At 35.6% G+C, this 288,358-nt stretch overlaps 3 protein-coding genes across 9 annotated transcripts in view; 1 reads left to right on the forward strand and 2 right to left on the reverse strand.

The window, feature by feature from the left end:
* Window positions 1-23,225: 23,225 nt before the first annotated feature.
* On the reverse strand, window positions 23,226-81,830 carry LOC145673132 (cartilage acidic protein 1-like). Of its 5 annotated transcripts, none has more exons than XM_081742534.1 (13): window positions 81,742-81,830; window positions 71,750-71,815; window positions 66,515-66,607; window positions 61,564-61,802; window positions 55,312-55,411; window positions 51,863-52,008; window positions 49,684-49,821; window positions 45,873-46,018; window positions 43,508-43,733; window positions 33,546-33,715; window positions 30,576-30,694; window positions 29,261-29,370; window positions 23,226-25,827 (listed from the first exon to the last, which is right to left on the reverse strand). In XM_081742534.1, the coding sequence occupies exons 2-12, from the start codon at window positions 71,779-71,781 to the stop codon at window positions 29,268-29,270; spliced, it is 1,512 nt and encodes a 503-aa protein (XP_081598660.1). In that variant the 5' UTR covers window positions 71,782-71,815; window positions 81,742-81,830; the 3' UTR covers window positions 23,226-25,827; window positions 29,261-29,267. The 5 variants fall into 5 exon arrangements, with proteins under 5 accessions (XP_081598660.1, XP_081598661.1, XP_081598662.1 ...); XM_081742535.1 differs by lacking the exon at window positions 81,742-81,830 and adding an exon at window positions 81,359-81,440; XM_081742536.1 differs by lacking the exon at window positions 81,742-81,830 and adding an exon at window positions 81,329-81,395.
* Window positions 81,831-82,027: 197 nt separating this feature from the next.
* On the forward strand, window positions 82,028-158,345 carry SMC2 (structural maintenance of chromosomes 2). Its single transcript, XM_081742533.1, has 22 exons — window positions 82,028-82,379; window positions 96,843-96,992; window positions 99,693-99,854; window positions 101,252-101,362; window positions 104,325-104,462; window positions 106,722-106,862; window positions 111,205-111,354; window positions 114,266-114,455; window positions 117,380-117,555; window positions 119,621-119,739; window positions 123,343-123,481; window positions 124,762-124,908; window positions 129,367-129,571; window positions 131,535-131,670; window positions 139,290-139,414; window positions 141,582-141,775; window positions 142,487-142,630; window positions 145,993-146,187; window positions 148,451-148,651; window positions 149,465-149,680; window positions 151,467-151,676; window positions 157,248-158,345. Exons 1-22 carry the CDS (start codon window positions 82,212-82,214, stop codon window positions 157,401-157,403), a joined length of 3,573 nt encoding a protein of 1,190 aa, XP_081598659.1. The 5' UTR covers window positions 82,028-82,211; the 3' UTR covers window positions 157,404-158,345.
* Window positions 158,346-179,635: 21,290 nt separating this feature from the next.
* Window positions 179,636-288,358, reverse strand: part of LOC145673133 (uncharacterized) — a 175,633-nt gene continuing 66,910 nt past the window's right edge. Inside the window, exons 1-6 of one of the 3 annotated variants that reach the window (XM_081742542.1) lie at window positions 265,344-265,617; window positions 213,664-213,922; window positions 203,347-203,533; window positions 199,612-199,758; window positions 197,448-197,588; window positions 179,636-180,875 (exon numbers count right to left, since the gene is read on the reverse strand). In XM_081742542.1, the coding sequence (XP_081598668.1) occupies window positions 180,731-180,875; window positions 197,448-197,588; window positions 199,612-199,758; window positions 203,347-203,533; window positions 213,664-213,910 (867 nt within the window). In that variant the 5' untranslated portion in view covers window positions 213,911-213,922; window positions 265,344-265,617 and the 3' untranslated portion in view covers window positions 179,636-180,730. Of the gene's footprint in view, window positions 180,876-197,447; window positions 197,589-199,611; window positions 199,759-203,346; window positions 203,534-213,663; window positions 213,923-265,343; window positions 265,618-283,963; window positions 284,032-288,358 lie in introns of those variants that run through there. The other 2 variants (XM_081742539.1, XM_081742540.1) reach the window with 2 other exon arrangements.

The raw sequence follows: 288,358 nt of genomic DNA on the forward strand, positions 1-288,358 counted from the left end.
GAGTGCCGTGCTTGCAAAGCGACGTGTGCTGTTATGCTAAAAATACGCGAAACTTCGATCGTTTGACGTCAGTTAATCCACGAAAGGCTTGAAGATATTGGCAATGTATTGCACTGAACTCATTGTGGCACCGAAGAAAATAGGTCCAATGTTTCTCGTCGCCTACTCGCCCACCATAATTTCTATATTAAGCAGCGGTACCTTGAATATTTGTTTGGGTTTTCGACAGACCGATATCGCGAAGTTGACGAACTAATCTAGCCACGGAGATGGAACCACGCCTTGTCCATCATGAAGTAGAGGGTCGGATCGAGAAAAATACTGTCGATTTCTGCAGTTGCCATGTGTATTGTACACCTGTAGCATGGTCTGCAGGCTTTTTCTGTAAACCCACGATGGTGTATGGCTTCAGGTTAAGGTTCTTAAGGGTGCACCGGCTGCTGCGACAAACGCCTCGTGAACTATGAATGTTTTAATTTTCAACGGCATTTTCGTGTCTACACAGGTTATCAGTTTTACTTCGACTCTTCTTCGTAACTACAGGTCGTTTTTTCTCCGAAGTCAATATGTTTTGTTCGGAGCTACGCTTTTCAGCTTTTCATCTCTCATGTTCGGTTAGGTTTATCTTGGCCTAGCCTGTAGTACAAGCGAAGCATACAGTGTATGTGTATGTGTTTTTTCCATACAGTGTATGTAATAACTTCGAATGATTAATCAACTCGTTATTACATACATTGTATGGAAAAAAGTGTTTGGTCACCAGGCATGACATAAGGGCACGCAGTAAGTGGTTGGTTATAGTGTTAATATTCGAATAATTTATTATTCAATAAGAAATTTTTCAATTATTCAGAAATGAGTAGAAGAAGAAATATGGTCGAGTGTATAGTATTATAATATATGAAGTCAGGGGGGCGCGGTGGCTCAGTGGTAGAGCGTTCACCTCTGGTGCTTGGGGTCCCGGGTTCGATCCCAGCCCCTACCAAGTGAACTTTGTGGTGGACAAACACCGTGTTCGTGGGTTTTCTCGGGGTTCTCCCGTTTCCTCCCACTTTCTTCATTCCACCATTTCACTCATCTCTCACCATCACCGTCTCCTTTAGCCTAACCGGCATAACCGTGGGACGTAAAACTCAGAGATTTCATTTCATTTCAATATATGAAGTCTTGAGGACTAGGGGCAAGGACATTGTAAGAATCCGCCTCAGTGGACGGAAGGGGCAAAACTTGTTTTGTGCATGGCAAGGTTGATTTTTTTTTTTAAGATTTACTACTGGACACAATTTTTTGTTTAGAATTTTACATATCATGTTACCTTAATTGAAACGTCTATATACTAAATATATATAATTAGGCCTGTATTTAAGTAAATGCTATTCTGTGATCGAGCACAGGGTGGCAAAATTTTGGGCTTTTTAAAAAGATTCAGAATAAAGTAATATTTAAAACTAGAAACCCGCGCAAGCGCGAGAAAGTATGTTAATGTATTCAATTCGCTTTAATTACAGTAGTAACTAATTAGCTAGCTTATCTGATTATTTTTAAAAAGCCATTCTCTCCCACTCCTATCTCAAGGGATGAAGATGAACTTGCAGGGTGGCCACTCACCTGGAAAACCTGGAAAACCGGGAAAAGTCAGGGAATTTTTTAATTCTGGAAAAGTCAGGGAATTTTGATGAAAAACATGGAATTTTTACTCGGGAGAAAATTTACGTTCTGCTGTATTCCTAGCCATTTAGCCGGTTTATTTATATACAAAATAGCTTTGGTCGCTGGGGGCTTCGCCCCCAGATTTTTCCTTCCTTCCAGGTTTCGTTTATCTAGCTCTGCTGGTTTGGGCTGCGCATACTTTCTTCATATTCTTTTGTCATTTAGTGCTGCCCATGAATTGAGCTGGAGCGAAATCGGGACCATCGGAGCGAAATCGGGACTTGTTTAGTTCGATGGCTGCTTGATTTCCAGAATTCGCTCGGGGCTGCGCCCCTGCATCCCGTTTTGGTGGTCACGTGATTAATATAAAGGCTGAACGATAGTTGAGTATTTCTGCCGGAAGAGTTCCGAATGTGTGTCGAATTCTACAAAATGTGTGGAATTTTGGTTAATGCGTGTATTTCTATGTGGAATCAAAAACTGTTTGGATTCCACATGCATTTGTACTCAGTGGCGGCAGTACTTTTTGCGCCACACTATTAATTGGCCATGCTTTTTTACAGATATTTGACCTTTTGACCACCAATTTGAAGTAATGGCATTCCCCTCCCCCTAGTTTTTACACCCAATTCCGCTACTGCATGTACTATTGTTCTAAAAAAAAAAAAAATCAGCTTCAAACAAATTTTTCTGATTTCTTAAAAGCACATTTTAATAGTGCTCATTTACTTCAGTTCCGTTGTTTTGTTACACAATATTTCCCATCTATGTCGACCTGTTCCCCGGTTGCATAACCACCGCACGCCACTGCTGGCACGACAAAACCTTTGGGACCCGGGCCTACCTAAAGTTGTTAATGCCGGCTTTCTAGACCGAAGTCCGCTACTTCTTAATACAGGCAGCTCCATAATTGTCCTCTCCATTCATTTGTGACGTCAAAGAACGATAGCATAACCTTGTACTGCAATATGACAGTGGTTGCTAACAAGGTATATAAAATAACAGGTAGCCCCATTTCGCGATTAACGTTCTGATTGGCTCCCTGTCGGTGACGTCATGTGGAGGTATCGGTGAAGATTTTTTCGCTTGCCTGCTTGTTACACTTCGCGCTTTATTCGTAAAACTGGATTCAAAACAATTATGATATCCCTTGTCTTTCCAAATACAAATAATGAGTTATTTCTACTCACAGATGAGACAATATAATGTAATAAATATATAAATACCGTCAATAATGATTAATTATGTATACAAATAAAAATGAATATAATGTTTACTCGCTAATTCATTCCACAGCTTTGGATAGATTTTTATAATTTTTAGTACCGTACATGAGTTGACCTGGCCCTTATTACGTTGATTAAAGGGCAAATCCTAAAGGGTAGAAGGGGTTCAAACTTTGTACCTAAAATACAGTATCTCACGAACCTATCAAGTTAGAAAGATGAAACTCGGTATATAAACTCCTGATTAAGATTAAAGAAAAACATGTTCCATTGTTTTTGAAAATTTTCGTTTTAAGGAGAAGAGGAGGCATTTTCTATTAATTGTAACAATGTTTGATTGCTAACTTCTCGTCGACCAACTTTAACGATTTTTGGTACTTTAATGCAGCCAGGCCTAACTTAGGATCTTATCATTTTTTCGCTCGGGGTGAGAGGAGATAGGAAGGAGGTGACAAATAATCAAAAGCAGTCGAAATTGGTGTCCAGTCCATAATTTTCAGGGTCACTGAAATGAATATTGATCATTCCGATACCGTTTAAAACCAAATTCATCCACTTTGGGCGTGGGGAAGGGGTGGCATTATGGATTTTTGTCGTTGCACTTTCATTGAAACGTGAATTCTAAGGGTGGAAGGAGTTCAAATACTTTCCATAAACCAATCCCCTCAATAAGAACATTTCAGGTAGTAAAATACATAAAGCAAACATTATTCAAAATTTCAGAGATTCCGGGTATGCAATAACAAATTAGGTTAGGTTATGTTAGGATAGGTTAGGTTATGTTAGAAATCTAATCTACCCTAACCTAATATAACCGAATCTAACCTAACCCATTGTATTTAGTGTTTATTAACCAAATTGTCAGAAATCGTGACTGCAAAATATTTCCTTTACATTACTAATGTTTGTTTATTACTCAATATAACACATTTTACATTATGTATTACAGGTTATAAGTTGCACAGATATCTATAGAGTGGTATACATACATAAAAGAACCATCTTCACAGGGGAAAATTTGCAGTTATTTGTCCTACACTTTGCCCTTCGATTTATCGGAATTTAGTTTTTGTGGCTTAGCCCCCTCTCTCGGCCAGCCCTTCAGTTACAAGAATATGGTAAGGGTGCACTTTGATCAGAACAAATGATTTTGTCACACGATGTGGTATTCGAGAAGAAATAAAATCAATGTGATTTGTACGTAACAGGTATGGTTCGGTTAAACAAGATTAGATTAGGTAAAGTTAGGTTAGGTTAGGTTCGGTTCGTAATAGGTTCCTACAAATGTTCTGCTCAAAGTGCACTTTGAGCACTTTGCGAGAATAATGTTTCAGATACTTAACAAAACTTACGAATATCATTTAAACTAAAGAATATATGAGACAATACATTTATATTCTCGTTGGTACCCCCTTCCACTTCGCTTTACGTACATAAACTCCTTAAGCTTCAGGTCCTCAGAAACAAATGTCATAAAAGTAAAATTAATTATTGTTGTTATACACCTGTTTTTCAACTTGACTCATGCCAGTTTGGTATCAATAATGAAGGAACAGCGTCAGATCTTAAATACTACTTTTGCAGGAAACTTAGAAGCTCGTTTTTTCAAACTCTTTGATAATCCTCTGGTGAAAAGTGAGAACAACATATTCGTGCGTTATCCACATTAAAAGTGTTCTTTCGCTTACAGCGGGAAATCAATCTTCTTCGAAGTTCATCATTTTTAGGGAATCGATGGAACTTATTTCATTTGTATTGCTTCCTATGTTATTAGAATGAGCTACTGCACAAGTAAGATAACTTTTCCCCATCTTGAAACAGTAGTGTTATTGTTTATACCGCGATACCTCCACGTGACGTCACCGACCGCAAAGTATCCTGGGAAAATGAGAGCAGAAAAGCTATCCCGAGAGTCCCTAATAAGCACACCTGGTGAAGGTATTGTATATTTGTTGTTAAATCCGGAGAAATATTTGGTCTAGGAATTAATTCGTGCGGGTGGACAAGAGATGGCGCAACGAACGGAGCGTCCCACAGTTCCGTGTATCCACACATGTGTTGCAAACCCCTGTCATCGCGTATCGTTCGTAGTATAGGGCAGTGGATTAAAGCGTCAACAACACCAGTTTGTAGTTAAGTGAACATGGCGCAATTTGTGCCTGATAAAGTGTTTTTGCGGGATGTCCTGCTGCATTACTTTAACATGCAGAAAAGTGCGACTGAAAGTCATCGTATTTTGGTGGAAGTGTATGGTGACCATGCTCTAGCTGAGCGAACGTGTCAGAAGTGGTTTGCACGGTTTAGAAGTGGTGATTTCGGCTTGGCAGACCAAGAGCGAGCTGGACAGCCAAAAAAAATTTCAAGACGAAGAATTGACAGCATTGCTCGAGCAGGATTCGTGTCAAACGCAGGAACAACTTGCAGCAGCATTAGGCGTTGATCAAACAACAGTCTCCAAACGCTTGAAAGCCATGGGAATGATTCAAAAGATGTCACATTGGGTTCCACATGAATTGAAAGACAGAGACGTTGAAAGACGAAAAACCATTTGCGAATTGCTGCTTCAACGACAGAGCAGAAAGGGGTTTCTGCATCGAATTATTACGGGTGATGAGAAGTGGATCCATTACGAGAACCCTAAACGAAAAAAGGCCTGGGTGAAACCAGGTGAACCAGGTCCATCACAACCAAAACGAGATATTCACTGTGCAAAGGTTATGCTGTGCATATGGTGGGATATGAAAGGTGTGGTGTACTGTGAACTGCTGCAACCGGGTGAAACTATGAATGGAGAACGTTATCGACGACAATTAATGCGTTTGAAGCAAGCTCTGGCCAGAACACGACCAGAATGGGAGAACAGACATGATAAACTTATTGTTCAACATGATAACGCTCGCCCACATGTCGCAAAACCGGTCAAAACCTATTTAGAAAATGTCGGATGGGAAGTTTTACCCCACCCGCCGTATTCACCAGACGTTGCTCCTTCGGACTACTACTTGTTCGATTGCATGAACAACGATTTGATTGGACAGCGGTTTACTTCTTCAGAAGATATCGAAACATGGGTCTCTGACTGGATCGCTTCCAAGGATGAGGACTTCTTTCGCCACGGAATCCGTACATTGCCTGACAGATGGGCGAAAGTGGTGGCTAGCGATGGACAATATTTTTCTTAAGGTATTTATGTATTTTGTGTTTGTACTACAGCTTCAATGTGTGCGTACCAACCGCACGAATTAATTCCTAGACCAAATATTTGATTGCAAATTAACGAATAATAAGTAGATAATGAGTAGAACAGTTTCTTGATTTGAATTTTGCAATTTTAAACCGATTTTATGTAAATTCTGTAATGGTGTTTTTCCAAGAAAATAAATTTAAGAATTATTGACTACTTATTTTTTAAACATATGTTTGTTTAAAAAAGAAATCAAAATTTCAGTCAAGGGAGTTGAGGATTGTCGCAGGGTGCGGGCTCCACCTCCATTGGCCATTTCCTAGCTATGGGCCTGGATCAAAATACCATGTTTTCGAGTAATTCTTTTTCTTAACACATGGACTTCTTTGCCGTATAATGGTTTACGGGTTTGCAGGGGAGGGGGAATAGGGGACAAATGCCCGGGGGCCTGGAATCACAAAAGAATAATTAAAAGCAATAATTTTACTGGAATTTAGGGGTTCGTGTCCCTGAGTTGCCCAAGGTTCCTATATATACCAATTTTAGATCTCTCTAGAAATTTTTCTGGAAAACCGGGAAAATTTCTGGAAAAGTCAGGGAATTTTGAAATTTCAAATGAGTGGCCACCCTGACTTGAATATCATGAAAACTGATACCGTTGAACTCAGATACCTCGAAAATTATGAATTCAAGACTAATATCTGTCGTTTTCGATTAGTTTTAAAATTTCGCCCCCTCCCTATAACCTTGAAGTAGAATTGGATTAAAATTGTCACTATTCATTTCAGCGACTCCAAAAACTATGAATTCAACTCTAATATTGGTCGTTTTCGATTGTTTTTAAAATGTCCCCATGTTATTTAATTATTTAAGAAATTCAATCATAATTCAGTGAAATTGTGAAATTTAAAAATGACATAACAGTTGATTAAGAATTAATACAGGGTGTCGAGAGTTCCATTTTCAAAATTCCAGTACATTCAGTATAACTATCAGCAAAATTCCAGTACCTGATACAATGGTATTTTTAAAGTTCTTTAAGAATAATCACACTCTTCATGATTTCAGGTTTGTAATTGTTTTAACATCAAAAGTATACTTTATTTTCAATAAATTTAGTTATCCTTTTTTTTAAAAAAAAATAAAAATGATTTTTAAACATTTTCAAAGGGCCTCCCAACTTCCCTCACAGCCCTCCACTCCATCCATTGTCTAATTACAAAAGGTATATAACTCTTGCTTTGGAAAAATTTACAATCTCAATGAATACTCTTTCTAAGATTATTACAACAATTACAAAAAATATTGTGACAAATTACCAGTTTCATGATTTTTCCAGTATGTGGGTCAAAATTCCAGTATCAGTAGCAACCTGTAATAGAATGTATTTTCTCCGGACAGTAAATTGAAATCTACATTGTGAATAAATTACATGCCAGTATTGAGAGTGTGGCCCCAATGGATGAGTGGTATAACTCGTTGCCTTGTAATCAAGGAATCCCGTGTTCGATTCCCGGTGGGGACACAAGTGGTTTGGATCTCAAATTAAGCTGTAGGTTCCGTCCTTAGTACGTCGTCATCCCATGGAAGGCAGTGACAAACTACCATGTGTTCACCTTGCCCAGGGACCTTCAGGTCAAACACCTACCTTTGGGTAGAACACCACATTATAATCGTCATTGAGAGAATTAGGCTATTTAAAATTACGTTGTAACTTTTGCAATTTGTAAAACTCAAACTGCTGAACAAGATCTGATATGTTTGCAAAATCACGACTTGTTTCCTTGTTTGAGATATGTTTGTGCCGGAGAGGGGGGGGGGGCAAATTTAGAGCACAGGGGCGCACAATATGTAAATACGGGCCTGTATATATACGAGAGAGAGAAGGATGGTGGCGCAATATTCGTCACCTTATTATAAGAGGATCTCATGTTGGCATATATTAATCTATTTTTATTCTTCACAGATCCAAAATATACGTGGATAAGCCATGGATCGCTATACTCCCCAGGAACGCGGAATAATTGTGTCAGTGTTTTTGAGAAACACTGTGGCGGTGATTTTAACTCAGCGTGAATTTCGTCGTCTATTTCCTGGCGTGCGGCACCAACTGGCCAAACACTGCGACGTCTAGCCGCTCGCCTGAAGGAAACTGGTTTCAATGTGGGAGAGTAGGAGAAATTAGTCTCCGTAGCGTCCGCACGACCGAGAACATTGCTGCTATGACTGCAGATGTACTACTCGCAGCTTAGCATCGTTACAAAAATATTAAGTCCAAACGAATAACAAACTCTTGCCCCGTTTGCTTATCCATTCAAAAGCACGTCTTGATCCGACTCACCCCCCTCCTCCACTTCTTGTCTAAAACAGTATGTGACGGAATATACTCTTTCCATTGAGACGGAAAAACAGGAACCAGGTTTACAAGGCTTATAGCTCTAAAACCGTGACAACAACTTTTTTAAGTTTCTGAACAGTAATGAAGGAAAAGATTGAGTGCAATTTCAACTTAGATGACTGTCATTGCTAGTAGTGTTCCGTATTTGTTTAGAGCCTTTCTTTTTATAACTGTATCTTTTCCTGTGACGAGAGCAACACCTAAGCGAGCATTCAATGACCTAAACGCCATTAAAACCTATATACATACGACAATGGTGCTCTTTGGCAGTCTTCAGCATGAAAAGCGAAAGAAGCCACCACATTGATATTGAAAACTTGGTTAATGAATTCCTCTCCAAAAAAGATTACCCGCCCAGTTGTTTTTCAAATGGTAATTTATAGGTATACTTAAATTGGTTGAAATTCTTCCATAGTTGTTGGGGCGAGAGACCGAAACCATCCCTAATAAGGGGGAAAGGTGACACGTAAAAGTAGTCAAATACGAACGATATTAGTGTCGAATTCATAGTTTTCGGGGTCGCAAAGATGAATAGTGACACTGTCAGTGCTGCTTAAGTCCAAGTTAAGCCTTGGTTGGCATGGATTGTCAGAGTGGGAGCGTGACAGAATATATATATATATATATTGGAGAGACTCGACATTTTAATACCCTGTATCTCGGAAATTAAGCGGCATCGGACCCATGTTTATAGGAACATTTTTACTTATTTGGATGTCCACAGTCACCTCGTCACTTGTGGCCATGCATTTATGTTACACCCTGTATATATATCTCGAAAACATCCTATATTTGTGTCGAATGCATAGTTTTCGGGGTCACTGACATAAATAGTGACATTCCAGATGTGGTATATGTCCAAGGTCAGCCCCATTAGCATGGGAGTCAGAGAGGTGAACCTGTGAAGATTTCCGAACAGTTCTTTAGCGTGAGTTTCAATCCACTGAGAGTGAAAAGTGGTAATGCACAAATACTGGTATCACATCCAGACCTATCAGAGATATGATTTCTGGGGAATTGTCATTGCTCCAGGGAGGCATTACCCACTGATCACTCCTAAAATCGTCGCTGCTTTGAAGGGGCGTAGACAGGGATTTATTTCAGGAATCGAAAGCTTTTTGAGGGTACTGGAATCGGAAGAGGAATCGAAAGCTGTACTAAACCTTCAATTCTAAAAGTAGGTAAAACATACAGAAAACTAGTGATGTCGCAAGGCCGGGGGCTCTGGACCGCCAGGGCCTACATCCTGTGTATGTCCCTGCTGCTCTGAATTGTCATAAGTTTATCTTCAAATGTATAAAACATAACATGTAACTAAGAAATGTAGAACATAGAATAAAATATAAATAGAAAATATGTAATTATAACTAAGTAGAAAATAAGTACAAAATAAAGTTCAAGGGCAAGTTTTTTAAAACGATCATACTTGAAAGGAAAAATATACTTTTAAAACCATTTTTCATTTATGCAAGGCTAAAAACAACTGAGAGTGCTCATTTGGAATGCCACTATTCATCTCTTCGAACCAGAAAACTATAAATTTGACACCAATATCTTTCGTATTCGATTACATTTTTACATGTCACTCCTTCCCCCTCCTACGAATGATTTCACTGTCTTACCCCCACAGTAAATTGTTAGGGTGGTAATTTATACTAAATTCGTTTGAAATTCCTTCAGGAGTCCATGTTGCATCGTAAGGTCCACTACGTTTTTTTTTTCCTGAGTCAAAACTTTCTAAATATACCTATTACAGTAACAATGGAATTTTGTATTACCGCCCGACTGTCGTCGTTGTGCAAACATTCACCATGATATGACGTAGGGAAGTGAGTTAAATTAAGGTTGTAAGATTCAATATCAAGGTTGAAACATCAAAAGTGAAAGAAAACTAGTTGCGACTACATTTAAATCAAATTGAACTTCTGGAATGCATAGTACGAACGTAGCTAAAAGAAAAAAATTAGTAACAGTCGGGATTCGAACCTAGGACCATTCACGTAGGAGCCCTTACACTAATCATTCATCTAATACACAATGACGTAAAGTATTTGGCACTACTTTATCAGATGGTTCTATCAAATATACTTAATTAACACAATAGTAACAAACTTTAACTGCCTTAAAAGTATTCTTGAACAAGTAGTTCATTATGCACCTTGTAAGGAAACCGGACTATATCCAAAATTCGAAAAATATACCGACCTCCTTCGTAAGCACGATATCTCATCCCTCGAAGAAAGACGTACCACCAAACTCTTGATTTACTTAATGAAATTATTGCAAAATAATATAGACTCTGCGTATTTACTATCCCAGATAGAATTACATGTTCCAGGTAAACGCGAACGTCCTAGAAATATTACTTTTCATTTACCTACAGCTAGAACAAATACGCTATACATGTCACCTATTAGGAGAATGTGTTATATTTTTAACTCCTATGCTGAAAGTCATCCTGAACTTGACATGTTGACTATAAACGATCGTTCTCTAAGAACTATTGTGCAATGTTATTGATGACTAATTAAAATGGCCATATCTATAAATGTGTATTTGTAATTATGTAAGTGAATTCATGCATGCTCTAGTTATATACAAACTGACTAGATCACTATCATTAGGTAATATGATCTATATGTAACCATAAATAAATAAACTAAGCTATAAGAGGTGAATGGCGCATCTATCGAATCAACTTTGGAATATCTCATTCTGTTAACTTTCAACGTAGCTAAAGGAAAAGTATGTGACGATTACTTCAGGAATAATAATAATAATAATGGAAAAAAGAAAATGTTGAAGAAAATATAAAAACATTGAAATACAAACATTTATACAAATAAAGTATACACAAATAGTATTTGTAGTGTAGTAGAATACAGAGATGGATTTAAGGAAGATTTTATATACCTGTATATAAGAAAAGTTAAAAAGGAAAGAAAGGATTACAACAGAAAAATGGAGAATCATCTTCTAAGCCTTCTTCCCCAGTTAGCTGGGGTCGGCTTTTTGAATCGCCGTTCTCCACCTGTTTCTATTTTGTGTCATATCCACTTTGACACCATACTGACCATATCGTTCTTAACAATCTCCCTACTTCTTAGGCCGGCCTCGGTCTCCTTTTCCACTCATTTCTATAGCATCTACTCGGTGAGCTATGTATTTCAAAGATCATCTTTTTATATACCCAAACCATCTCAGTCTACTTTCTTAGAGTTTTTCTGCTAATGGTATCACCTTTGCTGTTCTCCTTGTCACTTCATTCTTAATTTTGTCCTTCCGCGTCACTCCACACATCCACCGCAGTATCATCATCTCCGCAATATGCAACTTCTGTTACTCTTACTTCGTCGTCCAACACCCTGCTCCGCATAATAATGCAAGTGTCACTACTGGTTTGTAAACTTTTCCTTTTAAGGCGTATTCGTACCTTACGGTCATTCCTGTCGCTTCTCTTCATTTCGTCCTATTGCTGCGAATTCCCTGTTCACATCATCTGCATTTTCCTGCAGAATAGATCCCAAGTACAGCTCACAGATGACGAGAAGAATCCTAAAACGGAAAGCGGGGAAAGGTCAACGACACGGTGAAATCCATTTTCGGTTTTTGAGATGTAGTCTATACTTAGATGTCGTCTGCTACTCCGGGTAGTTATCTGTGTGCTATTCCGTGGTGTCATTTGAAACCCCCGTGCAAAAAGTGGGCGAGCCCATACCTACGTCATATTACTTCTGCTAGGGTTCTCGTCATCTGTGAGCTGTACTTGAAGTTCTTCGTCCTTACCACCTTTTTTTTTTTTTCTTTCTTCGTTAAGTTGTATTCTTGTATTCTCGATTACTTTTCTAAAAGTACAGTGTAAATATTCTTAGTTCTACTAATTCGAAGCCCTTTGCTCTCCAATGCTCCTCTCCAGACATGTAATTTCTCTTGCAGAGCTGCCTTGGTCTCACCAGCACGAAGTCATGCGTAAATAGCATATTCCAAGGTGTAATCTCTTGGATATCCTTTGGAAGTTCGTCCATCACAATTGCAAAAAAGGTATGGACTAAGACTAAATCCCTGATGAAGTCCCTGCGAATTTTAAATAATTTTATTGTTACGATATTTTACATTTGAGGTGTGTATGGTTTATATATATTTTTATTATCTACAAAAACCTTGGTGCATAAACTATGGTGATTTTTGTTTTCTGTTTATGGGGCCATTGAGTGTGTCGGTATTGTGGAATGATGATGTCAAGTAATGGAAAGGATAAAATTTCGTTTTTAGAATGATAAATTTTTAACCTTTAAGGGGAATGCCATTAGCTTTGAATTCAAATTTGGTTCAAATACCTTGAATGTATGGTCTCTAGGCGAGTGTACATACATCGGACGAACGAACAGACATGCAAAAATCCTCTTTCCGGCATGTAGGAGCCATAACACATATAAATATGTTGAAATCTCAAATTCGATTTCTTTCATGAGCAATACTTTATAGAGTTGCCAGATTTTTCGGAGAAAAAAGGAAAATTTTCGATTTTTAGGGAACATGAAGGAAGATATGTAATATTCAGAATTTACACATCACAAACATGTTTGACACAGTGACATAGAATAATTTTAACTGGAAACTGGAGCAGTTTCATTAACCCTGCACCACTTGCGCGGTGTTAGGTATGAAGAACCCTCGCGTGGGGTCACAGTGACCCCACTTGATATTAAACGTATTTTTTGTGTACGAAAAATGTTGCAGTAAACAACTAACTAATTGTTGGCCTTGAAGTAGACAATACAACAGACAGCTAGTAGGGTGGCCGGGTCAGAATTGCCAACTGTCTAGGAGAGCCAAACAAAAAATATCTCTCTGGGGTCATATTTACCCCGCGCGAGGGATGCAGGGTTAAAAATAATTGCAACACAAAGTACAAAACACAAAAAAGTAAAGGGTGTTTCAAAATGAATATCGGGGTTTTAAGGCTTTACATCAAATAAAAGAGCAACTCAAAACAGTTTTTGCTTCAAGTGTTCAAGGTGAGTACTATTCGTCATACGGCACACATCGAGTAAGTCTCACAACTTTCCGCCAGGATATGGCACAAAGTACATTCAACTTAGTCGAGTCCTGTTGCAACTGTACAATCTCGTGGGGGGATTGCTGATCCCCAGATAAGAACATTATGGGTGTTGACATCACCACTTAGGTGAATTGTCGATTTATTACTGAAGACGACACGATCCAGAAGCAGGGGCGTCATTTAGAAGGGGCAGGGAGACGCATTTTCTCCCCCCCCCCCCCCGAGTTTGAGATTTATATAGATTTTATCAATAGAATAGTAGTCAGTCAGTGAAAAACGCGAAATTTTACATTTATTAAAGGGTCTTCTCCCCCCCCCCCAAGCCAAATCTGAAATGACGCTACTGTCCAGATCTTCATCGTCATGCAGCAACGTTTCATTTGCAAAGTTGGCACCTAAACTGAGTCTGTAGAGCTTGTAGCAGCTGCAAACGATAAACACATACTTGCAAGTGTCTCCTTAATATTTTCCACACAGACGGTTGCACTGTAACTACAGATTCAGCCTTTGCAAAATGTAAAACACAAAAAGCTTTCTGCTCACTAGTCGCTGTCTTTGCTACTAGCGCTATCTAACAGCAGACAGAGGAACAGTTCATACGCATGCGTGCATACAAAACTGTTGGAGTTGCTCTTTCATTTGAAATATTATTTATAATTGTAATAAATTATACAAAGCCTTATTTATAATTATAACTGTACAAAGCCTTAAATCCCGAATTCCTTTTGAAACACCCTATATATTTTAGAATTCCAGGTGGGAGCTCACGTAGTTCGGATCTCACGTTAAGCTGTAGGTTCTTGTCTAATAATCTCGGGGCTGAAAGTGTCACTAAACTCAAATCTGACCAACCAAGTATATTATACAAATCTTTGTCTTTTTATTGAATTTTAATGAAGCTTTTGCATCTTCCAACAATCCAACATTTTCTTTTTTTTATACATTCAAAAAAATCTTTGAAGGACTAGCGACATTCACAACAACTTCAAGTTCTACTTCTATTAGTTCACAGTAGCTTCTGTTCCTGACATCAGTATAACATGATCAATCGAAACTGCGATATGATGGATACGGTGTTGACAAACGGATACTACGAGGTTAAAACGTAAGGTTGGGATGCTACTTAAGCTGTTGCATTTTCTCTCTCAATACTAAATTACATTTCTTTGCACTACAAAAAACATTTTAAGTGTGTCCAGGACTATAATTTCTTTTATCTAGTATATATATATATATATAATATGTAAGTTACGGGGAAAAATGTAAGAACTGACAACCCTACCATTCTTTCTTCTATGGTCGCTTGAAAGTAATTAGAATATGAACAGTAAAATTTTCATACCGTTATAGTAAATTCGTATCTCCAAAGTTTGTTTAACTCACCCTAGAGTTTGATACATGTCATTGCTTCATTTATGAAATCCTAAGTTTCCAAAACATATTTGCTAAATTAATCCTTCATTAGAACGATCAGGATCATTGCTTCATATCTCCCATTCTCGCAAACTTAGGTTCTAGTTTGAATCTAGACACACGTAAAAACAAATAGATATTTTTAAAAATCTTTATTACTATGTAACATTACAAAAGAAAGATCTATATATAATCAATAAGAAAATCAACAGAAAAATCACTTACACAACACACACCCCTACACTCACGACATAATATATAACAAACTTAACTAAAAGTTAGTTTACTATTTAAATAAGAAAAAGAAACGAAAACAATACAGATTGACAGAACATTAACATATTTCACACATGTAATTATTATTGGTGGTAATTCGTCGGTTTACGATTAAAAAAGGTACTTCTCTGTATGTTATTCAAACCGCACATGAGAACTGCAAGAAACATACATATATATATAAAACAACGATTTCCAAACTATGGTCCACGGACTCTAACACACTGATTTTTCAGAATGTTGTGGAAATAATACCTTCGATCTACACATTACTAACAAACAGTGAAGTCATGACGCTTAAAGGCTTTCTGTTTGTTTTTAGTATTGCTCCTTTATCCGAGTCAGTTTTAGCCATTATACTAACGTACTCAACGTTGGAGCTTGAACATTGATGAACTTTGAGTAGTTTTTTAATTGTACACTCATGTCCAAAATGATTGTCGCATATCCATAAAGGTCTTCTTGTAAGGGTACTTTTAATACTGATACTATGTGTATAATCGGGAAATGCGACAATAATTTTGGACATGAGTGTACATCTTTCTTCACTCTGACCACTATTGTCATACTTGATATACAATAATCGTGTGAATTTTTAATTTCTGCTGGTCTTGAGGAAGGAGATGTAAGACCAAGTACAACGGCCCTACTGAAAAAGGATGGAAAGCTTGATCTATTTAGTTGTAAAACAAAAGGAAAATTTTAAACGTTCAGAAAATAACATTGTGAAAAGAAAACAACTTAGTTGTGTTCACCGTTGCAGTTGCTATCTTCGGCTATTAGCGTTATAACTTTCTATGAGACACTTAATAGAATGGGTTAGAGAATTTCACGTACTATAAATAGTATAAATGAAAAGAAAGACTTTTACCTTAATGAAAAGAAACAAAGAAAGAAAAAGACAAAAAACATTGTTTCTGCTTCACCATTGCATGCACTGCAGAAAGTTACAGCGCTAGTACCCGAAATAATAAACTGCAACAGTGAACACGGCCAAGTTTTTGTTTTGTATTCAGCACAAATAGTGTTCCGATAAGTACTAGTTACAGTTTCTGACATGTTATTTAGAGACATCATACAAATGATAAATACATGATTATCATTTGTATGATATCATAAGAATCCTGACATTTTTCATCAGTATAGATGGTCTACAGAAATCTCACGCACTTCAAAATGTAAACCCACGATTTACAGACAGAATTTGACTAATGTAGCGAATGAAGTTGGGCAAAAGAAACTGTTGAGGTATAAACTTCGAATATATTTTTAAAAGACGCGGTGACAGATGCGATTGTAACATAGCAGTGGTTCAAAAACAGTTTTTTTCCTCATCTTTCTAATACACAGTGCCAAGGAGCTTTTGTTAATAATATGGTATGCAACATTAAATAGCAAAATTCGAACGTAATATCCTACGTTAAATTGTTCATAACACTATTCGCAGTTTAATATGGACACCCTTCCATCCCAATTTGTCCCTTAAATGGAGAGTTTACTGAATACATAAAATTCTAGAACGCAATTTATGATATTTTAATTTACCTTTCGTTTTATTGATTTTGAAACAATTTAAAAAGACACAATTTTTACTTGGAAGGACTTTGAAGTTAGTATTTGACAACACTACCATAAAGATGTTGCAGTAAATAAAAGTTACGAAGGTAATTATAAGCCAAATAGCTTTACTCCGATGTACCCATTTAATCCTAAACCGACAATATGAGGTATTTAAAATGCATCAACAACTCACATGTACTTTTGGCACATTTGAATTGTTTTATATTGACATTAATTAGACTAGTTCAGTCAGTTATTGTATTCTAGGCGATGAGATCTGGGACTAATTTCATAAAACTTACAAGGGACTTCATTAAAAGTCCTCACACATGAAATAATAACATTGGTACAGTAGTATGATACGTACAATACCATAATACACTTATCCTTTACAAGTTTTACACTCGTGTTACCAGACTTGTATCTTTTATGAAACATGTCCCTGAGGTTCTTATTTTGCATAGAAGATTACAACAAATATAATCCACGAGAAAATATAGTCATGTGCCCGAGCTTAACTGTTACTGAATACTACGATATACGTTAACAAACACAACATGAAAATCTGTAGGTTTGACATGTTACATCAATTACCAGATATTTGTACCATAACAAGTAATACATATAAGGAATAGTACAAGAAAGCTGCCATATTTTTAAAGCTATAATTATCCACAAATAATAAAATAATTCTAGGATGCAGGTTCCTCATCTAAATCACTGGTTAAGTCAGAGTTTACATCAATTGTTACCAAGCTTAATTTGCTCAGATTTACTGATGAAGTTTTAGAATATAATCTAAAAATTAATATTAATTTTTAGTTGAGAAAGGCGTACACAGTGAAGCAGAAACTGCAGCTTTTTATTTATTTATGTATTTACTTTAAAAGAGTTCGGTGATATAAAAATTAAATATATCATTGGACACAGGATATAAGATCCTATTTCATGTAGTGACTGAGAATCATGACTACCATTTTGAATCTAGACAAAAATTTCTAAATGAACAGAAGTTTAAATTATATATCAAAGAAGTTAAATTCTACGAGAAACATGTGAAATTATTAATATAAACCCTTATCCATTTTGGATGTATCCAATGTTTGTCTTCCTTGAATACAGTCAGAGGTAAAGTTTTTTTTTTTTTATATATATATATACTACAGGGTGCGGCAGAACCGACTAAGCAGTTTCTATCGATTACCGCGAGAGCTGTGGTGGGGGTAGGCAGTTGCACGTGGTCTGCCTTTGTTCAGTCGTTGACCCCATTTCAGTAGTTAATATGGTCTGGACCGATGCACATCGTGGTTTTGCCGTACGCGCTTATTATGAAAACAGATCTGTGATCGCTACACAACGAGCTTTTCAGCGACAGTTCAACATTCCACGCAATAATGCCGTTCCTAATGCAAACCTAATTCGGTCCTGGGTTCGGCAGTTGGAGGAAACTGGTAGCACACTAAGAATAGATACACATACACATGGCTGCTCACACAGCTCGAATTTCACTTGATGTTTTGAGAGAAATGTTTCCGGGACGCCTCGCCTCTTTGAGGGATGATGTCGAGTGGCCTGCGCGGTCACCAGATTTGGACATTTGTGGCTACTTTCTTTGGGGATATCTGAAGGAAAAGGTTTTCAAAAGCCACCCTCACACCCTACCAGAGTTAAAACAGCGGATTTTGACGAAGTGAATGCCTTACCCCGCGATGTGTGTGCAAGAGCTGCTCGAAACTTCAGGGATCGTCTACAACAATGTATTGATGCTAACGGCCGCCATCTTGAGGACATTGTTTTCAAAACTAAATGAATGTAAAATTGTATATTATACTAATTTAGAAAATAAAAACATTTTTTCTCTATACATCCAGATTTACTTTTTATTGTTCCTTAAAACTGCTTAGTTGGTTCTGCCACACCCTGTATATCCTTGTATCGGAATGTTTATCGATAACAATTGCAATTGGAAAAAGGTTTCTGTACCCAGGATTACGGTCATCATAGCTGCATTCTTAAAATACTTGAGTAAATTCTCCCGGCAGTGCAAACTGAAATTCGGTTATAAATATTTCCAATATATATTAAAAATAACAACAAAGGAATTTCCGGTAACTTTGATAATTCATGTGACCCTTGTTCAATTTAATAATGTTGAATATAATAAGGAGTAGGTGGATTCCATTATTCATGGAAGTCAAGATATGGTCACTTATCTCAGAAAATAGAACACACAATCAATATCTATTAGAATTAGGTTAATTTCCATTCTACCAACTATTTCTAAAGTAAAATGGATGAGCTGTGACTTTTCTTGTACGATATAATTACTCCTTTAAATAGGAAAGGATTCAAAATTTTGAATTGATTACCTAATACAGTTTTTAAACGCTCTTGTTTATTCCAGTGGAATTCAGCCTAGGATACGTGATGACCTCTTATACGGGATACTAAAATTTAAAAATCTAAAATTTTAGTTTAATTACATTAATAACATGATTCCCCTGTTTATAATGAAACTGGATTATTTATTAAATTTTATAACTTGAGGAGTGTGGTGGAAAAAAACTATAACCCATAACCAAATTGTTGGATAAAAATCTTTGTTATGAAATGGCGAAATGAAGAAAGTGGGAGGAAACGGAAGAACCCCGAGAAAACCCACGCACACTTTGTCCACCACCGCGAGCTAGGATCGAACTACGGACCCCACACGCTCCGCAGGTGAAAGCTCTACCACTGAGTCATCGCGGTCCCTATTTTTGATCTAGTTACCTATAATTTTAATAGTTTAAATCTGGGGGTACACGTTTGACTGGAAAAATGCCGTAGGAGCACACACACAAAAAGGTTAAATTTACTAGTTAATTCAAATACATCCTTTCGAAATGAAATTTCGGACTATCTTTTAAACAAGACTAGGCACCAAATCATCTGCTTTTGGTAACATATTATAGTTTTGATTCATGAAGAATCGAATCTTTTTAGAATTTATTTCCGATTTATTACTCATCAGAATACTTAGATAATGTTTATAATATTCATAACAATAGAAATAATATATCGTCACTGTTTCTATAGACTATTTCAACGGTCATTTCTCACCGTTTAATGATTTCTCTTTCTCTGATTCTTATTTTAAAACACTGTGCTTATATCATATAGGTGCAGTCCACAACAACATGCCCAATAATCTATATAACACAAAACTACACATAACCAGAAATTTGACCAGTCTTAGTTGAGTTTGTTTTCTACATTTTAACTTTGTCATTTTCTACATTCCCACTTTCTAACTTATATTGTCCCCCTAATTTTTACTATACTGTTTGAGGCACCAGTATATTTGATTATTTTTTATTATAAATTATAAACCACAGTTTTCAGTACTTCACAAAATTGGCACCAATTTCAGTCCTTTGTATTACCTTAATTTTATTGCAAAATTGACGAATGAATTCTCTCAGCATTTACAAAAAACACATAGGAACTTCTACATATAGTTACGTTAATCACTGCATCCAATAACACACCTGAATTCGTTAAAAATTATAGAAATAATGATCTGTTATTTTACAAGCGATAGTTAAATTTTATACCACTTTTCCAAGTTTTTAAGTATTGCAAATAATAAAGAATATTATTAAAATTCAAGAGCTTACAGTATACATTGGACAGCTCCATTTCAGCTTATTTCCAAGTCACATATACTATCTCATATATATAACACTATTTTGTTTCGTGCAAAAAGATTTCAGCTTCAAGCATTAGTGTATATATATATATATATATATATATATATATATATATATATATATATATATATATATATATATATATATATATAAAGTCGGGGGAATGTTATTCAACATATATTATCACTTAGGCTGTAAAATTAAAGGATCTGGTAGGCTGGTTTAATAGTATGTCGGGGATTTAATGAAAAGTATTTAATCAGGGCAACAGAACAGGGTGTTTAAAAAAATCTGATGAGTAAAGTGGAACATATTTCAGTTTGAAAATGAAAAATATTGTAGTTTAATTTTTTGAGACTTGTGCACTAACAAACAAAAAGAAAAAAAATCCTTCTACCTTATTTGGTTAGAAAGGAGACAAGTCTACATTGTAAAACTTCGTTCTACTATACGGTACCTGGTGGTTAATAGTGCCAGATAATATGTTAGTGTATGGTTTTGTGTGGTTAAACAACTTTCAAATAAAGTTGGAAAGAAATATTTTACAACAGATTTTTTTTAGCTAAATTACCAATATAGGTTTATTTAATATTGTGCATCGTTAAATCGTAATAATGGTGGTTGGAACGAAGCGGTCGGTGCCAAATATAGAAATAAAAGGGGAGAAAATAAAAAAAAAACAGGTGACTAATTTCCGCACACCTGTAGTGATGGTATGAAGTGCGAACATGAAATAAATGCAAGGATAGGAATGGCGAAAGAAGCCTTTGGAAGGAAGAAAAGTATATTTTGTGGAACTTTGAATAAAGACTTGAGAAAAAAGACCCAATGCTTCGTGTGGAATATTGTACTTACTGTATGAGTCAGAAACACGGACATTACGCAAAAGTTTTTTTAAAAAAAGTCTGGAAGCTTTCGAAATGGAGAAAATTAGCTGGGTCGAGCGGGAAACGAATGAGAAGGGGTTAGTAATGGTGGAGGAGATGATAATTTTAGGTATTATTGAGAAGAGAAAGAGAAACTGGTTGGGACATTGGCTAAGAAGAAACTGTATCGTGAGGAACGTGCTAGAAAGTAGAGCGTTATACAAGAGATGGAGGGGGCAAGGGAGGTTACAACTGATGGGTTATATCAAAACAGAAAAAAAAGACAGTACAAACAATACGTGAAGACGAAGAGGGACCGTGGAGCATGGAAGCTTCTCAGTTGCGGCAAGTGATTTGCAAATAATGCCAAAATACTTAAGATGATGAGATTGTTAAATTGAAACATCTATGATGAGCAGGAATATCATTTTCATACGAAATAAATGTTCTGATCGGCTCAGAACAAAGGAGGGAAAGAGATAAAGGGGATATTAGGAAGGTAGTATAGTGGCATTAGGTAGAATTTTTAATTCAATACCAAGTTTTTGATGTACTTCCAAGAACGCGAATTTTTAGTGGTGTGCTTTAAGCCACAGAATTAGTTTTCCACTTTATTAATAATTTTTAATGTTAGAACTGTCCCCTTCTGGCTGTAAGCCCTTTATAATTTTACAAGAAGTTATTATAAACTTTAACATGATTATTAATTATCTTTTCACTACTTTGAGAACTCGAAAATGCACTGTAATATTCAATTAATAATCTTAAGTACATACGCACAAAAATCGAATTAATTATAAAGTAATTTAAACTCCCTCAAGCATACAGGGAGTATACCTAAACGGACACAGGCGATTTGTTTCAAAGTATATGTATTTTAATTCTCATGTATTTTTTCCTATAATTCAAGATTATTAAAGAAACAGATAACACTGTCAATTCATGCATTAGAGGGAGAAATGAATACACTGCATACACACTTAAGAAAAACACTTTTTACGCTATTAACGAACCTTTTTACAGTGAGTACTTTTAGCTTCAATATATTCTTTGTTTGTCATTTTATACGATGTTACAATATTGAAAAGCTATTAACTCTATACAGATATGCGTAACTTATTTTTAAAAGTATTTTTGCGAACATATAAGACTTACATTGGGACAACCAAGATTTCCATACTCTATTCATTATAAGGCTTTAAAAAAAAAAAAATCCCCTCTCCCTTTCTTTTCACATTTTTTCAACATATTACTGAATTTCAAGAATTATTTTATAAATTTTCTGTCTAACGAATGCTTACACGACACCATTTAGTGAAATACTAGTATAAGCAAACCATGCGTAAATAATTAAGCACAAGGTGAGTGTAAACGTTTACCAGTCACTAATAGAGGCAGTATGTTAACTGTATCTTTCTCAATGCATTTTTTACGAAGATAAGATATTCACAATCATTCAGTGCATTTCGAAAGATACACGTTGAAAGTTTGGCGAAAGACAAATTAAAAAAAAAAAAAAAATTCGTGCACTTTAGTTGTTTTGTTTCATATATATCGCATAATCATTGTTTTAATTTATCTCTGAGCAACATTTCAATATCCAACAGTAGAATTTCATGAATTACTTTAAATATTGTCTCTCCGTTAAATATACATTGGAGAAATGCACTATCTATCGATGGCTGATCTTTTAAATCCTCTAATTAACCAGAAATGTATAAAGAATGTAAACAGAAAACGAAGCTGTTTCAGGTAACTATACACAAAGCGCAACAAGAAAACTAAAAATCATACACAAAAAGGGTACCGAATATTTCTAGTATAAACTTTTGTCTCGTAGAAAGTACAACTAACGATACTTCAGTGCTCAATTTACATTCAACACAGATACAACGAACATATACATCGGTCACTTTACCATTTTATCAGCCATTATAATTCGTATTACCTAATATTAATTTTTAACAAAACAAAATCCAATGTATGTGATGATAATCATCTTCACGACTTAATAAATTCCTTTGCACATGAACATACTTGTACTTTTTTTTTTAATACAACTTTGTAGTGTTTTCTGTATTCAAAACTCTAATCAACTACTTTCCTAACCTTATATTTTAGTATAAACTTTATGTACCATTTTACACTGCAGTATTACTAATTCTGGCACTAACACATGTCTTTAGTTCAAAAATTATGATAATGATAACGAATCAGAATGAAATAGGAAATATTTGAAATAAAAACAATATACGTATATATTTACGCTGAAACATTTGCGGTTACACTATACCAGAATGAATTCTCTTAAAGTTGCTAACTTTCGTTTTTATTTCGTAAATTTTTAACGGTTCGGCTTCTTCTTTCTTTATTTTTTTCCTACGATGATTGTCTTAAATCACGTATTTATTACTTATTTTTATTTTAATTGTTAAAACAATAATTTGAGCACCACCATCACTATGCATCACGATAGTTTATACAATAAACATATCTTTCAGTACTGTTATACGTGTGATTGATCCCGAATTTGTTTTAGTCCAGTCTTTCTTGATGAGTGTTATAAATTTGTAATTTCTGTCCCATTTGCTACAAATGAATTTACTATACGAAATAAAATATTACTGAAATATATTTTACTGTGATATTTTTAACCTATGTAATTGTAATATAAAATTACTGTCGGAAATATCTTCAAGTCTCTCTCGAACAAATATGAAATAACTGTACATGGCTATTGTAAATGAATCATTCGTTTTCAAAAGGCTCTGTTTCCAAAAATAATATTAGTACAGTCCGCAGCAAAAAACCTGCAACATGAGCATGTAAGTTTATTGTGAAACGACGAAGTCTTTTGCTCCAAAATAAGTGTGCAGGGGAGGACGCCGAGGTTTCTCCTGGCGTGATTCGTGCCACACATATATATACATATATATATGAAAATAACAGCGAACTCACCAAGTTTATATTATTTATGTACCTCCACTACCATAATCATTAGTCGAGCTCTGGCAACGCATTGGAGACCATTTGACAGGACAACGCTACAAAATGTGGAACAAGGTCGAATATAGACACGTAAAAAATAGACGTGTGACCAAAACGACACATATAGAATATATGTAGAGTGTGCACACAATTTGGTGAGTTTGTGGTTATTTTCATATATCTCTCATGTTTACACGTGTAATACAATTGAAAATATAGCCTTTTAAAAACGAATGAATTATTTATAGTAGCTCTGTATGCTTTTACTATTCAATATGTACAATCTACAACAAAGGTTCGGCAAGGACAAATGACAATAGTTTTTTCGTACATTAATATTGGTGTTTACTATACTCATACAACACTACTTCATCAAGAAAAATACAGCATCACTTCACTGAAATATTTCGAATTTGTATTAATTCTTCTTTTCTATACAATAAAAATAATTCGATTTAATAATATTGCAGTCCATCATTACAGTATCGTGAAATGTTCTCTTTAGTTTGTATAGCACAGGACTTTCTGATAGAAATCTTTGAAAATCAACTGAACATAAGACCCTGGACTGAAGTTTGTAATAATTACGATTAAGACAACAAAGGATACAATTTGTATTAATTTGTGTATTCCTATAGTATGATAGCACATTTATATATCATGAGGCATATAAAACCTATAACCAACTTCTCTTACGACTGTTCTATATGCTGTATTTGAAGACTTTGGAAAATGCCCCATGTACTTGTTCTTTTTAAAACTGAAAATATTGTTATACAGATAGAACAGTTTATTCAGTTGTTAAGAGAAATAAATTGAAAAGTTGAAGGTAGTAAGTAAAACAACTGAAAATGTAGAAACAAACAACTAATATTAAGCAAGTGATGCTAATTTTCTTTACGAAAAATGTTGGATTATTAATATCGTTCTTTTACTTATGTTCACTTGCTGCACAATTGCAAGTAAACATGTATACCTACCTCCATTCAAGTTTTTTGTTCCTAAATTTGAAAGAATGAACCAGTTTGAATAGTCTTCTCTAATTCAGAAACAGTAAATCCGCAAGTTATGGAACATCATCTCAAATTAACCGACTCGTTCCAAAGCTATAAACAAAAGAACATGTTTACAGTGGGTATGCCTTTTTGATGATGATCGTGCAAATGGATAAGAACCTTTGTTACAGACTTTTCATATTCATAGTATAATAACAAAGAGTTATGGAAAAGTATACGGAATTATCTGTATATTCAGTAACGCACACTGGTTGTGAGGTAAGTTACGCATAAACCAGAAAATTCCTCGAAAATCTATAAATATATATTTATATATACATAAGATTAATTTCATATCCAATGTAAACATTCTCAGTCACCCTCGTTAGAAGTCTTTACAAGATACAAATAACTAATGGAAAGAGACTACGTAATGCTTCTATAACAATGGAACAGTCTTACATTTGAGTCCAGTTACTCAACGCTGGTTTAACATCACGAACAGTACTCTCATATTCTGTAAAAGAGAATAAATTTCCAAATGTAAATTATTAAATTTTGGCACAAAATCTACAAAGTTACTATATATATATATTGCTCTTTTCTGTTTATTGCAGAAATGAACTAATTTTCAAATTTTCATTAAGTTAAACGATTAGTATTTTAAGAAATAGTAAGTACTCAAGTAAACTAAGAAAAAGGGAAGAGAGAAATAAACAAAGATTCACAAAAACTATACCGTGCTTCAAAAAAATGACCTGATTTTGGACGGTAATAGTTACGGAACATGGAAGTGCTGGGAATGAAATGGGCATAGCCTAGTTTCAGAAAATCGTCGTTAGAAGTCAGTCAATGCGTCTTTTCAGTTTGCAGTCAGTCAGAAGTAAGATGGCATCCGCTGAACATAAGGCATTTTGTGTGCTGAAGTTTGCACAGACTGAGTCAGTGATTTCGGTCCAGCGTGCATTTCGTCGGCGTTTTGGCATTGATCCGCCTGCACTCAAAAACATTCGTCGTTGGTATCGTCAATTTGAAGAGACAGGATGCTTGTACAAAAGGAAGAGTCCAGATAGGCCTCACAATTCCAATAGATTGGTGGAAACAACTCTGCAAACGTTTGAGCGGAGTCCGTGAAAGTCTACTCGCTGCGCAAGCAGTTATGGCATAGCTAAAACTTGATTTTTGAGTATTTTGCAATTTATCCCATTTTTGTAGCATGTTTTTATCAATACACATGAACTTTTAAAATCAGTTCTTTCTTTTTGAAACACCTTGTATATAAGAATTGTGAAAACAATATTTCCTAATGTGGTAAAATGAAAATACAACTACTTATACTATACTTCATTCATTTATTTCTAATCTAATGTTTTAGAGTATTATTATCGATCTTGTATCAATCCTTTACTATGGGATTTTTGGTTTACAAATTATTAATGTTTGACAAATTTATGCAAAATTCTTCAAATACTTGCCCCTGTGTGTACCAAGAGGAATTTTCAATGTATTTTGTGGTCGTTATTTTCAATTATTTAAATAGGTCCGGAGAAGGGAGATCAAATTTGAAACTAACTTACTCTCTCACTGTTTATTAAAGACCGAAGGCCTTATGCAGAGTCGTTCTGACGCGTGATTAATGCCATCCTAAAGAGTTCGACTAATATAGGTTTCCTGCAGTAGTCAGGCCTTTAGTAGACGCTAATCTAACGTGAAAACGACTCTGCATAAGGCGGCGAATAAGCACATACAATTTAAGAAATAGGTAGTTAAATAGGCACTAACATACAAAATAAACACCATAATCAAACTCGAATACGAAATAATGAAATGTAGTTATTAAATAACATACAAAAACTGAAAAATGATGAACAGTGTTCAAACAATGTAGAAACGTTTGATTGCTGTTTGTAAAGAACGTCTTTTAAGGAAAGAAAATTATTTTCACTCGATACACTCACTTGATACAACTGTCTGAAATTTTTAGTACTGCACAGACACACACAACAGTTCGAAGAAAGAAATTTGGTCACTTTTATATGAATATATTGTAAGTATCCTCACCATTCAGTGTATTATTCCTTCAAGCAAATGTTACAACCAAAGATAACGTGCTATTGTTTATAGCCATGAAGTCAAGCAAACAGCACATGGAGTAAACAAGAAGACACAAAGCCTGCACGACGGAACCGGATGAGGAACGAACTACTCAGAAATGAGCTATAAAAGAAGTCCCGAAGAGGACCAATATATCAGTGGAGCACTGATTAAATAACTTACAACACCCGCTCCCGAGGTCGCATTGGGCACGGGAGATCCTATCTTACCTAATCTCTGGTAGCTGCAGAGATTCCTAGCTACAACCTACTCCTGGAAGCTGCATTGGGCCTAAGGAAGTGTTCTCATCAAGACCAGCCTTTACAAACACCTTGGAGGCCGCATTGGGCAGAGGGGTGTCTGTACAAAACCCAATCAACCTTCATCAAAACCGAGGTCACTTTGCATGTGCTGAGGTTCTAAATTGGAAACATTTATATTACAAGAACTTTGTAATTATTTTATAGAGAATCGTTTCATAATAAAACTGGTGAAGGGAAAATCCCGGACTATTATTGTCTCTACCACATAGACATTACAATATAAATTATTAAATACCGTATATTTTAATTTAAAACGTTCTGACAGTCTGTCATCAGGAATTAATAATTACGATTACACATCACGAGGTTGTTTTTTTAATTGTTAATTATGTTTCTACATTGTCTTTGATTGTAAAACTTTTTTAAAAAAAATTTATTTCGAGGGATGTAATCAGATCATATTTAAATCAGGGACGAATATGCAAATCAAATCTACTTGCTATATTTTCACTTTTGAGCAGTTTAGCACATCTTTAGTTTTTCTTCTTAATCGGACCCACACGCTCACATTTCTTGCCGCGACATTATTTCTATGTATTGAGGTCGAACTTGACTTTGATGTAAGTTACTTTCTGTTATTCGAAAAAGTTTTCGAATTGACAGAAAGAAACTTATCTTCAAAGAAGAGATCTATGCAGTTATTTCAATGAAATAATTATTTTAAAGAAAATGCAAAAAGGAAGTATGAGGCATTTAAGCAGTGATGTAAGCAATATAAATTAAAAAAAAAAAAAAAGAAAAAAAAAGAAAAAAAAAAGAAAAAGAAATTTTGCTGAAATTAAGCAGACTTCCCAGATAAACTTAACCACATTCATTTTTAACGTATCTGTAAAATTAAGAGATACACATTTTGCATTATCATCCGGTCTATTATTATTATTATTACTAATGAATTTATATGCAGTGTATATTTTAATATGGATTATATGATTATTCCAGTGTTCCCTATGTCTAAATTTTGTTTCTCATTCGCGGGTGCCTCTCAATGGACAAGTAGCTAACGCACGTGTTTCCTGTGCGTGTTGCCTCGGATTCGATCCCAGGATACTTCCCTCGCACCCTACTTTAAGCGACAGTTTCCGTTTCATGTAGCGTTCTAATCAATAAAATATTTCTCAGTCATACATTTACAATATTATCAACACTATATCTATTTATCTGTAGGGGCTCAGCCTCATGATTTCAACTTAAGCCTTCGCCAATACTAGGTAAAAAAAAAAGTCAGAAATAAACTGAGATATCTTGAGCGAAACCACCGAATTAGCTTTCTTTCCAGGCAAAGATAAAGTTTTTGCTGATACAATTTTTATAGTCTTGTTAAAGCTTTCTTGGTTTAGAACATACTACTTGTACGACCGGGAAGGGGGGCGGGGGAGTAAATAATAACAGGAAATCTTTGATTTTAACATATTCAGTTATGCTGTTTAGGCTAAAGAAAATGAGGAAATATATTTATCAAAGCTTCAAAAATTGTGTGCTTTACGTACATTTTAAATAAGTATGTTTACTTATATTAGACTGTTCATTACATACCTTTTCATTACATAGCATCAGCAATAGGATGATCGATGATGACGAGTTGGTTGAGTCTTTTCTTGAGATCAATTGTCTTCATATTTCCATCTGGCCAGGTGACTTCCACACTGCAACAAATTAGAGATCACTATATTACGATTTTTGTTGATTGGTTTCGTTGTAGTGTGCAGTAAGATCTCGTCAGGTTTTATAGCTCGACGTAACAAAAGTAAAATTAAGAATTCGGGGGGTTTAGAACTGACAAGCCTATCCCAGGATTTTGTAAACTAAAATCTTTGGAGCAGAGGTAATGGGTTCGTGACCTGGGTTATTTGCGAAATGAAATTGAATACCTTTCAACTAGAAACAGACTGTGACGTAAGAGGGTGAAAGAGAAAGGATGAACTTAGGATAAATAAAAGTCTACACAACACTTGTCTGAAATTTCGACAATCCTCCATTGATGATACTCTCGGTGTACCGTCATCTATCTTCAAGAACATGAAGTCGTCTGGGCTATGAACGGCCAGACAGCTCGAATAGAGGCTCAGCACGAAAACAATGAATTTTGGCTTAACTTATAGCGTAGAATGACTCGGTGTACGAACGCTTCCTGAAAACAAAATCATTCTTGCCGTTGATAAACGGATACGTAACTATATGAGTTACCCTTATAAACATGAGCAAAGTTTAGATTCCAAAAACAAGTTCACACCAATATGAAAGCCTGAAAACAAAAGAGGGTAATGGTTGCATAAAAATCTAACTGAAAATATTCTGATATTCTTAATTCCTTATAAAAGCCATATACCACACTACGTCAGTCAGGCTAAATTCCAAATAGTTCACAGCCACGTCGGGAGATGTCGCTAGCATGCAGGCAATTTGTAGGAGAGAAGGCTTGGGGGAAACAACAGTATATATAATTCCCAACAGTAGTAGCGCGAACATACACATGAGCCGCCACTGATAATCACTTTAAAAATAAAATCCTTTAGGCAGTGGCGGCGCTACAGGGGGAACGAGGAGGGGCGACCGCCACCCGAACTTCTTCTTGACCACCCTTAGCCCCCTATTTTTATGTATAACCGGTGAATAATAATAATAATAATAATAATAATAATAATAATAATAATAATAATAATAATAATAATAATAATACGTACAACTGATAATAATATTCAAAGCAAAACAAGTGTGGCTCCTGCCTCCCCAAAATATTTCTTGTCTCCCCTCTTGCCCCCCTTCTATTACGAGTCTAGCGCCGCTACTTCTTTAAGGTGTTACAAATATTATGTAAATAAAACATCAAAAGACACTGAAGGTAACAAACCTCATTGGAATTTCCCTGCCGAGACCAAAATGTGCTATCGGCTCTGTTTCACAAAGATAGCCAGATCCTCCATCGATTATCCTAATGTAACTTCTATTGCTGTTCGTGATCACTTTTATCTGAAAAGATCAATATCGAAATTTGAAATATTTCAATACGAATAATGATAGACTTAAATCAGTGGTGCCCACCCCCCCTCATGTCCATGACGCACCCCCCTCAATTGCCTATCCGTAGGTGTTCTTCCATGAAAAAAAAAACTTTTCGATTAATTTTTACACCCTCTCAAACATATTTATATAGATTTTTACCCCCCCCCCAAATATTTCAATGACGCAGTTTGCGTCATAGCCCCCCCTTGTGGGCACCCCTGACTTAAATTAATATAGACAAACATTTATATGTAAGCGTTGTGTTCAACAGTAGCTAAAAGCTGAGTTCGTTAGGTATGTATGTATGTCACTTGATATACATTTCAAATAAATTACTGTGTTATGCTACGTGACTAATACAGATGAAACTTCGGATATTTACGAACTGGAAATTCAGATTACATGTCAATTTAATTAACCAAGGAAACCTTTTATACCTCCATACCGAGCAGCTGTCTTTCTTTACAACGGTGGTGGTGCTAGTGGTGATGATGGTGATAAAGAACTAGTAGTAGTAGTTATTATTATTATTATTGCTTAAAATTTACACAGAACAAAAATGCAGTATTGCTGTATGGGTGTCACGGCATAATCCTCAGATTGTGACTTTCTTTTGCTGACAAAGGTTGTAGAAAAAGAGCAAACGTTCTACAGCTAAAATTTACACTATAACCACCCAACCACTTGAACATGTAAACTATTTAAAACTATTATTCAAATAACCAAAAAGTATTTCGTAGTAAATTTAACATCTGTTTTCTGCACCGAGACTATACAAGAAGAAACTTGCTGCTTAAAGTGGGATATCCCAACCACTATTCAGGTTTAGATAAAAACACCTTCCTTAGAGCAGAACCCGGGATCAAGCTTACAGAAAGGACACGCGTTAGCCACGAGAGGGTACATACCGAATGTTTATGATAAAACGTCCAGTGCTTATAAATCACAAATGGTTGGAGATAAAAGGATGAAACAAAAAAATTGAGACAGAAAAATTTCGGACAGCGTGTCGAATGGAGCACTCTGCTTGCCCTACGGGGCTCCCTATCATGGAGTACTGGGAAATAATAAGAGAGCAGCAAGTTATGGATTTACATTATTAAAAAGATCAAGGAAAAGCAACAACTCAGAGAAAAACGTTTTACGAAATGGTCAAAGTGCTCCGGTGCCCCATGATAGGAGTTTACATGTGTCAAGCAGGGCCCTTCATTTGATGTGTTCTCTGACATTTTCCTGTCTCATTTTTTGTTTTATCTTTTTATCTCCAACCCTTTACGAATTATGTTTCATCTGAAACACCCGGTATATAGATCTATTTGAGAGTACACTAAAAGGTATTTTTTTTTTTAAATGAAATAATATATATTTAAGTATATATTATAGTAAGGAATATATATTAAGGTAGTTCTTATTTTTCGACTTCCGAGTTCTTTTTGAGTCATTCACTAAAATTGTTCCATCTCAGACTAAGGTAACTCATGAGAAAATTTAGCTTAATTGAGTAATACTAAATGATGCCCAAGCGGGCTAAAGTTTTGAATGCATTTACAGTATATAACATGAGGCAAAGGTGCCATGTAAGTTGGGAAAGGCAATTGTAAGTTATAAACATATATTTGAAGGTGATAACTATTAAGTGATTAGAGACAAGGTAGAAATCACGTCAGGTGTGTAAAGCTCTCCAAAATGGTATCATATGATCCTCTTCCCATTAAAAATTTTGAATCTGAATCCAAGATGGCCGCCATCGTGATACTACAGTATATAGTAATAGATGAGGTTCTACCTACATTACCCCTATCCAAGATGTGTTATCGTTACCTCTAGCCGTTTCAAATTTACAAGGTACCTTTGCCTCACATTGTACACTGTAAATGAAGTTAAAACTTCAGATCGCTTGGGGCACCATTTAATAGTATTCAATTGAGCTGATGTTTCTCATGGGGTTACTATGGTCTGATATGGAGCCATTTTAGGGGATGAGACTCAAAAAAGCTCGGAGGTCAAGAAATAAAGACCACTCAAATATATATATATCAATGTAGATTAAAAACTAAAGAATTTCCTAATTATCCTTCAGAATCAAAGAATCATACTTCTAAACTTATGAAGAATATTTGTTATATTATGTTTCTAAAACCGCAGCAGTGATGTTTTATGTTGTAGGTGAAACTTTAGGAACTTTAGTTTCCCCAGTTTATTTTTCTTTCTTTTCTTTGTTTCTTTTTCTTTTTTTCTTTTTTTTTCAAAATAATTAATGTACAAAACCCTGGATTGGAATTTACAAAATACTGTCATCGGAGATAAGCGTACATGTAACATTTACAGAAAATTGACGGAGTTAAGTGTCTTACACATCAAAGAAAATCGACAGAGATAAGCGTACATACATTTAAAGAAAATTAGCGGAGGTAAGTTTACATACATTTAAATAAAATAGGATTGTAGATGTAAGTGAAAATTGATTACAAAACCAAGAAAAAAGGGAAATTTTTACCCTATGCCCGTATAGTGTACACTGAAATGTAATTGTCTGATGGACGGGGCTTTAGCTACAAAAATAGTACGTTTTTCGTTGTGTTTTTTTTTTTTCCCCTCTCGGTAGTACACTCTGCTTTCTCTATATACAGCAGAAAACGGAACTGTTCTATTGCATTTAAAATCTTATTTCAATTGAACAAGTGTTAAGCATGTGTTAAACACCTTTACATTTATAAAAAACAATTCTACGTTCCAAAATCCAGTAAGATAATACAAAATACAATGTTTAAGGTCTATAGATGATATTACGATTACATGTACAAAATCAAAATTATACCTTTGCTCCTCTGGCAGGTGCACCGAACTGTGTTCGAGGAAATATTCGGAGGAAATTATAACCTTGGCCTCTTGTTATGTGGAAGACTGACAGAGGTTGTGGAGCAGATTCACCATGAGATAAGATTAATTCTAGACGTCCATCTCCATCCAAATCCATGGCTACACCACCTGAAAATACACGTATCAAAGTGTGATATCAATTATTATTATTATTATTAATCTTATCAAAAATGATGACTACTAAACTTGTCTAACTCAGCCTATAGATCAACCAAACGATAAGAGTATTTGGGGCGTTGTAAACACCTCGAAACGCACGGAGTAAAAGGTTCAAGGAAAACAAAAATATTTAAATAATCAGATATTTTAATAAAAGGGACCATTCAATGTCAATTCAACCGCCCGTGACACCCACCGACAGCAATCTTCATGGTATTTTAGCAGGAGTTTTCTGTTTACTAGTAAGGGAATACGGCAAAATTTTAGATTTTTTGGTTTCAGTGTTTCAAAGATAGCCTGTTAAAATTTTTCAGCTATCAGCTGTGAGTATAGCTAAGTGTATAATGAAACGAAAATGGACACAAAAAATGGATGAAGATACCTAGAGGCATTTTTTTTTTTTTTTTTCAAAATTATGTTCAGCATACTTTCTAGCACTGTATTAACTTTTACTTTGGAATTAGGTAATATAAATATTAAAATATAAACGCTAAAATATTTAGATTAGTTGAAAAACGAGTGACTATATAATGTACGAAAAAATTTATTGGTCCATTTTCAAAATAGGAATAGAAATAGTTTACAGGTAGGTTTTAAAGTAATCTTTATTTGAGAAAATAAATGCTTTGGAGAAATGAAAGGTTCCTGCGAAAAAATGTATTTTATAGTACACGGAGAGTCAAAATTCTTTGGACATCCTTTAATTTTGAAATCTGACAAAAATCTCTCTTACTGGGAGCTGGTAGTGGGGTGGATCTACAACTTATTCGGTACATAGCAACAGTGGCTATCATACTGAAATTCACAATCTTGAATGCAAATTCGGAATTTCAAATAGAAAGGCAGGCATGTCACATATCAAGTAACATTGCGCGAGCTCAGGAACACAGAAAAGTAAGTGTTTCTTTTATATCTTGTACGGTTTGCACTTTAGAAACACTTACGGTTGAAAATAACCTATCAACGACACGCTACAGCACATGTTCTATGTGGTGGTCATACCGTCTAATCACAATTGTAGTCCCATTCCTACTTCGATTGCATACACAGGAGAGTGTCAGATGAAATGTGGTCACACCCGTGCTCAATGCGTTCCTGTTGTCCCTTGTTTTGCGGGCTTTCAACATACACCATCTAATTTAGACAACTTCACGGACAGAAATAAAGGTGTGTGAGGTCAGGTCATTTGGGCGGTCGTTACACGAGACCACGGCGACCTATCTACTATCCTGAGAATTGTACATCAAGCTATTGACGCACAATAACGCCATAGTGCGGAAGGAACCTATTGTGTTAAAAATAAGAAAGTTACCGTCTGGGTTCATAAGGCTGTGCAGCACAGTATAAGAATTGAAAAAACTTCTTAAATTTGCGCTATCATAAGAAAGACTTTTACAACTGATATTGTAAATAGTCATTTTATGCACCTAGTCATGGGAAGTCAGTTTGTTGATGTTGCTGGTGGAAAATTAAAGCTACTTTGCGAAGCCCTCTTAAGGAACAGATAATTTACGCTTCTATAAGGAAACAATATGTACAGCTTCTATAAGGAAACAATAAAAGAAACAAATTTTCTTTATACCAAAGCAAGACATGATTGCATTAGGTGTTGAATTGAGATTTCATCAAGCAATAACTCCTGGTACGCACTCTGTGCTCCTATCAGTTTATAAAATTGGTTCAGAAAGGGACAAAATGCTGATGAGCATTATACCATCACTTCAGAATTTGATACGAACGTGGACACAGTTTGTGTGTAAATTCGTATTTGGCCTGTGTTTGATTTGGTGAAGCAGTAAATGCTTATGAAGGGGATGTAACAGTAAATTTTTGGCATCACAATGGTTTCTGCGAGATGACTTTTCAAAATCTACATGAATTCTGTGTGCTCATAGCAACAAGAACAACAACTTGCTAAAGAATCTAGTATTTTGTTCTTTCCAAATGGTAGAAATACTTTAAGAAAGAAAGAAAAAGAAATATATACTGTTTACCCTCGGACATTAGGTCCCTCGACACCTCTGCGCATGACAGAAGTAGAAGAGCCCATTACAAAAAATTGGTATGTGAATGTACGGACAACAAGTGTTCGTTTTCTCCTCTGAGAGCGAGAGAAAGAAGGTTGGAAGTTTAAACATAGTTGCCAGCCTACGTAAATTGGTTCCAGATCAGCAGTACATTCTGGTTAGGCGATGATGTCACGCAGTGAACAGAGCGCGCGCACTTTAAATGCAACCTAGCATTGTGTTTTAGGTGCTCTATATTTGGTTGATTGCGTAAACGACTCGCGGGAGGACTTAAGTTATTGTCTTTCTCTACAGTAGACATACGTTTGTGCTTATGCAGTCTACTGTGCTTTTCTAGTTCTTTCTTTTACCTGTTTCGTGTTTATGCTTGCGTGAACGCGCGCGCGTGTGTGTGTATGTGTACGTGCGTCGTTTTGTGTATATTATGATGGAGCCAATACAGTCAACCAGTGATAGTAACATTTTTGGCAAAATATTGTGCTTATCCCCTCCTCCAAATTTTGGATTACTCTATTTTTCTACGGACAATAATAACCGATTATCGTGCTTTCAGTGATGTAGGCCCACTTTGATTTCATTCTTATATTATTATTTATAAAATCTTATCAGGAATAGATTTACTGTGACGGGTTGGTAATACTGTTTAAAGAGCCACAACAGCCACCTTTACCGCCGACGCGAATAAACAACGCCTTCTTGCTGCTGCTTCTTTTTTACACTTCTTTCCTTTCATTAAGATAGACTCTCCTTGGCACTCTGCCAACTCGAGGTCAGCCGAATGGGCAAACAGTACAATTTATTTTGCTTGGCATACAATATATAGTTAATGTATATTTCTATAATACTAAGTATACCAACCAACTCCGTTATAAATAAAGATGCGAAAAAAAAAAAAAAAAAAAAAATAGAAAGTTGTTGGGAACAACTGCTTTTCAATCTAAACTGGCGGATTTTTTCCGATTGTACCATCCATTTACAGGCTCCACATTGATTAAGATGTTATTAAATGAAAACGCAAGGTTGTCAGTTCTGTAAACCGTTCCTTTAGGCCAGCGTTTACCAACCTTTTTCAACTTGCGGCACACTACGGGTGTAACTTGAATTCTCGCGGCACACTCATAGATATTATTTGTAAATATAAAATACCGTGGTATTTTTTTCTGTGATTACTGATCTCCTTCTCACAGGAAAGAAAGCTCGATCACTGGTTTTCCCCCGTGGTTAATCATTATGCTTACTTTTCACTCTAATTTAAAAATAGAAAACAATTCAATGAAATATTGGACTCAGGTTTGCAAAACTACGCTTTCTTTTTCGAAAACTGTATCCAACCTTTCACTAAGAAGATAGATAACTAAATAACGAACGGATAAACAAATCTCTTGAGCTTTAAGACACAAATGTAGGTAATTTGTATGCATGTTTACTTTGTCGAAAGTTACGAAACAGTCTGCAACAATAAAGGAGCAACAATAGTCACAACAATGAATAAATACTTTTTTCAACATTAAAATTGTACACAAGAGTAACATGGTATGAAACTTAAAATTGTAGATTCATAGTAGAGGTTTATAGTAATGTGAAATACAAATATACATTTTCCCTTATGTCTTGCAATTTGATTTTTATAGAATTAATAATTTTGTTTCGATTTCCCCGCGGCACACCAGCGGCCCATTCACGGCACTCCAGTGTGCCGCGGCACACCGGTTGGGAAACGCTGCTTTAGGCCCTCACCATGTTAACAATACACCATCATTGGGAAACTGATTCGAGGTGTTTTAGGTTCCCTCACATAACAATATGCAAGTTTCCCGTTTTGTTTGAATAGTTTGCTGAACTAAAAATGTTGTTTTTTCATTTAACATAGGACGCCTTACCAGTGTGGAGCCCAACCAACTGGAATGATTGGAAAAATTCCACCATTTTAGATTGAAAATCACATATTTCCGACAACTTTCCTCTCTCTCTATTCTTTCGTATTTTTATTCATAACGTAGTTGGCCTATGGCCCAGGACTTTTAAAAGATCCTGTATATGGCTGACTGACTGATCAACGCCTAGCCCAAACTCGTAAGCGACACCCTTGAAATTTGGACGGTATGTAAGATTTGTGACGTAAAGTACCACCACGACAGTTTTTTTTTTTAATTCAACGGGGAAGAGGGTTACAATTGCTACAATAAGATCTCCATATATCGGAATCCCATAAGGTTAGAGACATGACATTTGGTATGTAGACTTTTCATTTGTGTTTAAGTGTTTTTTAATATTTGTCGCAGAAGGAAGGAAAACAGGTCGAAAGAAAAAGCGGTAAGGGTTGCGACTATAATTGTAACTGCAACCCTCACCGCACTCCTGTTGAAATAGTACGATAATGTACATTTCGTTTGTACTTCTAAGTGTCGTTTCTATTTACGGGCAAAAGTGCTATTTAAAAGGCACAAGCTATTAAGAGGAAGAAGAAGAAAGTATATAAAGAAATAATTTAAATATTTTGTATTACATCGAGATTTTTCTTGTTTTCGTTGCTATGACAACTTGTTTATCTGGTTGATATGGTAATGTAGAAATATATAGAACGAAAAACCATATTGTTAGAATTGAACGTATATTATTTTAATGTAGCAAATCCGGTATATGTTAAAAAATATACATATCCAAAAGTGCATAACTGTGGTGTAATTCATTGTAGTCTCGTGGACTTCATAAATATTCAAAGTATATTTGAATCAGGGAATGTAACGAAAGTAAATAACGTTACAATAGAAGTGGGCTAAAAGTGCTCACAATTGGTAAAAATATTTATGGAAGGGCTTTTGACATTAGTTTATTACGTTCGGTTGATTACCGGTGCTATTGATTTGTAATTAGAATGAGGTGCAGATTGAGTTTATGTGAGAATGTGTTGTATTCTTCGTATGATGATGCTTTATTTGGAAGGGAGAGTTGTTGGACATAGAAATGGGCTAAAAGTGCTCATATATGAGAATGTTTGATATGTAGTTACTGGAGATAGTCTGTGCAAATAAGATATAGAATTACGACGGATATATAAGTTGACTTTACGATATGAGTTCTTATGAAGATATTGCGGATAATAAAGGTATAACAGCAGAGGTATGATAAAGAATTATTGTGATAATTAAGACGTGTATTGGGCACAGATTAATAATAAAGAAGTGCTAACGAATGCAACTATTTATTGTACATGCCATAAGACACAATATAGTACGTAAGAGGATAATACATATATATCTAGTTTCTTCATTTGGCTTGGTTTAAGTAATTTGAGCAGTGAATACATTTGTTGTTTTAAAGTATCAACAACAATTTTAAGATTTGACACACGAAATTTGGTATTTGGACTTTTCATTTAAAATAATGCTTGATATGGAATGGAAGAAAAGAGCGTGGTAGTAGTTTACCAAGATGCCAATACGAGGTGTTCGAATTTCGAGATTTCGAGATTTCGCGTGGTGCGAGATTTCGAGTCCAGTCGAATTCTAAATGAAAAATGCGGAAGAAGGAACGAAAGCTACTGTCCGTAGTGACGCGTAGGATATTTGCTACTTTAAGAAATATAAGTAAATTTTAAATGCGCTGAAGGATTAAAACATATCTGTTGTAATCAGGGGCGTCATTTAGGGGGGCAGGGAGGGGCATTTGTCCCCCCCTGAGTTTGAGATGTATATAATTTTATCAATAGAATAGTAGTAAATCAGTGAGAAACGCGAAATTTTACTAATATCAAGGGGTCTCCCCCCCCCCTCCCAAGCAATCTGAAATGACGCTCCTGGTTGTAATACTGTAATTTTATTTTTCATTATTTTGGACATTCTGTGTTTGGTGAAGTGGACTTATTGGCACAATGTGCTGTGCAGTGGAAAGCTTTTCTCACTTCTACATTCATAGAATACAATAAATACACCGTTCTTTGTTATCTCTAAGAATGTGGGATAGTTGCCGGAATTAGTATCTCAGACAGCTTGCTGAGAGTAAGCGAATTGTAATAGACAAGAGCCCGCTTGCAGGTAACCCAAGAATAAAAACTTTTTTAACATCTGAGGTAGTGGATAGTACGTTTCTTTATAAAAACGCTCTAGGTTCAAGACAGTAGCACGCTTGCTGTTGCGCGCGAATTGGACAACGCACAGCATAGCTGGATTTTAAAGGAACAACATGTATAGACGTGATCGTCTATTTCTGTACAGCAAAAGGATATACTATTTAACAGGTACAGTGAAAGTACACTTTTCTATTATATTATATTTGTGTCTCACATTCTCTTCTAAGTATGCTTAATAGTAACAAGTTCTATTAAACAGATTTGTGTTAAGTATAAGTTGCCCTAGTTTGATTCTTACTCACAATTTTTCCATGATAATACGGTACATGTGTATGCTAAATTTTCATTTTATTTTTCTATCATATTTGATGCTCCAAATTTGGTGTTTGTACTCGAAAACCTTATTCACTTCAGTTTTCTATAAAACTGATGCGGGAAGTATTGGAAGAACCACGTAAAACTTATATCTGGTGCTTATTACGAGAAAGTTCCATATTATTTTTCACACATTTCTATCTAGAAATGGTGTCCGTTCATGGGAAGAACCTTGTCATCCGTCCTTCACCCGGGAATCCTGTGATGGTGTTCTTTGCCGGGATTTTCCTTGATATTCCTCATTCTCACATTTCCAAGGTGGGTTCCAATATTAACAAGATATGTACAAAGGGTTAATATTCAAGTATTGTCCATGAGCCTCTACACATTTTGCCGGGATTTTCCTTGTTATTTCTCATACCCGCGTTTCCATGGTGGACTCCATTTTAACAAGGTATATACAAAGGGTTAATATTCTTCAAGTATTGTCCATGAGCCTCTACACATTTTGCCGGGATTTTCCTTGTTATTTCTCATACCCGCGTTTCCATGGTGGACTCCATTTTAACAAGGTATATACAAAGGGTTAATATTCTTCAAGTATTGTCCATGAGCCTCTACACATTTTGCCGGGATTTTCCTTGTTATTTCTCATACCCGCGTTTCCATGGTGGACTCCATTTTAACAAGGTATATACAAAGGGTTAATATTCTTCAAGTATTGTCCATGAGCCTCTACACATTTTGCCGGGATTTTCCTTGTTATTTCTCATACCCGCGTTTCCATGGTGGACTCCATTTTAACAAGGTATATACAAAGGGTTAATATTCTTCAAGTATTGTCCATGAGCCTCTACACATTTTGCCGGGATTTTCCTTGTTATTTCTCATACCCGCGTTTCCATGGTGGACTCCATTTTAACAAGGTATATACAAAGGGTTAATATTCTTCAAGTATTGTCCATGAGCCTCTACACATTTTGCCGGGATTTTCCTTGTTATTTCTCATACCCGCGTTTCCATGGTGGACTCCATTTTAACAAGGTATATACAAAGGGTTAATATTCTTCAAGTATTGTCCATGAGCCTCTACACATTTTGCCGGGATTTTCCTTGTTATTTCTCATACCCGCGTTTCCATGGTGGACTCCATTTTAACAAGGTATATACAAAGGGTTAATATTCTTCAAGTATTGTCCATGAGCCTCTACACATTTTGCCGGGATTTTCCTTGTTATTTCTCATACCCGCGTTTCCAGGGTGGACTCCATTATTAACAAGGTATATACAAAGGGTTAATATTCTTCAAGTATTGTTCATGAGCCTCTACACATTTTTTTCCACGGACTCTTCCATGCCTGGCACGCCTCTTCGAAAGCCTCGACGGGAATCTCTTTTAAAGCTGTTTTCCTAGCCGCTTATATAACCTCAATGCTGTTAAAACGGCGTCCTTTGAGTACTTTCTTGATCTTAGGGAGCCACAAAAGGTCGGCCGAGCGAGTTCGACTGCAGGATGGCTGCGGCACCGTTGTCACGTTATGCTTTGCCAGGAACTCACGAATGCGCCGAGATGTGTGGCTGGACGTACTGTAGTGATGCAGCAACAAGGTAGCGGCGATGTCTTTTCGCACGCGGATGACTCTCTTCCACAATCTTTCCAGAACAGCCACGTAGGCAGCAGTAACGATCTGTCCTTAAGGTACAAACTCTTTGTGAACCACACCCTTACCATCGAAAAAGACAATCAATATTGTCTTCAATTTGGATTTGCTCATCCTACCCTTCTTCTGTTTCGGGAACGCCGGGTGTGTCATTTGGCACTCTGGCGCTTTGTCTCTGGGTCGTATTAAAATGTCTACGTTTCATTACCAGTAATAATAACGTTTAAATAATCCGATTCAATTTCCACACGTTCCTTCAGTTCACTCGCGATCAACACTCGACTGGCTTTTGCTCTTCTATCAACAATTTGGAGACAAGTTTAGCGCACTCTTTCACATGTTCAATTCTTCCGTAATGATGCGCTGCACAATGATTTTCGAAATGTTCAGAGTGCCAGCCAACAGCTGAACACTCATTCGATGGTCAGCATTCAACAACTCACACACATGAATCACATTTTCACCAGTTCGGCTTGTTGGGCGTCCAGAGCGGAGGTCATCGTTCAACTCTCCTGGACTCCCCCTTAAACTTCTTAATCCACCTTGCACCTTGCACATACAAAACAGCAGACACTCTGTATGTTTGTTAATGCAGTTCATGAGTTTCTGCTACGTTTTGTCAAGTTCTGTGCAGAACTTGATTGCCCAATGTTGTTCGAAAGTATCCGCCATTATCATGATCTTAAACAGGTGCACTAAATCAGCAATTCTGACGCCACTGATGCTCGGAACGGACTGACTAGGGTGCTCTGCAAAGCTGAGGGTCCCGCCTACCATAAGTCAACACGTCTGAACGTGCTGCGACCTCTTGGGTCACGACAAAAAATCATGATTTTTGGGACACAAGTTGTATATCTTTTATAGATAATGATCTACGTGAGGGGCATCTTCCCAAAATACCCTTATAATGTATTACAGGAAAATACTCGTAAATGATGTGGAACTAAAGTTTTTTTTTTTCTTTCTTCTTAAAACTAAGGTAAAATAGCAGGGCCGCAATGGCTCGGTGGTATGACGTGGAACTCCTGGTTCGATGCAGCATGCGTCAAGTAAGGTTTGTAGTGCACAAACACCATATGCGTGGGTTTTCGTGGAGTTCTTACGTTTCCTCCCACTTTCTTCACTCCACCATTTCATTCATTATCATCTCACCGTTCCCTTAGCATCGGTGCATAATCGTGGGATTTTTGAATAGAAATTTAATTTAATTCATCTCTAAGTAAAATAGTTTCAGTTTATACGGGTTTAAGTTACTTAAAAAATGAAATCACTAACGTATTATGACAAATGGATAAATGGAAGTTACACAATGCGGATTTTCATGGTAACTACAACATACCGAATATCATACAAATAACAAAACAGACCTCTAACAGGGAATAAAATATTGCTCGCATGAGAAATAAAAGCGGAGTGTATAGAAACTGTAATTAAGAAATAAGTGGCAAAGAGATCTTAGATAACAGAAAGATAACATAAGGGTATAAGGAATAGTATAAGCGATAATCATACTGATGTAGGTACTAATCATTCTGACTACTCTAACAATTGATGAGCTTTGGTTCCTGTGCCGATGAACATTTGGGTTTCTTAAATACTAAGTTATACAAATTACAAGTAAAACAGGCATAACAAATATTAACTACTTGCTGAATGCCAGCAGACTTACCTGTTCCCTTTCCCAGAGGTTCCAAAGCCTTTCCGGACGGAAGCTCGACGATAGCTGGGTCCTGATTCGGGTCGCCTCTAACAATCCGGAAAAAGCGATTGGGCGCCGGCCCTTGAAACGCCATATTGTTAAAGAACAACTCAATATTTCCATCGTTATCGAAATCGCCAGCCACAAGGGACCTCAAGGGAGAGGGCTCTTCGAATTCTGTACCTACAGCTATATTCTGCAATTGCGATAGACGCCACCATATAATACTGTTTTCACTTCATTAATAGGTAATTGGCATAAGAGGACATTCATTACATTAATTTGAGAAAAAAACAACCAACTATGTCTTCAATAATTTTTACTTCACAATAATTTCATAGGTCATTACTGGGCGCGTGAACCATTATTGGGGTTCATTTTCTATTAAAGCTTACAACTCATTGTTAATGGGCAGGAATGTTAGCAATACATTGCACATGTGTTTATAGTAGAATTTATTATTAAAGGTTAGAAGGTAGAACTAGAAGTTATACATGCAAGTTGTTCTCTTCTATATTATGTTGTTTTAGTGATCAGGTTTGTTTAAATTAACTGTAGTTATGTCCTGTACAGTTATTTGATAACTGTTATTCTCTAGCAGTACAGAGATAAGATTCTAGATTATATTTGAAGGCACAAAATAAAAGATAGATGAAGAAAGTACAGAGGTTATTTCTAGATACAGTTACAGGTAGAAACTGTGTTGTAAATGAATGTGGTTCTATTGAGTTTGAATATTGCCGGTACTTCAGTTTCTTAGTTCGTCTGTTTATTATATTACCTGTCATAAACCTGCATTATTTATCCTCAGGAAGAGCTGCTTAACCTACCAAGGAACTCAAAGTTAACTGATTTTTGGCTCAAAACTAAAATTATTCATTCGATACGCTGTATGCATTCTTGTTAAATAAGAACTCTGAGGGTTCGAGAAAAGTACACAGTGATTGCTTTTACTCAAACTATTTCTATTTATGTAATGATTAAAACCAATAACTTTTACATTATTGTCAGATTGAAAATTTATTTTTTTGAGTTGTCTGCTTAGTTTATAACAAAGAACAAATGAAATTCAAATTAAATTCGCAATTATAAAGGGTATAGTGTGAGACAGAAATCAATTGTTTCCTCCATTTCTCATGCAATATATATACTGTATACATAAATGGAAAAAATTTTGAACTTCATTTGCAGGAATCACCAACTGCTAAGATATTTTATATACTGGCTGGTCATGTAAAGTAAATAAATAATTTAATGACCATTTTATTTAAAATAGAATAACACAATGTTCGTATCCTTTCATCTAACTTTTGTCGTCTCTAATGCACACTAAATACTTTTATAAGTGTGATAAGATATATCACTACAAGTTTCTTTTCTGAAAAATAAAAGTGTACCAATCATCTTCTTTACTTTTACTTTCAGCTCCTCAATAATCTTCGTATTTCCAACTTTCAGCTTACACAAGGATCCAGGAGGAGTACAAGCTCTTATATAAGCGTGTATGTAAATTTGTTAGTTTTGAAATCATAATATAACACAAATCCACAAATCTCTTGATGCGACATGATTTTTTTGTACCTACATTAACCCATTTGCTTATAGAACGCAAGGAAAATTTATTAAAATTAACTTCAAAGTTACTAATCTGCATTTCGCAATGATATATATATTATGATATAATAATATATATAATTATTATTATTATTCCACTGATAATGGACAACCAAAATCCGAAATATCTGCTCGAAATACGATCGTTATCCAAAATATTTAAAAGCACTAAATCGTTTCGCTATCATTGGGAATATGCAGATTAATAACGATTCCAAAACTTTACAAACTCTTCCTTCAGAATAAAGTACGACTTCGATCCTCGGTCATATGGCTACTCACTACTGCCATCAGAGCAACTCACTATTACAGCGGCGTTCGATTTGTTATTGATGAACAATAAGTTTTGAATTTCGTTGGTCGGCTACTCCAGAACAGAACAGCCTAGCAATTTCGAGTGTGTTGCACATCCAATCATTTTTTTTTCTTCGCCTCCAGAAGACTAGAATCTCATAAGCAACATTGTAGGTATGGCGTGCTGCTTACAAGCACAGTATGTCTACTTAAAAAATGAAATCAAGAATACCGCCATACTGTCTTGGTAGCGGCAACAAGGATCAAATCGTACCATTATGCAAAAGTAGATATCGTTTTATGCGACCAACTATCACTGCTACTTTTAATATCTTTCATATGAAGAAATTTGTACAAACCAAAGCATTATGAAAGACGCAGGAAAATAATAATACGGTATCTAAAACAAATAGTATAGAATACAAACCCTAAAATGAGATTTTCCATTAACAATTGTGTGCATACAAAGTCGATGAGGTCCATTCCAATTCCCGTACGCAATATCAATTGTTCCATTTCCGTTGAAATCTGCCAATACTAAACCGCGACCATGTTCATATGGATCAGACATGCCTTTAAAATTTAAAAAAAAAATTAAAAACAAAACGGTAAGTATCTACTAGGATATAAAGTCTGCCACAAACATATATACACAAAATGAAACATACAATTTACTTTTGTTGATGACCACAAATTCTTAAATTCTTAGATTAATTCTCTGTTGTTTTCCTTCTCAAATGAATATTACCTTTCATGAATCGATAAAACAAAGCCAGCTGAATGTTTCATTGCCATAAAGATGTATATTTAATGTGAAATCTCATGCTTCTCCAAATATCTTAAATTTGTATTATAACTAATTTATTTTGAGAACAATCCTGACATGGTTATGAGTTTTACGTATCATTTTTATATTCTACAAGCTAATGGGGATTAGGAATCAAACGCAAAACCATATATTCCAAAGAAAAGAATATTAATATACAATAGCTTTCCACTACGAATGAGAAGAGAAACACTACTAGTGGTTCTTTCGTAGCCAATAATGGCTAGTAATTGAAATAAAGAGTGGCAAACATGGGATGGGACACGAAACTTTTGATTAGAAAGGGACTCTATTCGTTACCTAATATCATTTTCGCCCTAAAGGGACTAACAAAAAAAAATTGATGCTGCAACAGATTTCCATCACTTCTGTTAACAGGATAAAAAAGAATGGAGCTGGAGTATATTTTTCTGATCCTGAAACAACATTAAAAAGATTCTCTCGCTACTTATTGTTGATCTCGCTCTATGAGGACCAACAAAAATCTACCACTTCCTGTATGAATAGATGAATAAGGCTTAAGATGGAATTTACTCTTGGGGCTCACAACTCTCTTCTCTCACACAATTATATTATACGTATATTAGCCATAAGCACTCATCGTTGTCGACTATTTAATTCAAAATATAAGAGACGAAAAAATGATTTACTCCATTTTCCAATGTTTATCCTTTGCTGTTATGTAGGTCCGTATAATCATGACGTCATGGGGTTGCATACACGCAAGGCGTTCTTATCAACTTCGAGAAACGTTCTTACGTTTTCGTATAAATTTTTGTCACACTCTTAAATCTGACACCCGAGGCGAAAAAGGGCTTTGCACAGAATTAGATTTAGTGAAGATCTACCTGTGTATCATGTTTGCTGGTTCTAGATCATTTCTTTCTATGCGAAAATCTGACGACACATACAAATACAAAGAGAGAGACATTTCATATATAAGTATAGATACACGGTGTCGCGGAAGGAAGTGTCAATACTGTACCTCGGAAAACGGCAGTGTGAGTAATTCTAAGCAAAAAAGTTCATATAAACATGGATCCTATTCTCAAGGGTTTGAAAGCAACAGGTAAACAATTTTCGATCTTATGTTGCTTATTGGTCAGCTCATAGTTGCTCTACAAAGGCAAGACATAGCGCATTTAAGAAGTGATAGAATGGCCTTTCCAACTGTATACAACGTGTAACAGTGACATCTTTGGAAGGAAGTTATTAAGTGAAATTTGGGAATTAGTGTTTCCATTCAATTCCCTTGAATAAACTTAACCTTTGGAAAGCACGGTGGCTCAGTGGTAGAGCGCTTACGTCTGGTGCATTGGGTCCCTAGTTCAATTCCCGATCAAGTAAGTTTATGGTGTACAACATAGTGTATGTGGATTTTCTCGGGATACTCCCATCTCCTACCACATTCTCATTCCACCAATTCTTCGATCATCATTCACTTGCCTTAATCATTCGTCTCTAATCTGATTAGCTAAAGGATATAATTATGGGACACTAAATTGAAAGATTTCATTTCATTTCATTTTTCAAACCAGAAATGGAAGAAATCAATTACTTTCGGTTTTAACGTTGATCACCATAGAGTATAAACGGTAATAGAGCGAGAAACGATTTTCTGCAATCACCTAATCGTCGAAGAACATACTCCATCTCTACTGTAACCTCTCTATAGAGCGTTCACCTCCGGTGCTTGAGGTCCCTGGTTCGATCCCAGCTCGCACCGTGTGGACTTTGTGGTGGACACACACCGTGCTCGTGGGTTTTCTCGGGGTTCTCCCGTTTCCTCATTCCACCATTTCACTCATCTCTCATCATCACCTTCTCCTTTAGCCTAACCGGCATAACCGTGGGACGTTAAACTTAAAGATTTCATTTCATTTCATTTCTAATCTCTCTACTAAAACTGGAAGTACCACTTTTGGTTTCAATATTGAGAAAATGTCACGCCATACAAACCAAACACTTCATGTGGGATACACGTGATTGTTACTTCATTATCAACTCATTTTGCTCATTAGAATATATCAATTTGCTTTAATAATGTATTTAATCAGATTTCTCTGGCGATAATAATAATAATAATAATAATAATAATAATAATAATAATAATAATAATAATAATAATAATAATAATAATAATAATAATAATACAGACTAAGTAACGAAATTCTTAATAAACCACTAGGCTGTCTATTGCATGTAGAACAAAAAAAACGTTTAATTACGTCCATTGTATACAGGGGAAATAATTAAACAACTAAGGTCGGCTGTGGTATGTAGGGTAAAATAAATTAAACAATTTCAGTTTTAGACAAAAATAAATGACTAAGGTAATCGATGTACGTACTATTCACAACTAATCGATGTACGTACTAAAACAAATTCAAGAACTACGACTATCTATGGTAAGCATCATAAAATAAAAATAAATGCCTGAAATCGCTTGTGGGTTTTCTCGGGGTACTCCCGTTTCCTTTCACATTCTCATTCCACTAACTCTTCCAACATCATTTACTTGTATTAATCATCCATCTCCATGATACGCACGATAAAATCAATTAGATTACTAAAGTCATCTATGGTATGTAGGACAATATAAATTAAATAATTAAGGAAACGGTGCTACACAGGGCAAGAATGAATTAAACTATGCAAATCCACGTCCGCAGAACAATGCTAAACACCGTCCATGGTAAGGAGAACAAAAAGTAAACTAATTCTTGAAATTTAAATTTAAATTAGTTGTAATTTAAACGAGTTAGGCAAAACGCATTCTGTGGTATGCAAGCCAAAAATACTCGTAAATTCAATGACTAAGGTCAACTGTGATAAACAGGGCAAAAATAAATTGAATGTCTAAGATCGATTGTAGTAAAAGGATAAAAATAAATTACATGATAGAAGTAGACTATGGTAAAGAGGAAAAAATCAATCAAATCTAAGTTTTACGTCCCACGGTTATGTCGGCTAGGCTAAAGGAGACGGTGATGACGAGAAATGAGTGAAATGGCGGAATGAAGAAAATGGGAGGAAAGGGGAAAACCCCGAGAAAACCCACGAGCACGGTGTTTGTTCACCACAAAGTCTACACAGCGCGAGCTGGGATCAAACCAGGACCCCCAAGCACCGGAGGTGAACGCTCTACTACTGAGCCACCGCGCCCCTTAATGTAAGAACTGGTGAAATAGGAAAGTGAAAGAACCCCGAATAAAGCCTTAAATGCGACGCTGTACATCTCAAACTCACATAAGCTGGCATTCTCTGCACCGGAAGTGAGTGCTATGTCATTAAGCCACCGTGTTCTCATCAAGGAAAAAAAACAAAACCTTAAACGACGATACTAATTTATGGTAGTGAAATACTCAAGTGAAACTCTTTAATAAGAAAATTCTACAATAGTGTCAAATACCTGATTCATTGGCTACTTCCTCAAAAGTACCATCTCCTTTGTTCCTGAAGAGGAAGTTTGGACCATGCTCGTTAACACAGAATATATCAGTCAAACCAGAATTACTAAAAATTGGTCCGACGGCGAGACCTCTGCCTCCTGTTTAAATGTAACACGAAAAAGAAAAAAAATAATTAAAAGTTCCACTTATATTTTATTTGAAAGTCGATACAAAATTCTTCTTACTAAAAAATATTGCTGTGCTATTTTACCTTCAAAAACCATATTACCTCAATGAAATGATAAAAAGTTTCCATTATCTATATACTTACGTTTATAAAAGAGATCAATTTCCTAGAGATTTCTTTAAACAGCCTCAGCACATTGCTAGATAGTATCTATGTAACTTCCATATTCTGACATTTGATTCACATTTTAAATGAGTTGTACAATGCTGTGATGTGTTGAAAATGAGAAAACGAGTGGAGAGCTTGATTAAATATATTTAAATAATTAGGATTTAGTTATTTAAAAAAAAAAAACAAAAGAAAAAAAAAGAAAAAGTATAAAGTCTCGAAATTGATGAAACACTGTTCTGTGATCGGAAGTGAGTACAAAATCTGATTCACACAAATTCACGAAGAGTAAATGTATTTTATAGATTCAGTTACTTCAATGATCTTCTAAATTATTTGCAGACTCAATTACCTAAATTATCTTCCAAGTTATAATTTTATTTTGAGTATGTTTGACAGAAGACACACCCATCTAAGGAATCTCAACGGTAAAAGGGTAAAGGTAAGCAATTATACGGGTGTGCCAGCAACAATGTCTATCTGCACCCGTTCAAAACTAAAATTGAGCAAGAAAAGTAAAATGCAAAAGAACACAATCACACCACAACAAGTATAAAACGATAGACAAGTTACAGCATGTAATAGAAGGTATTAAAAAATAAAAAAAAAGACCATATATACACAGTAAAAAGCAAGTTTAGCCAAAAAATTATAGTTTAGTCTTCTTCGCCGCGGCTGCCCTAGTTAGTAGATTCAAGAACTACACTCCTATTCAAATTCCTAAGCGAGGTGCTACGTCTCAATTCAATTGCCACTGTCGCAGAAGACGTGAATTGAACACCTAGTAAAAATCAGTGTAAGCAGGGGAGAAATCAATACCATGAACAGTTGTATCTTTTGTCACAAAATTCGCCTGCTTATAACCAGAAATATTCACATGGCTGGGAAGCCAACAAAATTGGAGAGCGGAACAAGTTAGCAAAAGCGAATGGCATATTAACAGAATATGTTTAACTAGGAGGTGTTTGTGACTAAATATTAATAAGGTTGGTACGAGCACTTTTGGAGTCAGACAGAATCAGAATATCGGCAACAGTATGGGTCATAGCGTTATTTAAGCCTTGAGGAATACCAAGCAGCCCAGCCCTAAAGATGAACGTAAATGAAGAGATGAGGTATCCATAGCAGGCATTGCCACGGGCAAACGCACAGCTAACAGTGCTTTCTTGTTTCGAGCTATCCGTATAAAAATGCGGAAAGTCAGCATTGTGGTATAAGGTAGAGCGAAACTAGCTGATATTGGTGATCAGCAGTGGCAGACTTACTAGAACACGTCAACTGAAACGATATATTACGACGATTAATCTGCCAGGGCGGAACAGGAAGAAAATCCAAGGGATACGAGCCCAGCACAGCTATAGTCAATTCATCCACAAGGTCTAATGCACGAATCCCAAAAGGTCTGGAAACACGAGGACGTGCCGCTTACCGATGATAGCGGTCACCTGCTTCAAGAACAAAAGAAGGAAGATCACGAAGTGCTTTAAGAAGTGCAAAATAACGGAGGATCAAATAACTTTCTGCGATGTTTCAAGGAAGGTTCATGTGCAATAACACAGAGACTAGGCATACGACTAGTACGGAAAGCACCTATGGATAAACGAATACAAAGATGATGGACCACATCGAGCTGACTTAGAATTCAATGTTGAAATATGTACGAACTTGGAACATGTGAAAATACTAGCAATCTTGACTCCAGAAGAAGAAATCCCGGGAGTTAAAACATCTGTCTTCAGGGAACATGCATGGAGGTGAGTGTGAAAAATTTAAATAAGTATTCCTTAAGTAATTATATACAAAAGCACTCACGAAAGCACCAACAGAACAATGAACGTATGTACCTGCTAACTTCGACACTCCTGCTTCTACAGCTACGTTCTTCAAGGCAATTACACCACGGCTCACATCACTCCGTTTGGCATCCATTTCAATTAAAGCATGAGGCCCAACACCGCCTTGACAGTAATTGGCCAGATATATGCTGTATCTGGAAAGAAGAAGCATATTTAAACTGACATGGACAGACGCATTCAAAACTTTTTTTTCTATTATTTATTTATTTATTTCATGAAGAGGATTTGATGCAGATTGTTGACATATTTTATTTCAGATTGCAGCTTTAATATAATATGAGTTTTATTTTTCCAATTGGTTGTAACTGTAGGAAGTGTAAAACTTTAGAAACATATATGCATATCATTTATCTTCATTAAAACTCTTTTACATGTTTATTATTTGTTTTGAAGTTCAATGTCCCTTTTGAGCACGGTGGCTATGAGACACGAAGTTACAGTTAGTCTTACAAAGTAACGTAACGCAAGTAACGCGTTACTTTTTAAGTAACGATTCCTAGTAACGCGTTACATTTTTCCAAAGTAACTGTAACGGTAACGTGTTACAAATTTTTAAGTAACGTACCTAGTTTGCGTTACTTTTTTGCGTTACATTTCGGATGAGTAGCTACAATTCTCAGAATGAAGCATGAACTGTCAGTGACCGACAGTCAGTCATCGAAACACAAAGAAACAGATAAGATTTTAGTGCCACTTGATGCTTTTAGAAAGCGAGTATAACCTCAGAGAAATCACATGTGCTGAGTGCAAGCTTTTGTCCTAGATTTTATAGCTCTAAATCAATACACTAGTCTAGTTTACTTTGGTTGGTGTTGTTTTTATAAAGATGGAAAACGAAAATATTATACCATTCGAACATTTGAAAAAATACTTTGCTTTCAAATTACCCTCAGCTTTAAAGAAAAAGTGTCAAAGTGTCTGAAGTGGCCTACCGTGGAATATTTATTAACAGCTAAGAGTTCGCCCACAAATTTAAGAAAGCATCTAAAGTTAAGTTTTTTTTTTTTCTTTAGTTAAATTTCTAGAGTAGACCGAAATAGCACCCACACAAAAATTTGGGATCAAGCTATTGTCCAAATGTTAATAATTTGTTTATGCGTGTTCTTATTAGTATTATATTATTACTTTCTTCAATACTTCATTCTTGTTTAGTGCTATTCTGTTTATACCTGTGGAAACTTTAGAACTTGCAATTAAAAAAAAAAAATTGCAATTAAGAAAAGAGATTTCATTTACTGAAGAGATTAAATAAAGAAATGTATATTGAGTGCAGAGAAGTAGGAGGTGTAATATGTGATTAGTTATCTTGACAATGATATAGTTACGTTCTACGATATGCTCTTTCAACTTGAATAAGTAGGTTTTTTGAATTAGTCAGCGAAACGTCAAAACTTCGATGTAAAAAATATTGTCAACGATTTTATAGGATATGATTATTCTTATAAATCAATAATTAAGAATAATGGTTAATATATATAATATATATATATACAGTGATGCTATTCAGCCAGTTCGCTAGAACCGGTTGTTAAAATATTTCCAGAAAACCGTTTGTTATACCTAGACATAACTGTAAATTTTACCTAGTTATATCCAGGTACAGTAAATTTTAGTTTAACTATCTTTGTTTTTCGGAATTCTTACAGCTACAGGGGTTAAACATATGATCTCTCAGAACAAGGTATAAGCGTTTATTTCTTAATGTCAAATGCTCAGATATCAAGAATGAGAACTGGGGTCACATGAGTGTAGTGATGAGGGCTATTTATATTTGAAATGCATACATACCATTATCAACAATTATTGATCCAATGTTGGATTAAGGTCTTTCCAATACTTTTTATCAACCATCTATCTCGGATAATTTGTTTCGGATGGCATTTAGTATCTCCCCCAAGTCTTTAACTTGCCTATTTAATGTCGAAAAGAGAACCCAACCAACCCGCTCCTACTACAGATACTACTCCTACTCCTACTCCTACTACTTACACTATGGATCCGTGTAGTAAAAGTGCACTGTGCAAGATCGGGGGAGACACTAAATATCAGAAATATCAGCCTTTGTTTGTACAGTGCTACCTCATATCGTCACACCACATATATATATATATATATATATATATATATATATATATATTCAAAGCTTCCCGTTACTTGCGTTACTTTCGAAGTAGGGTAACAATTGCTTCTCTGGGGCAAGTAACGCGTTACATTTTAAAACAAAGTAACGTAACTTGTAACGCGTTACATTTTTACAAATAACTTACCCAACTTACACTGGTTACAGCTACATGAATCTTCAGCACAAATCAAACGTGATTATCCAGAAATAAATGCAAGAACAATATTATCCCGTTGCGAAATAACTCATATTTAATCGGGACCACGCGTAAAGATCTCACTTTGGAATTCACATGACTGCGGCAGACCAATGTAATTATTTTGTTTTCTTTCTTCAGAATTTTCCAGTCTTTTCCGACGAATATCAAGTAAGATGATACCTTCAACACTTTTAATACGTACTCATCCCGAATAAATTCAGTTCTACACTTGCGGTCAAATATTTTTCTCCCAAGCTATTTAATGTCGGCGACCAGTTTCAGATTTTATTTCTGCAGCCATGATTTAAGACGTTAGTTGGTTATAGTTTAGCGTCTCTTTCAACAGCGAGGATATATGAGACATTGACTTACAGCTTGGCTAAACTACATCCCTTCAAAAGTTTGGACAGTATTTATGGTAAGACCAGCTGAAGCAGTTTTCAACTGAAAGTAACAAAACACTAAACCATGGAATGATTTTGGAAGGGAGTCAAGATAAATTTTATTTTTAGAGCTACCATTCCATCCTTTAGCGGCTGGGATTAAAGAAAACCCCTGAAAACATTTGCGGCACGATTGCAGCCCCCAGAATTGGAACTTGGTATTGTAGACTAAAACGAAAGAATATTAGCTGTCTATCCACACCTTGCCGAATGGTTGTAGTAGCGCGTGGGCCCAAGTTTGATTCCTAGTTGGTTCGAGTTCAGCGTCCTGTTCAGCACAGAGGCTATATGAGACGTGTATACAACTTAATCTGGAATCCGAAATACATGAGCTCCCACCTGGAATCGAATTAGCCATCCTCACCAAAGGCACGTACTCTAACTATATAGCCGTGAGGAGTTCCCGAGTTTGGTTCTGGTAATACACAGTTTTAGAGCTGACTTACTATTGTGAGATAAATGTATATTTTGAAAACGGAGAATAGTGAACTTCCATCTAGTGAACCAGGAATAATAGAGTTCAGGACTGAGCGCTATCATTTAACGCTCTGTGTCTTTCGTGAACTGTAGGGCCTTTTTTAATTTCCTTTTACCGTATGTAATTTATACACGCTAGAAAAATATCAGGTACACTGCCAGAAGTACATGCAAAATACAACTTAAATCAACATACCTTCCACATCCTGTTCGATCAAGGCAAGCTACACTCCGACCAGAATAAAAATTGGCAACACCAGTGTTAATTGGATCTGACAAAATATCTTCGTAGCGTCCTGTAAAAGAGATTTTTGCAATTCAGAACACCTATACAATTAGACAATAAAAAGGATATGCATAGGTAATACTTAAAAGAAATTTCAATAACTATTTTTTAAAAAAATATGGGCTATTAACAGGGTTGGATGGTTTAAACCAGCTGTTTAAAAAGAAAGAAAAAAAAAACGAAAAATGTTCGTAAAAGTGTAAGCGTTCGTAAAGTCTTGATGAACACACATTTGTGGCTTATCACGTATCACTCTCGTATATTATTCGTATTATATTGAGACCTAAATTTCCCATTTATTACTCCAAGAGATTATACTACAAAAGCAACTTGTATATATATATAATTTGCTATTGTTATGCAATTGCAACCAAAGAAAAATTCTAAATATTGTTTCGTTTTAATAATGTTTACTCTTGATAAAATACATACTTTTTTGGAGGGGGGAGTCATAAACCCCACGAGGGGCATTCATTGATATCAAAAGTACCTTTGGTATCTATTTATGTATAAATGGGTCAGAGCCAAAGTGGACTCAAATAATTCGTATCTTTATTCACTTTTGTTATTGATATGCAAATTAAGTCATTATATATATATATCTTTAACCTGCACTAAGAAAAGTCTTAGTAAACTAGCTTGGACTAAATTAGTTCTTCTGTATTCCGCAGTATTTTGAAATTGTCCATACGTAATTCTGTATAATGGTTTCACTTGTGCAAGTGTTAATCTTTTTCTCCTCCTGAAATGACTCTTGACAACCATATTAACAAGTATGTAAAGATCAGTACGAGGTATTTTTATCAGGAGTCCTTCGTGAGTGAGTCGGCAGACTTATCGCATTTGTAGCCAATTAGTCCCGGTTTCGAGTCAAAATGGAGGACAATTTCTCGAATGTACGCCGAGAAGCGGTTTGGATTTCGCTTTAAGCTTATGTGACCCTTTCCAGCATAACCGGTTGTTGCATAATAACACCAAAGCGAAGCAAACTTACTTCTGTTCATGTGATATAAATATATATAGAGCAAATTATTTAAACAAACAAACAAACAAAAAAAAAAAAAAGGGTTTTTGTTTTTTTCAATAAAAACCATGGTTTTTGCACACCCTGGCTATTAATATAACAAACACATATATACAACAGCTGCTTACTACTACTACTAACAGTGGTGCCTGGGGCGGATCCAGGACGGAATTCTGGGGGGAAGAGAGTTGTAATACTGATAGTTAGAGCTACTTTTAAGAGCTCCAAACTCTGGTATGGGTTTTATTTATATATAAAATAAGAAAGTTTCCTCTTGGATCCACCCCTGAGTATTGCTAGTGTTCTGCTATTAAAAATTTGGAAGAATAGAAGTTTCTACACGTTTAAAATATTGTTGATTGTTTATTCAAGCTTCTTTGTTTATTTCTGTATGACAAATGGAACTTTCTCGTGAATACTTTTGGGCAATGATTTTTTAATGATTTCAAATGTAGTTCAACACCGAAACAATGCATAAAGCGACTTCACCTACATAGCACACAGACGTCCACGGGACGTCCGAGACTAATCCGCAATGGACAACGGGACATCAGAGATCATCCGAATTTGCTCCCGGGACATCCATAGGACCTTCGCGGGATATTCAGATGTCGGCTAATATCCCGGAAAACGGGATATTCGACGGGACTTCAAAGGGATGTCCACTGGTAAATCGTGGAATAATGTGGTCCTATGTATGTCCAGCGTGGGATTTTCCTGCGAGCCCTATCCCATCTGGATGTCTACTCATTGTCCCGATAATCCCGGGAACTATATGGGATAATTGGGATCAAAATGTGATGTTTTAGGGACGTTGTGTGCTATGTAAGCATTTGTTATTTTGGGATGATGCACCATCCAATAGGACTGTATTTAATTGGTTTTCCGAATTCCAGTGTGGTCGAATATTTCTCAATGATGAATTTCCTCAAGGTTGTCTATCCACGTCTGTTGTTGCCAGTAATATGTTGCTGTGCATGAAACAATTGAAAGAGACCGGTTTGTGACATACCGTAAAATTCAGAAATCCTTCAACATTGACATGAACATGGGCGGCGATTGGGGGGGCCAAGAGGGGACAATTTGCCCCCCCCCCACTTTTTTGAAGTTACGCCCTAATTTATATAATTTCATTTGGAAATGTAAACAGGGTGTCCACACAATTTGGAGGAAAGATCTCGTGACTTTTCCCTGACTTTCCATGACGAAAGTTCCAGATTTCCCTGACCCCTGAATAACTTAAAAATATAGAAAAAAGAAAAAGAACTCCAGCCTCCACACTCTCCATAGTTGGCCTTGTTCTCTTCCGCTTCTGTTTCTTTCTTTTTTCAATTTTCTTTCCACAGGAATGTAAATTTACAAACATATGCATTAGGCCGATATTGATTAGGCCTACATATTACACAAAATGTAAAGTTACAAACGAAAATGTGCAGTATACTATGTACAGAGTACTTAAGATATGAAAAGAAAAATACACATTATTATACCAATTACACAGCATTATAATATTGCCTATAGTAATAAACAGTTCATACATGATTTTACAGATTATTAAAAAAGAAACACACACACACACACATTATGTAACACATACTTTTGCTGGTGCAGTTGTAAAATGCAACCCATTTAGAAATTTGTTTTCATCCTTTCTCGCATAGTTGTCTTCTCATTGATCTGAATATCCTTCTTATTGTCTCCGCAGTTTAATTTTCTTTTCTTTTTCCTCCAGCTCCTTTAGTTGTTGCTGAATCTTCCGTTTCTCTCTCCCCATCTCGTCTCCAGCATTTATTTCTCTTTTCTTTTCCAAATACATCTGATATTGTCTCATTGAACTTCTCACTGAATTTATCATACCTCTTGTAATTATTAATCCTGATGATCCACCTATTCTCATCACAGAATCATATATGATCCGTTGAGCCACCAGAGATTTTTCTTGTAAGTTGTCAATAATGAGAATATTATTTATTGTGAAACCACTTTCAAAAAATGCGTTTCCGTGAAAGAAGATTAACCCCTAAAAGAAAACATGGGTGAAAATTCACCCAGATGAAAGTGATTTCTTTTTGCTGCAAACTGGCAATACTGCGTTGAACTTTGTTCTCCATGCTAAGTTTCTCCCTTTGGTAGTAGCTTTATGATCGTAGCGCAAACCTGTTTATACTTCTTTCTGTTTACTCTTATACGTAATTATTGGGTGAATTTTCACCCGTGTTTCCTTTGGCGTATGTAAAAAAAATGTTTCCTTTTAAGGGTTAAACACAATTTCTAACTGACCATAAGTCAACGAAGTTCTTCCCATTTCCTAAGACTATGTAAAAAACTCACCAAGTCCAATACCATCTCTATCATTGCCTATGAATTCATTCGAGTGTTCCTTAAATTCTTCAGTCTGAGCTTTCACTGTGAGCTGGAAATACTATTTCTTCGCGTTCTCAGCCACTTGTCCAGATATACTCTTGGCACCATGCAATTCTTCTAGAACAGCGTTTGCCCTTTTGAGCAAATAAGCCAGGACGCAGTTAGATGTGTTTCTGGCAGAAAATTAGTTTCAACAACTATATCAGAGAACAGTGACTACCTCAATATCATCATTGAGAACACCACATTTTGCATCCAGTAACAGTAAAGAAATCAACCTATTTCATAAATTCAATGATTGAACAATGGACCTAAATCGATTTTTCCCTGACTTTCCCTGACTAATCCGCCATTTCCCTAACTTCACCTGATACATTTTTACTTCTCTGACCTTTCCCTGACTTTCACTTATTTTCCAGAATGTGGACATCCTGGTAAAGGTTTTGTATGTATTACTGTTTCATAGAAAAAAATGGTTCCATATGATATTTGCCGTTGTGTGAGTACGTATTGGTTATTTGTCTTCTCGTTGAGTTGAAAAAGCTACATTAATTGTGTTTGAATTGCAATTCAAGACAATTAATATTGCAATTGCATATTTCTTTAAATGTCATAGCATATGCTTGCAGTACTTACTGTATTTCATTTTCTACGAGTAAAATCATTCATTTAATGGCATGTGTGGAATTAAAAGTATAAGTTGTTCATTATTCCCAGTTTCAATATAACTTCTGCAAAACAAGCGTCATTATTCATTACTATGATTAATATTATCCCTTCCATTTATTTGTTTTGCAAATTTATTAAATAATCTGATCACACAATTTTCCAGACAGCATTTTAAGATGTTCATGAGCAAGAACTCAAATCTCTTCTTACACTTTCGTTGTTTAAGAGTATAAAGGGCTAGTACCTACCTGTATTGCTGTTATGAATTTACTTAATATAATAGAAATATGATATACGGTATTTTAAATGGAAAAAGATAGTATCCTATTAGTTATACAACCTTTCATCAAAGTGTTAGAAAGAACCAGGAAATCTAACATTGATATAAAATTGTTCAGATCAAGTCTTGCCCCCCCCCCCCCCCCCCGCCTCCCACTTTTAACGTCCAACTGCCGCAACTGGACATGAAAGCAATACATACGAGTCTGCATAATCGCCTGGATGTACAAAAAAACTTTCCAGCCGTTGGATCCCACACAACTTGACCAAGTTCAGAAACAGGCTCGTGTCAATTGGGGTAAAGAAGTGTTCAAAAAATTCAACCGAGGCGATTGGTGTACTACACTTGGATCTATTCATCCGAATCCAAAACTGAACAGCAATCCACTGTTTGGGTGTTTCAAAGTGAGCCAAAACTAATAAAAGTACTACCTTTGAGGAGTGCGTCCAAGCAAATGATTGCTTGTTTTTTTGGTTATACCGGACATGTCGGAACCATAGCTTTAGAAGATTGAAGACCTATATGCTCAATGGTATACAACAATTTGTTTGCCAGAGGTCATCATTCTTCATCACGTAAGACAAACCCAAATCGTCGCATCACTCTTCACCACAACTTTAGTTCTCATTTAATACATCTAACTGTTGATTTTTTGTTCAGTAAAAATTTGTCGCATTAATCACTCTCTATCCGTACTCATCTGATTTGTCACCTGATGACTTCTTTCTGTTCTCACACACGAAAAATAAGATGAGTGGTGAACGATTTCTGTCGCCAGAAACAGCTGTTGACGCATTCCCAACAGCTGTGAAAGAATGCTTTAAAAATTGGTTCGAGCGTACACAAAACTCTATCGATCTTAATGGTGAATACTCTTAAAAAAAAAAAAAAAAAAAAAAAAAAAAAAAAAAAAAAAAAAAAAAAAAAAAAAGCTATTTCCAGAATTTTACATCTATTTTTTTCATATTGATTGCAGAAACTTTTACAGCAGCTCTCGTATACATACAATTATACCTAGGTACACATACACGAGAAGAAAAAAAAAATACAAACATGTAATTCCTTTCCAAAAATATACAGTGTTCCAAATAAATACAAGGCATGTTTTTCAAAAGTCCGTAAATATTTGCTTTTAATGTTACAAGGGATATTCAAAACTTAAAAAAAAACCAACGACCTAAGTGCAGACCTTATATTGACGTTTACGATCCCTATGCCTTGTTAAGCTGAGCGAAGCGAAGCTCTTATACTCGGGTTAGCCGTTTGGTTGTCCGCGAACTCCTCCTAGACCGTTTGGCCGATCTCAACCAAACTTAGCACGCTGATAGAGTATGTCGTGCTGAGTGACAACATAGGTCGAAATCAAAAATCCGATGTACCATCGAGGAATAATCACCGAAAAACGCTTACTCCTAGACCGTTTGGCCGATCTCAACCAAACTTAGCACGCTGATAGAGTATGTCGTGCTGAGTGACAACATAGGTCGAAATCAAAAATCCGATGTACCATCGAGGAATAATCACCGAAAAACGCTTACTCCTAGACCGTTTGGCCGATCTCAACCAAACTTAGCACGCTGATAGAGTATGTCGTGCTGAGTGACAACATAGGTCGAAATCAAAAATCCGATGTACCATCGAGGAATAATCACCGAAAAACGCTTCCTGATTACGTAGTTTAAGTTCGCTCAGCTCATTTCATTGCAATCGGGTATATCCATTGCATTCCTAGTATTAGATTTACATCTAGTGAGTGTAAAAGCCAAGAAGAAGGTCCTATGGAATTAGCATAAACCCACTGAGAGATACCTAATACTTCACGTACCGTTTCTGAATTTGAAAAGTTTATCACTGTAAGTTGCCATCCCTGAGAATGCCTGATTGGTGTTAAGGAAATATATTTCTTCCCTTCCGTCCCCGTCAATATCACAGGCAACAACACTAATTGCATTGCCTCGTGGATCCCTTAAAGCGTAGTAAGGCGAAGATGGGTCATCTACGGCGATATTTTCAAGCTGCTGAAGTTCACTGTTCCATTTTAATACCAAATTTGGTCCACTGAAGCTGGAAGAATACAGAAAACGGAAAATGATGGAATATTAATTAATTAATCAACAATAACTAACTAGATAAAAATTGTATAACCTTCTTATATTATAGTGGACTGAAATAATTTCCGATTTTCAGATATTTTTAGCGAGTATTCAGTTTCAAAGATCATAGCTGCTAACATCATATTAGCAGTAAAATCATCACATACTTCCTGCTTCAACATCAGAGGAAATATTTCAATTTATATATGAAGTACGAAACTTAAAAAAAAACTTATATTGGAGACATCACTCCTATATGTTCCCTCTACAAAATTATGTTTATATAAGTGTGATAAGCGCACATAATACATTCTTACCCAGTTCCATGTTTATTTTTACCTCCCAGTTATTTTAGAGTATTAATTTCTTCTTGAAACTTCACCAGACGACACAAGAGCTCTCTTATGGTTATATGATTAGCGTACGCGCTTTTGGCTTGGGAGATCTGAATTCGATTCCTGGTGGAAGCTCATATGTTTTAGATCGCATGTTAAGCAGTAGATCTTCATCTCATATAGTTTTGCTACTAAAGGACGCTAAGGTAAAATCAAATAATAATAATAATAATAATAATAATAATAATAATAATAATAATAATAATAATAATAATAATAATAATAATAATAATAACCAGACGACATATGTATCTTCTACACTCATCAGACACATCTATGTCGTCTGATGAATTTAGAATTTAGGATTTCTGGGCTTTCGGCATCAATAATCATGTTAGTCCGTCACGTATGAGGGATGACGTCCCTCGGCGAGCACATGTTCCGGGGAAAGGGAAGGAAGAAAGGACTAGGGAAGGAAGGAAGCAACCTCGGACTTATATGTTAGGTACCACCCCGGCATTTACCTGGTGTGAATGAGGAAAACCTCATTCAGGATGGCTGATACTTTTTCGACCGAGTGCCCCCACCGGGAATCGAACCTGGGAATCGTATGATTAACAAATATACAACTGGGTAATAATTAATGAAATGCACGTACCACACTCACATAAACATGATTTTATGGGAGAGGAACATACAGGAGTGTGCCCCCAATATAGTATTTAGTTTTATTTTTCAAAAGACAGTTACTTCAAATATAAATTGAAAAAATTCCACTGATTTTGAAGCAAAGAAAATGTGCAGATCTTACTGCATAATGTGATTTAAACCTCTCTGTTACTTGAAAGCAGGTACTCGCTAAAAATATCCGAAATATCGGAAGTTATTTCAGTCTTCTAGGAATACAAAGGTTAATACAATTTATATCTTGTAAAATATATGCCGTACGTTCTACTAATAAGTAATTAACTTACTTTTATGAGTTAAGGAACCTGAATATCCATCTGTGCAGAAACAAAAGCCTGTAAGCAGATCCCGATCTGTATCCCACCAATCAAATCAAATAATTACGACAACGGAAGTTCAACACAACACAGAAGTTCATCCGAGTAAGAATCCAATCGCAGACATTCCGCTATCACCAGTGTGTATTTTCTAAAATATATATCAAGTAAACTCCTACAACCGTTATTTCTACAAAAAATATGAATTATAAAAAATTTTCTTAGAGCAAAGTAAATTCTTAAGAAAATATGTGCTCATGATAGCGAAAATTAACGCTGAAACATCTGAGACGGGATTCTGTTTAGGTAAGTGTTGAACGTTAGTTATTGTTTAAAATAAAATTAAGATTGTTGCCTTTGGTCTGTGTTGAGTATACGGAATATAAATCTATTTCCCAAGCAACAAAGTACATTCAGGAATTTATGACATGACATGCGTTTGTGATTAGGCATACACAGACTGACTACAAGGAATATCGAAATTAGGATTAAAGAACACACCAGGGATTCTAAAGAGGATTTAGATGTATCCTAGAAGTCTGCACGGGCTCGGGCCGTAAATTTTCAAATATAAAACCATATTTCTTGGGCCTTACTTTGTAAATATACTGTACAACGATATTTATTAGACCGTTCTTTCTGGAGAAATTTTAAAGCACAACTACAAAATTAAACCTCTAATTGCTGTAAGTAAAAATACAATTTTGCGTTAATTATTAAGTTTCTGTAGTTCGGGCTTGAAATGAAATTAAAATGAAATCTTTGAGTTTTACGTCCCACGGTTATGCCGGTGAGGCTAAAGGAGACGGTGATGATGAATAATGAATGAAATGGTGGAATGAAGAAAGTGGGAGGAAACGGGAGAACACCGAGGAAACCCACGCACACGGTGTTTGTTCACCACAAAGTTCACTTGGCGGGGGCTGGGATCGAACCCAGGACCCCAAGCACCAGAGGTGAACGCTCTACCACTGAGCCATCGCGGCCCCTAGTTCGGGCTTATTTCGGCCTCATTTGATTATCACACGAGCACGGGCCTAAATGCTAAAACATATTTCGGACTTGGGCCTGGCCTCTCATTATAAATTCACGGGTCGGGCCGGGCTCGGGGTAAAAATTTCGGCCCGTGCAGACCTCTACTGTATCCGGGTTATGGAAGCATTTATGTTTTTAAACATACCAAAAAGGATGACAAAATTCTTCACAAAATCAATCGTCATATCTAAAAAGAATAGTATTTGATTAATTTTACATTAGGACTAAACAACACTGTTTAAAATTGGACTTCGGATGTCTTCATAAGCTGTGGGATTATATAAATTACCCCATAACTACAGTTAATGTCTCGGAGATCAAAAAGTGAGCACGTCCATTAGACCATCAGTTTTTCACAAAATTAATAATAAAAAATAAACGATTATATCGTTAATATAAATATAGGAAATTTTCAACACTCTTCAAGCTGTATGTGTGAATCTTAAAAAGGAAAATCACCGAAGTATTAATCTGAGACTTTGTCCAAGCGAGAATTTTTGTGATTTTGTGTACAAGTTAATGGCAACAAGCGAGAATTGGTATCTGGCAACAGTGAACAAAATGGTCCATCGTGTTTAAATAAAGTGGTTGTTGATTCTTTGGTGTTATGCACATAAATGTGAGGCACTATGATCATCTGAATGATCCGCACTCATTCGGAAAAGTTTACACCCTTACGGAGAAGATAGGAAAGAAACAGTGGTCGGAAATTCGATAAGTAATATACTCCACGCAAATTAAAGTTAACAATTTTAATTTCATTTATAAAGTATAATTTGCTTAAAATGAAATCTATTATTATTATTTGATACACATCTTATTTTTTCATTAAGTAATTCAATCAAGATTATTATTTTTTATTTAAAAAGAATATTTTCATTGAATTATTCCTGCACTGATTCGGTAGTTGCCGCGGTGGCTCAGTGGTAGAGTGTTCACCTCTGGTGCTTGGGGTCTCTGATTAGATTCCAGCTCGCGCTAAGTAAACTTTGTGGTGGACACACACCGTGTGCGTGAGTTTTATTGGGGTTCTCCCGTTTCCTCCCACTTTGTTCATTTGACCATTTCATTCATTTCTCATTATCACCGTCTCCTTTAGCCTAGTCGGCATAATCGTGGAACAATTTCATTTTCATTTTTGATTCGACAGGTTTTGCTACTTCCTTGTCAAGAGATGGGTCACAACATGTCTTACAAGAAGTGGTTTGTGAGCTCGTGAGTGACTCACTCTTGCTGACTAAGTCATAGCAAGGATTGTCGAAACAATACAAAAATAATTGTCCCAGCATATTCAATTCTTTGAATACGTACAGAAGATGGAATATAATATAAAGCAGGATTATCGGGAGGTTATTAATAATAATTCTGATTAGTTTTTTTTTCTTTGTTGAAGTTTACCTCACTTTTCGGCACCAAGGCTACATGAGACATGGATCTGAAGTTTTAAGGTGGAATTCGAACCACCGTAATTTGTTCAATGCTCTTCCATTGGGAATCCAACACGGGACAATGTGGTTGGCGAAGTAATACTGGAAAGATTTCTGTGACACTGAACCTACAGATTTCTTATATCACACAGTGAATGAATAATGATTGACGAAAGATTCAAAACAAATTAACTAAAGAAATAATCATAAATCTCAGAAAAAAACACCACATGAAAACTACATTAAAATCTGCTACTAGGTTATGGAGAGCATAACACACAATATTTTGTAAATATATTGTCATTTGAAAAATACAAAATAATTTCTAGCTTGTATTGAACATAACAAGAACTACACTTCACATGTCATGACTGCACAATAAATATGCTGGAGACAGCTTAACTTACATAATGAACTTCCTCATGGTATGTGTATAGCGAGATACCTTAAACTCCGAACATCGTCAATTCTGTTGAAGTTTGGAAGAGTGATTGTTAATATCAAACAGCAGTTCTTTCTGCTCTGTCAACTGCTATGCATGTTACACCACAAACAATTCACAGACACTACACAACAATCAGAGTCATTGAAATTACACATCAAAGCTTGTACATTTCATTCATGTCTATAACTATCAGGTTTAAGTACTAGAATTCTACTATCAAGAGTATAGTAGAAAGTTTTGTTATGTATAGATTACTAAAACCACTCGCAATGCACTCCAAATAAGATTTCATGGATAAACCAAAAAACGTAACCACAACATAAAGGCATAAGTTTGCGCTGAAGGAATAGATAAAAGTATTATTTAGTAAAACTTACACAAGATTGTTAGCAAAACAAATACGAAATATAATCACATTCATATAGTACGTTACTTACCCAGCAACTATAATTTCGAAGTTCCCATCATTGTCAACATCAGCCACAGCAATTCCATAGTTTAACTGAGCAGGATTAGCCTCTGGATAAAGTCTGTAAAATACGTTTAAAATTTTATTTAAATGGTACACAATCATTTTTTTGTTATTTTAAGCTATCAATCAGATTTCTTTACTAGAGTGCATAGTCAAATATGCAATTACTTATTTATTAACTTCAATCAGGGACGCTTGCAGAAATTTATTTCGTGAAGGTTCAAATTCAATATGAAGACAAATTATATTAAAATTGGTCAAATTATCTCCAAAATTAAACTAAATTTACAGAAAAGTCGGGATTCGGGGAAGGGGATCCAGACTTCCAGGAACCACCCCTTACGTACGTCCCTGACTTCAATACCAATTTGCAAGTTTTTAATTTTTTTTTTTCGTATTTATTTTCTTACGTTTCTTCATTTTTAAAGTCATGTTTTTGCTGAAGCAAGAGCTACTTGTACAAAATACGAAGGTAATTTGAAAGTAAGCGCCGTCGTAGTGTGACACTAATATGGGTGGAGCACTATCGTTTTTATATCACGCAATTTGTGGTTCAGTAAGTCTTTCCAGCTATGATAGTAAGAGCATTGCACTGTTGTACGTATGGTGGTGAACGTTACAAAATATGAAATAGAAAATCCCACCAAATGCGAGGTACCGTACGCACAGTAATAAGATTTCTTTGGGCAAAAAATGTCAGCTGCAGATATGGATTATGAATTGTGAAGGTGCTGTGCATCAGTAGATCAGATTTTTAAAACAAGGAAGAACAAGCATTCATGATGAACCGAGGAACTGTAAAACTTCTGTGGCTAGTGATGACGATATAATAATAATAATAATAATAATAATAATAATAATAATAATAATAATAATAATAATAATAATAATAATAATAATAATAAAAGACGATTAATTTCATCATCTCTTGTACAGCTCGTACTTGGCTCCTTCTCACTTACATGAAGCAATGGCTTAGGCGCAGCACTTCACCAGGGTGTGTACTAAAATTCCAAAATGAAATTACGTGACTCTTTCGTGACCTTTTCTTTATCAAATCATAAAATTTCCTAACATTTTCAAGAGCGAATTTGGGTACGAATTAGGCCGAACTTTCATCCATGCGATAGAAACGTACTTTGCTTGCGATTTGGTAGCGTCTAAAGCCGACTATAGACATTTTGGTGGTGAATTTTGACGTTTTATAGAACAAAATTTTCCAATCTGTACTTACATTTGTACAATTTTAAAAAATCGTGACCCAAAAGCTAAATTTCGTGACTTTCATGACCGTTTTCTGATTTCGTGACTTTTCGTGACATTTGTGACCCATAGACATCCTGTTCACTGAAACGAGAATCTTCAAAATGCCCTGACAGGTTGGATGAATTTCCAGACGGTCGAAGGGGCTTCGTACGATCGTGAAACGCTATGACGAGTGTTTGAATTTACATTGTAACTAAGTTAAAAAATAGATTATACGATTTTTATTAAATCTATAGCCAAATGGATGTAACTTTCGGAGTAACCGTAGTAAATTACCTTTGAATAAGCAAAGAATGGATATTAACTACTGAAAACTTCCTTAACACCAAAACAAACTATGTATTACCTAGTCTGTTAATTTTCGAATGTTCTGACAACTCTATCTTAATAAGGAGGTTAAGGTAAAGAAATACGAACAGCAAGCAAAATTTATTAAATATGTAACGAGACCACTTACGTGCTGTAAGCAAGCTGAAAGAGAGAATCCGAGATATTAATGTCCCCAGTTATGTACGTAGAAAGATGTAAGTGTGAATTGTGTCATTTTTCATGCGAATGACTACTAAGAATCGGTCTAAAGTGTTGCTGTATAAAATTTCTTTATTGTCCTTCTTTTAATTTTAAAAGAATCTTTTAAACTGTCTTCTCCGTACCTTGTTCAAGGATTTATTGAGAATGAATTATGGTAGATGTCTAACATGATTTTCATGTTCTTCATATACCTAGGCAGAACAAATGTTACAGTGTTTGATGGTAAAGTATGGAAAATCTACACTGCTCGTTTACCCTACATATGAGGCGTTTAGTATCATAAGCCGCCAAACCCATTTTTTTTTTACCGAAATTGAGTTATATATTGCTTGTCATATGTTTGATCTAAAAGAATTCCATGGAAACAGAATTTTGTTTAAAAGCTTAATATTTCATACTAAAAAACTAGTTCAAATGAAGGGTAAGGGTAAAAAAGAAGGAATGTCACAAAACTGCATTTTCGAGAAAACTGCGATTTAATATTGAAAACCGCGATTTAATATTGTTTTTTCCCCTTACCCTTCAAATATGAAACTTTGTAAGTGTATATATGGAGCTTCACAGAATGTTTTGCGAGGTTACTCGAAACTAAGCGAAATGAATGTGGTGGATTTTTATACTAGGTGCCTTATATAGAGTTGCCATCCATCTGGCTTCAGTCGGACATCATCCGCATTTTTTTTTTTTTTTTTCATAATTTTTCACCATGTCAGTAAGACATTTAAATTATTTTTGGATTGTAGTGGACAACATTGTGTCCGTCGGTTATCTCGGGGTACTCCCGTTTCCTCGACCATTCTCATTCCACCGATTCTATCATCATTCATTTGCCTTAATCATCCATCTCCCTTAGTCTAAAGAGCATAATCCTGGGACGTTAAACTGAAATACTTCATTTTCTTATTTTTGAATTGTCCGATATTTAATCAGATTTACATGTGTTTGACACTTTGTCTTTAAAACCTTTCAAGAAATTATACAAATTCTTAAACAGTTTCCCCTCAGATTATTAAGATCCTTCTTTGAGAATTAATTCTCAGAACTATATCTGTAATTTCTTCATTCTAGGAAACATGCGTTTTACAACGAAAAAGAATTCTGTTGTAGAAATTAAAGTTTGTTAGGTTCGGCAATTTTTTTTTTTTTTTTTTTTTTTTTTTTTTTTTTTTTTTTTTTTTTTTTGGAAAGACAAAGTAAGACAAATGTATAACCAGAAATTAATCATTGCAAATATTTTCGGAAAATGCACTGCAAAGAGACTAACACATTTTTAGGACAGTACAGATTTTTATGAAGTACATGCATTGGTTACCTACAAGAGTGAATAAGCTCTTCGAAAGATTCTATGAAATGTACATTGGTAACCTACAGAAGTTTGAAAGAATCTGTGTGTTTCCAATGGTTTGAACTCCATAGTATTAAAGACAAAAAGTGATTAAATTACAGGTCTTCCAATAAGAAATCACAAAAAAATAGGTTTCGTGAAATTAAAAAGGAACATTTCAATTATTTCCTAGAATACTTGTGCATTTGGAACATTTTGAAAGAATAAGGAACAAAGAAACTCATATAACAATATTTCTATCTATTGGAAGAAACATTTTAATTATCCAACAGTAGAAATAAAAAAAAATAAAAAAAAACAAAAAAAAAAAAACATGGAAATTACACCAATTGTAATATGAACATACATTCTTTAAATATAACAAAATGGGTAATTATTTCGTTGCAAAATTTTATACAAGTTTCTTCGTGGTGTTTTCGTACGTAACTCACCAGTATTAAGCAACGACCATAAGGAAAATGTAAAAAGGATCTGCATCGGAAAATCAGCTAATTGTATATTGTTTGGTGTAATTATAGACAATAAGAAGGGAAGCACGAAACACAGAAGAGTTTCCATTTAACCACCCTACTGTGGAGAAAAAAGCACTTTAATTACCACACCTTATTTCCTTATGTTATTTTCACAAGTGAAAGTAGCAATGCTACAAAAATATAGGAGGTTTTGTTAGAATGTATGAAATATAGGAGTTCGTAGGAAGAGACGCAAATATATAGAAAAAATAGGAGCATTGGAAAGCCTGAAATTATTCCTTGTCAACAATGTGTTCGAAATAAAGGTGTGACCATACATGAGTGGAACCTTTTTGATCAGTTCTGGAATGTTCAATTTATTTCACGATTTATAGTGTAAGTAACAATAGCATTCAAACATGCAGAGAAATTCTTAAAATTTGGTAATTTTATTTTGCAATTCCAAACAGTAATACAGCAATTGAAAGAGTGCTTTCTGCAATTAATGTATAGTAGGCAAAAGAAAGTAAGTCCAGCATTCTCTAAAAGAATGTCATATATTCGATAATTTAAGGATGGTAACTTGAACAAGATATTGTTTGCGCTTCAGTATACCAATACATTTTTCAAATAAAATATTTTAGTTTCATGTCCTACGGTTATTTTCTTTACGTAACGGAAACAGATGATCAATGAAATTGAATAGTCATGAAGGAGTTGAGCTGAGTTGATTTTGAGTTTAACTTTCCTTTCAGCAGCGAGGCTATATAAGACGGCTGCATGATTACCGTGGAACCCGACCCACATGAGCTCCGCCAGGAATCAAACTCGGGTCTCCCACACCAAAGGTGCGTATGCTACTTCGCTTGGCAACGAAGGAGCTCATAATTATGAAAGAACTGGTGAAATGAGAATAAGAGGGAAATGGGAGAACTCCGGAAAAATCCAAGAACACGATGCTATCAAAAACTCTCATACAGTCGTTCTTTCAGAAAAAATGTTCCGGGGAGCACTCTTAATATTCTGGGGGGGGGGGCACTGCTGATACTATTCTATTTATTATTATATTATAGACGTATTATTTTGGTGTCCTCCGGGGGGCAGTGCTCCCCCCCAAAAAATGTCTGGAAGAAACACTGCTCACATATCCTGAGACCAAATTACAGACCCTACTCATTTTACCATTGAGTGTGCGGATACTTCGGTAAAGTAACTTTTGTAGAAAGATTTTTTCATAGTTTTCTGGGAATGATAGTCCTAAATTGATTAAATATTAATATTGTGCGTTCTGTAGAAGGTTATTCTTAAATTATTGTTAGGGTACCTGTATAGGTGGTTTAACTTCTTTACTTCTATTAACTATAACTGCCCCCCTGGTAAGCTGACACTCTGAACAACTTTAGACTTTCAGATACTTTCTTAAGAGATTTTTCTTGTACCTATTCTGTTTACCTATCTTATCATAACCTATGCATTATCAAAACAAGAACATCGAGAGCATTTGAAAATGTAAAAGAGCTGTATGTATTACTTTTATTTAAATGAAAATGGCAACCTTAATTTAATTATGGTTTGCAAAACCCATCAGATAACAAGTCACTCTTACCTAAAAATTCTCTCAGTGATGTCCTCAAACATCCTCACTCACTCCTATCAACACAGTATCTGTGAACTAAAAAGAGAAAAACCACAATTAAATATCAACAGCTGATAAAACTTGTGAATATATTGAACTTACTACGTTGGTGCGTTACGACCACCAAATACTTATTAATACAAATACAGTTGAGTTGATTTGATTGAGTTTAACGTCCCTTTCAGCAGCGAGGCTATATGAGACGAGACCTACTGATTAATGTAGAATCCGAACCAAATGAGCTCCTGCCGGGAAGCGAACCCGGGTCTCCCACGCCAAAAGCGCGTACGCTAACCGCTTATCCACGGGGAGCTCTAATACAAATACAATCTGGCATATATCGTTCAGATTAATTAACACTCATCCTGCTCTAGGAACCCTTATTTATATATATATATATATATATATATATATATATATATATATATATATATATATATATATATATATATATATATATATATATATATATACAGTATACCTATATCTATATCGATATCTATAAGCGAAATTTCAGGTCTTAATCTAACGGGATCAGAGGATTAGAGTTTGGTTGCTATTTTCTCTCAGACAAAGTAAAGGCCAAATATTTATTGCCATAGAAAGATACTTGGTCAGCAACGGCGACCTGGAAACCGAAAATTTTATGTCCTGCTAAAAGGATTGACATATTGTTAGTATGATTTCGACAACCAATTCTTGTAAAGCTGATAGTTGATATTCCGCTAAAACAAATACAATTTTAAACTGTTATCTGATTAATGAAGTAGTGATGATTTTATTCTATTTTTGAAAGGAAATCCCTACAATTAAAAGTAGAAAGGATAAAAAAGAAAGAACTGCAACTAGTGTAATGCAAAAGGTTGTACTACGGCTATGATGTAACCCTTCCTACTTTCATTTTCGTAATTTCTTTTTCAAAAACTGTAATTAAAATAAAACTATTTCGATATCCAAATAACCCATTTCAACTGATGCATGTTATGAATAAAACAATAAGAACATTAAAAATAATTCACAAAATTATAATATCGACCTCCGACAAATAGTAAAAGAAAAAACACGTGCTAACTGTATCCCGTGACCGAGTAACTCACACAACTACCAGATAACATACGGACAACACAAACACATAGGATAACAACGTTCGTTACCAACCAATCCCAATGCTTTAAAACTATGAATCACCAACGTTCTCGGCGGAAAGAGGGAAACAATACAAATCAACAAATAAAAATGAAAACTAAACTTTATATCGAATTTCTTTTAACATGAACAAGCTAACGTGCTAGAAAGTTTCTTTATCGAAGTGTGTGTTTACTCAGCAACAAAATCTCAAAACATAAGAGGAGCAAATGAAACAGTGAACATCGCTGACAAAGTAAGACAAGACTCAATATAAAGTAAGTATTTTAGAGTAAGGGGGCTAACAAATTACATAACAACAGCATTACTATTATAATAAATACTTAACTGTGTTAACACACCAACGTCAGCGGATTTCTTTTGTAATAATCGGCCTCGGAATATCAACTAACGAACTAGATCACAAATTCTGTTGTCTTCCACAGCTAAACAGTAATGAAGAGCTTCTTGGCCATATAGTAACAATAAAAGCAGTAAAAATATACACACAGCACGAACTATTCATAAAGTTCTCCAATTATAATTAAGCTTCATATACAAAGATAAATGAAATAATTATGTTACTTTTACCTTTAAATATTGAACACACTAAAACAGGCGCTTCTTCAGCAAATTCTTAACCTCTCGTTTAAAAGTTTAAATTTGTAATACTAGTTGGATTGGTAAATGCAGCTTTAATCTCTCGAGTAGTCTGATCTGATTTGATTTAACTAGCCAAAATTTACGTAAGTGTAAACGTGTAGACCAGGGATAGGGAACCAGCGGCCTTCTATGCCTGTTGTGAAAAATGCTGAATTATTATAAGCAATATGAAGTGTATTACAAAACAACAACACTTTCGGAACTCAGATCACAAATACGCACCTTCAAGACCAATTGAAGCTTAGAATGTCCATGATAGAACCTAATTTTGACGATGTCTTGACAAAAGCGATCTCCGAGTTCTTAGGTGAAAAAAGAAAGAAAGAAAAAAAACGCTATAGCCTATACAACGGGTATACAAGTTCTCAGGTGCGACGTATACCTTATGGTAGAGGTATCATGTGATACCACTTCTATTGTTAACATCTACGCACCAGCTTAACAATAGACAGTCGCGTGAGGAATTCTATACTCAGGATCTTCTATCTCTACTACCGAACTCACCCTAACATTTGTCCCTTATAGGTCACTTTAATTCTGCATTAAAAGTTCGCAATACCACTGCGCTCGTGTCCTGGAGCTCAATGCTTTATCGAGGGATTACGACCGCAACATGCTATGTGACTGGTTTGGACTATCCGAAATCTACTTGTAAGACGGCGCATTCCTACCTTCAGTATTAATGACTATTAATATTCGCAAGGAGTATCTCATACCCACTGACTAACTTACTGGAAATTAAATTTGTCCTTATTACGAACTCCTGCTGTCGAAGATGATTTCAGAACCAACTGGCCAGGGTTGGCAAAAAACGTGGTTTTTATTGAAAAAACCAAAAAACCAGGTCTTTTTGGTTTAAATAATTTACTCTATGTATTTATATTAAATATGGACAGAAATTAGTTTGTTTCGCCTTGGTGTTATTATGCAACAACAAGGTTATACTGGAAGGGGTCACATAAGCTTAAAGCGGAATCCAAACCGCTTCTCGGCTTACATCCAAGAAAAATTGTCCATTTGGACACGAAACCGGGACTAATTGATCACAAATACGATTGCCGACTCACTCACAAAGGACTCCTGATAAAAATACGTTGTACTGATCTTTACATAGGCCTACTTGTTAATATAATTGTCAAGAGTCATTTCAGAAGGACAAAAAGATAAACAGTTACACAAGTAAAAACATTATACAGAATTATATATAAATCGGGAAGCTACCGCCTTAGCCATTGGGAAAATCATGTTATAACTTTATGTATTTGCATGTAAAATTTTAAGGTCAACGTATCATAATCAATACTATAAAACTGAGGTATTAAATTAGAAATTTGGTATGTAGATATCATTCAATAAAATTAAAACCAAGTCAAATCCAAGCTGATGTTGGAAGCTACGTAGGCAGTTGATAAATTTGACAATTTCTATCAATATATTTAAGCAACCTTGGCTTCTTTATAAAACAACAGGCATTCATTCAAATAGAAATATATAATTTGGTTTCATTTCGTATGTTTAGGCTTATGAAATACCAAGGTTACCACGGAGAAGACTTTCGCTTAGAGGGACACCTCGAATCGCTACTTGGTTTACACTTGAAAGATGGGTTGTGATTTAAGCGAGAATTAAACACGGGACCCCTTGATTAAAAGGTGACAAGTAGATAAACGTAATGCGGATGGTTTGATATGTGGAAACGTCACCATGAAGTTCACACGATTTAAAGCATTTTTCTTTTTTTTTTTGGTTTAAACCTTTTTTTTTTTTTTTTTTTTTTTTTGAAAAAACCAGCTGGTTTAAACCACCTTGGTTTAAACAGCCAACCCTGCAACTGGCAGAAGTGACCTCGACAACAAAAATATTATCCCACCCTTAACCATTGGTGGACACATTATCTTAAACACCAGATTAATTTATTTTTCAATACAAAGTAGTGAAATGTAGCAAAATCGACACACAACTCTACAATATGTGTATCACATTCTAAATAAATTATGGACACAAGATAGTTCGGCACATACTATGACCTCTCACCTCAACCATGTCAAAGCACAAAAATTTAAAAACTGGAACAATGCGATATATATATATATATATATCTCGTTTCACAGTAGGTATGGATACCGCCGCTTATACCTGTCAGGAAGGGCATCATTTTATTAGTAAATGAAACTTCAAAGTTGTGCATCACGATATATATCGTCCATAAGAGACACGAATCATCGTTTAAAAAAAAAAGTCAGCGTACCTGATACTCTCCAACTTTTTCGTAATAAATATATGCAAGACTTAACGCATACAGATCGTCATCAGATTTACTAGAATGGAGTGTAGCAAGTATTCCACTACCTATCACGATTAGCTCTAATACCCAGTTAATGACACCAATAACTCCTGAGGAACTTCACAACGTTTTAAAAAGAGCCCACGTTTTGACAGTCTACCCATCGGCCTCTACCAGCAATACTGACATATTGTAGGCGATATCATTACGAATATCTTCAGTGAGTGGATGTGACAACCCAACTTCTTACAAAATGATGGAATTATTACTATTCTAAAATTTCACAGGTAGAAAGACCGACAGTTATCGCTCCATTACATTATATTCTGACTTAAAGCTCTTCCTCAAAGTACTCGCCACCCATACTAAAACTGAGCTGCTATATATTTATAGTGATTATCAGGTAATTTATAACAATCGTCTACTCTACATTATCCAACATTAGAGATTTAAGTTACTTTGGAATTAATAAACAAGCTACCATATTGCTGATGGATGTTAACCGTGCTTTTGACAGTATGGTACATCAGTCTCTCTTTTTTATGTTAGAAACATTTAACTTTCTACCAATTTAATAGAGGATGATAAGAGAATAGAAAGAAATGCAGATCTCTTATTAAAAGTTTACAGGGGCACGGATTTAGAAATAAATGCAGAGAAAACTAAATGTATAGAAGTTCGTCGGAATCGTAACACTGCAAATTATGAATGCGTTAAAATATCAAATAATACTTTTGATAAAGTGGATACCAGGGTGGTAAAAAATCATGATTTTTTTCAAAAAAATCATTTTTGTTGATTTTTTTGATTTAAATCGATTTTTTTGATTTAAATCAAATATTTTTCTTCGTATAATATAAGTCGCGAACTGAAGAAAAAACATTAGGAAATAGTATTAAATGTTAATTATGTCATTTAAGTGAAAGTATTGGGTTTTAATTTTGAATTAATTCCCAATTGTTAACCTATTTCAATCCCAAACAATGTTTCTTAAGCATTAAGGAAAAAGTACAGCAATGTTTATCAACATGACACTTTTCTTTTCACGAAAGTTACTGATATTTGGCAGGGGCATATTTTTAAACAGTTGGAACTAGCTAGCGGCACGAAATACATATAAAGTACATAAATTTCGCCTAAAATTAATTAACTCACTCTATGACCTATGGAACCCGGAGGTTCAATGCCATGTTCACAAAAGCTCTCCTGACTTCTATCCTTAGTCAACTGAATCCAGTGTCTATTTTGTATTCTTATTTCTGCGAGATCCATCTTAATATTGTCCTCTCATCTGCGCCTAGGTCTTCCTAATGGTCGTTTACCGATTGGACTTCCAGTTAAAACTTTGAAAGCGTTCCTACTTTTTTCCATTCTAGCTACATGTCCTGCCCACCTGAGCCTCCAAGATTTGATGACCCTAAAAATGTTTGGTGAATGGTATAAATTATGCAGTTCCCATCATGAAGTTTTCGCCATTCCTCATTTCCTTTTCCTTTTGGTTCCGAATATTCGTTTCAGGATTTTATTCTCAAATACTTTCAGTCTGCGTTCTTCCCTCAGCGTAAGCGATCATGTTTCACAATCATACAGCACAACAGGCATAATTATAGTTTTATATATTTTAAGCTTCAAATTCCTCGACAGAATTCGCGACGACAAGAGATTTTGAACTGAATAATAACACGAATTCTTGCAGGAATTCCAAAATAAAAAAAATCAAGATGATCAGTTCCAGAAGAACAAACATTTGTGATTGTTAAAAATATGCTTTGTGTGACGTGAAAAACAGTTCAAATGTGAGTTGTCTGTGCATTTAAGACATCTATACATAGCAATTTGCCGCACACGTTTTTATACTTTTCTGTTGGCTATTTTATTTCCTCTGACATTTTTTCCTGCACAGGCGCGGCAAATTTTCTGCGATCACATCGCAGATCGCGGCATGTTCTGCAATAGGGTCAAGTATCCACTTTATCAAAAGTATTTATTATTCGATATTTTAACGCATCCAAAATTTGTCGTATTACGATCCCGAGGAACTTCTATGTATTTAGTACATAAATTTCGCCCAAAATTTTAATTTTTTTTTTTTTTGTTTCGGAGAGGGGATCGGACCCCTCTAAATACGCCCCTATTATCTGGAAACAAACAAATAGACGTGGACACAAAAGAGTTTTCATCTTAAATGTCCCCGTTGTAATAAAAATTTTAAAACCCTGTGTTACAAAGAGAAGAAAGCAGGGTTCACCCGTAACCCGTTCAAACGGGATTTTCCCTGATTGTTCCCTATATGATATTCGTTTTCATACTGTGCTTACATACATTTGAGTCTCATTGTATTATGATTATTATCTTCCATAATCAAAATAACAGAAGAGAAACGGGATTTTACTTACTTTCACTTTAAATTAATTCATTTCGGAATTTGATTTAAATCAACGATTTTTATTTAAAAAATCAAGTGATTTAAATCTTGATTAAAATCGTGATTTAAATCAGACTGATTTAAATCAATCCACCCTGGTGGATACTTTCAAATATCTAGGATCAATATTAACAGACCAAAACCATAGTCATGAAGAAATTAAATGTCGACTAAAAGCATGAAATTCGTGTTGTTATACAGTTCAAAATCTTCTGTCGTAGCGAATTCTGTCGAGGAATTTGAAGCTTAAAATCTATAAAACGATTATCATGCCTGTTGTTCTGTATGGTTGAGAAACAGGATAGAACATAGACTAATCCTCTGAGGGAAGAACATAGACTGAAAGTATTTGAGAAGATCCTAAGACGAATATTCGGACCCAAGAGGAACGGGAATGTGGAAACATCATAACGAGGAACTACATATTTTGAACCGTTTACCAATCATTGTTGGGATCATCAAATCTAGGAGGCTCACGTGGGCAAGGCAAGTAGCCAAAAAGGAAAAACGACCACTAGGAAGACCTAGGCGCAGATGGAAGGACAATATTAAGATGGATGAGTAGATGGGAGGCCACTATTAAGATGGATCTCGCAGAAATAGGAATAAAAACTAGATCCAGTTGGCCAAGGATTAGGATTTAGATTTCTGGGCTTTCGGCACCTATGGCTATATAACCCGTGTTGTTTGAGGAATGATCCCTCGGCGAGCACACTATTCGGGGAAAGGAAAGGAAAGGAAGAGACCTGAGACCTATAAGTTAGGTAAAATACCGCCATTTGCCTGGTGTGAATGAGGAAAACCCCATTCAGAATGGCTGGCCTGATAAAGCTATCAACACTTTTTCGACCGAGGATAGAAGTCAACAGAGAGCTTTTGTGAGCGCGGCATTGAACCTCCACGTTCCACCTAGGCCATATAGTTAGTTAATTTTCCATCGATGTTTATACAGATTATTCGTAGCTTGTATTCGACGGCAACGGCCAAAATAATGTTAATAGATTCTTGTCCAATATCCTTTACGTCGAAGAGGATTACGCCCAAATTGTCCAATGTCGAGCCGTTTCTTTACCCTTATGCTCGATATTCTGTTATATCGAATCGCTAGTTATAATTCATCCCTCACAAATTCTTTTCAGTATATTACAACACAAACCTACGGTTATGATGTGATCCTCAGCTTTACACAAATTCGACATACTCACTTATAAGTTATGTACCATGAGTGGTATGCAAGTTAATTATTCCAAACCAAAAATATGGTTTGTGGCAACTGGTCTCCAATGTCTTCATGTTCCTGCTCACACGCTATTGTTATCGTATAACAGCTGAAAATTCTAGGCACGAACTTAGTAGTTTTTAGTAAATCCTTTAATTAACATAATAATCACATATGGCAACCTCTCACAATATTAAATATTCTATCGCGCTTCTTACGCGCGATCTCTTCCTTTAATCCAAAGAATATGGTATGTCAATTCTTATTTGTGCGCTAAACTATGGTATGACGTCTTAATACCATTTTATTACCCACGTCTTGGCCAATCGACTTTTAGATGTTTTTTATGACAACAATATTTTTGTATTCATTGTAACATCCTTTTACTTCCTATCGATCGAGGTGGACTTAATTTCATGAATATTACATCTAAATGTCCAAGTTACAATACTTCATATTTACAGCTTATGAGCCAAGTTTAATTAATGGACCCATTACGGCGTTGTGGTTTCAAAGATGGCCTATTTAGTTTCAATATAGACCTAATAATCCATCAGACCTCCAACTGTACACAAGACTCCTCGTTATATACGATTATTATTGCTTCTATTATGGGCCTATCCATAATCAGCTTGCCACCAACCGAACCTATTAAATGTATTTATTTTTGTTTAAGAGATCATCATTTAGGACACTACACACCCTGAATTGTACATAACTTTCTGCAGTTTCAATGGTGTTTCATTTAGCGCAATCTTCATACCTGTTTTACCGCTCCATATACGCAGTGTAACGCATTTTCTTATACAAGATATATTTCCATATCTAGCCCATATGCACCATATCAACCCATTAGTGAATCTTGTTTAATTTTTTCTACGTGATTTAATAAGTGTTCTCGGGCTATTAGATATGAAGATATCGACATCAGATGTTTCGAATGCAGACATTGCATCCCTGAAGATGAATGCAATGTCTGCATTAGAAAAGTCGAATATCAATATCTGTACCTGGCTGACAGCCTCAGAACACTTAGACCTACTAAAAGGACTCTATGATTTTTTATCACTATATACCACTACCCAAGATCAACATTGTTGAATATACTTTGCTGTTACCTAGAATTTATATTTGGAACTAAGAAAATGTCAAACTGAAGTAAGTTATTGCATCGAAAAAAAAAAAAATCCCTGGTGTAGAAATCCTCACATTCTATGACTGAATACCAGAATTCCTTTCAAAACTATTATGACGATGTATGTAAGCCTAGGTATGAAGCTATTTACAAGTATACACGGAAAGTAGGAGCAACATCTTTCAGTTTTTAGCGAGCACCTATTTTGAAACAAAGGTCTGCTAGGTGCTATAGAAGGTACAAATGAACCTTTTCCTAAACTCTTTTCGTGCAGAATGAAAATACTTTTTGCAAGAGAACCGCACTCTTAAAATATAACTCTGTATGCTAACGCCCAGTGAAACACAAAATGCATAAAAGACAGTACTTAGCTTAATGGTTGAATTTATGGAGGAAATATTTTCTTTAACTTCTTAGATCTCTCTATTATATGTTTATCCCATGACACAAAAAGTACGACGAAGCATACTACTGTCGTTTATGAAACACGTTAATTTGATTAATGTTTCATTAACATAATCCTCTATATTCCTAACCTTATTCTGTACACGAGTATTATGGTCAAAATGTTACACACTCCCTATATCCTACTAATCTTACTTCCGTAATAAGTTCACGATTAATTATAAATTATTTAGCATAAAGTAGCTTAAGTCTTCCTTAACTAAGACACACCAGAAACCAAATCGCCTACATGCCTAATTCACAAGCAATAAAAAGACTCATACGTGTCTCACACCCAAACCACATTCCACGACTGTCACTTATGCTATGTTTACATGCGCTACAGTGTAGTCATTTATTCCAACCAGTAGTACCAGTTATAACGAGAAGAGACCCCAATTTAAAATATAAATAATTGTTGTATGAGGTACCAAACTTATGATACATAGCTTTACATAGCGTAGTTATCATAAGATTACATTGAACCTTTTTGTTGCAAACAGGCTGCATATAACTAGAGAACATACATTTTATAGAAAAGAAATAAATATATTACTTCACAAAAAAAAAAAGTTGAGAACTCTCATAACTCGAAGTTTAGCGTTGTTGTACTACCGTTTCGAAAATTAGAGAATTACAATACATAGATTACAACTGCATAAATTACCTAATCTCCTATTTATTTCCAGCCTCGCAGCTAGCAGTACCAGGTACAACAACACGAAGTAGAGATTGAAATTGAAAGCAAAACTAGCAGACGACTCATTAGTTCAATTCAAAAGCTAAACTAATATTGTCACTTATTCTGAAAGGGACAATATTAGTTTAAAATTAAAAATAAAAAACTATTTTCTGTTTGAATAACAGTGATGTGTATTTATAATCAACATATGATAAAAATGTAATTTTAGTGAGTTACAAGAAAATATAACATTAGTGAATTTGAATCATTTTGTAAATGCATTATGGCGGGAGAGTTGCCGCCAAAGGATAAGTTATCAAGTTGGTAAAGGAAAGAAATGGAAGTTTGTTTTGAATCTGTTCCGTGTGCTTTCTTGTGGTGTATTTTCAATAATTGTTGACATTTTTCGTTGCTAACGTCTTCTCTGAATTGAGAATTGTATATTAGCAATCACAATGTACATCAAATCCATGGTAATAGACGGTTTCAAATCGTACGGACAGAGAACGGAAATAAATGGATTTGATCCACTATTTAATGCTATTACAGGATTAAATGGAAGTGGAAAATCAAATATATTGGATGCTATTTGCTTTTTATTGGGATTAACAAATCTTACACATGTAAGTAGTAGCCAGTTAAGAAATTTACATTGAATTTTGCTTTTGTTTTTGACAGTAAATAATAGTGTAGAGTACAGATTAAGTTTAAATACTCTAGAGTAATTGTTTGTAGTGCCTTTATTTTTAACCTTAACCTCCACGGAAGAAATGTGGTTTAGCAGACAACCCTAATTCAAACGAATTGGTAAATCCAAAAACGACTAATTCAGTATTTCAGTTTCTCTAAATGTGAAAGACAGTTCTTGGTGCAAATCTAGCTTATGGATCGATACACAAATTAATGGTATATATAGACCTTTTTGCAGGAAATGTAGATTTATTAAAGGTGAAGATTTATTGTACGGATCTATACGGTACATAAATTCATTGCATATATAACCTACTACTTTTTCAGTAAATTGACACTGTAATTTAACCCTTAGTTGGTAATATCCGTCTCCCAGGCGGATACACGATATTTTTTTGTTCAGAGTTCGTACGCATATTCACGGTTTGATCTGACAGTTCACCTATGCTTTAGTTGTGGGTTGACTAAGATATTTTGTGGTGGTGGTCGCGTGTCTAGCTCATCGTTGCAAACTTCGAAGTGTATAAAGTTATTGTACGCCGTCTCGCAAGCGGATATTACTGTAAGGGTAATATATTTTGTCCGTCTAAGTGACGGATATTATTTTATACTGACAACTATTAATATTCGTGTGTTTTCTTTCGTTTCGAAAATCAATATTTTAAGATGTCAAGTAGAAAAGGTATACCACAAAGGAGTAGAGCTATACTACAACTGGTTATAGAACAATTACAGATGGCTGTAATCAGAAACTGATTATGATTACAGATCCATGATTCGTATGTTCCTAAACAAGATCATTTATCGTCAACAGGTCATGTCAGCAATCCAGAAATAGATTTTAATTACGTCACGCTAACATTTTTAAGTCGGTGCTTGAAAACTTGGTGTCACTTTTTTCAATTCACTGCACTGGACTTCATGCTTTTCGTGCAACTATGTCTCTGGAAAGATGTAAAGTTTTGCTAACGGCTCTTAGGTTTGATGATACAGCTACTCGTGAACGAAGGAAAAGAAAGAATTCTCCAGCAGCAGTGTGTGTTTTTAATAAGATCATTTCTAATTGTCAGAAGGCATATTCTATTGAGATACAAATGCGTGTTGATAATATTCTACAAGATATATGCTTAGGAATAGATTCTCAGCGGTGACGCATGTTGTATTGAACTCATGGGTACATACACAAGTGAATTACGACATGCTTCACTATTCAGTTAATGAATTTTGTTACGTAATATGAATTCTCTAGGTGTAACTAAACCTTATTGGAAACTGACTTACACCACTTTGGCTTCAAACGTCTCAATTGTGTGTGTCCGTCTATGAGGCGGATATTACTGTTATAGCTTATTTTTTGGATGTTACCAACTAAGGGTTAAGCATGTACCGTATTTTTGAGGTGCAGACTTGCATTCTTGTGTGTAGATTCACTGAAGGGGTTAAGTGTGCGTACACGATAAAGACTACTGTGCAAAGGACACTTATCAATTTGTCCTAGGTGACCACTAAAAAGCACAAATGCTATCTATCCGATTAAGGGCAGGAACGTAACAAAGGGTCCCAAGCATTAGCGAGGAGTGCATCCGTAAGAAGCAGGCGCGTCACATGACGGTGGGTATAATTAAACTGGGATAGCGCAGAACTCTCTGTGTGTGGCATAAAAACACTTTACATATCGGATTATGTATTTGTACGTTACTAAAGACGTTAAGTAATATCCAAATCTGTTTTCATTCCTTCCAAAGTTTTACTCTGTAGTGTGTGTGGTACAGGCAGACAAACGAACAAATGTACATCGAGTCATGCCAGGAGCCTCAATGACGTTTGCCAAATATTAATACCAAATAGCTATATTAATTTAAAACAAATACATAATTCATCAAAATAATAAATATTTTTCAACGTTAAAATAAATGTTTTTATTGTTAAAGCTTACTTTCGATACTTTGTGCGTTCAGTTACGGGAATTTCCCAAGCACTTGTTGCAATACGGTTCTTTTCCGAAAATTAATTTAAAACAATTAACAAAGATATAATGGGTTAACTTTACAACGCTCGCTCCAGCAGGTATACTCACTCAGAAACGAGAAATTACACATTAATAATTTTATAAAAAGGGATCAAAACTTACATAACCTTAAGCTAATCCGTTCCTAACTCCTACCCTACTTATTATATCGGCTGATATTTAGTATCTCCCCCAATCTGGCACATATAAGATTTACAGTGTGTTACTTACTTTACAAAATATAGCTGAGCAAGGGACAGCTAGCGAAGGGAATTAGAAGTCCCAGAGCCCTTGTTATTGTGCCTTTTATCACAATTTAGACAAAAACAAGGTACTCGGCTCTGGAATCATGGAACGAGTTGGGGGAGATACTATACATTATTCGGCGTAAACTCTAAACTCCGATAAACAAAATATTTGTATCCTTCCGCTTGTCACAAATATGATTGGCTAGTGATGTATCACTCCCACTCCCCACGGGGAGGAGCAAATTATACACGTCCATTTTGACAATACTGTTTCGTGTTGTCCAGGTACTTACAGCAGCACCAGAAAAAAAAAAACTCGAAAGATTAAAAAAAAAATATATTTGAATTTCGCTCGTAAACAATTGTTGCTTAGTGAGTAAAGGCTTGCCTTGTTGGTGTTTCACCACAACACTCGCGGAACTGGGATTCATGCCAGTCATCTTTCAGACTTTAAAAGCAGAACACCCGTCCACAGTTGAGTTGGCGCCATAATTACTGCGCATGCGTAGTGTTTATTTCTATTGTTTCATTAGCCACACTCGATTGCAGTATTATTAGATAATCCGTATTATATTTTTGTTATTTATAATAATATAGCAGTTTTATATGAAGCTTCATAGTAAAAGTAATAATGCAATCATATGAACTATTTTGCGGAGGAGTACAAGCGTCGGTAGGACAACAGCAAATCAGCGAGATTTAGTTTCACGTGGCTTTGTTTATCGCAGTTTAGAGCTTACGCTGAATAATGTATAAATGCCATCCTTTATATCTTACTCTACTCTACTATACTTTTTAAAAGGACCCTACTTATCGATGCGCAGCTGGAGCGTGTCTTGTAAAGTTTACCCGATATAATTAATATTTTATGAAGTAAATGTCTTAAACGAAGTTAAATATCTTCCAGCATAAAATAAATAGTTTTATTGTTGAAGTATTCACTTCCGATGCTTTGTGGGTTCAGTTGCGCGAGTTTTCCGAGTACTTCTTTCACAACGGGTTATCCCTGAAAATACACCTTGCTTTACTGTACATCGAAACTTCCATTAGTACGGAAGTTTGAATTCAGCATTTGAACAGTAAGCGTTACGTAGTCTTAGGAATTCCGAGCATTAAGCTTCTTAAATTTCACAAGAATGCTTATTTGGAGGGTAGCAACAAATGACAACTAAACTGTACTGAAGAGTATTGTTACCATCAGAGGTGAGAAATAATACTAATAGTTTGACTAATGTATTTACATATTTATTGGTAGTACCAGCACCTATGATCTTAAACGCGTCAACGTATGAGGGATAACGTCCCTCGGTGGCGCCGAGTCGGGGAGCACGCTATTCACGAAAAGTATTTTCTAAAATATAAAATTGCGTGTATTACTTCAAATCGGCTATAAACATAATCCATACTTTGATTTGTTCTATAATTATCTGAAGCTGAGTGAGCTGAAGAAGTTTATTCATTCAGTGCATTCAGAACTTTATAAAGGTCTTATGTTGAATGTTGTTATATACCTTAACTTGAAAGCATTTAATTCGCCCAAAGAAAGTCCAAAATATGATAAAAACCATTTGCAATGTGAACACCTTAGTTGTACCAATAATATACTAACAAAAAGATAAAAAAAAAAGTCCTGTCTGATGGTCATCATGAGTTAATAATAATAATAATAATAATAATAATAAATTTTATTGTCGAATCAGCTACATAGCCATAGACAACGTCAAATTATAACTTACTACAATAATGTACAGCAATAGTGATTGTTCATTATCTACAATAAGTGCTAAAGTACTAAAGTTCACCACAATAACATATCTTAAATATTATTACCTTACAAAAATTAAATATTATCGTATTCAAAAAACTCATCTATTGAATAAAATGGTGTTTTTACTAACCAAGAATATAATCTATTTTTGAAGCTACCCATAGGTAGTTGTGTCAGTTCTATAGGTAATTTATTATATAACCTCACACTCATGGCTTCATAGCTATTTTGTGATTTTGTTAATCTCAAATATGGTACGTTGACACGTCTATTATTCCTAGTGTTGTATGAGTGTATGTCATGCCTATAGTGTATTTCCGACGTTTTGCCCTTTATGTACATCAACACATTGTATATATATAAATTGATTACCGTCATTATTTTTAATCTTATGAATAATGGTTTACAATGACACGTATTCTCTGCATTCATCATTATTCTCACAACTTTTTTCTGTAACAACAGAACGTCCTTCACATGGCTACCATTTCCCCACTGTCTTCATTTTACTTCATAATGGATCCCTTATATATGGATGCGTGCATAATACATTGCACTTATTTTGATGTATTTCTGTGTTATTAGATATGTCAGAGATAATATTTCCACACATTTTGATTACTTACACAATGTTCTTTGAAAATGCCATTACATATTCCTTCTGTAAATTTATGGATCCCTTAAGCTGTACTTGCACCCAATTTTTATAAAAAAAAAAAAAAAAAAAAAAAAAAAAAAAAAAAAAAAAAAAAAAAAAAAAATCCGAGAATCGTATCTGTAAGTTTTCGATCTTCAATGCCGACACAGTTTATGATGCATAGATTTGTATTATTTGCAGGAGAAATATCTAATATTATTTCAAAAGAGGAATGTAGTAAAAATGTACTGTAATTTATATATATGACAGTTCACGTATTGAAATTACTTGTAGTTAGGACAGTGAATCAGCATGGAACGGTGTTTGCCATAAACTAATTCAATTCGCAGAGAAACAATAATGCAAGTTGAAGAGCTAACCAAAATTTGACAATTTTGAGATTCAATTTTTTTTTTACATGTATCAAAAACTTATTATCCAGGTTAGTTTTTAATATGTATTATAATGTTCTATACGCTCAATTACTAATTAATTGAAGGGGCACTTGCAGTATTTCTTCTAAGTTTTAGTCTATTTCCATTTTTCCGTGGAGACGTGAGGACGTACAATGTTTCTCTATTTTTCCTCTAAAGGGTTATTCCATATCAATCACAACAAACATTTTAGATTAACCCTCTCAGAATTTGGAGGTTTTACATCACTTGAAGATATTGTAAGATTGAAAAATAACAGATTCTTTCCTAGTAAGATAGTGAAATCAGCCCTTGATCCAGATTGGGTCGTTATTGACCCAGAAGGTTACCCTTGACCTAAAACTACCTTAAACTTCGCTTACCGAATTATCCTATCATACATGCTCAAAATTGATTTTTATTTATTTATTTATTTATTTTTTATTTTGGTGGCTGTGGTCGAAATATTTTGAGTTTCACAGATTGTAGATACTATCTAAGTGTAAATGTGCAATTTTTTTTCAAAACCATTGATGCTCATTTTCTTTCTGTTTGTGCGTGTTGAAAATTTCAAAAAAATATAGGAAAACATTTTTGGAGGGACACGTCGCTGATTTTTTGGTTAAAAAAATTATTATATCCTTAGTTACAAAATATATTTTTATCGGGGCCTGAAAGTGACGGCAACGTTGCCAAATAATAATAATAATAATAATAATAAAACTGAAAACAAACGTGTTTTTCCACCATTTTAGGGCTCTCAAGGTGAAGACCCCTTCAAACAATCCTTTGCCAGAGTTCACAATTTTCCTTTCTCTTGCCTCCCTTGTGCTTCTATCGTTCTTCGGCTGCTTCTATTGTGTCCATTTCGGAACAGAAACATCAAGTATATCTCCGTAACAATGCTTCCACTTCAACCGAGTCTTGCACAACAAAGTTATACTTACGTCGCGTCGCCTTCTCGTAGAGACCTGCACGGGTCGAATTTTTCGGCCCGAGCCCAATCCAACCCGGATGTACGTAGGCTCGGCCCGAAAAGTTTTGGAGATTTTTGACCCGAGCCCGGCCCGGCCCGGGCCCGATAAATTTTCAAAGTTTCATTTTGTAACATTTTTCACGGGCACACTTCAACATTGGCCTTTGTTCTAATTATCGTGTAACGAATGTCAATAATTATTAAAGAATTGCAATTAATCGGCTCCAGTCCGGCCCGACCTGAAGAGAAACCAGTGTCGGCCCGCCCAAGCCCGACCCGTGCTTGCTTCACTGGCCGCACACAGTGACGCTCTCAGTTAACTGCATCGGGAAACGGCGATTCGCTACCGATGAATAATGTTTTCCCATAACTGACGTTTCGAATACGCATTAGAGGCAGCGGAAAACAAGTACGCATTCTGTTTCTATGTTTCACCTGGAATCGAAGTAACTCTACGCACCTTGTTATTGTTGAGGGACCAGCAATTATTTGGATAACTATCAGATAACAAAAAACCCGTTTTGTTTCAGATTCTGTGTACCATATTTACCAATTTACTTTCTTTGTTTTCATTTTGCTTTGATGTTTTGAGCTGTATTTCGATGCTGTTTTGTTTCTTCATTTACAGGTATCTACATTTTATTCCAAAAAGTTTGGGAGCATTGATTACGGCAAAACTTTTCTAAGTTCAACTTCAGTTATCTTCGGAAACGTTAAACCAAAAAATGGCAATTTCGACCCTCCCCCCCTCCCAAGTCAACTTTTGTAATCGGCAGACATTGTGCAAATGTATTTAAATATAATAAGACATGTTGAAATGTTATACTAAGTGTAGAAAACAAGTGAAATTGATTGAAAAACTTAACGATACAATATTTCGAAACTATGTATACATGTGAAAATATGCTGGTTCTGTCATTTATGTTTCCATACGTATAAGAACATTTCCAATAAAAGAAAAGACATTGAAAACTTTCAAATGAAAAGGTATATCAAATTGGGCGGCATTCAAAAGCTCCCAAGAAATAACTAATGGTATCGTTTATCCCATACAGATACACCAAAGGGGTTACTAGTGATGACACGTCAAACTACAAGTTCAATTTCTTTCGATACGACGAAGTAAAATCTAACTCTAGGTTATTTTCTCAGAAAGAGTTCGGAGTTGAATATTTCTATCTCGTAGTGCGTATGCCACGGAGGCTTACTGCTTGAGGTGCTCGTGATAAGTGAGTGATCCCGTGAAACAAGGGTTAAGGGAAAAATTTCAAATGGAAAGGTATATCGCACTAGATAGCATTCGAAAATTCGTAAAAGAAACAGAAATGACAAAGCCAGCATGTCCTCATATGTATACATATTTTCGAAATATTGTATCATTAAATATTTCAATCAATGTTACTTTTTCTACACAACATTTCGACATGTATTAAACCTTAGAGAAGAAAAAAAAAATCTGCACACATTTTCCCGATTACGAAGGTTGGTAGGCCTCGAATGTGGGATCTTTGGTTAACTGTTTACGAAAATACTCGAAGTTGGTCTTAGAAAAGTTTTGTCTCAAAACAGCCATTATCAATGCTCTTAACCTTTCTGGAATAAGGTGTACATGCTTGTAAATAAAGAAACGAAACAGCAACGAAATACAGCTTACCTCATCAAAGATAAATGAAAACAAAGAAAGTAAATTGATAAATATGGTACACAGAATCGGAAACAAAACGGGTTTTTTGTTATCCGATAATTATCCAAATAATTACTGGTCTCTCTACAATAACAGGTGCGTAGAGTTACTTCGATTCCAGATGAAACATAGAAATGGAAGGCGTACTTGTTTTTCCGCTGCCTCTAATGCGTATTCGAAACGTCAGTTATGGGAAAACATTATTCATCGGTAGCGAATCGCCGTTTCCCGATGCAGTTTACAGAGAGCGTCACTGTGTGTGGCTAGTGAAGCAAGCACTGGTAGATACGAGAAGGCGACGCGACGTAAGTGTAACTTTGTTGTGCAAGACTCGGTTGAAGTGGAAGCATTGTTACGGAGATATATTTGGTGTTTCTGTTCCGAAATGGTCACAATCGAAGCAGCCAAAGAACGATAGAAGCAGAAGGGAGGCAAGAGAAAGGAAAATTGTGAACTCTGTCAAAGGATTGTTTGAATGGGCCCTCACCTTGAGAGCCCTAAAATGGTGGAAAAACTGTACGAAAAACACATTTGTTTTTGGTTTTATTTTATTTTTATTTTTTTGAAAACGTTGCCGTCACTTTCAGGCCCTAAAAAAAATATATTTTGTACCTAAGAGTATACAAATATTTTAACAAAAAAAATCAGCGACGTGTCCCTCCAAAGTTTTTTTTTCTACATTTTTTCGAAATTTTCAACACGCATAAAAACAAAGAAAATGAGCATCAATGGTTTTGAAAAAATTGCACATTTACACTTAGGTAGTATCTACAATCTGAAACTTTCAAAATATTTCGACCACCCCCACCAAAATTATAAAAATATTTAACTTTGAGCATGTATGATAGGATAATTCGGTAAGGGAAGGGAGTAGTTTTTTTTTTTAGGTCAATAACCTTTTGTTTCAATAACGACCCAATTTGGATCAAGGGCCGATTTCACTATATTACTAGGAGAGATCCTTTCAACTTTCTAGGTCAACGATTTTCGAAATTTCCAATTTTTGACAAAAAATTGCATATATTAGCTTGTTTAATTTGCATATATATCGGCTCCTAATTGATGTACGGAAGTGGAACTTGCGTCATTACAAAGCCCTTGTTTTAAGCATTTTAAGCTATACGAGTCAATAGGGGCTATTAAATAAGTATTTTCAAAAGATCGAATTCGAACTTTTAAATCCGATTTTCTCGAAAAATTTCAATTTGAAAATTTTCAAAACATCCCATATGTAGATTAGGCCTTTATAATATGATCCTATTAAAATATAATTTTTGGATTTTAATGGAATTGGCACATAGGCTTAGAAGGAAATTGTGTGAATACAGTGTTAGTATGCGCATGTTTAGTAGCCCATCTGCTTAATAATGGCTTAAATAATTTTGATGTGCATTCACTGGAATTTCCTTGCAGTGCAACATTTGGCAATCAGTTCAAATTATTCAAGTATAGTACATTTGTCTACCTAAAGTCTACTTTGAAGAAATCTAGTTCTGGAAAACTCTTGTAGTTCTTTGGACGTCGTCTCCAGGAATAGCATAATACTACCAGCAGGTTCTACTGGGCTCGTTGTATAGAATGACTTCTGATGAAAAACACAACACGTCTAACTTACTTGGATTATATATGAAAAAAAAAAAAAATAGCAGGGTGCAGAAACGTTACCTTTACCTGCCATCTTGATTAGTAGTGGTGACATATTCAAGCCACCAATTTTTTCGTAAATTATAGTCACATATCCATTAATTTCGCTTCATGGAAGCGTTGTCGATACAATTAGCGGATTCCGTTGGATGTTGAAGAGAAGAGCGTAGTCACTACAGACGTTCTGTCAGAAGGTTGAAAGACCTGAAGGTTTCGTGTCACTGAAATTTCATGAATATCTTCGAACCATTTTTTTAAATAAAGAAATTCATCAGGGTGAGTAACAAATACGAACTTAGTCCCTGTAATACTTTCCTTGGGTCAATCATGAAGTTTTACGGTTCCAAGCTTTGATCTAAGAACGAACGTTTTACTTGCTTTCCGTGTAGTCTCTTCAACCACCGCCTTCACCATCGCATGGGCTCTCATCTTCTACCCAGAAGTCTTGTTGGTATAAGCATAAATGCGAAAGGTTCTTACTATTCCTGTACTATGCAACTGAAACATCCGAGAAGTAAAAACTTTCTGAACAATGTCATATTTGATTCGGAGGAATTCCACAAACTTCTGAAAAGACTAGAGAGCTACAATGTCGTGCTCGGGATAGTCATATATTACATTCAGGGTATAGTGGTATGTTTTTAATTTTTTCGCTAATACAGTGTTTCTCAAAGTGTGGGTCGCGGACTGTTTGTAGGTGGGTCGCGAGAAGTTTTATTTTCAATTATGATTTTTTTTAATGCGGAAACATATGCTGTGAAGTATCAGAAAATGAAAATTGGAAGTGTTTGTTGATGAGGCGAAAAATAAGGGGTTACACAGGGGAGCACTGCCCTGTTAAACAATCAGTAGATGTTGGGATAGGATGGGAAGATAGTGGGTGAGTCAAAATCTGTCAGGGGGTAGGGCATTGTGTCGGAAGTAGTATTATCTCTTTGTTACCTTTGTATGGAAACACTTTAACCGTCTTTGTGCATGCGTACAGTTTCATATGATATACTTATTGTGAAAGAAATTTACATTACATTCCTCGATAGGCACCGACTGATATTCTCTAAACTAGTGCTATTCAAAGGAAGTACGCAATCATAAAATAAGCATATTTCCAATTTTATTGAATGATCGTAGTTGAAGATAATTTTGAAATTTCCCATGTTAATATTTTCGGAGGTGCAGTTTATCCCCCTTAAGTAGTCTTTTCATTGGTACACTGATCGTCCTTTTGTTGAGCCTCTATTTGTCCTCCTTTTTAATCAACAGAACATGTGTATTAAGTTTAATAAGTTCATTTCCATTTAATTTCTTTTAAACAGCTTCAGGGGTACACAATTGGACGACGAATTGTGTCTAGGGGTACAAGAGAGAAAAAAAGGTTGAATAGCACTACTCTAAACGACTGGACCACTACATTCATAAATTTACATTACAATTTAATTTGAAAGTGAGATATTTACAATAGACATAAAAATGAAACGAACTAAATTTGGATTTATTAAAATTTAAACATCGATCTGTACTTGTAACATTCGTGGTCGCTCGGGGTGTTCACAACATTCTCAAATAGATTTCATGTTAATCACTCTTACGGACTGGTATTGAACGAAGTGGAATTAGAGATATCATTTACAAAATTTAACTGCTTTGAAATACACCACCATTTCCTAAAATGTCAATGTGAATTTGAATAAAAGTAGGTGGGCCACAAATACTTTTTATTATTTAATGTGGGTCGCAGTAACGACAAGTTGGAGAACCACTGCGCTAATAAATAGCGAAGAGTGGACTGTAACTAACTTATTTAATATTCCAGTGAAATTATTGTGTATCATGTACTGCGAAGTCTCTTAATATTCTATTAAGTCATATCACCGACCTAAAGCTCTTTTTTTTTTTTTTTTTTTTAATTTAAAATGGACATTGGGAAAAATAGACTTAATTTCGAACTTTATTAACCAACCCTCGTAGATAAAAGGAAACAACTCTGATGCTTTCTTAATCGGTTTGGCATTTCGTACATTAGTGTTGGTAGGCCTCACTTCGATTTTTACTGCCATGTATGACCGAGGAACAAGGACTGTTCACGTGATAATAGCGTGCTTAGTGAATGTTCCTTTGAGTCTGATCTTCGGGACAATCACTTTCCACCTACGTACTTTTATAACTAAAAGCTTATTGGATAATAATTCTGGTCCCGACGCTAGGAGTGAACATCGGGTTTTTCCAGGTTGGCCGTATACAAGCTTTGGTTTGCTAACTAGAACGTTCAGTGTGTGTTTAGTACGCGTGCCTGTTTGGCACTTCGAAGAACACCCACCAAGGCGAGTAGTGTGCGTTATTTTCCAAGACTAAGAAAGAAGCGCTCCCCTCTTAAGGGTTGAGCTAAAGTAAAAGTTTGATTTTGCGAGTCGCATATAGTACCTGTTAATATTTTCAAGTGTGTCTATAGTATCAGTGTTACCGTAATGAACGTTTGAGTTCGAACCAGCGAGTAACAAGGAACTAAGAGCATCAGTTAAGACGATCACTCACTTCTATTAGCGGGAAGCTGAATTGGGATCCCGAAGTTAACATGCGCCGCTCCAAGCTTATCCTGGCCTCAGCTTAAAAAAACTTCTGCGAACCTGTCATCTAGTGGATTCTACCCCAGGGCCCGAATGATATCAGCTGACCGGTCGAAGATTAACTGTGAGTAGTTAAAACATTGATTCGTTAATTTATTTAAAAGCCATCACTTCGTTATACGTACTCAAACAGAATTAAAAAAGGAAATATTAAAATAATCAAAGAATGTCAATAATAGTTACTCGTTTGTTTGTAATTTTCTGTGTCATTTTAATTGTATATTTCATATCTAGGAATATTACACTTTTACATAGTTTAATTAGGTTTTGTGAATTATATTGTATAGCAATGCTCGTCCGTTAATACTTTCGCCAAAATTCATCATTCGTATTTATTTTACTTTACGGTACTTATGTTTTATTGATCTGTGAGCCCGGCTTCGGTTTCAATAAGATATAAGTGCGGAAATGATCGTGACCTTCTGTGGCAAAGCTGGGTAAATGCAAATGAATGTCTAGGCTTATAGAATTTTAACACCGGCGGAGAAACACGATTACAGTCATAAACAACGAATTCAGTTTCAGAAAATTTTCTTTTAATATAGTTGAAAAACGGACGTTGTTGCTTTGCTATTAAGTCAAGGTACAAAAGATCATTTTAATTTTCGACAGAAAAGCTCACTGATAATGACTTCTGAAGAGTATTTAATGTACCTCTATCAATAAACGGGCATTGACGGAAAGTCACAGTTTCAGGTAATTTTTATAAAAAGGCCTTGTGTCCATCTTAAACACAAATTAAACATAAGTTTCTTACAAGGCTGTTTATATTCTTTATTATAAATTAACGAGAGAATTGTTACAGTTTCGGAAGTATATCACTTCCTTCTTCAGGCTACTGCTCCAACTGAAATCATAGATAACATAACATAATTTATCTCTACCAATCAAGAATCATTTTTTTCTTCTTTTTTTCTCTTTTTTTTCTTTTCTTCTTTTTTTCTTTCTTTATTGAAAAAAAAATGATTCTTGATTGGTAGAGATAAATTATGTTATGTTATCTATGATTTCAGTTGGAGCAGTAGTATGAAGAAGAAAGTGATATACTTCCGAAACTGTAACAATTCTCGTTAATTTATAATAAAGAATATAAACAGCCTTGTAAGAAACTTATGTTTGAGTTTCAGGTAAGTTTTCTTAAGACCAAATTCCTAAAGAACAGTCCTTACGACATAGGTTTGTACGTCATGAAATGTAGGCAGTACTTTTAAAGTGTAAATTGTTATAAAACCACTGAGTAAGAGTTTGTAATTTACCATTTTCTATCATTAGTTTGAATTTTTAATGAGTTATATAAACGCAGACAGTGTGCACCTCATTAGTTCCAGCTAATACAACATTTTTTGACGAAGGTCTGCAAATTTAGAAAGTCCTATATTCTTAAAAGTGACCTGCTCTTAAAATAACTGACATGCTTGCCGGAAATTACACAAAAGCAAACGTTTAGAAATTGTAACTCTTTTCCTCATTATTATCTTTTACTGAAATACAGTCTTTTATGCCTGGCATAACACTTGAAAGTAGTAGTGTAGTAGAATTCCAAATATTGCAATGCAAAAAAAAAAATCCAATGAACACCTGTACAAATCATTGAACCCATTATCATGTAGGTCTACGTTGTTGCACATGCGCATACTAACATTATCTTATTTTTTCTTTATTCACAGAATTCCCTTCGAAGCCTGTATCTCCCGATCTCACCACGATCGCAAAATTATATTTTAACGATATCCTTATAAAATCTTAACATATGTATGGGACTTTTTTGAAAAGTGTAAAGTTTTCCTTTTTTGTAAATTCGAATTTGATTTTTTGAAAAACAAATTTAAGAAAAACGTTAATATGTCTTAAAACCTATTTATGTCGTAAAACACCTTAAAACAAGGGCTTTGCAAGGACACAAGTTTCACTTCCGTACGATGGTTAGAAGTTGTGATATATCAAATTAAACAAAATTTATATATATATACGTATATATTTACAAAAATTGTAATTTCGAAAAGTAGTAAACCTAGAAGGTTGAAATTCTGTATTTTCAATTCAATTGAAATTCTGTATTCAAGTGACATAAAAATAATCGAAATCTGAGAATGAGGAAAAAAAAAAAAAACTTTTTGTTGTTGATTTCATATGGAATGGCTAAAATTTTAAAAAGAAATTACGTGATCGAAATGCTCCTCAATAGTTGCTTCAATCTTTGCTTGTCTTATTCAATATATGAAGCTTTAAACATACGAAGTTCCGTAAGTAAGCATCTGATTAGTCGATGATTAAAAAATCGTTGGATTTGTAAGTATCTTGCACTATAGTTTTGTATATTTGGATATTGGCTTTATAATTTGTATAGTTTCTTCACTGATTTATATTCATCATCAAAGTGATTTTAACATCTTTCAGGTACGAGCTGGATCTATGCAGGAACTTGTGTACAAGAATGGCCAGGCTGGTGTTTCCAAAGCCACAGTAACAATTACGTTTGATAACAGGGACCGAAGTCAGAGTCCAGTTGGTTATGATCAGTATGATGAAATTACTGTTACTCGACAGGTAATTTGCACCATTATTTTAAATTTTGAGCAATGCCTTTTACTGTAGTAATGTAATAACTGTTTTCTCTGTAAGTTTTTAGTTTTCTCAAAGTATTTAATATACTCCATAAGTAATGTAGTACAATTTCAATCCACAGTACAACACAGAATTTTCAATATTGACAGAGGCAGTGTGGGAGCTACTTTAATTACTAAGTATGGTAAATTTATGAGTGTTAATAGTTTCTCCTTCCCCATATTTGGAATATGTGTTTTCCTGATAACAATTATTTAGAACTTTCAGATGGAGAGAGTATAATATAAGATTACAATAATTTTTATTAGTGAAAAGAAATTATTTATGCTTTTTTTTTTAAAAAAAAAAAAGACTGAAGAGCCTTGGAGATCGAACTACGGACTCCTTGCACCAGATGCGAACGCTCTAGCACTGATCCACTGTGCCACATTACTACCAAATATCATGCAGGACGGTATGGGGTATGTTGACACTAGAGTTGTGAAAAACCCAGTTTCTTTCTTCCTTGAGAAAGATATACTTGCTTTTTTGCATTATATATAGATCTGAAAATTTGCAAATCGTAACTTGGAAATCCTGAGAAAGTTAGGGAATTCGTGCTTGCCAAATAAGTGGAAACCCAGAATGTCTGTGGTCAGCTTAAACGTTCAGATAATCACTGATAGGTCATGTAAGCGTAATCACAGGACCAACGAAATACCATGAAATTATGGGTTACACGCCTCCGAGCGTAACAGTTCGGATTCTAAGCAGACAGTTTGGGCATGTGCTATACTATCCGTTAGGTACAGTCCGCAGCAAAAAACCTGCAACTTGAGCATGTAAGTTTATTGTGAAACTACGCCTAACAGCGTAGGGAATCAACATAACGTCTAAGTGGCACGAATCATGCTGGAGAAACCTCGGCGTCCTCCCCTGCACATTTATTTTGGAACAAAAGACTCCGTCGTTTCACAATAAACTTACATGCTCATGTTGCAGATTTTTTTGCTGCGGATTGTACAAGGGGACTCATCGGTACATACTACGAATTATCAAAGATCGCCAGTTCACTGAATTGTTTCCGACACCATTATCATCGCGCTAAATTGTTGTTGACGGTGATTAGCAACTTGAAAATGCAACCCGATCGTAGATGTTCAAGTTCAGTTCGCATCGGACTTTTGATTGTCGCAAAGGCTGTTGCAGATTTTTGTTAACTTCCACAGTCACTTTGCTGCATTCGCTCTGTTGTCCTTGGTGACAATCCTCTTCAATGCTTGGAGACTCGTGTCACTGATGTTTTTCTTCCGTCCATTGTAACTCTTCACCAATGTTGTTTTGCCATTAGCGCTCTAGGCCGTCATCACTTTGCATACTGTTCCTTATGACATAACACACTGACCATCTAGATATACTTGCGCTGTCTAACTGCGTACTCACTATTTGATATCTGAAACTCATTGAGACCACCTGTTGGCTTCAACACACACCTCCGTACTACTTTGTCGGACGTACTACAAACGACCGTCTAACAACTGGAAACGACAATGTGCTATACACACGTCCGCCGTGATCTGTCTTCACATCCTACATGTTACAAACTATAGGTATTTCCATTATTTTGATAACTATTTTCTTCGTTTTTTCTTCTTTCCTTAGGTGCCTATTTCCTATTCTTCTTCGCAGTCACATTTCAGAAAGTTTTAGGTCAGTGCTATAGAGCAGTGATAGCCAAATGGCAGGCCGATCCGATGTGCATGCAAAAATGATAATGTATATCCATTATTATTATTATTATTATTATTATTATTATTATTATTATTATTATTTTATGTTTAACAGGAAGAGTGTACCTGTCGAGCATGAAATGAAATGAAATGAAAGTTTGAGTTTTACGTCCCACGGTTATGCCGGTTAGGCTAAAGGAGACGGTGATGATGAGAAATGAATGAAATGGTGGAATGAAGAAAGTGAGAGGAAACGGGAGAACCCCGAGAAAACCCACGCACACGGCGTTTGTTCACTACAAAGTTCACTTGGCAGGAGCAGGGTTTGAACCCAGGACCCCAAGCACCAGAGGTGAACGCTCTACCACTGAGCCACCGCGGCCCCTGTCGAGCATAATATGCCTGAATCGAGACTTGCTTTATAACTATGAAAACATGTGTAATGTTTTGGCCACTGGTCCCATTTTGCAAGGTAAAGCCGTTCATAGCTAGCCGAATTTTAGAAAAAAAAAATGTATATTTCATAGTTGGTTTCAAATGTTTCTAGTTCAGTCCGTAAATGCCCTTGACACACACAACCAGAAACAGGATGCGCATAATAGAAGAAAGATTCACAGAATAGGATATATATTCTTAAATCCTCGTTGTGATATGTTTAATTTTCCTGACCCCTAGGAGATTGCTCCTATCTTACCTGACTCGCGGTATATTATAAATTGACCATCACTGCCGTAAAGAATAGGTAGGACAGTAAATGTTAGTGATATGCTAACAGAATAAGGATCCAATGTGTTCGTCTTTTATCAGTTGTTCTAATAGTTGGCGTCTATTTATACATTCACTAGTAGTCATGAATTGTAAATTACTTTTACTTCACAGGGTATAGTTCCGTAAGACTTAGATTGTACTATTAATAATGGTGTGTGTATAATCGTTATATTGTGTTGCTATGATGTAAATTTTCTTTCCCCAGGTTGTAATTGGAGGTAAGAACAAATACCTCATCAATGGTTCAAATGTTCAAAACAGCAGAGTTCAGGATCTTTTTAGATCAGTCCAGCTAAATGTAAATAATCCACATTTTCTGATTATGCAAGGACGTATTACGAAAGTACTTAATATGAAACCACCTGAGGTAAGTTCATATTCTGAGATTCTCTTTCGGATTTTTAAATGATTATACAATTTTGTTGATTATACGTTCTTGTAACAAGATGCTATGTATGGAATTAATTTTGCCGTTATTATATATACTTACTTTTCCACTGACGTACAATGCAGTTTCTTAAGAAAACAGGACCAAAGTAAAAAGGAATGCCCTAAAATTGAATTTAAATTTATATGGTGTTGGTGTGTAATAATTTGCTTTGAAATCTTCTATCATGAAATAATAAACATAATAGTCTCAGGTAGTGTCTTCACACTATTTACAATTAGTAGGAGTCTATTTTATGAATCAGTATCCTTGTTACTTATAGTCATCCCGTGGTTGCACTGAAGACGCAGTAGTTGGGCGTTCGACTTAAAAAGCTCCTCAAGGATACCAGCAGGTATGTAACCCCCGTGTGTTACAAGTAAGATAATGAGATACACCCATTGCACGAGAGGCCGAAGCCAGCTTCTCCCAGTTATGTCTAATAGTAGATGCGAATGCTGTAGCGAGTACAAGTATATACCAGTATTTGTAGTGTTGGTACCCGAGTGTTAAAGCAAACTTACCTTCCCCATGGTCCCAAGAGTAATGATAGTGTTTGTCATTACTTTCACGGATTATCTTCTCGTTAGAAAGAATATGAGATTGTACAACAGGAGCTGGCTCTACCGTTGCACAGGTATCTGAAACACCATAATCAAGTGTCAGGTGTTATTATACATACCTGTATGTGAAAGATTGCTTGAATAGTGGACTAGTAGTGTACGACGATATTTCTTAAAAGTATATTCCATCTATAAAGAAAGTGATGTTTGGACAAACAGTCTCTGAAGAAAATTTTAGATCTACTGAAGAAGCCTGAGATGTTAGCTCAGCTGCATTTCACATTGTGTTTTGCCAAATTTTTGGGGGGAAATTCACACATCGTTTCCAGAGTGAAGTTCCACAGATTCATGTTTTACGTGCAGAATTATTAGAAGTCATTGAAATTATCGCAGGAAGTGTGTCTGAAAGCACTACTGCTAGTGAAATGAAGACATTTTCGTGTGATTGGACAAATAGCAGGTTGCTTGAATCTTATGATTTACTGCCTTTACTAGTTGTCATTTCAGAGCAAACAAAATACGAACATTAAAGATGAAATATATCAGCAAGTAATTCAAGGTCACGTCTGGGAGTGTGAGATCGAAATAATCACAATTAAATAAAACGCAAATATGCTAAGATACGTGATTTTATTAATTCTTTTATTAATTTAAATAACAGCATATTATACATAAAATGAAAACATTAGTTTATTACAGTACATTACATTTTTTGTTCGGTTGTTTTAATTTTATCAATAGATTTATTATATTGTTTTGTTATTTCATTTTTAGATTCTTGCTATGATAGAAGAAGCAGCAGGAACTAGGATGTACGAGGCAAAGAAACAACAGGCTGAAAAGACAATTGAAAAGAAGGATGCGAAACTGAAAGAAATAAACGATGTAAGTTTTTGAATATGTAGCGTAGTATTATAGGAGTGGATTTGTACCATAATATTAAAAAGAGGATAGTACTTAACAGTTCTATCTACTTTGTATTATTTCACAAAATTTCGCTCTCTTCCCTGCGAATTCTTCCAAGGTTACTAAGGACAAAGTTATTATAGAATACTGTGTGGAAAATATTAAAAACGTATAAAGTTAGGCAAGAAATAGGATTTGAACTAAATGTGATGAAAAGTAGATTTTGTTAAATAATTCAATTCTTGTGAGTTGAGTGTCCCTTTTGAACACCGAGGCAATGTGAGATATGGTTTAAGGTGGAATCCGAATTAACCGTAATGTGAGATCGAACCCGGGATCCCGTGCATCGAAAGCTCTCCCGCGCATAACCATTAGACTGGTAGGGAGGACTATACTTCTGCGTAGTTAGTGGTTTCGTGTATCCAAATAGTTATTACTCCCGAGTTTTATTATTGGTGGGAGCACAAATTTTTCAGTTGATCGAGCTTCGTGAGACAAAATAAATTTTATATATATATATATAAATGAAAGTGGCTATGTTTGTGACTTCATATCTCTTGAACCACAAGACCGATCTTTATCAAATTTTCAACATAGATTGAAGTTCGGGCCTGGGATGTTTTTTGTCATTTCACTTTGACGATGCAACTTAGGGGAGGGGGAAATTTAAAAATGATCGAAAATGACAGGTATTAGTGTCGAATTCCTAGTTTTTGGGATTGTTTAGATGAACAGTGACACTTATGATGCCATTTAAATCCAAATTCAGCCCCGCAATGTATATCGAAAATGAGCGGTATTAGTGCCGAATCCATAGTTTTCGGGGTTCCTGAGACGAACAGTGACACTTCCAATGCCGTTTTATTTCAACCCAACCAAGCGAGTAATCAACGCTAGTTGGGAATATGCCTGAATTAAAAATTAGCGAATGCCGATCTAAAACATCAGAAACGACCACATTGGAAGTCGATGTGCAGACTGAGTGTTGGAAAGGAATAACAACCTTTCAAGATACGAATAAGAAAAACAAATATTAATTGCAAGAGGGTGAATATGTTGTAAGCAGCTTGAAGTTTTTAGTGTGGGTTTCCACACTGTACAACCACTGAGCTGCTTTTGCGGTTGATGGCGGTGGAGATGTCAGTGACGATGTTTAAGTTCTGTCCATCCAAAATTTGATGTTGAGTTTAATTTTGATTCTATCTCTCGAATGAAAAATGTCTCACATGCTCTCTCTTTTTATGTACAAAAAATTTGTGAGCACTTTTTATTGATTCAATGTTATGTTTTGTAGCTCTATGTTTTCAGCAGATCTTTCAAAATACTTGAAAGATACAAAGCATAACATTAGTGAATTACACGTTTCTTAATCGTTACTGTCCCTAGGAAGCGAAGCATACAAAACATTTTTCATGCGAACGAAGAAATCAATATTAAACTCCGTAATCTGCACTCGACAAAGACGGAATTATGTCATTGACGCCTTTGGTTGTCACCAATCACAATAACAACACAATGACAAGATTTTACATTGTGGAAAACGTGCACTAATGATTTGTAATGATTTGTTAAGTATAATGTACTAACATCGATTACCCTCTTCGCTGGGTTAAAATAAAAAAATTAAATGCACAACTCCGTATCTCATGTGTTCGGTACCTGAAAATATGCTATTTTTGTTTTTAGTGGCATAGATTTAAACGGCATCGGAAGTATCACTGCTCATCTGAGTGACCCGAAAACTATGGATTCGACACTAGTATCGGTCAGTTTTGATGATTTTATCTCTCTCTTCCCCCCTCCCCCCCGCAGGTTGCGAGATACGGGATCGTAAGTGTCACTGTTCATCTCGGCGACCCCGAAAACTATGGATTCGACACTGATATTGGTCATTTTTGATCATCTCCCCTTCCCCCAAGTTGCAGGGCTGAATTTGGCTTTAACCAGCATCAGAAGTGTCACTGTTGTTTCAGCGACCCCGAAAACTATAGATTCGACGCCAGCGTGTCTATCGGTCACGAAAGTCATAAAAAGTCACGAAATCAGAAAAGTCATGAAAGTCAAGAAAGTCACAAAATTTAGCTTTTGGTTTTATATATATATATATATATATATATATATATATATATATCTGTACAAATATAAGTACAAACTGGAAAATTTTGTTATATAAAACGTCAAAATTTACCACCAAAAAATGTCTGTGGTCAGCTTTAGAAGACGCTACCAAATCGCAAACAAAGCACGCTTCTATCGCTTGCATGAAAATTCAGCCTAAATCGCACCTAAATTCGCTCTTAAGAATGTTACGAAATTTTATTCTTTGGTAAAGAAAAAGTCGCGAAATTTCATTTTGGAAATTTAGTAGACACCCTTGAGGCTGATATTGGTCATTTTCGATCATTTTTAAATATCCTCGCCGTCCCTCTTTAAAATGCACCCTCAAATTGATATGATAAAAACCATTCCAGGTCCGAACCTCATCTATGTTGAAAGTTTGATCGAGATCGGTCTGGTGGTTCAAGAAATTAAAAGTCTCGGACATAGTCACCTTCAATTTTATAATATAAATTAGTACACATAATTAACTATATCTTGACAATGCTACCAGAAAAAATACCGGAAAGTGGACGATTGATATGTTGAATAAATCCATAATAGTGGCAACTGATCTTCAGGTCTTTATTTCAAGTTTTGATATGTTGGAATAAAATAATAATACAGTAGTACCATCTTGATATTTTTCATTTTATTTATTTACTTTATTTTTTAAGATAATTTCTTATATTTGATCTACTTCTGTGACCATTTCAGCGGCTTCCACAGTGCGTTTTGGCTGATTTTTTTTTTTTTTTTTTTTTTATTTGTCAACCGATGATTATTAGAACCTTATTTTTTTTTATATGTTTAGATATTTTTGATAAATGTATTTTTGTTTCAGATTATAACAGAAGAAATTACACCAACTTTACAAAAGCTGAAAGAGGAACGAGGCCAGTATTTAGAATACCAAAAAGTCCAAAGAGAATTAGAACATCTAACTAAAGTTTTCATTGCATGGAAATATGTTTCAGCCCAAGTAAGTTACAAGAAAACGTTTCAATTCAGTTTCATATTACGAATAATCCTAAGTGTATTATTTAGTGATTAAAAAGAGTAAGGCTACTCCGAATTTCCTTCACAATGAAATTTCTTTAGACATGGAATAAGAAAGAAAGAAAGAAGCATACCAAGGTAATGTATGTGGGTGGAATTAAGCGATTATCCATAAACCATGTCCTGTATAAATACTAATTCAGTGAAAATTCAGAGTAAAAGTGCGAGACTAACGGAAACAGATTTCAGGAGGAAGGGTGTGTGACTGGTAGGGAAGCGGACTTCGTAGCGTTGCAATTAATGGACTGGACTGGCACGAAAAGACGAAGACCCGTTTCAATTCTCAACTTAGTCGTTATATATATATATATATATATATATATATATATATATATATATATATATATATATATATATAAAGTCTTAATTCTCTGAATATTAGTGAGTATTGCTTATTAGTATCCGTCATTCTTGAAGATGTAGTTGAATTCTTCCATATTTATATCAACTTGTAAGTGTGGTTTGACAGAGGCAACAGTCTATTGCTAAAATGATAATCATATGACAGATTGGAGGGCATAATTGATGAGTAACATTTCTTTATTTAAGTAAATTAGATTGTATATAACTTAAGTTTTACATAAGCTCGTTCAGTTTGAGCAAATTTTCTCAGTCCCAGCTGAAACATTACGTAGATTGACACAAACTATTAGATGAAGATGTCTAAGAAGAGCGTAATATATGGCTCGCATGACGAATACTCGAGTCGTATTGAGAGTTGTAGTTGGTAATAGCTGAAATATGAATAATAAGATAGTACTAATTTGTATTCTAAGTAGTAGATCCTAATCAATACAGTTTCGGTTGGGCGCTGACCTTTGTTGATTTCTGAGTACTCCAAAACGAGTTACTTTCAAGTCAAGGCATAAGGAATACATTTTCTTCCATTTAATTCTTTAGCCAATCATCACTGTCAGATGATTCAGGTTACTGTCTTCGTGCAGAACATAATCTTCTGTGCCATAAAGCGCATTCGAGATCGAACATGTTCTAAACGCATGGCGGACGATTCTTTACGTGTATCTACAGTGTTCAACAATGAATCCAAAATTTGCAGAAAACAATAATATTCTTACCAATATAGTCAATACAAACTCATACATGGTTGCTAAATGTAAATGAATTTGCTAAATTAATGTGTTTTTTTATCTAAAGAAATATATTTTTACACAATACTAAATTCTGTGTTCCTGTAATAGAAACCAATTTTAACTTTTTAGCTTTGGCATAATACACGAATGCCTTTTCCTCAGGATGTATCTAGAATGCGAACACCCTAGCATGTTCACAATTTAGTTGAGAAAACATCCTGAGGAAAGCATTCGTGTCTATACCAGAAATATTGATTAGAAGTTAAGAGTTAAAATTGATCGTCACTATAGGAGGACATTAAGGTTACTTCTTTGTAAATATATTTTTCTTGTGAATATTCAAAATTTCTGGTAAATCCAAACATGAGCAATACAAATTTTGCATTTCTTTCTTGATTAGAAGAAAATATATTGGTTTGACAGTACCGAGTCTACATGGTGGGGAAATCGTCTTTGGTAGCTTCTGGTGTTATTTTTGGAACTTTTTCTGTATCGTTAATAAAAGGTGCCGTTCATTTTACTTACCGGTGTTAATGATACCGATTCTAAGCTGAGAAGCATCTTATAAAACTAGAAAAGCATTAGAAAAAGAAAAATGGCCAGCTTACAATCAGGTTAATCGAACAATTTGCAAATTAATGATTTTCTTATGATATATACTTATAGAAACTATGGGATATATACTTAATATTAGAAAAATGTTATTCCTACCTTGCATCCTGGACATGAAAGTCACAAGAAACTGTTACAGGACTTGGCTCCTTTTTCAATATATCTTCTGCTTGCTCACTTAAACATAGTTATGAATTCTGCTCATCCGCAGAAAGCCATGCTTCAGTATAAAGCCTTCATAAAGAGAGAAAATAACAAGGTCAATCCACACTTTATGAAAATTATTTTGCTTAAATTATTACGGTGTAACGAATGGATCAGATGGAAAACAGTTGTAAGCCACATATGTATTCCACGTCTGGAAGTAGATATTTCTATGTGTTGAGTTGAATTCGCTTGAAATATATGTTAATTTAACGTAGGAAAATTTGATGACATCATCAATGGCCCTTCTTTCATTCTAATATCATTTATTCTAGGAAAGCAGCGAGAAAGCCAAAGAAGAATACAACAAAGTGGAACAGAAGATAAAGAATATGAAACAAAAAATTAAAGATGATGAAAACGAGGTTGAAGTGTTAGACAAGCAAATAACCGAAATGCGCAATAAAAGAGACCAGGTGTGTATCTGAACTTTTCTATAATAAATACTATAGTCATGTTGTCTCCTAGCAACTACAATGTTTTTCTTAAAATTAAAAAAGGAAAAAATCCAAGAACAATTAAATGAATAATTGTAGACTTGGATCAATAGTAGTCTTAGAAACCTAGATATCTTACTTCAAAAATAAGTTAAAAAATTTGCTTGAGTGAAAATACATGATCTACCTTATACATTTTAATTATTTATACTGTAGAGGTTTTCAAGAGTTAAAAAAAAAAAAAAAAAAAAAAAAAAAAAGATAAATAAAATAAAAGGTAAGCAGTGATTGTATGTAGAGTATTGTAAAGAATACAACAAGAATTAATATGTTGTGAAGATTAGCCTTATGTATTTTGTTTTCCTTTTACCCGATATTTCGCATTCATTTGCTCCTAAACTTTATCCAAGGGCGAATTTCCTAAGTTTCCTTGCGGCGTTTACATTGGAGATTGCTTCGTCTTCATGCCAGTACGTAAGAATTCAACTCGTAATGCTAAAACTTGTGAATATTAAGATAATTGGTAAGACATACTTATGAAGTAACACTCAAGACTACCAATGATCACTCTCTAACGGTTTATAAAATCAAAAAACTAGTTATATTCACCAATCTTTATAAACACAGAAATTTCGGGAATTTGCAACATTGAACTCATGGAATTCAAAATTAGCAAATATTATATATAGTTGTTGCTAATCTGTCGAAGAGGATGTGAAAGAAAATAGGAAACTATTGTACAAATGGTAATAAAAAAAACGACAGTGAAAACGGAAGAGGGAGTGGTGATAAGAGAACGGCAGGAGAATCAAAGAACATGGAAAGGTGTCAGTTATCAAAAAGGGAAGAGGAGATAGCGAACAGGAGAGGAACACTGTAAAGCAAGACAAACAATTAAAAAATGAAATTGGTTAAAGTGACGGGAATAAATTAAGTAAACACAGAAATGATAAAGGCAGCTGGACTGGCGGAGTATGCTAGTTATATAGAATATTCAGAAGAGAGCGTACCAGAAGACTAGAGAAGAGGATTGATAATACTGATATTAAGAAAGGAGACCGAAGTGTAACTAGTACAGAGGAGGGACCTTGGTGCCGCAATCATCAGATGTTTGAAAGAGTTCTGGAGAATAGGCTGAAGATAAAGACCGAAGGAGCGATGAAAGAAGAGCAAGGGGAATTTAGAAAAAGAAGGAGCACAGTGAACTTAATTTTTTAAGTGTAAGGCAATTGATATAGGGAAAATGGAAATATGGAAAGCTGATCGTAGGATTCATTGATTTAGAGAAGCCATATGACAGAGTACTTAGAAGTACGATATGAGAAGCAGTGAAAATAGGGAAGAATAGGACTGAGGCAAGGAAGTGTGCTGTTTTTCCTGCTGTTTATAATGATCATGTACGAGTTAGAGGAAGGTAGAATGAAGTGTAGAAAGAGAAGGTAAAATGACTATACGCGGAATACATTATGAGCTTCTCCGTGGTTAAGCGGTTAGCGTACGCGCCTTTGGCGTGGGGACCCGGGTTCGATTCCCGGCGGGAGCTCGTGTGGTTCGGATTCCACGTTAATCAGTAGGTTTTGTCTCATTTAGCCTCGTTGCTGCAAGGGACGTTAGACTCAAAATCAGCTCAACGCTGAACACATGATGTTGATTGGAGAAACCAGAAGGGAAAGTATTGAGTACGTGCAAAAGTTCTACCGTTGATTGGTGTGCATATGGAAGTGCGAAGAACAAAATGTAACTCACCTAGGATTGTATAATCATCAGCATGATCAGTGACCTCTTACCATCTTTCCGATAGAAGATGAATCCCATGCCGATAAACTTCGCAGATTTAAAGTTGAATATCTCACGTAAGGCAGTTTTCACATCCTCCACATCAGCAAAGGTCTTCCCAGTGAAGGAGTTTGCAAAGAACGCAATAGGTAAAAGTCTGTAAGAATCAAACTGGAAAAAGGGCGGATGGGGAAAGGCTCTTACCCAAGTCCATTAGTTTCTGACATGTCATCGCAGCAGTTTGTGGCTTAGCATTACCAAGTTGTATGGTAATCCCTTAACAATTGAGAAGGCTTGTCTGCTTCGACTGCAGTCTGTCTAGTTGTTGACAGATCTCATTAATGGTTTGATTAAGTTCCAGTACCTCCCAATGAAGTATGCCTTGAACATCCCACCACATACATACTCAACAACACATTCTTGGGATGTGAAGTTATTGTTGGGACGTTGATGGAGGCAGTTCACAAACGCGACACACAGTCTTACGACGCTTCACATTCCGGTACATAACCTAATTCTCATTTCGCGTGGCAATTCGTGTAGTTAAAAAAAAAAAAAAAAAAAAAAAGTGTTAGCAGGAAAACAAGAAAACAAGTGACTTGCCCCTCTAGTTGAGTTGCATTCAGTTGTGAAACCCAACGATCAATCTTTGTGGTAAATCCCAGTGCCTCAAAGCTTCATTGCACTGTTGTATGTATCTAGAAGATTTCCACTAATTTCTCTACAGTTGGATTCGGACTGACTGTTATGTCCTAGTCCAGGTCGTCTTCGTAAAACCCTGACTCCCAGAGTGTGGTTGATTTTGACAGCTTCTGTCGACGTCCTTGAATCTTTGAAACCAGCGATGACATGTACTTTCGTCAATTGCATCCTTACCATATTTATCTAATGTTTTGGCAGGCCAAGGTCGCACTACTGCCCTTATCGAACCCAAATAGTAAGCATTGGCTGGTGTGTTCCTTATTGGTCTCCATTTGATCAAAACAACACTCTCTTCAATTACGAGCCACTAGTATACACTCACTCCTGCTGCTGCTGCTGTAACGTTCTCCCGATAACATAACCACCAATTCTAGCTCCTGAAGTGCCGTCTGTTCTGTCACAACACCTTTCACGAGCGATCTATCACAAACGGGTAGAACTTGTGCACATTTCCAATATAATCAAGGCTGGATGAGTGGGTCTGGAAGAATGGGACTTTAAGATAAGTAGGGAAAAAAGGCAAAATAATAGGGATAAGCTGGAAGGAGGAGGAAGTAGAGGATATGGAAATAAAGATAGATGATAAATTAGGAGTAGAAAGTGAGTATAATTGCCTTGGGGGGAAAAATGGAAGAGGGCAGTAGGCCCAGAGGTTGTACCGAGGAGTAAGAAACGTGATATGAAGGCGATACCGAAATAATGCAAAAATGTGATGTATACAACTACTTATATACGAAGCTTTACATTCGGATCGGGGCCTGGACGACGACCAGACAAAAGGAAAGCAGAACACGTGCATCAGAGCTCCTTCGTGCCTCTTACGTGCCTTTGGGGTGGGAGACTTGGGTTCGATTCCCGGCGTGAGCTCGGGTTCGGATTCCACGTTAATCAGTAGGTCCCGTCTCATATAGCCTCTCTGCTGAACTGTACGTTAAATTCAAAATTAACTCAACGTGCATCAGAAATGAAATTTCTAAGGGGAATAGAAGGAAAAAGAAGAGGAGATAATCAGAAACGATAAAATAAGGGAGAAGGTTAAATCGAAAGAGAATAAGGGGAATAAGATGGTTTGGCTTAGTCACGTGAGAAGAATGAGAAACAAAGAAAAAAACAAAGGAAGAGTTAAAAACCAAAGAGGGAAGAAGACCGAGAGGAAGGGCAAGAAAAAGATATTTGTAGAGAAAAAAAGAAGTCAGAAAGAAAAGGACCGAAAAATGTGGAAAAGGTGTTGAGTGAAAAAATGTGGAAAGAAAAAACGAAATGTAGGCTATGAATCAACGTTCGACCTGGATGGTAGCCAGAGAAAGGATAGGAAGAAAGTAACAGTGGAAGAAAAGGTTCAGTGTAATACTTAGCAAAACCAATACATTTTATTTTCAGTTAATATGTTAGTTTATAAAATACCCAGACTTGTTGATCGCAAAATTGGGTTCAACTCATGTTATTAACACGGAGCTATATGTCTAGCTTTTTGAATTTTCTTTACACCAAACTGTTGTAAAGAAAAACAAAATATGTAAGCAATATTAATATACTTCGTATTTAGTAAGTCAGAAGCACATTTTATTAATTAATCTTGTTTCCACGAAACGTAAATTAATTTAAATGACGTCAGCTACATATTTTTAAGACAAAGTGTTAATTGGAAATTACGAACATAAATGTGGCTTAACAATTATAGTTAAAAAAAGTTTCATCTGAATAATTAATATACCTATAGGGTTTGCTCTGTAATTGCTGATCTGCATTTTCTATACAAATATACATAACAGTATAAATGTGTAATTTTTGTTGTGTCAAACGAATAAACATTGCAATTCAGTATTATTTTGTATACTTGTAGGAGAGCGGTGGAAGCTTAGAAGCTCTTGAGAAGAAGTTAAAAGAAAAAGAGAAGGAAGAAGCTAAGGTCTTAGCTGCCCACAAAAATGTGACTGAAAATATGAAGGCGGAAGAGAAAAAGAAGAAACAGTTGATAAAAAGTTTAAACGAGGTACTTTTTTTTCCCTTAATGTTACGTTAAGACTAATTTACAAAATTTAGCAGTATGACCATATTTATTTCTCAAGTATTTGAGCTTTTCGTTAATAATGTACTAATCAGAATATAAATATCATTTTCAGTTCTAATTTAAATATGAGAAATATTATCCTGTGTGTGATTTACTTTTCGAGATTACGTGGTTGTTGCTATTAATTTGAAGTACGACTAGGCCTGACCGCCACTCAGCTCGGAACTCTGTTCTGTGTAAGTTCATTGTCACCTGGCGAGTAGCGGGGTTGTTATGTAAGGTAAAAAGTAACATTTGTAAACGTTACGAGCTTTTGTACAGTAAGTGTATCGACTTCAAAACGAGATGACTTCGCGTGTTGAAACCCTTTGCATATCTCAGAAAATAGTCACTGGTACTTTTAGCAGATTGACTCTCCTTGAATTTCTTTGGTGGAGAATCGGTAGTTTCCACTTCATGGATACTCGCTTTGTTTCAGGCGTGCAGTGGTACACCCAGTACTCGTCATCTGCGATTCTACTTTCCGAGTAATCATATTCCTCAGTGTAGCGTGCCAGGTGGTCAGGCATGTCACCACTCGCTGCTCCTTAATGGCCAGGCATGTCATCATTCGCATCATTATCTGTGATGTTCTTCAGCACCCACATAGCATTTACTTTACAGAATTTCAGTTTGTCATGCACCATATCATACACAAGGCCATACGAAATGTTGAATGTGTTCGATAATGTTCAAAGGTAGATTTGCCGGTCATTGTGAATTGCCTTTTCAATAGCCATGCCATTGTTAGTTTGATACCGTTCCTGGACACCCGGCACATGGCAAATCAGAGAGGTTTACACGATCCTCTTTAAAAAAATTTACGTCACCTGGAGGTGCTGCTACGGTTCAAACTATCTTTCCCATATACCACACACCATTTCCCTGTGAGTAACACTCGGATTTTGTTGATTTGCCCACAGAAAATGAACTATACCCCTTCTCTTCACAAGTTAGATGACTGAAACACATCTGCAGTTTTTGCTTAGTAATTCATGTTTCTGGCGCTTGAGGTACACGTGATCGAACAATTGCTGACTAAAGTGCAAACTTAAAGTACTTCTCTTCCGAATTTCACTTTCCAGATCAGCATAATGTGGCGTAAATAAGTTATTGTAAGTTATTTATTGATTCTTCGTATATAGTATATGGAAGAAAGAAAAAAAAAACACCAAAGGAATCTGAATAAATGGTTCTTTTACAGTAGTCACAAGCCAAATGGATGTTGATGCCGCACTACGACTTGCAGTAACAACCAAATTCTTAGATCCATGAATCAAAATTATTTTGGAAAGTAGTAGTAGTAGAAGTTCCATTGAGTCAGTACCAATAGTACTGGAGAGAAGAATAAACACTTGTAAATTTCGAATGAATTTATAATAATGAATGTTGAGAATAAAAATACACAAATTTTTAACATTTTCCGATCCACAAAAAATTTCCTGTCTTGCATAGGTCTGCGAGGACCAAAAGGTTGAAAACTGCTACTTCAGAAGAACGAAGCTTATATTTATTTGGTCTAGGAATTAATTCGTGCGGTTGGTACGCACACATTGAAGCTGTAGTACAAACACAAAATACATAAATACCTTAAGAAAAATATTGTCCATCGCTAGCCACCACTTTCGCCCATCTGTCAGGCAATGTACGGATTCCGTGGCGAAAGAAGTCCTCATCCTTGGTAGCGATCCAGTCAGAGACCCATGTTTCGATATCTTCTGAAGAAGTAAACCGCTGTCCAATCAAATCGTTGTTCATGCAATCGAACAAGTAGTAGTCCGAAGGAGCAACGTCTGGTGAATACGGCGGGTGGGGTAAAACTTCCCATCCGACATTTTCTAAATAGGTTTCGACCGGTTTTGCGACATGTGGGCGAGCGTTATCATGTTGAACAATAAGTTTATCATGTCTGTTCTCCCATTCTGGTCGTGTTCTGGCCAGAGCTTGCTTCAAACGCATTAATTGTCGTCGATAACGTTCTCCATTCATAGTTTCACCCGGTTGCAGCAGCTCATAGTACACCACACCTTTCATATCCCACCATATGCACAGCATAACCTTTGCACAGTGAATATCTCGTTTTGGTTGTGATGGACCTGGTTCACCTGGTTTCACCCAGGCCTTTTTTCGTTTAGGGTTCTCGTAATGGATCCACTTCTCATCACCCGTAATAATTCGATGCAGAAACCCCTTTCTGCTCTGTCGTTGAAGCAGCAATTCGCAAATGGTTTTTCGTCTTTCAACGTCTCTGTCTTTCAATTCATGTGGAACCCAATGTGACATCTTTTGAATCATTCCCATGGCTTTCAAGCGTTTGGAGACTGTTGTTTGATCAACACCTAATGCTGCTGCAAGTTGTTCCTGCGTTTGACACGAATCCTGCTCGAGCAATGCTGTAAATTCTTCGTCTTGAAATTTTTTTGGCTGTCCAGCTCGCTCTTGGTCTGCCAAGCCGAAATCACCACTTCTAAACCGTGCAAACCACTTCTGACACGTTCGCTCAGCTAGAGCATGGTCACGATACACTTCCACCAAAATACGATGACTTTCAGTCGCACTTTTCTGCATGTTAAAGTAATGCAGCAGGACACCCCGCAAAAACACTTTATCAGGCACAAATTGCGCCATGTTCACTTAACTACAAACTGGTGTTGTTGACGCTTTAATCCACTGCCCTATACTACGAACGATACGCGATGACAGGGGTTTGCAACACATGTGTGAATACACGGAACTGTGGGACGCTCCGTTCGTTGCGCCATCTCTTGTCCACCCGCACGAATTAATTCCTAGACCAAATAAATAATCTGTACATACATGCGTGTTTTAAGTGATACAGAGTTTTCTTTTCTAGGACAAAGCAGCTGTTATAGCAAAGGAGAAGGAATTGAATAAGCTTCAGAATTCGTTTGAAACCTTAAAAAAGGCTGACGAGGCTGATGCAGAAGCTTTAGCAGCTGCCCAGCGGAAGTTTCAAGCCATTAGCTCTGGTCTTTACACAGATAATGATGGAGGAGAAGCAACCTTACAGGAACAATTAATGAGTAAGCACTCTACTGTTATAGATGTTCTAATGTTTTAATGAAATTTCACAAAGAACCCAGCGAAAGAATTTCCAAACAGAAGATAGGAAATATGTTCCGTGGTGTACGTGGGTTCTTTAAACAAAGTCCAGTTTGTAGTAAAAACTAAACAAATAAAGTTTGTGCAAGAAAATACTTATTTTCTGAATTTGGACACAACTCGCTTTTTTTTTTTTTAACACAATTTTATTGCAGGTTTAAGCATTTGTCATAACAAACAAGTTTTTGATACCCCTCTAATAGAACTTTGCCGTTTGAGATGATAGCCAATTAATTACTACAGTTTACTTTTTCTCCTCTTCATCAGTATCTAAACACTCCCCTCCTCCCAAGGAGGTCTTCAGATGGCTGACTGAAGAGGTAATAGTTGTCAGATTCAAGGTCTGTATCTAATTCCTCACAGCCAAAAGATTTGATCAGATTTTGACTTCGAGGCGCAGAATGTTTTCCCTACTTTGAACAATCTGTCCCATTTCCGCACTTTACTGTCACTGATTATATTGTTGTTATAATACCCATACACCTCATATTTATCTGACGATGAATATTCGTAGCTGTCGTGTTTCTTGCTGTTAAGAACCTGATCACTGACTGTATTTCACAATCAGTGGGCTGCTAGATTTTGTTGGACATTTTAACCTCGCACTACGAAGTGTACATTGACATTGTAAAGGTAAGTGACGTCCGATTGTATGCAAGCGACCCCAAAGGCGCGTGAAATTTCAAACGGTATTCACAAATAGGCCTTATTAAAAGACCCTCATATTATGAATTGTAAAGCTAAAACTTCTGACGACAGAACCCTCCCCCCCCTACCAAAAAAAAAACTGGCCGTCTAGATGGTGAAGTTCACATATAGGTTATCGTAATGCCATTATTTATGAATTTTCTGGATGAGAGTTAGCTTGTCTATTAGTTTTAAATAGACTCCGAATTGTCTTAACGATGTTGTGTCAGTGTCGAAAATTCTGTGCCTCTTCCGGAAATCATATTGGGAAACCACTAATTGAGTACACGGGAAACTACCTATGATTTTTCCATTGGAACTAATATTTATACCACAGAGTATGTCTGTAGAAGGCGTGCTACTAATAGGCGGACAGTGATGAGTATAGTTTCGTATACGAACCACAGTATGCAATGCTAAGACGACCCAGCGAATGCTTATTATGCATAGGTCGGATGATCATGATATGTCAGTGGTTCATCGATGTTATACACTGTTGGGGGCAGAGGGTTCATATAGGAGTAGTGCCCTCCGGTGCTTCCTCGTTGCACTAGGAAGTGCCTACCAGCAGGATAGATTGGACCTCCTTAACTGACAGATGGTGCTCACCAATGCACTCATAGCCACTATGGCTTTTCACGTAAACACACAAACACTGAACAGTTGATTGTTTTGAAACGAGTTACGTTCCCGTTTTTGTCTCACATGGTCATCCTGACATTTGCTCATCGCCGAGAACGTTTTCGGTAGCGTCGAGATACACTGACGGCCATATGCACATCTGTAGACTTGTAGGTAAACGGGAAACGTTTCAAGAGAAACGTTTCAAAAAATGCCAAAAGTCAGAAAAGTTGCTATATTTCAGAAAAGTCAGTTTTTTTAAGCTTCCCACAAAAAATATGAAGAACCTCAAAGAATCAAGACAATTTCAGAAAAAAGAGATACGTCTAAGACTAAAAAAAAGAGTAATTATCTTTAGGAGTAAAGAAACTAAAGGAGCGTTAAAAGGTGTTAAAACTTACATTTGATTATTGTTGATAATCAGTGAGAAAGGCCAAGATATGATACATGTTTACGTTTAAGTGTATTCAGAACCCGAAAATATTAAAAGTTATCGTTAGTGTGTAATTATTGTTTGGTACTAGTGTTTTGTGTATTCCAAATACAGGAAGTTTGACTTACAGTAAGAAAGTAAACTTATACTATATTTAAAAATTAGAGAGGAGAGCGTTGGATGGCTATGGGGTTAGTGACGGACGAGTAAGAAAACTATATATATATATTTTTATAAATCTTACCTATTAATAATAGTTCCCGGGTTCGATTCCCGGTGGGGTCACTCGGTCGAAAAAGTGAAACACGCTTTTTCAGGCCAAGCCACCCTGAATGAGGTTTTCCTCATTCACACCAGGCAAATGCCGGGATGGTACCTAACTTATAGGTCCCAGGCCGGTTCCTTCCTTCCCTTTCCCCAGATTGTGTGCTCGTCAAGGGACGTCATCCCTCAAATTGTGAAGGGCTAAATGGCCTTAGATGCCGAAAGCCCAGAAATCTAAATCCTATTAATAATAGTGTTCGCGGGTCGGGGAAAGTTTACTTAGTCTTGGAAATTCAGGAAAATAATACCAGAATTCCATATGAACTCTGTTGTAATACGGTTAGCAATAAGATACAAATGCCGCTCACCCCTGATCTTCATTCAGGTGAGTATTACTAGCGCGTCGTTCATTTGTGACATCATTCTATCCTCCGACCGAATGTGGACAGTTCGCGGGACCTCTTCTTTCAACACTTCGCAGACCATCGTTATTTAAGAAAGACAGCCTGTCTCTGAAAAGTTAGCCACGTAATACTTGCGACAGTTTTGCTCCAAGGAAGCGATAAATAACACACACACTAAGTCCCTTCAGACTAGCAGTTACTCAGTTGGCTAGAGTAGCAATAACTGATTAATGTAAACAATACGTTAGGGTTGAGTTCGTGAATAATACATTGTAAGAAGTGATTTTATAAAGAATTTAAATAATTTTGATAAATAACTTACGGCCTACCCTGTATATTGGCTTTCTGTCCTTTCAGAAAATTGAAAGAAATTGTGCTAAACTTTATATGAAATGTGGATGATAATGCTGTTCTAATTTGTTGTCTTGAATTCCAGCCGCAAAGAAAGAAATTTCTGAGGCGCAAACGAAGACAAAACAATCTCAAATGCGTTTGAAACATTCTCAGGATGCGTTGAAGAAAAAAGAACAAGAAATGAAGCAAACAGCAACTGGATATGAGCGAGATAGGAAGAACCTGGAAAATATGGAAAAGGATTTGAAAAATTTACAGGTATGATTAGTTTGCTAAATTGGTTGGTTGATTCGGAATTTTGCGTCCCGTTCAGCACAGAGGCTATATGAGACATGGACCTACAGCTTAACGTAGGATCCGAACCACATGAGCTCCTACTGGGAATCGAACCCGGTCCCCGCACCGTACATTAACCACACAACCACAGTGTTTTTCTATATACAGGGTGTCTACTGGTCATGAAAGTCATGAAAAAGTCATATATTTTGCTTAGTGGTCATGAAAGCCATGAAAAAGTCCTTTATTTACCCAACTGGTCATGAAAATCTGAAATTTCAGAGTATATTTTTATACTTTTATACCTCATACTGCATGTACTGAAACAGTTGTATCAGGTCAGTAATTGTGAGAATTTCCCCCATCCAGGATGAAGGTTCCATTATGAACAAATTCAGTAGGTCTTATCACTATGTTTATGTACGCTAATTTCAAATATGACACGATGGAAAAGAATTCGTAATCAGTCTTTTCTTGTAAACGAAAATTATAAATTTAGAATTCAGAGTACATAAAATGCAGATAAAAAACCTAGCTGAATGTAACGGGACTGTTCACAAGATTTTTTTAAATCTATAGAACCTGGTAAGCCTTAAACCCATACTTGAACCGCAATTAAAAATTTGTTTACTGCCTTTTAAATTGCTCTTGCATTTTAAAATTAGTTGTCAGCTAATCGACATTATGTACATTAGACAAATAAGAACATAATGTGATCTTCATCTTAACCGATGCACCACTGATGGTAGGGGTTTATTATTACTAATGGTAAATTTTTATCGCCATGGTCATGAAAATTTGAACAAAAAGGTCATGAAAAGTCATGAAAAAGTCATGAATTTACTTTCTGGTATTCCAGTAGACACCCTGATATATATAGATGTATGTATATAGAAGCATAAACTGCTTAATTGATTATTTGTATGTGGCTTTTCTGTAGTCAATCAGCATCCAGACATAGTATTTTAAACGAACATAATGTATCCAATATATTCGTGTTTATAGTTTCCATGTCAAGCATGTCTGTTTCTTTTAGAATACAGACAATACCAAATTTTATTGTAATAAATTCCATCTTTGTAATATATAAAACATTTTGTTCCCAGATTTTTTCATTAATAATTATATAAATTTATGTAGAAGGTACATATATAAAGTATTATGTGAGGCGCATCCAGAAAGTAAATTTCCCAAAGACCTTGAACAGAAACAAAACACAATTGAATAGATACTTTTATTGTACAAGATACAGAATCTGTTCAGCTATTTTTCAACATATTGACCACAGGAATTCAGACATTTGTCATACCGTGGGACCAACTTACTCTATATCTATGTCAAAGAACTTGGCCACCTAAGATTGGAACCACTGTTTGTCAACCTCCTCCACCTCTCCGTCATTCTGAAAATGCTGATGCTGACCTGACAGGAATCTCTTGAGGTATAAGAACCGATATTGTGAAGGGACGATTGTTCATGATGCGTTTCCGAACAAGGTCCACAAGGTCCTCATCATGCACATTTTGGCGTCCTGCTGCAAATTGTCTACACTAGCAACGCATTACTTGCTTGCACATAATATTAGGCCCGTAGACCTGGCCCAGCTGACGATAGATTTCAATTGGCGCTATGCCCTGTGCATTCAAAAACTATCACTGCTCGCACTTCACACGAAGCGGGAACTAGAATAGGAACGTCCATCTTCAGCTATTGCCACGACGCTACTGAGAGCACTAGAGAAGTTTCGCTGGTGGATGTTCTATGCTAGGACGTTACTCTCTCACGTTCATACAGTCGCTTCGCGCAATATATGGTTTCCTAGCTATAGGACGCATGGGAAAGTTACTTTCTGGGTGCGACTCGTACAAATTTTGACGTACCATCCAAAGACATTAGAAAGTAGGCCATAGATATCTACAATGTTGCATCTTCTTTTACACATCATCTGTCGTGTGCATGTTTACTTTTTTTTATCACTTCTGGTCATTTCCACATATATTTTTTTTTTCAACACTGGTATTTTCTCTTATTTTTCTCCGTACCGTAGAATGAGTTGTCGAAATTGAACTACGAAGAAGGTAGACTGGAGAACTTGGAGAGGCAAAGGCGACACTTAAACGACAGTATAAGAAGTGTAAGAGAGAAGTTAGATACGATGGAAGCAAGGTAAGAAAACCAGAATCATATTGACTTAGCAGGGTTGTGTCAGATTCAGGTAATATATTATTATCAACATAAGGAAAATTAGTCACAGTTTTCTATCTGGTTAGGACTTCAAGGTTTTCAGAAACTCAATCACTTTACCGATAATTGTTAAAGTTATCGTGAAATTTAATAACATGTCTGGATTAAGTGATATAAGGGACTAACGTTGGGATTTAAGTAATAAAAAAGTATTCAAAAATAATCTAATAGTGAACGTAAGAGTTAAGTCACATTTAACATTCCGGCCGGTCCAATCCAGGTTTTCTGTAAAGAAGAGAGATTGTGTAAGCAGCTTCAGTATGGATATCGCAGATATGTGTGTATTAGTAACAGCAGGAAAATAAAAAGAGACAACAGAATCACTTGACGTGAGGTATTGTGAAATTTGTCAAGCTTCACCAAAAATGACTATGAAAGTGACGAACTTAAAGTATTGCGGTGTCTACTTACCTCCATAGATCTATGGCCAGGCTAAGCAGGTTGCCCACTTCATAGGTTTTACTGTAATTGATAATTGCTTGAAGCCCTTCACTAAGCTTACGCCCACTTTTTTTAATTTTATTGAATACCTTAAATACAATGAAGGATATCAGATATGTAGAATGCAAGCCAGGTAGTATAATTTCTACAATATGCTATTAAATAAGTCAATAACCGTTTCTAAACCTTGTATTATAGACCAGATACTTGGGTGCACAATATATGACGTCTTAATTGTTGGACACTCAAATTTATATACAATACGAAAGGTCTTGAAACCAATTGTTAGTTCAGATAATGAGTTTTGTAGATACTATTCTGGCGTACTTCCCACACTTTTATTATTTTCTTCGTTGTTTTTTAAGCTATTTGCTAAATTTTTTTTAGAAACGAGGCGAAGAACTTTAACCATTATTAGAAAATTAATTCATTAAACTGATAATTATTTTCCTTTTAAAAAAAATCAAAATATGTACAACTTGTAACAACCTTTTTTTTTTATTCTGTGCGCGTGCTCCAGGTTTAAATACCACTAAAAAACAAAACGCGTTGTGTGGATACCTAAACTGTAGTTCGGATTCCACTTAACTGTAAATTTCGTCCATCATGATCTTGCTATTGCACAACAATATAAAGCAAAATCATTCAAGATTAACATACGTCAGTGTCAGTTGAAAATTCATTCCGAGAATCAAGTCTCATCTTGGATCTCATTATCGGTTGTACCTGATTGGCAGTGTGTACCTATCTAATTATGATTTTTTTAATACTACTACTACTAATAATAAGTATTTGTAATCATAATGTACAGTTAATACCGGATAGTTAACATGACATAATTTTGAAATTAGGTGTACTGTAGAATATTTTGTATCTTAGACGGCATAACACAGTAGCAGAAACCTCGACCAAAAATTCATAGAGCATTAACGAAATACCAAAAGAACATAGTTCCATTTTTATTACTATTATACACAAATTATTAGACTTAATAGTATGGATATAGTGTACAAACAGCTGTAATGAGTATAGTGTCACTACTTCATAGAATTAATTTTCACATAGAAGACTGATTCGCTAAATGTGAGAAAGACCTAAAGCGGAGTGTTTGTACACCATATGTATTAATAGTATAATTATCTTCTAATTTGGAAGTTTATCTTTCGCTTTAAAGTCAAGCTTGGGAATATCAACATCTTCATTCTGTAATGCAGTGTGAGATGTAGGGTATTACTATCACTTCACTCTGTAAATGTATTAATATAATCATTCTACAGTGCTGTGTGAGATGTTTGAGACAAAACACTTCTTCATTCTGTAAAAGAAAGTATTCAACCTTGTACTTTCAAAAATTCTGTTTTATGCTTAGTTTAAATTTACATATTCCGAAGAATCTTAGCGCAATGGTATTCGACCGTTTTTATTTTCGCATATCTCTAAGGATACTTTTCCATTTAAGTGTATATCCCCAGATTTGACCTTTTCTTAATTTAGATTATAGGTAACTATATCAAAAATATAATACTGGGTTATTCAAAAGAAGAAGCAATTTAAAATGTTTATTTCTAATGAACGACAGTAGATAGTGAGGTACACAATACTGCAGGATGTCTATGAATCACTGGATAGAGAAAAGTTCAAAGTTGTAAGTCCTACGTATTAGTTCCATTTAATCCATGCAGCGGCGCTATGATGTGTTTACAAGAAAATTGTGACGCCCCAAGAGAAGTCGTTTTATGTGCTGCAGTATGCAAAGAGTATGCAAGAAATTCATTGTTGCAATACAGCGTACAGTTCGTTGTAAATTTATAAAAAATAATTGCATACGCAAAGGGAAAAGGAAAGCACTGGTTGTTCTTGCACATCAGATGAAAATGTTGAGCGTATCCGAACTGCTTTCAAACATAACTGTAGGAAATCCACAAGCCGAGGAAGCAGAAAACTTAGGATTCCGTAACCAACGGTATGGCGTGAACTTTAAAAAACATCTGCATCTGAAGCTGTTAAGTTGCAGTTATTCTGGGCATTGCATCCTGGCGATGTCAGATTAGAACTTTGCACTATCGCCAGTGTCATAATTGGGGGAATGAAAATCCTGATGTAGTCATCGAACATGAAAGAGACTCTACAAAGCTGAATGTGCTTTGCGCCATTCCAGTCAATAAAGTTTCTTTTTTACGGAGGATACTGACTGGAATTACATATCTGGACATGCTCTGAGACTAGATGTTTCCACAAATTCAACAAGATCGGAATGATTTTTTTATCTTCATGCATGACGGTGCTCCATCACAAGGTGCATCATTATCTGAATGACAATTCCAAAATGGTAGAATTAAAAAGGCGGGCAACATGATCTTTTCATCTTAAGTTCCTTCCAAGATATTTAATTTTTATTTGTGAGGGTACATAAATGACAGCGTTTATGTACCACCTATGCCTGCTACTCTTAAAGATCTGTGAAATCGAATTGTTACAGCAGTGAGTTCAGTAAGCAGGGACTAGTTAATTCGTGTATGACAAGAAATGGACTATCGATTCGACGTTGTCGCATAACAAATTGTGCTCGTGTTCAGTGCATAAAATAAAATTTTGACTTTTCCAATATCAAGTGGTGTGTAGTATGTGTGTATGTATCTACTGCCTTCATTAAAAATACATGTTTTAAATCTACTCCTTCTTTTTGAATAGCCCTGTATTTGAAATTTTACGTATCCCCGAAGATGTCATAACGCAGTAGTACTGATTTTTTTCCTACCCGTAACGATACTTCTCCATTTAAGGGCGTGCCGCCAGATTTAAGTTTTTCTTAATTCAAATTATATGGGTAATTATATCAAATAAATTATACAATTTATTATTAATTGTATAACCCAGTTTATCTACCGTATAAGTTTAATAGAACTATGATACTTTAAATTTTACGTACCCCCTAAGAAGTCATCGCGTACTTCAGGTTGAATATCATACTGTATCTACAGTTGAATAGCGTCTGTAAATTTTGTTAATATTGTGCTGTCTCACCAATGTTTATCATTTTATTTATTTATTTATAGTTTTTACGTCGAATAATTACTGTTTCAGGTTTCCACATCTGAATTTCACTTACCGAGATCCAGAAAGAAATTTCAATCGCAACTCGGTGAAAGGTTTGGTTTGTAAGCTGATCAAAGTGAAAGATCCAAGTACTACGACTGCGGTGGAAGTGACAGCTGGAGGAAGGGTAAGCTAATATGTTGGTTATAGTGCAACAAAGAATGCTAAGTGAAGAACCAAACTGACCATGTTACGTGTTCCTTGTATACTAAATGTTTAAGGTCTATAAAGTTAATCTTTTTAAAACTTTCTTGATCATACAATTTATGTTCACATACACGTTTCTATAATAAGAATTGTTTTGAGTTTGCTGTATTTTTCTTAGTAGTTTTTGTAAATAGTAGGTCATTAAATCGTAAAATTATGTAATCGAATTAATTAATGTATAAAAATGAAACTGAGTGTAGTTGAGCATGCATAAAGAGAGATGCAAATAAATAGAATTCTGTGCGTGTATAGTAATTCAAGAGTGTGTTCTACCTGATAAAATTAAATTAATTTCTGAATGAATTACACAATTATAGGACAATGTGGCTGTTTTAAATTACTTTTAGTTTGACTTCTAGAGATTTGTTGTGTAACATTCTATTTGAGCATCAAATCTGTACGAGACGTGAACGTATAGTTTAACATGAAATCTGAACCACATGTACTCCCATCCGAAATGAAACTAGGGTCTCGCATTCAAGGCGAGAATGGTAACCATTTAGTCTCGAAGAAGCTCTGGTTGTGCAGAAAGGTATCTGTTCGTTGGCTATTGAGAAGTAGCTTGGGAACGAAATGGTACAGGGTGGTCCGGAAGTGGGCGTACCTCCCCTTTAGACAATGTTAATAAACATTCTTACCTGGAGATGCTTAATGAGTGGTTGGTGCCTCAACTGGAAGAAAATGGTATCAAAGACACTGTTGTGATACAACAGGATGGAGCACCAGCGCACTTCGCGATTCACGTGCGCAATTACCTGAATCAGACGTTTCCTGGCCGCTGGATTGAAAGAGGTTGTGCATCTTCATCAGCTCCCTTTGCCTGCCCTCCAAGAAGTCCCGATCTGACGACACCAGACAATTCTCTCTCAGGTTTCATAAAACAACAAGTAAGTAACACTCGATATCACACAACGCAGGAATTACGAACAGCTGTGGAACACTCCTTCACCCTCGTGACTCCGGAATATCTCCGCAAAATATCTGCGAGAACTTGGCGCAGAATTCAGCTGTATTACCACATGGATGGCGATTATACCGATGTTTATGACTTAAGACTTCAAGGTAACTGTGTACGTTCTACCGTAACTAACACTATACTGTTGAAACTAAAGAAGGGGGGGAGATACACACACTTCCGGACCACCCTGTACATTGAATGTGTTTAGATTATATGTTCATTATTCTTCCTTGTGTTTTCAGTTGTATAACGTCATAGTGGACACAGAGCAAACTGGTAAGAAAATTCTGGAGAAGGGCCAACTACAGACACGAGTCACCATTATACCTTTGAATAAAATAGCAGGACGCAGCATAGATGCTGAAACTGTAAGGAGAGCGCAGCAGTTGGTGAGTGCTTTTTATTTAGTTACCTTTCAGAAAAACAGTATTGGCCTATGGAGTCGCATAAGTTACGATTTGTTTTCAGTTTTTGTGTCTAGTAATTTTCAGTTCTTTTCCCTTTGTCGTGCCTAGTGATTTTCAGTTCTTGTAGACAGTTAAGAAATTAGATAGACGATATAGATAGTCGGTATTACAAAAGGTGAAGTTGAATAAACAGGTACATCTTGCCTGAAATGATGAAAGTTTATTCTTAATCATGCAGTAATCTTGATTTTTAGTTTTATGTTCCGTCATGTTTATTTTTCAATATTATTTTTCATTAGTGCTGTTACATTATGAAATGTTGAATTACTAAGCTTGTAAAACTGGAAATAATAATTTTTTATGATGTAGCTGTGAAAATTTCTAATGTCGTTATATGTTAAAATTTTCTGTAATACTTTTATTTTATTCCCAGTTCAAATTATCTTTGTCACTATTGAAAGCTATCTTTTAAGGCGTTTAAAATTCGAATCTTTTTTGTATGCGACTGAGACATATGTAGAATAAGTATAGCAATTATTATTATGTCTAAATTAGTGTTTTCATAGCCCTGAAGGTGCTAATCCGTCCTCTTTGTAGTCCCTCACTAGTTGCTTTATTCTTGCCTTGATTTTTCCTATAGTGGGATTAAGAAAGCCACCAAAATTGTTAGTTACAAAAATTGAAAACAGCACAACTTAGATACGTACATATACAGTCTGAATTAAATAATGAATCTGATTTCATTGAATGAAATGGATGGAATAGAGTTTGTCTTTTTCGGCAGCGAGGCTATATGATACATGGACGTAAAGCTTAACATGAAATCCGAACCACGCGAGCTCCGGCCGCACTTGAAATAGAAACAAGACAGTTAAAATTATGTCTCGAAGAGTTAGTCGCAGTCCTTTAGATGTCTTGAACAACGTCAGAGAGTCGCTGTTTTAGTAGTAACTTCAGTTTTGGAAGAAAATAGTCAGGGGGATAAGTTGGGTGCATAGAAAAGGTGGTTGAGCACATTCACTTGCTTGCGGATCAAATATTCCTGTATAACTACTGCCCGCTGAACGGGCGCATTGTCATGGAGCAGGAACCAACTTCCTGGTGTTGAGATTTACGCCGCGTGCGTCGATTCTTTCCATAGACGTTCTAAAACACAAAAATTCGCAGTGACGATCTGTCCCTCAGAGAAATTCATGTTGAATTGTTCTTTCGCTATTATGAAAACAAACAGCATCGACTGTTGTAAACATTTCGCTTTCGGTAATACTGGTGATTTCTATTCAGTTCTTTAGGGTTTCGTTGTTGAATCATAGCAAAAACAGCATATTTCGTTTTCGCAACAATGCAATTCACGAATTTTTATTCGTATTAGCAGTTTCAGGTTGTCCTCTACCTAATGCCAACAATCACGTTTTTGATCGTCAGATGAGGAATAAGACACAAACCGAGATGCGATCTCTTTCTTGCCTAAATTTGCACTAGAGATGTGAAGAGTCGTTTCCCGGCTTATATCAAACTTACCTGACAGTCTTACAGTCACACAATAAACTTTAACACATTCATTTTTGTGATGAGATAATCTTTACGCACTGAAATTGAACACCATGTTTTGCTCCATCTTCAATTGATTTCACATCACTTTTAAATAGATCATACCATCTGAATATCTGTGCACGATACAATCAAGTGTTCCCATATTCTTGGCTTATGAATTCTACTGTTTCCGTCACACTTTTCTCAATTTGAACAGAGTTTGATGATCGCACGCTGCTCCATGACGCTAACGTGACAACGATCTCCCACTGTTGATTCAGTATGACGTCATAGTTCCCGTCGTGTATAGTATGTAGCGGTACAATATTGTCAGTTTGTAGACGAAGGTTACACATTTCGTTGAAATACAATCATTTTTTCAAATTTTTCTTTTCTCTTCAATAAAATAAATCTCATTATTTGTCAAACCGCGTACTTCTCTTTTACTATCTCGTAAACTGATTATTACTATGTACTAAGAGACCATAGAGAAATATTAAATATATTTGATTAGTATTGTTGTTTATTACACGCGGGGGAGTTATCAGTGATCTAAGGAATGTTTTAGGTTACAATTTTGTAAGAATGAATTATCATTAGACAATGTTTTAATTCTACATTATTAGCCTTTAACGGAGAAAAGATGGACAAAGATAAAACATATCATTCGATAGATCGCATTGTGAGCTGAACGAAATGATACGGGTAAATGCAAATCCTTATGCAATTTTCGAAAAAATCTAGAAATTTTCCTCTCTTTAAACGTAAAAAATTATCCTGTACGATAAGCACGCCATCTACAAACTTTCGAAATGAAATCATTTAGTTTTACGTCCTATGTTTATGTCGGCTAGGCTAAAGGAGACGGTAATGATGAGAAATGTAATAGTGGAATGAACAAAGTGAGAAGAAACGGGAGAACCCCGAGAAAACCTACGCATACGGTGTGTGTCTACCATAACGTCCACTTGCCGTGAGGTAGGATCAAACTAGGGACCCCACGCACCAGAGGTGAGCGCTCTACTATTGAGCCACCACGGCCCTCCTACTAACTTTTAATTATGACACTGTAAGACTGTAATATACAGTATGGTTAATGAGTAGATCAACCCACACTATGCTTTATTTTTTGCTTAATTATTCTTTATTTTTTTCCAAATTATGCTTTATTGTTAATTTCAATCATTGCTTTACATTAATCGTATATAATGTATATTTACTACACACTAAATATTCTAAATATCTGGATCTATTTACTAATATTTTATGCAACCAATTTCTTTCATATTTAATGAACTTTCTACTTAATGCACTGTAAAGAGGTATGCTTTATTCGAGTCAGTTTTTTCTATCACTTGTGTGGGACTTAGGGGTGCATAAATACAGAAAGGGAAAGTAAAAGATGGCACCAAAAAGCAGAGAAAGTGCTTAGTTCAAGAGATACACAACAATATAGTGTGGAGTTCTTGTGTACTATTCATTGTTGGCGGATTTTTTTCTTTTTCTACATCAAAGGATTACTCCGGAAAGTTTACAGAAATAAAAATAAGCTTTTCATTGTTGCATTGCTACGTTCTCAATGATTTTGCATTGTAAATATTGGTTTTAATAAAATATTAATACAGTATGTTAAACTTGCAGTTAAACAGAATTTTCCAAGAATTGTTCTAATAGAATTTTCCAATAACTGTGCTATATATTTTATATTATGCTTTATTTTCTAAAATTATGCTCTATTATGCTTTTAAAATTAGTTTCTTCTGAACCCTTAGACAACCACAACCATGTTCAAGGTACCAACCTATGTATGAATTGCTGTTAAGTTTTTTATGCTTTTGGGTTGCCCTATTAATGAAGTATAGCCAGACTTACCTTAAACTTCAGTTTTTTTGTTTAACTGTAACCTTGTTCTGATCTTAAGACATTTATCAATCGATAGATCACATTGAACTGAACAAAATGAGATGTTTGAGAATAAATTCTCATGCGTAGTTTTCGAGGCAATAGAAAAAAACTTATTTTCATGGGGTGGGTAACCAACGATGACGGTGCCGTGGAGCTTCGTACAGGACCCACTTCTCATCACATGTCAACACCCTGTCCAGAAATGGCTCCTTCCTTAGACGAGACAGCAAAGAGACAGAAAGAAGAAGAGGTATATGCTCTTGTTGCCTTCTCGCCCGAAGCCAAATCGTGTGGGACACATGGACTCAACTTGTAGTGCTTCCCAAGTTGATGGAGGTGCTGTCGAATGGTTTCTCCACTCACACGGAATTGTAGTCCCGGTTCCTCCCATGTCTGGCCACTGTTCGCCTCAATTGCTGCCTGAAGATCTTCATTTTGTACATAGGTTGGTATTCCGGCATGTGGTGCGTCTTCGAGTGTTTCGTTACCGTCCTTAAACTTGTTAAATCACCGCTGCACTGTCCGCGTAGTCACGACACCCTCAGGAAAGGCTTGGCATATCTTCCGCCCCGCTGCAGCGGCGTTTGAGCCCAGTTTGAACTCGTAGACGCTCTGTGGAGGTCTCATGTTCACTCTATCCTTACGGAAGTTCACAGTGTAACTGAACTGCCACAACCAGTTAATAAGTTGGATGTACCCAGACCAACAACTGACCTTCGCCTCATCTCCATTCGCATTCAACTCACGATGTGAGGGCCAATGGAACACAGATCTCCATAAAAAGCGACATATCTTTCTTGGTTAGCTTTATAAAAACTAATTGGTTTCACTATTATAATCAAATAAGCGTGTCGCGGTCCTGAACGTTCAGTAAATTGTACCGTCAGTCAAACAAGTTTGAAAATCGCTGGTCTATAGTACACTAAATATAAAGACTTCCGTTCATCGTAGAACATGAATTTCGTATTCATACAGATTGAATTAATATTTTATTCTTTCCAGGTTGGTAGAGAGAATGTGCAAACAGCCATATCGCTGATCGGTTACGACGATGAAATCCATGCAGCCATGGAATATATTTTTGGAATGACTTTTATTTGTCGAGATATGGATTGTGCTAAGAAAGTTACGTTCAATGACAGAATTCTGAAGAAATCTGTAACACTAGATGGTGATGTGTTTGATCCAGAGGGAACTCTTACTGGAGGTAAATTCAGCAAACTTTTCTCTCTTAACTATACATGTATGGTGGTAAAAAGTATATTTATATTTGTTAAATTATACTCTCTTATCTTTCTCAAAATAATACTTATATTATTCTTATATAGTGCAGTCCACTTACAATGAACTCGGAAATAGCGAATTATTGGATATTACGAACGTAAATGAAATCTTTGTCACACCACATGACCGTATATTACGAACAATATTTTCCGTAAAGACTGCTTATAGCGAAGTTTTCAGAACGGGATCATGTTTTCTTTTCTTCTGCTCGTGGATAACTCAAGTACCGCAAAACTGGTTTTCATAGCTGTTGTCGCTTTGCAAGCCAGGCGTGACTTACTCACCTCCCTCCCACTCGGATGACAGCAGAAATCGCTCCTGTAATTCGTGTTTTACATTGTATGAAACAGATTCCGATGATGAGGGAGAAGTGGAAAATATAAAACAACCCATGAGTTTCAAAGGAGCGATTGGAAAATTTGGAAAACTTGCAACGCTATATTTCCGAACACAGCAACACGGTGCCGGACAATGCATTTCAGCCATTTGAGGAAGTGGAAGCGGCGTTATTGCAAACAGCGGCAGCAGACACGGTTCAGAAGAAAATTACAGACTTCTTCAAGTGTGCTTGAACAGGTAGGAAGAACTGCAATGTGTACGATAGGCTAGATAACAACCCAATTAATAAAATTATCTTCCGATGTAATGCTACACTGTTGTATGTTTGTAAACGTATCTGCTTGTTATCTAATCCTTTGTTTTTTCCTTAATTCTGAAAAATACATGAGTTCGTTTATAACGAAGTTCGGATATAAAGAACTCATTGTATTGATCCTTTGAAATTCGTTATAAGTGGGCTGCACTGTATTAGTCTAGTTTCATGCACAGGATGCGGGAAACGATGTACAAGAAAATTAAAAAGAGGAAAATCTTCATAAATGTTGGCGCCAAATCGTTTTCTCTTAGACATATTGCCATTTGAAAACGAGAACAGCATGAATTTAGCAGTAAAGCATACGTTCTTCAACTGGTGATAGGGAATCGATGGCAACAGAATTGAAATGAACTTAAATTTACAGTTTTATGGCCCACGGTTATATCCTTTAGACTAAAGAAGATTGATGATTAAATAAAATAATTGGCGGAATGATAATGTGGGAGGAAACGGAAGACCTCGAGAAATCCTGTTTCTTCCACACTCACATGTCCTCCTCACACCAGAGCGCTCTACAGTGAGTCACCGTGCCCTCAGGTAACAGGGGTTGGTTGTTGAAATTATAACAGGATTTAACAGTCCAATTAGGATTATCAGGATACACAAAAAGTAGTTAATGAGTGTTAGTTACAAGAATAGCTAAAATTCTTTATAAGAAGAGTTAGGAGATAGTTAAAACGAGGAAAAGCACCTGGTTAAGGCAGTTAGAGAGGTAATAGACATATGCCTGTGTTAAAGTATTCATACAACTGTTTTTACTTCTCGTTCACATTTCAGGTCCTCAGTAATAATGTTATATGGCTACCATTAATATATAAACTGTTTGGCTTTCTCCTTTTCAACTTATGTAGTTGAAATCAGTGCTTTAAAGAATTTATTACTTAAAGTATGTTACACATAGAACACTATGCTGTATACTGATCGAATATGTTATTATAGACATTATGTTTAACCAACCACGTTGGTAATATTCGTTGAATTGAGTTGAGTTTTGAGTTTAACTACCCGTTCAGCAGCGACATGAGATGTGGACCTACTTATTAACGTGGAATCCGAACCACATGAGCTCCTCCCGGGAATCAAATCCTAGGTAACATTCGTGAATCGGACCAGTGATTGAGAAACACTGTTTCGTGTTATATGTGAAGTGGAAAAGTAATGTCAATGATATTAAGTCATCCTGATTTAATGTGTTTATTTATGTTTATTTTATTGTTTTAATATCAAATAGGTGCTCGTTCGAAAGGATCATCAGTATTAACCCATTTAGAAGCGATGAGTTCAGCTCAGGAAGAGTATAGTTCGAGGCAGAAAGAGATTGCTCAAGTTGAAAATGAAATTCGAAGATTAGGTCATACTGCTGAGAGGTAAGCAGAAATAAACTTACGTTGTTTTCTTAAACAATTGACATACGGAACGAGCAAAAAACTTACGAGTGTAAGTCATATCGATAATTTTGAGTGGCAGGGTAGCTCTTTGATTCAAAAGCCAGAATGGTAGTCTTTATTGGCAGTACTGCGAGAATTGTTACAAAACTTACTTGAAAGGAGTACTTTCAGCTAGGTTCCCTGGTCACAAATCACCTTCATTGCAGTTTCTTCTTCCTTCTAAATTCAACTGCCCATTTCTTTACTGTAAAGTAAGAAAGGGCCAATGTAGTAACCATGTCAGTTTGAATGAATATCTTAACAGCATTAAATTCTTCTTATGAAAGTATTCAACAACAGCTCTTACCTTCAGTTCATCCATTTGATCTAAAATTGCTCATTCAATAATAACTAAAAATCTATACAAGTGTAATTCAGCCTTTTATAGTCTATGAATGAGAAAGTTGGACGCTTCGGAATGAAATTACCAAAGGAAAGAAGGGAGAAGTTATATCAAAGTTTTTAGTGATCAGGGAAATTTACCAAATTTATAACTTACAAATAAAGAAATTAGATATAGGCTGCTAGTAGCTGATAAATGCATATTTACAGTAATAATAATAATAAATTACTAGATAAATTGAGATAGACTGCCCTGTAGCTAAGACAGTAGAATGTCCGACTGACAATCGAGCGATCCGTGTTCAATCCCTTGACTGAGCCAGGGGAAACAAGTATTGGGAACAATTCTGTGGCAAAACCGGTCAAAAAGAAAAAGCGAACCGTCGCTAGAGAGAAAGAGAGAACCAGAAATATCATTTAAAATTGTAGGCGTTAATAATTTAGTAAGTAGCCGTATTAGTAACTGAACATTCAATAGTGATTCCGTGTAATCAGTATACGTGGACTACGTATAATACTGTTACATTCCACAAAGCAGGTGGAAATAAAAGGATAGAAATGAAAACGAGAATATTAAAATATATATATATATATATAATTTTGTAGGAAGGATTTTATATTTCTTTGTAACTAAACATTAAATTATCTATCTATTAAAATGCTACAATAGCAACAGAAGCGCCTGAGCTCCAGGCTATAACTTTTGATTTCAAACCTTTGATTTACGGTTATTAGTGATTTCACGTTTAACAGAAAGAAATATTTTAAACTATGTGTACTTTAAATAAATTATTTGAGTATACCTTTTTCATATACAGTTTATTTTTTAAAATTATTGTTCAAAGCCTTTGCATTTTAATTAGCCTTTTCCAAAATCAATGCAAATAAATCTTGCTGTCATCTTTGAAGTTCTTTTAAACTATACGTTTGTGGGCTTTTATATGTTTGTGGCCAATCCTTTCGACAATATCTCGGAAACTATAGGCTCTAGAAATATGACATTTTCACTGATCGATTGCAATTTTTGTGTAGATTTTCCAGTTCTAATTGAATATTTAAAAAACATGGCCATTATTTCTTTATTACATTTTTACGGGTACACTGGAAGTGTTGAAATTAAAAAAAAAAAAAAAACTAAAGTATCATATCCTACACAGTATGCATTCCAACACCACATAATTGTATATAGGGGTTGCATAACTCTGGTATTTGTTTCATGGCCAAATAATGAAAAACAAAGGATAACTATTTCTCCACTCTAACAGTAAGTTGAATCTTTATTGTTTTGAGTGTTTTGTCCAATGAACACCATATATCACTGACATTATAATTAATTGTGTGTGTAATGTATTTGCTTATTACATACTACATGCAAGAAGAAAGAAAACACTGATCATACGTGAATTAAAAACCCCAACCGACAGTAGGCTCAAATCTTGCAAACGGTGCGAGATATTGAAAAAGTAATCGACAAAATCTCCCCTTTATGGTATCTCTTGCCAATTTTTATCAAGATGTCTTTCACTTGTGTCTGTAAAGGGACATGTACAAATGTGAGGAATAACAAGGAGATTCATGCTCATATGTGAATGATGCGCTGTGTGGAGAGCGCAGGTTTAGCTAGTCTATATATTAAAATGCTAGGTTTATATATTTGTCCCCAATCCTTTCGACAATGAGATTTCGAAAACCACACGTGCTAGAAACGTACCGTTTTCACTTGTCGATTCCAAATTTTGTGTACCTACTGTAGTTATATCATAAATACTGTCACAGGTTTGAATGTAAATAACACAGAGTATTAACACCAAGGCAATTTATTTTGGTCATGTTTTACATTGATATGTTGTACACTTGACGCACGAATCATTTTTCGAAATGTTTCTTCCTTGGCCTTGATGCAGGCACGAAGTCTGTCCGGCCACTGGTCAATGGCATTACGCACCACGTCCATGGGAAAATTGTTCACTGCTCGGGTCAAGGATTGTTTCTGACTGTCGACAGATGGATGCCGTTTATGGCAGACCTTTGACTGAAGGACTGCCCAAAGTTTGTAGTCCAACAGGTTAAGGTCCGGGCTGCTAGAAGGCCAATCAGCGGTAAAAATGAAGTCGGGGACGTTCCGTGCCAGCCAGTCCTGGGTTGTTTTCACTTTGTGGCCTGGAGCGGAATCCTGCCAAAAGGTCCACTTTTTTCCAGAGAACATGGTAGCAGACAGTGATTTCACTATAGGTGTTAGCACTGTGTCCTGGTACACCTTGGCAGATGTTTTAACACCTTGTTCGCAAAAATGCAACTGGGTTGTGCCTGAGTAGCTCACTCCCCACCAAACCATCACTGAGGCAGGATGATGTGCCCTCTGAACCCTTGGAGCTGCCTCAGCAGCTGCAGTAGATGACGTGGCATGCACGGTCATTTTGGGCGTTGTAGGCCTGTTTAATTGTGAACACCTTTTCGTCAGTGAACAGAATCTTTCTGTGCAGATTGTTGGCGTAACGCCGCAACAGTCTCTTTATTTAAGGACCCTCTGCGACATTAATGTTTGGGGGTCAGAAAGTGACCAGTCCGCTTCTTATACACCCGTAGATGTAGGTCACTCCTGAGCACACGAGATAGGGAATTTCTGCTGACGTTCATCTCAGCAGCCATCACGCTGTGTTCGAACAGGATTTCTTCGAATTCTTGCTGCGACTGCTTTCTGGACATGCGGAGTTCGTACCATTTGTGGTCTGCCACTCTTTGCGCGGTCAGCTGCCGTTCCAGTCTCGGTGTATCGCTGTATGGCGCGATACACGAATCTCGTGCTAATTTGTAGGGGTTTCAGGAAGTTAAAAATCTCACCTGTTGTCTTCTCAACCTTGTGTAGTGCAATTATTGGTACACGATTTTCGTAATCGCCCCACTCCATCAGAACTCAGTACAATATAAACGTATGACATGAACAGTCACACACACACTACATGCATCTTCCGTTTTATACACAGATGACAGCACTGTGCCACTCCGGATGCCTACAGCGCCACTCCAAAATTTGTGATATTTATGATATAACTAGGTAGATTGTCCAGCTGTCATTCAAATTTGCAGAAACCGTGTCGTTATTTTTCTATTCAACATGTTATGGGTCATTTTGGATCCATAAGATTAACATTGTTGCAGACCGAAACTACGCGTTAGGCAACCAGCAGAGAAGTTACGTATGACGAGTTGATGGACATTGCAGGCTCTTTGCTTAAATCTGAATGGCAAAACCTATTGCATGCTGGCAACTTCAAACGCTCCAAGAGACGCAATGAGGCGTATCGGACGGATATGGATTTATTAGAAAAAATATTTCCACTTGATATCGTGTTACTTCCATAAATTTGCTACAAACTCACTCCAACATCTATATACATAGCAATTTACTTCCTTTGTTAGTCTCCTATCCTTTACTTGTGTGACTAAGGAGACATGCACAATGGGAAGGAGATTCATGGCCATAATAGAACGATGCGCTGAGTAGACAGTGCAGGTTCAGCTAGTAATACTAAAAATAACATGTAAAGAGAATATTAAGGCGAGGTATGGTCGACTGGTTGTAAAAACCCCGTACAGAATGCGAAATCCATAAGATAGTATACATCATCAAATGTAATACTCGAACTGAACAGCAATGACTTGATGTCTGAGACGATTAAATTGCAGGAAGTTGTAAACACAACACTGAATGTATACCTACTTACAATAGTTGATGGAAATTAAAATTTCCAGCTATTGGTTTCATAATTTGGCTATCTGACGATTTGTATATTCACCTATAATTGTAATTGACCCAGCGATCAAGTCGTTCTTGTCGGACTGTAATAAGTAGATCGATGCGTTGAAAATGGGCAGATGTGACTTAAGTGGAATACTAGAGATAGGGTTCCCACTTGTCCTGGAAATTGTTGAAATATCCTTGAAAATGCATTTCTGTCCTTGAAATTTACAGAAATACTGAATGTCAGATTTTTCATAATTATAATGATTTTAATTGATTGCTGTTTTTGTTTGCTATTCCTGTTTTTGTGCTGAATAATAATTTGTCATGAACTTGCATGTTTGTGGTTGGTAGGGTGGTTGGCTGGAAGAACTTCTTTCTTCGTTCATCCACTAGTTTGTCAACCCATTCTTGGATGCTGTCTTCACCAGTACTATCCTCCAGAAAATGTGCTTTGTATCAGTATCAATCCTCCATAGATTGGTGTATGATAACATTTCCCATAAAAACCTTACTTCAATCAACATCACGAAAGAAATGCTGCATCATGCCTTCCATACAAGGCAGCGCTATATGGCAGAGCTGGAGCAAATGAGGACTGTTGACAGAGACAGTCAAGTGCAGAGCAAGAGGGAAGAGATGAGTTAAAATGTACAGCAGGTGTAGAGAAAGAAAAGGAAATTGGTAGAAACAAGTGAAACTTTGAAGATTGCTTGCACATAAAGCAGAGCTGAAGTCTTGCTTTACTTTATTGACAAAGTCAAATGCTATCCGTAAAGCAGCTTCACTAAAGAAGAAAGAGATTATGTCTATAGATAAGGAAATCACACAACTCCATACTTTGTTGAAAAATTTGTAATATAATTCCTTTTTCCCCCTAATTATATCTGTCACACTGTCACGGAATGAAGATACCACGTACGAAAAATAGATTTTTGTTGTTTGTAAATTTGTTCGGTGCACAATTAAAGTATCATATGAAAAGAACAAAAATAAATGTGCCGGATGTGGGTGGATCGGGTGGCTATAAGGGGAGTTGAGAGGCCACAAAAAGCACCACATTACGCTCCGCTTTGCGTATTTAATTATTGTGTATTAATACTATACTTGCATTAATATTCACTGCATAAGCTATTATACTTTTCATTGCACTGTTGTGAGTTTAGAACCTACAGTTGCAATCCTGTTATACCTTTCTGTGTCGAAGTCCTGGAAAATTGATGATTTGTCCTGGAAACGTCCTGGATTTTTTTTTTTTAAGCGAGTGGGAACCTTGTAGAGAGGACTGCATGGGGTTAGTGGGAAAAAGACCTTTCGGCAGGCCAAGAAAAAAATGGGAGGATAATATAAGACCAAATCAGAGAGGGATGGTTGATAGCAATCCCAACAAAATAAGATTCAGTGATGAGGTTTTGTTTCTGCGGTGTTAAGCCTTTATTATTCTTACACATAAAGTTTGTTAACCCTTCCTGAACGAAGGACGAATGTATATCTAAGTGTTAATTTGGAGTCCCACCCAAATTCTTGACACTTTAAGTATGATATAAATGTAGCAAAGGGCAGCCACCTTGAGTGTACTTTAATTTCTAGTTAATAGATGTCTATATTCTTTAGTAATAATCGATACATTTGTATTCCTATACTCACGATAGTACAACGTTGGGAGTACCAAGTGAACACTTGGCTGAGGGAACTGACCTCAGTTGTGGAAACGAAGTAAGAAAAAAAAATGTAGCGTTTTACGTGTGTTTTCTGCTATCTTTTAATAGTTCATGGTCATACAACATAAAAAGGTTTGGTCTAGTTCTTACAATCGCTAGCAAAAGTCAACATCCTGCCTTATAGCTTCTTCTCCCAAGAACTTTAGACTGAATGAGTCACACGGCCATGGTGGCTCAGTGGTAGAGCGGTCACCTCTGGTTACATGGGGTCCTTGGCTTGATCCTAGCTCGCGCCGTGAGCTTTTGTCGTGGACAAACACCGTGTACATTTTTTTCAGGGTTGGCCCGTTTCCTCCCACTCTCCATTTCACCATTTCATTCATTTATCATCACCGTCTCCTTTAGCCTAGGCGACATAACCATGGGTCGTAAAACTTAAAAATTTCATTACATTTTCATGAATGAGTCACAGTTTGGTGTGATTGAAGGAAAGAATGTTCTCTTTAAGATAGAATATTTATTAGATTTGTTGTATTTATTTCGCATTTACTGACAAAAACTGTATAAGAAATCTCCAGTTTTACTTAGTACTAGTGAAACGTGATCAAAAAGTAGCTCAGATTTTGGGTAATTTATCTTCAGGATGTGAGGGCACACTGACAATCCTTAGAAAATTTGATTTAATTAGTACAAGGCATGGAGATGGGATCTTAAGAATAAAACCAATTGAATATTTGATTAACTGATATTCCAAACTGGTGCTGTGTATCTTAAGTGGAACATAGTGTATGGAAGTATTAATTTGGCGTAAGAAACGGCAAGTCAGACTTTGCCAGCTCTAATGCATCAGAACGAAGTCAATGGAAATTTGTATTCACCACCAATCTTTAGGGTGTATTGTAGTTGATGAACTCGATGATTTTCTTAACCGCCAACATAATTCGACTGTCACATGGTCTTTGCCAAGTACGTCCATGAATCTTTTCCCAATTTGTTGACCTGCTTCTCTCCTGTTTAATTTGCAGTTTTATTTCTTTTTTTTTTTTTTTTTTTTTTTTTTTTTTTTTTTTTTTTTTTTAAGTCTTACGGAAAAACAGCTGTATTTCTCCGCCTTGACAATGTCTCGGTAACATTTTTATTTCTATTTTATAGTGAATTTGTTAGAAGAACTGGTGTGATTGGCCTACAGTACTAGTGAAGGCAGCAGTTGATTGTAAGATTCAAAAAGTGATATGATTTTACAATTCATCCTAAATTTTTATTATATATATATATATATATATATATATATATATATATATATATTAAAACAGATGAATGTTAATCCGTGACTGATTTTTAGAATGTTAAAGTATACTGAAAGTCACATACGTAAAAGGTTAATTTTTAAAGAGATACCTAGGTGTATATAATATTTTTGTGTAAAATTTTTTAAGATTTATAGTTGATAATTTTAAGTGTAAATATTTGTAAAAAATACCTAACAATGTCTTATTGTTATAATTTTGTTTGTTAAAAATGTCACTTTATTATTATGCGTAGCAACAACAACAAAAGTTAAAGAGAATGTTGTATTGAGATTGTTACAAAATGTCAAAGCTTTTGTATATTTGGCAGTCCATGTAACTCTTAGTTTGTGCTAAGCAGAACAAGTTGAGTTCATTGTGGTTTCTGTAGTGTAAGCGTTGTAAACACCTTTGTGAGTAGTACTTAGATTGAGAAATTGTACTTATTTCTACGTTTTAAGAAAATGACTGCTATTTCTCACATGTTTGTTTTCAAATCATTGACATTCGTATCTTCATATTTTGTAGGTATAATACTTTAAAACAGCAACTGGATTTGCGAACCCATGAACTAGAATTGGTGAGAAGAAAGCTAGAGCAAAGTACACATCATCAAATGCAGCAGGAAGTAGATGAGCTCAAGGCTACAGTTGGTAAGTAGTAATTGAGTGGTTTCAAATTACTGTACTGTAATTAGGTCTAGGAAATGACAGACCTCAACGATACGTAAGCATTTTTACTTTTATACCAAACAATATAGAAGTAAATATTATATTACAAGTATTAAAAACAATATTAATTGAAACTTAGCATTAGAGTTGCCTAACCAATTTTTGCTTTATTTTATCCGCTAAACCTTTTTTTGAACTTACTGTTGCCAGGTATTGGCATTTACTAATGCGTAGGATTCTTGAATAATCACTAAACTTGTATACTCATAGACATTCGACAGGTGTGCTTAGAAACTCGGAGACAGCGTAAATAATATATTGTGTTTCGGATAACATCAATTTGTACTAATACGTAATTACCATTTTCGACCAACTGTCATTCATATATGCATAAAAACAGTTGAAATTTAGGGAATTAGACATGAACTTTAAAAATAAATTCTAAAAAAACTCCAAAGTTCATTATAATCTCATTGTTGATCAAAACTTCCCGTCCAAATTTATTTTAGGTTCTTTAGTTCTTACGAAACATGATTCATAAATTAGAATTCACCTGTTAACAAGAAACTGCAGTTTCGCAGAAAATATAGCAAAATTTGGTCAGAATTGGAAAAGACCGCAGCATTAAGGTAAAATAGTTTTAATTTATACTAGTATAAACTGTGTAAAAATTACTAATATAAACTTGTTTAGGTCTTGTAAAAATCTTGTCAGCCAGAGGCCTCTTGATTTGTTGATGCGTGGTTATTGCATTGTCTCTCAGTGCCATTATATCTGGCTTCCTTGACCTACATTTTGCTACTTGTTAATTCAAGGAACTTACCAAACCTCTCATGATACTGGATCAATTCGAACATTTTGTGGCCCATAGAAAATAATTTCGGAATCTGCATAATATTCACTCATCATACTGCTACACAAAAGTATACCATGTGTTACTTTTATTATTATTTATTTATTAAGTTTTGAATTCTGATAAGTTTCCTGTTCATATTTAATAGCTCCTTAGGAAAGTGCCTTTTTGACTAATTTTAAATACATTGAAAGCGGGTAGTCTAGAAGTGTGGTAATACTCTAGTAAGTGGTAAACACTTCAAAATATAACGAAAGTAACAATGTAGGAGGAGAATAGGGATAGGGGAGAAATGTTTGAGGGTATGACCTCCGGGATCTTGAATTTTATGCAATTGTCTTAAATTGAAACTACAGCATATTGTATGTGCCATTCAAATTCTGCAAAAATTGGCTGTGAAAATGACGACGCATGCTATGGTTTCCATTTAAAACAATTGTTTAAAATTCAAGATCGCGAAAGTTATTGTGATGTGTCCTCAAACATCCCCCCCCCCCTATTCCCCACTTACATTGTTACTTCGGTTATGTTTTGGATCATTTACCATTATTAGGGTGTTTCCATACTTTTGAATCACCCTGTATATATGTATTATTACATGACAGAACCCTCCCTTTTACAGGTATGGATAGTCTTCTTTTTTCCTAACATTTAAGTAACCTCTTCATGTCGGTCAGAAACAGTTCTTAGTTTTTACATATTTAGCACAAAAGTACTTTCAACAATTCGAAAGTAAATCTGCGGTACAGTATAGTGGACAGAAAATATCCCAACAAAATATCATTAAGTCGGAAGAGCTGATGAACCTGGTCACACAGAAGCAGAACACTTGCAGCCTGTTCGTGAAATTCTTCTTTTCTTTGTCCACAGTAAATTGCTTTCTAGTAGGAGCACAGTCACTATACGAATTAATGTTTTTTTTTTTGCAGAGAATGACATGTTGAGAAGAAAATTACCACACATTCAGTGTATTTTGCAGTACACTGGCTATAGAAACACATTCCCTAGCAATACTTTTTTTTTTTTTTTTTTTGAGGGAATTTCCCCCTGATCTTCACATTAATTCCAATTGAGGTACGGTATTTTCATATTAGATTATATTTACATATGTAAATAATGTATTTACTGTACACTACATGCAATTACTGTGTGATCTTGTGTCACCTCTCTGTAACGGACACCTCTCATTTACATATTATTATCATGTTTCATCGGTGTCTGTCATTCATAGATTCTACTGTAATTATCTTGTAGATCTTTTACAATTAATTGAACTGTTACTGTGATTATTTATAGCTGAAATGGAGAAAAACTTGGTGGAATGTAAGAAAATAGAATCAGAAGGTGCGAAGAAAGTACAAGAATTGGAAACTAAAATGAAAAACGCGAAAGCATTACGCGAAAAAGAGCTAAAAGCAGCTGAAGATGCATTAAAATCAATTAAAAAGAAAGCCGAAGCAAGCCGAGTCCTATGGAAGGAAAAGGAACAGGTAATGTGGATAATGTTGAAACGTTTTCTCAGCCGACTTTCAAACTATAGTTTGTTTATTCTTATTTGGTTGGTTGATTTCGAGTTCATTACAATACTGTATGAGATGTGGAGCTACAGCGTAACTTGGAATTCGAACCACGTGTGCTCCGAGCAGCGCGAATCGAACCCGGGACTTCTCGCATCGATTCATATTGTACAACGTAGGATTTTTGATACATTTTAAAGGGATTGTACAGTTTCTTGGGGCGTTTTGGATTCGAAACGTGCAGCAGGTCATTCTAGTTGCAGATTTTCGACAATATCTTTAGGTAAAGGGTGGAATTATACCTATAAATATGGAAGCTATTTACAAGTTCTTTTCAAAAATTCTTTCACGTCTTTACTCCCAGTGTTTCCAATGTAAATTGGCGCTTGAGCAGCAGTATCTGGAGCGCTGTTAATGAACAAATAAATTATTACAAACTACTAGTGAAACTATAAATCTATTTTACTATAATGGGATTTTTATATATATATTTCTCTCTCATGCAGCATATTCTCTGTTAAGTTAAAGTTGGTATTCAGCATAAATTTAATATCATTCTCTTCTGTTGATATCCTGTAGCAAAGTCCGGCTTTTGAAAGATTTTCTAAATGCGGAAGAACTATTTTTCTTTCTTTCTTTCGTTTTTGGTGTGTGTATATATATATATTTCTTTATATTTCGTAGGAACATGAGAGTCTTCGTCTGGAAGTAACAGAGTTAAAGACTGCAGTAGAGACCGCTGAGAATCAGATTAAATCATGTGAAGAAGTATTGAAGCAGTGTACTGAAGATGCAGCACGGTTTAAAGAAGAAGCTGCGGAAGCTAAGGTAGGTTACTAAATGCAGTCAATATAGTAAGTATCCTGTCACTTACCCCTTCTTATCTGTGTAACGCATGCAATGGTAACCACAGTCTTCATTTCTGTTATTCTTATGTCACCGGGATTTGCCCTGAGGACCTATATCATATACTATAATTGGTTTGGCCTTCACCCGGGAAATTGAGACATTCAAATTCTCTATAAAAGAGGAGTTGGATATAAGCTAAAATAGCTCCTAATTGACCGAAACACACGAAATGTAAAGCATTTTACTCTACATTGCCTGTAGTTTGGCTTAGGAACATATTTCCGTACGTCGAAGCCAATTATCTTGACACAATTATTGTTAATTTTCCTTTTTTTATTTTTCTTTAATAAAATAAAAAATTTTCAGAATCCGTCCTCCCTCAAATTTTGAAAGCAGCCTCGATGTGGCTATTTGCTCTCAGACTGTCTTCAAACCACCTTATAATACACGAGCCGAAGTGACTCAGTGCTTTCGATCCCAGCTCCCACCAAGTAGTTTGTGGTGGACAAACGCCATGTGCGTAAATTTTCTCGGGGTTCTTCCGTTTCCTCCCACTTTCGTCATTCCACCATTATCATCCATCTCATCATCACTGTCTCTCTTAGTTCCGGTGCATAATCGTGGGTAGGTAGTCCTATCCATTTGGGTTGATTTGATTTGGCCAACCATGTTAGAAGAAATTCACGTTTCGACAAACTGAAGCCGATATCAATGACTACCTATTTTTCCCAGATTGACAACAGAACTGAAGAAAATTTCTACACAGCTCGGCTTTTTACCACTTTAAAGCTCTCCAAACCTTTAGAAAAGAGCATCACCTAATTTAAGAGCTATTACACATATTGCAAGGAGAAATTAGGTATTTATGAAATAAAATACGGTTGCCATTAGAGTCGCATAGGCAAGACTAAAAGAAACGCCAAGATCTGTAAGAAGGAACATGTTCTTTTTCCTCACTTGAGGCAACATGGAAATTTTAAAACTTTTCTCTCTCTTGGAAGAGCTGTTTTATATTCTGGTAAGGTTTCTTCTTCATAACTGCATCTAGATATTCTATTCTTGGTCTTCCTCTTCCTGGTTTTCCTTCTGCCTTTCCCTCTTATCAACACGGTGATCCAATCGGACTGCCGAATAAGGTGGCCAAGCATGCTGTTTCTTTTTCGTATTATCTTCATGATCTGTCGTGCTTCATTAGCTTCTTTTAGTACGTCTTTGTTCCTTTTCCTTTCGGTCCATGATATGCGCAGCATTCTGCGCCAACACCACATTTCAAATGCTTCCAGCTTCGATATTTCAGTTTTTCTTAATGTCCATGTCTGATCCGTAAAGCTCCATGCCCCATACCAGTCTTAATAAATCGTTTTCGTAACCGAACCGTTCATGGCAACCGTATTTTATAAAAAGCCGAGCTATGTAGAAATTTTCTTCAGTTCTGTTGTTAATCTGGGAAAAATTCTTGATGTTAGCAGCCCTGCTCTTGTGCACTTTATCACTTTGGTTTTCTTTTTATCTTCATTTTGCATGTTATTTTCCGTTGGTCGTTCAAGTTTGAAAGTGCTTCCTGCAAGTCCTCTTCGTTCTTAGGTATCAGTGCTATGTCATCAGCAAACCTTATTGTGGTGTAAACCTGGCCATTTACTATTACACCTTTCTCGTTTTCATCAAAGAATTCTTTCATAGCCTCTTCTTATATAGACGTTAAAGAGAAGAGGTGAAAGTACACATCCTTTACTTATTCTTGCTTCCTTCTAATCTCTTCCTATAACAGCTATCTGGTTCCTGTAAAATTGATATATTATTCTTCTGCCTCTGTAATCCACTTTCAGATTCTTACACGCTCTGAGCATGATATTCCAATCTACGTTGTTAACAGCTTTCTCTATATCCACAAATGCTATAACAGTTAGTTTGTTTATTCTGATGTGCTGTTCCATGATCAACCGTAGATTCATTATTGCTTCCCTTGTTCCCCTTTTCCTCCTGAATCCAAACTAGTCCTCCGATAGCCGTTCTTCGATTTTCCCTTCCATTCGTTGTGCGATAATTTTACACAGTATTTTTGAAGCATGGGAAAGCGAACTTAATGTTCTGTGTTCTTCGCATTTCCGTGCGCCTTTTCTCTTCGGGATAGGGACCAATATGCTTTTCTCAAAGGCTTTTGGTATTTCTCCCGAGATGTACATTTCATTAATAAGATTAAATAGTTTCTTCTTTGTTGCTATTCTGAGATTCTTAATGACTTATGTTGGTATTTGGTCTATTCCTGGGGCTTTACCATGTTGCATTTTCTCCGAAGCATTGTCAAATTCGCACTGTAAAATTGATGGTTCTAATTTATTTTCATCGACGTCTTCTTCCTTCTCTAACTCTTCCTTGTTCACTCTGTTTCCTTTGTAGAGTTCTTCAATGTATTCCTTCCAACTTCTTGTTATCAGCTGCTCTTCTATTAGCGTTGTCCCATCCTTGTGTATGATGGTGTCTGTGCTTTTCTTTTTCTCGCCTGAATGTTTTCTAATCTTTCTATATTCTGTTTCTGTGTTGCCTTTGACGATATTTTCCTCAATTTCCTTGCACAAGTTGTTATCCAGTTTTCTCTGGCCTTCTTTACTTCTCTGTTGATGTGATTTCTGCACCTTCTATATTCCTTTTTTTTGTTTGTTATCTTGAAGTTTCGTCTTATCTCCATGTTAGGGATACTAAATCAGAAAGTCTGGTGTCAGGTCTATCAAAACATTTAAAAGAAACTCAACACAGGATAGAAAACTCAGAAATTTTATTGGGGCTAAAAATGAACTAAAATGACTTGTTTTTGAAAATTGGTTTATTCACTTTATTTATTTTTTTTTTTTTTAAAGAAAGCATTATATAACAATAAAAATACCAACATTAGTTAGTAACCTTTTACCAATGAACAAAAGAATATGCAAATTGATCTCGCCATATTGCAATCCGCGTTTCCATCATTTGACGTGTGATCTTTGATTTCGACAGTGTTTCCAGCATTATTGTACCATGTGATTCCATTCCTTGTATTTTTCCCTGATGTTTGTATATTTTTGTTGTTGTTGTTTTTGTTTGTTTTTGTCCTTTGTGACCAGTAGCACTCCACGGACAAATAGGAAGCTCAAAAGTGCAAGTGGAATTCCTGAATACCAATAAACCAGGAATTCCATAAACCTGTGAGTAAAATTAGAATTTATTGATTTAAGAAGTTCATAAATAATTAAAATAGTACGGACATATTTCTAATATGGAAAATTATTTACGTTTTTCTTGTTGCATATGTCATTGTATTTTTTTCAAGAGTACTTTACAGTTTTCTTTGTTTGTATATAACGTAGAAAGAGGTCCAGCAACTGCAGCAAGAAGTGAAAGCCCAAAAAGAAGCAATTAACCAACAAAACAGGGAGATCCAACACTGTACGAACAAAAAGGAGAAACTGATCAAGGATGCAGCAGAGCAGAAGCTTGAAGTCCAGAAACTTGAACACAAACTCACAGATCTGGAAACTGAAGCAAAAGAATTGGAAGCGAAGGTTAGTTCAAGATAACTATTAATTGTAGGAACGTCAGTTGGGTTGGTTCCATTTGTTGATAAAGTTGCGGAAATTTGAAAAATGAAATGAAATCTCATGAAGTTTTACGTCCCACGGTTATGCCGGTTAGGCTAAAGGAGACGGTGATGAGTGATGAATGAAATGGTGGAATGAAGAAAGTGGGAGGAAACGGGAGAACCCCGAGAAAACCCACGCACACGGTGTTTGTCCACCACAAAGTTCACTTGGCGGGGACTGGGATCGAACCCGGGACCCCAAGCACCAGAGGTGAACGCTCTACCACTGAGCCACCGCGGCCCCTGTGGAAATTTGAGTTCATAGATTTTTAGGTGAAATTAAATTTTAGAGGTAATTGAATCATAGATTGGTTGTGAAGGAAAAGCTTCGTATATTTTTTCAAGGGGAAGAGAAACTATTGTATTAGCGACTAAATTCCACTTACTTTATGTTATGAACACTGTAATATATTGTTTGTAAGTTACCTGAAGGATTTCTTTCAATCGGCGAGTCAGGCGACTGTAATATTTATTGTGATTCTTTAAATAAGAAAATTGAGTTCATTTCATTTGCAAATCACAACAGTAAAAATTACGATTTGAGTAATATATAGTATTGTCGTATTGATAAACAATGTAATTATTAAACATGTACAAAAGATATGTTAATTTTATTTTTATTCCTCTTAGTTTTCATTATTCCTTGTATTCATGGATTGCTTGCTACTTCGTCGGAAGTGATCCGTTAAGGTTTGCTTAAATAAAGACTCAAACCACTATAAAGAGTGTTGTGAAGCGGATGTGCTCTGCAAATACAGAATTAGTATGGAGAAAAGGCTAGACAAATTCTGTGGGTATTTTGTTACTGGTGTAAATCGTAGATTATGTTTTTTAATTTTCGAGCAACGACAGGAAGTGTGAGTACTGGACAATGGAGTGGAAGACCAGATCCGTAGCCAGAACATTAAGACAAATTTTATCGGGACCTGACTTGAGTTTACTTTACATTTATACATAATAACTAGAGACTGGATGTTAGGCAAAATGCCTATTCTTTAATATTAAAGATATGATCAAAAATAACGTTTTAAAGTTTATATTGGTGGTTATAGTTTAAATTTAAGCCAATTTTATTTTGACTATTTCACCCTTTCCTGCCTAAATTATTGCTTTAGTGACTAATGTTGCCTATTCTGTGCATTTTCTTCAAAATAAAACTATTGATGAAAATATATAATTGATTGTTTCAAGAAACGATTCTGTTCTTCCGAGAAATATAAATGCTGTTTGTAGTGATAAGATGTAAAATTTTGGTTTGTTATGTGTACTGATAAAGTACTGTAAAACTTTGGACTGCTGTGTGTACTGATAAAGTGTAAAAAATTTGGACTTATGTGTAGTGATTTAAGTGCTGTAGGAATGTATTTACCTAATATACATGGGATACATGTCAAGCTTCGTTTTTATATGTGTAGTGATTAAGTGCTGTAGGAATGTATTTACCTAATATACATGGAATACATGTCAGGCTTCGTTTTTATATACCGGTATACAGTAAAAAAGATATTAACAAACAGGTATGTTTCTATATTCTTTAAACATCATCTATGACTTGAATTTATTTTTTAATTGTATTGAGTATTTATCTCGATTATTTCGAGTTACATGTTCGTGTCTATTTTTTAAATTTTAAGTGCCTATTTGCCTGCCTATTTCCCAGGTTTTTAATGCCTAACCATCCGGTCTCTAATAATAATAATAATAATAATAATAATAATAATAATAAACAACTGAAAGTTTCGGAGGGGTCTCAAAGTAGTACCAGGGGTGAGGCTATGGGTCACCCCGTGGCTATGGGTCTGTGGAAGAGGCAAGAAAAATAAATACTTCATAATACAGGGTGTCTATCGGTCACGAAAACAGAAAACGGTCATGAAAGTCACGAAATTTAGCTTTTAGGTCTCAATTTTTTTTTAACTGTACAAATGTAAGTACAGATTGGAAAATTTTGTTTTATGAAACGTCAAAATTCACCACCAAAAAATGTCTATGGTCGGGTTTAGACGTTACCAAATCGCAAGCAAAGTACGTTTTTATCGCATGGATGAAAATTCGGCCTAATTCGCTCTTCAAAATGTTATAAAATTTTATGATTTGGTAAAGAAAAGGTCACGAAATTTCATTTTGGAATTTTAGTAGACATCCTGTAATATAACACATTTTTGTTTATTTTGTTTCTTCCCTAGGTAGCGTCGATGCTGAATCAGTACGAATGGATTGCAGAAGACGAACATTTTTTCGGTCAGCCAAACACAGCGTATGATTTCAAAGAAACCGATCCTCATGAAGCGGGGAAGCGAATTAATCGGCTACAGGAAATAAAAGATAAACTTAGTCGAAGCGTGAACACAAGAGCTATGAATCTTTTGGGAAAAGCTGAGGAACAGGTAATTATAAATAACACTTATTCTCTCGGTACTTGTCTATAAAGAGTCGGAATTTATACTTATATAGTGATGGCTTAAAGATGGATGCATATTTAAATAGCTAAAAACCCACCTATGAGCATCTTATTATAATATTGACAGTGACGCTGTTTCAACGAACTATCATCTTCGTTAGTGTAGATTGAAAACAAACAAAATAACTCATCATATTATCAAGTTACTTCCAACTCATAGGTGATAGAATATATTCAGGTGGTTTGGATGAATCCGCTAACTAATGAAAAAATGACCACGTGATCAAACTTTCATTTGCACAGAAAGTATTTACGTAAAAAGGAAACGACTATTACATCTACAATTAAACTTTTTTTTTTTAAAAAAAAAAGTAGATTTATCTTCCTTTTAAGGTGAAGTACTGTACTTCAAAATTGGTACAAATCTTAAATATTTACAACTAACAGAACTGGAATTTGCAATTAAGACTAATAATAAGTGAAGAGTATTATATAATGCTTACAATTGAGATTTTAACTAGTGTTTGATGTCATACATTGGAACAGTATTCTTAACATTTCATTTGTAACTATATTTTAAACATGTCATCTTTAGTGTACAAGTTGTACACTAGAACTTTAATTTGTTTTTACTATTAAATAAGAATTGGAAATTAAAAGTAGATACATTTGCAAGTTTAAACAAACAGATTGTAAGTACTAGTATTTCGTAAAATTGCTTTATATAAATATATAACGTAAAATATCTTTTGATATAACCTATACAGTCTTTGATAATAATTATGTTTTTTAATTCTAGTATAATGATTTGCTGAGGAAGAAACGAATTGTAGAAAATGACAAAGCTAAAATTGAAGCTGTAATACGAGAACTGGATGAGAAGAAAAAGGAAGCATTACGTCAGGCATATGAACAAGTTAATAGAGATTTTGGATCCATTTTTAGCACTTTACTTCCCGGAGCTCAGGCAAAACTTCAGCCGCAGGAAGGACAAGACGTATTGGATGGTTTGGAGGTTAGTTTACCAAGAAGTTTATTTGCAATCGTCAAATAAACTTCTTTGTAATCAACTCAAAATTTAATTTGTTCTCAAAAGTCAATCTTTAGTCAATGGGCACAGTACCTGCTGTGTGTATAAATATGTAAAATTTGTTTTTGCCTTTCACTTTTCAAATAAAACATGGTAGCTTATAGACAGTAACATTCATAAAGTATTGAAAGCAGAACACTAGATTGTTTGAGGGAGGAAATCAGCTCAATCTAGAAGTCATTTCTTTATATGTCCATCGTATATGAACACAAAAGGAAACTTAGTTTCCTTTGGCGAGGTGTACTTTGTATTTAGAGTGTATATTAAAATGAGATGTATTAAAATATATTAAAATGAGTGTATATTTAATGAGTATGTATTAAAATATATTAAAATGAGTGTATATTTAATGAGTATGTATTAAAATATATTTGGTCTAGGAATTAATTCGTGCGGTTGGTACGCACACATTGAAGCTGTAGTACAAACACAAAATACATAAATACCTTAAGAAAAATATTGTCCATCGCTAGCCACCACTTTCGCCCATCTGTCAGGCAATGTACGGATTCCGTGGCGAAAGAAGTCCTCATCCTTGGAAGCGATCCAGTCAGAGACCCATGTTTCGATATCTTCTGAAGAAGTAAACCGCTGTCCAATCAAATCGTTGTTCATGCAATCGAACAAGTAGTAGTCCGAAGGAGCAACGTCTGGTGAATACGGCGGGTGGGGTAAAACTTCCCATCCGACATTTTCTAAATAGGTTTTGACCGGTTTTGCGACATGTGGGCGAGCGTTATCATGTTGAACAATAAGTTTATCATGTCTGTTCTCCCATTCTGGTCGTGTTCTGGCCAGAGCTTGCTTCAAACGCATTAATTGTCGTCGATAACGTTTTCCATTCATAGTTTCACCCGGTTGCAGCAGCTCATAGTACACCACACCTTTCATATCCCACCATATGCACAGCATAACCTTTGCACAGTGAATATCTCGTTTTGGTTGTGATGGACCTGGTTCACCTGGTTTCACCCAGGTCTTTTTTCGTTTAGGGTTCTCGTAATGGATCCACTTCTCATCACCCGTAATAATTCGATGCAGAAACCCCTTTCTGCTCTGTCGTTGAAGCAGCAATTCGCAAATGGTTTTTCGTCTTTCAACGTCTCTGTCTTTCAATTCATGTGGAACCCAATGTGACATCTTTTGAATCATTCCCATGGCTTTCAAGCGTTTGGAGACTGTTGTTTGATCAACGCCTAATGCTGCTGCAAGTTGTTCCTGCGTTTGACACGAATCCTGCTCGAGCAATGCTGTCAATTCTTCGTCTTGAAATTTTTTTGGCTGTCCAGCTCGCTCTTGGTCTGCCAAGCCGAAATCACCACTTCTAAACCGTGCAAACCACTTCTGACACGTTCGCTCAGCTAGAGCATGGTCACCATACACTTCCACCAAAATACGATGACTTTCAGTCGCACTTTTCTGCATGTTAAAGTAATGCAGCAGGACACCCCGCAAAAACACTTTATCAGGCACAAATTGCGCCATGTTCACTTAACTACAAACTGGTGTTGTTGACGCTTTAATCCACTGCCCTATACTACGAACGATACGCGATGACAGGGGTTTGCAACACATGTGTGGATACACGGAACTGTGGGACGCTCCGTTCGTTGCGCCATCTCTTGTCCACCCGCACGAATTAATTCCTAGACCAAATATTAAAATGAGTGTATATTAAAATTATATATATATATATATATATTTCTTTTAGGTGAAAATTGGATTTAGTGGTGTATGGAAGGAGAGTTTGGGTGAATTGAGTGGTGGTCAAAGATCACTTGTGGCTCTTTCCCTTATATTGGCTATGTTATTATTCAAACCTGCTCCAATCTATATTTTGGACGAAGTAGACGCAGCCTTAGATCTCTCTCATACCCAAAATATCGGAAACATGCTCAAAACCCACTTCAAACATTCACAGGTAAGTTGTTTTTATATATATATATAATGTCTCGTATTAGAGCGGCCCAGAAGTAATGTGACAGCTAAACACCAGAAAATTACATTGGGGGGGAGGACATTTTGAAACTATAGAAATCATTTCTATAGGATTATTTTGAAAATATACATGAAGTGTTCCGCAGCTCAGAAGGATGTGTTTCATAGAAATCTTTAAATCATGCCAATATTAATATTCATATAGTTCCATTACTTCCGTGCCACTTTATATGTTTCATGTGTAGTAAAATAAGAATGAATTTTTACGTTAAGGTAATTTGGTATGGATTTAATTATGATAATGCATGTACGAGAATGATTTAGATTACGCCGTGCGCCTCTCTACGCAAATTGCTAATAATATGACATGTACATTATGATTTTCTTACGTTGGCCCCTCAATACCCAAATCGTTATAGTTTTAATATGCATGCTGTTTCAGCAAGTGTACAAAGCGGCGTGCAGGAATGTTAACAGTGAATAGGAGTAGGGGCCAGCCCTTCCGTTGGTCTAGTGGCGTAGCTTTTGACTTACGAGATCCAGGGCCCGCTGAGAGAGCGTTGAGCACATTGTAGTGGTTTGGATTCCGTCTTATATTATGGATCTACGTCTCATATGGCTGAAAAGAGACGATAGGTCTTTTAGATTCATATCGTGGCAAAACATTAGATTAGTTTCGTATCCAATTACAGTTTTAAACATATGAAAAATTTGAATAACAGGTTAATATATTCTTAATTCAAAACTAAATACACGATATAGAAATTACTTATATTTGTGTTCACAAATAGTGAACTCAGCCGTGATATAGATCTGATTGTTTCACCGAATACACACTCATCAAAAAGATTTTCTAAAACAAGTAGCACGAAAACAACAATTTTAACTTTTCCTTGGCGATTTGTTGTTCCTACATGTTTCTGCATACGATCAGTTTATCCTCCTAAGATACTAGATGATAGTAAATGAGACCGATGATAGTAAATGAGACTGAAATGTAACAACAGTTTTATATAATTTCTAAATACAAACAACACTCGATGGGTATAAATCATCAACGTCCAAGTATGCGTTTTTTCAGTGTTTAAAATATAACAGATTATATCCGTTTCTGTTTATTTCCATAATTTTAAAGCTCAGGTTGGTGTAAAAATAAATAATGAATTCCTCAGCAAAGTACTATAATTTTTAAAACTATAGATTTACCAACACTGTTAGTTTTGGCATTTAGAGTTTACAAATTAAATTGAAGGCAAACCAGGAGACTAGCGAAATTTGTGTAATTGGGACCAAAAATTTGGAACTGAAAATTTCTGCGTATTATTACCGTAGTTACTTCCAAGGGTAAAAGTGCGAGGGAACGCGGGGGAATCTGTCAATGACGGAAAATATATGTGGCGTCCCCCACTTTCTAAAAAAAATTACAATGGGAAAAAATATGCAGGGGGACGGTGTGACGTCAAGCGTCCCCCTACCTTTTCAGATCCACTTTTATCCCTGGTTACTTCTAATACGCATAACAACTATTGCTACTAACACTACTACATTAAAATCAAACCATACTTTACCAAAATAAATGTAAACAGTCAAAACGTTAGCAATTATAGACATCTACGTTATCATCAAAATTTTTGAAGCTTCTTGCTGCGTCATGAAAACGAGTTCTCGTTTCAAAAGCCGTTTTGTGGACATCTGAACAGGGCATTCCAAAGTTCATCTGAACATAAATTTCTGTCATAAATTCCGTTTACATTTTGTTTCTATCATCTCATCATAAAACTTTCATTATACTGAACACTCATTTAACACGTGTATTACTGACTGTTATAGCGATACTGTATTATTTTGATCAGCTTTGGTGCATCCAGTTTGTTCAATAAAACGCACTCTACAATTTTACAACTATTATTGTCCTCTCTGTCAAACGTTGTTATAGATATCAAAGCAAAAATTTCACTATACGGTTCGTTTCCATCGAATCTTCAGTATAAGTTCTAATTATTAAATTACAACAGTGCCGCGCAATAATACAATCGCAACAATGAGTAGAATTTAAATGTAGCTTTTTGTTACAATAAATACAATGTAATCCTTGTAATTAACTACCAACAACTAAAAGCAACAAATATTACTAGGCATAATTTACGTACTTACGGATACACGAAGAGTGAAAAAATGCACAACTGGACTGGGATTCAAACATAGGATCTTCGGCTTACTGGGTAGAGTACTGATTAACTTATTAACACGGTACGCTTAAGATCCCGCGTTCGAGTCGCAGTCCAGTCGTGCTGCATTTTTTCACTCTGTGTATCACTGAATTCGCACGTACAGAGAAATTGGTACCGATATGTTGAAGATAATTTGTTTCCTCCGTTTATCAATATAATTATGGGTAGTTTATTGTTTAAGCCCGTAAATTTAGTTCATTGGCCTGTAGGCCCGTAGAATATGTTTCGAACCCTGGTATTCTGATTGGCGTTCGGAGATCTGGCAACCCTAACTTCATAAGACACGTAGTATTGGTTGGCCTTAACGTTTTAAATTCAAGTTGTAGTAGCATTGTTTCCGTCATTTTTAGTCCCAAGCGGAATTAGGAGAGCGAAGAATCATCACACAAGATAACTTTCCCTCGTTCGATTTTAAATTAAGTTTCTCTCCTTAGCAATCTCTTCTTTAATCTATGGGAGGTAAGCAATTATCTCGTACGATATTGTCGTTATCCTTAATTCATTATTCAGGAAATTGAACTGTTCTCGAATCTTTTTAGTAATTCAATTCTCTCTTCTATTATTTGAATTTTCTCTTCAGAAACATGTACAGGGTTAGCATAAATCATCTGTTGTGAAACGGCTATATTTTCAAAAGTATTGCACGTACTCACATCAAAGATATATATATATATATATATATATATATATATATATATATATATATATATATATATATATATATATATATATATATAAAACACACAAACTCACCAAGTTTGTACTGTGTGGCAGCACGAGTTCGTTATCTTTCTGATCGGGTGTGGCAGTACGAGGTTAATACCTGGATATGTTGCAGTTGGGGTTGTTCCTGCAACTCAGTGCTGACTTCAGGGATTTTGTCTACCAACAAGACGGGACACCCCGTCATTGACACATTCCAGTTCGTGACTACCTAAACGATAAACTTGTGCATCACTGATTGAGCATATTAGTGAGAATGGCCTAACTTTGTTCACCTGGCCTCCCAGATCTCCTGATTTAACGCCCTGCGACTTCTTCCTCTGGGGGTACGTTAAGGACCTCGTTTACGTACCCTCACTACCGCAATCCTTAGTCGAGCTCAAAGAACGCATTAATGCTGCAGTGCAGACAATTGACCGGACTATGCTGCAAAATATATGGAATGAGCTCGAGTATCGTTTGGACGTGTGTCGTGTCATCAAAGAGGCACATATTGAACATTTGTAGAAGGTGTATAAAATTGGCGAGTTCGTGGTCTTTTCATATATCTTTCATGTATGTACGTGTAACTAACTCGCTCACTCACTCTATGGCCTATGGAACCCGGGGGTTCAATGCCGCGTTCACAAAAGCTCTCCACTGACTTCTATCCTTAGCCAATTGGATCCAGTTCCTACTTTGTATTCCGATCTCTGTGAGATCCATCTTAATATTGTCCTCCCATCTGCGCCTAGGTCCTTCTAATGGTCGTTTTCCGATTGGTCTTCCAGTCAAGACTTTGAAAGCGTTTCTACTTTCTTCCATTCTAGCTACATGACCTGCCCACCTAAGTCTCCTAGACTTGACGACCCTAACAATGTTGGGTAAACCGTATAAATTATGTAGTTCCTCGTTATGAAGTTTCCGCCATTCCCCATTCCCATTCCTCTTGGGTCAGAATATTCGTCTCAGGATCTTGTTCTCAAACACTTTCAGTCTATGTTCTTCCCTCAGAATAAGCGACCATGCCTGATGTTTTGTGTGATTATCGTTTTATATATTTTAAGCTTCAAATTCTTCGACAGAATTCGCGACAGCAAGAGATTTTGAACTGAATAATAACATAAATTCCCTGCTTTTAGTCGACATTTAATTTCGTCGTGAATATGATTTTCCTCTGTTAATATTGATCCTAGATATTTGAAAGTATCCACTTTATCAAAAGTATTATTTAATATTTTAACACATCCATAATTTGCCGTATTACGATCCCGACGCGCTTCCATGTATTTAGTTTTCTCTGCATTTACTTCTAGACCCATGTCCCTGCAAGCGTTTAATAACATCTCTGCATTTCTTTCTGTTGTTCTCCTATCATCCCCTATTAAATTTACATCATCAGCATATGCCATAACGTGGTGATTGCCGTTCAACTCTAGGCCCTGGTTGCTATCTTTGATCTTCCTTATAGCGTATTCCAGAACAAAGTTAAATAATAATGGTGACAACGCATCTCCTTGTTTCAGGCCATTTTCAACGTGAAAGCTCGTGGACAAAAATTTCCCTACACGGACTTTACTTTGGGATTCATTTAAACATATCGTAATTACTAATAAAACTCCAACTGCCCAAAGCAGTATATATTAAGATTTTATATTTGTGTTACAGTTTCGGCTATGTAACACAAATATATAATCTTAAAATATACTGCTTTGGGCAGTTGGAGTTTTATTAGTAATCTTAAATTTTCCAAAGCTACAATGAATAATTTACAATATCTTAATTAATCTAATTAGCTTTCTCGGTATTCCAAGTTCTGTAAGAACGTTGTATAATGTTTCTCTCCTAACCGAGTCGATGTACGTGTAATCCTTTACAAATTAATGAATCATTTATGTTAGCCCTGTATTAATTTAATCTAACCTTGGTATACTCTGTCGTTTAAAAATTGTCGAATTTTCAAGGGATCTCCCATCTTTCTCAGTGGCGTTTTCTTAAAGCATCTGCAAACTCACATAGTGTCAGTCGTTTCATTATGGTGTAGAAACGTGTAAAAAAAAAAAAAAAAAAAAAAAAAATGATATTACTCAAAACTTACCTAAATTGTACAAATATACTATACGGTTGCCACCATGAGGCTTTAAACAATTCTAATCTTTTACTTGTGAGTAATGTGATGCATTCAATGGATTTGTTTATTGCTTTGCCACAAACTGTCTCCATTCTTCGTCTTTCATATACAGTTTGTTGATACATTTCCACTACGATAGTTATTTTACACAAAGCATTCATTGGAATTCCTATACAATAATTTCTCTGTACCTTTGACTTTGAATCTGTCAAAGAACGGATATTTAAACTAAGTCATTTCTTGGTACGTAAACGCCCAAAGAAGTTTTAACCAATGAACTATCGATATCTCTTTAACCTGTAGGTAATATTTTCATTAACTTGTTGCATCGAAGTCGGAATTGTGTGTTAAAATAAAAATGTGCTGTAGTAATTGAGGAAACGTTTAGGAGCTTCATAAATATTTTGCCATTCGTTCAGGTATTTCAAAAACCCTGTTGTATTTTCATTAATCTTATGAATGTGTTAACATTAAGTTTTATATTTTACAGTTTATTGTAGTATCACTTAAGGATGGAATGTTTACCAATGCGAATGTTTTATTCCGAACAAGATTCGTCGATGGCATGTCTACAGTTACTCGTACCGTTCAGGGTCAGTCTACCGTCTCCGCGGCTACCAAACCAGGAGGAAAGAGCAGAAAATAGTGAATGTAGAGTATAAATGGAGTTTAAAAAAAAAAAAAAAAAAAAATGAAAAGTGCGTGCATGGGACAATATATTTTTGTAGTGTTTATACAAACTGAACGCAGGAGGCGAAAGTGTTCACAATTGTTGGAAGTTGTTGCTAAGAAAACGTGTTTGTTTGTGTGTGTACAAGAAGTAATGAAACACATTCAGCTTATATTGTAAGAAATTAAAGCATACAAATCACCTGGTAGGTAACTAGTAACTTTTTACTCTAGTATGAGTATAGTAGAGAAGATTGTGTTGTGTAGTTTTTATTTCAAAGATTTTTTTATTTAATTTACACGCCTACGAACAAATGAACAAAAATTTTGTATAGCCTTAAATGTTAAAAACACAATGCAATTGTGAAAAATATACTTCTATGAAAAAGAAAAAAAAAACAACAGCGTGTGTCTGCGTTTAAAAAAAAAAAAAAAGCCGGAGTGTCTTATCTGAAAAAATGAGTGGGAATGCCTCAGTGGTTCAACCAGTGAAAATTGTTTTTCGAGCTACAGTCATCCAAATAACTACTACTTTTAGGTTGCCACACTTTGTTGATAAGCAAAAAATAATTTTTGTATAATCGGTGTCGGAACTTATTGAGTTGCATTGAAGACTATGAAAAAAAAAAAAAAGTCTTTGAAGATCACATGTTTCAAAAAAATAGAAATTGATAAAAATTGTTTTCAAGAAATGTACCTGAGTTTTAAAAAAAAATCGATACTTGTAAAATGATACTGTAAGAGATTGCATATAGAGAAGTTCATGTAGAACACAAAACCGGAATTTTATGTTAAGCGAATATGTTACAAAAGTAAAAATATGAGAATCTTGTACTTTTCTACCTGTTATATGTCACTCATTTAATTTATATATTAAGTCTAATCGAATCGAGAAAATATATTTTATACTGATCCATTTTTGGTTTTGTTTCGTTTTTTGGTCAAACAAATCACGTTTTAATGACACAATATTTAATTAATATTTTTGCATAATATATATTAATCCAAAACAGAAGTATTTAGTGGTAGAATCGGATGGTCAGAGATGGATATCAGGCAAACACTTGAAAATGGCAGATTGTTCCTGAAGGAAACTGAAAAAGTTTGTAGCAAAGCTTATTTTATACTTTGTCGGAGATACAGACAGTTTCAGAAAGTTTAGTAATAATGACGCCAGATTGGCAATATTGTGACCATCAACAAACATTCTTAGTCAACATGATTCTTACATCGAAACAAGAGAAAAGTTAATTTGCACTTTGCTAAGATAAATACACACGTTATTGTTTCGATGTAAGGAACACGTTGACTGACTGTAGGGGGTCGCAGTGTAGCCAACCTGGCATCATTATCACTAAATTGTTTAAAACTGTTGTATCTCCGAAAATAGACACTTCTCAGCGAAGTGCAAAATAAACTTTTTTCTTGTTTTGATATATGGAACGTGTGTGTGAAGTTTGTGGATTTTCTTCCATAACACCCTGTGTCGAAAATATTGAAGCGAGCGTTAGCGATGCTTCTGTCATTCGATTCGATCGGCATTTGTGTGTCTGTCAGTCTTTTGGACGATAACTCTTATAAAACTTATCCTATTTTAATAGAACTTGGTATATGCCTTCTTTCCACATGTAGAAAAAACCCTATTGTCTGGGGATACGATTCATCAAGGATAAGGGTAATATGGCGTAAATCTACCCCATGTTATAAATTTGAAGATATACATGAAAGGCTTTTTTTCCATGTAAATCACGTAAAATTTGTTCAATTATAACAAAACGTGGTGTATAGTTTTCTATGACATTGGGAGTATCCCCACAGTTTGGGATTTAAATCTAGAACGAAAGCATGAATTTACCCTACTTCCTAATTTGGAAATATGTTCTACGATAATTCCGCACTTTTTAAAGTTTGATTTTGGTGTAAATTCTCCATAATTGGAAAGATTAATGAAAAATGTAACAGATTAAAATTAAAAATTAAGAAAAAAAAATATTGGTTATGTTGGAAAAAAAAGTGCCAACTTAAGTTAAAATTAATTTCAAAATTAAACTGTTAATATTACAATTTTCACTATTATGCAATGAGAATTTTGTCGAATTCCAAAAGTTTAATGTACAATTTACTTAGGAAATTAAGGGCATGTGAAAATTAACCTATTATTATGAGCACTTAACTGTTTTCAAACAAAACTGATAATTAATAAAATAAAGTCATAAAATTGAGAAAAATTATGTATAATATATATTTTTTAATAGAACTTTTTTGTGTATGAGTTAGTTCTGCAAGGAACTCAGTTTATGTGCGACAAAGTTCTTGCAGAATATACATTTCACATGGATTTTAAGAAGAAAAAAAAATATTTTTTTTAATAGATACAGATTTTTTAACGATTATCAATTAAAAATTAAATTCCTACAAAATTTAATTGATTAAATTAAAAATTAACGATTTCTATCTCATTAATTAAATCGTTCTTTTAACAATTAATTACAAATTAAGTACGTCGTATATTTTATTTTAGACTTTCCAGTTATCCTCTATGTACAGAGTTAAAATCAATAAATAACAAAATAGTGGATTCTCCCTTCTATTCATTTTTTTTTCGAGTTGTACGAAAACTGTTACATAATTCATTTGGTTTTGGTATTAGTAATCTTGTGTATTGTTGAAGCGAGCCAGACTTATATGAGTGAGTATCAAATATCAAGCAAAATTACACATTATGTTGTACAAAAATCGGGGTATTGTTACGACATTCTCATGTAAATACTTCATTTACAAATGAGAGAAAGTGGATTCACTTTCATTATCGATCAATTTCAACTCCAGCAGTAAAAACGAGTCCGAAATATCAGAAAAAAATATGATGCAAATATTAACTTCGATATTTGCCATTCCGTAATGTTTCATACATATACGTCCTACTGAGCTTTATTTCTTGAGCATTGATCACAAAGAGTTGATATGTTTACATATAGACAAAATGTAAGGGTCACGGTATAGCGCAGAAACGAAAATAGTACCACTGAGGTAGTAGTGTGTGATAAGTCTGCTAGCTAAGTAGTCGTGTTGTGCAAAGTCAAATGTTGTCTGGTTAATCGATTCTGGAAAGGCTACATTGTAGAAGCTTCCGATGCACACTTCAGTTGTTCCATCATATGGACTTTTTCTCCTCTTCCACCGGGAATCACGCTATCCACTATACCAGGGGAAGAGCATAGTTAAATAGTGCTACTAACGCGGATTTTCTTTTTGGACATCAACTATGGCTACCAATAGTGCGTTGATACGCAGTGTGACCTCCTCCAGACTGTATCACCGACTAAGCCACATCCAGACAGTGAAGCTGGTCACACACCATGGTGTTGCGCGGAATTAAGACATCGATGGCGTCTGAGAATCCACCGATACAGTGTGCTATGGCCATCTGGTTGTGTGTCACATAGATTTTATCTTTCGAGAGTTCCTTTTAAAATCCGTACTGATGTATTTATACTGAACTTGATGTAGGAAATACAATAGGGTTAGGGGCAAATCTTTTGGATGATGATTTGCGGACGGTCGCCACCTTGAATTTCCATTTTTTATTTCAAACGATAGGTGGGTCATGTGATACATGACCTTAGGCTAGAATTTGCTCAGGATGTCAAATCTGAAATCAGATTGCATGTATCTTTATTTAGTAAGAAGTTACGGTTAACAATTGATGTTTACCTGTTACACAATGTGCTCCACATGTGCTCCGTGTTGGGCAATGCACATGTGCAGACGCCTCTCCTAACTGCTATGAACACGAAGTAGGGTAGCTGGGGAAATTTCCTCACAGGCAGTCATGATACGTTGCCCAAGATGACAAAGATCACGAATTTTCAGACCATACACCGTAGCCTTAATGTGTCCCCAAATATAGAAATCCATTGGAGTGAGGTCGGATGATCGGGCAGGCCATTCAGCTGGCCCACGATGACCGATCCATGCCCCAGGAAACAATTCATCCAGGTACTGATGCACTGAGATGCCAAAGTGGGGAGGCGCACCGTCTTGTTGAAAAAAAAAAAATGGGAAATGTATCATCTTCCTGTGCCGGTGCTGTGTCATCAGTTATAGCTCAGAATACGAAATAAATAAATGTAACCAAATGGGGATGGAACTGATGCACAACACGGTACTTAACTGTAAAATTGTGGTTGAATTTAAATAAAATTCAAATGTTTTAATTTAGAAAATGACTAGTTGGGGGAAAAGGGTGAGAGAAAGAGAAAGGTTGTAATTAAAGAATAGGAATGAGCACTAGCCTGACATATCCAATGAAGGTGGTGTCGTCCTGGTCATCTGGAATGAATATCTGGAGAAGTCTGGATTAGCTGGTGACAGTCAACATCTGGATCTTAATCCTGTTGAACTGCAAGGGGCGTCGATAAGCGTCTTACGATAATGTCCTTCTACATCTTCATTCTACTACTCTGATGACAAACTTGAAGGTGTCTGCGGCGATGAACCGTCAGAATGGTACTCTTTGACTTGGAGTCGGTGGTCCTCCAATGGTGGGATCCGTTTCTCTCCGATGATCCTGCACCTCTCTAGATCGCGTGTCGAATACCCCTTGTTGTTCTGTTTCTCCTAGTTTTGTCCAACTCAAGAATGATGACTTAATCGGGAAGTATCAGGCTGTGCTCGAAGGTATGCGGAAAGGAAAGAAGGAAGCTAGTCGAGTTTATTTAACAAATATGCATTTACAACAAGTGTCTGAGAATGTACACTTCTAGTCAAAGTTTTCTTTCAAAGTTTTCAAAAGTTCATGCTTCTTTATATCCAATACACAGTTACTTCATTTCCAATAGACGGATACTTCACATTCCGACAGCAGACCTGGTAGTATCTGATCCTGTAACATCTCCAGGTATCGTTCCACGGTTAAAGAGCTATTTCCATTTTCCACTGAAAACCCCCCATAGAAAATTGACATCGACAAATCAACGTAGCTTTTCGTGCTGGGGAAAAAGATATCAATCATCAGGCTGAGTTAACCCTTTCGAAAATTATCGCATGATGAATTTAATGTTAAAGTATATGACCAGAAGTACCTTTTTTGGATTTTAAAAGAATGGTAAGAGATAGAAACGCAGTTCTTAGAAAGTTTCCATGAGACAATATCAAGGCACGTCTAATGGTACTAGAGCATGTTTCCGGAAAGCTCCGGAACATTGTTTAAATCGGGAGGTAATTTTCTAACCTTGTTCGAAAGTAAACTTATCTACTAAAAGCCAGTTCCAACATTAAGACAACATCCAGATCGGATAATGTGATGCAGCATTTGCTGTAAGCGCTCGTTTGAAAGAGAATTTTGCAGTCAAAACAATTATGTTCGGTGCGTGAAAACCGAAAAGCGAATTCATACACTGACTAAAGATATGCAAAGTTAATATGATAACGTATCGCAGAGCAAGGTAGTTGTTATCTTGTCATAAATATAAGCGTAGTAGCATCGAATGTGATACGTAAAGGCACGAGTTTTTCGCAATGCGCGATAAAACGAAATGCGTCAGAATTAAGTAGTTTTCAATTTCTTGACGTTTTATGTGCATTTTCATTGATTTCCGTTGCGCGATAAAACGCGAAATTTCTGATAATACGCGATATAACGCGAAATTTTAAAAATACGTTTTCATTAATTTAGAAACGCCAATTTTCCGCTGACGGAACGGTAGAATGTGGCATGAACGGTACATTTTGGGTGATTTGGACACGGCTATAGAGAACACGTTGCTCATTAGCTTTCATCATCGCAGCTGGATAGGGAGGAGTCGTTTTAATTTGCTAGCCAGAGAGCTCCTTCGTGGGGAAAAAGTGGCAGTAATGTGCGATGAGACCAGTCTTTGAAGTTTGGGCCTGTACAATGGAGGGAACATTGGACAGGGCTCCTACTGGTCAGGGAAGTCAGGGAAAATGGTGTAGTTCAGAGAAACTCACGGGAAAAGACTGAAAGTCAGGAAAATTTTATAAAATATATTTTTCTAACAGAAATTGTACACCAATTTCAGCTTAGCCTACCATTAATGATCACAGTATGGAACGTTGCTCAGATTTTTATGGGTGATGAGTGGAATGTACGTGAGCAATTGATTATTATTTGTCTCTATAGAATAGATGTTCTCGTATATAAATATTCACCGTTATTTATTCCTTACTTATATGGCAACGTCATCCGACATGCATGAAAGTTAGGGAATTTCCTGCGAAAGGCCAGGGAAATATTTCTTCAGATTAGTAGAAATCCTGTTGGACCAAGAGTGTTTTTTGCTTACTGTTACTTTTGTGTGTTCAGTTAATGCAACCACATGTTTTCAAGCGATAGTAGACACACTGCACCGCTACAGCATTGAGTATGAGAATATTCTTAGTTTTATCTCGGACAGTGAACGTTATATGTGCAAGCGCTTCGACACGTTGTCTGTGATAATTGGCACGCATATGGTTCATGTGCAATATAGTGTTGGTCACACAAAGTGAGCTTGCTTGGAGATATCTGGCAGAACATTTGAAAGAACTTAATAATTTTGTGTGCAAAGTGAAAAATGCATTTTTAAACGCAAGGAAACTCAAAAGCAAGTACCAGAGTTTTCTTAAAGAGAAGTATCCTGATCTTGAACGCAAGTTGTTTCCCGAGCCTGTTCTGACTAGGTGGGGTAATTGGTTCCATACTTTTGCGTATTTAGACAAATACTTAGAACAACTAGATCAATTCCTTTCAAAATGCGACGATGTAAATTCTCAAGCTAAAACGGTCAAAAGTTATTTGAAAGACAAGAAGCTAATTTTGAAGGCTCAGGTAAGTTTTGTTCGTGATAATTGTGGTAACCTTGTTGATTTTATAACTTTCACTGAAACCGACGAATCTCCTACAGCACATCTGTTGAGTAGTCATCTTGACAGACTTGCTCAATTGGACGGTTTTCTGCACTTACATTTGTTACCAAGTGAAAAGAGGGTTAGTGGTGAATGAGACTAAAAAATGTGCAGAAAGATCATTCTTGAAGTTTTCTTCCCAAACTACAGAAATATATGATGCTTTGGGAAAGCTGTTTGATCCTTCTGTAATTGCATGCAGTACTGAACCAGACATTGTTAAGAAAGTTTTTTAAATCTTTTTCTTTTTTAAAAAAAATGCAAGCATCTGATTAGGAGTTTTACAAAGTGGGCTATGAACTCTTGACAAGCGATTCGTCTAGAAAGTGCTGTGTAGTGAATGTTTTGAATGGACAAAAGTTATGAAGAGATGATTGTTTGAAGTTTGTTGTAAATGAACTTATATATGTGTGGCTTCCAACAAGCAATGCCAATTGTGAGAGGTTTTCTTCCAAGTATGCTTATGTTTAATGCTTAAACGTAACTTTTGCCTTTGTTTTCAGAAGACAGCAAAACTTTCCTACTCATAATAAGTTTACTGATTTTTCTTCAGTTTGGTTAAAAAAAGTATAATTTTCTTGAGTGAAATTTACAACGTCAAGTGAAATATTCAGTATATTTTGTTTTTAGGTTATTAATGGTTTATTTCTGTAGTGATCTATGAATAAAAGGAACAATTGTAAAAAAAAAAAAAAAAAAAGTCAGGGAATATCTTTTCCACAAAAGCTACAAAATGCGAAACTTTATTTGGAAATATGCGACAAAACGCGAAACATGATAAACGAAACGGGTAATTTTCAAATTCTTAGTGCAAAAAACGTGCCCTTAGAGATATGTCAAAACAGTATTACGAGTATTATTCGTCGCTCTTTCCATCACAAACGTCGTCTTCTACATAAGGAAGTAACACAGAGTTTGGAAAGTGTTCTTGCAAGAATTCCCATGCTGTCTGGCTACCTAAGTTCGTGTAACATCCGTAGGACAGACACCAAATGAGAACCATCACTTTCACACAGGTCAGAATTGTACTAAGATCATTACGACATTGGCAACAATGTTCAACAACACTTCCAGAGCCAATTTCCGACAAGTCAATCAACACGTGAAGAATATACTTTGTTGTTTTACTGTGTCTTGATTTTTTTTAGTAATGGCTCGACTACGTTAAGGTTGTATTTGGTAACCAATGAATGTGTGAGAGTTTCCTTGCCAACACAGAACATAATTTTCGTCATAAGCGTTGGAACTGGTTTTGCGTAGGTAAGTACTTCAAATTCAATCCCGATTTAAGCAGTTCCGGAACTTTCCGGAAAAAATGAAATGAAATCTTTGAGTTTTACGTCTCACGGTTTTGCCGATTAGGCTAAAGGAGACGGTGATAATGAGAAATGAATGAAATGGTGGAATGAAGAAAGTGGGAGGAAACGGGAGAACCCCGAGAAAACCCACGCACACGGTGTTTGTCCACCACAAAGTCCACTTGGCCGGAACTTTCCGGAAACTCACTCTAATACCATTGGATGTGCCTTGATCTTGTCTCATGGAAACTTTCTAAGAACTGTGTTTCTGTCTTTTACCGTTCTTTTAAAATCGAAAAAAGTGCTTCTGGCCATATACTCTAATGTTAAATTCATCTTGCGATAATTTTCGAAAGCGTTGACTCAGCTTGATGATTAAGGTATCTTTTTCCTCGGCACGAAAAGCTACGTTGATTAGTCGATGTCAATTTTCTGTATTGCTGTGAGGGATTTTCAGTGGAAAATGGAAATGGCTTTCATGAATGAAAAAAGACCCATTCGTGTTCCCCATACACCCACCCACACCATAACCTTCTCTGCGCCGATCATTTTGGAGGAATTTGTTCTCAGGCGACCAATAGCGCATGTTCTTCCTATTCACCTCTCCATTTACGAAGAAGTAGGCTTCATCGGAATGGAGTATCTCCCATCGCGAAGTTTGGGTTTAGCCGTAATTGCTCGATTGCCTGCTCGCAATTCAATATATATAAAGTATTATTTTTACACAGAGTAAGTAATGTAGTATTGTTTATTACGTAATATTGCTATGATAGAAACTTCTATTCCTTCTAAGTGTCCAACAGAACAGAGTGGATTTCACTGTACGTATATATATATATATATATATATATATAGAGAGAGAGAGAGAGAGAGAGTGAGTTAATGAACTATACCGACAAACTGTAAGAGAAAAAGTTCATATGGACTTATGGCGAAAAGTGCATAGTTTCAAAGCTAGGGTTGTCTAAAATCGCGAAAAAGCCAAACATCAAGAGGCCATATTTCGAATTCCAAACACTGTGGGATGTGGTCCTTATCAGCGTAAAGGGAGCCATGCATTCACAATTCAAAAGTGCATATTTCGTCAATTTTCAATAGGTGTACAGGATGTTCCCTACAGGGCGTAATTCTCAGATATGCTCTAATAGAGTTTTCAGATATACCCTGATTTCAAGGAGGCTCCAAAGTAGGCAGGAGGGAAGCGTTAACAACAGTGGACATTCAGTGGTTCGGAGGGAAGTCGGTGGTGTTAGGAAACGGCAGCTCCATGTTTTTTCGGGTTCGGAATAACGTGTGATGCGATCTATTTCTTCACGGTATATTTCACGTTTTTCTCATTTATAAGCGTGAAAGAAAACATTGCAGCATGCGTTTTCCCGAGTACTGACGATCCTTAACACTTTCGACATCGCGCCAAAGGATTCCGTGTTCACTGCTTTCAAGGCTTATCGTTTGCCTATTTTAGACCAATCATAAAATCAGAGCATACCTCAAAATTCGGTTGATGGCATGTCTGGGAATTTCACCCTGCATGGAATAATCTGTACACCCATTGAACATTAATGAAATATGCATTTTCGGATTGCGTATGCGTGACTTCCTTTACGCTGATAAGGACCACCACCCACAGTCTCTCGAATTCGAATAAGGGCCTCTTAAAATTTGGCTTTTTTGCGATTTTGGACACCCCTAGCTCTGAAACTATGTACTTTTCACCATAGGTCCATATGATTTTCTTGTCTTATTTTGATGTGAGGAATCACCTCTTAAAGTTTGTCGTTATAGTTCATTAACACACTGTATATATATATATCCTGTGTGGACTCTTATACAAACTCCATTTCCTTCTTTTTCCATTCATCACATACAGTGGCGTATTTACGATTTTGTTTCGGGGGGGGGGGTTGCCTGAAAATGTGAAAATTCTGCAACATAGTTCATATATTTTACTATAGTAAGATTTCGGGGGGGCTTAAGCCCGGAAGCCCCCTTTCCTAAATACACCACTGACCATATATATGTATTAAATCTCTTAATTCCCTGCAATTAATCCACGGCTTAAACATATTCCATCTTATAACTTGATAACAAATTAATAAAAACTAGTTCCGTCTTATTCAATCTTCTACTATATGGCGATTATTACTCAGTGCTATATATCAGCAATTAACCTACAAACACAATATATTTCATATCCTATTATTTTCGCTCCAAGGGAATCAACATTAAAACATGAAGTAATTGTCCATGTCTACCATTTCCGGTTGCAGTTGAGGAGCAGAGTCGCAGACTGTAATAACTACTCTTGTGGTACCATATCAAAAACCTGCTTCTCGCTATATACGAGGGAATATCAGAAACTAAGGTTACAAGGCCGGTATTTCTGGAGTTCACAACTGCAGTTTTAGCCACCAGCAACCTACGGCCTAGTTGTATGTGAACACATCTATAGGGTGACTCATTTGGAAAACTGGTCTCGCGAAGAAGTTGGCTCCGTTATTCGATTTCTGTGAGCGAAGCATGTAACCGCGGCTGAAATTCAACGACAGCTGGTAGATGATTATGGAGAAATTGTAATGTCTAATCAGCATCAGGAGGAAACAGCCAGGATTTCTCACTGAGAGCGTCATCTTTCTTCATGACAATGCATACCCGCATACAGCCCAGAAGACCACCACATTGTTGAAGCAGTTTCACTGGGCCTACCCTCCCTACAGTCCGAACCTAGCTGCAAACGACTTTCACCTGTTCTCGCACGTGAAGAAGCACATAGGAGGCCATCGCTTCACTTCAGGCGAGGAGGCGAAACACTTCGTGACAACGTGACTGAACGTTCAAGGACAGGTTTTTTTTTTTTTTTTTTTTTTTTTACCAAGGGAAAATCTTCAAACTTATCCCACGATGCGACAAGTGCCTCAATCGATATGGAGACTGTCGAAAAATAACCTAATTTATGTAATATCTATTGGCTGTATTGGTTGTATGAAATCATATATGCACGTTTCACTGTAGGCTTTGTAACCTTACATTCTGATCAGCCCTCGTATTACTTTTTTTTTTTTTTTTTTTTTACAATGTGCATCAGCGCTGAAACCAAAAATCATAATTTCCACCACTTATGGTTTTAATAGAGAGATAAAGGTAGAGATAGTAACTCATTTTGGGGCCGCTGAATCCATATCAGAAAGCCACTACTTACTATCTTCTACGGTAATTAATATTGAAACCGGAAGTGGTAATATATTTCTACTAATCGGAGCAGTGGTGGATCCAGGGGGCGATCGGAGCAATTCCCCCCCCCCCAGAAGAGAAAACTTTCTTATTTTATACATATAAATAAAACTCATTCCAGAGTTTGAAGCTGTTAAAAGTAGCTCTAAGTAACAGTATGACAACCCACCGCCCCCCCCCCAAGAAGTCGGTCCTGGATCCGCCCCTGAATCGGGGTAATATATTTCTACCGTTCTACCAATCTACCGGTTACAATCGAGAAATAAAGTTGAACCTATTATTATGGTATTAACTCCATATATATATATATATATATATATATATATATATATATATATATATATATATATATATATATATATATATATATATATATATATATATATATATATATATATATATATATATAAAGTTATCTATTACCCTTTTGCACAGTTGTGGTCAGTGTTGAAACCAGAAATCGTAATTTTCATCACTTCCGATTGACCATAGGATAAAGGTCGAAATGAAAATTTTTCTTGGAACGCTTAATTGATTCTGAAAGAACGCTTCTCAATATCTCTCATCATTTTTATTTGTATGAGATCAATATTGAAGTCGGAAATAGTAAATTTCTACCACTTTTAGTATTAGTAGAGGGATACAGGAGAGGATGGAATATTTCTTAAGACTCGAAAGAAACATTTCTTGTTATCTACTATCGTTTTGCTTCTATTGCGAGCAAGTTGAAACCGGAAATGATTGAATTCTGCCATTTCCGGATTGAATATAGGGTTAACGGAGGAGTTGGAACCTATGTTGTGGACGCTGAATCGATTTTTTAAGTCTTCTGAACACCTCATTCCGTTTTTCCTCTATCAATATTAAAAATGGAAGTACTAGTAAATTTTGATCACTTCTGGTTTCAGTAGAGTAAGACGTGTGGAAATGTTATCTTTCCTTGAGACACTGAATCTATTTCAAAATGCCTCTTGTCGCTTCCATTCAAAGACGGATCTAGAAGGTAAAAACTAGGGGGGGGGGAGCCAGAACCCAGACCATGATAGGTATATTATGAGTTTATATGTGAACTTCAAAAATATATAAATGATTAATTATTTTTGTCACTCAGTAACTGGGGAGTTTAGGCTAGACTCTCCGGTTCCGGACTAGATCCAGAACTGTTTGTATTACCGTTTTTGTTCTATGGGATCAACGTTAAAACCGAAAATTGTTGACTTCTACAACTTTCGGTTTGAAATGAAATGAAATGAAATCTTTGAGTTTTACGTCCCACGGTTATGCCGGTTAGGCTAAAGGAGACGGTGATGATGAGTAATGAATGAAATGGTGGAATGAAGAAAGTGGGAGGAAACGGGAGAACCCCGAGAAAACCCACGCACACGGTGTTTGTCCACCACAAAGTTCACTTGGCGAGGGCTGGGATCGAACCCGGGACCCCTAGCACCAGAGGTGAACGCTCTTCCACTGAGCCACCGCGGCCCCGACTTTCGGTTTGAGTAGAGGATTAACGGAAGTATGGAAATTATTCTTTGGACGCTCAGTCTATTTCGAAGAATTTCTCCTCGATAATTAATATCGTTTTTGCTCTGTAGAGATTAAATTGAAGTCGGAAGTACTAGTATATTTTGACCATTGCCTCGTTATCTATTGTCGTTTTTATTGTGGCGATCAGCGTTGAAACCGGAAGTACGTGTAAATTCTTACCATTTCCGGTTTTAATAGAGTAGTACGAATGAAGATGGTATCTTTTTTGAGATGTTCAGTCGATTCCAAGAAACAGTTTGTCGATATGTATTATTAATTTTTGTTTTATGGAAATAAACTGTGAAACTGAAAATCGATTTCGACAACCTTCGGTTTCAATAGAAGGTTGAAGGAGTAGTTGAATCCTATTCACAATGATAGAAACGTACAATTGAGAGAATTAACAGATAGTATAACTACCTTTCGATTTTCTACATTGTTTAAAATTATTTTCAGTTTCCTTTGTACGGGAGTTGAAGATTTCTCTTTTTCTGTCCATAGTTATCAATCACTCTCTTTTACAGATCCATTGACTCTGTCTTTTCTTTCTGAACAATTAGCATGCAGAAATACGTAAACAATATTGGAGTTGCAGCATTATTTTACTTCAGCTCCTATGAAGCGAAGTGGCCAAGGCACTGGATTTCAGTGCGTGTAATTTTAATAGAAACACAACGGTATTACGGTTCCAAACCAATTGACAAGTGTTACGTCTATATGACAGTGAAATATTTATTTTGCGTGTGTTGCTTTCATTTCCCTATACGTAAAAAAGTTTGGAGAGCCAAGGTGGTGGCGATCGTCTCCTTTGCCCCTCCCCCTCATGGACGTCCTTGAATACAAGTGATTTAAATTCTTTTTTTTTTTTTTTTTTTTTTTTTTTTTGAAAGGGGCCCCGGTGGCTCAGTGGTAGAGCGTTCACCTCTGGTGCTTGGGGTCCCGGGTTCGATCCCAGCCCCCGCCAAGTGAACCTTGTGGTGGACAAACACCGCGTGCGTGGGTTTCCTAGGGGTTCTCCCGTTTCCTCCCACTTTCTTCATTCCACCATTTCATTCATTACTCATCATCACGGTCTCCTTTAGCCTAACCGGCATAACCGTGGGACGTAAAACTCAAAGATTTCATTTCATTTTTTTCTTTTTTAAAAAAAATCAATTTAAAAGAAAAATATTCGTTTGAAAAAATCGTGATTTTTTCAATCTTGGTAGTTATAGTCTATCGATTGATTAATTAATTGTGTCTGGGAACATTACTGAAGAAGAAGAAACAGACTCCGGCTTTAAATTGTATCTTTGGTGCTCCACTGCTCTAATGCTGTATGAGACAAGTTGTTGGATATGTTTTTGTATGATTCTTGTGCAGTAAAAAAAACTTCAGCATCACATTTGTATTCAACGTTATATGTTGCTTGACTTGGTGTGCATCAGCATGTCTTAAGAAGTCGATCATTTTTGTCCACGTGAGAAGTAGGACCAGAATTTTAAAATAACGAGTAGGTCCTACGTCAAACAAGCAGTTCTCCAAACACCATCACAAACTTGGGTTCAAGTAACGGATCAAAGCACAGAACTGGCTGGTTAGGTATATCAATCTAAGAGGAAAAACTGCTCTCTACATTTACTGACGTCTAGAAAGAAGTGAATAAATGCATGACACCGACTGCTTTGATTTAAGTTTCTCTGCCTAGTTTAAATAATGACTGTGATGTCAAATGCAGATCTTAATTGTATATTGTTCTTTGTTCTACAGTTCTCTGTCAATGGCAACGTGAAATACATACGAACGATAATTAAATTAATGGAACACTATTGTGAAATCAAGCACGTGTCTGTGGACAAACCCACGCGAATAGTGTTCCATGACTACCAAATCCATATTTACGTATATCCGTGCTATCATCATGTTAGCACGTTTCTCCCCGATAAAATGACTTAAGGGAACAGACCCCTAAAAATGATACAAAAACTAAAATTTTTCTTTTGACCGTTTTTCGTTAAGTGAAAAGATATAATGAAATGTAACTTACCATAATAATAGATAATGTTATTCTAACCGGATAATGTTATTCTAACCCGAAAATACGAAGTTAGAATTTTCAGTGTTGGCATCCACTGGCGTCTCTGGCATGTAAAATGGGGGGGGGGGGCATCAAAGAAAGTGATTTAAATGATACTACGTAGGTTTATTAACTTCGATTGCATTTGTTACCTTTCTGCTTACCTTCACGGACCCCCTAAGGTATATCAAGAACTCGATTATAATCGTTTCACAGCCTGAATATTATATTCCAAATAAATATAATTATTATTATTTATATGATATTCTGTCGTTAGTAAATAAATTAAATTAGAATTAAATATTGAATATTTTGTACTTCAAAATATTGGGGGGACGCGTCCCCCCGCCAGAGACACCCGTGTTGCCATAGCAATTAAGTGTGGCGAAATATGAATTATCCGAAAATCTAGGTTAAGGCAGCGACTAGAAAAATAAACTCAACAGTAATTGATGACTTATCATGTTGTCTTGGCTCCTTGTTAACTATTTTTTAAATAATGTTTGTATTTATTTTGTAATAAACAAAGTTATTAAAGTTACACTTTCTGTTAAAGCACATATCCCTTGAGATACGCTTACAGTGTATGTCAATTCCAGAATTCCATATATGAAACGAAGACAATGTATTCCAATGAATGTCTGTCGTTCAAGTATCCTTTATCATAAAAAACAAGAAATGAACATTCTCCAATGATGCATCCTGAGTTCACGATTACGTATAGGGGCTAAGGAATTTAGAACAATCTTCAAGTATAATTTAAAAAAAAGTCCCTTTGAGGTATAATAGAACAAAATGTTTTCTGCAAAATAGTTATATTTGTAAAACAATCGGTATGCGTTAAATTTATAGGGTGGCACACGAAATGTCATATCATTTGTTTTGTTCATTACGAGTGTATTTATCATCAAAATATTACAAAATTAGTGCAGAATTAATTTTGAATTAATTTAGAATTAATTATGAGCATGGAAATTTAGTTCAATGTAATATGTGTTCAATGTGATCACCATTTTGTTTCACAACCTCTTACAAGCAAACCTTTACATTTGTCACATCCTTCCTGCGCAAGTCTTCCGAAATTAGACGGCACAACTGCATGATGAAAGCCGTGAGTTGAGCTGCACATGTAGCCTTCCTTTCCAAGACATTGTCTTTCAAGTAGTACCACAAGAAGAAATCACATGGATTAATGTCAGGGCTATGCGGGGCCACTGTCTTCCACCTTGGTGACGCTCAGGAAACCGATGTGACATTACTCGCCTGTCAAACATGTCATACAGTTAATCAAGAACATTTGCAGTGTGTGGATGGGCTCCATCTTGCATGAACCATTGAGTTTGTAGTGGGAGACCTATTGTCAAGAGTTCTGTAATAAATCTGTTTTCCAACATATCCTTGTATCGATCTTTGTTTACCGTGTCATCAAAGAAAACTGGTCCGATGATTCCATGGGATGAAATTGCTGTCCATACACTGATCTTTTCTCCATAATTTTCCCTTTCGTGCAGAATGTGAGGATGTTTACTTGCACAGAAACGAATACTTTGCTTTATTCACTACACATTTAAATGAAAATACGCCTCGTCAGCAGGCCGATAGCCATCCCCAAAACGTAAGGGGGGCTGGTAGAAGTTAGGGCGCCCGATCCAATCATATTATAGTTCATCAACATATACTTCATTTGCAAGCCTATCGTGAAAATTTTAGGGGGGCAGTAAAAATTTAGGAAGCCAACCCCCCCCCCCCCCCCAATAGAGCGAGCCTGCTCGTCAGTAAACCGCGTGTTGTGCAAAACGTGATCCTCTTGCACTAACCATGAAGTGAACTGATGTCTTCGTTGCTTGTCCTCTGCTGTTAATTTATGGAGAACAGTAATCTTGTAAGGGAACATGTGAAGATCAGAATGCTGAGTCCTTTGTATGGACCGACGAGATATTTCCAAGGGAATATGAGAAGATCAGAATGCAGAGTCCTTCGTATGGACCGACGAGATATTTCTAACTCAGCAGCCGTCCTCCTTGTTGATTTGCTAGGACTTCATGTCAAAGCAACGCGAACTGCTTCAATATTCTCAGGGGTGCGGACACTTGGTTCGCGCCGTCGATTCTTCTCCACCCCAGAGCCAGTTGTTTCAAATTGACAATACAATCTCTGAATAGTCTGTTTACATGGAGTCCATTTTGTACGAAAGTGTCCACGAAAACGTCTTTGTGTTGCTACAAAACTCCTCGTTTCTGTATATATATATATATATATATATATATATATATATATATATATATATATATATAAAGTACAACTGTCACCTTCTGTTCAACACTCAATCTGCTCTTATGCGCCATTGAAAACTGCTGTTTGGCGCCAAGTAAATATTCGATACTAACTTCTTGTGACATCTACCGGATTCTCCATAAACCAAAATATACGAATACGAGTTTTCAACATTCCATCTAAAATATTACATGGGTAACGAAGAAAACAAATGGTATGACATTTCGTGCGCCATCCTGTATGTAGATAAGAGTTGAGTTGGGTACGAGCATTAATTCACAAAAGAAGAATGTGGGAATCTTCGCATGTTTTCCTGCTCTGTTCATAGATTTGATACGATCAGTGGTATTTACGATTTTGTTTCGGGAAGAGCTTTGCCAACTTTAGTCCTGGAAATGTGAAAATTCTGCAAGATATTTCATTTACTTTAATATGGTAAATAAAATTTCGGGGGGATTGAGCTCGGAAGCCCACCCTAAATACGACACTGGATACGATATTCATTTTTTTTTCAATATTTTGTTCCTTTCTTTTGGTGACACAATTCTTGGAACTGTCTAACACAGTTGGTGACATGATTTGTTCTTTTCATGGAAATTTCAATTTATCTCATTCGTTCACTCAGTAACGAAGTGGCTGAAAAACATCAGGTAGCCGCTATCAATCACTGTTCAAGTTTCTTTTATTATTGCTAGCCATTAGCAGGCTTACTGGAAGGTTTATGGCTGTTCCATGTTGTATGTTAAACTTTCGCCTACATTAGAGTAATATTGCAGCTAAATATTGCTAGATATTTGCAATTTAAATATTAAGTTATAAATAACACAACCCTTATTCCGTAAAACTCGATTTCGGTAATTCGTTGCCTTTTCAGTAGACATTAGGTCTACTGTATTAGTGTTTTCTTGCTTGCTGCGGTATTAAGTTTTTAATGGATCCATCTAGTTGTAGTGCGACATCTTCAAATTTGAATTGTAACTAGCTCAGAATTTTGTCTAATTTTTGTTCATTTTTGTCCAACCAAGAAAAAGTTTTGTATATACCATTCAAATAAACGAGAGAGAGTCATTTCAAAATTTGGCCACTTCGATCACCTGTAATGCGACATCTTCAAATTCGAAATTTAACTAGCTCAGAATTTTGTCTATTTTTGTCCAACCAAGCCAAAATTTTGTACATTGAAATAAACGAGGAAGGACCATTCAAAATTTGGCCACTTCAATCACCTGCAGTGCGATATCTTCAAATTCTAAATCTAATTTAGGATTTTACCCAATTTATGTCCAACCAAGAAAATATTTACCATTCAAATTAACAAAGTAAAGACATTTCAAAATTTGAGGCATTTCGAACACTTGTAGTGCGACATCTTCGAACTAGTATAGAATGCCCTTTTTTGTATATTTTTTTACCACCAAGCTAGTTAAAATACGAATTTGAAAATGTCGCATTACAACTAAAACGACCCGTTTTTAATGTCATGTATTCTGGCTGTAAAACGGAGAATTAAAACAAGAAAACACGCTTTGTTTTGTTACAATAAGACAATAGCTGACTTGAACTGAATGACCGAGGTAAAGTTGGTAGATCGTTGTTGTGGTTTTATAAACAATTGTATGGTCGCCTTCTGAATAATTATTTTCTTTGGATTAGTTTTGCCGACACGCAACACAAAGTCGTGTAGAACAGAGGGTATAAACGTGTGAAACGCGTGTGTTAAATTATCACTTTAAGAACTCACCTCACCAGTACCAAACGTAAATTATGTATCCAAAATTACTTTCATTTTATTCTAGTAGAAGAAGATACGGAATAAAAGGAAGAAAAATGCGCTTTATGACTATTTCAAGAAGACCATTTGTCGCACATTGACATGGTGAGGTGACTTTTTAGTTTCAGGAGCGAGACTATATGAGACGGGACGGGACGTGGAATTCGAACCACATGAGCTCCCGCCGGGAATTGAACACTGGTCTCCAACGTGAAGGGCGCGTACGTTAACCGCTTAGCCACGAAGGAGCTCCTCAATGACATGTGTATCTTTAAAAAATGTAAGGCACAGAATATCTATTGGAACTCTTTAGTTGGATGAAGAAGTGCCAAATCATGGACTGATTTTTGCCTTCTATAAAACCGACTTTTTCTCATTGTTTCAAGCATTAAAATATGACGTTAGGGGTGCTATAATAGAGAGGAAATTAATTTGGAGAACTTCTCTAAAAAGACTGGCTGACCGATTGTAATTTATTTTTATAACAACTATGGCATAGGTTTCATTAGAATAGACAAGAATTGGGAAAGAAGTGGGCGAGGAATCAGACAAGAAGGTTCTTCCTATTTTGAATGCACTATCCCGGTATTCAGCTGATGTGACTCGTAAATTGCAAAAACCTCACGTAGTCTGGATAACTCCAGACCTCCATATCATAATTAGTAACGTGATTATGAGAACAAAAATATTCTAACTGAACAGATGTTGTACATTTTATTGTATTAGGCCTATAATCAGTACCGAATTTAGGTGTTTCCACTCTTAGCCCCGCAGCAACTCCTTACGATTTAGGTCTGCTGAAGATCCTGACCATAAATTGTATGCAAAACCTGAAAATCTCTTTTCTGAAAAAAGATATTTGCATTATGAGTCATGCAAAACGTCCCACAATGTTCTACGACTTGTTCCTCATTCGGTCGAAACATTTATTGTATTGTCATAGCATGGCTTTGTAAGATAAGTTTCTATGTGTAGTATTGCCAAGATATGCTAAGGCTTCTGTTAGTGTGCTTATAGACACAATGAGAAAACAAATGTATATTTCTCTATGATATAAAGAACGTGTTATGGAATTGCGACAGTCGTTGAGTTGTGAATTGTCTACCCCCACTCTATCACTCTAAGCCTGGAGCTCTGTAGCCTATACGTCACTGATTATAATGTAGAAATTATATTTAAAACAATGTTGCATTTAATTTTACCCACTAAATTTTAAATTAACTTTTACAACTCAGGACGATCCTCATTATATAATAGTGAAAATTGTCATATTTCATTTTAATTTTAATTGATTAATTTTGAATTTAATTTTAACCGCTTCTTCTTCTGACAATCTTAAATTTAATAATTTATTTTTCTTTGTCTTAAGTTTTAATCCGTTAACTTTTCCATTATTTTTTTTCAAATAAGCATATTTTTAATTTATGGTCCTTGAATGTTCGTACGGAGTTCTCGTGTGGTTAGGCACATCCGATCTGTAAGTTATAAGCATCCGATCTCTGCAATTTGCTGATAATACTGCAATAATCGGTGCATTATATTTGTAAGTTATTGTGAAATCCAAAACATTTAGCATACTACAGTATATTTAAAAGTTATTTGAAAAAAAATTAGGGCAATCCACATACTGTATTTACAAATACAGAGAAATTGTTATACAATATTCGTACAAGTTATTAGAACACGAATGCTCAGGGGTAGACCACGTGGTAGACCGCACGTCTGTTGCGAGGAATCCTTGTTCGATCCCAAACCTGAGTTTGTGACGGGCAACATTGTATCTGTGGGTTTTCCATTTTCCTTCCATATTCTAATTACACAAATTGTTTCAAATCATTCAGTTCCATTAATAATCTATCTCTTTTAGCCTAACGTTAAATTAAATATTTCATTACGTGGAACGTTAAACTAAATGTTTGATTTTCCCTGCAAATTATTGGGGGGAAAGTTACCATCATACTGTATCTGAACGATACTGGGCAATCATCACACTGTGGTTCATAAAGTTACTTGGGAAACAAAACCAACAGGGATTTTTTTTGCAAGTTATTGAAAAATTTAGAATAATTGCCATTTTAAATTTGTGAGTTTTGGAAAATCTAGAGCAATTGCCATGTTGTATTTGCATGCTATTGGGAAATCTACATCAAGCGACATACTGTTTTTTGCAAGTTATTGTAATAAGTACAGCCATTGGTATACTGTATGTTTAAGTTCAGGAAAATTTAGCGGAATTAGCATACTGCATTTGCAAGATGTTGATAAAACTAGAGTAATATATTTACAAGTTAATTAGGAAATATAGAGCAAGCTGTGTGCTTCAGTTCTTTAAATTACTTGGGAAACAAGAGCAATAAACACACTATATTTGCAAGTTATTGGGAGAATTAGAACATCCAGTATACTACATAAAGAAGTTATTGTGAAAAACTAGAACAATTTTCGTACTGCATTTGCAAGTTATTAGGAAATCTAGTACAATCTGCATACTGTAGCTCTTTAAGTTACTTAGAAAACGAAACCAATAGATATACTGCATTTGTGAGTTGTTGGAAAACTAAATTAATCGGCACATTGTTTTTTGCAAGTTATTGATAAAATTAACATAAAATTTGTCAGTTATTAATTAGGATATTAAGAGCAATTGACATATCTTTTTTCAAGTTTTGGGACAACTAGAGTAACTGACATACCGTTTTTGCAAATTATTGAAAGAAAGAATCAGTACGGTATATTTGCAAGTTGTTACGAAATCTAGAGCAATCGGCATATTATTTTTGCAAGTTATTGGGAAACAGAACATTCACTATACTGTAATCCTTCTTGTTACTTGGGAAACAAAACCAATGGCCAGGCTGCATTTCCAAGTTATTTCGCAGACAAGAGCAATCGACATATTTTATTTGGAAATTATTAGGAAAACTAGACCAATCGGCGTACTATGTTTATACGTTAATAGGCAACCAATTAGCATTAGGTTTTCAGATTTTGTTAGGCAAACTAGAACAATTAGCATGTAATTGCAAATTATTGCGAAAATATTTTTTTAAAAGAGGGAATCCACTTTTAAGTGAGATCGTACAGCACCGCTCGATTCCTGCCTCTCCCTTTTCCTGAAGACAAAGGAAGGTGTTGGTTTTCTTATTAATTAAAGTAAATATTATTGATTAAGAGGCCTGCTCTTATATTTATTCTTACACAGAAAAAGAAATTCAGAAACATTTTGAGTTGGAAAAAATTATGCAATAACGCTTTTTGACAAAGCATGTAACTAATGGGACATAGTCTCCCTCTGGACATTGATTTATACTGTAATATTTTCTTTCATTACTGTGTTAGGTATATGATATTCTTCCACAAATATTTTAGATATATCGTCATTGCAAATTACATTCAGTATACACAAATATGATATTTAATATATTATTTCTTCTTATATAAAAGTCTTCAAAATATTTAGCAATTATAAAACTTTTAAAACTGTATATATATATTGTTCTATAAACATAGGAAATTTTATATATATAAAAAAGCACTTTTTCACATAGCTATGTACACAACACACGCACTCACAACATTCTCATATGTACACACATTCATAGTTATTTACGTAGAAAAAAATCTGTACAAGTAATACCATAGTGTTTCTTTTTGTTTACTTTGGTCATAATCACATTATAGTCAACTTGTAGGGTCATCACTTGTGTATCTGTCATTGCATAACACCACTGGATCGGGATTTAACACTCACATTACAAGTCATACCGTATAATACATTTCATTGTAAAACACTACGTGTAAAACATAACAAAATCCTATTCACACTATTTGCAGACGTACTAATTTTTTTTACTTTTTTGATTTATATGACCATTGAGCTTGTTTATTTACTTTTTAAAAACCTATATGTATATATATATTCAAATTAATGGAATTTTTATGACACTCATATGTAAGAAATAACCTATGGGCATATTCTTACATTGGCACATTCTCACTAGCAGATTATATTTCTTTGTCATTCTGCCACTACTGTACACCTACTTCTAACATCACACTCTGTAGATTTGCTATTTTTCTTCATTTCCCATTTTTGGCACAAACCTCTTCTACGACCAAAACTTGGCTATTATTCCCATTTTATTACGCACTTGATAATGGTTTAGTGTACCATTTCTTAACATCAGCACATTCTTATTTTCGATTTGACCAGATATTCCGCTGCATCACACCCTCTAATGCTACATTAATTTCGAAGATGGCGGAGGATTTAACGTTACTTGGGACTGTTCTTGAGATGAAGGGTCGTCTTCGTCTTTGCTGTACGTTTCAGGTGCATCACTGTCGACTTCATTTTCATTATGATCCATTTCCGAAGCTTCTTTCCTGTAATAAAACACTGAATTAGAACTACATAATATCTCATTACATGTAAATCATTATGATCCATTTCTGATGCATCTTTGCTAGAGTAAAGCATTGGATTAAAAGTAAATTATTATGATCAAGTAAAAGTAAATTACATGTAAATTATTATGATCAATTTCCAATGCATCTTTACTATATTAAAACAGTGGATTAAAAGTAAATAGTATTTTATTACATGTAAATCTTTCATTATTGATTTGTGTCTTGTAAAACTTTGAATTAGAAGTAAATAGTATTTTATTTTACGTATAGTTCCTATACACTACGATATTCTGCTAAGGGAACTCAATAACTTTTAAGTGGGAAATTTAAAGTTGAAGACAGTATGTGTTTATGCTTTAGTATTATTTGTGTCACTGTTAGAACACAAACAACAATAGAATTTGCTTCTAAATAAACGATCTGTTTCAGTACAGCAAGAACTATCAATTATTATTTTCAACGAACGATGTACATTTATTGCCATTAGTGCCATAAAAATTAACTTTTCTCGAAAACTACGCATGAGAATTTACCCTCAAGTATGCCATTTTGTTCAGCTTAATGTAATCTATTGATTGATATACATCTTATCTTTAGACCATCTATCTATTAAAATGCTACAATAGCAATTAAAAGCGACTGAGCTCCAACCAATAACTTTGGCTTTCAAATCTTTCATTTACGATTATGTCTTATTTCACGTTTAACAGAGACAAACATTTTGAGTATGTGTACTTTAAATACACTAGTTAATTAGATCTTTTTCATAAAGTTTATGTTTTAAAATTATTGTTCAAAGCCTTTGTATTTTAATAAGCCTTCTCTAAAATCAATGCACGTGAATTGTGCTTCCATCTTCTGAGTTGTTTTAAACTACATGTTGTGGACGTTTATATGTTTGTGGTCAATCCTTTCGACAATGAGATCTCGGAAACTACAGGCTCTAGAAATATGACGTTTTCACTTATCGATTTGAAATTTTGCGTAGATTGTCCAGTTCTAATTGAATATTGAAAAAAATATGGCCATTATTTCTTTATTACATTTTTAAGGATACACTGGAAGCGTTGAAATTAAAAAAAAAAAAAAAAACTAAAGCATCAAATCCTACGATTATACATTCCAACACCATTTGTATATAGGGGTTGCATATGTCTCAGGCGTTTATTTCATGGCCAAATAATGAAAAAGGGAGAAAAATGAAATTTTTGAGTCTTACGTCCCACGATTATGCCAGTTAGGCTAAAGGAGACGGTGATGATGAGTAATGAATGAAATGGTGGAATGAAGAAAGTGGGAGAAAACAGGAGAACTCTGAGGAAACCCACGCACACGGTGTTTGTCCACCACAAAGTTCACTTTTCGGGGGCTGGGAGAAAAAGGAAGAATAACAATTTCACCAGTGTAAGATGAATCTTTATTTTCGAGTGTTTTGCCCAATGAACACCATATATAACAGCTATTATAATTAATTGTGTATGTAATGTATTTGCTTATTACATACTGCATGCAAGAAGAAAGAAAACACTGGTCATGCATGAATTAGAAACTCCAACCGGAATTAGGCTCAAATCTTGCAAACGGTGCGAGATATTGAGAAAAAAATAATCGATAAAATCTCCTCTTTATGATACGCCTTGCCGACTTCTTTTTTTTTTTTATCAAGACGTCTTTCCCTTGTGTTTGTAAAGGAACATGTACAGATGTTGTGAGGAATGAGAATGATATTTATGCTCATATGCGAATGATGCGCTGTGTAGAGAGCTCAGGTTCAGCTAGTCTATATATTAAAATGTTAAGTTTATATGTTTGTCTCCAATCCTTTCGACAATGAGATCTCGAAAACCACAAGTGCTAGAATCGTGCCGTTTTCACTGGTCGATTCCAAATTTTGTGTAGATTGTCCAGTTCTTATTCAAAATTTCAAAAACCGTGTCGTTATTGTTCTATTCAACATTTTAGGTGCTGTTTTGAGCCCATAAGATTAACATTGTTGCAGGCCAAAACTACGATGTTAGGCAACCACTAGAGGAGTTACGTATGGCGGGTTGACGGACATTGCAGGCGCTTTACTTAAATGTGAATGGCAAAACCTATTGCATGCTTGCAACTTCAGAGGCCTCAAGAGACGCAATGAGGCATACTCGGACGGATATGGATTTATTAGAAAAAAATATCGTGTTACTTCTACAAATATGATAAAAACTCACTCCAACATCTATACATAGCAATTCACTTCCTTTGTGAGTCTCGTATCCTTTACTTGTGTAAGGAGACATGCACAGTGAGTAGGAGATTCATGGTCATAACAGAACGATACGCTGGGTAGACAGCAGGTTGAGCCAGTTTATATATTAAAATGTTTCCCTCCAATGTTTATATGTTTGTCTCCAATCCTTTCGACAATGAGATCTCGAAAACCACAAGTGCTAGAAACGTGGCGGTTTCGCTGGTCGATTTCAAATTTTGTGTACATTGTCCAGTTCTAATTGAATATTTAAAAAACGTGGCCGTTATTTATTTATTACATTTTTAGGAGTACACTTGGTGTTGAATTTTTTTAAAAATGTATCCTATGAGTTATACATTCCAACACAACATTGTTGTATACATAGGTTGTATATATCTCAGGCGTTTTGTGGCCAAATGATAATGAAAAACGAAGGATAACCATTTCTCTAGACTAAGATGAATCTTTATTGTTTGGAGTGTTTTGCCCAATGATCACCATATATCACTGGCATGATAATTAATTGTGTATGTAATGTGTTTGCTTACTACATACTGCATTCAAGAAGAAAGAAAACACTGATTATACATGAATCCAATCGGAAGTAGGCTCAATCTTGTAAACGGTGCGAGATATTGCAAAAATAATCGAAAAAAACTCTCTCCTTTATGATACCTCTTGCCGATTTTTATCAAGACGTCCTTTACTTGTGTCTGTAAAGGGACATGTACAGATGTTGTAAGGAATGACAAGGAGATTCATGCTCATATGTAAATGATGCATTGTGTAGAAAGCGCAGGTTCAGCTAGTCTATATATTAAAATGTTAGGTTTATATGTTTGTCCCCAAAGAAAAGTTTATATGCTTGTCTCCAATTCTTTCCACAATGAGATTTCGAAAACAAACTGCTGAAACGTTCCGTTTTCACTGATCGATTCCAAATTTTATGTAGATTGTCCAGTTCTAATTGAATATTTAAAAAACATGGCTGTTATTTCTTTATTACAATTTTTTAGGGGTGCACTGGAAGTGTTGTAATTTTTAAAAAGTAAAGCATCATATCCTATGGGTTATACATTCCAACACAACATTGTTATTTATAGGGGTTGTATATCTCTCAGGCGTTTGTTTGATGTGCAAACGATAATGGAAAACAAAGGATAACCTTTTCCGCAGGCTAAGATGAATCTTTATTGTTTGGAGTGTTTTGCCCAATAAACACCACATATCACTGACGTTACAATTAATTGTGTATGTTACGTATTTGCTTATTACATAACGCATGCAAGAAGAAAGAAAATACTAATGATACATGAATTAAAACCTCCAACCGGAAGTAGGCTCAAATCTTGGGAACGGTGCGAGATATCGAGATCATTCGATTGGCATGACTCTCTCATCTTTGGGCATTTCTCTAATACACTAATAATAATGTAGAATTTTAATACTTTATTCTGTAGCTTCCATAGACGCTACGCCACTGATAACATATGTCACTTAACATAATGCAGATAATAAGATCGAGGTGTCTCTAAGATAGCAATATGAATGAGTTCGGGGTGAATTAGGTTCTACTTTGGAAGAGATCGCTGGATATAAACCAAGAAAAAATATGGAACACCAGAAGAGTATAGATTATGACTCTTGGTGCCAGTGACGTAACTAGAGGGGCAAGCGGGACTTGTGCCCTGGGCGCCGGATTAGGAAGGCGCAAAATCGGGCAAATTTGGAGGAGCGTTTTGGTTTGGTTGGCCAGGGGGCGCCAAGCAAAGTTCTTGCCCCGGACAACAACTAACGTATTTGCGTTGCTGCTTGTTATAGATTAGCCTAACGTAGGTTAGGATCTGTAGCATGATTTTGTTTTCTTATCACTTAGGCCGTATTTAACATTTTTGCCGCCCCGGGTCATTAGAAAATTCCGCCCTCTCAATATCAACGTTTGCTGCCGTATTTGTGTAATTTCCAGAACTGAAGAGTGAAAGAAAAGCTGCTCCAACAAATTTGCTGCCCAGGATCAGCAGAGACAGGCCCTGTAAATACGCCCTTATTCACAACGATAAAACATTGGACATGTCGTAAGTTATTAAGCTATAGTTACTTGTGTATACTTTTTTTCGAGCTGGGTGATGCTGTAAGAGGACATTGAACAAGTGTAACCCCAAGGTTTCCTTTCTCCATATTGTCCCCACTTTGTTAGCTTAATAATTGTACATGAAATTAAGCCTTAGTGAAAAAAAGAAATCCAAAATCATCCCTCCCATTCCCAGTTTGTGACATTCCTAACTTTTAAAGTATTTTGTAGTAAAGTATGTAAAGTTAGGTTCTTTATGTAAAGTGTAACACCTTCTTTCAGCGACATGAACAAGGCTACATTAAACGTGGATCTTCGTGTATTGAACACGGACGTTAGACTCATGCACAGCAAACAGTGTGTTAACCTTTTAGGTTCTCCTCCGAACTCTGTTATAAATATGAGAATTTTAACTCTTTTTTTTTTTTCACTCTCATTATTTCTACCCTATATACTCCCAATTCTCGCGATGTTCAACGAATTATTGAATTTTCTATGTTTGTATGTGTCTATCTGTCTTTTTTTTTTTTTGCATTTTTTTTTTCAATTTCGAGCCTTCCGTTTGATAAAGCATCAAAAACTATCTCAAAGAAATGATGGAATTTTTCGTGTCACTCTTTCCGTTCCCGAGATATTGGCCAAAAAATTCCAATTTCGAGAGATTTAAAAAAAGATATCTCGGGAACCGTAAGTCATAGAGAGATGATATTGGTGTTGATCAATACCAATATTGATTCAATATCAATACCAGTTATTAATTTAATAATTATTGCGTCATTCTCATTAGTTATTGATTGAAAATTAATTCTTTTGAAGTTCGTTGTGGTAATGCTCTTCGAGCATTATCAACAGGTTTTGTTTTGGTATCTCTGAGAAGGCAAATTAATCGAAAGAGCTTAACTTACAATGCTTTTTTTTGTTATTGTCATATGATGTAAAGAACCCCGGTAAGAAAAGAAATAATAATAATAATAATAATAATAATAATAATAATAATAATAATAATAATAATAATAATAATAATAATAATAATAATAATAATAATAATAATAAAAGCGAGAAATTGCGTGAACGGAAACCAACATTAGTTAGTTCTCAATTCCCTATAGAATACAGAAGGTTGCAACATAAGAAATATAGTGGCTGTCGGGCTGCAGCAACAGTCGAGCGGAAAGACTTGATTCTCGTTCATATCTCCAGCTTTTCCGTTTTACCCTTCAGTTAGAAATTGATGGGCAGCAATTGATAGCGTAACAAGGACTCCACTTTTTTTTTTTCAGGGGAGTGAGAGGGAGGGACAAGGGACTTCTTACATCCACCAAAATTTAGTTTAATTAGTATGAACTATATAAAACTATCTCTTAAACTTGGGGGTTTTAGCCCCTGAATATCACATGGCTACGATAATCGCTGATGTCGCCACTGTTTCACATAGGACCTTCAGTACTCAAAATTGATATCTTAAATTAATTCTACTAGACGACCGTTTAAAATTGACATATACAGACAACTTTTTTTTTTTAATGTGAAAATATTTTTAATGATTAATGTGAAAATATTTTTTAAAAAAATATTATGTAAATATATCTAATTTCAGAACAATGTACATGTATTATTTTAGGCCAATGATCTGATGAAGGAAAACATTTTTGCTCTGTGATTTCCCTGCAGTCAGAGTAGCTACAACAGGTCATGATTTGTTGGCCAATCGCCAATGGGTCTCAATAAGTATGTAGCCGGCAGCACCCGTCGTAGTGTCATGTTCGGCCTTCTTTTTTTTTCCGAATAGTTATTCTTAAGGTCAAATACGATACCATAGTGAGAACAGTTTCTATTCTATATATGCATACGTAACAATTCGTACAAGATAATTATTGTATCTATATAGGTACTGCGAACATGGTAATTAGGTAATTAGTCTAGATATAAAGCATTATTTATTAAACGGTTTCATTTTGCAAATTGTTACCTACACATATTGAAATGCGATGCAACTCGAATGAAAATTGAATCTATCTTATATATAAAAGAGAACGCACAAATCCTTTGTTCCCTCATCACGCTAATACGGCTGAACCAATTTCTTTTATTTTTGGGGGGTTATTAGGATTTGGACCCTAGATGGTTTTTATCATATCACTTTAATTTTTAATTACCAGTGTCTTGAGATAATTGACCATTCAAGTGTCCATAACGTACAAATCCTTTGTTAGTTCATCATAGGTAAAAACAAACGTATTTATATGCAACCCGCATGACCGTGTCACTCGGCGGGTTAACATAAATGACAGGCGATATAATGTTAACATTTACTGCAATCTACTATGGTTTTTATCATATCACTTGAAAGCGAAAACTTCCGGGATGACCGCAGCGAAGCGGGGCGGGTTAACATAAATGACAGGCGATATAATGTTAAGATTTACTGCAATCTTCTATGGTTTTTATCATATCACTTGAAAGCGAAAAAGTAAAAATTATCTAAGTAACAAAGTTTATTGCGTTCCGGGGTGACCGCAGCGAAGCGGGGTGAACGCTGCTAGTCTTATATATAAAAGAGAACGCACAAATCCTTTGTTCCCTCATCACGCTAATACGGCTGAACCAATTTCTTTCATTTTTGGGGGGTTATTAGGATTTGGACCCTAGATGGTTTTTATCATATCACTTTAATTTTTAATTACCAGTGTCTTGAGATAATTGACCATTCAAGTGTCCATAACGTACAAATCCTTTGTTAGTTCATCATAGGTAAAAATAAACGTATTTATATGCAACCCACATGACCGTGTCACTCGGCGGGTTAACATAAATGACAGGCGATATAATGTTAACATTTACTGCAATCTACTATGGTTTTTATCATATCACTTGAAAGCGAAAAAGTAAAAATTATCTAAGTAACAAAGTTTATTGCGTTCCGGGGTGACCGCAGCGAAGCGGGGAGGGTTAACATAAATGAGAGGCGATATAATGTTAACATTTACTGCAATCTTCTATGGTTTTTATCATATCACTTGAAAGCGAAAAAGTAAAAATTATCTAAGTAACAAAGTTTATTGCGTTCCGGGGTGACCGCAGCGAAGCGGGGTGAACGCTGCTAGTATGATATAATTATAATTAATTATAAGTTGATTTTTTACACTAACGCAAACAAAATGTCAGCAGTCACGTAAAAAATGCGATGAATGAAATTTAACTTACTTTGCACCATATTTTGTAGAGTTCATGTTTTATAATTCTGAAAATTAAAACTTCAACATCGGGAGGAGGTAGCAAGCCCAGATGTGGCAGACAGACACCCAAATGTCGCAGTACAAGTGTGAAATGTCCGATGTGTAATAGAGTAGCGAAAACCTAGCAAAAACATTCAGGTGATAATAAAACATGGCCGCCATGATCATCCATAACGGCTGCGACACGACGAGGCATAGGAAGGATGGGATACGGACAAAATCTCGCGGCCGAAACATCGCCGCCCAAAACCTCGCGGGACAAAATCTCGCCAGGCCGAAACCTCACGTGGCCAAAACCTCGCCGCCCGAAACCTCGCGGGCTAAAATCTCGCCGGGCCAAAATCTCGCCGCCCAAAACCCCGCGAGGCAAAATCTTGCCTGGTCAAAATCTCGCCGTCCAAAACCTCGCGGACCAAAATCTCGCTTGTCCAAAAATTTGCGGAATGAAACCTTTCCTTAAAATTTACCCAATGAGTTTCTTAATATGCAATTCTATATTACAAATAATAATAATAATAATAATATACAAAACATTGTGTGTGTGGGTTTTCTTGGGGATATTCCCGTTTTTTCCCACTTTCTTCATTCCATCATTTCCTTCATCCTGATCATCTACGTCTCCTTTAACATAGAGGACATAATCGAGGGACGTAAAAACTCACATATTATTTCATACTTTCATAAATATTATTCGATTTTGTTAGAATTTCCTAAGGTCGCCGTCAAAGTGAAATAAAAACCATCCCAGGCTCAAACTCCACATATATGGAAAATTTGATCGAGACAGGTCGGGTGGTTCAAGAGTTACTAAGTCACAAACGCAGCCAATTTAATTTTTATATATTTCTATATGTTTCCCCCTTTCCCTCCGCCTTCCCGTCAAAGTGAAATGATAAAAACCATCCCAGGCGGTAACCTGATCTTTCTGGCAAATTCGATCGAGGTTGATCTCTTGGTTCAAGAGTAATTAAGTTTTATTTATTTTTATATATCCCGCCCTGCACTTCATTATTTCGTCAAAGTGAAATTACAAAAGACATCCCAGGCCCGAACGTCATCTATGTTGAAAATTTGATCGAGATCGGTCGGATGGCTCAAGAGGTATGATCTCACAAATATAGTAATTTTCATTTTTATATGTACAGATTTTCAAAGCACGCGTTAGAATATTTTCTTGTCATTATTTTAACCCAATTATGTGTTATTACAAAATGTATAGCAATATATAGAGCATTCTACATCGAAGAAACCGTCGTGACGAGGTTTCATACTGACGACATTTCTTCCCAGGCAAGATTACGTCCCGCGTAGTTTAGACCCTGCGAGATTCTGTATCCAGAGATCAGGACCGCGAGGTTTTGGCAGGCGAGATTTTGGGACGCGAGGTTTTGCAAGGCGAGGTTTCGGCCTGGCGAGATTTTGGGCCGCGAGGTTTTGAACAGGCGAGATTTTGGGCCGCGAGGTTTTAGGAAGCGAGGTTGTCGCTGCGAGGTTTTGTACCAGAACCCATCCTGGAGTATGACAAACCCATATGCCTGCGACAAATTACAACTTCTTACGAGTAGTTACATTTAGGGAGGTATCTCGTGTGTGAGAAATTGTGCAATCATGGGCAAGTGTTCAATCTTCAAAATATGAAGTGTTCAGGCTTGTTATGGAAACAGTAGAACATCAATGTCCAACCAGGAAGTGTAGGATATTGCGTGTCAGATGCGGTCGCGCGTTACTCTGTTTGAAATAGTTTCATCCAGGACCTGAGTAAAGGGACCACAACTGGGGCCAACATCTCATCAATGTATCGTTGACTGCACAAAGACCCGCCAATCCCTCTTAGATGCAAGGAGGCACAGAATCTAACGGTACAGTCGGGCATAAAATCTACCCCATATCATAATATCCGATAGCTGACAGGGGTGAAGAAGCAGAATACAGGCGTTGCCCAGTCTGTATGTACCGCTAGACATGGATTCGGCCATCATGATGCTGCAGACAGAAGCTAGATTCGACCGAGAAGAGAAAAATCTTATCATAATTTTGCTCTCCACGCACATTACTGTAGCCTCACAGAATTACAGCTTATGCTAATATGCCAAAGCCAGTACAGCAGCAGCTAGATGCGCCAAATAAATATGTCCCGCTTTACCAGATGAAGTCAAACTAGTCACTAGTAGCTGCACGACAACCCTGAATTCGCGCGCCAATGTGGCTTTCAGGTCCATCAAAGCAATGCGCAAAAGAAGCTGACCTTTCGCTTCGTAGTTGAAATCTTACACGTTATTGTGTATAGCTTTTATGGAGAACCGCATATTTGCGTCACTGTGGATGTAGTGTCCGATAGGGGACCAATGTCGCAGAAGGATAATCCGCAGTCGCGATATGCCATAATTGTTCAGAGGTCAAATGCGGAAACTTGCTTAAATTGGTGCCATATTCGACAACAAGGTATTGTTCGACCATTCAAATATAAATCTCGCTAACACTCGGCCACTAGTGACTGTCGCTCTCTGGCCTGCTTTCGATTGTTGTTTCTAGAGAGCATAACCAGCGTACATAATGCATCGCGGAGCAGCACTACATATCACGTTACTGTTCTTTCATATACTCATTCTGTAAATGTGGGATCGATCCAGTGCGCCCTACTTGATGCTGCATTTTATATACTGTCACGGATGCTATTCAACTTAATTATTAAACCTTTGTCCACATGTGCTGGCTATAAACGACTTCAGAAGACAACCACAAAGAAGATGTTGTCAATCGTTAAGTAACGAAGATCAATGAAGTCAGCAACATTACAGGATAAAAGAAGCCACATCACCGCAGAGGGCATCATTCTTCGCAGATTGATCATTACCTCCACTCTCTAAGACGCCTGCCTGCTCCTCGCAATATCCTCACCACTCTCTAAGACGCTCGGTCTCTGAGAGCCCTTCGGTTGGACGCCTGGTCCTCGCAATAATCTCAACAATGCCGTGCCGTAAAAAATCAGCGCTCGGAGCGAGAGTATACGACGACATCGGCATCTCCGAACGTATGAGTGAAGTCAACAGACTAGCCGCGAAGCGTGTAAAAATTTTCAAAAATAAACCCTGCATTTCCTTGATTTTGAGCATTTTTTATTACTTTTTCCTTCCGTTTTATATATATATATCTTTTCTTTCCCCAAAATTTTGAGCCCCTTTACTTCGGCGCCCGAGGCTGTCGCCCCGATCGCCCACTCACGGCACGACACTGAATCTCATCATTTTCTAAGACGCCTGGTCTTTGAGTTTTTAACCTCCTCTCTAGGAAGTTCGGTCTCTAAGAGATGCCTATAACACCCCTTGACCACAAGAGCCTTGGGTCCTGTTACCCTAGGACGTTCGGTCTCTATGTTCCTATAATCTCACTAAAGAAGCACCAAATATCTAAGTATTTTCGACTGTAATTACTATTACTGTACATAGTAGGAATTTTTATAATTAAAAGTGATTGGAAAAGTTCAAAATTCCTGTATACTACGTTTAAGCTCTCTACTAAAAGGAGAACTGTACAATATGGTGTTAGGAGGGACACCTAGAGGCAATTACTGCAAAATCCAGACTAGATTCTCCTTTTCGAATTTCAATAATAATAAGTAGGGTTGCTAATGGTAACTGAACGGAAAATGTTGTGAGACCAGTCCCAGAACCTAAATAAACATTTTAGTTGGTTATACTTTAGGTAGAGAACTGAAATACATTTCGAAATTTCGGTTCTGTTCACAAAACTGAAAACCACAATTTGGTATTTCCATAACATAAACGAAATATATTTCCATATCATAATTTGCAAGCATAGATAGCTAAAGATCGTTACAAACAGCAAGCAGTGTTGAACAACTGCAAAATGATAACTCGAGGAAATCACTTTACAGTGTTTTGTTACAGAAGCTACTTGTTTTTCTGTAATTTTGTTACCACTTCAAATCGATTTCCATTCCAGAACCAGAATCGATTTTCTCTGAATTGGTTTATATAATAATTTTCAACAGAAAATCTCTTTATAGTGTGGTATGTTAGCGTAAGTATCCTGCATTTCCGGTTACCAGCATGAAAGTTCGCCATTTTGTTACATGTCCAATGAAGGTTGTAAAATTACCGGGAGACAGTTCGTAGGATCATTATGGTCGACACTGGACGCCATATTGGAAAATGGGTAACTTGTAGCAACTTAATCTAAATATTTACATGAAAGCTTTAGAAAACACTTTTCTTCTTCTCTAGCCTGCTGCCAAACAGAATAAGAAACAATTAATACCAAACTTTTCCGATTTTAGTCATTTAACCCTTTGGGGACCGATGGATCAGATTTGTACCACAGCGTCGACCTTTGGAATTTGCCTTATATGTCTCTAGTTAAGCTTTTTCACACCGGGCTTTTTGCATTTATTCAAGCGTGGAAGCATCAAAGAATGCGTTTCATGGGCATTTTCCAGTCACGCGTACGATGCCTACGGGTGGTTACGTCACGAACATTGAAGAATAAAAAATTGGATAAATTTTAGAGCTTTTTGGCATTTTTTGACACGTTCCTATTTATTCTAGGATCATGATTCGTACGTCGTTGTACTCGTAATGAAACACTGTTTCCAACTGTATCATTATAATTTCCCTATTGTGTATCAGAGCGAGAAAATCGCGTTCAAATTGAAAAAATGAGATTTTTTCAGGAAAAATTCCCTTTTTCGGGATTTTCCCCCCTCAGGGACACGATAGGGACATGTGAGTGGTACCATTTGAAATCTACCTTAATTTGACACGAAATCGTTTGCGAATTATGATCCTCGGATAGATAGGGACGTGTCAGGGAGTTTTTGTTTTTCCTTTAAAGTAGTAAGGGTTATGCTTTCCACGTGGGGGAATTTTCTTTACCGTCCTTAGTTTTCAAGATATGAAATTGATATTTTCCACATATATTACATACACCATGTAGTATGTTTTAGGCGATTTTGAGATCCAAGCGTTAACACAGGGGGGAGAGGGACCCAAACTTGTAAAACAGTGATTTTTCTGACAAAATTTCCCTTTGGAGGTAATTTTCCGTCCATAGGCACATGGTATCCACATGCGAGTGGTACCACTCGAAAGGTTGATTCACTCCAAAGACAACAAGGTACGATTCATGTTCTTGCGAAGAATAGTCTTTATGCTGAAGCTCATTAAAAAACAATTGACTGACAATGTATTATTGAGGGAAATTGGTAAATCGACAATAGCATCTGCACTAATTTTGGGGGCACAATTCTTCATACCTCATTCCATTCACTATAAAGCAAAGTTTTTTTGGTACCACATGCATGTTCGTGTCATGTACCACTTGCGTGTTCGAGGGGAGATATTGGTGCCAATTTTTTGTGATTTCCGTTTTTCCCACTCTGGGCGGGAATTTTACGCCTTAGGTACAAAATAAGGAAATTTGACTAGTACAGTTGAAAACGCAGCTTCATTACAAAAAAACCTAGGTATGAACCATGATCCTACGATAAATAGTCTCGTTGCAATAGCTGCTTGACTGAAACTCTAAAATTTACCTAAAAAGGCAAGGTCCCATAAGGGTTAACTGCGTGAATGGCCTCCCCGGTCACCCGACCTCACCGTGAGTTTTTATTGTAGAGGTGTGTATATCAAGTACAAACTAATACAGTTTATAATTCTACAACTTTTATACGTAGAGTATAAAAGTTACATATCTAACTAAGTTACATATCTAATAACTCATATTCATTTCACATTTTAAAAAAAGTTCAGCTGCTGTGTTCATAGTGATATCACTATGAGCATTGTTCTTCACATTCGCAAAGCAACGTACAGACGAGGTCGTTCTTAATACAAGTACATTTCCCAAGTACAGCGCAAATTTGCAACGGCATGTCACTGTTGTCGACTGTTGTCAGACATACTCCTCAACGTAGTCCAAACAGGTTGGTAACCGAGTCCGTCATCTGTTTTCTTCCAACCCCAGTTCAGGGGTTCAACATCATGCACATCTTTTTCGAGGCACTGTCACCAGATCTTGCACTGAAGAGTTGCTCTTCTTGTATGGAGATTCAATGCGTCTTCGGTTGGAGATATTCTGTCTATTGTGCGATTTTTCTTGCTGAATAGAATACGTCTGGTTTCGTTGAGTTCCTCGCAAGTAATTACTTGATATGTTGTACATGAGCGTCACAAATCGCTGGATTAGCATGCGAGATTGGTAGCTTACAACATCGTGAGAATGAACGACTGACAGTTCCCGGAAATCTGTATCCACTTCTCTAAACGCCATCCACGTATTCCATGCACTTGTCTTGCCAACGCCAAGGAAGGCTGATACTGTGTCACAGCCCGTAAAACTGTGAAAAAAACAACAACAGACAGCAAATCTATCGTTCCAAAAGGTAAATTGGTGCACATGGTGTGTATAGAAATGAAACGTCACATTTTTGCAGAACCAAAATCAATCCATAGTTTCTCCAGAGTGGGTGACAGATGCAGAAATGCAAAGAGAGCGATAACAACATCAGAGTCAACTGTACTTTTGTGTCCCTTCTCTGCGGCATGACGGACGTACAGAAGGTTCTTCCATCAGCTTCTATATGGGATGAGGGAGAAATACCAGTAATATCTAAGTCTAAGGAAGAGGGTAAGACTTCATTTCCTCTTGTGCAGAATATTTCTCTTTCTGAAATATCAGCTGCAGTTATTGTTTCGGCGAGGTAATGAAATAACCTTTCCTTGTTGTTATCGTTTGCAAGGAATTTCTGGAAATTGTTTGGAAACGGTCCCGTTGACTTGACAACAAAGCGGTCGCCCTGCCCACGCTTCTGACGCGTCTGTGTTTTCAAGCTCTTTTCAATGTAGCGGTCAAAGACCACGTTTAGTGTCTCGAATGCGGCATATTCTGCAAATGTTTTTGCTGTTCCTGGTTGCAGTTGGTGTACCAGCATCGCTCCATCGACGACAAGATAAGAGGAATGGGGGATGATAGTACTTGTACACACATCAAAATTTTCAAAACGTTTCAAAATATCTGATTTAGAGGTAGGAAGTCTGAGATCTCCAAATTCAGATATTGATGGAGGTTAAATTGTGTTCTCATGAGAAAAGAATTCTCTGATATCGCTCTCCCTTTCCTGACATACTATGAACATCTTGCAGAACAGGTTAGAATCTTTGTGTGCACTAGCAAGTTTCATCTTATCTTTGCAACGAACTTTCAACAAGCTACAGTTGAAAAGCTGCATATTAACTTTCTTTATAGCATCGTGTATGTACTGTTTGCTTGTCATTAGACGGTTATAAACGAAGTCCTCATACATTTTGGCTCCTGTGGTAGCTACGATGCGAACAGACTGGCACTAATCTTCTGGCGTTGTACGTCTGGTAAGCCCAACTGTAGACAGATGCTCTTCTTCAAAAGGATTACCAGTATCACGAAATACATCAATCAGGTTCTTCACATGTGTCCTGTACTTGCTTTGGAATGCATTCGTGTTCTCGTGGTGTGATCTCGATACGTGCAACTCAGCAGAGTAGCTGTCTTCATACTCAGCCAGTAAACGAGCGACTTCGGGACAAACAGAACCACTTTCTTTTATCGGTTTGTTGTTCTGTTCGTGAAGGTGGTCGTCTGACATACGTGAAAAGTGCCGGTAAGATTTCCTACTGGTGAAATGTCCCTTAGAGAATTCCTTAAATACATCAGGATGACGAACTGCAAGTTGCTTCAGAGTATGAAGAAAGACTGGTAACCATCGCCCGTAGTGTACGTGGTCCAAATCTAAGTACCAAGGTCACATGGACTGGAGTACTTCTACATAAAGCATGAAATTACCATTACGCACACTTTTCACAAACAGTAACAACAGATATTAACTGTAATATCTGCTCTTGCAAGCCTACCGTGAAAACTTAAGGGGCGGCAGTAGAAATTTAGGGGGTGGCCCCCATGATCCCCGTGGATACGGGCCTGTCGTGAGTCCCCTTCCCAGAGATGTTGACTTGATATATAGGTCAAGTAACACAATAGTCTTATTTTTGGTGTACACAAAATAACTGCCCCCCAGAATACCTGTGCCCTTTCACTAGCCCCCCTCAAGAAATTAAAGCTATTGCCGTTATTGTCTAGCAGTTCACAGTCTTCTATAGTTGTTTTGCCTGTGAATTTGAGCCCAAAGACGGTGTAAATCGGACAAAATTTGGGGAACTTGTGAAAAGTAGGCCATTTTTCAAGATGGCGCCCAGAGTCACACAAAACATATTGAGAAGCTGTCTCCCGGCTTTTTTCTCATTTACATGTCACGTTAAACGCTCTGACCAAATTTCGTGCTGGTAACCGGAAATGCACGATCCATACAAATTATTGCACTTACAGACCGCACTATTAGGTTTCGCATGTGGAATAGTTTTTTTTTTCTCTCGGAAAATTTGTTCCGGTTTTGGAACCGAAACCTAGTAGAACCCATTTACTCGTATCGGTTTTATTATCATGGTCAACCTTGGTAACAAGCACTAGTTTATTCGCAGGCATTTCTTGGTTGGATCGATGCAGAGGTTTGAAATCGGGTCTATTGTTCTGAATCACTCTATATGTGTATAAATACTTGGTTTTCAAAATTAAGCAATTAAAAAAGATGAAGATCAACAGAGTCACTGCGAGAACAATTTTCAAATATTCAAAAATTTCTATTAGTAAGTAATACTTCTATTGAATCAATTGCTATGAGGGTCCAGACAACCAGGGTTATGTATAGTTGAATTGGAAAGCTACATTTCCAATGAAGAGGAGGAAAGCCTCATGTCTAAAATTACTTATCATCCTTTGGATGATCCTGAAATATATACGTATGTGCTTTAAACTAGCATCAGGAGTGTCCATAAAGAGCCAATGAAAGCTAAATAACTCCTGGTGCAAGAACTGTTAAGAAACAAGCGATTGTAGATTAAAAACTGTGTTTGGTGTTGACAATGTGGAAGACCGCAAAACCCATTGCAGAAACCTATACTTACGAATACTTATTTCTCTCCTTCCAAAGGAAGAGGGACTTGGGGCAATCTTTGTGGTATCGCCAACAATCTCCGTCTTCCCCTCCCGCTCTTTCTGCCTCGATATATTCTTCCAACAGGTCGGCGAACGGCGACTTACTGGCTCTGAAAAACACAAGCAAAATAAAGAAGATTGCGTGATACTTTATAAAAGCGTTATTTTTATACTTTTCTCTTGAAGAAATGAAAACTGTCATATTTCTTACATACGATTCTAAACTTGCTAATTGATTTAACTGGAAAGCTCTGAGTTCTTGAATATCATCTACGCTATTCGTCATTTTTCATGTTAACTTTTGTAGTGTTCAGCAATTTTTTTCCGAGGCTGTCTCTTTTTGGAAAGATGTCGTGAAAGTTATACCTTGTCTTGGAAAATGTATCTGCTTTTATGTGAATATATTTGTCTTGTCTTGTCTCTCATCTCAAAAATATGTCTCTTTTCATAGGCAACCCTAATTTCGGATTCCTTTTTGTACATGTCACATTGTCTCGCTTCATAAAATGAACACATTTGGTGCTGCCTTCTAATTTACTGACAATGTGCTTTTATATAAATAGCAAAGACTTAATACAGTTGGTGGGTAAACTTATTTAATGGATGGTTATGTTTCCTCTTAATTTAAATTAATACATAACAACAAAGTGCCACGATACCTCTTCAGTAATATTGACGTGCTAAATGGGCTATCGACATGAATTCCCCCTACCTCCATGAATCTCTTTCTTTGGTTTCAAACACTCAATTCTATTCATAAAGTACTAGGTTATGCGTACATAACGTCCGCTTTGGTGTCTGGTGGGAAAAGTCAGCATTATAGCACTAAGATGAACTAAGGTCACGCGTCAATTGTCACAAACTCAGTACACGTCCAGCAAATAGGCTGAATACCCAAACATTCAGGAAGAAGTACGTTGTTGAACAGGGTAATACGATAAGTACACAATAAAGAACAAACAATTGCAAGTGATTTTTTTAAGAGTTCAAACTGGAACATACTGCATGGTAAGCAGCAAAAATGTAGCATATTAACAGTGCATTGATTTGGGCCAGGTATGGCAAATGACGCACCATTCGCATGTTGGTTTGTCATATTTCGTTCCGGTGACAGAGTATTGCAAAATAAGCTCCATGGGCACCGTTCAGCATCATGTTCGGATGAGCTCCTCAGGAATCCATTGAAAACAGACACTCAAAAAGTATTTATGCCATTGGAGACGAGTTAAGTAAACACCATGCCATCTCTCGATGGCTCCGTGTAATCGGTAAGGTGAAAAAGTTGGACTCATGGATGCCACAAGAGTTGACACCGGCTAACAAGGGCTACATACAATCGGTAAAATGAAAAAAAGTTAAACTCATGGATGCTAGAAGAGTAGACACTGGCCAACAAGGACTCTGTATAATCGGTAAGGTGAAAAAGCTGAACTCATGGATGCATCGCAAACTTGTTCGCAATTATACACCAATGATCCTCATGTTGCACGACAATGCTGGTACGCGAAGGACGTTGCAGGCTCTCCATTAGTTGCAATATGAAACTTTTTCTCAGTAACTGTATTCCCTAGATATATATACAAGTGACTGCCATCCCTTCCGGCATCTCAACCACTTCTTAGGAACTTTCTTGATGATTGGGCGATGGAAAGTGCGGTTGAGGACTTCTACAGACTTTTTTTTTTCCGTAAAGGAATCCAATTCTTGGTTGAGCGATGACAAAAATGTGTGGTTGCAGCTGGGATTATTTTGATTAACTAGGTGTTTTAGTTTTCACTTTCCTGGCCTTTGAAAATGATGGGCCTAGGAAGGACATTTCATTCGCGCCGACTAAATGTTAGAGTAAGCAATAGGAGCCAATGTTTGTTAAATATAGTTGGTGGATAAAAAAAATTGTGTCGTCTAAAGCAACAGTATACAGTGTAGTAGTTTCTTCCAAAGCCTAGTGTAAATGATTTCGATAATGTATTGAAGTACTTATTTGAACGGAAGAATCTTGTAAACATTAATAGCTAATGTATTCAATATTAGCATTTGAAACACACCACCCTTGCCAAAGTCCAACATAAGTTTATTCTTTACAGCTTCGTCTTATATAATATTAGTTTCTGTCTTAAATAAGGTATAACTTACGTGAAGAAAAGTTTTAATATCTCTCCTAAGAGACCAAAATGCTGCAAAGGATGTCCATGAACTTCACAAATGGCACGTAAAAGGCAGGCTTTCCCATCCATTCCAAAATTGGAGAGCAAATCTTCCACAACGGTGTAAAGAATCGCTCTGAAATAAGGAAACAATAATATATTTCAATATTTCAACTTCTGTCTTTAAAAATCTATTCCAACTTACTAGTTTACTATTACAGATGGTGATCAGAAAAATGGAAACACCTGTAGTTGGCAACACGTCAGATGTATGGGTTGGCAGTGGTGTCGTGGCGCCCGCAGCGCCGGACCGCTGGTGGTGGTGTGTTAGGTCGGTCTCCATACTACGTCAGGCGCAGTGGAACAGCAGTGTCCAGTGGCTGCAGCAGACGGAGGTAGTGTAAAATGGGAGACCTCTCAGATTTTCAAAGAGGCCAAATTTTTGGTGCGCGGTTATGTGTAGTGAGTGTGACGGCAGTGGCTACTGTGTTAGGTGTGTCGTGTGGGACAGTGTCGAAGGTGATGACGGCCTACACAACACACGGGAAAACCACATCGGGGAAGCGGAACAGTGGGCGGAAGAAAATCATGAGTGACAGGTCACGTCGGGTATTAAAGCGCATTGTCACGCAGAACCGTCGTGCCACTGCGGAGCAAGTGACGGAGGAACTCAATCAGCACCTCCGCCACCCTGTTTCGACGATGAACTTACGGGATCGTGTTGCATGGGCCAAACCGCTCATCAGGGACCATAACGCTTTCGCACGCCGCAAATGGTGCCGCGACCATGCAACTTGGACCGTTGAAGACTGGAAACGTGTGATATGGTCGGATGAGTCATCCTTCACCCTATTCCCAACCACGGGCCGTGTTTATGTGTGGAGAACGCCCAAAGAAGCTTATGATCTGCAGTGTCTCCGCCCAACTGTGACACATGGCGGCGGCTCGGTGATGCTGTGGGCCGCCATATCATGGTTTTCACTGGGCCCTGTGGTCACACTTAGCGGACAAATCACTGCCAACGATTATGTCGCAATTTTAGGAGACCACTTGCATCCTATGGTCCGGATGTTGTTCCCGGACAATGACGCCATCTTCCAGGATGGTAATGCACCCATTCACACAGCTGGCGTTGTTGCCGCGTGGTTTGAGGAACATTGGGATGAAGTTCAATACTTCCCCTGGCCGCCCAATCCCAGATCTCAACATAATTGAACATCTGTGGTCCGTCTTCGAAACACGACTCCGGCGACGATTTCCACCTCCACCCTCTCTCACAGAACTGGCCGATGCCCTGCACTAGGAATGGTGTAAAATTCCACTTGCTACCATTCACGACCTCTATGCCTCCATCCCACGTCGCATCAAGGCTGTTCTGAAGGCGAAAGGTGGCCCGACACCATATTAATCTGGTAAGTTGCAATTTCGTTCAGGTGTTTCCATTTTTCTGATCACCATCTGTATCAGTAGAATATACATTCTTAATCTTAAAGAAATGTTACATTTTCATGTATTTTGCAATATGCATGATCAAAATCATGCAAAAGTTACAGTATTTTAATCTGAAGTCTTTGTAGTAATGTTTCAGATTCTAACAAAACAAATTATTTTATTTATTTTTTATCAGTATTTTATGTTTTAATACAGTCTATCCTATTTAATATTAATACTTCCACCATTCTTATTAATACTGTCTATAAATATTAATATTTATGATTTTGCTTCTTCAACAGTCCTGTCCCGTCGATTCGCAAGACCTGAGTCCATTACAGGAGCTAATGATGTAAATGAGAATATCATACTGATCATGAATAAGTTATTTTACATCAATATTTGACTAAACTTGGCATAAAGTTTGGTTTACCAAAATTCCGTAATAATTGACCATGTCCGTCCGTCCCTCAATCCGGGAGACAAAAAATCTCGAGAACTGCTTGATTAATCATCACCAAATTTGATCAGAATATAGAGGACCAAAAATTGGGAATTGAGTTCATTTTTGGAACTGATACTCAAACCGGAAGTGGTATAAATTAATCACTTGCGATTTTAAATTTGATCGCATAGAGCAAAAACAGTGAGAGGTAGAGACATGCGGTTTTCTACAATCGATTAATTGTCCCAAAGACACATTACGTCTCCATTCTGAACTCTCTACTAAAACTGGAAGTGGTTGAAATCTACTATAACTTCCGGTTCCAATATTGGCCTACATAGAACAAGAACGATAAGAGATAATGAGAAGTATTTTTCTTAAATATTTTTAACATTCTAAGTATAGGTACCATCTTCTCTTCTAACCTTCTGTTCAAACTGGAAGTGGTACAAATTAACCACTTCCGGTTTTACCATTGAATGCCGTAGAACAAAAAAAAAAAAAAAACGTAATAGATATCAAGAAGAAGAAATTCACCGTAATCAATTAAGTGTTTCAAAACTATATTCTATCTCCAGTCTAATCTGTTTACTAAAACCGGAAGTGGCAGGAATCAATTACTTCCGATTTTAATGTTGATCGTGATAGAATGAAAACACTGACATAGTGAGAAGAGGTTTTCTGTGGTCAATTAAGCGTCCGAACTAGTATATTCCATTTCCGATTTAACTTCTCCATTTGAATAATAATTAAGAAGTTAGGGCTATCACAGCATTAAAAAAAAAAAAACTTTTTGACGTGGTGTTCACGTGATACTGTTACTTGTTACTTTTCGTTAAGAACAGGTTGCCAATCATGAAGTGGAAGTGATGTCAAAATGCCGTGAGTGTGAGATTGATTTAGGTTAGTTTAAAATGGGACGTTAAAGTTATAGATAATGTATTTACAGCCAAAAATATACCATTGTCATTGCGGAAGTCAGGGGCGGATTAAGGCTTTTGGGGCCCTGGAGCCGAGTTCAAGGGAGCCCTATGTTACGAATAATTCCAGCTCATATTTTTCTTTCTTTCTTTTCTTTCTTTCTCTTTTTCTGCCTTCCACAACCTCATAGGCTTATCGAAACACCGAGATTTATGCTGTAAAACTTTAATGTGCTCCAAATTTACAATAATTCGTTTAATTGCATTCATTATTAACAGTTAAATGCTCATATACTGCAGTGTGACACATAAATGCCAAATACAAGCCAAATGGTTATCAGTCCTTGTAAAAGCACTAATAGAGTAAAGATTTGGAAGATCTCCTAGGTTTGCTCTAAGTAATGACAGAGATATTTTAGAGGAATTGTCACAAGATAATAATTTGGTTTGTAATAGAGGCACAAAATAGCTCACTTCGTCACAAAATACGTATCGTGAAGACGCAAGCGGAAGAAGACAACTCTAGCAAGACCGCGAGCGTAGCGAGCGGAAAAAAAATTAGCATGGGTCTGAAGCCTATAGTACAATAAGTTGATTACTATATTTTAGTATTAAAGAGAGGGATTTTGGGGCCCCTCTGAGTCTGGGCTCCACTGGCTTCACCCTTAATCCGCTTCTGGCGGAAGTCTACCATAAACGTATCTATTGTGAACCTCGATTGGCGTCATAATCTATGATGAATTTCATAATTCTGAAAGAAACAAGGTCCAAAATCCTTACCATTCCATTCCACAATAGTTTTAGGTAATGGTAGATAGCTACTTTTTTTTTACCAATTTTAATTTAAGGTTTTGTTTTACAACTTACAAAAAAAATATCTACATTTTACAAGAACTACGAACACATCTGAAGAATAAACTTCCTTTACCTTTCACCTCCGTGGAAATTGTGTGGTGGAACCACAGATCTTCCTTTCCGTTTGTTTCTGTTTAACATATTGGCTACATATTGTGACATAAGGAGTCCTGACATTCGTCCTAGACTTCGGGCAAATAACGGAGGAAGAAGTCCAAAAGGGTTTGAATTGTCCGTCAGTCCAAGTTTGTCGAATTCGACTGAAAATGTAAAAGGAATTAATTAATAACAACTAATGCAATTGCTATAGATACCAATATTGTGTTTGCAAATAAAAATGCAGTATTTGTTATCTAAAACTACTAACAATGTAATTATATACCTACTAATCGATAAATTTCTTAAAGCATTCTTGTTAAGTCTTTGATGATAATAAACAGTGTTTGTTGCTATTATATGTCCCTCTTGCGCAAGGCACGTTCTTTGCCATATGGTATCAAGAGAACGATTGTCTATATCGTCCCTTCGGCAAGCATGTATAACAAAATAGTCTCAGTGCAACCCCCATATATTTTATTTTTCTCCCTTACAACGCGGACAAAATTTTCTGGAAAAATGTCCGATCGTAAATGATATTAAATAGAAGTTAATCGAGTACACAGAGCTATTCTTTTTTAATATTTGAACAATATTATAAGTGAGGGGCCGTCCACATATTACGTAACGCTTTTTTTTTTTTTTTGCCAATTTTACCCCCTCCCTCCCCTTTGTCACACTTCGTAACGCAAGGCGGAACCCCTCCCCTCCTTGTTACGTAGCACTTTTTGATTTTTGTTTTTTCACCAAATTTGCTTATTTTGCGGGTTATTACAGCAAAAAACTATTCTTAATGGTAGAACTTTTTATTTAAAAATGCTTGTATTCTGAATACATTTGTTGTGTTTTTCACGAACAAATCAAAGTATTAGAAAATGGTAATACCGTAATAATATTTTAATCTCATAAGGTTGATAAATTAACCAGTTTTAGTTCTTCGAAATTGCATACTGTCGTTTTCCCGAAGAGATCACACCCATCCATTTTAGGTCACCGGTGGTTGACAAGGAGAAAATACTGCTGGAAAATGCAGCTGAAACAGGATCTAAATAACTGACATTGATCTCATTTTCAGGGATCCAGGATGCTTCCTGTGTTTGGAGAATACAAATAAATTCCCTGCACATGCGAAGGACCGTGAAAAATTTTAAGAGCAAGCTTCCGAGCATCATCTTTGGACTTTGGACTTCAGTTTACCCCTCTTTAAATTCTTCTTGTCCTAAATCAGTGTCAGAACCCGAATAAATTCTATTTCACCAGAAATATTCAAATCCAAAAGTAAAAAAAAAAGTACGAAATTAATATCTCACGAATTAGGTTTTTAATATCTTATCTTCCTCCAAATCGTGGATCGTTCCGTCGCGGAAAATACTATTTCACGAAAAAGTTTTTTTTTTTTTTTTGTTTCACATGCGAAACCCTTTAGAAGAATAGAGTAGGATAATGATTCAAATCTAAAGTTTTAAATAATATTCTCAGAAATAAACGATACGAGTGCGAACGCGAGAGCATTTTCAAGCATTGGTTACGAGCACTAACAACTAACTCCAGAAAAGCGTGTGCCGTAAATGCAATATTGTGATAGCCACAAAATAGTGTTTTACTGTATTATAATGCACGAAGTGCTCGTCACCAGTCATGCTGGTGTCTAGTAGCGTCTTCGAGTCCCTTCTGCATTATTCAGTTTATACAGCCTACATGTTCGCAATTTTCCAAAACAGAAATATTTATTCATTTATAAAAAGAAAAGAACTGAATAAAATTATTTTTTAAAAGATTGCATATAAATCTGAGAATAAAAATAAAAATTATATAAGAAAACATGCGTTACGTAACGAGGACGTAAACCCCCTCCTGTCCCCTTGTCACACTTTGTAACGCAAGGCTGAATTCCCTCCCCCATTTGCCGCGTTACGTAATATGTGGACAACGCTGAGGAGCAGTTCAGCATTACAAAGACCCATCAAGATGATCGTTTTTGAAGATGATATATATAGGGTGCCCCAGGAGGAAGGGGCAATATTTTGGGAAATAGTAGTTTGAGTGATTCTAAGCAAAAAAGTTCATTTGAACGTAGGTCCTAATCTCAACGGTTTGAGAGCTACAGGTTGTGAACAATTTTTTACATTACATTACATATTGTTCACCCTGTAGTTATTCTACAGAGGTGCCACATAGCGGGTTTGAAAGGCAATGGAATGACCTCTCCAACGATATGCAATATGTGACAGTTGTATCTTTGGAAGACAAGTTTTTGAGGAATATTTGGAATCAGTATTGCCATCCAATTTCTTTAAATAACCTTAACTTTCTCAAATTTCCGTCAATAGCTTGCCTTCCAAAGATAACACTGCCATATGCTGCACACCGTTGCAAAGGTCATTCCATCACCTTAAAAATCAGTTGTGTCTTACCTCTGTAAAATAGTTACAGGCCTCATGTCTATGAAACTTCTATTCATAGAAACAATATAACACTAGAGCTGGTAATTCCTCTAATGAATGTATTATTCTGACATTTAATAAAGAAGAATTTGAATAACCATGAAAAAATCTCATTTTATCTCCAAGGATATGCTGTCAAACACAGATATAATACCAAATTTAAGTTTCAGTTTTGCTTCGTTTCACATTAAGAAGATTATAAACATTAATAAGTGTGAAGGATAATCTTATACGTAAATAAAATATGGGTGTAACGATGTTGTCCGCTAATTCTTCCTAGGCCACTGAACAGATATTGATGAATTTTGGTACCTAACTTAACACTGACCTAAGGCGTATCCTAAGAGAGGTAGAGGGGACTCGAAAGTCATACCAAAAATACAGTATTTAACAATTCCATTAAATTAGAAAGAGAAGACATGTTATGTAAACTCTTCATTAAAAATAAGAAAAGCCATTTCAAATGATTTTTTTTTTTAAATATCTATTTTAAGGTGAGAAAGGATTGGGGTGGTCGAATGGGATTGTATGACAAAACAATAAAAAAAAGCAATATCAGTGTCCAATCCATAATGTTCGAAGTTTCTGAGTGAATAGTGGCACCCTCGATACCCTTTAACTCGAAATTTATCCCTCATCGTTGTGGAAAAAACATGGAATCAGAAAAATAACTCAAAACTTGTGAAACAATAAGAGTGCATAAACGAATATCACAAAACCAAACTTAATTTCTTCAGTTCAAAACTTTCTAATAATACTCCAAACAAAATTATGAAAGAAAGAAATACCGTACGTATAGATTTTAAAAATAAATAACTAATTAGTTAATAGAAGTAAGAAGTGATAAGATAAAAAGCATAATATTTTCAGATAATATTTGACTAAAAAATCACTCTAACGTGCATATTGCCAATCACTCTGATTATTTAATTAGGAAAATTAGGCTAAATATAATTTAAAGCGAAAGCTTCTGCGCAGAAGCACCTACCATTTTTATTATTTATATGTATAAGAAAGATTTATGTGATGAATTCTGTACATTTATACGCTATGTTAGTAAAAACAGAAATGTAAAGAGGACTATGTAAATATATTAAAATGATAATCTCTCCGAAGGCCTTGAAATGAGTATCCTGGATTTCCGAAGGTCACTGGACATAGATTGGCAGGATGCTAAACAATTATCGTAACTTAAAGAGAAAGGTAAATGATTATAAATGTGTGTTTGCTAGTGTATATACTGTATATATACAGAGGTAAAAGTGGATCTGAAAAGTTAGGGGGACGCATGATGTCACACCGTCCCCCGTGCCTAACTTTGCCTATTGTATTTTTTTTAGAAAGTGGGGGACGCCACGTATATTTCCTGGAAGTGTAATATATATATATATATATATATATATATATATATATATATATATATATATATATATATATATATATATATATATATATATATTACATAATTGTTAACATTGAACCTCTATAGGATTAAGTATTAAGGAAATCATTCCTCTCAAGACCTGAAAAAAAAGATCTTCTAGAATTCCGGAGATTACCGGCCATAAATTGACACGTTTCCAATTTAAATTGTACAACTAAAAGATTTTTATCCTCTCGTGTTATTACCATTTTATTCTCTGTGTAACTCTGTGTGTAAATAAATAAAATAATAATAAAATCACACCTACTGGATTTTAACAAATTGGAATATGCCCCAATAAACTTGGATTCATAAGTTATGATACTTGAATTACAATAGGTAAATGAATTTTATTTTTATATATAAAAATAGGCCGTACATTAAATTTCACAACTCCCATTAGTTGTATATCTAATATGACATACTTCTCCTCCGCGTAAAGATACATTACAGGTTAGTAGTTTGTAAATATTGACTTCGGGTACACAAGTAATGTTTGCTTCCTGTTTCTTTGATGATTACATCAAATTATATATGTAATCATTTGTTTATTTCGTTATTGATGTATCTAGTTTTTGCATGATTAGTAATCATCAATCTATGGACAGAACAGAACATTTGTCTGCCACAAATTTGTCTATGATTGATTACTGTAGATTAAATACTACATTAGTGTATATTCCACTGTATAGAAGAAGATATTCGTTTGTGGATCCCATTATCACACCAAAACTAAACTACTTCGTTTAGAGAGATGGTTTGGTGTGGTGACCATTCATCGCCTACGTTATGTGCTAGGCATAACCGTGTTTTGAAAATTTAACCTAATAAACTTACAGTCCTTCGCGCTGTAATTTATAGTGAGTTCATCCCACCCTTCGTGGCTAAGTGGCTAATGCGTGGTTTCCGCGGATACAAATCCAAATAGTAGTTCGAATGCTACTTTAAATAACAAGCTCTCTTTTATATAACCTCGGCGCTGAAAAGGAGAGTTAAACTCAAATTAATTCAACCTCCTTGTGGGCACGCCTGTGGTAAATTTCTAATCCCTTAAAAAAAAAAAAAAAATTGGAAGTTTATTGCGTAACTGATTTTTTAAAGCATACATTTATTACACGTACATACTGCATTTACAACAATCATTACATTCTTCTGCCTCAATTGTTCCATGTACTTTTGTTCTAAATAGCAATTTCAGGTTTTTTGTTCTTTGGCGAAAATTAGATTAAGTTCAAACCCTAACTTCGATGGATCATAACTCGGGAACCAAAAGACTTGCACACCCTCCTTTATATACGGATTTCAATTAAAGTTTGATAATAAAACTAATAAAATACTCTGTTTTAGTTATAGATGTTGAATTCCGCTATTTCTTTGAATGCGTCTTTTAATCAAAGAGACATAAAAGTCCCAGCTCGAGGTAGGTATTATGTTCCAAAATTCATGTCAAACTGTTCACCCGTCTCTCCAGGAGATTATCACAAGCACCGTCACTTTCAATGTGAAGAAAGAAATCCTACTTGAAACGGAAAATTTTTAAAATGCTGGGACATATGTCCTCTTATTACAGCGTGATTCAAAATGATGTGAACGATTACAACTCCTTATAACTTTTTTATTGATCATCCAAATAGCTTCAAATCTTACAGTTAAATGCTAAAACTCTCCAAGTTTTTGTGATAAAAAAATGAAAATAGTACATCACAAATGTTCTATGTGGGTCCCCTTTGTTACCCTGCATATGTCTATGCGGTATTCCAATCCGCCCAGACACGTTTCAACATGTTTGCATCAACAGTTTGCACTGCAGCAGTGATGCGCTCTTTTAGTTCATTCACATCTTGTGGTAGAGGGGGTTTGTAGACAATGTCTTTTAGATGTCCCTACAGAAAAAAATCGCAGGGGATTAAGTCCGGTGATCTTGGTGGCCAACGTAGAAGCTGATGATCATTTTTATCTGACCGCCCAATCCAGCAGTGTGGCAGTCTGTTGTTGAGGAAATTTCTGACATTGCGATGAAAGTGACATGGAGCTCCATCCAATTGATAGATGAAGTTTGCACTGTCATGTTCGAGCTGTGGCATAAAACACGTAGTAAGCATTTGTAGAAATGTTTGTCCAGTCACAGTTCCTTCGTCAAAGAAGTACGGATCATAAACTTTTGAAGATGAAATTGCACAAAACACATTCGTCTTCGGTGAATCACGCACAATTTTACAGATTTGGTGAGGCTTCTCAGTTCCCCAAATGCGAACATTTTGTGTATTCACTCTTCCTGTCACATGGAACGTAGCCTCATCACTGAAACAAAGTTTGCCCAAAAATCATCAACAACACTACACAATTCTTGAAATGACTCACAAAAAGTCTTGCGACACGTGTGATCATTAGGTGTTAAGTGTTGTAACAACTGCACTCGATACGGATACACGCACTACACGCCAAACTCTCCACTCTTGAGTTTGAGGCATTTGAAGCTCTTTGCTAAGTCTCCTTGTTAACTTTTGTAAAATTGGTTCGAACCCTTTCGACATCTGCCTCAGAAGTGGACTGCCTACCGGGCGATTTTTCTTTACAAATGCTGTTGAATTTGTCATACCACTTACGTATGGAGTTCTTTGATGGTGGATCTTTATGAAATTTTGTGCGGAACTCGCGTTGAACACTAATAATAGACCGACAAACGTGAAACTAAAACGCAAAATGATCTCTCTGCATCACAGGCAGCCATCTTGGAACTAATCACTTTGCCACCTAGCGGATAAATTTTAAACTACTACGCTCATTCCAAACAAAACTTGAGGATAATATTGAAAGTATTTCCATAGAGATTTCATTGTTGATATAGTATTATCACTTATAGAACGTTTCCTTATAGTTCATATCATTTTGAATTACGCTGTATTTCTAACTAGAAGACAGGGATGTACGCAGGAAGTGGGCCATGTTTCCTCCGAAATCTTTTCTGTGAATTTAGTATAATTTTAGGGACAATTTTACAAATTTTTAATATAATGTATCCTCATATTAGATTTGACCCCCTCCTTCTCCCCAAAATAAATGTCTGTACACGTCCCTGCTAGCAGAAGTGCCTGTTCTCGGCACAGACTGAACAGTGTGCAAACTGTAACTCAGTCGAGTAGTGTGCAGCGACAACGTTTATGTTATAGAACAACTAGGACAATAGTCCGGTACCTTATGATAACAAAGCTTGTGACCAGACTTGTTTAAACTTGTTTTCTTTATGAGTTAAAGATATAATACGTGAGGAAGCCATAGTTGATTGAAATGGATTTTTAATTTCTGCGAAATGAATGATAAATATTAAGGAAATACAAAATTTAAAGGGAATAAAAATAGTTTATTGAAAATTATCGTAGTAGGTTTTGGTGCTTACTAAAGTAATATTAAACGAACTGGGTCCACAATATTTAATTATATATGTATATGTGTGTTACAAGTATGGATTCTCTAACTTAAAGAGTTTCTGTTATTTTGCACACTTTTTGCACCTCCAGAAGATATGATTTTCCCCAATCTTCCCTCGAGTCCTAAATAATAATAATTAAAAAAAAAGTATTTGTATGCGATAGCGTTCATTTCAATAAATGATGGGCAGTGGAAAAGGATATATATATATATATATATATATATATATATATATATATATATATATATATATATATATATATATATATTAGCAATTTCTCGAAAAGCATACCTAGCTCAGATCTATACATACCAACATACCGGTAGTAATTTATTTTTAATTCGACCACTGAAGTAAACACTAATATCTTTTTGATATCGTGCAAAGAAATCTGTCTAGAGGTGAATGTAAAAGAGAGAAAATAAAGTTGAAAACGTACTCATGAAACAAACGGAAATATTATAACAAATAATGATAAAGTATAGGAGTAAACAAAATGTAAATGGCTCAAAATAATCTTTAATAAATAAGAACAAAGTCAAAAGAGCAAACAAAAAGTAGATTAATCGTGAGATACTATCGTAAAATTAAATAAAAAAAAAAATAGGATGATTCTATCACAGTATATGATTGTGAGAGCTGGACCTTTTTCACAAAGATGGCCAAGGGCTGAAGATGTTCGAGAATCAAATCTTGAGTAAAGTACAGGCAGCAAAATTAGACGAACAAACAGAAAAATTGAGAAGTTCATTAACGTGGAACTCCATTATATGTATGTATATATATATATATATATATATATATATATATATATATATTTAAATACATTATAATTAATTAAATCGAGATACCTAAAGTAGATGGGTCACATGAGTCGCATGATATATAGTGCGGAATCACAGTGCTACCTGGATAGTCAGTATGAAAAAATCCTTTGATTGTAAGACCGAAATAGGAATGTGGGAATGTAAGCAGCCAAGATCTGAGGAAGTTGTGTAAAACAATCCTGACTGAATTAGAGTACCACAGGATATAATAAAAGCTAAGATCTGAGGAAGATGGGTAAAACAATATCGAGTAAATTGGATTACCGCAGGATATGATCCAATGCTGTGGGTTTTGTTTTCGCGGCGTTGAACCTACATTTTCCCTAAGGTCTTTTTTAGACATGATCATATTTTCCCATCACATATTGTTTCAAAAATTCAACTAAAGATTGAACGTGTACATTGCAATTTTGGGATGCATATCATTTGATGCAATGTTCTACATATTTGTACTCAATATTCCTTCAAAGAAAACAACTAAAAATAGATGTGCAGTAGTACTAATATCTTCAGTAGTACCATTTTTTGGGTTAAAATACCCTCTCATCTCGTTCATCCCCCTAATCAATCAACTCACTAACAGAATTATCCGAATGGTGGCTGACTCGTACCAAAACTTAATCTCACTAGATGTAATATTGGTGTGATCAGAACAAGAAAAATATTATCATTGTTGTAACATAAATAAAAACAAATTCAATAGACAAGTACAAGCAAGGGAAAGGAAGTTATCTATCTGAACAATCAGATTAAGACATATTAAGAAGCAGTAATGAAAACTATTATTTTAATATTTGGCTATATACGGTATAAGATCTGTAAATATTACATCCAACTTGACATTTCAAAATATCATACAAGAACAAATAGATACAACATAGAAATGAATATATATTATCATGTCTAACTAGCATAAGGCGTAAGGGAGATTACTTTAGGTTAGATAGTAATTTCAATCTAGTCTGCCACTGCACAACGGAAAGGTTTTTATATAGTATACTAGCCTTTGGCTAGCTGGGGCTCCGCCCACAGAGCCACGGCCTCGCATTTTTATCTATAGGCCTTTGCATCAACACTGAATTTCGTGAACTTGCTCTTATTTCCTGAATCTACCCATCCGGAGGCTTCGCCCCCACACACTGTTGTTGCTCGGCCTACGCCTCGCACCTCTTGAACCCACAATTCTATCGTTTCTTTTCCTATTTCAACTATTTTAAAGATAAGATTTTGTATCCCAAGAAAACGCCCATTTAAATAGCATGGGAATTACTTCATCCCCCTTTAGACCCCTTAAAAATAAAAAATATTAAGTTTTGGTAATTTTCCTGTCGGTTAGTCCTGAAAGGCTACAATCATGTCAAATTTCATCATTCTAATCCTGACAGAAGTGCCTAAACATTTTGGGGTGTAGAAGACCTCCCATATAAATAACATGGGAAAGATTTTTCAGTTCCCCATAAAACCACTCTACGGTTGGAAATTTTCATTTCTGATGATTCACTTAGGTAACGCTAACGAAAACGTACAAGCATACCGAATTTCAAGTTTTTATTCCAATTCTAAGTATCTAAAACATGAGGTTATAGGTCCAAAAAAAGGCCCATTTAAATAACATTGGGAAGTTCTTCATCCTCTGTTTAGATCCGCTATAAGTTAAAAATATTCACTTTTGGCAATTTTCCTGTGGGTTTGTCCCTTAAAGCTACAATCATGCCAAATTTAACCATTGTAGCTCTACAGGAAATGCTCAATAATTTGGGGCTGTAAAAGGTGTTCCATATAAATAACATGGGAAAGATTTTTCAGTTTCCTATAAAACAAGTCTAAAGTTGGATTTTTTTATTTTTACTGATTTACTTAGGCAGTGCTAACGAAATCGTACAAGCATACCCAATTTCAAGTTTTTATTCCAGTTTTAAGTATCTAAAATATATTATAAGTCCAAAAAAAGACCCATTTAAATAACATGGGGAAATTCTTCATCCTCTCTTTAGACCTCCTAAAAATTAAAAATATTCACTTTTGGCAATTTTCCTGTGGGTTAGTTCCGGAAAGCTACAATCATGCCGAATTTAATCATTGTAGTCCTACAGAAAGTGCTCAGTGATTTATGTCAGCTCATGTATTTTTATATATAGTTAAGATAAGATAAGATAAGATATAAACTTACTTGTAAATGGAAGACTGATGGACATATTGGAGAGGAATCCGTCCGGTGGATACCTGACAAACGGAAGCGAGAGCGAAGGCGTGATGACGAGAGCTGTGCCTGGAGGTAGAGCCAGTCGTCCATCTGGAGCAAGCCACAGAAGCCTCTTCTGTCGGGAGTGAGGGCGGTCGTTTGCGCTTTCTCCTCGACCCACCATAGCGGCGACTATTCCAGTCAACAGCCATACTGCGTACATCTGAAGGTCCATCAGCCTGCCAACCTGCAAACACAAATTAAAACAATTAAGTCAGGTTTCTAGCATCCTAATCTAATCTAATATAGCGATCATGATCTTCTCATAGGCACCCGAGTGGTGTTTGGTATGTGATGGAGCTTTCATTGCGGTACCATTAGCTCAAGAAATTTACAAATATCAATAGTTTTGTGTTTTATGCAAATTATTGCAAATTTGCATGCTTTTTCGTAATTTTTACTTTCAGGTGACAACAAAAGAGTTTCCTAAAGACTGATTCTAAGGATTGAGTTTAAATTTTTAATTATGTATAGTTTTATTGAAAATTAGAGTAAATTTATTCAAAAAGAAGCGGTTCTAACAAATAAGGAATTAATCTACTCACTTCTTTTGAGCTGATTTCGTTTGAAGAACTGTCACTGAAAGAACCCGGATCCTTATTTATGCTTTATACTACATAATTACTATTCTGAAATTACATTGCTAATTTCAATCAACTACTTTGTCAGTAATTTCGTTAAGCTCTTTTCAGTGAAAGATTTTTCCATTTCCAAGGAAAAAAACTTGGAGTTATTATTATTATTATTATTATTATTATTATTATTATTATTATTATTATTATTATTATTATTATTATTATTATTATTATTATTATTATTATTACAAAAGCACAGATAAATTTTTAAGGGGTTTATATGTAAGAAAGGTGTGTTACGGGAAAGCAAGTCAATTAAAAATTGAAAATGGTCACACAGGTAACTGAGATATATATGCGACACGAAGATTTTACTTAACTTAAATCCATAGTAGTCTATATGCAACGTCATACTGTATCTAGTCATTTTAGCTCATTACTGCAAAAGTGTGAGATACTTCGAGCGTTTTAAATCATATATAAGTCGGACACAGACATTGAATATATACTAGTTTCTTATAAATTGTTTATTTGTGTACGTAATACATTTATGTATATAATACATTGTTTTATTTTACGAGTAATACAACTTTCTTGATTTTTCCTAGATTAAACTGTTGTTGGAATAAATTTAAAAAGTAAAGAAGCCAAGACATACAATCATGACCAGTGATCTTAGAGATATTACCTTCAAACATTCTCATAACATTTGAGAACATTCATCAATAAGTTTTCAGGAGAAGTTACTCATACTTCAGAAAAGTAAACTGTACGAAAACTCGTGTTTTGTTTCACAGAAAGGGGTTCAAACTGGGGTTTCATGCTCAGCGTTGCCATGTTTTCGAAGAACAGAAAAATAACCCAATGCATGTGTTCCTGTTTTGCAGAATGTGACATTTTATTTTTCACATAAGTTTATGGAAAAGTTGTACTTGCACCAGAAGTACGCCGATATTTGTATTACATGTTGAGAAATTGACTTCATCATAATATTGTAATCACATATATAAATTGTAAGTAACAAACAAATTATTTCATAAATTATTGAGGAAGTCAAGATGGTTGGCATATCAGCACATCGTAAAGTGAAAGGCAATTTCTGTAAAGTGAAAGGAAAGAGTAGATAGTGATGGATGGAACATTTAAAATTTGTCCACGTCTATGTTCATAGTTATGTACATTGCACGGGAAGTATTTCGGATATTTTTCCCACTCATCTTCTGCTTATTGCAAAGCAAAAGTCAGTTGTACACACACATGCTTCACCAAATTAAGAAAAAAGAAAATTCAATAAAGATAAGGTGATATTAAGAGTCGCACCTGTATACTAAATTTATTAAGGTACTTATCAGTATTGTTTAATGCAAATTATTTTTTATTTATGTTTCTGTGTGTTTGTAATTTGTTCTTGTTGCAGTAAATCACGATTAGACTTGTACGACAAAGATCTATTGCGAACTGCACCTCTGTAGATTTATGTTGGTGCTTTTTTATATATATATTCCAGATTTAAATTTATACTCGTATGTAAATGCTCCAAAATATCAATTTTGGAGCATTTTGAAGGCGAACAAGAACGTCATTTTTTTTAATTGTTACTTTTTAGTAAATAGATAAACAAAAAAAAACAAGTATTGTAAGTAATGTTTAAAAAAAAGTACTTCTCAGAAGCTCTATCTTTAATCCTACATTAATTTCAGTAATTTTGTTATAGTCTCCTGAATAAACATATATAAAAATCCGCCGGGGAGCCATAACATATACAAAAAATAAATAAAATTGATTTAAAACAGTGTAATAGGTAAAGTGTATTAGTAAACTATAAAAATGGAATGGGTAGTAGAGCGGGATTATAGTGTATTACCTGTCATATGGAGACAATTACCCAAATGATTTATGACATTTTATTAAAATGTGACAGATAGTAAAATAAGGGATTAAATAAAAATAATAAGAAAAATGTATAGTGTAATTAATTAATATTCAAAATAAAAAAAAAAACAATTGCTTAAAAGTTAAATGTACAAATATATCACTAAAACAAAGAAACATACAATAACTACAAGTAATAGGTAATAGGTAATTTAACACTACCTATTACCAGAATTGCTAATTGGTAATTTAACTTGTTCTACAATACCATACATTAGTTATACTTTTTTTTTTTAAGTTTGTACTTAATGTCTTAACGACAGCTACTCAAAAACTTCATGTTAAAGCTCTGAACGAAACGAAGTGAATCCAAAATGGTAAAAGCCAAATAAATTATTAATTCCAAATAAATGATTGTTAAATGATAAATTTGCTTTAAAAGTTTTACTTTTTATACGCAACATCGTCCTTGTTTGTTACAACTCGTTGACACTTTATTTTTGAATTTTAAACAGTCCAAATAATATTTTTTTATAAACATTATTGTTATGTATACAAATATAAAGTTTTTTTTGTTTAGTTTTGGAAAATTTATTGTTTGTTTTGTTTTGTTTATATTTGTCCACCAGAACATCACCAGATTTTTGTTTTTAACTTTTCTTGCAAACAATAAATCAGATTACAAATACACATATCGAGGTTAGCTAGATATTATATTATAGCTTGTTGTGGGAAAGTTTATTTTTCAGTTCACACAACCTTGGCCTCAGGTTATTTTTATTTTTGGATGCTTTGACTATTCTCTCACCTTCCGCGTAGGGATGGGCACGAGAAGAGTCGAGACAAAGCTCTTCTAATAGAGAAATATACATTTTTCGAGTCGAGACATTGCTTTTACAGAACATTTTCCAGATGAGACGGCCTCAAATCTTGTCTCATGCGCATCCCTACTTCCGCGTACCAAATATTTGCACTAAAATATTATTTTAATTATCCATTCTGTTTCATGTTAATAAAAAAATGTATGCACTATTAAGTAATAATTTATTTATTATGTAATAGTATTAATCTTTTTGAGATTTTCCCCGCTAGCATACGCATCAAAATTTACCATCTGTGGGTACGAGTAGAAAGCATCAATAAATAAATAAATAAATAAATAAATAAAATAAAGAAATTGGATGTTTAAGTTTAAAAAAATACTACTGAGCTCCTGGTGAGCCGAATTGTTAGGTGCGCGACTTCGGTATGAATAATCCTTGGTTTTACTCAGTGGAAGTACTAATTCCCCTTCCCCCTGAATTTGATTCAATATCAAAAGCAACTCGGGAGCTACCTGGAATAAGAAGTATAGAACTTCGTCCAGAAAGATAGAAATAATGATGACTGGGAGCCAATGCACTCAGCACCCATCACCCAGTTGGACGAGAGTAATCTGTCCGGCCATAGTCCTTCTTGGGCTGTAGGAAAAGATAATTTAGTACTTTTTTCTATCTTTTAACTAATTTCGTCATTATTTCAATGCCCTGTAACTAGTGGAAACTAAAAAAAAAAAAAGTGACTTTAGCCAGTCCTATGGCGCGTACCGCACATGTCAGCCGATGACGCATAATTAGTGTATTGATTCCCAACATCATCTTTTTTCCCTTACCGCAAGTCTAGTCAGTATATATAATGCTATATGATGCCACATATTGCCTAACAAAATTTATGATGGGGGCATGGTAGGTCAGTGGTAGAAGATTCACCTCTAGTGCGAGGGATCCATGTTCGTTTATGACGGACAACATTGTGTCTATATTTTTTTCGGAGCTATCCTGTCTCCTCCCATATTTTGATTCCACCATACCAAGTCTTTCATATTTATTCACTTTCGAAAATCATCGGTCTCTTTTTAACTTACAGGGCATAATCATGGCACGTAAAAGTAGAAATTTCATTACAAAATTTATGTGAAAGTAAATGTATAGAATTTTACATATGATGCACTAAATAACATCAATGTGTGAAATTTTTATTTAATGAATTCTATAAAATAGGGCAAGTTACAGGTTCCCGAAATTAAAGGAGTAAAAATTAATATTTATTGTTATTTACACTACAATTGTGGTACAACTGCCTAATTTCTTCTTTGTTTCTTTCTTTTTAATCACGTTTGAAGCTAAACTATTCATTCTAAGCTGGAAATTTACGAGGTAGTTTGATAAATATTCTTTAATTGATTAGAAACAGTGTTAGTTGACAAAATACTAACGATAAAAATATAACTATTGCAAATTATTTTGTGCATAGATATTATATAAGGACATACTTAAGGATATGTATCACGCATGTATGCTCCTGGGTGGAGTAATAGGCGTGATGTGTCTGCGTGGTCACTGGGCTAGACCGTTATAAGGTATGGGAGCCAAGTCGGTTAGTATCATTATGGGGAAGGCAAAAATACTTCATGAGCAAATCTTATTCATCCTGGAGGAAGTTTACTCATCTTTCCTACTACCTCATTGGTTGTTTGGAAAATTAAAGAAAAAAACATGTGTTTGAATTAACTATTCAAGTTATGTGTGGAGTTTTAGAAAAACAGTCACTTTATGCAATATTTACACAACCATTTTGCAAGTTTGCACTTTCAAAATTATTAAATATATAAACACACAACCAGTTGAACGATGAACAATTATGAAGGAAAATGAGACAAAAAAATCACAAAAAGAATTTCTTTGTAAAAAAAAAAATAGCTCTGCAAAACAGCTAGTAACCGGTTTAGCAACTTTTTCAGAAACCGTAATAATACCACGTAACTCATTTAGGTCTATATGTGCTCAGCAAATCCCCTCTTCATTCCATTATAATAGAGTTCTTTCTTTCGTTCTCATATTGCTTATGTTATGAACATACTACGTACATTCAAATACATATACCTACACCTTACTTGATTAGAATGGCTTTCCTCCTACTTGCCCAGTAAAGGCATCGAAGAAAAACTCGACATTCTTTTGGTTTGAATTGAGCATGACATGTATACTGACCTCATCAAAAAGTTTCTTTTAAAAGAAAAAAACATTAAAAGCCATGTAATTTACTTTTTTAGTAATTTACTTTTGTATTACTCAAACTGATATGCTTTTCTTTTTTAAAAAGGACAAAATCCTATTGTGGTCCACAAGTTGTTTGTTGTTTTACAATATCTAAACAATGAAAATTAACTTATATGCTTTTTATGCATTACGTTTTGTTAGGAGAACTAATCACAGATATAATTTCCTTTGTCACTTTGTATGTAATTTAATTACAATATAATTCTTTTTGAATCAAAAGATCCAATATATTTCAGGAAAACATTTTCATGTAGGCCTTATATCTGGAGAACTACATATAGTGTAGCCAAACCAAAACTATCACTTAACTCAGTATGTTGTGCTTATTCCGTAAAAAAGATACGAAAACTTGACTTAGGGGCCGTTTAAAAATGTTGTGGTCACTGATCCAAAAACTCAATATGATATGCTTATTCCGTAAAAAAAAAAAAAAAAAAAAAACGAAAACCACTTTGGAGCCGTTCAAAAATTTTGTGGTCCCTGATCCAAAACGCCTTATATCTGGAGAACTACGTATGATGTAGCCAAACCCCCAAATTACCACTTAAGTCAGTATGATATGCTTATTCCGTAAAAAATACTAAAACTTGACTTAGGAGACGTTCAAAAATTTTGTGGCCCCTGATCCAAAAAAGTCCATTGTATTTCATTCAATCAAAATTTTTCTTGGACGCCTTATATCTGGAGAACTAGATATAGTGTAGGCAAACTCAAACTATCAGTTAACTCAGTATAATTGTGCTTATTCCGTAAAAAAAAAAAAAAAAAAAAAAAAAAGCGAAAACTCGATTTAGGAGCCGTTCTAAAATTTTGTCGCCCCTGAACCAAAAACTAATTATTGGATCATTCCTAAATTTCTTGGCCAAGATCGCAATCTTTTGATCCATTTTTCTTGTTTTTGTTTTATACTTCTTATTGTTTGCAACTACAACAATTAGTTTTTGCATCTAAGCCTTTGGTTCTCTATACGCTGTAGGTTTAATCGTGTTTAATTATAAGCTCTAATTATTTACTTGTTCTAATAATAAACAGTAAAACACGTTAATGTTCAGTGTCATCACTATCCAGATTCAAACAATTAAATTGAAACAATAAAGTTTTAAAACTATTTGAAATAATTGAAATAACGTCATAAAGCGCATCGAATGAAGTGCTTTGCTTGACCCACAGGACCCACTATCACGAGGCCCCGGAAGGTAACTTGAAAATTTTAAATAGTAATGATATGAAATCTTCTGCATCATTGAAAGGGTAATGAGAAAGCAAACAATTATTAAAAAGTTTTGTGTATGATTGGGGAGGGGGTCGTTTACGAAATGGCTACTATTTAATTATGAATTCTTGTATAATAAGAGAAAACTCATTGTTAAATGGTGGTCATTTCCTAAACAGTGCCCCACACGATCAACTTTTTTTTTCCTACAGAAGTTGTTTGTTTAATCATAATCCTTTTAATTATGTATCAAATTACATACATTACCGTTTAAAATTTTCGAAGGGCCAGAAGCGCGAAGTTCTATGATTAGAGACCTTGTGAATCGAGATCATTCCATTTGATATTCAAGTTTCATTCCAATCAAAGGTCCTTGGCAACCAGTTGTGATAGAACATAACGCTCTAGAACATAACTCTCTTATGTGTTTCGTAGAAAGTAGTTACATGTCCGGAGAGATCTACTCAGAAGTTGTGAGTTACAGTCATCCAGATAAGAAAATAGAGCGATGATAATAGATTAAAATGATAGATTTCTTGATAGGCAAAATTTTGAATTGCGTTATAAGAATAGATAGTCAAATGAAGAGTTCTTGGTTTTGACCACAAGTTCCATAATACAACGTAATATAAAAAGCACGATGACGAGTTTACGATCTTAGAACATACAGATAGTAACTACTACTGTGTTGTATTTTGAATTTTATTGGTTATTTTTCACCTCTCTTTATTCTTGCCGATACTGAATCTTCTTTGTCATCGCATGCTTCAAGCAAGCCATTATCTGCAAAATGTTATTTGCAACACCTATTAAAGTTTTCTATAGTGTCGATATGATGCTTTCCGATTGAATGAGCATAGCATCGAAGTTTTCAATATTTTTTTCGTTCTCTTTACACACTAAATATCAGTTTTATGAGGGCTCATTTACCATTAAATCGAAGCTAAGAAAGCATATTTACAAGTAAATTGATCATACATATAAACATTGTCATAAATATTGCTTAGCGTGATAAAATTACAAAACCAATTATGATAATGAGCAATTTTATGCACATACAACATTTAACAACTTCTATTTAATTTGAGAGAATCATAGTTTGCCAGTTATTTACAACAGGAAGGCCACGATCTGTAAGTTAGTAAGACGAAGAATAGTTGCGTCCAAAAAATAGTACTCTTTTCGCGTGCAATATCTTTAATATCAATTACTAGCAGATTGCCCGTTCTTCGCAAGGGGAGAATGCGTTTCATTTTTGGTATCAAGGGCAATGAGGGCTGAATTTGGATTTAAACGGCATCGAAAGTGTCACTGTTCGTCTCAGTGACTCCGAAAACTGTAGATTCCGCACTAATATCGGTCATTTTCAATCATTTTTATATAGATGTATCTCCCCCTTCCCCCAAATTGCGGAGCTGAATTTAAATTTAAGCAGCATTGGAAGTGTCGCTGTTCATTTCAGTGACCCCGAAAACTATGGATTCTATACTAATATCGGTCATTTTCGATCATCTTTAAATATTTCCCCCTTCCCTAAGTTGCACAGTCAAAGGGAAATGATAAAAAGAATTCCAGACCCGAACCTCATCTACGTTGAAAATTCGATCGAGGTCGGTCGAGTGTTTCAAGAGTTATTAAGTCACAAATATAGTCACCTCCAATTTTATATATTCGATATATGAATTAAATGATGTTCAATGGAGGAAACTGCTTCATGTCCTAAATTAGAGTACATTCTTTATAGTTTACGAGATTACATGTTACCATTAACTGTACAATTCAATCGGAGTTAGTTAAGATAATTTATCTGATAAAATTCAACTTTAACTTTCCAGGTTATTCTATTTATATGGGGAAATCTCATAGAACAGCTATATCCGTCCATAGGTCCGCCCATCTGCCTGTCCGTCGAAAGGTATCAGAACAAAAACGGTAATAGCTAGCGCGAAACGTCTTTTTTGGAATCAATTAAGCATTCCAAAAATAGATTCCATCTCTTCCACAATCCTATATTCAAATCGGAACTAGTATAATAAAGTATTTCCGGTTTCAACGTTGATCACCACAGAAGTAAAACGGTAATAGATAGCAAAAAGCGTTTCTTTTCTTAATCGATTCAGCGTCCCAAGAATAGGTTCCATTTCCACTTTTTTATTTTCTACTAAAACCGAAAAATAGTAGAAATTTATCACCCTTTCGGGTTTCAATATTGATCTTCACAGAGCAATAACGGTAATAGATAGAGAGGAACTTTCTTTTTCAATTCAACGTCCCAAGAATAAGTTTCGACTCGACTTTGTCCCTATATTCAAATTGGAACTTGTTAAAATAATATTTTCGGTTCCAATACTGATAGCAATAATAATAATAATAATAATAATAATAATAATAATAATAATAATAATAATAATAATAATAATAATAATAATAATAAAAGGTGTTAAAGTTAGAAACAGTTTTATATCCAGTAGAAATCTAATATCATTTCCTGTTTCATTCTTGGTCTCCTTAGAGTGAAACTAATAACACATAGCAAGGAATAGCTTTTCAATATGTATAGGTTCAATGTTTCAAGAATAAGCCGGAAGTTGTGGAAATCTACGATTTCTAGTTTGGACTCTGATCATCACAGTAAAATAGAAAATAATAGATAGCGAGAAGCAGTTTTTATTACATGGATTGAGTGGAAGTGTAGGTTCCATCTTTTCCTTTATTTCAGCTCAATAATATATATATATTTGTGGTTAATTGAGCTAGTATTTTCAAGTTTCTTCAGACAGTGAGTGCTTGAAATTAATATATTTGTGTTTCACACTACATAAGCAACATAAATTGCAGCTTGTTTTACTCGAAATGAAACCCCCTTTCAAGTGTTACTGGTGTTGTCTGAGTACAGTGTTGATAAAAGTTTTTTTTTTTTTTTTAATAGAGGGAGAAAAGAAATAACACCTTTACCGACAGTGTGGCATTATCTTCATAAGCATTAAGAAAAATATGTCGTACGTAAAACTGTTTTTTTTATTGTAATTCTTTCTGAATTAATTTTAACTCTTGAGTGCCGCTCTTATTTATGTGTGATCCTGGTCATATTTGACAGTGTTCTTTTAAATACTGAGTTTTTATTCATTAACATTTACCGACTATTTCCTTTTACCTTAAGTTTTCCCATTTCTTGTCCTTGCATTTTATTACTTATTTTTTAGTCCAAAAATAAAAATGTAAGCAAATACAACTCAATATCTATTTATATTAATGAGATAGAAGTAACAATACAGTATAGTAATAATCATATATATCAGGGGTGTCAGTTAAACAGACCGAGAAATTCTGAATAAAAAAATAAACAAAAAGACAGAATCTGACTCAATAGAGAGTCATCTACGCATAAACCTTTAAAAAAAGAGCATCATGAGCATCGTTTGCGTATCTAAAATGAATTGTTTAAGAGGAAGAGAAATGTTTGAAATATGTGGCTCAAGTCATAAAATAATGCTACTGGCAATCAGGGGTGCCCATCCCCCCCAAAGCTGATGGCGCACTCCCCCCCAAAACTAATAATCTCTTTCCTCCTCAAAACTCAAGTCCTCTGAAAACAATTGCCCAGTGTAGCAGTAGTTTTTATAGTACTAGTAATTGTTATTTTTGTTGTTGTTTTTATTTCCTGTAGTAGTATTATAGAATGCTTGTAGTAGTAGTAGGGGCAGTAGTAATTATAAAAATGGCATTACTTTTATTAGTAGTCTTGGTAGTGTACAATACTAAATATGTTCTATAAGGATATTGAAGGGTATAAAAACTTCTACACACTGTGTATGGCACAGGTATTTTTTTTTTTACAATTAGTAGTATTATTTTTTTCTTTACAAAATATTGATATAATTCCCTTGTACATGAAAAGTAAGACGCAAGTTACAAGTTATTGAGTTTAATACCAAAGAAAATGTTATCCTCGAAATTAGCCTACAAAAAGAAGTGATATCCAACAAAAACATTTCTGTAAAAGAGCCAAGTACGAGTGGCCTTAAAAAGAATTGAAATCACAAAAATAGGCGCGAAGTTCTGGTGGACAACAGTTACAAATACTCACTGGCTCACTTCAAATTTAGATTTGAAACTTGGCTGTTGTCTGTATGGTTACCACTAGCTCAATTATGTCAAACTACTTTATAATTTTCAACAGACAACATAGGCAAGTTTCATATCTAAATTTGAAAGTGATTCCTTGAGTGTTTGTAACTGTTGTTCACCAGAATTTGGCGCCATCCTTTCATATAGCAACTTGCGCGGTACTTCATTCATAGAGTTTGTAAGCAGGGAGTAGGGGATTCATTCTCGAGATTTAAAAAAAAAAAATCTCATCGTGTTCCAATGTTATTCTGATGACAGCAAAATTACTTATTCGACATTAGAGTAAAATTCTTCCCCAATTTTTTTATTCCCACCAATTTTTTCTCGATGGCACAACTTGCGCCATTCATCCCTCCTGTGGGCGGCGCTTCTCTCTTAAAACGAACCAACTTTTCCTTTCATACGGCTACTTGCGCGGTACTTCATTCATCAAGTATCAAAGCAGGGGGTACGGGGGTTCACCCCGGAAAATTTTTGAAAATTAGCTTCTCAAAATCGTGTTTTAATGCTATTCCGACAGTAAAATTGCTAGTTCGAAAGTAGAGTAAAATCCCCCCCAAAATTTTTCTCAATGGCGCAGCTTGCGCCATACATCCCCCCTGTGGGCGGCCCTGCTGGCAATCATAAGCGGAGTTAGGAATTGTCTTCAAGGGGGGCAGACATTTTGGTCTGTCTCGCACCTTTCCTTTCAGGAATAAAGATGGTGAAGTTGTCAAAAAGTTGGGGGACAATGCCCCCCATGCCCCCATAACTCCGCCCATGCTGGCAACGTAAAACTTAATTTAGAATTTTAAAGTCATAACGTAAAACGTATATACTTCATACTTGCGCTTCACAAAGATCGATGTATATTTACATCGCTAGGAATGAAATTGTTAAGACGTTTGTATAGACGAATAACGTCGAAAACATACGAAATGAAATGCAAGCAGAAAGTCATATCATCAATCTCTCTGCGTTCCATGCTCAAGATAAAATATGGTGGCTTATACATGTATGGTTATGACCCTTTTCTTGCGGTCAGCCATTTGTCTCCCTACAACCATATAATTTTCTTTTATTTCTTCTCACGTTTTCCTCGTCATTTTGAAGATGCTTATGAGCAATAGCTGTTGAAGAAAAGGAAAAACCACATTCAGACGTGCAAATTATTTTCCATTTCGTATTTACGTGTTGACTGTTGTCCTAGGTCAAATACTTGGTATATTTATCACCCATACATTTTACACAACATAAAAAGAATTTGTAGTTTTCGTTGAAATAAACAAACTACTCTAAGCAATGTTTAAGTAACACTTACATTATTGAATATATACATAAAAAAATATTATTTAAACCTATAAGACGATCTAAGTAACAGTTTTAAGTAATAGTTACTATTCTCTTGAACACTATATGGATATATTGATTATTTATTACAAGGTCTTAAATGTTTTAAGTAACACTTACCATTTTGATGATTATAGAAAGAGATTGATTACTTCTTATTACAAGATATTACGTTTAAAGTAACTTTATAATTTCGTTGAATATATCGAGAGATTGATTATTTATTACAAGGTATTAAAAGTTATTATTTCGTTGAATATATATATAGAGATTGATTATTTATTAGAAGGTATTAAAGGTTTTAAAAAATTGTTACTATTTCGTTGAATATATATCAAGAGATTGACTATTTATTACAAGGTATTAAAAGTTTTAAGAAATAGTTACTAGTTACTATTTCGTTCAATATATATAGAGAGAAATTGATTATTTATTACAAAGAAATAGTTTATATATAGTTTATATATATATATATATATATATATATATATATATATATATATATATATATATCAAGAGATTGAATATTTATTACAAAGTATTAAAAGTTTTAAGAAATAGTTACTATTTCGTTGAATATATATGAAGATATTGATTATTTATTACAATGTATTAAAAGTTTTAAGAAATATTTACCATTTCGTTGAATATATATAGAGAGATCGATTATTACAAGATATTAAAAATTCTGAAAAACAGTTATCATTTGTTGAATATATAGAGAAAGGGAATGATTATTTTTAAAAAGGTATGAAAAGTTTTTAAGAATCAGTTACTATCTGGTTGGATCCATACAGAGATAGATTGTATATTACAGGGTATTCAATGTTTTAAGTAACACTATTTTGATGAGTACAGAGAAAGATTATTTATTACAAGGTATTAAAAGTTTTAAGTAACACCACTTTGTTGAACATATACAGATGTATTATAAAATATTAAAAATTTTAAAAACACTTAGTATTTTGATGATATAGAGAAACATTGCCTAGTTATTACAAAGTGTTAAAGTTTTAAGTATTATTTATCATTTTGTTAAATATATAGGGAGATCGATTATTTCTTCCAAGGTACTAAAGATTTTAAGTAACACCTATCATTTTATTGAATATTCCATAGGAACATCGATTATTTATTACAAACAAGGCCATATCTACACATGGGCTGACATGGGTCATGGCCCCTGGCGAAAAGTTTTGGGGGACTGCATATTTTCTAGAACCAGTGTTTTCTTCATACTCCTGTTCTGGAAGTTTCAGGATTAATTATGCCAGGCACATGAACATAACTCGGGATTTTTAAATTTCTAAATATTCCATCAACACGAATCACTATAACCGTACGTTGATACGTACGAGCTTGCATGTGTTTCTTTGCGCTTCTGATCCAACAGTTCAACAAAGCGTTCATTTTCGTCAAAATAACTATACTGATAACAAAATAGTGTTCTACTTCAACTCTAACACTTTAATCCTTCCCCTTTCGTTCAAGATCTGAGGCCTCATTCCGTATCAGTCTCTGCAAATTTGCAGACCGCAACGAAAAATAAGCATTAAAAATAAACTATTGATGGAAAGGGTCTGTAAAAAAGTTGCGGAGGATAGATGATTGGAATACGCAAAATTTGAGTCATTGACGTCATATCGCAAAATCAATGTGTGATATTCAATGTCGCAAATCAAAACGCAAATTTTACGTTTCGTTGATGCAAGCCGATACTCAATTGCATGGAACGTAGTACGGCGATTCAGAAGATCCCATTTTAAACTGTAGATTTTGTCCTAGCCCCGCTGCTGACAAAGGACGTAAAAATAATCAAGTAGAAGTGTCACAGTGTACACCACGTGAAGAAGTTTGGTTTGGTTCTTGGTAAACCATACTGCCTAATAAGCTAAATTTTACCAAGCCTAGAGTTAAATATATCATTTAACGTAAATTAGATGAAGCATACTTTAAGATGAATGAACTAGGAAGTAATTTAGTTTCATTTTAGCGTTACAAAGAAGGTTGATCCGCCTATATGTGTTTGATTTTAAACCTTCACCCCTGCTTACAGAATCGACGGATCCGACTGATTCAAACAGTAGATATAATATCGCGCCAAGTTCACGTGTGTGTGAGGTATTCATCATAGCTTCCACGGTGAACCAGTTTTGGGAAGGCTACGTCGTAGCACTTTTTCACGTCAAGTTTTTCCGTGGCATAGACTCAAAACCAATCCGTGCATTAGGACAACGACGATCAAAAACTTAATCAATCGACATAAACACCACGACGCGACGTTCCAGCACTTCGTTCATCCAGTACGGGAAGCAGAAAGCGACCACATACTACAGTGACTCCACCTGTCGTTTGGAAATTGCGCCATATCTCTACAGGAAAACCCTCATACAAAACGTACGATGGCAAGGTGATTGGACGTGGCATAGTCAACTATGAACCGCAACCTACGTGGCAAATTAAACCTTTGGATGGTGTTTAAAAGTCGTGAGTATGTCTTTAGTGCGGCCCATCGGAGGGAGAGAAAGACCCACTGCCAGCGCCTCTAATAACGACATCTAACCGGGGGAAAAGTGGAATTTTGTCACACACTCGATGAAGCATGGATTTATTTATTAGAGTGCAAAATTCGAGCCGTAACGTACACCCCACAAGACGCAAAAGCGCGTTCTGGCCTCATCCGTAAGTGTAAAACAAGTTTTTTGAACGGATTTGTGGTTGTCGCGGGATACTGCTATGAAGGGAAGTTAACGTTTTGGAGGTGACTAAAAACAACAAAATTAACTCAGCATTTTATTAGCAACACATCCTCGCATCAATTTAACAGAAGATTCCCTCTGCTTCTCTAGAAATGCAATAAATCAAGTCCGTGTGTATGTGGATAAGGCCTCATTACGTACATCCCGTTATATAGATAGACTAGACCTTAAAATTCCTTAATTTTTCCACGGAGAGATTAGTATTTTGTATCCTAAGCATTATACTAACCTGTTAATTTCAATGACACTGAAGATAGTCTATAAAACAAGGATGATGTACATAATTACCCTCCTAAGAGTATGGGAAATTATTTTTGATTATCCATATCTTAGGATCAACTGGATAATCACTCCATCAAGAAACTCAATGACCCTCGACATCTTGATTAAAATTGATGGTGATCCATCGACTAATTCTTAAGATATTTGTATTTCCTGGACGGATACATGGACAGAAAGATAAATGAAGGAATTTTAAGTAACTTAACTACTTAATCAATCAATCCAGCTAAATTATGACAAATAAATTAAATTTTGTACGTTACAAGATTGAGAAATTGGTGTACTATTATTTTAAAATGACAGCATTGTTATTTTATAATAAATAGATTGTTATATTACAGCGAAAACTCTGATTTTATGCCTTTTCTTTATACAAGCGAGCTTACTGTGCACGTCCAACCGATAATGCTGGAAAATCATGTGGATTTACATTTCTATCGAGACAAAATAATAACAGTTCATGATTATATGCGTTCCCTGTATATTTCAATATTATGTAAAAGGATCGTATTCTAAGCGTTACCTGCGACTACGTTGGCATCTGTAGGATGAGAACGTTAATAAAATGCCATTTGACCTGACCTTCCGTTACGTGTTCTTGAAGAGTCAGTCTGATGGTATGTTGAAACACGTAGAAACTGAGGTTCCAGCACGTAATGTATGCTACGCGCGTAGGCACAGATTGAAGAAGACCAGCAACATTTTGTGAATGAAGCATGCGGGTGCTTTAAACTGGGAAAGCAGTTGCCATAATGCTAGTTGTAAATTCGATTAGAACTTATATAGTCTTTTCAAGTAATCGCCTAAATCTCTTCCCGTGTTATCTATAATTTTAAACAGATCTCATGTTTTAAAAATAAATGTTGGGTACATTGACAGCTAGGCATCAGATAATTTAATTCAAAGACTTATTAGTTGGCCTCTCTCAGCTGGTCTGGTGGCTAGCGCGTGAGCCTGTCCACGTGGTCTCCGGTTTAATTCTCGGTCGTTAATTATCCGACTCCTTTAGCCTAAAACGCATAGAAGTGGGACTTTAGATTAAGTTAAACTATTTTTTTAAAACAGTTGCCAAATGTCTACTTTTTAGACACAAAACAAATGAGTTCCGTTACACACTGTGAAACTACGGTAGACTTCCTTAACAACGCGAATACGATGCTGAAACCGGAAATAAGTCTATAACTTCCGGTAACAATGGAATGATAAGGTCGGAGATGGAACCAGTGGCGGATCTATAAGGTAGAAACTGGGGGTAGCCAGAACCCAGACTATATTAAGTATATCATGAGTTTTCTATATTTAAAAAATGTAAATAATAGTTTAAATTATTTTTGTCATTGAGAAAACGGGGGGCTAGGACCCCTAGCCCCGGACTAGATCCGCCATTGCATGAAACGTGTTCTTCCTGTTCTTTTAACCCATATCAAAAACAATTTCTCCGGTTCAACATTGAAATTGGACGTTTTACTAGTTTTTATTACTTCTGATTTCAGCAGAAGAATAAACTTGAGTTGAAATCTAGTCTTGGTATCCTGAATACATAATTGTAGTCTCCTATTACCATTTTTAATCTGTGAGAATAAATACTGGAAGATGAAGTGATAGTAATTTCTACCATCTTCCAGCTCCAATAGAAGAATAAAGTCAGAAATAAAAGAGTTATCCTTGCGATACTGAACCCATACAGAAACTACTTCTCGCTTTCTATTACTATTTTGACACTATGTCGTTCAATGTTGTAACCAGAAGTCTTCGATTGTTAAGCACTTCAGGTTTGAATACAGGGATAGAAGTCGAGGGAAATTTATTCTTGCACGCTGAATCCATATCAGAAACCCAGTTCTCCCTATATCTTATCGCTTTTGCTCTATGAAGATAAATATTGAAACCGGAGGTGGTATTGGTTTTAGTACAGGAATAATCAGATTAGTACTTTAGTGAATCCTGTACATTGCATTTACATGTAATTTAATTAGTTGTTATAATTTATCTAGAATTTTTTGTTAAATAATATTAATGCTCCGCAGTAAACTACTTTTTTAAATTAAAATATTTGGTATTCAGGTATAATTAGTAAATTATGTTCAGATTAATAATGGTTCTAACATTATTAATTACAAGTTGTATGTGAGTCATCGTTATGAGTATTATGTCATCGTTATGAGAACACAAAGAACAACAGAGAAAGAATCTGTTATTTTGTATCTTTTTACGTATACAGTACATAAATAATGTAACATCTGTTCCAACGGAATAAAAAGTATCAAATTGTTATTGGCAACGAACGATATAAAACATTCGTTTTTCTCGAAAATTACGCATGAGAATGTACACTCATTTATTTAATTTTGTTCAGGTCAATTAGTTCTATCCATTGCTATACAGGGTGGCCCAAAAGTAGGTATACAGTACCATACAGCATTTTTATAATTTATTGTTATCCATCAGGTAGAATTAGTTTCTTTATTATTTGTTCTTAATGTGTTTTTACTTACACCTTAAGCTCGGAAGAGCCGAAGTAAATAAACCCATAAACTAGAATTTTATACGTGATCAATGCAGGGGTGTATACCTACTTTTGGGCCACCCTGTATGTCTTATCTTTGAACATTTGGGGGGGGGGGTTAAACAGTAACAATAGTGTAGAAATTAATTAGTTAGCTTGAGTAAAATACGTACAGATTGCATGTAGGTCAATGAATTAATTGTTAGATTTAATCTAGAATTATAGTAAGTAGTTTACCATTTTTGTCAGGATCACGTCATTGCAGTATTTTTTTAATACACTCGGTCGGTTTGTCAGCCCGGCCATCCTGAGTGAGTATTTTCCTGGGTTCTCCTCATTCACACCAGGCAAATGCCGGGATGGTACCTAACATAATGGTCCCAGGCTGCTTCCTTCCTTCCCCCCTTTCCCTTTTCTTCCTCTCCAATTTCCCGGGCAGTATGATCGCCGAGAGACGTCATCCCTCATGCATGACGGGCTAACATGGACATACACCGGTGTACATTCAGCCTAGAAATCTAATTCCTAATCCTAATCTCTTAAAATTAAAATATTTAGTACTTAAGTGTAATTAATTTGTTTGTTGTATTAAAAGTTAATGATGTTTTTACCATTATAACTTACATGTATTAAATAGTTCTTTATTCAACTAAAATGTACACGTATTTAACCTTAATTAATTGGTTATGCTTAGGCCTTAGTACTGGCCTTACGATTAGTCTTTACGCCTGAATGGGTTTGAAGCTACAATGTAAATCAAAACAAAAATGAAATATTTAATGCTTTATCATTTTGCTTTCCGGATGAACAAACAGGTGAACTTCGTAAGAAGCAAATAAGACTTTCTTGCTAAAGAAGAAACAAAAACAGTTTGGAATATTTAAATGATTACGTTTCAGAAGGAAGAAAAGCTTGCTTCAGCTATCAGAAGCTTGTTCTTAAAATTGTGATTTGGTCAGGCACAACAGTTCTAAAGTGTGTTATTTTCTTTAGAGGAAGTCACGGAATTTTCATCGCACTGGTATACCTAGGTAATTAGATATATGTGCATGTGAATAAAAGCTTTGGAAATATCAAAATGCGTGACCATTGCAACCTTTTTAAGTAATATCTATTCACAAAAGAACAAAAAAGTTTTTGCTTTCAACTAACAAATTACACAGTAAACTATTCATTTTTTTGTTCAATGTATTCTTAGTTTTATTTTGAACTTTCCCTTCTTAGTTGGTTTATTTCTATGTATTTGTATGTTTATTTCTTGTACAGTACATTAGTACTGTAAAGAGTTTTTTTTTTTTTTTTTTTTAAGACTTTCAAATTCTGTTGTGCATAACCATGGACAGTCTTATAGAACAGCTATGTCCGTCTTGCTGTTGACGAGAGTCAGAGCAAAAACTGTAAAATACAGCGAGAAGTAATTTGTTCAAATCAGTTCAGTTTCCCAAAAATATTTTCCTGTTCCTCCCTTAACTCTCTATTCAAACCAGAAGTGGCAGAGGCAAATTATTTCCGGTTTCAGCGTTGATTGCCGTAAACAAGAATGGTAATAGACTGCAAGACAACAACCCACTCGATAGAAATATTCCCGGAAGTACGTTTTTTTCGCGCGCTATCCTAGCCAGCTGTTTTACGCTCTACCCTAGTCAGCTGTTTTAAGTTGGTCAGAAAATTTATATGATGGGGGTCAAGGTGGAACAAAACGAGCTTTGTGGGGCTTCAAACCCGTTCCTCCTACTACTACTACTACTTGCTTGCACAAAAGTAAGTAAATCACTTTTTTTAGTATTCTTTTCATCTTATTTTAATGAAAACAATATATGATTTTTTTTTAAAAAAAAATAGGATCTTTCCTTGGGTCGGGTTTCAACCCACGCCAAAAGCGATTTCCATTATTAGCCCGTAGCGCTAGCACGCTCTGCCACGAGGACCGACAGCAGCAAGCGTTTGATCTCTACTATATATAGCTACATGACAAGAAACGGATAACCCCAACCAATCAGAACCGTGTATTTAATTCCTGAGAGACTCTCGAGCTAGTCCTGTGAGAAGCGCTTTTTGGAATCGATTCAACATCCAAAGAATTGATTACAGATTCATGCTTAGCTTCTATTAAAACCGGAAGGGATAGAAACCTACTAACATCTCCAGTTTCAATATTCAACCTTCATAAAGCAACAACGGTAAAAGACAAGGGAAAGTCCCTTTTTGATATGGATTAAGCGTTCCAAGAATAAGTTTCATCTTGACCTTTATTGTTGTATTCAAATCGCAAGTGGCAAAAATTTTACGATTTCCAGTTTCAAAACTAATCGCCATAGGGAGAAATGATAATGGATAACGAGAATCTTTGGATTCAGTATTGAAAGAATTGGATTCATTTCCGTCTTTATTGCAAGCGGATTTATTTCAATATTAATATAAGAGGCGACAGACTTTTTGAGTAGAGTGCTATGGATTTATTATCCCTAGAATACATTCCATTTTAACTTTTATTCTTCTACTGGCAAAATGCCCGATTTTCGAACGGGGAATATACGTTTCATTTTGAACATAAAGGGCACCAAAACTGTCACCAATCAACTTAGGGATCCCAACAACTACTAAATTTCGGTTATTTTGAATTATTCTTGAGTCACCACCCTCCTTAAGAGTACTAATGGGGGCTGAATTTGTATTTAAACGACATCGGAAGTGTCACTGTTCGTTTCAGCGATCCCGAAAACTATGGAAAGTCTAATATCGGTCATTTTTGATAATTTTTATATATCTCCCCGTTCCTCAAGTTGCGAGACTGAATTTGGATTTAAGTGGCACCGGAAATATCACTGTTCATTTCAGTAACCAATAAAACTATGGATTCGACACTAATATCGGTTATTTTCGATCATTTTTAAATACCTCCCGCTCTCTTAAGTTGCACCCTCAAACTGGAATGATATAAACCATCCCAGACCGGAACTTGTCTATGTTGAAAATTTGATCGAGATCGGTCAGGTGGTTCAAGAGATTAAAAGTCACAAACATAGTCAGTCGCTTTCAATTTTATACCTAGGTAATATAGATTAATAGCGGAAGTAGTAAAAATTAGTTCAACTTTTGATTTCAACATTCATTTTTATATAGTAGAAGGAGATAGCGAGAAACTGTTTTAATATGAATTCAGCGTACAAAAAAAAAAAAAAAAAAAAAATCTATCTCTGACCTTATCCTCATATTGCAATCAGAAGTCGTAGATTTACTACTTTAACTTTCAGCTTTGCATTCGTATAGTTTGGATGAACACTATAATTTCAGAATGTGAAACTGAAACTGATTGAAATTTTATGAAATTGTACAACTTTACTCATTATATTGTTAACAGTGCATATATCATGTACAAGCATGATGTAATTTTCATATGAGTATATATTTATTTAACATGATCAAAATAATACGTTAATACCAATATGAGGAAATAATTGATAAATATCGAGCAATAAGCGAAATTAACATTGACTATGAACTAACGGAACTAAGCATGTCAATTATTATAATTTATAACCAGTGAAGTTATCTATGCAAGAACTTGTATGTGTTGCTTTGATTTAATTTTAAATTATAATTTGTAGGCGATAACCATGTACTTATAATATAGAAAATGACATACAAAAGTAGCGTGTACAAGCATCTAACATCACGGATGAATGAAAATGTTGTTTGATTCGAGTAATGGCTTCATTGAAGAAAGTAATGCCATGAACAGTAACATTTAAATGATTAATGACGCTTGTTTAACTTAGCAAGTTCTTTGCCAAGTATGTGCGAATGTTACCCATAAATAAACCGTACTTTCAATTGAGATATTGTATGTGGATATCAAAGTTTTGACTAGTTGTGGTTATTTACAAGAATCGTGTGATTTGTTTGACAGCCAGTCGTAACCTTCCAATGCGCGTAGGTTGATGCATGGTGCAAATAAATATTCTCGTTTCCAACTAATGTCTGCATAATTTATCGAGTAAATTTATATAATTTACGATACATTCATCGATTCTTTTACCAAAGAAGAAGATATTTGATGTCACTGAAAGAATATACGAGTAGCTGTAATAGAATTTCTGAATTTCTATCTGCGCATAACTAATGATATTTAAAAAGGTAAAAAGAGATCCTTCATGGCTAAGCGGTTAGCGCAGGCCGGCAGCCAGCCCAAAAATGTAGGGGGGCCTGGTAGAAGTTAGGGAGGTCAACCCAACCAAATTATAGTTCATTTGCAAGCTTACCGTGAAAATTGTATAGGGGGCCAGTGAAAATTTAGGGGAGCCGACCCACCCTAGCCCCTGTGGATACGGGCCTAGGTTAGCGTACGCATCTTTGGTGTAGGAAACCTGGCTACATTCCCGGCGGGAGTCGTGTGGTTCGGATTCCATGTTAATCAGTAGGTCTACGTCTCATATAGCCTCGCCGCTGAACGGACCGTTAAACTCAAAATCAACTCAACTCAAAAGGGTAAAAACATGGGGAATTTTATCTGGTCGTTTACTTCGCAATTCACTTTGCAGAGTATATCCCCAACTTGTCACATTTCTTTTCACTCTGCTAAGCACCTCTCGCCTCACAATTGACAATGTGGTGTTTGTGCTATTTTAAAGATGATTTCAGGAAATAATACCGAAGGGAAGATGCTATTATTTATTTATTTAGCCATATAAAAGTTGTTTTTTAACTGTTTTTACTCAACATTGTTATATCTCATTCGTTCAGAAATTTTGAAAAGAGTGTAAAGAACATGGTTAAATGAAATGAAATATTTCAGTTTAATGTCCCACATTTATGTCCGTTAGGGTAAGGTAAAGGATGATTAAGGCAAGTGAATGATGATGATGATGATGGAATAATTGGTGGAAGGATAAAGTAGGAGGAAACGAGAGCATCCCGAGTAAAGCCATGGACATGATGTTGTCTGCCACACATTTACTTGGCGAGGAACGAACCAGGGTCCTTACGTACCAGAGGTAAGCGTTGTTCCACTCAGCCACCGTACTCCGCATAAGAATATGGTTAAGATTCAAGTACTGCAAAAAATAAATAAATTATTTACCATACTAAGACTTTATCAGTACAAATCAGTACTGGAAGGAACTCGTTTTTAAAAGTTGTTAGAGCAAAAGGATAGCAGAATATATTGAATAAGCCAATCAGAGTTCTGTAATAGTGAGGTGATTGGTGAAAAATTAAACCTGGTGTTTGAATCTAGTAAAGGTGCAAGGATCATGGTGAGATATACTGCTTGGTGAGATGCTTTATTATGTGTTATACAATATACTTACAGGGCCCGCGGGGGCTCAGTGGTAGAGCGTTCACTTCTGGTGCATGGGGTCCCGGGTTCAAACCCTGCTCTTGCCAAGTGAACTTTGTGGTGAACAAACAGTGTGTGCGTGGATTTCCTCGGGTTTCTTCCGTTTCCTCCCACTTTCTTCATTCCACCATTTCATTCATTTCTCATAATCAGCGTCTCCTTTAGTCTAACCGGCATAATCGTGGGACGTAAAACTCACAAATTTAATTTCATTTGAATATACTTACATGTGTTGGAATTAATGAGCAATTATGAACAATAAATTGAACAATGAATCATAAGGTGAACTGCTCGTATCATGCTTTTATACTAGCGAATTATATCGAAAAGATAGTGCCAATTGTTAGATAACATTCATATTTGTACAGCTAAATAATTTCTTTCTTTCTTTCCTTTTCAGTTTAGCGCCCTCTTCAGCAGCGAGGGTATATAAAGATGTGCACCTACAGCTTAACGTGAGATCCGAACTACATGAGCTCCCGGCAGGAATCGAACCTAGGTCTCTGACTCCATAGGAGTATGCTAACCGCTTAGCCACGAGGGAGCCCTAAAGCTAAATAATGTCTACTACTTTATGTTTGCTAATAACTGCAACAAACCAGATCTCAGGTATTTTGGCTTATACTGAAATAGAAAGGAATGACATTTTTAGTTTTATGTCCCACGATTATGCTCTATATTCTAAAGGAGAAGGATAATTAAAGATATTGAATGATCATCAAAGAATTGGAGAAATGTGAATATAGAACCCTAGGAAAACCTACGACACGATGTTGTCAACATACTCGCTGGTTTAGGATCGAACAGGATCACCTTGTACCAGAGGTGTGCGCTTTACCATCGATATTCCACTGTGAATATTATTGAAAAGGCTGTGTAACGTTATTTTATATTAGATCGAAAAGTAATTTAATAAAGAGGAAGGATGAACAATACTCGGAACATTAACTACAAAAGCCTTTTCCCTTCGGTCTAGTGGCTAACGCGTGTGTCTTTCGTGCACAAGATCCCAGGTTCGATTCTCTGTAGAAGAGCATCGAAAAAATGAAATCTTATAGTTTAAAGCCCTACGGTTATGCCCTTTAGGCCAAGGGAAAGTGAAGATTAAGGTATACTCATGTCCAAAATGATCTATAACTGTCTTGTTGTAAGAATATAATTTGATAATGATTTTGCAAGTACTTTTAATACTGATACTATGTGTATAATCGGGAAATGTATACGTATTTGTGGTAAATTTCATAGGAAAAGAATTATAAATACGAAAATAAGAATGAGTAAAACAAAATGTTGCTAAATGGACAAGCAAATTTTATTTTCGTTTTATTGTTCTTATTTACTGCTCTTTTGACATGAAATTTGCCACGCACATGTCTTTGTCGATTATACACATACTAACATTTAAAAAAACACCGGGCGAATTCTTTATCAAATTATATTCCTACAACAACATATTTATAGACATGCGACAATAATTTTGGACATGAGTGTACGTGAATGATGATGGAAGAATTGACGGAATGAGAAAGTGGGAGGAAACAGGAGTACCTCGAGTAAATCCACGGACACGATATTTCCACCAAAAACTTACTTATTTGGCCGGGAATCGAACCATGGACTGTATAATCCACAGGTAAGCGCTCTACTATTGAGCCCTCGAAAGAGTATAGAATACATGTATACCGTTTAGATCTCACTTTAAACATTAGGTGTCATTTCATATAGCATCGACAGTTTTCTATAGAAAATATATAGCATCGCTGCGGACAAAGGTCGTAAATGCAAATCAATCAATTTCTATATATATATAAAAAAGGAGTTCTGAGTGACTAATCAACGCATAGGCCACACCATTACGTTAGAACTTAAAACTTTGATAGTATGAAGGGTTTGTGACGTAAGGTACTAGTAAGAGGAGATTTGTTTTGGAGATTCGATAAGAAAGGGGTGAGAATAGGGAGGACAATTATTAAAGAAAAATGTCCATATTTCAGAATCTCTGAGACGTTCAGACATAAAATTTTTTGTACTTGAACTTCTCAAAAGTAAGACGCGCTTTTCTATATATATATATATATATATATATATATATATATATATACTAGCATATACTAGCATATATTACCCCTTCTCTGGGTTGAAATAAATAATTTAAATGCTCATCCTTGTATGTCGTATGGTTGACTCCGAGAATTATGGATTCAACACTGATATTGCTCATTTTTAATCATTTTAATGTATGTCACCCCCAGTGGCGAAGGGTGGTAAGAGGCCCTGAGGCCCGGCCTACCCATTTCTTTTCAGAAATTATAATTTATAATTAGTTCATTTTCCTTGCACAGAATGCATTATAATTTTTAAGTTGAAAAAAATCGTTCGATAAAGAAATAGTGGTTGGCAGCACTGCTGGGAGGCTCACCGAGCAGTGTCTCAAGCGGCAGTAGAACTACCGCCAAGCTACTCAGAAAATCCCGCGAGAGAACGTGTTGGAAATGACGTTTTCTTCACCAGCGTATAACCTGCGAAAGAGACCGGCCTCACCGCTTATCGACTTTCGTTTCTACCTACTAGTTTCTCTCGAGACCTTCGATTTCGATTCGATATATCAAACAAAGAGCAAGATAACGTGGGCTTCATTCCGTTCCCGGACTCTAACGCAACGCAAAAACTGAAACAAGAAATTCTAAAGGCGCTACGCCTATTATCGCAAACTAATGCCCCTTTATTCCGTTGCGTTGGCGCAAACCTGTACGAAATCAGGCTCGTTGAGTTCATTAGAAAGAGTGTGTGTTTTTGAGATATTGTGAGTGATTTTTTTTTCTTACATTTGCAAAAGTGAATGAGAGAAAATGTCAGTAAGTGGAGAATATGAATATACGTAATGTAATTCCTATTAAAGAACTTTCTATGTCAGTGGTCTTTTGAAAATTAATGTGTTATTAAGGAACGAAGACTTCTTCCCCACCCGATCACGCTAATTAAAACAATTAAATTGCATTATGGCGAATTAAGATCATCTATGAGTCACATACGTCAACTTCATTATGAAAATTGAGATCAGGATCGAATAAGTGCTGTCGATGAACTACAATTGCATTAATTTTCTTGTGAATTCGTCTTCTTGTATTTCTGTAGTAAAATATTTGTCTAATCTGTTTCATTTTACTATGATTGTTATCATCATCATCATTATTATCGTTATTATTATTAGTAGTAGAACATTGGGCCTACCCTCTTGAAACTATCACCCTTCGCCACTGGTCACCCCTCCACATTCACCAAGTGTCGGGACTGAAAATTTATTTAAACAGCATCAGAAGTGCAACTGTTCATCTCGGCGACCGCAAGAAATATAGATTCAATACTGATATCAGTCATTTTTTTTATCATATATATATAGGGCCGGATCCAGTACATTTGAATTAAATTTCAGTTTTTTAAATGCCTTTAGGCATCTGTGATGTGAATGAGGAATTCCTTTGGAAATGCTAAGTGTCTGCTCTCGATCAATCCTTTTCCTTCAACCTTCAGAAAATTGACTTAAGCTATTGATTTGGAAAACTCACTGCTGGCTTCTCACTTTAGGTAATGTATATTTACAACGAAGGGGGGTGCACGTGCACCTTTGCATCCCCCTAAATCCGGCCTATATATTCTCCCCTCCCCCATGTTGCGGGCCATGGCATGGGAAGTGTCACTGTTCATCTCAGCGACCCCAAAAAATGTGGATTCGGTCGGCACTAATATCGGTTATTTTCGATGATTTTTAAATATCTCTTCCTCCCCCTCCCCCAAGTTGTGGGTTTGAATTTGGATTTAAACGGGATCGAACGTATCACTGTTCATCTAAGCGACTCAGAATACTATAAATTCGACATGATAGTGGCCATTTTCGATCATTTTTATATAGCTCTTTCTCACCCTCCCCCAAGTGGCGGGGCTGATTTTGAATTTAAACCAGATCGGAGTGATTAATGCCACTGTTCATCTGAATGATCCCGCAAACTATGGATTAGATACTAATATTGGTCATTTTCGATCATTATTATATATAGCTCCCCCTCCTCCGTGCTGCGGTACACGGCATCAGAATTGTCACTGTTAATCTCAGCTACTCCTAAAACTATGGATTCGACACTAATATTAGTAATTTTCGATCATTTTTAAATGTTTATCCCCCTCCCCGACGTTGTATCTCCCTTTCTCCAACTATCAGGGTTCAACTTGGATTGAAACAGCATTAGAAATGTCACTGTTTCTCATATCGATCCAAAAGGCTATGTATTCAACACTAATATCGTCCATTTTTGATCATATTTAAATTTCTCCCATCCTCCCCCTCCCCTACGTTGCATCGTCAAAGTAAGCAGCCTAAAGTAATCCCTGCTCCTAAAGTCATGTATGTTGAAAATTTAATTGAGATCGGTCGGATGGTTCAAGAGTGATTATGTCACAAAAGCAGACATTTTTATTTTTTTACATATATCTCCCCCTCCCCCTCTCCTACATTGGCTCGTTAAAGTGAAACGACATAAAACACCCAAGGCCCGTGTTTAAGCGTCTTTTGATATTTGACTTACAAGGGAAGAAAAGGGTGTTGGGGAAAGGAATAGACATTACAAATTGTACTATTATATAAATGAGTACAAGTGACAATGATCAAGCTATGCTACCATAGGTAGAAATGTGAAATTTGGACAGAATACTTCCTTTGTCACGAGAGGAAGAGATAAAGAAGTTGTTTTAGAAATACTTTTTTTCGTGAGAGTTTAATATCCTACGATCATGCACAGAGGTAACACTAAAGAAGATAGATGATTAGAAGATGGATGCTGAATGATTACGAAATAATTGGTAGAATGAAAATGTCGAAGGAAAAAGAATACCTAGAAATTCCATGGACGCAATGTTGTCCATCACGAACTCGCGTGGACGGGGATCGAACCAGGAATCCATTGTACAAGAGGTGTGAGCTGGGTACTACCGACTACTCCCGCTCTAGTAATCATCTTTCATTGTTAGTGTAAATGGCGTTAACAGCAGGTAAAATTTCCTTAAGCTATTGAAAATATTCTTTCAAGCAAAGTAGAGGATTCATAATATTTCTGGATTGATATGTAGCTTTTGTAATTAAGCTGTAATAATATTTTCATAGAGTTGAAAAATGAAAAAAAGAACAAGTTTAATTAAGAAATTAATTCCTACTCTGGATGTTATCATTTCTACTGCAGAGAACGTGACTGGCCTATCAGGGTAATCCCACTTAGTTGGAATAAAGAAAGCGAAAAGCTGCACGGACACAACGATAGTGAAATAGTTTTATATTCCATAACAACGTAACCTAATTTCCTTAATTTCATCTGTGTTACTAAGATGTAGTTCTCACTTTCGTTTAATAACTCGTTAGAAGGTCTTTAATGCTCCATTCAAATACGTATGTTGTCAAAAGAAATTGTATTTTGTTTTCGGACAAAATAATCATAAAGTCCTTGTATACCTTAATTACTTAAGAAGTGATGTATGGGGGACAGGCGAACCGAATGACACTTACCCTTCCTAGTGGTTCATTGCAGTCTAGTGACTAACGCTCATGGTGCCGGGTTTGATTCCTGATTTCGTAATTGCCTTGGATCAGGGCAGGAAATAATGTCGTTGTTTTGAAATGAAATAAAATGAAAGTTTTATGTCCTACGATTATGCCGGCTAGGCTAAAGGAGACGGTGAAGATGAGAAATGAATGAAATGGTGGAGTGAATAAAGTAGGAGGATACGGGAGAACCTCGAGAAAACCCACACACGCGGTGCTTGTCCACCACAAAGCTTACTCGGCGCGAGCTGAGGTCCAACCAAAGACTCTATGTACCAGGAGTGAACTTTACCACTGAGCCACCGCAGTCCCCGTAGTTGCTGTTTTGAATAATGACTCATGGAAGAAAAAAACAATTTCCTTGTAAACCTAAAAAAAAATTGATAGTGCACGAGAACCGTGGCAGTTACTGAAGTGATAGTGATACTGAAATATACCTTCATTAACCTCTTCATTATGATACTAGCAAGACGACAGTGCATATTATGGTTAATGAGATAACGCTCAAAGTTATCATTATCTCTTAATTTTTTTACTTCTGTTAAAATAAAATATTGTCTAAAGATATGTCAGTTGACAAATTACATCGAGATAAACAAGCTGGCATACTTTTAGGTTAAATTTCGATAAAATTGTTAAAAACTAATTTTCATGGAGGTTGAGAAGGATGTCATTTGTTACCATTCTGATGCAACTGATATTTTTTTTAATCCTGCGGAAACTGATTATTTAATTATGTAATGTATATGAAAAATAATAGCATTTATTGTTATTTGATTTCACACAAAAGTAACGCATTTAGGCCTACTACTTATAAATTTCATTCCTGATCTCAAACTTTTTGTCACTTCAGTTGTAAATAGTGTCCCATAAAGAACACAACTATTGAAACGCCCGCCATTTCTGTTCTAGTAATCTGGCAGCACTGAACGTTACACGATTTTCATTTGTTATCTTTGTGGGTAGTTGTCATCAAGGATGTTATAAAATATAGGATCTGCCCATACGTATCTTCATCATATGAACTCAATGCAGCCAAGAAACAACCGAGCATCGTCTGAGCCGGCACGTCTGATTGACTATTCTCGTTTCCGCCATGATTGATGGCTCGAAACATTGCGATCTTAGTGGCTCGGAGTGGGCAAAGTAGGTGTGACGAAGCTGTGACGTATGGCTTCACGATTTTATTGTATGGACAGATCCTCTGTTTTATAACATCCTTGGTAGTTGTCACGAAGTACCGAATAGCGCATGATCGTCATCTGTTTTCTGTACGGGTAGAAATAGAGTGATTCATGACGGAACAGCGTGGTGTAATAGTGAAAACTTATTGCAAACGTCATGAATGTTGTGGAGAGACCGTCCGCAAACAGGTAGCATACACTCCAAAAATATGTAAATGAGTTAATTTTATCAATTAATTTGTATGTTAATATTATAAACACAAAAGTTGCATTCTTTATGGAACCCCTATATAATTCAAGTTTTAAATACAATTGTTCTCATTGTCAGCATCGGTATCAATCCAAATAACTAACTGGTTCATACTAGTTTTGCTGTCTTAAATATCTTGAACTAGAAATACAAATCGCTGAGCAAAGCAACGTTTATTTAAAAAGAATAAATGTGTAACAGTTTCGCCAACTAACTAAACATATTGGCTACGTTACGGTGTCTGATGAAGCCAATATATTCAGTTAGTTGGCGACACTGTTACATATTTATTCTTTTTAAATAAACGTTGCTTTGTACCAGTTTCGCCAATCAACTAAACATATTGGTTACGCTACGGTGTCTGATGAAGCCAATATATTCAGTTAGTTGGCGAAACTGTTACATATTTATTCTTTTTAAATAAACGTTGCTTTGTACCAGTTTCGTCAACCAACTAAACATATTGGTTACGTTACGGAGTCTGATGGAGCCAATATATTCAGTTAGTTGGCGAAACTGTTACATAGGTATATTTATTCTTTTTAAATAAACGTTGCTTTGTACCAGTTTCGCCAACCAACTAAACATATTGGTTACGCTACGGTGTCTGATGAAGCCAATATATTCAGTTAGTTGGCGAAACTGTTACATATTTATTCTTTTTAAATAAACGTTGCTTTGTACCAGTTTCGCCAACCAACTAAACATATTGGCTACGTTACTGTGCCTGATGGGGTCAATATATTCAGTTAGTTATTTCTTGCATATCATATTACTTCGTATAAACATTCTAATTTTATTTTCATCTGGTAAATATTAACCTCTTTTATCCGTAAATTCATGTTGAAGTTACGGAATTATGCATGTCCACTGAATAAGTCAAGAATGTTCGTTCAACAGATGTCCATAAAACATCAGGGTTTAACTCGTCTTTGACTAAGATGTTATGCAAAAATTAACGTTCGCTATATTAAAACATATATACAAATACCTGAAATTATACGAACTTCAGATTTTGAACCTCCTCCTTGACGAATTACTGTGTTCGCCACTAAAGTCATATACCGTGATACCGTAAGACGGGGATACTTTGCACTAGATTTAAGGGATTTTAAAGAAAATCGCATGTAATGATTTAGAACGCTGTATTTTAAACATATAATAGCTAGATATATAAAGAAAACATCGTGCAAGTGCATTAGTAAATATTCAGTATGACCATAGTTATTGAAATACAAACTTTTGTGCAAAGCAACTCAATAGGTGAGGATACTTTGCACCACATACAAAAAAAGTATGTTCAACATAGTCTACGAACATAATGTTTCTGTGCACTGTTTTCCTTTCAGTATTTATATATTTCACTTCCTACACAAAACTGCATGCAGTCTACAAATATTGATATTAGAATTATGGTACTGGTATAAGTACTTAGTATATATTATTGATATTTGTAAAGAAAATTATGTATAGGAACCACATGTCCCACAAAAATGACAACTCAGGAACAGAAAACATCGTGAACTGATTTGTCTTGGATACTCCTTATGTCCAAGAATATCATCCCAAACGTAATCAGTGGAATATTTACGCGGTTTGGGGCTTTGAGGTTGAAGCCCACCCAAATTGCATGATTGTTTTAAGCTTCAAGCACCCCAAAAAGTCTACGAAGCCTTTCCGAGTGAAGCCCTCTCGAACTATTTTTCTGAATCCGCCACTGTTCGTAATATATTTTCTAACAAGAAATCCATTCCGGCATCTACCTAAGTAGGAAATTTACCTAAGATTAGAAGGCAGACGGTACCAGCAGTAATAATTTGCTATCTAATAGGTTACTTTGGACCGTTGCAAAGTAACCCCGATTAGAAGCTGAACCCGGTTTCTCCCACTTTTATTTTTTTATTACTAAAACGTTTCACACTTCAATTTCAACTATCGCTTCAAAATCCCCATTATATACCTATGCAGTAGTATTCTACGAAACTGACCTGACTTTGACGGAAATTCTTGTACGTGATATCTTTCAAATTTTGTCAGTCCACAGTGACTGCTTTTCATACCTCTACACAAACAAATCCTTCGGGTAATTAGAACTGATATTAACCGTCAACATTATGTCAAAATACAGTTAGATGTATATTCTTACGGTGGCAGTTGAAACTTTTTCTTTACAATTCATGGTTTTACCGAGAGAGGACTGTGCAACTCTTTTCGTATTTTGTGCAAAGTTACCCCTGAAATGCAAAGTAACCCCTGTCTTACAGTGTTTTATTGCACAGTAATGAACTAACATAATACAATTTATATTGTATGTGATCTGTGTATTTAATAAAGCAATAAATACATACACACTAATTGTTTGCTGGGCAAAACCATATATTTTCATAAAAAATTAAATATGTGTAGTTTCACTAACTAACTCTTTGGCTTCATCAGACACTATCTATATATATAAAAGAGAACGCACAAAATCCTTTGTCCGCTCATCACGCTAATACGGCTGAACCGATTTCTTTCATTTTTGGGGGGTTGTTAGGATTTGGACCCTAGATGGTTTTTATCATATCACTTTAATTTTCAATTACCAGTGTCTTGAGATAATTGACCAATCAGGTGTCAATACGTACAAAAAATCCTTTGTCCGCTCATCACGCTAATACGGCTGAACCGATTTCTTTCATTTTTGGGGGGTTGTTAGGATGTGGACCCTAGATGTTTTTTATCATATCACTTTAATTTTCAATTACCAGTGTCTTGAGATAATTGACCATTCAGGTGTCCATACGTACAAATCCTTTGTTATTAGTTCATCATAGGTATAAAAATAAACGTATTTATATGCAACCCGCATGACCCTGTGACTCGGCGGGTTAACATAACTGACAGGCGCTATAAATCACTTGAAAGCGAAAAAGTAAAAATTATCTAAGTAACAAAGTTTATTGCGTTCCGGGATGACCGCAGCGAAGCGGGGCGGGTTGGGGTGACCGCAGCGAAGCGGGGCGGGTTAACATAAATGACAGGCGATATAATGTTAACATTAGTGCAATCTTCTATGGTTTTTATCATATCACTTGAAAGCGAAAAAGTAAAAATTATCTAAGTAACAAAGTTTATTGCGTTCCGGGGTGACCGCAGCGAAGCGGGGTGAACGCTGCTAGTGACAGGATAACTGTACAATCTTAAGGGGTAATTTGGATAAGGGCGTATCGACCTATTTCCGGTAAAATGAGATATACATATTTTCTGCAAGTTTGATCATGTCCGTATATATGTATTTGGTGTTAAGGTAATATCTCTGCTCCGTAGCGAACGTCTGTCTCCATCTGCTCTCCTGAAAAATTGAAGAATTGCTATTTACGCCCTTATCCAAATTTACCCCATAACAGCTGAAACATCTTTCTTGATTGGTTCCTGGCAGCAGCAAATCCCCTTCAAGTATTTTATTTGAAAATTTCTATATAGATGCTTTCTATTGTTGCTAATACCACAAACTGACAATCTTAACTAACTAATTTTTAGTGTGTATGTAATTAGGCAATAAAGTTTTGTTCCTTTGCATAAGTAAACAAATGACAACTACAGAGCTTTTCGCAATTTAACTAAATGATTTGAGACAGCTTTTTCTTTCGTTCATCGTTCCGTTGTTGGTAAATGGAAAATGCATTTAGTATTTGTTTGACCTTGAAAAATCATTTCTTGCCTGGGGGCCTTGTCGCTCGCTGTACGGAATTATGCAGAGAATGTTGACTCCGAGACTTAGCTACTTGTGGAAGATGTCCGTCCAGGCCAACCAACCAAGTGGATGAAGGAAGGCACTAGTGACCGAGTCCAGTAAGTTACAGAACGAGTTCTACAACCATTTTATGAAAACAGTTTGTATATAGAACAGAAAAAAAAGAAGAAAGAAAGAAAGGAAGATGGTATTGCGCAATGCTTCTGTTACTTCACTGAGTTGATTATTTTTGCTTCCGATATCAAAAGTGGACAGACCAAGAACTTGAAGAAATATTCCACACTACAAGAAACAAGGTATACCGGTAGTACGTGTGTGGATGTTATCACACGCAGGAGAAATGCGATGCGGTGTATTCTCCATATACCATCAGTGAATCTTCACGCAGGTGAAAGTCGTAGGAGACAGTAAATTCGAAAAGTTGCATTTACTTTTGTCAGAGTTGTTTCTATATTTCCTAGTGTATCGCCTAGAAAAAAAAAGGGCTAGAACGTCATGTCCAATATCTTTCTAATTGTACACAGACAATTTTGTATGTTAATTTAATTCTGTTCTCCTATCATTCTAAATGCACATGGTATTATGTATTAATTCTGAGGCCCCATTACATACCTGTTTGCGTCAATTTAACGCAGCATTTGCGTTTTAGTTCACGATAGTCGGCATAGCACTACAATTACCAATTACATCGTTTGCGATGTGTTGCGATTCGCAAATTTTGCGTAATGAGGTCCCTGGTACCTCATTAAATATATGTTTTGTAAAAAAAAAATCACTACGAAACTCAAAATACATACAGTATTTAGGAATTCTGGTGATGAGTCCGTGAAAAAAGTTACGGGAATAGATTAGATAATGCCAAAACATAAAATTTGCGTCAGTGAGATTGTACCCGACTTCACAAAATCAGTATGAAATATCGATTTATCGCGGATTGAAACTGAAACGCAAATTTTGCATTACTAGTTGCTTGCTTGATTGATTTTTCGTTTAACGTTCCTTCAGCACCGATGCTATATGAAACGTGGACCTACACCTTAACAGGAGATTTGGACTACATGAGCTTCCACCAGGAATCGAACCAGGTCTCCTGGATAGAGCGCAAGTACACTTACCATATCTACGAAGGAGCTATATGAATGATCAAATTATTATTATTATTATTATTATTATTATTATTATTATTATTATTATTATTATTATTATTTCTGTTTGTTAAGTCAAATGCTCTTGGTTGAAAGCTCTGCAAAAAAAAAAAAAAGAAAAAGAAAAAAAGAAAGAAAGAAAAAGAGAAAAGAAAAAAGTGGACACAGATAGGACAAATATATGCGTATTTTGTTTGTTTTGCTGATGCCTGGACATGTCAGTAGCTTGTGAAGATAAGTGTGAGTATTGTCTTTAGCATCATAATGCCGAAAAGGGAGCTAAAGAAGAACTTGAAAATAAAATGTCACGCTTTAGAAAGAACCATGGTAGTTTTATTATTTTTAAAAAAGAAAACAGCCTTCTTTTTCAGCTCTGAGAGTATATGAGATGTAACCTACAGTTCAAGGTGAAATATGAAGCACCGTAATGCGTTCAAATGCGAAAATCGATCCCGGGACCCAGCAGCAAAGATGGACGCGCTAGCCGCTAGACTAATGACCGCAGTATTTCTTTCAGAAACGATGTTCCGGAGTCCCTACTGGTATTATTCTATTTATCAATATATTGTAGACGTATTATCTTGGTCTCCTCCGGGAAGGCACTCTCAGAGCTCCGGGGGTTGGGGGTTGGCAGTGCCCCCAAAAGAAACTTGTCTGGGAGAAACACTGCTAATGCGGAGACTTAACCATAGTTCTTTTGCAGTGTTATTTGTAAATAATAATAATATTGTTAGTATCGAGCAATGAAATTTAATTCTCAAATTGTTACTGTAACACCTTTAATGTATATCTTTCAATTTATCAATACAATTTACGGTCATCCTACTGACAGTCCTTACATATTGATATCACTGGTTTATACAATTAAATATAGTATTCAACGGAGTTTTCTCTTGCATGGACTGATTACATAGCTGTAAAACGAGAGGAAATTGAGATGTTCGTCAACCACATGACGCGAGCGAGGATCGAACTCACCATATAGTAGTCCAGGATTCAGCTACTAATAATTTGGAATAGTATAAATATTTATAACGTAGGAAGCTGTTTGATTATCACTAAATAACTGTATTCTGAGCAACAACTAGGCCTACGGTATCAAGTCATATTTTATAGGATTTCATTATTTTCTGGTTTTATTGGACATTAGTACGTAAAGATTTTCCGAACACGTAACATAATCTAGCTGACAATTGGAAACCAGTTCTTGTGCATGGAGGGTATGACACCATCAAGTATACAAGCTGACCTTGTCTTGTCTGGACACAAATACATAGTTGCTTCAGGTCAATGTTGCATCTACGATATACATCATGATATTGGATCATTCTCCTACTGTACGTTTACTTTATGGCTACTTTTATTTAATTATTTTAGTGGTGGAAAAACAAATTGGTTAATAAACTTTTATTTTTATGGGATTTAAAGTAAAGGACAAGTCAAAATGATAGGGTCGATTTCAGAAATTTATTCTGCGAAATCTCATAATGTTATTGTGAGATAAGATATGTGTTTCGAAAGGGTAACTTTCAAAGTTTCATTTCCATGCAGCGTTTCTACTTTCTATCGCTAAGAGTCAGCAGCGAGCAGTTAATTAAAATGGCGTTGATTGGAGAACAGAGATCTTTCTATGTGCTTGATATCATGTAAACAAGCCTGTGATTATTGTGCAACGGCATTTCCGTACTAAATATCGGTCAGACCCACCTATAGTGAAGGCCATTCGTAAGTGGTATGATCATTTCAGAGATTTGGGCCGTGCACAGGCCGGTAGCCAGCCCCAAAAATGTAGGTGGAGGCCCGGTTGAAGTTAGGGGGGACCCGAACCATACATATTATATAATTCGTCACCATATTATAGTTCATTTGCAAGCCTACCGTGAATATTTTAGGGGGGCAGCAAGAATTTAGGGGGGCCCGGCCCCCTAGACCCCCCTGGATACGGGCCTGGCCGTTCATCACAGCAGCCATTATTGATATTGACCATGCAGCAAAAGGTTCAGCAGGAGATAGACTATCAGCTTCATATTATGTTTATGACATGTGATGTGTGATATTTTTGAAGAAAAATTTGACAGCTTTCCTTTCTTACGATAGTACATTTCTCACAATAACGTATGTATATTAGATTTCACAGAACAAATTGACTTGCCCTGAATTTAGAATACTTTAATTCGTCACTTATTTATTCTTTTCATGTGCAACTAATTTTTGTTCCCAATTCTTCGGCCCGCTGTGTACTAAAGGTTAATAAAAATTGTGTTTAAATAAAAGCCCTAACTGTTTACATCTAACAAATGTGCTATCAGGGCCGGATTTCCCAATAGGCCCGGGCCTATAGGCGCAAGCTCCCAGGGGGCGCACGTCCGATTAAAATTAAGAAAAAAAATTTTAAAATATCTAGAAACAAAAATAAATAGCCATAACTTAACATATTTTTTTGAATTGATTAAAAAAAATCAGGCTAATAAAACATTCTGATTTTGAAGTTCATTGGAATAAATAATTGTTGGTAAAAAAATATATATATTTTTCAACATTATGCATCAACTTCGTTACAACATTGATCTCAAACACGGGAGAACTGGCTGTTTTTTTTTTTTACTTATTTACTTATTTTTTTACTACAGAGTTTTTTTTATTTATTTGCCCAAATGGCTAAGTTGAACAAAACCAAAGTTATTCACCAATTTTTTGTTAATACATTAACGGTATTTTGTTAAGCCCAGAACCAAGTAAATTCCTCAAAAAACTTGCAATGATAAAATTGCATCGTGGAGTGGTGTTTAAGCAATTAACATATAGGCCTGATATAATTTTTTAATATAAGTTTTTAGGAAAGTAACTTGAACCAGACTAGGGGGCGGAAAAAATTATTGGGCCTAGGGGCGCCAAAATGCTAAATCCGGCCCTGTGTGTTATTTTTGAGTTTGCCCACCAATCTATATGTGGTTATACAAATATCAATACTCAAATCTAAATATGGTAATAACGGCCCTTGTAATAAATAATAAAAAAAAACAGCAAAGCACGTTCATATTCACTATATCACTACCCATTTTTAAATAATTTAATTGAAACAAAACAGTTAATTGCAATCAAATGGTCACAATATATTACGGTACAAATACCAGGATAATATTATTATTCAAATGTTAATTCAATTGTTCAAATAACTATTGTTTAAATTAAACATTATTTCGAACTCTCTATAATTGTTCAAATAAACGAGTTATTGTTCAACTAATGAATAACTATTCAAATCACAAATAATTAAATAACAATAACAGGAAAGTTACTCAAATAATGTTCGAAAAAAATATTCTATTCATTTTAATTTCATAGTAGAACTTTGTAAACACTACATAAATATAAAATGACATTCTTCTTTCTTCCCAGTTTCTTCTTTTTTTAAATATATAATGGAAAATGATTAACTATTTTTTTCTTTTCTTAAACCACTTCTAGTCTTTATTACAAACAAAATTGAATAAAATTTAATATAATAGAATATGAGAATTATCCTCTGTAGCACAGGTCGAAAGTTAGCAACCTATTGCACGGTTAAGGAAACCTGGCGTCTGACAGCTGCATATGCTGTAAAGAAAACGAAGGCGGAAAATTCTTTGCCAATCACTACAGTAATTGTTTATCCTATTAATAGCCAACCAAAACCCCTAACTATGCCTTGGCCGATAGTTTAATGTTGAATCTTCTGTCAAATATTACTCCTATTACTGTTTTTATTATGGCGAGCATTTTTAAAACCGGAAATTATATATTTCCACCATTTCCGCTTTGATTGGAGGGATAGGGCGGAAACTAAAGCGTTCTTAGATCGCTGAATCGATATCAAAAACCCATTTCTCGCAACTTCTTACCGTTTTCTTCTCTATAGAGATAACTATTGAAACTGGTTCATTTCAACCTTTTGAGTAGAGGGAACGAGGAATTCTTTCTGGAGGAATTGCGCTTCTTCACGATAATGCCAGCCCTCACACTGCTGCTGGAACTCAGAAATTGCTGGATCAATTCGGATGGAAAATTTTTGATCATCCACTCTATAGTTCGAACCTTTCTCCTAGCAATTTCCACATTTTCTCTAAGCTGAAAGAGTTTCTGGGCGCTAAACGTTTGGAAGTGATGAAGAGTTGGAGAATGCCATGTCCACGGTTTAATGAACTGGCGATAGAAGAATATAACATGGTAAATCTGAAGTTCGTGAGCAGGTACAACAAATGTTTAAATGAATGTGGTAATTACGTAGAGAAGTGAGGGAAGCTTAAAGTATGCAACGGAATTGTTTTCTCCAATAAATATGTATTTTTGTGTAACTGAACGATCTTTATTTTCTGAATGACCCTCGTATAACAATGTGTATTTATTAAGCCATCATCTAGTGTAATGCTTACTATGTATATTGTTAATCCATCATATGATATTCTAGAAGTGTTATTATTATTTTATTGTTATTGATAAAATTAATAATTAAACCCTGTAATAAACATCATCATTTCCTCTCTATAGACCTTACTGTCTTTTAAAACTAAGAATCATTAATGAGTTAACACGTGCTTTAGCGTCCGTGTCTATGTAATCAAGTTTTTTCATCAGTGAGAACGATTATAACGGTATTAGCACTTAAGTCTGAATTCTTAATTAGATATCGTCAGTTTTGGCAACATTTTAATAGCTAACGGATAATGGAAGAAAAACAAGGCCATATAGAACATCACAGATCGCTCTAAGCATATCAACAGACACAATTTACAGCGTCTTATTGAATGGTTAGAGTTTATGTTTCGTGATCGGATTCGAATACTGTGGTCGGCTATATTGATTGAGGATAAATTCTGGAATTTTGTACAGAATGTTCGAAAAGTAACCATTCATTTTGGAGTTAACCCTCTTTAATGGAAATGAAAAATGCAGAGTGCACTAGAATACACAATACATATGCCAAATGGGCGCTCGACATGACAACCCTGCATGTTGAGACACTGTTGCCATCTCTCCGCGATGGATTTTTCAATCCATTTCCAAAACTACGCCACGATTCTGGTCATCGTGCTCGCCTGACTTGCCACCCTTGATATATTTTTTTTTTTTTTTTTTGCATGGGGTTACATTAAGAATTAGAATTCGAGATTTCAGATGTAGAAGATCAGGATTCGAGATTTGCGGAACTTGTGTGAACGCATTGAGGCAGCGATGCAGACTCTAATCGTTCGAATCTTTTCAGCACTTGTTCAGCTCTAGTTTCCACCATTTCGCTCGAACAGGAACACTTTGTCGTCGTCTTCCTATTTTTTCCTTCATGTACATATCAGATACTACTAGGCGGTGTTGCTCCATTAGACACTCACTTGGTGTGACTTTGCAATCCTTTGCATCACGTAGGTTTACTCTCCTCTATACGGAGAATTCAATGTGAGATCTTCAGATACCACTCTTATCTGTAATAAGGTGTTCTTTTTTCTTATAGAAGGTATTCAGGATAACAAAGTCCTATACTTCCGCCATTTGGAATATGTTCTCACCTTCCATATTTCTGTCTATCCACCATGTATTCTTTAATATCCTGATCTTGATCATCCTACATGTTCGATATTTAGTTCCATCCAAAATTCTTGCTTGCATCACATCCAACTTGTGAGGCACAGCGCTAACTATATTTAAGGTTTCTCTTTCTATAAAGGTTACCAAGAAAGTTCTGTCGCTTTTTCACCCACCACCTTTCAACATCGATATGTCACCTAAGACTTACTTGGATGATCAAAAGTAGTCCCCATCAGCATCGACAATCTTCTGCCAACGTTCTGAAAGCCATGGATTCCATCGCGGTAGAAATTCGTGGGCCGTGAAGCGAAGAAGGTATCAAGTACATTTTGCACCTCTACTAGGAATTTGAATTTGCGTCCTTTAAGGTGATTGTCCAAGAAATGGAACAGGTGATAATCGGACGGTGGAATATCCGGGGAGTATGGCGGACGCAAGTGTCTCCCATCCAAGGCGTAGAATGGTGTCCCGGATCATCTTAGCCATGTGGGGCTTAACGTTGTTCTTTAACAGGAGGACCCCTTTGCGATTCAAAAATTCTAGCTCCAGAGTTTTGAGTTTTTTCTTGAACACGGCCTAACTGCTGACAGTACACAGTTGCATTGATGCTCTGACCAGCTGGTAGCAATTCCCGATGCACGATGCCACAAGCAGTCCTCCAAACACACAGGAGGACTTTCTGGTGCAGTTCTGGTTTCGGCTGTTTTGAAATAGGTTCTTGGGATGCTAGCTAACCAATGATGACGGAACCGTGGAGCTTTGTACAGGACCCACGTCTCATCACATGTTAACACCCAGTCCAGAAAGGGCTCCTTTCTTAGACGAGACAGCAAAGAAATACAAATCTCTGCTTGTGTTGTCTTCTGGCCCGGAGTCAAATCATGTGGGACTTATCAACCAAACTTGTAGTGATTCCCAAGTTGATGGAAGTGCTGCCGTATGGTTTCTCTACTCACACTGAATTGTAGTCCCAATTCCTCACATCTCTGGTCACTGTTCACCAAAATTGCCGCCTGAAGATCTTCATTTTGTATATGTGTTGGTCCTCTGGCATGTGGCGCGTCTTCGATTGTTCCGTCACTGTCCTTAAACTTGTTAAATCACTGCTGCACTGTCTCCGTAGTCACGACATCCTCACCAAAGGCCTTGCATATCTTCCGCCCCGCTGCAGTGGCGTTTGACCCCAGTTTGAACTCGTAGAGCATACATGCCCTTATGACGCTCTGTGGACTTCCCATGTTCACTCTGTTCTTACGCACGGTCACGGTGCAACTGAACTGTCGCAACCAGGTAGTATGTTGCATATGCCCACATCAACAACTGACCTTTGCCTTATCCCCATTTGCATTCAAGTCGCGGTGTGAGGGCCAATTGAACACAGACCTCCACAGAAAGCGACAAAAGTTTTTTGGTTACCTTTTTACTAGCACAAGTTTCCTATCATCATTCTGTTACTTATTCTCTTTACGTCCACTAATTTCTCCTTCATATTCTTATCCAAGGCAATTGCAACGACATTCTTTCTCTTGTTGTTCCCCGTGTTAATAAGCTTTTGTGCATTTCCTATTTTCTTTGATCTTGAACATTTCCACTCTGTCTCTTGGAGGCACGCTATGCTTACGTTTGTTCTTGCTAACATTTCCAATTACTTGTAGTGCCTACTTGTGAAGGTCCTTTGCTGTTCCTAAATGTTATAAAATGTTATACGAAATATTGTCATTAATTTAATCTATTTTTTAATCAACTCGTAAATTGCTCCGTTCTCGGCACGTGAACCAACTACTCTCTTAAAAATTTGACTGTTTATAAGTATACATCACGTTAGGCGGAGGTCTCAGTAGCGTTCTGTTTGTTATTATTATTATTATTATTATTATTATTATTATTATTATTATTATTATTATTATTATTATTATTATTATTATTATTCGAGCAAAGGACAATACCAAATTTTCTAAAAGTTTATTTGTATCTAGTTCAATTTGTTTGTTGTAGCGTCTCTTCGAGAAAGCGTCTCTTCTCTTCACCGAGGGTATACGAGACGTGGACCTGTAGTTTAAAATGGAGTCCGAACTATCACAGTATGTTCCAATTCCAACTCTCTCCCACCAGGAATCAAACCCATGATCCCGTGCAGTAAAGACATGCGCGCTAGGCCACTAGACCAGCAGGGAGGGCATATCTAGAATGGACAACATGAGGGAAAATACATAGTGTGTCAGACGGGAAACCTAGGGGAATGATATCTTTGGGAAGACCGAAAAAGCAGATAAGAGAAAATGGATCTTTAGGGAAAGGGATAATAACAGTACAGAGGGAATTGGCTTAGCATAGGATATAATTCAGCAGAGAAGTTTAGTTTTTGCGGTGATGAACCTAGATAATAGGCCCAACAGTTGGAAACGGTAGGCTTGCCAACTACTAACGTTCCTATGTTGTAATTGACCGCTTCACCGAATATTTACCAACCAACTTGACTGCCAACGTAATTCCTAGAAGAAGTAAGATTGTAAAAAAGAATTTGAGGCTAATGGGTAATGAAGTCACCGACGGTACCAAACATCATAAACCTCGAATCTCTCCAGAATCTGACAGAGTTCCAACATATAACATAAACAGTTCTTCCAATTACTTAAATATCCACTACAAACGAGATTTAATAAATCATTAGTCATTTCTCACTTTTCAACCAGATGTCAAGTTCTTCATATCTGTCCAAGACTAACAAGAACAATCTTGATATAAAATATTACAAACGGCTAGCAATAACCTCTGCATCCACCAAGAGATTTGAAGTTATTGTTCAGACAAAAATAGATTCCCATGTTTACTCAATTACTTTACAAAGTCAGCGAAGGGCTCTTTCCAGAAAATCAAAAGTAATTAATTTTGTTGAATTCATTCATTTATCAGCAACAGAAATTGATGATAAAACTCAAATAGACACAATTTATACTAACTTGAGTAAAGCGTTTGATGTCATAAATCATGATATTATTCCAAGTGAGCTAGTACTATTTAATTTTTCATACATCTTCCGTAAATACGTGCTTATCATAATATCTGTGTAAACGCAAGCGCCGTGTGCGTTCGCGTTCTTGTCGACTTCTGAATTTGTAGTTCATTCAAATGTTCCACACGGATCGAACTTATGACCTTTGTTATTCTTGTTATATATCAGGGATTTACAAGAGATAACAAACTCACGAAATCTCTATATGGTTTAAAAATCTACAGAATCATCTATATAAACTCTTAAAAAATTGCATAAGCTTGCAACATGACATCAATGCACTTTTTAAATGGTGTAAAATAAACAAATTCCCATTAAATAATAATAGTAATAATGTAATGACTTTTACATGAAAAAGAAATTTCCTAAAATTTTAGTATAAAATAAATGGCATATAACTACAAAGAGTTGACCTTGCAACTCCTTTTGGTGTAACAATGACATCGAATCTGTAGTTTGATTTTCATCTTAATCGAATTGTAAATAAGTCTTACAGAAATCTTGGATTTGTATGAGACTTGGAAACGGTGTTATGCATCAATTGACCAAGCGCAATTTTGCGATTTTCGAGATTTTTACATCAGTGAGTAGGAAACAATGTAAATAATGTTTAAAAAAATGATTTGAAACCCCACTATTTGTTTAAACGTTCAGGAAAAGCTATTCAACCAAGCGCCAAGCAATGGATCGTAATGGGAACATGTTTTTATTTCCTTCAATATCTCAGAACCGTGTTTTGGCGCTTGGTCAATTGATGCATAACACCGTCCTTTAAGAACAGTAATATGCTCAAAGTTCTCTGCATGTGTATCAATCATATCAAACCCAAGTGCACAAAAAATATATGAACCAGTTAGAATGAATTTAAATCTAAATTTCTGCATTATTTGATATGTAAAGGTATAGAATACGAAAATTATGTTGACTTTTTACCAAATTATATATTGCATTCTCTCGAAAACAAGAAAAGTTAATCATTTATCTTTTTTAAAACAAACAAACAAACAAACTTAACTGAGTTAGGCCTACCAACATTGCTACCAGGAATCATTAACCATGGTACGAACAAGAAAATGCACTCGCGGTCACTAGCACTTCGCAAAACATCACAATGCACGAATGTATTGGGTATATCACCAAATAGAAAAATGTATACAATTTCTCAATTCTTTCCAAATAAGAAGTCTTACAATAGATATATTTGATGAATGTGTAAATCAATACTTTGAATATATAATTTAACATACAGAAGAAATTTTTATGTATGTTTGTAACCAAGCTTGTAATACTTCGGAATTTTACTTTCTAGATTGTAACAATTAACTTATACGTCTGAACATTATAAATAGGCGTTCAATAAATAAATAAATAAATAAATAAATAGACTAATAAATAAAAAAATGTCCGTTGGACAATATGCACTTCATTGTTAGGCCAATATATTTTCAACTTTATTTTAATAACTCCCAATTCCTAGTCATGACGACTATTAGCCTGTGTGACACCTATCAAGCATGCTGCTAGAGTGATTAGTATATTAGCAAAAATACTGTGGTATTACGTCAGAGAAATGAATAAAGGAAGTTGAATATGTATCCATTTTCTTGATCATACTTTTCCTCCTGTAATGGTACTGTTGCTTTGATGCATACATTATATCTCTTTAACCATTCTTCTTCTTAGTCGAAGCAGGTGGATGTTGTACGGTACATTGGCATCATGTCATGGCCACTGAAACGTTTAGACGCCAACTTCCGCTTTGGAATTATTGGCATGCTTCCGCGTATGAAACCTCCATTTTTGTCCGTGTCGTTCAAATTGATGCCAACATTGGGTGGAAGATACATTTGACCTGGCAGTTGGAGTAAGGATACCTAATTACCTACTGATAAATGCTAACCCATATCTCTCACATACCACACCCCGCAATAAATATTAAATAATAACCGTGGTCCAATTATATTTAAATAACAAATAATACAATAGAAAGCCGTTAGATAGATTTATATATAAGTTGCTTTCTGACTTTATGTATATGTCCTAGAATGTAAATATCTAATTTAGCATTTCATTCTGTTCATTATCATATAATGATACCAATTTAAAGTCAGATTTCTTTCTATAAGCATACAACTGTCGAATTACAATTTGTATCTTAATAATAATAATAATAATAATAATAATAATAATAATAATAATAATAATAATAATAATAATAATAATAATAATATACTTAAGTCTAGTTTAACTTCTAAATTATTCCTTTTAGACTAAAGGATATGGGTGCTTAATGAAAGTCGATGATTATGAAATAGTAGTTGGAATGATATTGTGGGAGAAAAAGGGACAATGCCGGAAAAACCCGTGGACACGATGATGATGAATATGATGATGATGATGATGATGATGATGATTATTATTATTATTATTATTATTATTATTATTATTATTATTATTATTATTATTATTATTATTATTATTATTATTAGAGATTAAATAATATCCCAGTGCAGCCCCTTCAGATTTTAAGTTTACTCTATCCCACAGACAAAAATTTTCAGGAAAAACCCCTGGAGATCTGTAACTATTACGAAAATCTTTATCCATAGTTATACTGTATTAATATAATCAATTCCTTGATACGTTCTTGAAACTCATAAATTTACAGGAGTATAGAATGATATACTGTACTATACTAGAAAATAGTATTTTCCAGTTGTTAGAGCGAGATTCTCAAATTGCAACCATTCCTGTCAAACCAGATGCGTGTTCAGTCTATATAGCCTATGTAAGAAATATTCATCTTTATTTGTTCTGATGTTTATTTTAAATTTCTTTATCAAAACAACACTAAATTCATCAACTGTTTTCATTTCTCGCTAAGCTTTTATCTTTCTCTTTTTTAAAGACAGATTCGTAGTGTTAATTAAAAGTCAAAAGGCGTTAAAATGTTTGAAGTTGAAGATGGAAATTTGTATTCACGATAAGGTAATAAGCAGTTAGCTGTGGTTTCATAAATTCGTACTCAATTCCCAAGGGAAACAATTATTACTTACGTAATAGAAAAAAAATGGATATTCGTTACGTGCCTCATCACTTTGTTCTTGTTTTGACAATAATGCAGCAACAATGAACATGATCTTGGGTACCTTACTTTTTAGCCCATTGATTTATATGGGGAATCATTTCTTTGTTTTCTTTAAAATGAATTGGAATTTTAATAATGTGAATTTACTTATTTCTTTTTGTTTTAGTTTAACACCCCACGATTATGCACCGATGCTAAGGAATATGGTGATGATAACGAACGAATTGTAGAGTAAAAAAAGTGGGAGAAAACGGAACAACCCCGAGGAAACCCACATACTCGGTGTTTGTCCACCACAAAGGCCACTTGGTGCGATTTCTTCTTCAAATTCCTTTTTGAAAATGAATTTGCATTGCATATACATGTAATATTACTTCAATTAAATTTGATTATCAAATACGTAGATATTAGAAAATACATAAAATTTAATTTTCACGAGATAAGAAACATTCCAATAGACTCGATGAAGAAATCAGTAGAATTCAAATATGGAAATTCCAGTCCATTTCAAAGAAAATAGAAAAATAATTCCCCCATAAATCAATGGGCTAGAAAACAAAACATTGTGTAGGTTAACAATCGAAGTAAGAAAGAACAGTACAGGTGAATTTTTAAAGAACCATAAATAGGGCGATATCTCTTTTAAAGAAAGTGGAAATATTTTACAATTCTCGTGGTATGAAGATATTTGTAGAGTATGTTGTCTCAATATTGCAATATGATCAATATGAGATAAGGGATAACGTTAAAAAAAAAAAAAAAACACTTACATTGTAATTAGTGTTTGCTCACGAGACAAGAAGTGTATTTTCAAATTGGAAATGAGATCAGAAATAATAATATTTCTTCTCTGAAGCAGTCTTTTAGTTTAAAGTTTCACAATTATGGCGGCCTTTAGGCTAAGGGAGACGATAATTAAGACAAGTCGTTGAAGATGGAATAATTGATGGGATGAGAATTGTGGGAGGAAACAAGAGTACCCCGAGAAAACCACGGACACGATGTTGTCCACCACAAACTTACTTGGGGGCAGAGCTGTAGTCGAGGGTACACGCCGGTACACGGGGTATACCCTCTGCTTAATCGTAGTTATTAGAGTGTACCTTCTGCTTCAAAGCGTATAGTACTTTCTACTCTTGTTTCGTTTATATTTATTTATTTAATTGTGCCATGACTCCAATGATAACCCGGCGTTGGGATGTGGAGCTTCCATCGCCCACTTCTTTGGAACTGCAGTCAGCCTGGTCCTCCAGGTTGGGGGTTGTGCCGGGCCGATCACCCGGCATTTATAACCTGGGTTCGAGCACAGTAGAAAGATAAGCCTCGGATGTGGACTGCTCTTTTTGGATACCAACATTGCTATGGCCTGTTTATGATAAATGGATTTGTGGTTTTAAGACGCATGGATCTGGAGCCATGGGACGGAGCAGTGAAGCGCATGGAATGGATCGAATGGTGCCGTAAATGGTTGGTGGGAGTCTTTAGAAGTGGTGATTTAAGTAAGAAGTGTCATGAAGAAGATGGCATAAAATACTGTTATACTATAAAACAGTAATGTATCCTTTATATTTTAGTTGAATTAATACATGCGTTTCATTTAAAAAGATGCCTTCTATATCTTTTATGACAATCATAGATGATCACAAAACAGCGTATACCCTCTGAAAATTTTAGGACTACAGCACTGCTTGGGGGGAATCGAACATGGGATCCCACGCACCAAAGGTAAGCACTCTACCATTGAGGATCGAATTCACATCAGTTGTTTGGGAGACAGACGCCTTACCGACTATGCTACTACGCTCTCGACACTCCTATGGAACAAATCATTGTGTGAAAGAATTCTGACCAGTAAAAATTAGTTTTAGCATTCAGGACACTCTATTAGTCAAATTTCGAACGCGTAAAATTTGTTGGTTGGTGGTTTCATTTGGAGATTAGCACCAATGCTATATAAGACGTTGACCTACAGTGTAACGTGATATACCAACCATATGAGCTCCCACTGGGAATCGAAGTGGAGTCTCCCGCTCTGAAGATGCTTATTTTAAATACATAGCCACAAGGGAGTTTGTATAAAAATTGTTTGCGAATAATCAAAAGTATTCCACTACAAAAATTATGAATATGTTGTAACAAAAATTTACAATTTTATGTTACATATACATTCTTTTCACAACTATACACGTGTTGAATTTCAGTCGTAGAAACGAAAGTTTCAAAATTTCTACAAAGGAATCAACATTCTTCCTTAGCTTAGAACACATTACGGATATAAACAAATGTTGTAGTATGTAACATACCATCATCATGATTCATTCAAAACATTCAAAATACACTTCACATGTTGCCAGTCTTCCTTTTGCCTAATGTGACACGCACATCATCGTTAAGTACCCATACGTTTAAAATTCAGCATATATAATTGAAGTGTTTGTCGCAAGTGGAACGTGATACTTGTTGGGCGAAAGTAATGCGAAAGTGTGAACAAATAATATCTATCTATTTTCTTTTAAGTTTAGTTTTACAACTTTGAAGTAGAACTAATTCATCTCTATAACATTTTGTTTTCAGTTAGTTGAGCCAAATTTGTTCATCAATTTATTTATAAAAATCAGTAGGGTACTAGATGTATCAGGGGCGGATCCAGGACGGACTTCTGGAGGGGGGGCGGTGGGTTGTAATACTGCTACTTAGAGCTACTTTTAAGAGCTCCAAACTCTAGGATGGGTTTTATTTATATATAAAATAAGAAAGTATCCTCTTCTGGGGGAAGGGGCGATTGCCCACCCTGGATCCGCCCCTGGCATGTATGTATACGGTTGGCTCTCGATAACTCCAATTCCTTGATAGCTCGATTTTTTTTTTTTTTTTTTTTTTTTTTTTTACATGCCCTTTAACTCTCCATAACGCTCAATGTTAAAATAACCTTTATAAGTCGAAGATTTAAAAATTACAACCTCGATAAGTCGAATTTTAAGGGTTTCATAATCATATTTAAAAACCTCGGTAACTCGAACTTTCGTATCTGCGAACCTCTACAAGTCGAAGTTTACCTCTATAATTCGCATTTCTCTTGATGTGAGTTCGATAACTCGAAGCTATACCTCTATATGCTTTTACGTAATTGTCATTGTTACTAATGCGTACTATAATTGTGTTTTACTTTTGTATAGTGCTTTATTTTTACCAGTCATCTTATTTAATTTAAGGAATTTTCACAATTTCGAGTTGTAGAGGTTGAAAACGAATAAAAGTGTGAGCAGGCAAAGGTTCCCTAATGATCGTAGTACAAAATTAATCATTTGAAGGGGTTCTAAAAGTCAGCGCCAGCGCGCCTCACGTCAGAGTTTGCGAGCCCTTCATCGCCACCACTTGTTTAAGGACATAATTCCGGTATTTTCACAATACAACTATGGAAAAATCCTAGGGAAAAATCCCAATCATTATTTTCTTTGAGATAACATACACTTTAACTAGAATGAAATAATTGATATACGAAATCCTAATAAGAATCACGGATAATTTAATTCGGAGTACTTATTGGTCTTCCCTGCAAAGTCGATTAGTAACTAGATTCGATGTTTTGCGTCGGTTAAATTGTATACACTATTTTCTCACATTTATTATGGATAACAAGAATTTTAGGAATGATCCAAAAAATGGATCAAAAGATTGCGATCTTGGCCAAGAATTTTAGGAATGATCCAAAACAAATGCATCAAAAGATTGCGATCATGGCCAATAATTTGCTTTTGGATCAGGGGCCACAAAATTTTTGAACGGCCCCTAAATCGAGTTTTCGTATTTTTTACGTAATAAGCACATCATACTGAGTTGAGTGATAGTTTGGGTTCGGCTACATTATATGTTGTTCTCCAGATATAAGGCGTATAAGAATTTTTTTATTGAAATATATTAGATCTTGGATCAGGAGCCACAAAATTTTTGAGCGGCCTGAAAATCGAGAGTTAAATGATAATTTGGGTTTGGCTGCACTGTATATAGTTCGCCAGACATAAGGTGTACAATAAAATTTTTGATTGAAATATGTTGGAATTTTTTATCCAAAAATAACCATAATTTGTTCTACCGAACAACTTGTATCATTAAGGAAGTTAGTCGTCCCCAATACTTTATAAAATGAAGAGATATATATAATAGAAGGGCACAAAAAGTGTATACACAGGAGCGGATTAAGGGCGGAGTCAATGGAGCCCAGGCTCAGGGAGCCCCCAAAATCCCTCTCTTTAATATTAAAATATAGCAATCAACCAGTGGCGTATTTACGATTTTGTTTCGGGGGGGCTTTGCTAACTTTCGGGGGGGCTTTGCCTGAAAATGTGAAAATTCTGCAAGATATTTCATATACTTTACTATAGTAAGTAAGATTTCGGGGCGGGCTTAAGCCCGGAAGCCCCCCCCCTAAATACGCCACTGCAATCAACTTATAGTCTTCAGACCCATGCTAATATTTTTTCCCGCTCGCTACGCTCGGGTATCCTAAAGTTACGTCTTCTTTCACCAGCATCTTCACGATATTTATTTTGTGAGAAAGTGAGCTGTTTTGAGCCTCTATTACAAACAAAATTATTAGCTTGTGGTGACAATTCTGTTGACTATTTGGCTTGTATTTGACATTTGTCTGTTACACTGTAGAATATGAGCATTTAACTGTTAATAATGAATGTAATTAAACTAATTATTGTAAACTTGGAGCACATTAAAATATTACAGCATAATTCTCGGTGTTTCGATGAGCCTATGAGGCTGTGGAAGGCAGCAAAGAAAATTTATGCGCTGGAATTATTCGTAACATAGAACCCCCTTGAAATAGTCGACTCCAGGGCACAAAAGCCTTAATCCACCCCTGTGTGTACGAATACATAGACTTTGGCAGAATCTCGTACTTTCATAAAAAAAAAAAAAAAAAATTAATCACTTACTTGTTAGTGGTATCCATATGATAAAACACTTTTTGCTATTTCACACCATAAAACAGATTTCCTGATTTGCTGATATTCGAACCGTTTATAACAAAGAGTTAACACTGTATCACTGAATCAAAATGCAACACTTGTATGCAGTAATGACAAGTCAATAAATGCACTTGAGAGAAATAAATGAAAAGGAGAAAAGTGAAATTAAACAAGTATGTTCTTTTTTTCCTTACATTTGTCAAGAGAAAGCTGAAATGCTTCATTCTTTACGATCACTGGAATTTGTCACGGTTATTTTAGTTTTACTCATTACCATAGTTTTAATTATTAGCTGCTGCATTTTTTAGAATTATTAACTACATAGCAGTTTATACTTCATTGTTTAATGAGATCCAATATGAAAAATAATTCTTCCTAGCTACGAAATGAGACTGTTAAAATGTGCTATATTGAATGCTGTTAAAAAGGTTAAAAATTGTACTAACATTATAATCTTACACTAGCGTGATCCTGTTGTGCTCTCTGTGGAACATTTACAGGAAAGTAAGAAAAACAGCTAAAGTTCAAGAACGATATTGAGGATATTATACATCAGGGGTGGCCAGTGCTGGATTTACGTATAAGCTCAACGAGCTATAGCTTAAGGTCTCTCTCTCTCGGGTGCCCCAAAAATTTTTAAAGGAAAGAAAACTGGATATACATTTCGAAAATGTAAAATAAAAGCAATTGAAATAAATCTACTAGTCTTATAGCAGCAGTATTCTGTAAGCTCCTATGATGTAGGTAATTGAACATCTCCTGCTAGCCTTCTAAAATACCAGTAGGTTGCTTATTTCTGCATATAGGGTGCCTAAGTTGTGCATGGATTGGCTACACATGGCAACATGTAGTATACAACTGAAGACTGCAGTACAGACAATTTGTCATAGATAAAGAGCAGCTGGACATATAAATGGCCCCCGTTATCTTCAATAGCTTAAGACCTTATCAAATCTAAATCCGGTTCTGGGGTGGCTAATCTTTTCAGGATTGAAAGCTACTTGTCATTTAAGAAATCACTGGCAGGTCTACTTATCTTTTCACTAGTTCGATAGAGAAAGTCATAAAAAAACATTAACAATGTTCGATATAAGCGCTATGACACGGATCACAATGAGTTACCTTTCAAAACTTGCCACGCCCATACCTATGGTCAAATATTAAACCGTGGTTGACGGTTGGTCACTGCTGTTATATATGGTACCTCACCGTTCCAGAAATACACCAAGTGTTCGAGAATATATTCATTAGATCGCATGACGCCAATCGTTGGGCCAACTTGTCGGAATTTTAGGTTTGGGACAATCTCAAAGCTCTTATCTATTTGTTGCCTATAGAGCAGTGTTTCTCAAAGTGAGGGTCGCGACCCATTGGTGGGTCGCCAGAAGTTTTTCCTCTTAATTATGAAAATTTTATTTTGATGCAGAAACATGTGTTGTAAAGTACAATTCAGGAAATAAAAATTGAAAGCGTTTGTTAATGAGGTGCAGCTGCAGAGTAAGTGGTTACTCAGAGCTTTGCCATGCTGTACAATCAGTAGAAATGCTGGGTTAGGATGGAAAGAGAGTGGATGAGTCAAAATCTGTCACAGGATAGGGCATTGCGTAGGCAGTAGTGTTACCTCTACGTTACCTTTCTATGGAAAAATTAAACATGATTTACGAAATTTAATTGCTTTTAAATACATCACCATTACGTAGAATGTCAATGTGTATTTGAATAAAAGTAGGTGGGCCACAAAATACTCTTCAATATTTAATGTGGGTCGCGGTGACAACAAGTTTGAGAACCACTGCTATAGAGGATCTTCACGATCTGGAGGAACGCGTAGTTCAAGGCTGCAACACCATTCCAGTAACGATAATTGTTTTTGAACACATGCGTGTAATGTTTGTGCTTGCTTCTGCATAGATCTTGGTTATTTTAAACATTTTCCCTAAGAATGTTGTGTGTGACCGTATCCTGCCTCCTCCGAGAGGCCTGTTTCATTCCCAATGTAGTATTAAATAAATTTTATTCCTATTGATCATTGTCATAATTCCACCTGGCCCTCTAACTATGCCTACGGTACGATAAGCTATGCTGGTGGCTGTTTCCATTATTTCCAGAGTATTAAGGTGCCCCTCAGACTCACTGATAGACTGTTCACCTCTACTTCCATACACGAACGTGTTTTATGTCTTTTGATTCACCCTGTATACAATATCTCCGGAACGGTGCGGTATCCCGTATGTATTCATATAGATATTTGTTGTTGTTGTTGTTGTTGTTGTTGCCTGTCTTACCTGACCAGCGAAGGAGTGCGGGCGGCCGATTTTGGAACTAAAATGCAAGCAGCAGTGTTTCTAACCGGATTACTTGTAATCAATCTATCACAGTTCTTTTTGTCCTGTTCGTAATAAACAACTTCACGCATATGCTCAAGTCAGGGGCAGATCGAGGGGGCGGGGTGATCAGGACGATTGCCTTCCCCCCCAGGATAGGGTATTTTTTATTTTAAAAATAAAACCTGAGAATTTTCACCTTTGTATTATAAATGTAAAATAAAACCTAAAATAAGTAGGCCTTACTTTTTTTTTGTTTTACGTTGCAGAAGTCAAATAAAGCATTAAATTGCAAGAAATTACATTGGCGTTCTTGCTAAAAAAAATGTCCACCTTCGAAATCGCAGGTGGCCATTTCTGTTCTAGAAATTGCAGACAATAGCTACTTCTTCTTTTCTAAGGTTGTTTTACTTTTATTTGCAATACACTCTTACCTTGATTTGACTTCGAACGACCCCCCCAAACATTCAGTCTGGATCCGCCCCTGGCTCAAGTTAAGACAATCAGTTTCAAAAGTTATTGAAGTTACTTGCAGAACATCTTAAGTAACAAGCAAAAAAACTACTACAACAAGAATACACCCTCCATATTAACTTGCGAACAAGCTAGCGAGCAGTGTTTTACAGGCTGCTCCTGTTTTATAATGACATCGAATAAAACGTAATCAATTTTTATACAATCTGCTTAATACACGGTAGAAGCTCACTGAATTGTCAATTGTGCTATGTTGTTCTTAAATTGGTAATTTCCATTCATATATCACTATTCACAATATACATCTGCATTACTGCAGGAATGGTTCACTACAATCACATAACTTACGGCGTTCTTTATTAAGCGGAAAGAGATTAGGCTATGCATAACATCTAAACTGCAACTTTTAAAAACCGTTGGATACACTGCAGAGTGAAACTCTCCGCTCCCCTGTCCCACCGCGCTTGCCAAGAAACTGATGTAAACACAACAGCACCCCTGCTGAAGTTTGAACATGCATTACCGTTTCATGCATTATCATGTAAATAAATTTAATTACAATAAACACATTTTCTCACTTTAAACCATTAATTTCCTTGCCCCTTTGTGGGTACTTGTACTAAGAAGTCTAATATAATGGAAATAAGGTATAAAAATATTCCGTTTAGGGAAATTAGAAACAACTAAATGTGAACTTGAACTTGTATATTATTTTTACTCTAAATTTTCCTATTACCAGTTTTTTTTAAATTAACATTTATACTCCATGTATTTAAATAAATTTACTTTGACACACATTTTACCATATTTTGATCATAATTTTTTCATTGTTAATTGTAAATCATACATCAGAAATAGATTATATAATTTGTGTTATTTGGGATTCTATTATTTATTTTTGATGAATAAAGAAAAGGAAATGAAATATTAATGTGACATGATCATGTAGGCATGTAGATCAATCAAGCCACAATGGATTGTATAATAATAATAATAATAATAATAATAATAATAATAATAATAATAATAATAATAATAATAATAATAATAATAATAATAATAATAATAATAATGATAATGATAATCTACGCGAGTTCAAGAGTTCTTCTGTCTACAGACAGGCTCTAGTTCATTTGCCTACTGCAACTCCGCTGCTTGATGGGCTACTATAGTACTTGCGCCGAGTCGTGAAGCTTGACCTAGATCTACCGATTTCACCACCCAATACAACGCAAGGGTGTGTTCCAGTCGTCAATCCCCACCCATCAAATTTTGTCAGTATCTTCTCTCGCGCTACACGGAAAACATCTCCCGAGAATACAGTGTTGTCGGATTGGCGTCAAGTTCCGTTTTGTTAATTCTTTTTTCTTACCTTATATTTTCGTTGTTCCTATTTGTGCTATTGTTACAATTTTAGAATAGTTGTTACAGCAGTTATTGTTGTGCAGTGCTATTATTGGTAATTTTTAAATGCGTTTTTTTATATACTGGTTTCCTATGTCTTCAAAGTTTGGCAACATTGTTGGTGAATTTCAGCTGTTTGACGTTTCCCCAAGTGTGCGCTCGGGAAGCGGCTCCACGAATTGTAGCGAAGTTTTCCGATGTGTTAGAGCTCAAGCATAATATTTCTTTGATTGGTTTAGAGCCCAAGCATCACGACTCGGCGCGACTACTATAAGTACCGGAGGATCCACCGCCCAAAGGCTACTCTTTTTCTTCTAAGCTCATTTGGTTTTGTAATAAGAAGAATCATACGTTTCCCTCCTGACTCAAATTAAGAGTTCTCTAGAAATGGCAGAGACGTTGACGTCGTTCTAGAGCTTTAAACGGACTAATATTGCACTACTTTCAAATATCTAGGATCAATATTATCAAACGAAAATCATATTCACGAAGAAATTAAATGTCGACTGAAAGCAGGGAATTCGTGTTACTATTCGGTTCAAAATCTCTTGTCGTGGCGAATTCTGTCGAGGAATTTGAAGCTTAAAATATACAAAACCATAATCATGCCTGTTGTTCTGTATGGTTGCGAAACATGGTCGCTTACTCTCAGGGAAGAACATAGACTGAAAGTATTTGAGAACAAGATCCTGAGACGAATATTCGGACCCAAGAGGAAGGGGAATGGGGAATGGCGGAAACTTCATAACGAGGAACTACATAATTTATATGGTTTACCCAACATTGTGAGGGTCGTCAAGTCTAGGAGGCTTAGGTGGGTGGGTCATGTAGCTAGAATGGAAGAAAGTAGAAACGCTTTCAAAATCTTGACTGGAAGAACAATCGGAAAACGACAATTAGGAAGACCTAGGCGCAGATGGGAGGACAATATTAAGATGGATCTCGCAGAGATTGGAATTTAAAGTAGAAACTGGATGCAGTTAGCTAAGGATAGAAGTCAGTGGAGAACTTTTGTGAACGTGGCATTGAACCTCCGGGTTCCATAGGCCATAGAGTTAGTTAGTTACTATTGCACTACTTTGTTCTGTTTTGATACGGAATGCCGTATTTCAAGCTCACGTTCATCCCCCATGAAATGAACCGCCCCTTCCAAACGATCCTTATGGATCTGCTAGTGCTATTAGGCCTCTGAAGTACGGGCTTAGGGTTTACAGTTCTTTCCCTGTAGTATTTAAGCCATTTAAAACTTGTAAAATGCTTTAATTGAACTAATAGCATCAGTGTTTGAAGTGGGGAAAAGAGCAGAAGCGGTATGTTTTATTACGATTTTGATTCGACATATCGGCTATCTAAATGTTGAAATACTGTAAGGGTATGTTGCCTAAAAGATTGCACTTCTATTTACATAATGACTGAAGACCATTGGAGAGCTTTTCTGTAGTACCGGTGGGGGAGGCATGGAGAGAATTTGATTTATCACCTATAACTTTCTGAAAAAAAAATATGTCCTTATGTTGTATTATAGAAAATTATACACGAAAATGCTCAAAACCGAGTTTATATATTAACTTTCTGCGGGAAAACTCCCGGGCCCTCCACTCGACTAACAAGGGACATGTTTCGGTTCGAACGCGAGGATCAACATAAAACTTGATAGACATATACAGGACTAAGTACTGACCACTGTATGGTATGTCATTCCCGTGTAAAACTCGTTTTCCGCCGACAGCGCCACCTATCCTTCGAAACACTAGCAGTTAAATTCCATGTTATAGGTGCTGAGTGAAGATAAGTGAGGTGCGTTAGTGTGTGGTAGTAAGCTCCAATTTCTGTTAGGTGTGAAGTCAGTGTGGAAAAATGGGGCGGGCTGTTGGCATTAATCCCCTTCATGTAGTTGAACTGCTAAAAGACAAACTAAGGCGCAGATTTAAGAATCAAACATCAGTTGGAGCAGAAGATGAGTCGTTTGCGACATGTTGGTGCAATTTAATTATCAATGAGTACGAAAATGAATTAGAAATGATACTACATCGACACTGGCCAGAGATGATAAACAAAATGGCACGACACAGCAAGATATCTATGATAGCAGTTTAGAGCGGGAAGAAGAAAGCAGTCTAGAGCGGGAACCGTGAATCGGGAAATGAAACTCCAAACAGTGAAATGTGAAATTATCAGATTATTTGATGAAGGTCGTACTCGTTCGTGAAATAATAGCTGCTTGTTTCTAAAGATTTTCAAGTAAAGTCGTCTACGTTTTGAAATCCGATAAGCCAACTTATTTTGCAGCTTGATAAGCCCAGCACTGTAAATACCAGTAATACACTAATGTTCCACGCTCTCGCGCCTCGTCAATAATCTGATGATTTCACACTTCATTGTCTGGAGTTTCATTTCCGCATTCCCTTTAAATGAAGCGGAGTTCGTAGACAGCGCGTGCCCATAATCCAAAATAGGTTTCAAGTTACTTAAAGAAATAATTTTCTTGTGTCGTGCCAGAAGTTTCCTGTACGGTACGAGTTGTATTCTCCTTCATGATAATCTTTGTATATACTCCGGACTTCCTTGTCCGTAACCTGCGACAAAATGGCTGTTCTTTTCAGTTTTCATGATGAAGATACGTCATATTCGCTTTGACTAATGCCTTGTTCCCTCTCTGGATTTCTATCTTCTTCCCGCTCTGAACTGCTATCATAGATATCTTGCTGTGTCGTGCCATTTTGTTTATCATCTCTGGCCAGTGTCGATGTGGTATCATTTCTAATTCATTTTCGTACTCATTGATAATTAAATTGCACCAACATGTCGCAAACGACTCATCTTCTGCTCCAACTGATGTTTGATTCTTAAATCTGCGCCTTAGTTTGTCTTTTAGCAGTTCAACTACATGAAGGGGATTAATGCCAACAGCCCGCCCCATTTTTCCACACTGACTTCACACCTAACAGAAATTGGAGCTTACTACTACACACTAACGCACCTGACTGATCTTCACTCAGTACCTATAATGGGGAATTTAACTGCTAGTGTTTCGAAGGATAGTTGGCGCTGTCGGCGGAAAACGAGTTTTACACGGGAATGACATACCATACAGTGGTCAGTACTTAGTCCTGTATATGTCTATCAAGTTTTATGTTGATCCTCGCGTTCGAACCGAAACATGTCCCTTGTAAGAGAGTATTTAAATCCCTCGAAAGATCCGTTCCTCTTAGCAGACAGCCTCTATCCACCCATGCTCAAAACACGACATTATGCATTCAGGCAAGACACACACATATATAAGAAGGAAACAATTCAATAGGGCACATCAAAATATAAACTAGATCTCATTTTTTTTTAATGATAGGAAAAAGATAACGAAAATGTTGCTGTTGTGAACTTAGAAATTATTTCTACATAAGAAATAAAATCTTTTTACGTGCAAAGCTATTCGTCAAGTACTGTGCACAAAAATAGGTTTATTAAATATATTAAGCATCTGCTCTCCAGTCTTAATCACTGAAAAACCGGAGGCGTATGCCTTCATCACTGAAAAACCAGAGGTGGTATGGCATACCGTCTCATTTCGATCATTAATAGCATTTTATAAAATCTTTCAAATTGTACAGAAATTTGAGTTGATACGTCTAGATTTCTCGCCTATAAAAAACTGGAAGCAGTTGTAAATCTACTGAACGACATGTTGTAGGTGCTATTTAGCTTATTTGCTAAGCCTTTGATGTTATTTATTGTCTTTTTATGCTGTTCTCTAAAATTCAAGAAAGAAAAAGAAATGTAAGGATCGTAATAAAGATCAAGCTCCTATGTGAGAACAAAGAGATTAGTTGTAGGTTATTATGCGTAGATGCATCTCAAGTTACATCTCAAATAACACACACACGTCATCAATGACAGAGTATGCATAATAATGTTGAGTAGAAAAGGTAGATTAACAGAGAATCTGTAGCACACATGCTCTTCTATGACGCAAACAATTCAACAGTTTTAGAACACATGAACAGTTGAATTTCACGATTGATATCTTGGGGAATAAAAATGAAAGAATACTACAAATAAATCATAAGATGTAGGATAAAATGACCAGTTTTCTGAAACTAAATCTAGCAAACACCCAAACTTTTTAAAAAATTTTAAGAATAATCTTAAATAAAATTCAGACTCGATTTGATGCAATAACACATTATTTTGATGAAAAATAGTGTGCAAAATTATTTTTACCTGTTCTATATGTTAGCGAAAAAATAAAAGAGAACCGTTTTTGAATTTATGAAGGAAATTATATTTTATGCTCATACTTGGATTATCGCTCCATTCTCAAAACCTGTGCAGAATTATGCTACTTGGTTCCCACCTAATCCATGTACATGAAATGAAATGTAATCTTTGAGTTTTACGTCCCACGGTTTTGCTGGAAGGGCTAAAGGAGACGATGACGATGAGAAATGAATGAAATGGTGGAATGAAGAAAGTGGGGGGAAACGGGAGAACCCCGAGAAAACCCACACACTCAGCGTTTGTCTACCACAAAGGCCACTTGCTGCGAGGTGGAATCGAACCAGGGACCCCATGCACCAGAGGTGAACGCTTTACCACTGAGCCACCGCGCCCCTTAATCCATGTAAGTACAGGTGTTAAAATGTGACACTATAACAGCATGCTCAATAAGGAGTCTATATGCAAATATGATCGAAACAAAGCTTTAGTGGGGGGATAAACTTAACTCCCTAGCGTTAGAAGCCAAGAAGAGCTATGACCGGGTAGAAAGATTTCAGTTGGATGTTATCAAATCGACTACCATAGAAATTGTTCTGGTTTCCTAGACTAAAGATCACTACACCTTAATTCAATTAGCTCACCATTTGTTAAAGCGGAACTGAGTTGACATCAAAAAGTCTGTACCCACATCCAGAGTTGAATCCCGGACCTCTCGCATCAAAAGGATGAATGCTAGCCACGTGGTTACACAAGACCATTTTTATTCGAAGTTAATGTTGTTTCTTACTTTGCGGAAAAACTTAACTTGAAAAAGATTCGATGTACCTTAATTTCTACAATTAGATGCTGAATACAGACTTTGTATCTTGAACATATTATGACCAACATTTCTGCTAAATGAGTACTCTGACGGTTTGGAAGAAAAGGAGACTTTTCCTTGGAGACTTTTAATTCCAAACATTAGAATTCGGGTTGATAAACTTATACGAGGAGAAACTTGATTGAAAGTTTGTAAACTGAAGGTAACACCCTAAAAAGGAAAAGAAGCAGTAGACACGAGCAGCTAAAGAACTTCCCGTTAGGGCACTACGGAACCTGATAAACCAGAAGGAAATGCCACTGAACGGTTACGTTACTTTTGATATAAATTCACCTGCTGTGAAGTAAAATAGAAGTGTAGTAACAAGTTCAGCTCTTATTTTGTTTTGTTTCGCTTTGTTTTGTTTATTTTATTTGAGTGAGTGAGTGTCATTCAACCAGACAGAATTGTAACACAAGTCTGTGAAGCCGTTCGTTTGACAAAGTGTAGCATACGTTATAAGAATGTTTGTATTGCTCCGCACAAATAAAATAAATACATTTAAAAAAATGAAATTTTCATTTGCTTCCTCCTATTATGAAAAGATTGATTGATTGACTGAGAGAATTGATTGATTGATTGGGGAAAGTAATGGAGACCTCAGCACTGTGGCTATTTGTCTCGTATTATGGAAAGAAAACGGAAAAGCAGCTGTATAAAGTGTTAAGTTTTCACTGATCTTAAACTGTTCCCTGCATACAACTATTTGTATTATTACTTACTGTACTGTAGAGTCACTTCTCATGATGTAATACGGACTGCCACGTTGTCTTTCAACCGCCATAATGATACCTCTAACCTCTAAATTACTAAAAACTCTGGTCTAAAACATACATTCCCTTCCCAACTCTTATTGTTAATCAGTGCTTTTTAAAGGCATACTTCCGGGGGGCTTTTCCCATTGGTCAATCACCCCAGAGCGAAGATAAATTGCAATTATTTGTAACACTTGTGCAGAGCATGTTGTTTGGCAAACAATGTCCAAGTAGTGCTCAATCACATTTTGATTTTGCGCCCCCCTGGATAAATCTTCTGGAAGAATAGCTGTTGTTCAATATAGAAATGATTTAATCTCGATAATGATTTTTCTGAACTGAATATGTTAATTAATTAATATGTTAATTAATTAACAAATGAGCGAACGCTAACGTATGATTTTATTAGCGTAACCTTTCAAATCGCAGTTTTAATTATAGGCAATTAAACGTTTACTATTGGATAATTCACTCCCGACTCTTGCCAAAGCACTAAATGAAAAGGATTTAGCAAAAAAAAAAAAAAAAGTAATTTAAATGTAAACTGTTTTAAGTTTATGCGGTTTGGATTCCATATTAAGCAATGAGTTACTCATTCGTATATGTCTAATTCAGCTTCGTAAAGAAAAGTTAAGTAAATTGTAAAGAAAAGTTAAATTTAAACATAAAAAGAACAATTCGAGTTAGTTTTAACATCGTTTGTTCTTAGTTTACGACCTTTGGCACCGAGCTTATCTCAGCAATCATTCGGGATATGCATGTAACACTTACTTAATCATTAGCCTAGATGATTATTTCCAACAAACGGCAGTCTTAATTTACTCACCCAACTTATTCTTTACAGCAAGCCAGGAGCCAGAACGCTAAGACAATCGGAAGAGAGGAGTCTGAGATCATTTTTTTGGGAGATGATAACTTGAGTTTGCCTTACATTCATATATGCTTAGCAACAAAGAACTGAAACTTTTAGGGGAGGCTGAAGGTGGTCGAAGGGTAAGCTCATGCCCCTGACTACCCCCTAGCTACGTCTGCTCTACAGGGTCACCCCCCCCCCCTTTCTGATAATGTTAGAGTATTGAAAGTACAAGAAAAATTTTAGTGTACGTTTGTGTCTAAATAGTAGCACGAAAATACACTGAGAAAAAATGTATGTGGAATGCGTATGTTCCATTTGTAAATCCTGTAGTTTTTGGACATCGTACACCAAACGTAGAACTGAAAACGTACAACTCTTCCATCTGTATGTACTTTCCGTATGAAACACTATTGGCGGTCAGGATCTCACATACAAATGGATGTATATAACATATAGCTGACGAAAGTAACATACATATATGTATGTAATATAAGATAGACTGTTAGATATCAGCCATCCTGCAACGGCATGATGTAACATCTAGAAGCAACAGGATTCCGTATATTTGTACAATATACCGCTGTCCGGAAAACGGATTTTTCTCAGTGTAAAGTGCTACTGTGTCCACGCTTGTTTAGAAGTGCGCGAACATTGTATGTTGGAGGGAATGTTTGTTATTTATGGAACAAGAGGTTAAGCTGAGAATGTTTTTGAGATTGATGACCTAACTAGTGATGGCAAAAAATGTCCCGATAAGTGGCGTACGTAGAAGGGGATTTGCCATATTAAGATGTGATTCAACAATGACGCTCCTCTTGAAACTATATGAACAAGGGTGCTTGAATCTTCCTCCCTTTAATGACATTCTGTATACTCCATTGTCCGGGTTAAATGTATATTTACAAATAACAATATTTACTATCCGTGTATTCATCTTCCGGTAAAAATACAGATTAACTTTGTCTATTAGTCAATACTAAAAGATTCTAAGGCAGATAAGCTGCGTAGCTATCCAGCAACAAAGTTCAAAGAGAGAAATCAAATTCTAGAGAAATAAGATTCTGTAGAATTACTTAGTAGAAAACAATTTTGCAGTTAGAGAATTAGCTACTAATCTTTACTGGTTTTACGTTGTATGATTACATCCTTTAGGCTAAAGGAGACAGATAATTAATGAAAGTGAATAATTATGAACTTGTAGAATGAAAATGTTGGAGAAAACGAGAGAATCTAAGGAAACCCACGGACATGAAGTTATCTACCATAAACTTACATGACCTGGGATCGAACCAGGAACCGTACAGAGCTGAGCGCTTATCAGTGAACCACCATATTTCCATCCTGATATACAGTGTTTACTAAGTACATGTAGTGAGCATATGGTGGTTTCTGCAATGCATTATGTCATATAGTACACTGTTAGAATTATATAAATTCTAGTTATCATTGACAGATCAAAATCACTATCTTCGGAATTGTTGACCGAGTGAAATTAAATTTAACAGGTCCGGAAGATTTCCTAAATAAAAGTTCAATCACTATGGGGTTAGATGGTTATTTGATTTGGAGTTTAGCGTCTCTTTCAACACCAAGACTAAATGAGACGTAGATTTATAACCTAACGTGGGATCCGAACCACATGACCTCCACCCAGAATCCAACCAGGGTCTTCCACACTAAAGGCGCGTACGTTAACTATATGGCCACGAGAAAGTTATATTAAGGGGTCGGAAGAAAGAAAAAAAAAGAGAAACAATTTTTAAATCATCAATCGTAAAGATACGTTCTCTGGTTCACAAAGATGATTTCTTATTACTAACTCCTTGTTAAAAAAAAATCAAAATAATTAAAAGGCTTTCCTTTTGATGTAGGGGTAATTTTGGGGTTGAAAAAGTTCAAATGTAACTTTCTAATTTATAAGATAAGAATCTGGAATCGGATTCAAAGTGACTGACTCAGGACACAATAAATCTTTTTTTTCCGGCTCGTAAGATGAAACGTTTAAACAGACTGATAACAGCACAATATTTAGTAACCAGAGTACACGAACCAATTATTTTATTAGCATGTATGCAATGTTGGCGGGTAAGGACGAATATGGTGAAATGTGGGGCATTTGCTAGCAATTTTCTGTAGTAACAATAACGAATTTAGATTACAAAAGTAACCTTACTATTATTTATCCAATACAATGATCTAACGTTGAATCACATCAAATATGACACCTGACAAATTTTTCATATGATGAGTTTGACCTAACACCACTAACAGTTAGGAATTTCTCAGTCTAAATTGATTTGACAATTCTTCCTTGATGGATATATGGAAAGAAGCATTACTTTCCTTTCACGGCCGCCAATTAACTGTAAATGCATGCAACCGATAACAAAGTCAGCCTTCAGTACAGCATATAGACAAGACAAAACAATAAACAAAGGGTGCAATGAGCTATTTCTATCAAAACAGGGTAGTAGAGTCAAGTAGAGGTCAGTGGAGCAGAAACCCTGTTCATAATGATTTTCTTCTGTTTTTGCTATGCATATAACTGGCCAAATTACAACTATCGTTCACTTTGAATTTTAACCATATTACTTTGGATCTATAGTAAAAGAGCATACTATTAAGGGTCTTCACTACAGCGAAATTAAACTACTGCTAATTTTAGAGTTTTTCTATAATATCTTCAAAACAAATAAAAACATTCGAAAAGCAGAAACGTAGTGAACTAGACAATACTTTTTTGCATGTGATACCGTTATCACAACTCATCTATCTGCTTTCGATTTGGAACTGTACATAGATTTAGCATTTTTTTTGTGGGATTTAGAAATAGCGGCGTACCAAAAGCAGATTGGTGAATTGTGGTAAAGGTATCACATGCAAAATTGTATTGTCTAGTTCACTACGTTTCTGCTTTCCAATATTTTTACTTGTTTTGAAGATATTACAGAAAAACTAAAATTAGAAGTAGTTTAATTTAGCTCTAGTGAAGACTCTTAATCAGCAACTTTTGTGATCCAGACATTCAATTTCGTTACTTCTTTCTCTGTTTGGAGTTAACGTCTGTTGTCAGAATCGACAACTACGTGAAACGTGTTACCTTGCTCGTAGATGTCAAACTTGAAACCACGCTCAAAGAAAGCATATGCTAGCCAGTCGGCTATTTATGAGAGGGGAAGGAACGGCACGGTGGCACAATGATAAAGTCCTCATCTATGGTGCAAGGAGCCTCTGGTTCAATCTCGGGTCATGTGAGTTTGCAGTGAACATCTCGTCTGTGGATTTTCTCGAGGTTTACTCCACATTTTCATTCCACCAATTAGTTCATAATCAGCCACTTTCATTAAACATTCGTCTTCTTTACCCTACAGGACATAATCGCAGGAAATATTTTATTCCATTTTCTTTCATTTCACAAGATCTTCATAAATTCGAGTATAAAAGCAATTACGGAACAAACTTAACATCAGAAGGTATTGCATTCAATACCCAGGGGGAAAAAGTATAATGAGTTTTTCCCTATGCTCACCATCACAATCTTTGTGCCTATCTCGGATTAAATCCCCAACGAAGTGCATGTGCTTCGGTTCCCATATAAAATTATAGAAGAACGCCTTACTATATTATATACACGTAGATTTGATGCTCAAATGAGCAAATGCGAGTCCAAACAATCCTATGCATAAATTAAACATTTGCAAATATTTCATCTTTCCCAAAATGAAATATAATATTGAAAGTAAAGTAGTGTTTATTTACATAATGCTAAGATAAGAAATCAAGCTTGTTTTCAAACTTTCACTTCATTTCGCTCCAAAAATCCATAAATTCATGTTAGAATATGATGCAACAACTGTTAAACTACAAAATTTTCTTGTATAACTTCTATTTCATTCATTTTGTTGTTACACTGTTTGAAATTTCCTAGTGTTATGTACAAAATAGGTATGTTTACCATCCTTATTTATCAAACACATTTTTTAAAATTTATATGTTGTTTACACAGCATTTTCCTCTTCAATTATGGTCTTGCAGAAATTATATATGCGAAACTGTATTAGCATTCATTATCTATACTAATTTCCACTTATCAAACTTCTAAAGGCTATTTAAGTTAAATGTGTTCACTGGATTGCGGTGGCTCAGTGGAAGAGCTTTCACCTCTGGTACATGGGGTCCCTGGTTCGATCCCAATCAGCGCCAAGTGAACTTGATGGTGGACAAATATCGTGTGCGTGGCTTTTCTCGGAATTCTCCTATTTTACTCATTCCACCATTCAATTCGTTTCTCATCATCACCGTCAGCCTGGCCGGCATTAACGTGGGACGTAAAACTGAAAGATTTCATTTCATTTCAAATGTGTTCACAAAAATGTTAACAAATTTTTACAGTTGGTAATTTCCATTAATGGTACGTAGACATATTTATTACATTAAATTTAACAGATGTTGACAAAATACGAAATTAACACTCAAGATCGGACTGAAGCATACAGATCATTAAGGAATGAAGACTTCCAGCATCGGTATCAACGAATTATTATCAATCTCAAATATATGATATTCTTTGTAAAATTAACTAATTTTGTCTTCTTCACACAACAATTGACTGACACAATTATCTGGATAAAATCTACTTACAAAGCGATGAAATTTGCATAAATTAAATATGCAAATGCATTAATCAATTTAATCAAATTAGTTATTTCTGTTGTATAAATAATAGGCTCACATATTAACAAAATATGACAAAGATTTTTGTATGTATCTTAGGAAGGTATAATGCGTTCCGGTTAGCAAGAGAGCAAACTCAACAGAAGTTACTGAAAAGTTCGAAAATTACATTTTAGGTGTCATACCAAACTGTTCTTTTGGCATGTGCTCGTGTCTATGTATATAGCTTGTAGAAGTCGTTTCTCCTTCCTTACAAAGTATAGTATCAAAATAAATGGACAATTGTTGATTGTTCAGAGTGCATTTTGAAGAAACAAATCTTGGTTGAATTCGCCCTTACTTCCTGGAATATCTTGCAACACATAATATTAATAACTGTAACACAAAATATTAATAATTGCAACACATAATATTAATTGAAATACATAATATTAATACTTGTAATACATTATTAATATTAAGTGTTTGCTTTAGCCAGATTTAATTTTATTGAAAGTATACCTAGTTCAAAACTAGAATGAGCAGTATTCACTGGTATTTCAATTGGTATTTCAGAGTTCATTTGTGGCTAAGCGGTTAGCGTACGCGCCTTTGGCGTGGAAGACCCGGATTCGATTCCCGGCGGGAGCTCATCTGGTTTGGATTCCACGTTAATCAGTAGGTCTCGTCTCATATAGCCTCGATTCTGAAAGGGATGTTAAACTCAAAATCAGTCAACTCAACACAATTGGTATTTCCAATGATATATTTTAATGTGTTTAAATGTGCCTTACTAAATGTATATTTTCTAAAATTTTTGCAGACTAACATATTAGCCTACACCACTAAAGTCAAAACTTGTTTCCAAAAACTATTTGTTTTCGTTCCCTTGCATCTAATTTTAGAAAATGTTAGTAAACGTTATATAAAAAAAGGAAAATATTATTGCTTTTGTTATTTACACTTGATCGTGTTCAGCTTCCTAGTAGTTAAATTGTCATCTTCCTTACTTGTAGCGTGACAGATGTTGGTCTGACGTTAGTCTGACTACACAACAAATTAGCTGTAAGACTGCTGATAGTTTCAATACCCTGTTTGTTTTAATGCATAATCATATTCATCACTAGTGAATTAACGCTAAAAATATCACATTATATATAGGGTAGATACAGTCTTATTCAAAGAATCCTGGCAACCTACCTCTTTTTCAAAGATTATAATCTCACAACCGCCCGTAAAAATCTTTTAAGATCTTGGTTTGAAAAATATCACATTTATTTAACTTAATTCCATTATTACATCATAAAACTACGAATTTCCAAAGGAAAACTGACAAACAGATTTTTTAAAACATGACTGGAAATATTTGTTAAACATAGTCATGTAACGTTTCTTTCTTCGAGGCTAAAATCTACTTCACTATACTTAAAAAGCTTTTTCATATTTTTGCATGAACTGAATTCCACACTTTATCTTCCTTTAGAAGGATAAATTGTTTAATTTGCTTTCTAAGGTCCATGTTAGGTAACTTTCTACTTTCTTTTGTTTACTATTGAAATAAAATGCAGATACCTAAGCATAAAATAAGTATGATCATCTCTATCATTTCTAGCTTTTCGATTACTTAGAACCAAACATCATTATCACTGACTTCATAACGATTATACCATATGTTTAAAGAATCATTGTTTAGTTTAGGGTACCTTTCCACCACCAAGGATGTGTGAGACGTGAATCTACAGCTTAAGATGGTATAAACGTTCAAAATGTTAATGCTCTCCCGCATTTGATGCCTTTGATAAATCACAAAAAAACTAAGGTGAAAAAAGGGTATGTGTCATATATGGCACGGCATGCGGTAGGGGGTTAACATGTTTTGGCATTTTAAAAATACATTTATTGCATCATTACAGTGTTCTGTGTGATATCAATAGGTACAATATAATTTTAAGTACACACAAGATAAGAAATTACATCATATTTGAATATTTCACTACGCAGTCTTCTCTCTTTATGTACACATTTATTGAGAAGTACACATCTATCATACGGAAAACTTAACTATGGGATGTATTTCAGCTGTAATTTAAGAGATGTTGCCCCTGTTTTCGAATAAGACACTTTCAAATAGTTTTTTCCTTAGCAAATTATCAGTCAATTTTATTCTTTAACATTTTGTGTTAGAATAAACAATTTTGAATAAATCTTTTAAGCACGATAAATTCCAACTTGGATTTAGTTGGGAAGTTGAGTCCTATTTTGGATAGGTTCGGGTCTATTTAAAAGTCAGACGCCTTACAAATTTCGAATGTGTAGCTTCAATTTTGCGAGTGTATTTAATCTAATACAGATTCCAGTTTAGATTTGGTACATGAGGACTAAAATGCTTTGAATATGGAATTAACAATAATGGAGTTATCTGTTAATCCCTTACCACATGTCGTGCAATATATGGCACATGCCATTTTTTTACTTTAGCTTTTGTGTGATTTATCAAAGGCACTAAATGACTGTTTTGTCTGCTGTGTGAGATATTGACGTGTATGAATAAGAGATTTTGGTATCATCTATCATGTTCTTTGTGAGTTGTAAGTGTGTCATATATGACACTTACTTATTTCTCGTCGGCATTAAGTGAAAAATCTAAAATTTAAGTTTTAATTCATCTTTTAAGTTCCCATATGAGGATTTCCAATACTGATTATATTTTTTTTCGCTAAAAGAAAAAACAATCAAGCAGAAAGGAGTTAAGGAAGTAAATAAGCTAGAAGTAGTTAGCTAATTATCTTCTGCTTGCTTGTATTCATATTCCAATAATTTATAAAATAATAAATAAATAAATAAAGTTTGAAAATTATCTCACTTGAATACTTATGCTGCATTTGTGCAAGAAGTCTTACAAACAAACATATATTTATAACTGAATGCAAGTTGACCTGTATTTTTAAATTGCATATACTCCGTTATAATTGACTTACGCATTAAATACGCATTAAATGATAGTGTTCTTAATAATAATGTGCATGAAATTGCTTGTAGGTACTTACTCGAGGGGCTCCCGAGTTCCGTGTCTTGAAAACCAATCACTGGAGAGCCAGTGTTTAACCCCAGCAGGCTATGAAGATTAGAAAACGATATCCAATCAGAATTAAATCATTAAACAGTAAATAAATAATATCACTTCCGCAAACTTACTTCCATAAGGTTTTAACCAAAATTACTTATGACAACCTGTTAGTAAGTACTTTATACATATGACGAATGAATATGTGACAAAGCGCCTGCGCTCCACATGAATCTTTAATCATCACCTTAAGACACACTATGGCAGTTCACGGTAGAGTTTGGTACAAACCACACCCCTATGTATTTGATTGGGTACCTTGGCAAACGGTACGACGCTTCATACAACACATTATTATGTTGTCCTTAATCCCATGAATTATCTGGCAACGATGTCTAAGTGTTACGATGAATATCAAACAGTCGCATTTGCAGTGATCCTTCAAAACACTTTAAAAACCATAAAGCAAGGCAAGGCAAATAAAATTAGGCCTAAATAGATATACAGGAACGTGTTTGGCAGAAACATCTGTTTTAACCTGAGTAACAAATCATACATTGTACTGTAGTATACTCCCTGCACTTCCTGCAATCGTTTTGTTTATTCTTTCTTTCCACGAGACCTCTCTCAGGGACAGTACGTCTTGTAATAATACAACTGTAGAACTGATAAAAAAAAAAAGAAAGAAAACAATAAGACATATCTTAAAATAATGAGAAATCAAATATAACAACAACTAATACTTACATAAGACGCTATAGAATTTTGTTATTAGTTCTCTGCTTCGCAACATTTTGACTTGTAAAAAAAAAAAAAAAAAAAAAAAAAAAAAAAAAAACTTTTAAATTTTGTTAAATGCTGCCATTATTCTCGTAACAGGAGGACATTTATTTTTCAGAATCTTCGTTGAACTTTTCCCCAGTTTTTTTCTAATTTTAGTAAATAACTTAAGGACATAAGAAAGGATATCAAAGTTTTAAAAAGTGAGCCAGATATTGTCTGCAAAATAGTATTACACAAACTAATAATTGTTTTAAAGGCATTTCGTATAGTGTAATAATTTTGGTGTCCAACGCTTATGACGTCATGAACTCTTACCAAAACTTTTGGTTTATAAAAAAAAAAAAGACTTGAAAACAGGTATATTAGTCTATTTAATAGCACTTTTAGATACTGTCTGCCTTACATTATGTTCGTGAATTTTCTCGGGTTATCGTTTTCTATCGCCTTCTAATTCTAAATAACTAACTCTATGGTCTATGGAACCCGGAAGTACAATGCCGCCTTCACAAAATCTCTCAATTAGCTTCTATCCTTAGCCAAATGGATCCAGTTTCTACTTTGAATTCCTATTTCTGCGAGATCTATCTTAATATTGTCCTTCAATCTGCACTTATATATTCCTAATGGATATCCGATTGGATTTCCAGTTAAAATTTTGAAAGCGTTCCTGCTTTCTTTCACTCTAGCTACGTGACCTGCCCACCTGAGCCTTCTAGACCTGATGACTCTAACAATGTTTGGTAAACGGTATGAATTATGCAGTTTCTCGTTATGAAGTGTTCTCCATTCCCCATTTCCGTTCGTCTTGGGTCCGAATATCCTTCTAATTCTACTAATTCTTTATAATTATTCTTTTGATACTTCATCCGTTTCTTTTAGCGTCCTAAAGGACTTAAGTACAGAGCGTTAAAATAAAGATTAGTTTCATTTTATTTTTATGACTCAAGCATTCCTGCTACTATAGTCTGTAGAAATATAGTCGATAATCTGAAGCAAAACAATCTTATGTTGCATTTATTTGTCTCCTAAAACACTGAAAACTTTTGTCCCTTCTGGAATCAAACTACGGAGCACATTGAAATTGTTATGACTATATTACATTTTGCCTGTTTCATTTAACTTGTAAAGACCTAATTATTAGCTAAGTCTTTTTGTCACGTCTCCGACCACTCCTTGAATTTTAGTAAATAATACGAAGACTATAATCAACATAAAAAATTTGGAAAGTAAAGCGTCTAATAGACTCATAAAATACTATCACGTAGATAAATTAGAATATAAAGTATCTAGTATAGTCATAAAATACCATCACGTAGATAAATTAGAGTGTAAAGCGTCTAGTATATTCATATAATACTATCACCTAGAGAAATTAGAAGTAAAGCGTCTAATACATTTATAAGATACTATCACGTAGATAAATTAGAATGAAAAGCGCCTACTGTATTCATAAGACACTATCACGTAGATAAATTAGACGTAAAGCTTCTAGTACATTATAACATGCTTACATTTAGATAAATTAGAAGTAAAGCGTCTAGTACATTCATAATATGGTATCACGTAGAGAAAGTAGAATGTAATGCTTCTACTATATTCATAAAATACGATCACGTAAATCGTAGTGGCGTATTTACGATTTTGTTTCCGGGGGGGGGTTGTAAGGAACTGTTAAAATTCTGCAAAATATTTCATTACTTTACTATAGTAAGTAAGATTTCGGGAGGGCTTAAGCCCAGAAACCTCCCCCCTTAAATAAACCACTGACGTAGATAGTTCCAAGTTGGGATGATTCACGGGAGTCGAACTCCTTAGTATGGTACTAATCACGCATTAGAACGAATCTGCATAAGGCCCTGTGTGTTTTCCTGAAGCACAAGTCCACATACTTCTTCAGTGGACGAGATTTTTGATTTCAGGTAAGTCAAAACTTTTTATTAAAATCATATTTCATTGAAAGCATTGTTGGTACACCACTAATATATATACGTTCTTCATGTAGATTTCTACGGTTTAGTTTTTTAACTAGTGCATTTCATCATAAAAGAATGTGTTAATGAAAATCATGAAGTTTCCCGGTCTGTGTTTGAAAACTACAAGTAAACTACTCTTCTTACTTCTCCTTCCTGGGATAGATGAACCACTTTATTATAGATGATGATGATGATGATGATGATTATTATTATTATTATTATTATTATTATTATTATTATTATTATTATTATTATTATTATTATTATTGATATAAACTTTTAAGCTTTTAAGGTAATGTATGAGTCAAGTAGTTCCCTCACTTCCGCTGTCAACCTAAGTGCAAGGTTCCTGAAGCCATATTCTCAGTTCCAAACGATGTGTCTGTTTCTATGTGTTAAATGGCATGACCAGTGGCGTATTTACAATTTAGTTTCAAGGGGACCTTTGCTAATTTTACTCCTGGAAATGTGAAAATTCTGCAAGATATTTCATTTACTTTAATATAGAAAATAAAATTTCGGGGGGTAGCCCGGAAGCACCCTTAAATAAAGCACTGGGCATGATCGTTTTGTCAAGTGCCAAAGTAGAGTTTACCTAATATGACCTTTTTTGGTCACGAGTATTCATCAGCATATTTAACTTTTGTGATACTAATGATCCTATGATTTCTAATTTCTTTCTAATTTCATTTCGTTTTCATGTGTTCTGGTCACTGATAATTCCAAAATTACGCATAGTAATTACTGCTATTTACAAGTCTTAATCAACCATTTAATGTAAGCTTTTGGTAAATTGATGACGTAATATACATACAATGAATATATTAATTTTAGCAATATAAATTGTTATTGTTAAAATTTATTTTGCCACTTTGCTTGCCATTTTTGGTGTGTTATTTTCTACAACTACTCTTCTTTAATTATGTGTTAGGCTATGGACGGTCTTTGGAACCCAACGGAAAACATAATATCGGAAGTACTACTGGAAGTCTACGTCGAGCTTAAACCATCTATTATCAAAGTTTACACCTTACTAGAGGTCACCAAAGGAAGGTCTCACTTAAAAATTTAACATCGACCATATCTTGGCCTATGAAACAAATATGAATGTTCTTAAACAGATTGAGGTGTTTTTCTCAAACCAAATTATTAAAATTTCCTACATATGGTTACGACAATATCAAATTTAAGAGAAAAAGCTAGCTGGCCAGGTTTGTCTTTACTCAAAACGGTAATAGTTATTGTCACACGTATCGTTTAATTCAACATTTGGTCACAAGGCAACACTATTTTCCAGCAATTCGTTTACAAAAGTCACCCACTTTGCGACTGAACTTTGTGCGCAAGCATAAAATACTTTTTGTTAGATGCCTTGGTGCCGATGATAAAGTTCAAAACCAATTTCGAACCGTTGTGTACCGTTTTGGGTTAATATTAGGTTCTCGATCAAATGAATAATATTTCCGTACTCAATATTTAATACAGAATTCGAAAATATTAAAAAAAAAAAAAAAAAAAAAATTCGGAGAAAGGGGACTCAGAGAATCGTTTCGGAAAAGCTCATTGAAACTAATTTATGCGCCCACAGTAGAGCATAAAGTCCCGGCCTATTAGATCTATTA

Source organism: Thermobia domestica, chromosome 16 (genome assembly GCF_964235325.1).
Source record: "Thermobia domestica chromosome 16, izTheDome1.hap1.1, whole genome shotgun sequence".
Lineage (NCBI taxonomy): Eukaryota > Metazoa > Arthropoda > Insecta > Zygentoma > Lepismatidae > Thermobia > Thermobia domestica.

What these genes read in the sequence shown, in the direction of transcription:
- LOC145673132 (XM_081742534.1), bottom strand. Translation starts at nt 71,781, where the DNA reads ATGTTTGAGGACATCACTGAGAGAATTTTTAG. An exon ending in ATGGAAAATCTCATTTTAGG is followed by an intron (nt 43,734 to 45,872) that starts GTTTGTATTCTA and finishes TCGCAATTGCAG; the next exon opens with AATATAGCTGTAGGTACAGA. An exon ending in CACCTGCCAGAGGAGCAAAG is followed by an intron (nt 30,695 to 33,545) that starts GTATAATTTTGA and finishes TGATCTTTTCAG; the next exon opens with ATAAAAGTGATCACGAACAG.
- SMC2 (XM_081742533.1), top strand. Translation starts at nt 82,212, where the DNA reads ATGTACATCAAATCCATGGTAATAGACGGTTTCAAATCGTACGGACAG. An exon ending in CTTACAGGAACAATTAATGA is followed by an intron (nt 114,456 to 117,379) that starts GTAAGCACTCTA and finishes CTTGAATTCCAG; the next exon opens with CCGCAAAGAAAGAAATTTCT. An exon ending in ACGTATTGGATGGTTTGGAG is followed by an intron (nt 149,681 to 151,466) that starts GTTAGTTTACCA and finishes TATTTCTTTTAG; the next exon opens with GTGAAAATTGGATTTAGTGG.